The sequence below is a fragment of the Lynx canadensis genome, chromosome F2 (assembly GCF_007474595.2).
Source record: "Lynx canadensis isolate LIC74 chromosome F2, mLynCan4.pri.v2, whole genome shotgun sequence".
NCBI lineage: Eukaryota > Metazoa > Chordata > Mammalia > Carnivora > Felidae > Lynx > Lynx canadensis.
Window position 1 is genome coordinate 53,965,252 of NC_044320.2, and position 288,358 is coordinate 54,253,609.

General features: G+C 40.6%; 1 protein-coding gene across 2 annotated transcripts; it reads left to right on the forward strand.

Annotated features, from left to right (window-relative positions):
- Positions 1–2,758: 2,758 nt before the first annotated feature.
- Positions 2,759–242,456, forward strand: ZNF704 (zinc finger protein 704). Of its 2 annotated transcripts, XR_003966228.1 has the most exons (10): positions 2,759–3,259; positions 57,643–57,884; positions 195,255–195,358; positions 199,780–200,027; positions 214,112–214,212; positions 218,721–218,988; positions 221,833–221,937; positions 230,961–231,058; positions 232,019–232,924; positions 240,935–242,456. XR_003966228.1 is itself a non-coding variant. In XM_030303957.2 (9 exons), exons 1-9 carry the CDS (start codon positions 2,759–2,761, stop codon positions 232,128–232,130), a joined length of 1,779 nt encoding a protein of 592 aa, XP_030159817.1. In that variant the 3' UTR covers positions 232,131–237,142. The 2 variants fall into 2 exon arrangements, 1 of the variants encoding a protein (XP_030159817.1); XM_030303957.2 differs by lacking the exon at positions 240,935–242,456 and having other exon boundaries at positions 232,019–237,142.
- The last annotated feature ends 45,902 nt before the right edge of the window (positions 242,457–288,358 follow it).

Here is a 288,358-nt window from a genome sequence, read left to right on the forward strand (position 1 = left end):
CGTATTATTGCTAGTTATTGACAGTTATTAACAGTTCTTAGTTTGCTAAAAAGAGATCTACCTTGTTATCCTTTGAGAGTAACCCAAGCTATTGTGTTTATATACTGCCATCAATACATTGAATATTACAAGTCCTTATATAGACCTTCCTTGTACCCGGCACTCTTCTAAGATAATTGCACATATTAACCCATTATCACACAAAAGAACTTTATTATTAGGTAGGTGCTACTATTATCCCCATCTTACAGATGAGGAAACTGAGGCACAGAGAGGCAGTGACTAAAGGCATGTAGCTGGTAAGTTCTACAGCCAAGATTCAAACCCAAGCACTCTGGCTCCTGAGAGCATGTACCTAATCATTAGCCTACTTGTCTCACAGCTTTGCTCCCTTTATTTTTGGGAGGGGGGAGGGGCAGAGAGAGAGGGGCACAGAGGATCTGAAGTGGGCTCCATGCTGACAGGGGAGAGCGTGGGGCTTGAACTCATGAACAGTGAGACCCGAGACCATGACCTGAGCCCAAGTCTGATTCTTAACCAACTGAGCCATCCAGGAGCTCCAGCCTTGTTCCCTGTTATCGCCGTCCCCATACCTGTCAGCCAGCCCCTTGCCCTTGATCTTTATTCTTCCTGATCAAAGAAGGACCCTGCTTCCTCTCTCTAAAATCATCTCCCAAATCGACCACGGTAGACTTTTTGCATTTGGGATGAAACCACTTCAGTGACTCTTTTCATTCTTTGGAAATACTGATGCTGATTAGTTCTGTTCTTGGCTGGCCCCTTCTGTTCTATGCTTTGATCAAACACACCCATCTCTTAAAATGCTCAAACTATTTTCTCTCTCCGAATTCTTGAATGGAATAACTACAAATGGAAAGTTCAACCAAGAAATGCTATAATCCAAATGGAGTTTGCGAAGATGAATCTGGTGGTGGGGTCTGGAGGGGGCTTAGGGGAGGGTGTGCTGCCGAGAAACTGGGTATAGAGAGCTCTGTTAGAAACTTTGATGTTTGAAGTCATGAAATGCCATAGGAACTGTGGAAAAGGAAATGAAGGGGTGGATGCAAGAGGCATTTCAGAGAGAACAATGGATTGGACTTGTGGGCAAAACGGCCTCTAGGGATAAGGTAGAGAAGGGAGTTAAAATGATACCGCTATTTTGGGCCTGACTGATTATAATGAGAGTGTCATTACCTGAAATAGGTATATCAGGAAGCTAATCTGATTCAGGGAGAACAAAAAGTTCATTTTAGAATCTTTGTCATCATCCCAGTGGAAATGTTCACCAGTTGCAAGACACCATAAGTGAGCATTTAATGAGCTCCCTTCAAGTGTCTAACAGGGCACATGATGTTAAATCTCCTACAGTAATTACAACAAAAGGAAGCTGACGGTGAGGACATCTTTTACATTGGCCTGGTGACGGCATCTGCCTGAGTATTTGATGAGTTAGATCCTCCTCAGCCATCAGCTACAAAGATGGAATTTGGCATAGGATTTGTATGTAGAGAGTATGGCTTACTATATAGCCTAAGCCCAAACAGTAGCACCTGACTTATCTTTGCCACACCTGGAAATCCTCAGTGTCGTTAGTTATATGGTAACCTCGTTATGTGCTTGGTTTCCAGACTCTTACTTCATATTAACTTTTAAAAATAACAAACTCAGGCCATCTTGAACCATTGCCCCAGTTTGTTTCTCCAAAGGCCTCAGTAGTGCCAGAGGTCTACAGACTGAATGGTGAAGCCGAAAGCTTCCTGGAAGGGGGCCGTTATAATCAGGTACTTAAGGTAAGTATGCAGGCTTGAAAGCTGAAAGACTTACAGACTTAGCACAGTGCCAAGAGAGCTCAATGGACAGGGCCTAGATTGGTTCTGTCGAAGACTAAGATTGGCAGGCAATGTCATGAAACGGTATCTTGAAAACCCAAGTGAGCCGGATGATTCATATTGGGAAGTGGCCCCAAATCTCAGATTGATACACCTCCCCGGATTTCACAGAAGGACAAGAGTAGTCGCCATGCACCGCAGAGACCATTGAAACGACTTGCGGCAAATCTCTTCCTTCAAACTCTTGAGTTTGACCAACAGCCTTACTTCCAGCGAAGTCTTCCGCCCACCCTGCAGAAGGAATAATCAGCGGCGGGTTAGCGTTTGCCCCAGCGTCTGGGCCAAATGCTTAGAAGCACCAGATTTGCGGAGGCTGTGGGTAGGGAAAATAAATCCAGTCCGGGTTTTGTCTGAACGGGGGGACCGGAGAGCTGCGAGGAATGGCTCGAGAAGAGGGGGGCGGTGGTGGAAAACACTCAACACAAACAGCTCGCGCCGAGGGACGGCAGCTGTAGGCCCGGACCGCGCGGGCGCAGCGGGCCGGGAGAGGCGCGCGCGGGCCCGGCCGCCGGCCGCATGGAGCGCAGCGCGGCCCGCGGCTCCCGGGCGGCAGCGGCGGCGGCGGCGGCGGAGGCGGCAGCGCGCCGCTCGCTCACACCCACCCCCGCCCGCGGCCGCCGCGCCGCCCCGCCGTAGCTGCCGGCCGCCGGCGTCCCCGCGGGCCGGTCCAGCGAAGGCGGCGCCCGCGCCTCTGCAGCCAGTGGCAGCTGCAAGCCCGGGGAGGCGGCTCCCGCAGCGCCCCGCAGCCCCGCGCCCCGGGCGCCTGCGACCACAGCGGCCGCCCGGGGAGGAAGAGGAGGGGAAGGAGGAGGAGGAGGAGGTGACAAACTCTCCGGCTCCGAGCCGCGGCTGGCAGCCCGCGGTCAGGCATGCAGGCGCGGCGTCTAGCCAAGCGCTCCAGCCTGGGCAGCCGCCGGGGGGGCGCCACGCTGCAGGCGCCCGGACCCGCGCCCGCCAAGGAAGGCACCTTGCCCGGGCTCCCGCCCCTCGGCCCGGGCCCGGCCCCGGCCCCGGCCCCAGAGAGCTGGAGGCCGCCGCTGCCGCCGCCGCCGCGCAGCGCCGGGACCGGCCCCCCTCGGGCCGCCGGGGCCGCCGGGGCCGCCGCCGCCTCGTCGCCCGTGCTGCTGCTTCTGGGGGAGGAAGACGAGGACGAGGAAGGCGGGAGCAGGCGGCGGAGGGGGCTCGGGCGGGTGGAGGAGAAGCCCCGAGGGGGCGCGGAGGAGGAGGATGACGACGAGGAAGACGAGGACGAGGAGGTGGTCGTCGAGGTGGTGGACGGCGACGAAGACGAGGAGGACAGCGAGGAGCGCTTCCTGCCCCTCGGCCCCGGCCGCGCGGTCCTCAAGGGCCCGGCCCGGGGCGCGTTGAAGGTGCGTGCTGGGCACAGCGGCGCGCGCGGGACCCGCCGGCCCGGGGAGGGAGACGGGCCCCGGCCCCGGGGCTAGGAGCGGGCTGAGGCCGGGGACTGGCGACCGGTGGAGGCCGGGCCGGGAGGGGTGTGTCAGGCGGCGCCGGTGCAGAGCGAGGGAACTGGTTAGCTCACACCTCGGGCCCCCAGCACCTTTTCGAGGCGGTCCCCCCCGCCCCCCAGTTCCTCAAAGGCCGGGCCGGGTTTGTTGTCTCGTGTGGGTGCAGGAAAAGGACACTTCTCCCCAGTGAGGTAGGGAACTTGGAGATGGGACGAGGTAGGCGCGGGTTTACGCCGGGTGGGGACGCGCGAGGTAAGAGAGGGAGTGAGATTTTATTCTTCCCCGAGGAAGCAGGAGTATTCTCCGTATTCTGAGGGCTAGCCAAGCTTATTGAAACTAGCAAGCAGCTTCTCTTGTCAATCTCTCAATCCCTTCTTCATCCAAGAACAATTGTTGATGAGTTTCCATCACAGATGTTTGTAAGGGAACCGGTAAGCCCAAAGCAAAAACCAAGCCCTTGGTTTCTACCTGCATTTAGCTGACAGCTTTTGGCATTCCCGACCCTCCCGACCCCCCCCACCCCCGAGCCCCCCATTTAAACTCGACATTGCTTAGCCTTTGGTTTTTTTTTTCCCCTCCTCGGAATTGCAAATGGGGAAAAAAGAGGAAACTGGGAAAAGTGGGGGGGGGGGGTGATAATTTGGCATTTAAAATGGATGTGAATTTCTGCTGAGAATTCTAGTGAAGTGTCTTGTGCACTGAAGCACAGAGAGATTTTTCCGTTTGTGTATCTTCAGGAGATAAGGGGTTTATTATTACACAACTGACTGGCTGGGCTTTCAGGCATGCGATTGGACAAAGCAAACCACGTTGAGGTTCATGCACAGTGTATGTTGCTAAGAAGTTTTGAGGGCAGCAAGTGGTAAGCGATGAAGTTAGTGTTTTTCCTCAAGAGTGGTTCTTAAAATCAACTGAGTAACTATTTACTGGAGTTTTCAGAGGATAGTGGTATATCAGGAAGAAAAGAAATACATAAACAAGTGAGCTTAATAGAGACTATTTATCTTCTGGGGCTTGGGGGGAAAAAAAACTCCTCAAAGCATGAAATTGCAATTCCAAAGAAATGCTAAACATCAGCATTTAGAATATCCCAGAATAGACATAGGCACAAATTTGTTTCCTAGACCACCCTGGAAGTACGGGCTCTGGGAGTGAGAAATTTTCAGCAAGTAGTCATTCGGGATGATAGTTTTTGACAGTTGCTTGTTGGAATCCAGACCATGAGCTACTCATTACCATGGTCTGCTAAAAAGCCTGCATTGTATGGCTACAGGATATAGCTGGGATTGGAATTAAGTCACATGCATCAGTGACACTGAGTAACGCGAGTAGTGATTCCTTAGTGTTTTTGCCCAGAAATACTGACAGAAAAATTAATTGTAATTTATGCTCTGTGATCAGAGTAAACCCAATGTAGGAAAAAAATCAAACCTATGGACACAGAATAGGGTGTGATGATTCACATTATCAAAAAAGATTGTTTACATCTCCAGACAAATTTCTGTTAAATTCTTTTAAAATGGGCTTCATTTTATAGCATTGTTTGCCCACAGCTTTGCTGTAATGTATACATTGAATAGTTTGAGGTATAATTATTTTTATTTTTTACTGCTTTCGTGACATCTTGAGACTGCATCTGAAGAGATTTTCTAATAGGTCATTTTTTCCTAATATTTTATTCGAATGCATATACAGTGTCAACAACTTATGCATATACTGATGCATTCATTTATTCAAATATTTATTGAGCACCCCCAGTGTGTGAGGTACTCTTCTAGAACGTAGCTGTGAGCGCCTTCCAGATGCACACATCTAGTGAAAAGAGTCATAGCAACAACAAACAAGTATGGCACTTGAGATTGTGATTGCGTGCTATGAGGGAAATAATGATGTCACAGAGTCTAGGCGAAAGAAGAGAAAGCTGCTGTGGTACGGGCTGGACTTCCATGAGGAAGGGACATTTGATCTGAGGCCTGACACGTGCAGTTTGGGAAGATCTTTCCAGCAGAGGGAATAACAGTTGCTAAAGTCGAAAAAGGTGAATGTGGCTGGAACTTGGTAGGTACGAGATATGTCAGGGAGGCAGGTAGGAGCCAGCAACGTAGGGCTTGGTGGGCCTTTCTAAAGTAGAGTATGAAGTTTTTGGCAAGTCGTAGGCAGTAAAGGCATACGAGGTGGTTTGCATTTTTAAAAAAATTCCTGCTGTATAGAGTATAGAAGACAGCAGGGAGAAGCAAGGAGGCCAGTTGGGTGGCTACTGCTGCAGTCTGGTGAGAGGTGAGGGCAGTTTGGACTAACTAGGTTGACAGGAGTGGAGTTAGAGAGGAGTGGACAGATTCAGGATCTTTTGTGAAGATCAGCCTGTAAGGACTTGCTGATGGCTCAGGGGAGGAGGGTGAAGGAATGAGAGGCCCCAGTGTAGCGGTTTGTTAAATGTGCCATTTGCTGAGATTGGGAAAACTGGGGGAACAACCAGTTTTGTGAAAGAAAAATCAAGTGTTCTTTTTGGTCATGTTAAGTCTGAGATGACAATTAGACATGCAAATGGAGATGCAATTAGGCAGCTGGCTGTAGGATGTGGAGCTGAGGGGAGAGGTCAGGGCTAGAGAGAAAAATTTGGGAGTCGGTAGCATGTTGATGTCATTTAAAGCTGGGGACTAGAAAGGGAGTGTAGGTCAAAGGAGGACAGCCTTGGGCCAGACTTGGACACGTCACTATTTAAGTTTGGGTGTAGGAGGAGAAACCAGCAAAGATGAATGAGAAGCAGCAGCCAAACAAATTGATGGAAACCAGAGAATGTAAAGTCCCATAAGCCAAGAAGAAATAGTTCAAAAGGTGGAGCGTGCTGAACTGTTGAATACTACTGGGATGTTGAGTAATATAGGCATAGAGATATATCCACTTAGATTAGATAATGTGGAGCTTATTGGTATTCTTGACTAAAGAATGCAAAGGCAGAATGCAAAGGCAGTGATGTCCTCACCTCTCACTGAATGGGAGGTGAGGACATAGTGACACATCTGAAAAACCCTCTTAACAAGTTTTATTGGAAAAGAGAGCAGAGAGAGCGACTATCTGGAGGGCATATGGTCTATATTTTTTTTAACATAGGGTACAGTAGACTCTAGTGTAAGGACTACAGCATTATGGGAATTTCTTTTGGGGGAGGGGGATGCCTTCATTTTCCATTGCTGTGTGACAAATCACCACAAACTTTTTGGCTTACAGCAGTTCTCACAGTATCTATGGGTTAAGAATCAGGTTCCACCTAACTGGGTCTGTTGCAGTGTCTCACAAGGCTGCAGTCAAGGTGTTAAGTGCGCTGTGTTTTCACCAGAAGGCTTAACTGGAGAAGAATGCATTTCTAAGTTCATTCAGGTTGTGAGCAGAATTCATTCCCATGCATTTGCAGGTTTGACGGTCCCAGCTTCTTGCTGGCTATTGCTTGGATCCCCTTTGCTCCACCCACACTTTTTCTCCCCATAGTGCTTTGTCACTTGAACTTCCTCAATACGGCCTCTTACTTCATCAAGCCAGCAAGGGGAATCTTAGCACCTCTCTTAGGAAGGTAGAATCTCTCATAATTCACTATAATCACAGGAACAGTACGCCATTATTTTTGCCATATTCTGTTGGTTAGTACTGGGTCATAAGTTCCACCCACACTAATGGAAGGAGATATACAAGGGCATGAATACCCTTGGAAGAGGGTGAGGATCCTTGGGAGTCGTGTTAGGGAAGAACCAAAGATGCAGAGAGAAGAGAGAAATTGCAGAAGGAAAGTCCTTGGGAAAGCCACAGTGGAGGGGACGTGTAACCCAATCACAGGGGTTGCCTTTAACAGAAGCAAAGAAACTTCTTCCATTGAATTAAAGAAAAGGTAGGGAAAATGGGTAGTCGTATATTGTATGATAGTCAAATGAAGTAGTATTTGTCTTATGGCTTCTATTTTCCCCATGCAGCAGGAGGGAAGGTCATCAACTGAGAGTGGAGGAGAGTTGAAGGCTTGGCACAGTGCTGTGGGAGAGTAGGAGAGCAAACATACTGAGAAAGCAAATAGAGCTGCCAGAGAGTATCAAGGGCCCATCTGATATCTGTGGTTTTCCACTTATGGTGCAAGCAAGTCTGACTTGGTATGTGATTGTCCCAAATTCATTCCATGACTCATGCATGGAATAATAGTAATAAATAATGCTTATTGATTATCTAGTATGGTCAGTTGGTACAAGTCTAAATGTATAGTCTCATTTCAACTTTATTTCATATCCATGAGGCAGGCATTATTATTATCATCCTCATTTTACAGAGGTGCTAAGCAACATAAAGATATACAGGTATTAGGTGGCAGAGCAGGTGTTTGAGCCTTGGGAAGTTGAACTCCAGAGCTATCACCCTTATTCCTTATACCATATTGTCTCCTTGTAGACAAAGCAGAGAGCAGGATTCCTCAGGGATAGCGGTTAGCCAGCTGGATGAGCAATGGAAAGAAAGAGAAGATCATACTGTTGAGGAAGTTGGTATGCCTGTGACTTAAGAAAAGTAAGCTGTGATTTAAGAAAAGGACAGGAGGGGGGGGTGAGGGATGGTGAAGAGGTCATAGGTTAGTGGGTTGGAGAAAACAAAGAGTTAACCAATAAAATCAATAAAACAATGGGAATGGAATAAATGCAGGACAGTTTGGGTTCTAAAATATCATCAGCATGAATGAATATTTGCCAAATATTTTTAAACCAAGAAGTATACTAAATGCTGTATATGAAAGAAGGTTTCATTAGAAATTATAATTTGGGAATCAATATGGCCCTTTCTCCACAACTGAGGATAGAGATGAAATACCACACCTGAGGTAGGGGGGCCACCTACTGGGAGCATGGTTCACATCCGTGGCCTGAGCTTCTAGTCACCTAAATGGAATCTCCCATAATTTATTTGGGGTTTATATACCCCAGGAGGACTTGGGATGGCCAAGGAGATTGAGGAATAGGTGCTATGAAGTATCTGAGATGTATTGCTTGATTTTTGTAACGGACACTAATCTAGGCTTTAAATGAGATAACAAAGAAACTTTGTACTGCACCTTTCTGTTTCTGATCAAAGGAAGCTTACGTATTTATGTGCAGTAGTGAGATTCTGCCCTCCACCCCCCAAAAATGTGAACCTCCTAGGCTCCTATATAAGGAACACTAAGCACAGTAAATAATATCTTTATCCAGAGTTTAATAAAAAAAAAAAATACAAGGACAATGTCAAATGGAGGAAGGATTCAATAGTAAGTTGCTACTCAATTAAGCAAAACAGCAGGGGCAGAGATAACGAGGCCCAGGGTTGTGCTCTGTGATGCTGTGCCTTAGTGTAGGGACAAGAACTGAAGCATCTGAAGAGATTGATCATTTGTTGGCATAATGGTTTAGGAAAAAACTGGATATGAAAGACTGGTAGTACTTCTGTCAAGAGTTCATCTACTGGGGCACCTGGCTGGCTCAGTCAGTTAAGCATCCGACTTTGGCTCAGGTCATGATCCTATGGTTCATGAGTTCAAGCCCTGCATCAGGCTCTGTGTTGACAGCTGGGAGCCTGGAGCCTGCTTCACATTCTGTGTCTCCCTCTCTCTCTGCCCCTGCCCTGCTCACACTCTCTCTCTCAAAAAGTGAATAAATTTAAAAAAAAAATATATATATATATATAAAAGAGTTCATCTATTGAAAAACCATGAAGAAAGATGTTTAAATGAGATAATACATGTCAAAGTTCCTACTCTCGGTACTGAATAAATATTAATTGAATGGAATCTGCTTCCTAGGTGCCAGCTCTTCAAGGATGGTTAACACATCTATTAGACTATATCTGGAATATCAGATGACTTTTAAGAATCCTTTGGCAGAGTCTGTGCAGCAAACACTGAATTCCAATTTGCTAACAAGCATGTGTCTTACAAATGCTCTGTGTTGGCTCAAGTGAAAGACATGTGCTTAAGATACCAGACAGAGTTGTCATTCACTGAATCATAGACTGCTGGAGTTGGAAGGGAAACAGAGATTATCTAGTAATCCAGTACCCTCATTTGACCACTGAGGACACGGAGACCATGAAAGGTGGAATGCCTTGTCCAGCTAGGGCTGCTTAGCGAGTTTGGTGGGGCTAGGATTAGCACCCTGATCTGCCAACCTCAAGTTATGACCCTCAAGTTAGTTTCTTGTGCTAAGAATGTTCTGCCGTTCACTCCCTTAGAACTGTGGCTAGAGAGATCACAACTTTCTGAAGCGATCTGCCACTGCTTATCAACTTCTATTTGTGGAAAGTTCTTCCTTCCTACATAAAGTACCTCAGGCAGAGGTGACCTCACCGCGGCTGTGGTCGCATGTGAGCATGTGATAGGCTGGGCGGGACCCCCTGAGAATCCTGCCTGGGCCAATCCCTCATCCCTGTGCAGTTTCCAAAGGACATGTGTACTCAGCCCTTAACTGGGACCTCTCCTCCTTCGCCGAAATATTCCTACTAGTTGATTATAGAAGCATTAGAAAAAAGAGGGGGAAAAGCAAGAAGCCAAGACCTACCTTGAATCTTCTTACCCCTGACTCTTACTGAGAAGGAGGCAGAGGCAGTTACAGCCCTGTGTGTGCTTGACTTCTTAAAACACAGAGACACTATTCATTTGTAAATCTGTCCCAGTCAGATTACTGTGTCTTCCACCTCAAGAAGGGTTCAGAGAGGAGAGAGGCACGGGAGCATTTCCCCTCCCCCTTCAGTGTGCAGGATCAGAACTTCTGACCTAAGCTACTGGTCTTGTGACAGTGACTTGATACAAAGTCTGCTAAAGTCAAGGAAATTTGCCCTGTCCAATCTCACCTTAAGGTGAATGCCTGGTTTCCATTAGACTTTCTGAAGTATTCGAGAATATTCGGAGGCTCTCATAACCAGCCAGAATTCTGGCCTAGCCAAATCTCTATCGTTGAAATAAGGGTGATTTTCTTTGGGTTTGTTGTTCATGTTCCTGTCCATTCCCTTTGTAGAAATTTATTGTGGGCTCTTGCTTATCATGTCCCTAATACACATGTGGGAAATAACAGTGAATAAGACCTACTTTCAGGGAGCCCACAGTCTAAGAAATTCCTGCCAAATTGTCTGTAAAGAAGTTTGAAGCCCTTTTTCTTCTTTATCCCTAAGATCAAAATTAGATCTGCTGAGAGACTTTGTCTACCACAATCTGGGATGTAATTTTGATACGTACCCTAAAACAATTGTAGCCAAACAATCTATACTAAGAAGATTGTGTGGTTTGGTCAGAAGGTAATTTCTGAGTAGCTAGTCCAAGCATGAGTTTAAATCACTGAATCTGGCATATAACCTTGGTTGCTCTCACTGGATGAAATGGAACAGAGTATCACTGTGAGATAGGTGTAGTAGAATTAAAGTGATTAAATTTTTACACTTCGTCAAAGATACTGTTTTGGAAAGTCCAGTGTTACGATTTTTATGTAGGGGAAACAGGCTCAACTCTAGAGTTTTGAAGGCAGGTCTGGGAGTTTAGGGTAAAGAGGTTAGCAGTAACATATGGGGGGGAGGGGGTACATTCAACTTGCAGAACAACATGGGGCCTTGAGGTGCAAAGAAACAAAGGGATCCTGCCTTTATGTTGCTCTATGAGGACTGACTTACAGCGTGTTGTATTGATGCTCTGCCCTACAGTTACCAGTAACACACTTGCCTTCCTTATGTTTTTGTCATAATGGAAGATTAAGTGAAAGTAAAATCTTCCTGATTCAGACTAATTGGGGATGGCTCGTCAAAATAAGTGAATGTCAAAAGTGCTCCAACATTTTAAATGAAATCCATATTTTAAAGAGGTGGTGTGCCTTGAAATACCGTTTGATCAAACCTGCAGACAGAATAATTTGAGTCCATTAGTGTGACCTTCATTGTGGGCTCTTCAGTGAGATGGGAGAAAGCAGGCTTGAGTCAAAGCAGGTGTTCCTGCTAGCTACCCCTGACTCCACTTTACCTCTCTGTAGATAGATCAAGAAGTGATATAACACGTGTCTGGATTCAAATTCTGGCTTCTCTATTTGCTAGTTGTATGGCCATATCAAGTTGCTTGACATCTGTATGCTTTGTTTGCATCTGTAAAATCAGGACAATGTTGTCTTGTCATTGCCTGTTGTTATTGAATATGGCCCAAAGACCTCCTGAAATTTGAAGTGGATGGCAGTTTATCTCTTTTGTGGTTTCAGAGAATCTTTTATAAAATTTTGCTCAAGGATACAAAACTCCACAGTTATTTTGACTATTACAACCTCCTCCTTATTATGTTACCAAGGTATTTAAGAGAACTCCTTCCTGAAGTGACTTCGTTCATCTGAATTCTCTGGTTCCATTGTATATGTGGTGAGCTTGAATCTTGCTTTTTATCTCAGGAAGCTGTGAGCCATTTATATACTTGTGCAAAGAGGACAGATATTCTGTCTCTTAGGTTCATAGTCTGCTCAGATCCATAGCTCTTATACTAGAATAAACACTACTATCCAAAGAGGTGAGAAGAGTTTTATCATATGCATTGAACGTGCGTTGTTTAAAAGCTGTGGTAAGGGGGCGCATGGGTGGCTCAGTTGGTTAAGCATCCGACTTCAGCTCAGGTCATGATCTCACAGTTTGTAGGTTCGAGCCCCATGTCAGGCTCTATGCTGACAGCTCAGAGCCTGGAGCCTGCTTTGGATTCTGTGCCTCTCTCTCTGCTTCTTCCCCCCCACCCCCACTCTTTCTCTCTCTCTTTCTCTCAAGAATAAACATTAAAAAATATTTTTTTTTAAAACAGCTGTGGTGAAAATAACAGTAATGTCATCTTCCACCACCTCTCACTTCATATGGCGAAGAATCTCCGAGGTGTGGGTTTGTCCTTCCTGTTCTCCTCTGCATTTGAGTCTAGGACCTGTTGTACTTTTGTTTGGTCAAGAAGTCATTCTTTGTTCTTTCAGTAGATTGGGATGTGTAGCCCAAAGTGTACCTTTCAACTCTGGTACCTACTTGCTTCTACTATTAGGGAGAGATCCAGAAGGAGGAGAAAAGGACACTATGGTTAAACAACTTGGGGAAATTCTGGTTAAGAACAGAGACACAGTTTTTTTTTAAGTTACAAAACATTTTAAACATAGAGGAAGTTGAAGAATAGTACAACACCCATATACCTATAAATATATAAAGAAGTTATTGATCATAGATGCCAATGGCCATTTTGAGTTTCTAAGAAGGTGAATACATTTAGATACATTTAGAAAATACTGGTTTATAATTATTTTTATAAATGAGAAATCCGTGGATAAGTATCTTATATTTGGGATAAATAACTGATACTGCATTTAAAAAAAATTATTTTGAGAGAGAATGAAACCAAGTGTGAGCAGGGGAGGGGCAGAGAGACAGAGTGAGGGAGAAAGAGAGAGAATCCCAAGCAGGCTATACACTGTCAGCACAGAGCCCAACATGGGGCTGGACCCTAAAATCGAGTGACATCATGACCTGAGTCAAAACCAAGAGTCAGATGCTAAACTGACTTGAGCCACCCAGGTGCCCCTAAAGCTGCATTATTAAAGAAATAAACTGTCACACATGCAGAGAAAGATTAAAGTGTTGTTTGTGGGTCATGCAACCTTTGAAATATTTTCCCTAATAAAGCTGATAATTTTTTCAGTGTCAAGTTTCTAAAACAAACAAACAAACAAACAAACAAACAAAAAAGAGTATTTCATGTGGTAAATTTTCACCTGCGTATCTGTGAATACCATCCTTGTGTGTGAAGTTTAAAAACTGGTAGAGAACACTACCTTTCTTGGTATATCAGTCTCCATTAAGGGTCAAGTGGAGGAGATGGCAGTTGTGAGAGGTGCCATCATAACAGAATTAAAAAGTGCCAAGGGAACAGAAAATCACAAGGTGTTTATACCCAGGAAAGAGTATCCGATAATATGTTTTCCACATTCTAAAAGGAAAATGACTTAAAATAGCAGAATAGTCTAAATGAAAAGAGCATATACAGTGGGTAGGATATTCGGATTGACACATTTTCTGTCAGCAACAGTGTGACTGTTGCATAAAGGAGTTAAGCATTTGTGAACACTGAATACATTGTATAAGGACTCCTATTGTTCAATATTTATTTCAGTATTACCCAACATTTAATGTATTATAATTCATGGAGGAACCTCAGAGTTAACGTCAGTTGACCCTCTTTGTAATCTTGGAAGGTGAATATTATTATCCCCATTTATATTTGTGGAAAGTAAACCCCAGAGAAGAATAGGTCAGTTTCTTCTGTCTGTCTGTCTATCTATCATAATTTTGTACCAAATAACATAGATATTTGTCAAACACTGGAGAAAACAGTGAGGACCAACAGATTTAAGAACTTAAATCTGGTACTTAAGCAACAGTGGTAATTTAAAGAGATAGGAGTATTTTGGGGTAAATTATAAAAACAATATGAAATGCAGTTTTTATAGGTTGTCATAAACATTTCATGTAGCTTGTGCATGCTTTACAAGTCAACTACAAGAGCTTAGTAAAGGCCAATCAATACTCACTAATTTCCGTTAATTTAGGTTAGGACCCAAAGTTTATTTAAATAACATTTTTTTTTAAAAAGTAAACTTCTGAGGCATTAAGGGAAAGACAACTTGTTGCATACAAGGGAGCCCCTATGACTATCAAATTCCTCAGCAAAAACATTACAGGCCAGATGGGAGTAGCATGATATAATCAAAATGCTAAAAGGGAGAAAATTTCAACCAAGAATACTATGCCAAGGAAGGTTATCATTCAGAATTGAAGAAGAGAGCTTTTTAGAAAAACAGAAGCTAGAGGAATTCATCACTGCTAAACCAAGCCTTACAAGAAATGTTAAAGGAGCTTCTTTAAGCTGAAAAGAAAGGGCACTAATTAGTAACAAGAAAACATATGAAAGTAAAACTGTTACCAGTAAAGGTAAATATATAGTAAATGTAGTGAATTAATCACTTATGAAGCTTATGTAAAATTAAAAGACAAAAGTAGTAAAAAAAAACTATACCTACAATAATTAATTAAGGGATACACAAAAGAATGTAAAATGTGACATTAAAAACATAAAACTTGGGGGAAAGGAGTAAAATGGGAGAGTTTTAGAATGGGTCCAAACTTAACTTGCTATTAACTTGTTATAAAATAGACTGTTATATACATACACTGTTATATGTACCTCATGGTAACTACAAAGCAAAAACCTATAGTAGATACACAAAAAATAAAATGAGAAAGGAACCTAAGAAAATTACACTACAGAAAATCATTAGAAGACAAGAAAACAAGAGAACAATGGAACAGAGAGAAACTACAAAACAGCCAGAAAACAATTAACAAAATGGCAATAATACATACCTATCGGTAATTACTTTAAATGTAAATGGACTAAATTCTCCAATTAGGAGACACAGAGTAGCTGAATGGATTTAAAAAACAAGACCCATCTATATACTGTCTATAAGAGACTCACTTCAGATGTAAGGACACACATATACTGAAAGTAAAGGGATGGAAAAAGATGTTTCATGCAAATGGAAACCAGAAGAAATCTGAGGTAGCTATACTTATCAGATAAAATAGGCTTTAAAACAAAAATTATAATAAAAGACAAATATGGGCATTACATAATGATAAAGGGTTAGTCCAGCAAGAAGATATAACATTTGTAAATATTTATCCACCCAACATAGAAGCATCTAAATTTACAAAACAATTATTAACAGATTTAAAGGAGAAATTGACAGCAATATAATAATGCAAGGGGACTTTAATATCCCACTTATATCAATGGGTAGATCATCCGGGCAGAGAATCAATAAGGAAGTAACAGCATTAAACGACATATTAGGTCCGATGGACTTAATAGATACATACCGAACATTTCATCCAAGAGCTGCAGTATACACATCCTTCTTTTTTTTAAAGGTTATTTATTTATTTTGAGAGACAGAGACAACGTGAGTGGGGGAGGGGCAGAGGGGGGGGAGAGAGAGAGAGAGAGAGAGAGAGAGAGAGAGAGAGAGAGAGAATCCCAACCAGGCTCTGTGCTGCCAGCACAGAGCCTTGATGTGAGGCTCAAACTCATGAAATTGTGAAATCGTGACCTGAGCCAAGACCAAGAGTTGGATGCCACCCAGGTGCCCCTACACATTCTTCTTGAATGCATGTGGAATTTAAGTGTGCATATTCTCTGGGGCAGACCATATGTTAAGCCACAGAACAAGTCTTAATAAATTCAAGAAGATTGAAACCATGTTAAGCATCTTTTCCAACCACGATGGTATGAAACTAGAAATCAATTACAAGTATAAAACTGGAAAAATTGCAAATATGTGGAAAATAAAAGACCTACTGAACGACCACTTGGTCAATGTAGAAATCAAAGGAGAAATAAAAAAAAATACCTTGAGACAAATGATAATGGACATTTAACATACCAAAGTCTGTGAAATGCAGCAAAAGCAGTTCTAAGAGGGAAGTTTATAGCAACACATGCCTACCTCAAGAAATAAGAAAAATCTCAAATAATCTAACTTTACACCTAAAGGAAATAGAAGAGCAAATGAAGTCTAGAGTTGGTAGAAGGAAGGAAATAATAGAGGAGAAATAAATTTAAAAAAGACTAAAAATACAATGGAAAAGATCAATGAAATTAAAACCCGTTTTTTTTTTTAAAGATAAAATTGGCAAAGTCTAGTGACTAGACTCACTAGGGATAAAGGAGAGAGGGCTCAAATAAATAAAGTCAGAAATGAAAGAAGTTACAACTGCTATACCAAGGAAATACAAAGGACCAGCAGAGACTACTATGCCAACAAATTGGACAATCTAGAAGAAATGGATAAACTTCTAGAAACATAGTATCTTCTAAGACCATGATGAAATAGAAAAATCTTAACAGACTGATTACTAGTAAAGTGATTCAATCAGTAATCAAAAAACTGAACAAAAAAAATTCAAGACCAAGAGGTGATTTATACTGGTGATTTATACTAAACATTTAAAGATTTAATATTATCTTTTTCAAATTTTTTTTAAAAAATTGAAGGGGAGGGAATGCTTCCAAACTCATGTTACAAGACCAGTATTACTCTGATACCAAAATCAAACAAGGGCACCACAAAAAAGAAAATTACAGGGTAATATCCCTGTTGAACATAGATGCAAAATCTTCAACAAAATATTAGCAAACTGAATTCAACACATTAAAAGGCTCATACACCATGAGCAAGTAGGATTTGTTCCAGGGATGCAAGGATGTTTCAGCATCTATAAATCAATTGCTGGGATACACCACATTAACAAAATGAACAGTAAAAATTACATGATCTTCTCAATAGACCCACGAAACATTTGACAAAATTTAACATCCATTTATGATAAAAATCTCAACAAAGTGAGTATAGATTGAACATACCTCAGCATAATAAAGGCCATATAGGACAAGCTCAAAGCTGAGATTATACTCAGTGGCAAAAATCTGAAAACTTTTCATTTAAGATCAGAAGACAAGGATGTCCACTGTCACAATTTTATTCAACATAGTATTATGCTAGAAATCCTAGCCATAGCTTTTAAGGAGGAAGAAGAAATAAATGCATCCAAATTGGAAAGGAAGATGTAAAACTGTCACTATTTGTAGATGATGTGATTTTATATATAGAAAACCCTGAAGAACTAAGTTGGAACTAAGTTGGAACTAAGAAACGAATTCAGAGAGAGAGGGAGACAGAAAATCCCAACCAAGCAGGCTCTGTGCTGTCAGTGGGGAGCCCCATGCAGGGTTTGATCCCATGAACTCCTGAGATTATGACCTGAGCCGAAATCAAGAGTCAGCTGCTTAGCCTACTGAGCCACCCAGGTTCTCCCTATTATAACTTTTTATGTAAAAATAGGTTTTCCTAATAACCTTTATGCTAGATTGCAAGAAGAATCAGGTGACCAAAATCACTATAGGAAGTTGAAAGAACGACCTTTTTGAACAGAAATTTCTTTTAGAATAAGAATAAAGAGCTACAAAAAAAAAAAAATACTATCACTCAACATATGGCTAAAAGCACATTTTCAGAACCTCTTGAACACCCACCAAGCACTCATGTAACAAGAAATGCAAATAGCAGTCCCTGCTCTTTCTGTAAACCCTATCTTGGGTCATTTCAAACTGTCAAGCTGCTCCTCTCTCACTGCCAACCATCTCATTCCCGTTCTAAGATGCTACTAGTTCATTGCTTACATGGAGTCAGATGTCCATTTTCCTCCTTCTCTGCCCCTCCCCTGCTTGTGTGCACTATCTCTCTCTATCTCAAAATAAATAAACTTTAAAAAAATGTAATAGAAATGATGTAGTTTCATTGTACGCCTGTGTTTTTATGTTAAAATTAAGATACCTCAGGGGCGCCTGGGTGGCTCAGTCGTTTGAGCGTCTGACTTCGGCTCAGGTCATGATCTCACAGTCCGTGAGTTCAAGCCCCACATCGGGCTCTGTGCTGACAGCTCAGAGCCTGGAGCCTGTTTCAGATTCTGTGTCTCCCTCTCTCTCTGAACCTCCCCCATTCATGCTCTCTCTCTCTGTCTCAAAAATCAATAAAGTTTAAAAAAATTAAGATACCTCAAAGATCTTGTTTACCTTCAGTGATGAGTTGATGGTTTTATTGTTTAAAAAAATTATTTGGCTGTTTCATTTAATCCCATAGTTACTTCATTCAACAAATATTCACTGAGCTCCTACTCTTTGCCAGCTGCAAGAACATAGGTAAGAACAAGACTTGGAAAGAGTTCCTGTTCACACACTATTTGAGACAGATAATAAACTGTGTTTACTGGTGGTGCATTACAGAGATAAGAATGGAAGAAGATAGATAGATAGATAGATCTCTAGCTATACTGATTTTGAAAAGAGAGAGTATAAATTACTAATGTCAAGAATGAAAGGATGTCACTACAGATCTTACAGATTTTAAAAGGATAATCAGGACATACTATGTTAGTAGAGGATTTTATGCCAGTACATTATGCCAGTACTTTTGATGGCTTGGAGAAATGGGAAAATTCCTTGAAAAACATAAATTAAATCTGACCACAAGAAGTAACAGAATATTTAACCCACCATCTGTTAAATAAATGGAATTTATGGTTAAGGACCTTTGCACATGGAAAACTCCAGGCTTGGATGGCTTCACCAGTGAAATCTATCAAATACTTAAGGAATAAATAATACCAGTCTTACAAAAACTTTTACCAAAAAAGAATATGGAATTTTCCCAGTATATTTTAAGAGATCAACATAACCCTGATACTGAAAATATCCAATGACCTTACAAATAAAGAACATTATAGACTTTCATGTAAATAGACACAAAAATACTAAACAAAATATTAACAAATCAAATCTAGCCACATAAAAATGGATAATACATTATGATCAAAGTTTTCCCTCTCTGGGAATGTACTTTTGGTGAAATACTTGACAATTAACTGGTATAATTAATTACAGTAGTATACTGAAAGGAAAAAGCCACATGATCATCTCAAGAAGTATGAAGAAAACAAAGTTCAACACCCATTTGTAATAAAAAAAAAATTCTCAACAAATTAGAAATAGGACAGAAATTCCTCAAACTGATAAAGATTGTATATAAGAAACCTATAATTGACATCATGCTTAATAGAAAAATCAGTTCACCAACATCAGGAACAAGCAAGTATGTGTGCTCTAACCCCTATATTCATTGTGTTGGAGGTTTAGCCAGTGTGATAAGGCAAGAAAAATACATGAAAGACATAAAGATTAGAAAAAAAAGAAAGTAAAACTGTCTTTCTTTGCAGATGATATGATCACATACAGAGAAACCCTTAAGGATTTTGGCAAAACTACTAGAACTGATTAGTGAATTTAGCAAAGTAATAGTATACAAGGTTATTTTATAAAATTCAATTGCATTTGTAAAATAAAATTTTTTAAAAATTACAATGACATCAAAAACTAAACATTTGGGAATAAAATTAAATAAAAATGTACAAAAAATGTGTAAGATTAAAACACTGATAAGAGTAATTCAAAAGGACCTAAGTAAATGTATTGATATACCATGTTCAATGAAAAGATTCAATATGGTTAAGATGTCAGTTCTCCACATTGGGGCACCTGGGTGGCTCAGTCAGTTAAACATCCAACTTCGGCTCAGGTCATGATCTCATGGTTCATGAGTTTCAAGACCTGCCTCAGGCTCTGTGCTGACAGCTCAGAGCCTGGAGCCTCCTTCGGATTCTGTGTTTCCTTGTCTCTCTGCTCCTCCCCTGCTCTCACTCTGTCTCTGTCTTTCAAAAATAAACATAAAAAAAAAGATGTTAGTTCTCCACAAATGGATTTATAGATTCAGCATGGTCCCAGTCAGAATCTCAGCAAGAATTTTGCAGTAATTGACAAGCTAATATAAAATGGGTGGAAATGCAGAATAACTATAATAGTCAAAACAATTTTGAAAAATAAGAATAAAATTGGAGGACTTATTCTACTTGATTTTGGGACTTGCTATAAAGTGAGAGTAGTCTGGGGCACCCAGATGGCTCAGTCGGTTAAGTGACCAATTCTTGATTTCAGCTAAGATCATGATCTCACTATTGTGAGATCAAGGCCTGCATCAGGGTCTGGGCTGAGCATGGAGCTTTCTTGGGATTCTCTGTCTTCCTCTCTCTCTGCCCCTCCCCACTCTCTCTCTCATGCTCACTCTCTCTCAAAATAAATAAATAAACATTAAAAAATAATAATAATAAAGTGAGAGTAATCCAGACAATGTGCTCCTGGTGCTATACAATAGGCAGATTTAGGCAACAGAATAGAGAGCCCCAAAAGTAGACCCACACAAAAATGGTTCAACAAAGGCACCAAAGAAATTGAGTGAAGTCTTTTCAACCACTACCCATATGGAAAGAAAATCCCCAAAAAACCTGTACCCTTACCTTGTACCATACACAAAAATTAATTCAAAATGAATCAGATACAAATAGAGAAGTTAAAACTTATCAAGCTTCTCAAAGAAAACAGAAGAGATTATCTGCTATCTTAGGGTAGGCAAAGGTTTTTCAGATAAAAACTAGAAAGTACTAATGTAAAAGAAAAATAGGTAAATTAGACAGTCAACATTGAAGACATTTGTTCATCAAAAGACACAAGAAAATAGATCAATAATTAAGTGAATTTCCTTTGCTGTCACTTTCATCTTGGGATAGCCAAACATTAGATTCATTTAGTGCCTACTTTGTACCAGCCACTTTGCTGAATGCAGAGAATATACTATTGAACAAGAAGGACGCAGTCCTCCTGGAACATTCAATTTGGTGGGAGAATAGTCAAACTAATAAGTATTATGAAATGATAACTGCAAGGATAATGAAGGCATAGGACTGATATTGCAGTTTTCACTTTACAAATGTAGAAACCTGGCAGTGGTTAATAATTTGCTAAGTTGCAAAGCCAGTCTAAGCTCATATTTGCTGACTCCTATTCTCCTGTCCCCCCTTTTTTTTCCTGTTGTTTTAAGCAAAAAGAGTGGAATTTAAAACTTAAGCTTAGTAACTAGGATCAAGTAGTAAATGGTATTCATGTTTTTAGTTTACTACAAAGAGAAATAGAAGTGTAGCTATTTAAAGAAATTCCATTTTAATGTTGCTGTCTTAACAGCCTTGTTTTAAAATTAGTTTTTCAGACTCTGATACCAACACCAAAGTTAGGCAAGTTTCCCTAATTATATTCTCTTGTAATGTAATGCCCAGTGAGTTGGAAAGGAGAACTCTGCTCAGGCAGCCCCTCTAATCTTTGCTAAGTATTTTTGGTGTATCCTTTTTAAAAAGTTGGCAAAGTGGACAGGAAGGCACTGGCGAGTAGAAGCAGAGAAAAATATAGGACTTGGAGCTTATCACGTGGGAAAGAAGACTTTACTTTCTAAATATGTAATGGAAAATTAATGTTTTGTTCTTCTTTCTACCCTTTGATGGGTGACAGCAAAACATTGATTATGTCTTGTGTTCTTAAAGTGTTTTACACTCTTTACGGTCATTCCATATATGGGACCTCTTATAATATCCTTTCAGTTTTATCAGAAGGCAACCATGGCAAGAGGTTAAATGGTTCTTTCAAGATCATGTAATGAATGACTTTGAGTCCTTTCTCTCTGATCTTCCTCCTTGTTTGTTTTTATCTCATTTGTCATGGGTTTGTAGATTTTCATGTTGATATCTTCCATTGAGACTCATTCTTGCTTTAGTCGGTTTACTCATGTGAAACTAGCGATACCCATCTTGTTTCTCAGTAACTTCCAGGCCATCATCATTGTGTCCCCTTCACCCCAAAATATCTGTTAATTCACAGTTGCCCCATCTTATTGGTACAAACCACACACACCCCAAAGTGCTTGTGTAGGAATAGAAACTCAGTAAACATTCAAATGAACAGAAAATGAAAGAACAAGCAAGTTATTGTATGGATTCTCTCTGATCATTTTCCCCTATCACCTTTCTTTTCAGTATCTCATCTACTACCACATCCTATTTGTGTTTCTGCCATGTTGTTTTCTTCCCCAATAATTATTATCTTCATTCCTATGGTATCCCCACTGCTACTTTGTTTCCTTGCACTTCCTCCTCATTGAAGTCCATTTTTCACAGAATTGGAAATCTGACATTTGGAAATTGGAAAATTGATATTTCTATCTAAAATAATCTAAGTTTGGCGTGCCTGGGTGGCTCAGTCGGTTAAGTGTCTGACTTTGGCTCAGGTCATGATCTTGCAGTTCGTGAGTTTGAATCCCACATCAGGCTCTGTGCTGAACTCAGAGCCTGGAGCTCTGAACTCAGCTCTGAACTCAGAGCCTGGAGCCTGCTTTGGATTCTGTGTTTCCCTCTCTCTCTGCCCCTCCCCTGCTCACACACACACACACACACACACACACTCTCAAAAATAAATAAACATTAAAATAAATAAATAAATAAAATAATCCTAGGTTTGACATAACTTTTTCTTATTATAGAGGCAATATTTGTAGAATATTTTTAAGTGCTGATAAGAAAAAAGGAACTAATAATCATCTAAAATTCCACTTATCTTTCACAGGTAACCACCATTCATTCATCTTGCTGTGTATATCCTCCCAGATCAATAGGAGTTCTATCACTTATAGGGAGATCACATATCTGGCAAACTATTCTTGGTGACCCACCCTAAAACAAAAAAACCAGCTAACAATGCTAGAGTAGCTGAAAGAGACATAAAAATACAGCTCATACTTGCTTAAGTAAAATTAGAAAATATTTACTTAGTGCTGTGGTATGCAAAACACCATGCTAGGCATGTCGGGAACTCAAAAAATAGCAATAATTATTTTGTACTTCCTAGGAGTTTTCAGTCCAGTGAGAAACACGCACCCCTTACCTTATTCACTCTTACTCAGTACAGTCCCCACAAATGTGGTTATGTGCTTTCTTGGGCTGCAGCAAATTAAAAGTCGGGAATTAGTAGGAAGAAAGTACATCTCCCTACCAACAGTCAGTGTCTGAAGAGCAACAAGCATGAGCTGATGTTGATGGAGGATCTGGAATCTATATTTCAAGTACTGTGCTAGTGAGCATATGAAATAGGAAATTTTACACTCTGGATCCATGTAATGTGGTAGCAAGGAGCTCCTGATGGCACATCACTCAGTATTGCAGTTTAATATTGCCATGACCTTGTACCATCAGGAAAAGTTTGTTATGCTCAGTAGAGAGACAAGAAGGCAACTAATACATTTGAGAGAAATTTGCAACAAAAATTATTAAAGTTTATCAGTCAAAGGGGTAGAAACTTCTTTTATTAAAAACCAATTTATGTGGCATATGTCCACTAACATCGATGGGATCGTTGCTTTTACCATGAGTACAACAACATGGGAGTACATTGCCAATGATTTCACTCATTCCCAACAGTTGTCTAAGGGTTTATGGCCTTGTCAGTAAGGCCCCAAATTGCTCTCCTGACATTCCTTTCCAGGTGCAGATCTCAAAGATCCAAGAGATGATATTCTAACCTTAGTGTGCAAAATATGTTGGACATATAACACATAGTGTGTTTTTCAAGGGGTCGCTATTGACAGAGGGCACTGGATTCCTTTCTTAGCTGTTGCTCTAAAAGTCAGAGTGACCTATAGAAAAATAAGTCCCAGCCCTCATGCGCCTCTTAACATACAGGGTCCTGAATAGGCAGGGGTTTTCTCTTTCAGCCTTTGCTGTCTAAATGGGGATCCTGAGAGATCCCTGCCAAAGTCAGCTGGAAAAAATAATTATGTCCCTGCCTTGACTTTGGCTCATGCATTTGCCCTAGATCATGAGAATCAACTTGCCACTGTTTTCCAAAAATGAAACAATAGCCTGACCTAGGAGGCTGATGGCTAGGGACAATCAGGAAGCAAACCTGCTTTACTTGTCACCTGCTTTATGTCAGGCACTTTCCCATGGTCCCCACGTGAGGTGTTCCTGTCACATAGAGGAAACAAACATATTTGCAGATATTTATAGTACAGTCTTCTGAGTTCTGTAGTAGTGAGCTCAAACGTGTTCTGGGAACACAGAAAAGGGAAAGTTAACTACTTAGGGGAGTCCATGAAGGCTTTGGAGTAAATGATGTTAGAACTAATTCTAAAGGCTGACAAAGAGATTGTAAAGTGGAGAATGAGGTGAATGGTACTCCAAGCAGAAAGCAAGGCAAAACAACAAGGGAAGCACAGAGTGAGTGCAGAGACCAGGGGACAGAAAGGAGCCTGGTGGAAGGACTGGGAGATGAGGGTGTTAGAAGCAACCATTAGCGTTAGGATATCGGCCTTGCTGACTTTGCTGGGGACACATCCTGCCAGTGTCATGCATCATATAAGAAGCGTTTCAGTTTCGGGGCACCTGGGTGGCTCAGTCGGGTAAGCATCTGACTTTGGCTCAGGTCATGATCTCAGGGCTGTGAGTTTGAGCCCCGCGTCCGGCTCTGTGCTGACAGCTCAGAGCCTGGAGCCTGCTTCGGATTCTGTGTCTCTCTCTCTCTGCCCCTCCCCTGCTCGCACTCTGTCTCTCTCTCCTTCAAAAATAAATAAACATTAAAAAAATTTTTTTAAACAAGCATTTCAATTTCATAAGGAGGGTTTTTTGGGGGGAGGGAGGCGATTACATACTTTTTATCCCATGCTTGTATTGGGCATGAATTTTAAGTCGTGTGCTTATAAATACAGAAAGAACAGACTGTGGAAAGATCACGATAGCCTACCCGTTCTGAAACATGTGCAAACAGCTAAGTTTCTATGTCAGAGAATACTAACAGCAAACGAAAAAGACAAATTTCTGGTGAATTTAATCTCATACCATGCATGTAATATGAAGCTAATAATGGGGCTGTGATGAAAAAGCAAGCCACAATATTAACCACAATTAGGAATGAAGTTCCAGATAGTACATGATTAAAATGCAAATATGAATAAAGGTACAAAATCAGCAAAATCTCAATACATTTGAATAAAATGCCAGCAAGTTACCATTGCTTATTAATGCAAAATGATACTTCAGGAAAAACTGATAACAAAACATAACAGACTTAACTGAATCCCAGTGTTATGCTCATAGTTTTAAAAAAAGCAGATACTTGGGGCGCCTGGGTGGCGCAGTCGGTTAAGCGTCCGACTTCAGCCAGGTCACGATCTTGCGGCGGTCCGTGAGTTCGAGCCCCGCGTCAGGCTCTGGGCTGATGGCTCAGAGCCTGGAGCCTGTTAACGATTCTGTGTCTCCCTCTCTCTGCCCCTCCCCCGTTCATGCTCTGTCTCTCTCTGTCCCAAAAATAAATAAACGAAAAAAATATAAATAAATAAATAAATAAATAAAAGAAAAAAAGCAGATACTTTACCGGGAGCAAGACCAACTAAATTCTAAAAGGAAACATATTTCAATGAACATTAAAGCTATAGGACAGGTCCCCCGAATGTACAAAACTATCATAAAAGTTTTAATCTTCACCCTCAGACCGTAAAAATACATCATCTTCAGGGCCAGGTAAACAGAACCTGAAAATCCACCACCATTGCCAGAATCCCAAGGATCCCCTTCACTACTGGAACTCACTGCAGTGCAGATCGAGTCGGCCCCGATGTGCAGAACACCACCTCCCAGTCCCTTTGCAGAGTTTGGTTGCAAAGTTGATAACTATTAAGGTAGAACTCAGTATTAAGTAACACTTTTGTCACTTTTGACCCACAGACTACAACAGTAATAAATTTAAAACTAGAGTCTGAGGTAAATAATAAATTCCACCTCAGCTGGACTAGATTTATTTGTTGTGCGTGGCCTACTTCTGTGAAGAAGAGGACCCATGTGTTTCCTAGGATGTGTTGTGTCGCTGTTCTTACCACTGAGGAGGGTGGGGGCAGGGTAGCAGAGCGGGGCCTGGTAACCGTTAGCCACACTTCGCCTCTGGTGGTCCTCCTTCCATCTGTAACATGGTATCTGAAGCATAAAATGCATTTGAGGGTAAGGCTGTGCATCTAGATAAGTACTTAAGATTTTTCTGCATAGGGGCGCCTGGGTGGCGCAGTCGGTTAAGCGTCCGACTTCAGCCAGATCACGATCTCGCGGTTCGTGGGTTCGAGCCCCGAGTCGGGCTCTGGGCTGATGGCTCAGAGCCTGGAGCCTGCTTCCGATTCTGTGTCTCCCTCTCTCTCTGCCCCTCCCCCGTTCATGCTCTGTCTCTCTCTGTCCCAAAAATAAATAAACGTTGAAAAAAAAATTAAAAAAAAAAAAATAAAATAAAATAAAAGATTTTTCTGCATAAATGAGGTCGTCTGCCTTAGATTTGTTCAGATTTGCAGTAGCATTGTACGACAGATACGTTTGTGCCTTTTTTTCTCTGCATTCTCATGATGTTTCTGTTAGAACTATGTAATACTTAAATGTAGTGCCCACTTATTCTATGTATCTTTAACTAGATTTCATCTTTGTTATTTTTTTTTCTTTTTTGTAATTGGGCTATTTGTCTAATTGTTGAATTTTTTTTTAGTTTAAATACTTCAGAATTTATTTTCTTTATGTTTGTTTTGTTTTTATTTTTTTAATTTAATTTTTTATTTTTTTAAATTTACATCCAAATTAGCATATAGTGCAACAATGATTTCAGGAGTAGATTCCTTAATGCCCCTTACCCATTTAGCCCGCCCCCCTTCCCACAACTCCTCCAGCAACTCTCAGTTTGTTCTCCATATTTATGAGTCTCTTATGCTTTGTCCCCCTACCTGTTTTTATTATTTTTGTTTCCCTTCCCTTATGTTCATCTGTTTTGTCTCTTAAAGTCCTCATATGAGTGAAGTCATATGATTTTTGTCTCTCTCTGACTAATTTCACTTAGCATAATACCCTCCAGTTCCATCCACGTAGTTGCAAATGGCAAGATGTCATTCTTTTTGATTGCTGAGTAATACTCCATTGTGTGTGTATGTATATATATATATATATATATATATATATATACACCACAACTTCTTTATTCATTCATCCATCAATGGACATTTGGGCTCTTTCCATACTTTGGCTACTGTTGATAGTGCTGCTATAAACATGGGGGTGCATGTGTCCCTTCAAAACAGCACACCTGTATCCCTTGGATAAATGCCTAGTAGTGAAATTGCTGGGTTGTAGGGTAGTTCTATTTTTAGTTTTTTGAGGAAACTCCATACTGTTTTCCAGAGTGGCTGCACCAGCTTGCATTGCCACCAGCAATGCAAAAGAGATCCTTTTTCTCCACATCCTCACCAACTGTTGTTGCCTGAGTTGTTAATGCTAGCCATTCTGACAGGTGTAAGCTGGTATCTCTCATTGTGGTTTTGATTTGTATTTCCCTGACGATGAGTGATGTTGAGCATTTTTTCATGTGTCGGGTGGCCATCTGGATGTCTTCCTTGGAGAAGTGTCTATTCATGTCTTTTGCCCATTTCTTCACTGGATTATTTGTTTTTTGGGTGTTGAGGTGGTAAGTTCTTTATAGATTTTGGATACTAACCCTTTATCTGATATGTCATTTGCAAATATCTTCTCCCACTCTGTCGGTTGCCTTTTAGTTTTGCTGATTGTGGCCAAGATCAAAGAGGTTTTTGCCTGCTTTTTCCTCGAGGATTTTGATGGCTTCGTGTCTTACATTGAGGTCTTTCATCCATTTTGAGTTTATTTTTGTGTCTGGTGTAAGAAAGTGGTCCAGGTTCATTCTTCTTCATGTCGCTGTCCAGTTTTCCCAGCACCACTTGCTGAAGAGACTGTCTTTATTCCATTGGATATTCTTTCCTGCTTTGTCAAAGATTAGTTGGCCATATGTTTGTGGGCCCATTTCTGGGTTCTCTATTCTGTTCCATTGATCTGAGTGTCTCTTCTTCTGCCAGTACCATACTGTCTTGATGATTACAGCTTTGCAGTATAGCTTGACGTCTGGGATTGTGATGCCTCCTGCTTTGGTTTTCTTTTCCAAGATTGCTTTGGCTATTCGGGCGGGGTCTTTTCTGGTTCCATACACATTTTAGGATTATTTGTTCTAGCTCTGTGAAGAATGCTGGTGTTACTTTGATAGGGATTACATTGAATATGTAGATTGCTTTGGGTAGTATCGACATTTTAACAATATTTGTTTTTCCTATCCAGGAGCATGGAATCTTTTTCCATTTTTTTGTGTCTTCTTCAATTCTTTCATAAGCTTTCTGTAGTTTTCAGTGTATAGATTTTTCACCTCTTTGGTTAGATTTATTCCTAGGTATTTTATGGTTTTTTGTGCAACTGTAAATGGGATTGATTCCTTGATTTCTCTTTCTGTCGCTTCATTGTTTGTGTATAGGAATGCAACCAATTTCTGTGCATTGATTTTATATCCTGCAACTTTGCTGAATTCATGAATCAATTCCAGCAGTTTTTTGGTGGAATCTTTTGGGTTTTCCATATAGAGTATCACATAATCTGCAAAGAGTGAAAGTTTGACCTCCTCCTGGCTGATTTGGATGCCTTTTATTTCTTTGTGTTGTCTGATTGCAGAGGCTAAGACTTCCAATACTATGTTGAATAACAGTGGCGAGAGTGGACATCTCTGTCTTGTTCCTGACCTCAGGGGGGAGAGCTCTCAGTTTTTCTCCATTGAGGATGATATTAGCATTGGGTCGTTCATATATGGCTTTTATGATCTCGAGGTATGCTCCTTCTATCCCTACTTTCTTGAGGGTTTTTATCAAGAAAGGATGCTGTATTTTGTCAAATGCTTTCTCTGCATCTATTGAGAGGATCATGTGGTTCTTGTCCTTTCTTTTATTGATGTGATGAATCACATTAATTGTTTTGCGGATATTGAACCAGCCCTGCATCCCAGGTATAAATCCCACTTGGTCGTGGTGAATATTTTTTTTAATGTATTGTTGGATCTGGTTAGCTAATATCTTGTTGAGGATTTTTGCATTCATGTTCATCAGGGAAATCAGTCTATAGTTCTCCTTTTTAGTGGGGTCTCTGTCTGGTTTTGGAATCAAGGTAATGCTGGCTTCATAGAAAGAGTTTGGAAGTTTTCCTTCCATTTCTATTTTTTTGGAACACCTTCAAGAGAATAGGTGTTAACTCTTCCTTAAATGTTTGGTAGAATTTCCCTGAAAGCCATCTGGCCCTGGACTCTTGTTTTTTGGCAGATTTTTTATTGCTAATTCGATTTCCTTACTGGTTATGGGTCTGTTCAAATTTTCTATTTCTTCCTGTTTCAGTTTTGGTAGTGTATTTATGTTTCTAGGAATTTGTCCATTTCTTCCAGATTACACATTTTATTGGCAATAATTGCTCATAATATTCTCTTATTATTGTTTTTATTTCTGTTGTGTTGGTTGTGATCTCTCCTCTTTCATTCTTGATTTTATTTATTTGGGTCCTTTCCTTTTTCTTTTTGATCAAACTGGTTAGTGGTTTATCAATTTTGTTAATTCTTTCAAAGAACCAGCTTCTGGTTACATTGATCTGTTCTACTGGGGTTTTCTTTTGTTTGTTTTGATAGCATTAATTTCTGCTCTAATCTTTATTATTTCCTGTCTTCTGCTGGTTTTGGGTTTTACTTGCTGTTCTTTTTCCAGCTCCTTAAGGCGTAAGTTTAGGTTGTGTATCTGAGATCGTTCTTCCTTCTTTAGGAAGGCCTGGACTGCTACGTACTTTCCTCTTATGACCACCTTTGCTGCGTCCCAGAGGTTTTGGGTTGTGGTGTTATCATTTTCATTGACTTTCATACACTTTTTAATTTCCTCCTTAACTGCTTGGTTAGCCCATTCATTCTTTAGTAGGATGTTCTTCAGTCTCCAAGTATTTGTTACCTTTCCAAATTTTTTCTTGTGGTTGATTTCAAGTTTCATAGTGTTGTGGTCTGAAAATATGTACAGTATGATCTCGATCTTTTTGTACTTATTTAGAGCTGATTTGTGTCCCAGTATATGGTCTATTCTGGAGAACGTTCCATGTGCACTGGAGAAGAATGTATACTCTGCTGCTTTAGGATGAAATGTTCTGAATATATCTGTTAAGTCCATCTGGTCCAGTGTGTCATTCAAAGCCATTGTTTCCTTGTTGATTTTTTGATTAGATGATCTGTCCATTGCTGTGAGTGGGGTGTTGAAGCCCCCTGCTAGTATGGTATTATTATCGATGAGTTTCTTTATGTTTCTGATTAATTGATTTATTTATTTGGATTTTCCCACATTTGGCGCATGAATGTTTATAATTGTTAGGTCTTCTTGGTGGATAGACCCCTTGATTATGATACAATGCCCTTCTGCATCTCTTGAAACAGTCTTGATTTTTAAATCTAGATTGTCTGATATAAGTATGGCTACTCTGGCTTTCTTTTGTTTACCATTAGCATGGTAGATGGTTCTCCATCCCGTTATTTTCAATCTGAAGGTGTCTTTAGGTCTAAAGTGGGTCTCTCATAAACAGCATATAAATGGATCTTGTTTTCTTATCGATTCTTTTGTGTCTTTTGGTTGGAGCATTGAGTCCATTGACATTTAGAGTGAGTACTGAAAGATATGAATTTATTGCCATTATGATGCTTGTAGAGTTGGAGTTTCTGGTGATGTTCTCTGGTCCTTTCTAATCTTTTGAGAATCAGATATAGATAGATATATCTATCTATATCTATATCTATATCTATATCTATATCTATATCTATATCTATATCTATATCTACATTTTTGTCTTTTCTCCCCTCAGAAAGTCCTGCTTAAATTTTTTGCAGGGCTGGTTTAGTGTTCACAATCTCCTTTAATTTTTGTTTGTCTGGGAAATTTTTAATCTCTCCTTCTATTTTGAATGACAGCCTTGCTGGATAAAGAATTCTTGGCTGCATATTTTTCTGATTCAGCACACTGAATATATCCCACCACTCCCTTCTGGCCTGCCAAGTTTCTGTGGATAGGTCTGCTGCAAACCTGATCTGTCTTCCCTTGTATGTTAGGGACTTTTTTCCCTTGCTGCTTTCATGATTCTCCCCTTGCCTGAGTATTTTGTGAATTTGACTGTGATATGCCTTGTTGAAGGTCAGTTTTTGTTGAATCTAATGTCCTCTGTGCTTCCTGGATTTTGATGTCTGTGTCTTTCCCCAGGTTAGGAATGTTTTGTGCTGTGATTTGCTCACATAACCCTTTTACCCCTATTTCTCTCTCTTCCTCTTCTGGGACCCCTGTGATTCTGATGTGGTTCCTTTTTAATGAGTCACTGATTTCTCTAAGTCTTAAATCATGCTCTTTTGCCTTAATCTCCCTCTTTTTTTTCTGCTTCATTGTTCTCTAGAAGTTTGTCCTCTATATCGCTGATTCTCTGTTCTGCCTCATCCATCCTTGCTGCCACTGCATCCATCCGTGATTGCAGCTCAGTTATAGCATTTTTTATTTCATCCTGGCTATTTTTTACTTCTTTTATCTCTGCAAAAATGGATTCTAATCTATTTTCAACTCCAGCTAGTATTCTTATTATTGTGATTCTAAATTCTGGTTCAGACATCTTGCTTGTATCTGTGTTGGTTAAATCCCTGGCTGTCGTTTCTTCGTGCTCTTTCTTTTGGGATGAATTCCTTCATTTTGTCATTTTGAAGAGAGAAAAGGAATTAATGAGGTAGAAAAATTGAAATTAAAAAAAATTAAAATTAAAAAAATATTAAAATTAAAAATTAAAAACACACATACACACAAATTGAATAGATGATGCTAGATCCTAGGTGTGTTTTGGTCTGGGTGTTGAAAGTGGTTTGAGAGATTAAAGAAAAAAAGGGGTGGGGGAGAAAAAAAAAGGTATTCATTTGAGAATTTGAAAAAATTAATGCACTGAAGTAGACTAAAATGAGATGATGGGGTAAAATAGAATTTGAAAAAATAAACACAAAGGTAAAGAATATAGCAGAAAAAATTAAAAATATTTTTAATAAAAATTAAAAATAAATATGAATTTTTTCGTTTTCTGTATTTAAGAAAAACAAAAAAGAGAAAAAAGATAAAAAAGAAATGAAAAAAGAGAAGAATCGTTTGAAAATTTGAAAAAGTGAATACACTGTAGTAGACTAAAATAAAATGATGGACGTAAAATAGAATTTGAAAAAATTTACATAACAGCAAAAAATATAGTAATAAAAATTAAATAAGAATATTTTTAATAGAAGTTGAAAGTAAAAATGAAGTTTTTCTCTTTCTGCATTCAAGAAAAAGAAAAATAAAAAAGGGAAAAAAGAAAAAGAAAGAAAAAAAGGAAATTGTTTGAAAATTTGAAAAGGTGAGTACACTGAAGTACACTAAAATAAAATGATGGAAGTAAAGTAGAATTTGAAAAAATTTACACAAAAGTAAAAAATATAGTAATAAAAATTAAAGAATGATATTTTTAATAAAAATTAAAAATAAAAATGAATTTTTTCTCTTTCTGTATTCAAGAAAAAGAAAAGAATTGTAAAAGAGAAAAAGGAAAAAGAGAAAAAGAAAGAAAATTGAATAGATGAACGTGCTAACAGATTGACATAGGATTGAAATTACTTTGTTTTTCCCTAGAAGTCAGTCTATGTAGCTCTTTATAGTCCATAAATTAAGCGGGCAGTAAGACTTGTGTTCTTGAAAAGCGAAGTTGGCCCGGTTGGGCGGGGCTCAGTGTAACAGCTCCGCTCTCCACTAGATGGCGCTGCTAGCCTACTGGGGTGGATTGTTGTGGGGCTCGTAGGTGCGTATGTGCATGCGCGGGATTGGTGAAAATGGCGCTAGCCAGCTACCCAGTCTGTTCTCCCGTCCTCCGTCTTCAGCTCTCATCCGCTTCCCGCTTCTTCACTCTCCCTGACCAGTCCCCAGGCAGTATCTCTCTCCCGAGTTTTGTCTCAGATGCGGCTGTTTTCCCCGGCCTCTTACTTCCGAAGGACTCGGGCTTTGACCCATTCTGCGCCTCTGTGGGAGGGTCTCACTGAGCAATGGCTCACCGAGAATGGTCTCACCGAGAATATCAGCTGCACCCAGGTACGCCTTCTGGACTCTGTTGTTGCCGGTGCCCCAAGACTGTGGCCAGGTGCCAGCTGGCCCCAGAAAATGTTCACGAGACAGTGTAGCAGCAGCATCTCAGAGATTATGGAAAATCACAACACATATCTGGCACCACCCTTAACGACCTTGCCCCAGCACCAGCGAATGTGGCCACCTTCTGGGGTCTGCTGGGACCAGGTGGCTTCAACAGTTTCTACCAAATGTCCTTCCAGCAGTGGAACTGCTTTTCCTTCTGTGGCCCAAGAACCTCCCAGCCAGACCCCACTCCGCTCTTGGGGATTCGCCCTTCCCACCAGTGCACCACCAGGTATCAAGCTGTGGAGTTGCAGCCTTTGCGCTCCCCTTGTTTACAGTCTTAATGGAATTTAAACTCTCTCCTTTCTCCTTTCTCCCTTTTTAGTTTAGTCCCTGTGGCTGTTTCCAATTTTCCACTTTCTCTCCAGCTGCTTTTGGGGAGGGGTGCTTTTCCCCTATCCACCCCCCTCCAAGCTGAGCTCTCTCAGCTTGGAAAAGCACATCCCTTCCTGCGCCTTCTAGCTCCCCAAGTTCACTTCCCCACGTGGCATACCTGCTGAATTCTGTAGTTCAGGTTGTGCAGATTGTTGTGTTAATCCTCCAGTCAGTTTCCTAGGTGTGTAGGGTGGTGTAGTGTTGGTCCGGCTGTATTTCATGGATATGAGACACACAAAAAGCTTCCATTCTGTTCCGCCATCTTGGCTCCTCCTCTGAGTTTTTTTTAAAGTAAGCTCTATACCCAGTGTGAGGCTTGAACTCACAACCGTGAGATCAAGAGTCATATGCTCTACTGACTGAGCCAGGCAGGCACCCTGATCTTTATTATTTTAATCCCCCAGTAAGATATGGAACAGTAGTGATTGCTTTTTTTTAATTATCTGTGTTAAGTATTATGGCACAGTAGAATATTCAGAGGCCTGAGTCTTATTTTTTATGTAGCTCTTAACCGTGCAATCTTGAGTAAATTGTGCTTGTTCGTTTATTCACCTGTAAAACAGAGGTGGACTATATATCTTTTTCATCTTTTTTTTAGCTTTAAAAAAACTTCAAAAGATAATTAAAAATTCACTCACAGTTGTAAGAAATAACACAGAGAGACCCTGTATAACCTTCACCCAGTTTCCTCCAAGAGTAACATCCTGCTTAACTACAGTACAGTATCACACCCAGGAAACTGATACTGATATAATCCACTGATCTTATTCAGATTTCAGCAGTTTTACATGCACCTGTGTTTGTATGTGCATGCAATATTATCACATGTGTAGATTTTTGTCACTAACACCACAGTGAAGATAGATATCGTTCCCATCACAAGGATCCCTCCTGTTGCCCTTTTATGGAGACTACTACCTCTTTCCCACCCTACATCCCTAACCCCTAGGAACCACCAATCTGTTTTCCATGTCTATAATTTTGTCCTTCAAGAATGTTATATAAATGGAATCATATGGTGTATAACCTTTTGAGATCTACTCTTTTCACACAACATAGTTCCCTTGAGATCCATCCAAGTGCTAGAGAAGGTAATCGAGAGGACATGGCCTCCAGCTGACCTGAGAGCTGGGCCTGGGCAATCAGAGACTCCTCACCTCCTCCCTTGTTCTTGGAATGTAAATACACATTCTGCTCACCATTCCCACACTAGGAGCTGTTTTAAGGATGTAGGTTTGAGAGAGGAAGGTGTTATTGAGACCATCTGGATGGTATATGTGATTGAACCCAGTTAAGGCCTCGTTTAAGCTTTTAAGATCCTGGTGGGCAGATGTGGAGATCTACTTGTCTCGTGGCTGCCCAAGATAAGCCTGGATTGTAAGTTCCCTTGCTTGTTAACCTGCTCCCTCCCTATCTGGAATTGTCTGCCTCTTTCTTCAGTCTTTCCTGCCCTCTATATATCAAGGCCAGTTTCACATTTCCCTTGGGAAGCTCCTGAGGTTTTTTGAACCAACACCAAGTTGTTGCATTTCTTTCCACATCAACATATTAACATTTTTGGTTCTAAACTTTGATATGACCTCAAGGAGCCCGGGTGGCTCAGTTGGTGGAGCATGCAACTCTTGATCTTGGGGTTGTGAGTTTGAGCCCCACGTTGGGTGTAGAGTTTACTTAAAAAAATAAATTAAAAAAATTTAAAACATTTTTTACATCCATGGATGTACCACAGTTTAAGTGAAGGACATTTCTGTTTTTTCTGTTTGGGGCTATTATGAATAAAGAAAGTTTTTCTTTCTCCTGGATAAACTCCCAAGAGTACAATTGCTGGATCAGTTATGGTTAAGTGCATGTTTAGTTTTTTAAGAAACTGCCATAATTTTTCCATAGTGACTGTGTCATTTTATATTCACACCAGCTATGTATTTTAAGTTACTATTTATAGAACATGTGAGGTGTAAGTTGAGGTTCATGTTTTTGCCTATGGATGACCAATGCTTCAGCACCATTTGTTTTAAAAAGCTGCCTTTCCTTCATTGCATTGCTTTCCCACCTTTGGCAGAAACCAGTTGGATGTATTTATGTGGGTCCATATTTGGGCTCTTAGCTCTGCTCCATTGGTCTGTGTGTCTCTCGCTCTGTCAATATCACACTGTCTTGAGTACAGTAGCTATAAAACAAGCCTTTACCTTTGTGTATGGTAGAGTGACTCCTCTCACTTTATACCTTTTTTTTTTTATTAAAAATGTTTTAGGTGTTCTAGGTATCCTGTGCCTTTCCATATACATTTTATTTGATTTCATTTCATTTCATTTTTTAAATGTTTATTATTTATGAGAGAAAGAGAGCACAAGTGAGGGAGGGGCAAAGAGAGAGGGGGAAAGAGAATCTAGGCCAGCTTTGTACTGACAGGAACAAGCCTGATGCAGGGCTCAAACTCACCAACCGTGAGATCATGACCCGAGCCGAAGTTGGATGCTCAACCAACTGAGCCACCCAGGTGCTCCTGCATACACATTTTAGAATGAGCATGTCTATGTCTATAAAAATCTTGCTAGTGTTTTGATAAACCTATATATCAGTTTGGGGAGAATTGACACTTTTACTGTATTGAGTCTTCCAACCCATTGCCACGATAACGTCTCTCCATTTATTTAAGTCTTCCTTCATTTCTTCAGTAGACTTTCATATTTTCAGAAAACAAATCCTGTGCATGTTTTCACTAGATTTATACCTAAGTATTTTATTTTATTTGGAGAGATTGTAGTTGTGTTTTATTTTTTGTAATTGTGTTTTAAATTTCAGTTTCCATGGGTTTGTTATAAGTATACAGAAGCACATTTTTTTGTCTTATTATTCTTGTATTCAGTGATCTTACAGAGCTAGATATCTTTAGAAGTCCTTTTAGCTCTGAAATTCTGAAAGAATATTGACCAATTATTCCTTATTTCCAATGAAGATTGAAAGAGTGGAAGCCAGGTTAAGTTTTTTAGGAGTGGAAACCAGGTTAAGCCCAACCAAAAGAAGAACTTATTACCCAGAAACATGACTGCTTCAATAGACTACTTAGAAAATACTTCCTTCTTTGAGAGCTCTGACGATGGTATAATTAGTTTTTTTTGTGGAAGACATACTGCTTGACTTTAGATAATCTATTTAGTACCCAGTAAACCCCAAATATCTCTTGATTCATTTAAAAAATATACCAATAACAGCGTTCTCAGAGTAGATTTAAGGTGTGTGTGTGTGTGTGTGTGTGTGTGTGTGTATGTGTTAAGTCTCTGTATTTTAAAAGCTGGGTTACTCAATAAATTGAAATGCCTTTTAGTACATTTCCTCCAAGATAAAATATCAATTTATTTTAATGTGTCTGCTTAGGAAATGAATAGTTGCTGCTAGAAACTACATGTGGGTTTCACTCAAGAGCAACTACTAAAAAACACCACTGAAGAGCATGCAAGTCATTAGTCAGTGAATTGAACATATCAGTGATATCAGTATGGCCCTAGATTACCTAGGTAGGGATGTAAATCTCTGCAAAACCAAAATGCTGATTTAGTCATGCATGATTCATGAGCAGCACTTCCGGAAAAGACTCAGGGAATAAGGTAGCTTCATGGCCCAGCTTCAGAATCTTGCATATTCAACACAACACCCAGCAGTATAGAAAACAAAGAGACATTCTCCTTTTATTTATTTACTATTGCTGGACGTGAATAGTGCCACATAGTTTTTAGTATAGCAGAGGTTAGGAGCTTAACCATTTTACTTTAGGAATTTTTATTAAAAACTTCTAAAATTAAGGTACACACCTCCCTCCCCCAATCAAGATGAACCCGATGATTTAGGAGCATCGCATACTGGGGTTTTAACACGGAGACTCTGTGTCATTCAGCGACATTAACCACTGAGTAAAATAGCCTCAGGTTGCTATAATTTTTCAGAGTTTTTTGTATTCTTCCTCTGTGTTGGGATTTTCGAGTGTGTCTCTTCTGCTTTGAAATCTTACCCCATAAGCAAATCTAAATTCATGGTTCTGAGGATAGTTCCTTACCATTTTACTGATAGTGAATGCAAAATCTTTAAGACGGTTCCTTCATCAGTGCTGAAAGACCGTCTAAATTCTCGGCCATGTTTGCAGAAGTTTAGATGTGTGGAATATCCCATCCTTAAAAGAGGAATGCAGAGTATTAGAGCATGGTAGCTCTTTTTTTGTTCTGATACAAGCCAGGCAATTAGTGTGAGAAAGGTAAATAGCACAAGTCCCACAGCACTGCTTTTAATCAAATGCTTGAACTTCATAAATGTAGCCAAGACTCTTCTTATCAGCAGGGTCAGACTCCGGTGTGAGGAAATTGAAGTGCAAGTGCAGGAAATGTTCTGCATTAGATTTGGCATTGAGCAGGGCCCTCCTGATGACTGTGTTTGCGTGGAGCTCTGTGGGATCAGAATCACTGTAAAAAGGAAGGGTGTGGCATCAGTGCTGTAGGGCTATATGTTACTAAATAATATGTGTCATTTTATGAATATTAGTTTTTGGTGGTCTTCGGAGGCTAAAACTTTATGAAGGGGAGCCTAAATATATAATAAGCACATAGAATAGGTCCTCTATAACTTCCATTCTTTTATCTTCATGGTTGAGTACCTCACGGGCTCCATGTGTTCTTGAAATCAAAGTCGAGAAATAGTCCACATTCAGAAGCATTTTTTAAAACTAAGAGTTTGATCATCTTCACATAAAATTTTAATAGCATAGTTAGTTTGGAGGTAGATTTTTAAAATTTGAAAACTCCAAGAGGAAGTAAAATGAGAAAAACATCTTTTGTTTTCCCGTCTTTGAATCTTTAAATGCGTCGTCAGATCCTCACTGCCAGAGTGAGATGCTAAATTGACTACTCTGCCAGTACCTGGTTGTCATTGTGGTAAGGAAGTGAAGACCACAAGTTCTTCTCGCTGGCTCCCTCTCCTTCGCCTCCCTCCGGATCAAACCTGGCATCCATTCCTGTTGATTTTACTTTCTCAGAATTCCTCAAGTACGTCTCCTCACCATTGCAGCCACCACCATCCAGGCATCTCTCTACCAGGCTAGTTAATGCTTGCCGCCTCATAGCTGGTCTCTTCATGTATTAGGTTCCTGTTGCCACTGTAGCAAATTACCACAAACTTAGTGGCTTAAAACAACACAGATTTATTCTCTTACTGTTTTGGAGGCCAGAGGCCTAAATGGTTGTCACTGGGCTAAAGTCAAAGTATGGGTGGTGTTGGTTCCTTCAGGAGGCTCTAGGGGTGAATCCATTCCCTTGCCTTTTTCAGCTCCCGGTGGCCATATGTATTCTTTGTTTTGTACGCCCTTCCTCCATCTTCAGAGCACATTGCTATATTCTCTGCCTCCGTCATTACATGCCCTTCTCCACTCTGAAATCTCCCTTGTGATTGTATTTAGAGCCCACCTGGATAATTCTGGATACTCTCCCTGTTGCAAGATCTTTAACTTAATCACATCTGTAGAGTTATTAAGGTGACCTTTACAGGTTCCAGGGATTAGGATGAGGATGCCTTTGGGAGCCAGTATTCAGCTTACCACACCCTGCCACACTCAGTCTCTCGGCAGTTCCCCTTGACACAGTAGCCAGAGAAAATAGTGATCTGATCTATAACCCCTTCTTCCCCCAGTTTAAACCCCATCCATGGATTCCATAGTCTTAGGATCAGGACTACATTTTTTACCATTTCTTCTATGGCCTTAGTTTTCTAAGGCTGCTGTAACAAAATAACATAGACTCGTTGCTTTGGCAACAAAAATTTATATTCTTACAGTTCTGGAGGCTCAAAGTCCACAATCAAGGTGCTGGCAACCTTAGTTTCTTCTAAGGTCTCTCTCCTTGGCTTGCAGATGGCCACCTTCTTGCTGTGTCTGCACATGATCATCCCTTGGTCTGTGTGTTATCTGTGTCCTATCTCCTTATAGGGACACCAGTCAGATTAGGGTCTACCCATATGACCTTATTGTACCTTAAGTACCACTTTAAAGACCCTATGTCCAAATATAGTCATATTCTGAGGTATTGGGGGGTTAGGATCTCAACATGTGAGTTTTGGGAGGACACAGTTCAGCTCATAATGTGTGGTCTGGGCCTCTCCATCTCTTTGGTTTCATCTCATGCCTACACCATCCCTTATTCCGGTCTCCAGCTTTGGTGACTTTTTTCCCCCAAGTTTTTAAACTTGCCATGCCTTTCTGTCACAACAGCCTTTCGTCTAAATAGCTCCACCTCTCATCACTTCCTGCTATTGACTGATGGTATATGGAGATGGGCCTATGAGAGGTAATTCGATTTAGATAAGGTCATGGAGGTGGACACCCATGATAGAATTGATGTCCTTATAAAGAGATGAAGATCCCAAGAGCTCTCCCTCTTTGCCATGTAAGGACACAGCTCTCTCTGAACCAGGAAACTAATCCTCACCAGACACCAAATCCCCCACTCCTTGATCTTGGACTTCTCAGCTCAAGAATTGTGAGGAACAAATATTTGTTGGTTGAGCCAACTAGTCTATGACATTTTTGTTATAGCAGCCCAAACCAACACAGATACTTTCTCACAGTTATCTTCCCATACTCTCTAATTTCTCTCCTTCTATGTGTTCATAGCTTTTCCACATACGTCTGTATCAGAGCATTTGCTGCAGTTGTAATATTGTTTATGCTTGTGTAATTCATTTATTAAGGCCCCTCAGTCCCACTAATCTGCAAGCTCCATAAGTGTACCGACCTTTTTACCTTTTTATTTTTTTAAGTTTATTTATTTATTTTGAGAGAGTGTGTGTACGTGAGAGCAGGGGAGGGGCAGGAGAGAGAGGATCCCAAGGGGACTCTGTACTGTCAGCACAGAACTCATTGAGGGGCTCAAACTCACACTCACAAACTGTGAGGTCATGACCTGAGCTGAAACCAAGAGTCGGATGCTTAACTGACAGAGCCACCTAGGCACCCCTGTACCTTTTTAGTGTATACACACACACACACACACACACACACACACATTATTATGCTCTTTGTCTACAATACCAAGTGAAAACATTTATTGAATGAATATTTTTCAAGCAAACACCCTTTTCAAAGATTTACTAAAGTATCTTCATTTCTTATTATCACTGGGAGAAAGGAGACTGGTGTATGTGTGGGTCGGAATAAATATTCAAGCTTTAGAATTTTTATCTTTGAAGCTTTTATACAACCTCTTTATAAAGAGTTCCATGAGAATGATCTTTAAATAAGAAAACTAGGAGGTATTTTAGTTGGGAATTAATGTATTAACATATACTTAAAAATTGTGTTATACAGAGATACAGAAGGTGTTTATATAGTGTCTATCACTTGTCTGCTGTTTTCCTGGAAGAATGTACATGTTTCTGGCTGTAAACAACTTATTTGCCTTTCGAAGCTAGAGAATAAATTGTGGCTTATTCATATTTTACCTTCTTTTTATAGAATATCTTCAAGTAGCTAACATATGAGCAAAAAGTTTTGGCTTTTAAAAAAACAGAATATGTGACCTTTGACATTCATAAACACGTATCTTTACACTGTGTAAGGTCCTGTGAAAAGCACTACTTGGCTGCCAGCCAAGTTTCATTTCTTATACCAGGAGTGTTAGGGCCACATGGTGTGTTTTCAAGGAGAATGTTAGCTTACAAAGCTTGTAAACCACTGACAAAATCCCGTCTCCTACAAATTCTGTCTTTGAAAGCACTAAATTAAATAGCACCCTTCTAGAATATGCGAACGAATACAAAGTTCCTACTTTACTAAATCAGTGAAGTTTATAATAATATAAGGTTCCTGTTTTTAAAAAAAACTGTAAGTGGAGTTAGTCCATAGGCCAAATATATAAGGAATATTGGTGGAAAATAGTTTCTTCTACATGATTAGTAGTGGTAAACAGCCACGGGTACGTTTTAGCAACAGCCAAAGTAGGGTCCTCTTTTGGCTCATTTCCTAAGTTGAAGAGGAAAGCACACATCAGCAGGTGAGAAGGTAGACCTCTGTTTGGCATGTTGCCTAGCTTGCAGGCCTGTCCTCTGTCTCTGCTAAGGAGACTCATGTAGGATTCCATTGATCTGAGGAAGATTGCTGCTGTTGTTGAATGAGCTCTGGGACAAAGAGTCAAGCAAGGAATGAAGTACCATTGCTGAGCACTTACTCTCCCTGCTCATCTTTCACTGTGGTTCCTATTTCCTGGGCTCTTCTGAGTCAGGATAGAGCTCAGCAAGTGGGGTGATATGGACAGTGGTCAGAGACATTGATGGCACCCCAATGGGCTCACTCCAAGCACCAGATTTTAAGCAAGTGAGATGGATTTAGTGACCTGTTCCTGATTATTTATTGCTCTTTCTGTTTTTCTTATGACCCATTTCCCACTGTAGGCTCCCAGAAGCCTTATCTATGGCTGTCCCTGGTGGCCCATACTGTTCTTTCTGAGCAGAGCTCCATGGTCCTCCATGGGGCCTCCTTTTCTATGTGTTTGTAATCCCTTTTACACACTAAGCCTATATCAGGTTGCTACAACCCTTTGTCTTTCATTAGCCATCACACTGGATATTGATCACTCTCACAAACTAATTCTCAATAAGGTGTTGCCAGAGAGAAAGGGCTATAGTTCATTGCCTATTTACCATACTTTATTAGATATTTCCATTTAATCCTTTCTACCAACCTGTTATCCCTATTTTATAGAAGAGGACCAAACCTTAAAGTGCAGAAAGAGTGAGGACTTGATTCCAGTTTTATATGATTTCACACACACACACACACACACACACACACACACACAATGCATAGACTCCTTTTCCTGGGAAATTTATAATTTAAAGGTTGACGTACATATTACTTAATCCCATTGTTAGAATTTCTGGCATTATCCTTAGCCATTGAGGTATAGATCTCGACCAGGGATCTTTCTAGTACCTCCAAGTTGTAACACATAGGTAGCTGCCTACTTAAATGATGTTTTTAAAGGTTTAAAAGTGTAACTAAGGGGCGCCTGGGTGGCTCAGTCGGTTAAGCATCCGACTTCGGCTCAGGTCATGATCTCATGGTTTGTGAGTTCAAGCCCCACATCAGGCTCTGACAGCTCAGAGTCTCGAGCCTGCTTCAGATTCTGCGTCCCCCTCTTTCTTGGTCCCTCCCCTGCTCACACTCTGTCTTACTCTCTCTCTCTCAAAAATAATTAACAGAAAAAAAAAAAGGTAACATAAATAAATAAATAAATAAATAAATAAATAAATAAATAAATAAAAGTGGTAACTAAGAACAATCATTTATTAGAAATCATTTTTATATGGTATATAAAATTACCATAAAATTTGGTATTATGGTATATAAAATTATGGTATATAAAATTATAACTAAAGTTATAAAATCTTTCTTACTTGATTCTCTGAATAATGTGGATTCTTGGGGGTTAAGAGTAGAAGTGGGTAGTTTAGACTGGAAGGTATTGTAGTAGTCCAGGTGAAAAATGATGTCGTCAATAGAAAAAGAGAGAAGTACATAAATGAAAAATATGTGCTGGGGGTAGCAGACAGAAGAGGCTACAAAAGACCAAAAATATGGAAATCCAGAAATAGATGGAGGTGTGGTAAATACTGTAGATTGGTTCATCAACACCTCTGCCATCCCCTTCTCTATTATTTTCCTATGCTGGTGTGGCCAGAATTCCCAGAATACCTTGCAGCTAGGACTTTGTGTGACTTAGGTTGTGCCAACACAGCGCTTCCACATGCAGCCTGTGACAAGAGGCACAAGCAAAACAGTGAGGGGTTGCCATGTGCAGAAGAGATCTTCTGACAGACAGTGTCAAAGTTTTCTGGTGCTGCTGGACCATCTGTCATGGAAGTTCTGGTTTTCAGTATCTGTTGTCATGGGATCTGAGTGGCGGGGGGGCAGTGTTGTGGTACTTTTTCCAGTTCAGTTTTGTGATGGCCTTTTCTCCTGGCCATGTGCTTCCTGCTCATCTGTCACAGTGGTTTCTCTGTGGAGTTGTCCTGTTGAACACCCCCCCGTCTGACTGTCTAGGCTTCTTGGAGATTTATGAACTGTCAATAACTCTCTTTCTGTTTAAACTAGCTAGAGATTTCTGTTGTTTTATTCTGCAAATAAGAATTGGGACTTGTCCTGCTATCACAAAGCCAAGAAAAGATGATGCTTCGAGGAGGCTAATTGTGTTTAGTACTGTTGAGAATGGGAATTTCAAGGTGATAATTTATTAAATTCAATGAATATAGTTCACTGTGACTCTAGCAAAAGCATCTTTTCTTTCAGTGGAAGTAGAAATCAATTACAGTAAGTCAGAGGTAGGGAATAGCAGGTAGGGAAGTGAAGACAGCTAGTGTGGACATCTTTATGGGGACCTTGACTGTGACGGGGAATATGGCAGAGGTGAAGCAGTTGAGCAGGATCAGAGGTCAAGCTAAGAAATACAGAAGCATGTTTGATTACTGGAAGTAACCAGTAGAGGGGTAGACAGGAGAGAGCAGGTGAAACATCTGTGAGAACTTGAGTCAGTTATGTAACTTCTCTGTGTCTTAGTTTCCTTACCTGTAAAGTTTGGGTTACAGGATCATTCTCTTAGGATGTTTTGGGATTGGAGTGAAATAATGTGCATGAAGAAATTTCAATGCAATGTCTTGTGTTTAGTAATGGCTTGGTAAATTTAGACATTATTACTACTACTACTCTCGTTTGCTATTGTCTTCTGTATATTTCAGAATATTGTGAATATGGAATACTAGTTACTCGGTCTCCTGATTTTACAGATCTCCCTTTCAGCCCTTGCAGACCAGCCCCATTGCCATATTATCCTTCATGATGAAGTAAACATTCATCAAGCACCCAGCGTGTACCAAGTATGCCTATCACAGGTGTCAAATATATCTGATGTATGTATCAGATACAGAACTAAACAAAACTTGTTCTCTGCCTCCCAGTTGCTTCTGGACCACTCGAGGAGAGAGATGGGTAAAACATGAATACTTTATGCCAAGTTTTATATTGTAGCAGTCCGGTTCTAGCAGGAGCAGAACTGCTAGGAAATATGTATGTGTGTGTTGTATTTATTTGTTCATATATACACACATGCACACACATATTTGTGCATTTATTATAGCTGGCTAAGTAAACATGAAAGGCAGAAAGGAAGGATCATGAACAGGCTGAAATGGCACAAGCACACCTTTTTGTCTTAAGGCCCACCTGCTCTCATTTGTCATGGGTTTGCCCAGCTCTTCTGTTGACCCACCTACCTTCTTGTGAAAGACTGTGGGAGGTATTTTTCCCTCATATCCTATCTACTCCCTTCTAGGCCAGTTGATTTTTAAAGAATTAAATTTATAATCAGCAGATATACAAATTTATTCTAATATGTACTGGTTAATTTCTTGAATACACTCGAGCTGCATTTATTAACAGATTTTATTTAGTCATCTGCGCAGCTAGTTAAAGTAATTGGCTGGCTGTGAATTAAGAGCACCACCCAAGCTAAAATGTAAATTCATTAGTTTTCAACTTCAGTTTTTAATTTCACCTGCTGTTTACTGCTCAAAGGAATAAATTGTATTTTAAATGAAATGTATATTTAAGGGAGAAACTTCAGTAGCCAATATTCTATTTTATTTTAAAATCTGCCTCTTTGTCTCTCTGAAAATTAAACAAGTTGTGTCAGATTGTGGCAACCACTGATGAGTGCGAAAAGCTGTCTTAAGAGTTCTGCTGCCAAAGGAATTTGAGGTATTGGGTTAGTTAGTCTAACGCTTTTGCTTTTTGTTGCAAGAAGTTGAAAGCAGCGTAGGTTTTACAGAAAAGAAAGGTGGGGTAAGGTGGGTGGGGATTATGTTTCAAGGCCCTTAGCAGGAGAGATGCAAGGTTAGCACGCACATGTGGGTGGGTGTAGCACCAGAGTGTGGGGGGATAAGGCAGCACTCAGCCCCCATTTGTCTGAGGATCCTTCTGCCCTCTGTTCCTATTTCTCTCCAGAGTCCACTCCACCCTCCTCCTTACTCTTCCCTGGCTTCCTCTAGTTTCTCATGTGCACGTGGCCTGGCCTGGTCACCAGCCCCGTCGTTTCCAACCACTGCCATTAATGGACATCAGTCTCGATCTCTCTTTGATCAGATTCCTGAACGAAAAGATGCTCTTGGCCCTGTTTGGGCCCCAGAGAAATTATACAATATTCTCCTCAAGAACTGACTTTGCCTTTTCATTTATACATGTCACAACTACATTCAACAACTTTCCATAAAGTTCTTTTCCAGCCACTTTTGGGAAATGTGTGGTTTGATCAGAGAAACCATGTTTTAAAGTCTTATTGGATACTCAGGTCAGTGGCAAATAATTATTTAACCCATGAAGAAAATGAGCTTTACCCTACTGCTTCATTTCCCACGAGTCTCCTCTTTCTTGCCGTGTGTTTGTGCCTAGGATTCGGGCCAGGTGGGGACGAAGGAGCTCAGAAATGCTCTGCAATGGGAGCAGAGGGGCCCTCAGGGAGATGGGGGACGGTGTCCAATAGGGGTAGAGGAAAGGCCCTGTGAAGTTTGTGGCCTCTAGAGGAGCCCCTTGGTTCAGCATGGTGGGGCAAGGTAAGGTTCCAAGTCCCTTGGGGAGAGGCTCCAAGGCGGAAAGGTCAGAGACAACAAGGGTCTGTTCTGTGCACAGAGACCCCAGCTCCTCCTGGCAGTGGCAGTGACAGTTAGTGAGGCTCTGACCCAGCAATTAGTATGGAAAAGTCTTCTGTAGGTCAGCTATCCCTCAGTAGAACAGCTACCTGTACCCCTTCAGAAAGAAGCTTCTAAGAAAAAACTTCAAGTGGGGCCCAAATTCCAGTGGCAAACATATTTACTGTAAACCAAATGTGGAAGAAACTAAAAATGGCATTGATTATCATTGTTATTTTTGACCACAAATGTTAGGATGTGCTGGGAGAGCAAGTGGGCTGGATCTGTGGGGAGCCACAGGCAGGTGTGAGGAAGTGTCCCTGGGCATCCCTGGGGATCAGGCTGTGAGGTGATCTGCCCCTAATACTTTACCCTCCAGGAATCTTCACCCCCCGTCCCAGGAGTTTCAAAATCATATAACTTTAACTGTGACTTGCTTCTGAAATTATGCCATATTATCTCTCTACAGGTTTGTCCTGTATTAACCTAGGTGATATTTGTAGAAGGAAGGTTCAGAGTCCCTTAACTTAAAAAATAAAATAAATTCTATTTCCGCTATAGATTTTATTACAAAATAAGGATTGCAATTCCTGGAGATAAAGTCCTCCATGAAATAAAGTTGAGTGCTTTGATAAAGAAGGGAATAAGATGATGACCATTCTGTGCTTTACCTAATTTTTTCCCTGGATGTAGCACAATTCACCATTTCTTTCTGGTAGTTTAGGAACTACCTTTTAGACTGAGGAACCCCACACTTTGCAGCCTCAGGAATTTGGCATCCATCGTTCTTAGACATTTATTAGTAAGTGCTACCAGAGAGCACATATAATCACCTGAAAATTCATTCATTGATTTATTCCACAAATATTTATTGAGGGCCCACTGTGTTTCAGACACTCTTCTAGGTGCTGGGAAACATCAATATACAAACCAAAAAAATGTCTACCCTCATAGAGCTATTCTGGGGGAGTAGCCCGGACCATAAACATAATAAATAGTAAACTATACAGTTTTTTGTTAAACAGTAAGTGCTATAGAATAACAATATAGAATAGAATGTGATAGATGTGGAGTGGAAGAAAAGCACTGTAACTTTAAATAGGGTGGTCAGGGATAGCTTTACTGAGGGGGGAGAATTTGCACAGACTGAAAGGGTGAGGAAGCAAGCAATGTGGATATAAAAAGGAAGAACATTCCTGGAAGATGGGGTGGCTGGTGGAAAGGTCTTGAGGCAGGGATATGTCTGGCATGTTCAAGGCCAGCAAGGGTTGGGGGAGAGATGAGAGTGGGAGGAGGAAGCTGGAGAGGGACAAGGAAGGATAGAGGGGGGCCAGCTCAAATGGAACCCTGGAAACTACTACAAGGACTTTGACTTTAATTCTGAGCAAAATGGGAAGCATTGGAGGGTTCTGAGCTGAGGAAAGGCATGATCTGACTCTTGTTTTTAAGGGATAAGATGGCCTACTGTTACTGAGAAGGAACTGGGGTGTATGGGAGATGAGGCAAGGATGCAAACAGGGATCCAGGGAGGAAACTGTTGTACAAATCCTGGCAAGAGGTGATGATGGCTTGACTGTGGAAGGTGGTGGGAAGTGATTGGATTCTGGATATATTTGGAAGGTAAAGGCCACAGGATTTTCACATCAACTGGATATGATTGGTTGAATTAAACTTTGACTTATATAAAACAAATGGAGTACCTAATAAACATAAATCAAAAATTCTGTATACTGAAGTTAAGTACAATAAGTTGGACCCATATTGATATTGATGTCCCCTCTCCTTACATTTGGTTGGAAAAAATGTGCAGGTAACATCGGCTGAGCCAGAGTCCACATCGGACTTTATACAAATAGGTATTTTTATTCAGGGTTTTTCAGAAAGGCTTAAAAAAAAATACTTCAGTTGTGTGTTCTCACTTGCATAATTTTAAGAGAAGGTTTGAAGCTTCAGCCAAGAAGTCTTCCACCAAAGATTTTTGCAATAACTTTGCTAAATGTGCAGCTGACTAATCTGCCATTAGGCAAGCCAAGTCATGCTTTGTTGAATATTAAATTGTCAAGATATTAAAGTTAAAACTTGCTTTAGTAAACCCAGCATTAACAACACTGATTGCTGAGATATTGTAGCTGTATGGTTAGAATGCATGATGCCAAAACCTAATACAGGGTTTCAACTCTGTTGTACTGCGTTTTGTTTCTTGTACACCAAACCAGTCTGACTTCCATCTGCCATTTACTCTGTCTTGGTATAGAGAAATAATATACTTGAGGATAAAGCAGTCAAACACTTCATTGGTTTCAGAGGGCTAAGGGAATAATATAAACAAAGGGCTAGCAATTGGAAGCAATTGTCTTTAAAGTGTTTCTATTACAGCCGTTCATTAGGACTGGATAGATTCGCCATCCAACTTATTTTTCTGTGTACCTAGCATGAAATTTGAAGAATTTAATCTAAAATGAGTAGAGTTCTGTTGACTAGTTTGGGACATACATTTTATCAATTGACTCAAGAGTCCAATCTTTCTTTGAGCATGACCTTTAGTGGTAGTATTTTAAATTAAGATACAATCAGTTGTCCCTGTTATTAATATAACCTTTGCTTTTTTGGTGACATGTTTTAAAATCTTTGGGTCTGATTACATATTCCACACTGTGGTTAATGTGCCATTGTCATCAGTTACAAAATATGTAATGTATATTTATGTGTTTTGAAAGCAAGTTTAAAAAATGAATCCTACTGTCAGGAAACACAGTCTGAAATAGGAAGGATTCTCTTGCAAAGTTTGTCAGGTGTGGTTTCCTGGTGAATGGAAGAGTCAACGAGTTGCTAGGCCAAGTAGACCGTTCACTTGCCTTTTAAGGCTTGCTCTCCAAAAGTGGTTTTGTTGTGGCATGAATTTTCTTCTCTTTTCCAGAATTTCTTTTCTACTTTTTTACTATGCAGAAAGCCCCAAAAGGCAAATGGGTTGGCTTTCTGCAAATTATTCCTGGAAATCCAGTTAATCTACAGAGCCAACTCCTCACATTTTATTGGGTTGAGATGAGTAAGCAAGGACAGCTTCCAAGAGGGAGTGCTGACACATGCTTTTTGGCATCTTATTGCTGTAAATCCATAGGGAGGGTGTTAGGATTAAGGTGGCCTGGGATGCACTTCAGTGTAGACAGAAGAAAGAATTGATCAAGTAAGTGGGCTGATGTTAGAAGCCATCTTCTTTTCTGATGAGCTGTTAGAATCCTCCTATGAAAACCAGATGTTTTTGTATTGAGAAAACTGATGAGCTTCTGTCCCTATCTTAGAAAGTGGCATCCAATCTACAAAGGACACCATTTAGAGAAATTCAAGATTTAAATAGATACTGTTAACTTCTTGTTTAAAATAGTGCAATTTTCCCAAGTATATCATATTTATAGTTACGCTGTTTATCTTTTTCTAGGAAAACAAAAGCTGTTCATTGCAATAAAAATTTTGAGTTTTATTTGTTAGTTAACTCAGTAATTGGTAGCATTCTCATATAATTGAACACTGAAGCTTTGTTCCCTTGCAAGAAATTACACTGGATGATGCATGTGTCTCTGATATGCTGTATGAAGGGCTTCTGTGTTGGGTAGGGAGAAGGAATTCATTGGTAGTTATTGTAGTACAATATGATTGAGTGGTGCTGATAATCAATGGAACTAATAGTGCATGTGAATGCATTATTTTAAGTAATTCATTTTCCCTTTAATATATGCATATATGTTAATAATTGAAAGCTAGTAGAAGGAAAAGTATTCGTTATATAAATGCCAGATACTTGAGAAACAATTAGATAAAAATGATATGTATCTTTCCATCATAGAATAACTTCTTAGGTTTTTTTTTTTTTTTTAATTTTTTTTTCAACGTTTATTTATTTTTGGGACAGAGAGAGACAGAGCATGAACGGGGGAGGGGCAGAGAGAGAGGGAGACACAGAATTGGAAGCAGGCTCCAGGCTCTGAGCCATCAGCCCAGAGCCCGACGCGGGGCTCGAACTCACAGACCGCGAGATTGTGACCTGGCTGAAGTCGGACGCTTAACCGACTGCGCCACCCAGGCGCCCCTTCTTAGGTTTTTAAATACCAAACTATGGGCAAATAAGATAGAAAGCAAAATTGACCTATAAATCTGCTCCCAAGAGAAACCATTCTTAACATTTTGGAATGTCCTTTCAGAATTTTCTCTCTTTATATATATACACATCTCTCTTCCCTGAGATCATATTACATACACTCATTTGGATTTTCTTTGTTTTCAGTTAATGTAGTAAATGTCTTTCCATTTTAATAAATATAGAGATATGTCTTAGTTTTAGCCATATATTTTACTTATGCATGTTTAACCCCAAATTTCTTGATGGATGTTTAGGGAATTTCCATTTTTTTAAATGTTATAACAAGTTCTGTGCCAAATAGCTTTGTGTGCTTTTCTTTTTTCTTCCCTTAGACATAGAATTTCTAACACAAAGGGATGCACAACTAAATGTGCTACCTTCACCAGGTCGGCCTCCTACAACATGTATCTTCTCTCCAACAATAATTAAGAATCCCAGTTTCCTTATATGTCGACTAACAGGGCATTATTCCTCATAATTTTGCTAAATCTTAGCTTTTAAGTTGACTTTAATTTGAAAACCTTAGAAACATGAAAGTGTCCCATAATAACACCACCTAAAAATTGTATGTGTGTGCGTGCGTGCGCACAAGTATGCATGCAGATGTCCATCCATAGGTATGTCTAATTATATAAGAAAAAAACCCTCTTGGCCCATTCAGTCTTCTGTTCCTTAAGGTGTAAGCTTATTTAGCAAACTACTCTGTTTTTTAAATGCAGTGCAATCATGCCTAACATATTAGTTTGCAACTTGACTGTTAACTCATTATAGATCGTGGACAAATGTTTTCCCCTTAATAGATCATGGATATATCCTGATGACCTTCTTTTGGTGATGTCATGGTATGCCCATTGTATGGGTGTTCTGTAGTTTGTTCCCCCATGACTAAAATTTTGGTTGTTTGATTCAGAAATTCTAACCTCCGGGAATTTTTTCTGCAAAAAAAATGCTTGCACAAGTGCATAAAGCTGTATGCGTACATATACAAGGATGTTCATTGTAGAATTATTTTTAATAATGAAAAATTGAAAAGAGCCTCAATGTCTGTCAAGAAGAGATCAGTTAAAAAAAATCTGATCTCATGACTGTTATAGTTTTCAATATTTTAAAAAGTCAGCAGCTCTACTACTAACATGTAAGGTTGCCCATGATTTATTGTGAAGTGAGCAAATAAGTTGCAGAATAATACATATAGTATAATCACCATCATGAGTTACTCTAAACAGATATTTATGCATTTTTAAGTAATTTGAAGTTTTGCAGTAAATTGTTAAAAGCTTTTCTTTCTGGGGGTTGGACCTGACTGGGCAGGGCTGGGAAAAGAGTGGGGAGGAATAGAATAGAAAGCTTTCCTCATTTTATTTTATATACATCTTATTGAAAATTTAATAACAAGCATATATATTTTTAAATTTTTTAATCTTTTTAATTAATTTATTTTTATATATAATTTATTGTCAAATTGGTTTCCACACAACACCCAGTGCTCATCCCAGAAGGTGCCCTTCACAATGCCCGTCACCCACTTTCCCCTCTCCCCCCACCCCCATCAACCCTCAGTTTGTTCTCAGTATTTAAGAGTCCACCCCCCATCAACCCTCAGTTTGTTCTCAGTATTTAAGAGTCTCTTATGGTTTGCCTCCCTCCCTCTCTGTAACTTTTTTTTTCCCCTCTTCCCCTCCCCCCTGGTCTTCTGTTAAGTTTCTCAGGATCCACATAAGAGTGAAAACATATGGTATCTGTCTTTCTCTGTATGGCTTATTTCACTTAGCATAACATGCTCCAGTTCCATCCACGTTGCTACAAATGGCCAGATTTCATTCTTTCTCATTGCCAAGTAGTATTCCATTGTATATATAAGCCACATTTTCTTTATCCATTTGTCAGTTGATGGAATACATTTTGTAATAAACATTCTTTAAGTTATTTATTTATTTTGAGAGAGAGAGAGAGAGAGAGAGAGTATGAGTGGGTGGGAGGGGAGAGAGAGAGGGAGAGAGAGAAAATCCCAAGCAGGCTCTGTGCTGTCAGTGTGCAGCCCAGCACGGGGCTCGATCTCATGAACTGTGAGATCATGACCTGAACTGAAATCAAGAGTCAGCTACTTAACCAACTGAGCCACCCAGGAGCCCCTTAAACATTTTTAAACATGAAAAGTACATTTAAACTATAGTGAAACAGTGAAAAATAAAATGTTTAAGTGAGACTAGGTAGGTTCCAAGAATCTACCTACTTAACAGTTTATGACTCCCTGAAAACACAGTTAACTGAAAAATAAATAGGAGGAATTTCTTATAGATACAAGTGGCTTCATTTACAATGTGGCAGAAGAGTAAGAAGAAGAAAAGAGGAAGAGAGAGTAAACCATAAAGTCGGAAAGGAGTTAGCGGGAAGCAGAAGTGGACACCGTTGATCCTGTTTCTAGAGGAACACAGAACTCAAATTCCTCTTCTTCAAGAGAGCTCTCCATTCATGTGAGAGCAGCTGTGTGGGGCATAACCCTCTGTTTTCTAAACAAAATATTCCCAGTTCCTCCCAGTCATATCCTTTGCCATGCTGATCATTCTGCTGTGTTTGTTCCACTTTGTCAGTGTCCATCTTGAAATGTGACAACCAGAAAATGCTACTGCCTTCTAACTTACAGTCTTATCAGTGTGAGATAATCAGATTAATCCCTCCCTGGGCAGGGGACACTTTTTTTTTTTAACCTAGACTAAGATTATTCCTAAACCTTAGCCTTGTATTTTCTCCTAGAAATTACTAGTTAACGGTCTTGCTGTTTTTCTTCATTGTTTATCCCACAGGACTTCTAGATAGTGTTCGTTGGTTTTCTGGCTGTCTTCCATTGTTGAACCCTTTGCCCCCTTCTGAGCTGTAGCATAGAGTGATTCTTCCAATAGCCTCAACTTTTTTATTATCAAAACTATCAGCTCATATGAGTCACATAATTAATTGATATCTGCTTCCAGGAAGGAAGCTAATTTGGCCCAGGCCCCATCGATCATCAGAAGAGTTTCCTTTTGTCACCACGACATTGTGCAAAGTGGGGGAAAAATAAACAAGAGTGCCCTCTTTGGACAGAAAAAGTACAAAAATTCCTCCTCAGGTGGAAAAATTAGAAAAGTGTCCCTCTTCCATGGGTGGAAAAACCAGGACACATGGCTTGATTGGGAGAGGGATTTTAGTCTCATCTTACCAATATGCAGGATATAACCATACAATTACTTGCAGTGGCCTCGATTGCCATAGCATAACTTATTTTTTAACAAACAAACTAATAGACTTTATGGATACCTCTTTTACAAGCACAGTTACCCAATATCTGGTCTAAGTGTTTTTGTGAATACGTTTTCCATACCAGTTACTCCTGGTTTTGTTCCTTCTTTCTTTTTGTCAACAGTTCTATTGAGGTATGATCTATATACCATAATATTCATCTCATTGTAAGAATATGGTTCAATTATTTTTAATAAATTTACAGCATTATACAAATATCACTATAGTCTAGTTCTGGAACACTTCTGCCGCCACAAAAAGTTCTCTGGGGCCCATTTGCTTTCAGTTCTAGCTCCTACTCCCAGCCCTAAGCAGTCACTGGTCTATTTCCTGTCTTTATTGATTTGCCTTTTCTGCAAATCTCATAGAAATGGGACCATATCTTCCTCTAGCTGCTTTGTTCTACTAAAGTAGTAAGGGCCCAAATTTAATCACGGTCCCGATGCTCTTTTTGCTGTGTTCTTCTGCTAATCTGCGAGGGGTGCAACAACTGGATATCAGTCCTGTCCCCTTCTGCTACCGCTGGCCCTTACTCATCCCTTTCCCTCCATTCTGCCTCAGCATTCAAACATGCTCTGTTACCTCTTGTCTTCGAACATTCTCCCTTGTCCAGCATCCTCTCCAGCCACCACCCCATTTCTCTGAGCCACTTCAGAGCCCAGCTTCTCAAGGTTTGACTTCATGTGCTCTTCCCACTCTCTACTCTCCTGTGAACTCTCTTTTTAAAAAATGTTTTTAGGGGTGCCTGACTGGCTCGGTTGGAAGAACATGCGATTCTTGATCTTGGAGTCATGAGTTTGAGCCCTATGTTGGGTGTAGAGATTAATTAAATAAATAAACTCGGGAAAAAAATTTTGTATACTACCTGGTATGAATAAAAGAATGTTAAAGGTAATACAGTAATAGCAATACAGTAATAGTGATACAATGAAGGTCTACACCTGTCATCCACTCCTTCCACCAGCTTTACCCACAGTGGAACCCATGACTCCAAGTATCAGAAATTTCTTACTCATCACTACATTTTTTGTTCTCTTTGGCCCATTTCTAACTCCTTTTTCCCCCCAAATGTTTGTTTATTTATTTTTAGAGAGAGACTGAGTACAAGCAGGGAGGGACAGAGGGAGAGAGAGGGGAAGAGAGAGAATCCCCAGCAGGCTCCACGCTGTCAGCAGAGAGCCCCATGAGGGGCTCGACCTTATAAACTGTGAGATCATGACCTGAACAGAAATTAAGAGTCAGACGCTTAACTGACTGAGCCACCCAGGTGCCCCTCTAACTCCTTTTTAAGTCTACTTTTAAAACAAGGAGTCTAGGCTCAATAGTCTTTGACATCCATTACATCGCTAAAATTCCCTGATTACTATTGACAGAGTAGTTTCTTGTTTAGGATGTATTGTGGAAGATTTATAGCTTACATTGTTGAGTGTTACTATATTTTTATGAAGTCTTGGCTAACTGCATGATATATAATTATAATATAATTTCCATAGGAAATCTATTCTACTTTCTATTAATTTGCTTTAGAATGCTGGGGTTTTTTTTCCCCTAAAATTTTGAAACTAAAAGCTGAGCTTCCTCTAATGTTCTCCACTAACCCTATCTATCTTTGGATTGAATTCATTTAATCAGTACATTTGCCCCAAGGGAGGTATAGATGTCAATTATTGCTACAACTTAATACTAATGACTACTTAAATATTTAATTAATGTAATACTTGACACTTACGGAGAAACTATTTATAATCATCGAAACCAGGCCTTTGTTTTCATCTTCTGTGCCTGGTGTTTAGTGTATCCCTTTTGGAACGCAGGTTTGCAATGAAGTGCTATGGGAGTGAAAAAGCACCTCTCTCTCCTACCTTCAGGCAGAAAAAGTTGCATAGAAAGTGACTCATGGTGGGGCGCCTGGGTGGCTCAGTTAAGCATCTTGATTTCGCTTCAGGTCATGATCTCACAGTTTTGTGAGTTCAAGCCCTGCGTCAGGCTCTGCATTGACACTGCAGAGCCTGCTTGGGATTCTCTCTCTCTCTCTCTCTCTCTCTCTCTCTCTCCCCCCCCTCCCCAACTCACGCTGTCCCTGTCTCTCTCAAAATAAATAAACTTAAAAAGAATTTTAGAAAGTGACTCATGGTGGATATTTACAGTATTAGTAATTACATTTGTTGATTTTCCAAGCTACATTTTTATTGAACATTCGTTGCATTTCTTGAAGTTTGAAATATTTTCTTATTTTTTTTATTGTGTATTGATGTTATTAAAACAGTTCTTAAAAGCATTCATTTTAAGGGGTGCCTGGGTGGCTCAGTTGGTTAAGCATCTGACTTTGGTTCAGGTCATGATCTCACGGTTTGGAGGTTCGAGCCCTGCATTGGGCTCTGCGCTGACAGCTCAGAGCCTGGAGCCTGCTTCAGATTCTGTGTCTCCCTCTCTCTCTGCCCCTCCCCCATTCATGCTCTGTCTCTCTCAAAAATAAATAAAAATGTTAAAAATTTTTTTAAAAAAGCGTTCATTTTAAGAAATATTGGAAGTTTTTAATGAGTAGACCAAAAGTGGCTGACTGTTTTCCTAGAGGTAGGTCTGACAGGAGCACCATGGGAAAAAGATCTTTTTGCCCTGAGAAGTGAAGGCCAAGGAAAGAAGAAAAGAGCTCAGTTGAGAGCTCTATGTTCATATGAAAGATTACATTCCAGCTAACTGGATTCCAAGGCATAAGTCATCCCTGGGTTCTGGAAATTCTCCTGTGTGAGCAGGTCCTGTGACTCTAACATGCATATCTCAGAGTTTCCCTTTAGTCTGAGAATTTCTAGTCTTTAACATCATACGTTGGCAGTCTCTGCTATTATTGAACACATATTCTGATTTTATTCTGAAAATGCCTTGTTTGTGGTGTTAGCCTCTGTTAATAATAAATCTATTTGACCAAATTTGTTGCACTTTTCCTCCTACCTAAAATTAAAAACAAAGGAACAAGCATATCTTCTATTTAAGTGGGGAAATGGAGATTTATTGATTTGACAAACTAAGTCCACAAGAGGCATGAGCTGTCAAATGGGCCTGTGAAATGGCTTAGAGGTGTGCATATTTTGAAACACTCCACCGGTCAGTGAGGCTCTTCCTTGTACACTCATGACTTTAAGAAGTTCACTCCAGGGGCACCTGGGTGGCTCGGTCGGTTAAGCGTCCAACTTCAGCTCAGGTCACGATCTCGCGGTCCGTGAGTCCGAGCCCCGCGTTGGGCTCTGGGCTGATGGCTCAGAGCCTGGAACCTGCTTCCGATTCTGTGTCTCCCTCTCTCTCTGCCCCTCCCCCGTTCATGCTCTGTCTCTCTCTGTCTCAAAAATAAATAAACGTTAAAAAAAATTTTTTTAAAGAAGTTCACTCCAGACCTCATTTATAACACCCACCACCTTTACAGAAACCTTTCTTTAACTTCAGTCTTTGTTCTCAGTCATCACAAATTCTGAAATAGCCAGATTCAGTGCCCTGAGGCATAATTTTTCTATTTGTCTTAAACCTTACTGTTGCATTTAGTCAAAAATGGTAAGAAAAATTAATGACTTTTTTATCATCATACTAACGAGGGATTTCACTAAGATCTTAACTGCTTTAGATAAAAGATAAAAAATAGTTCTTCACGAACTAGAGTATGGTTAAGATCAGTATTCATATTCAGAGATAAGGCTCATTTTGTGTTTCATTGCACCCTTCTATGCCATATAGTCAGTGTGAAATATTTAAGAATTTATTTACTTACTTGAGCTTTCTGTGTTGTAGAAGAGAAAACAGTGATGTTTTAAATTTTTAGATTTATCATAGAAGTATTATGCTTTCAAGTCTTCGACATTTTTATGTGCCTGAAAGGCTCCTCTTACATTTGTGGTGTTTCGTGTTTGCATTATGATGTGTGATGTATCAATTGCATATTACTCTGTAATGTCAGCTATTTTATTTCCATGTTACATTTTTCTCATTCAACCTATAAAATCTTCAAGATGAACAAGGAGGGCTCTGGTCTGTAGTCTCTTCTCAGGGTCATCTGCATGTAGTTGTGCCAGGCTGCTGTTTCGTGTGGGTAAGTTTTGTGTTCCATTTCACAGGTGGGAAGCATCAAGCGGGAAATGACCTTCACATTTCAACCAGAGGACTTAAAACGTGACTCTAATAAAAAAATGTCTCATCAACACTTGTTTCCATTGGCCATGGAGGAAGATGTGAAAACGGCAGACACCAAAAAAGCCAACCGAGTCCTTGACCAAGAAAAAGAAAACACACGCTCCATCTGTCTCCTTGAGCAAAAACGAAAAGTTGTTTCTTCCAATATTGATGTTCCTCCAGCAAGGTAAGGGAACATTAGCCTTTCTATGTGTTTGCCTGTGGAGAGTGTGTACAATCTCTACCATATTTCTCCAGAGTATATAGACTTAGGAGGGGCTTTCTGCCAAGAACATTTTTCCGTTGCTTGTGTGAAATAGAGCAGGTGGCCCTGCTCTTCGGAACTGACTTCATGACTGCACTAGTTGCGAGTATTGTCGCTGTAGAAAAGAATGTTTTATTCGATTCTGGAAAATGAATAATAAAAAACGAGAGAGTAAATGTCAAAAAAGAAACGTGAAATGTAGTACTGAGCGTAACCACTTAAAAGCAGCGATACTCACATCTTTTGGGCAGAGGTTGGGGAGCTATGACTGCAGGCCAGATTCAGCTCCTGGTATGTTTGTGTATAGCCTGTGAGGTACGAGTGGTTTTCCATTTGTAAAGGGTTTTTTAAAAAAATGAAGAATATGTGACATCGATCACAGGTGGCCTGCAAAGCCTAAAATGTTACATGTGACTCATCACAGAAAAAGTTTGATGATCCCTGGTTTATAGCATTGGTAATCCTTTTAAGACAGATCTACCTCAGAACTGGGCCAAGAGGGTTTATTTGAAGTATCAAAAGACTTTTATCACATTGTAATTTTATTTAAAATATATCCAGTAGCATTCAATCAAAGCACAACATTATGGCAGAATGACGTGGAACAGTAGTAAAATGGAGCATAGTAGACCTTTTACTTATTTTCTTGCTTGTCATTTATTTCACCTAGAAAATAAGTTACACGTTGGCCAGGATTTTGGACCATCTTGTTCATGCTGTATCAATAGCACTAAAATAATGCTTAGTAATGTACTAGGGGCTCCATAAATATTTGTTGGATGAAAGAAAGAAAATTCTGTAGCATAAAAACCTGCTTATTTTTAATATGTAAACCATATTTTGTTACCAAAACCCAGCAGTCTCTAAACAACATATCTGTCTCTGAAGCTTTCATCATTTCTTCACTTAGTGATGTCTGGTTGTAAAAAATGACAGCCCCCTCCAAAAGAGATCGTGAATGGAGAATTATAAGCAGATTTTTGAGGAGTCCTCTATTTTGTTTGAATGGTTTCAACTCGGAATATAGTATCCTTGGAAAAGGAATAAATGTTTCTTTTTTGCCTATTTACTTTTTATAAGTAGAATTTCATTGCTTTCTATATTAAATCAAAAGTATCTCCTCTAGGAAATTATGTATTTTTCTATTCTACCAAATTTGTCATACTTTCTAAAATTATACTTCTCTTTGTTTTCCTTAACCTTTGTTGAAAATTTTCATATATTCATGGCTTCTGTTTAACCACTTGGAATTATTTGCTTTTCTAATTTTTTCATACAAAGCACATGTTAAATTCTTTAGGATTAATTCCTTTAACTGGGGGTTTGTTATGAAATGTTTTATCATGCCCTAAAACTGGTAGGTACCTCAGTGCATAGCTGTTATTTGGTTGACTCATAGGACAAGTGACACGTTAAGTTGAAATGTGAAGAGCTATGGTTTTATTTTCTTTCTGAGCTTGTCGTGCAAAAAATTAGACTTCCCAATGTCAGATCGTCAGTGATGACTTGTACTTCCACAGGATTTACTGCAGGTAAAAATTCCATTAGAGCACTTTATATGTTAAAAGACCTGGAATTAATCATTTTAAATTACCATAGATTGTTTTAGATATATCTTTATTCTTTAATTTCACCCCATTGCAATAGTTTCTGGGGAAAATAATGAAAAGGAAAGGAAGTAAAATGTTTTCTGCCTTTCCTGACTCTGGCATGTGGAATATTTTTTCCACTTTCTCCAATTCACTAACTGTACTTAAAAGTTACGAGTCAAGCCAGTGTTATTGTAGGGTTCTTAAGCAGTATAGGAAAGTTAATTAGATTTTGAATCCATTAATGTACAGCAAAAATTCCCCAATGACAAGATATAATTCAGACATATTCATCTATTTTGGGAAATACTAGTTAAAGCTTCATTGTTCGAGATTTCCTCTAATATACTTGTTTTCATTGCTATAGTATTTAATCATCACAAATATGCCAACAGTTGGTGAAATAAATTGCCCTTTTTCTTGATGATGATGAAGGAATCAGAAAATTGTGGGGTTTAACTATCAAACTCTCAATTCTTTCGGTTCTATTTCCATGTACTGTTATGGAATTATTTTGTAAACGTCGACTTTCCACTATCATCTAAGTAAATTGGTGTTTTGTTTTGAAAACTCCTTTTCCTGACACGGTAGGAAGATATGCGACTTTTCTTTTTGTTTATAAAAGCAAAATGTAATCTGTCTATTGGCAGTGTATAGATAATGAATTTTGAGTGAGTCTACGGTACTATGAAGTTTTTTGGTATAAGGAAAGCTATATCTTACATAATATATGTATGTATGTATGTGTGTGTGTGTGTATATATATATATATATGTGTATATATATATATATATATATATATATATGTATATATATAATACGTAGCTCTATCCACCTGATTATTGAAACGTATTCTCCTAAATCCAGATGTTATGTTTTGGCCAGTTCTTATAAAGGCATTTTTGACCAATAGAGTATCACTGTTAAAGAGTTTCTTGGCAGTTTAAAATCAATTCTTTATAATCTTTCTCACTCTGTCCTTTGCTTATTCCCAGTATAGGCAAAAGGATCTTTGTTGACCTTTGCTTTCTATATTTTCTAAAATGGTACTTGATGTTTATTTTCTGTGGTTTATATAATGAAGATAATAGATATATTTTGCTTTTTCATATCCCTGGAAGAATCTGGGAACTACCCTCCCCATCTTTATATCTCATTGTGATGGAGCATTTCCTGCTTCCATTCAGTAGCTTATTTATGGAGTACCTGCTACGAACGCAGCACTCAGTAAAAGAAAATTGGAATGAAATGGGATGCCAACCCTGTACGAGCTTACAGTTGAATCATGGAAACAGACACCTAAGTAGCTAATATCAAGTAACAGTTCCTAATTTGCTCCCTTCTTTTTAGAACTGAACGAATTTGTACATAAAGGAGAATCTCTCAATATTACGGAAGTTATTAATTTGATACAACTATTCAAAAGCCTAGTTTTTTGTTGTTGTTAGTATCTTTTTCAAGATGAGGATGAATGGAATTGAGAAGGAGGAACTCTGAGATCTACTCTACAAAATCCATGTTTGTTTACCCATTTTCTGAGGACCCATTTGAAAGTTGCTAGTTTCAGGAAAATATAAATTTAAATGAGTTACTAATCCCGATGTGTTAGTCTGGGTCATCTGAGAAACAAATGCCAAGGCAGGATTAAATCCAAGCATTTTATTGGGACAGATGCATGTGGGAGAAAAGGGGTGTGGCGAGAGGCATGGAAGGAGGGAGATACTGTGGAAGGAAGTCATACTGTGGTGCAGGGCTGAGCCCCGAGAATGAGACAGCCAGGGAAGGTTGGGTGGAAGTGTGCTAGACGGCCTTGCAAGATCGTCAGGAGTCCTGCATTATATGAATGCAGTGGAGTGCGCTTACCTGTGGGACATTGCTTGATTGATCTTAGGAAGAAGCAGCCTTTTCTTTTGGGGGGGCATGGGGATGGAGGTGAGTGCATCATAGCGTTGAGTATTCCAAGTTCTTCAGTAGAGAAACTAAACAGAGCAAGAGTGTGTCAGAGAGCACGTGAATGTGCAGCGTTTCTTTGGAACTAAAGAGCTATCTATCATTAACAGAAAAGAAAATTCTTTGCAGTTTTTAAGGATTATTGGGGAGCAGGATTTGGGTTGGGGGTTACCAGGAGCATCAGTGATAACAGTGGGGACAACAGTCTCTAAACAATGTGTCTGTCTCTGAAGATTTCATCACTTCTTCACTTAGCGATGTCTGGTTATAAAAGATGACAACCCCCTCTGAAAGAGATTGTGAATGGAGAATGAAGAGTTACTAATTATAGATATGTCATCTTAAGTATTTTTTTAATCTCTGGGGAAAAATGCTAGCTGTCTTGATCTCTATGGAGAGTTGAGGAAAATGAACTTTCAGAGTATTTATAGAGACAGGGGTGTGAGTGAAGAGTCCCTCCAGAAAGGAATTCCAATACTGTGGTTTGGCTCAAGAAATGAATAAGAGACCGAAGGTCAGTAAGTAAAACAAATGCTAGTCAGTGGTTTCCTGTGGGCAGAGCTCAGCAACTCATTAACTAAGACAGTGATTTTAGCCTGTTTTTCAAAAAAAGATGATGAACCTGGGCCAGATAATAACTGATTCATGCCCAGATTAGTGGTAGAAATCTGGGAAGAAAGAAAGAAAGATTTGAAATACAGTGTAGGAAATTTACAGATTAGCCCGGGATATGAGGCATAAAAGTAGTTGGAAGGAATTTTTCAGTTCTTGGAGTGTGTGCCAAGCTGTTGGGAGTAACATGAGACTTCTTATGAGTTGACTCGCTTGAATGTAGTTGCTAACACCACATTCTTTCACAGTCCAGAAAGTGAGTGTTTCAACTGACCCAAAGGGTAACTAGGCATGGTGGGCAAATCTGTGAGTATTAGAAGAGAGAACATGAAGGACTCAGGAGAGTCCCTTTTGGAGGAGAACTTTTCATTCGTGTTAGCTCTGCCTGTTGTAGGGCGTTGCTGGGGATGCCACTGTGTGGACTTCTGCTATGGTTCCTAAAGACTGCTCTAGTAGTTCTCTATATTTTAAAGATTGTGTGTAGTATTCTTTGGTGTATATTAATTGAAATATACTGCTTTTAAGGTAAATAATTTTATAAAATCTGCTGATTTTGTAGTAAATCATGTAGATACTTACCAAAACAGAAACCGGGAGAAGCAAGCGCTGGGCACTCAGTAGCATCATCATGTAAGAACTGAGAGATTATAGAGAAGTTGTAAATTGTGAGGTAGTACAAATGATGATAATAAACATAAAGGGTTTTGGTCTGTGTGTGCCTGATGGGGCACGCATGAATAGAATCGTGTTCCCCAAAAGATGTGTCAAAGTCCTAATCCCCCAGTACCTGAGAATGTGAGCTTATTTGCAAATAAGGTCTTTGCAGATGTAACCAAATTAAGGCAAGGTCATTAGGGTAGGTGGTAACCCGATATGACTGGTATCCATATAAGAAAAAAAGAGAGAGACAAAAGACAAGGAGGAAAGCCAATGGAGGCAGAGATTGGATTGATTGGTCTATGAGCCAAAGAACACCAGAAGCTAAGAAACAGGCATGGAACAGATTCTCCCCCAGAGCCTTCAGAAAGAGTGCTATGTCTGAATATGTCCCCCTCAAAATTCATTTGTTGAAACCTAATCCCCAATGTGATGGTGTGAGGAAGTAAGACCTTTGCATGCTGATTATGCCATGAGGGTGGAGCTGTCATGCATGTGATTAGTGCCCTTATAGAAAAAGGCCCAGAGAGCTCCCTTGCCCCTTCTACCACGTTGAGGATACAAGAAGTATGCCACCTCAGCCGACCATGTGGCACCCTGATCTCAGACTTCCAGCCTCCAAAACGGTGAGAAATAAATCTCTGTTGTTTCTAAGCTCCATGATCTATGGTATTTTGTTATAGCAGCACAAAAGGACTAAGAAAATACGGCTTTCTGACACCTTGATTTCAGCTTCTTGCCTCCAAAATTGTGAGACAATAGAATTCTGTTGTTTTAAGCCATCCAGTTTATGGTGATTTGTTAACAGCCCCTCTAGGAAAATTAATATAGGTTGTTATTGCTGATGACTACATCTATGTCTTGCCTTATAAATTTACTTTGACTAGAATAATTATTCACATTCAGTAATGAAGTTAAGACATGCTTAATAACATGACTAGTTATCATCTATGCCTCTCAGGGAGAGACACTATCATTGCTTTTTCTGTAACTATTCAACTTGTGGTTATTTATTAAGTTTGTCTCTAAATCAAGTTTATTGAGATGTAATTCATGTGTAAGAAAATGTACCCACTTTAAATATACACTTTAATGAGTTGTAACAAATATATGGACCCATGTAATTAATGCCATAATCAAGATATAGAACATACTCATCTCCACAAAAAAGTTTCATTGCGCCTCTTCCCACTCCACCTCTCCTCTGACCTTCAGCACTAGGCAGCCAATATTCTATTTTCTGTCTTGTGGATTAGTTTTGTCTTTTCTAGAATTCATATAAATGGAATCATGCATGATATATTTTCAGGTATCTTCATTAGCTCAGCATGGTTTTTTTTTAAGATCTATATTTTTCTTTTGCATTTGTCAGTAGTGTGTTACTTTTTATTGCCCAATAGTATTCTATTTTGTGATTATATGATAATCTGATTATGCATTCGCCTCTGATAGACATTTGGGCTGTGTACAGTTTGGGGTTATTAGGAATAAAGCTGCCATAAATATCCATGTATGCCCCTGTGTGGAATAAGTTTTCACTTTTAAATACCCAAGAGTTGACTTCATAGGTCATATGGCCATTGTATAATAAACTTTTTAAGAAATTGAAATACTTTTTCAAAGTAGTTGCACCATTTTATATTCCCACCAGTAAGGTATGAGAGTTGTAGTGGCTTTATGTGTTCACCAACCCAGGATATTGTCAGTATATTTAATTTTTTTATGAAAGTAAGAAGGTACTCTTATTTGCTGAGTTTTTGTCATCAATAGATGCTGAATATAGTTTAAAAATGTTTACATCCATCTGCATGAGCATAGTTTTAAAAATTATTATATGTTGGATTACATTGATTGGTCTTGGACCATCGAATCAACTTTGTGTTCCTGAGGTAAAACTCCCTTACATACTGAAGGATCCATTTTTGTTAAAATTCTGTTAAGATTCATTCATTTTCATCCATTGACCTATCATTTTATTTATTTTGATTTCTTTGTCTGATTTTAATATAAATTTATGATAGCCTCATAAAATGCATTAGGAAGTGTCCCTTTCTCCTCCTCTATTTTCTGGGTTTGTTTTAGGACTGGGATTACTCTGCCTTAAAAGGATAGGTACACCAGTGAAGCCATCTTGACCTGGAGTTTTCTTTATGGAAGTGTTTTTAATTACAGATTCAATTTTTAACATTGATACAATGCTGTTTATCTTTTATGTTTCTTATTTAGTGAGTTTTATAATCTGTGATTTCAATAAATTTATTCATTAACTTAAGTGTCAAATTTATTAACATATAGTTGTTCATAATAACGCCTTATTTTTTCTAATATTTGTGGATTCTGTAGTAGTGTTCCCTCTCTCATTTCTGATACTGGTCAGTGTGTCGTCTTCCTTTTTTTAACCAATCTAACTAGCAGCTTATCAATTTTATGGCTCTTCTCCAAGAGCAACCTTTGTATATATTGATTTTCTCTGTTTTTTGTCCATTTTCTATTTCATTGGTCTCTTTTTTCATCTTTGCTATTTCCTTATTTCTGCATATTTTAAGTTCCCTGTTTTGCTAGCTTCTTACAGTAGAATTTCAATCATTAATTGTAAACCTTTCTTCTTTTCTATTATTGGCATTTAACACTTTTCTCTTTTAGCAACAATAACTCTTTCTACACACTTCTTTGTGTATACCTCCCAAATTTTGTTTGGTTGTTTCTTCTTAAAATTAGAACATTAGAATTAGGTTTTATTGTAAAAAGTAAGAGGCACAATACATTTTTCTTACTATTTATAGTTGTGAAAACAATCCAGAAAACAGAAATATATAGCGTATTTTGAAATAGGATATTTGATTCATTACAGTCATTATACTTAAACTTGTATGTTTAAAATGTTTTGCCACCTTTTTTCTTTTTTAAAATATGCTTTACTGCTTTTTCTCTTTCATAATGTTGTTCATGAATTCTGCATAGTTATTGATATTTTTGTCTACTTGTGACTACTGGTTCTGTACGTTACTGATATTTTTTTTGTCTACTTCATTACTGATTTTGTCTACTTCTTTCTCTTCTCAGTTTGTCAGATTTTGCTTTATGAATTTTAGAATTGGTTTGTATCCTTGAGGAATCAACCTCTTTATCATTATGAAATGTCTCTAGTTATCCTTGATATTATGCTTCATTCTGAAATCTACTTTGTCTGTTATTAGTATGGCCACCTTAGCTATCTTAATATTATATCACTTCACATCTGGTGCAGGAATCTTACAATGGTATTCTTCCATTTCCCCTTTTGTTCTTTGCACTATTTTTGTTATAAATTTTATTTTTCTAAATGTTACAATCCCCAAATTACATTTATTGATTTTTCTTTGGTCATCCCTTTTTAAAGTAGTTTTATTGAGATATAATTCATATATGATACAATTCACCTATTTAAAATGTTTCTAGTACATTCATAAAGCGGTGTAACCATCACCATAATTAGAGAGCATTTTCACCACCACCACTACCACCACCACCCCCAAAAAACCCCTGCCCATGAGCAGTCACTCTCCATTCTTCCCCAGCCTCCGAACCCTAGGCAACCACCAACCTATTGTGCTGTTGCTGTCTCTATACATTTAGCTATTATGGACATTTCAAATAAATGGAATCATACAATATGTGACCTTTTGTGTCTGGCTCCTTTCACTTAGCATGTTTTCAAGGTTCAATAACTGTCTTAGCTGTTACACTGCTATTAAAAAGTACCATAGGGACGCCTGAGTGGCTCAGTCAGTTAAGCATCAGACTTCAGCTCAGGACATGATCTCACGGTTTGTGGGTTCAAGCCCCACATTGGGCTCTGTGCTGACAGCTCAGAGCCTGGAGCCCATTTCTGATTCCGTGTTTCCCTCTCTCTCTCTCTGTGCCTCCCCCACTCATGCTCTGTTCTGTTTCTCTCAAAAATAAATAAATATTTAAAAAAATTTTTTTAATAAAATAAAAAGTGCCATAAACTGGGTGGCTTATAAACAACAGAAATTTATTTTTAACAGTTCTAGAGAGTAGAAGCCTGAGATTATAGTTAGGTTCTGGTGAGGGCCCTCTTCTGAGTTGCAGATTGCTGACTTCATGTTGTATTCTCAAGTAGCAGAGACTAGAGCAATGGAAGCAAACTCTTACTACTCTTGTAAGGGCACCGATCCCCTTCACGAAGGCTGTATTCCTATGACCTCAGAGATGATCATAATTACCTCCCAGGGGCCCCACCTCCTAATTCTATCACACTTGGAATAATATTTCAATATATAAGTTGGGGGATGGCACATTTAGTCTGTAACATTCATGTTTTAGAATTATCGGTGCTTCATTCATTTTTATTGCCAAATAATATTTCATTTCATGGATATATCACATTTATTTATCTACCCATGCAATGATAGATATTTGGACTGTTTCCATTTTTTGGCTATTATGAATAATGCTATATGAATTATGTATGTTCAAGTTTTTGAGTGGACATACGTTTTTAGTTTTCTTAGGTATAATATCTAGGAGTAAAATAGCTGGATCATGTGGTAACTCCATATTTAAGTATTTGAGAAACTTCCAAAGTGTTTTTCAAAGGAATTCCACTATTTTGCATTTCCTCTAGAAATATATGAGTGTTCTAATTTCTTCATATTCTCACCAACACTTGTTATTATCTGTCTTTTTTACTATAGTCATTTTAGTGGGTGTGAAGTGATACCTCATTGTAGTTTTGGTTTGCATTAATGGCTAATGATATTGAACTTCTTTTCTTGTTAGCCATTTAGAGATTTTCTTTGGAAAAATGTCTATTCAGATATACTGCCCATATTTTTTACTTCGTCTTTCTATCATTGAGTTGTAAGGTTTCTTTATATATTCTGAAAACAAGAATGTTATCAGATACATGATTTTCAAATATTTTCTCTCATTCTGTGGATTGTCTTTTACTTTCTCGATAGCATCCTTTGATACACAAAGGTTTTTAACTTTGATGAGATTCAGTATCTCTATTTTTTCCTTTAGTTGCTTCTGTTTTTTGGAGATGTATCTAAAAATCCATTGTCTGGTCCGAGGTCATGAAGACTGAAGCCTATTTTTTTCTTCTAAAGTGTTTTGTACTTTTAACTCTTATGTTAGGTTTATAATCCATTTGGACTAGATTTTTGTGTATGGTATTAGAGGTCCAAATTCATTCTTTTGCATATGGATATCTGGTTGTTTAGGACCATTTGTTGAAAAGACTACTCATTCCTCACTGAATTGTCTTGGCACCTTTGCTGAAAATCAGTTGACCATAGTAGTAGATGCTCATTCCTGGACTCTCATTTTCACTGATTTGTATGTCTGTCTTCATGCCAGCACCACAGTGTATGGATCACTGTAACTTTGTGGTAAGTTTTAAAATCAGGAATTGTAAGGGGCGCCTGGGTGGCTCAGTCAGATGAGCGTCTGACTTCGGCTCAGGTCATGATCTCGTGGTTGAGAGTTTTGAGCCCCGCGTCAGGCTCTGTGCTGACAGCTCGGAGCCTGGCGCCTGCTTCGGATTCTGTATCTCCCTCTCTCTCTGCCCCTCCCCCAGTCAATGCTCTGTGTAGCTCTGTGTCAAAAATAAATACAAACATTAAAAAAAAATTAAAATCAGGAATTGTGATCCTCAAAATTTGCTCTCTTTCAGAACTGTTTCTAGGTCCCTTACATTTTCATATGAATTTTAGAATCAGCTTGTCAATTTTCCGTAAAAATCAGCTGGAATTTTGACAGAAATTGCGTTGAATCTATAGATAAATTTGGGAAGTATTCCCATTTTAATAAGATAAAGGCATCTAATTCATGAGCACAGGGTTTCTTTCTACTTACTAAGGTCTTTCATTTTTTCAACAGTGGTTTATAGTCCCAGAGTACAAGTTTTGTACTTCTTTTTTAAAATTTATTCTTACATATTTTATTGTTTTTGTTGCTATTGTGAATGAAATAATTTTCTTAATTTTATTTTCAGATTGCTCATTGCTAGTGAATAGAAATAAAACTGATTTTTGTATATTGATCTTGTATCCTGCAACCTCCCTGAATTAGTTTTGAGTCTCCCTTTTAGTTTGAACAGTTTTTGTGGCTTCCTTAGGATTTTACATGTAGAAGATTATGTCATCTGTAAATATAGATAGCTTTACTTCTTCCTTTTCAGTCTAGATGCCTTTTACTTCTTTTTCTTTCCCAATTGCTCTGACTAGATTCTCCAGTACAGTGTTGAATATAAGTGGACATTTTGTTTTGTTTTTGATCATAGGGAGAAGCATTCAGTCTTTTGCATTAAGTATGATGTTAGCTGTGGATTTTTGGTAGATGCCTTTTATCAGGTTGAGAAAGTTCCCTTCCGGGGCACTTGGGTGGCTCAGTTGGTTAAGTGTCTGACTCTATCTCAGCTCAGGTCATGATCTCACGGTTTGTGAGTTTGATCCCCACATCCAGCTCTGCACTCTGACAGCATGGGGCTTGGTTGGGATTCTCTATCTCTCCTTCTGTCTCTGCCCCTCCCTCCTCCAATATATATAAATAAACAAACTTAAAAAAATAAATAAAAGAGTTCCCTTCTATTCTCAGTTTGTTGAGTGTTTTCTGATGAAAGAGTATTGAATATTGTCACATGCTTTTTCTGTGTCTATTGAAATGATCACATATTTTTTGTTCTTTATTATATTCTAAATGTTACAGTAATTGATATTCAATGTTAAGCCAATCTTTCATTCTTAGGATAAATATCATTATGGAGTATAATCCTTCTTGTATATTGCCTGATTTGGTTTGCTAGTATTTTGTTGAGGATTTTGCATCTATATTTATAGATGATACTTTGATCTGTAGTTTTCTTTCTTGTGATGTCTTTATTTGGTTTTTGTATCAGAATAATAGAGAATGAGTGGCAAAGTGTTGCCTTCTATTTTTTTTGAAGAGTTTATAAGTAATTGGTATTAATTCTTCTTTAAAGTTTGGTAGTATAATCAATTATCCTTTAAAATTTTTTAAACAAAAACTTATATTTATCTACATATTGATATCATTGAGCCTCTCTCTTTGCCTGGCCCCTATTTTCTCTGCATTACCAATGGCTTTCTCCACCTGGTAGAGAGGATGAACAGAAGAGGTACCAGATTTTTTTTTTTTTTTTTTTTTGCCTTCCAGCACTTGCTTATAGGCAAGAGGTTCACTGTGAGCCCAGAAGCAAGAGATTATCTTCCCCTTTATCTTCACCAAATATATGTGTGTATATAAAAAAAAAGTCTTTCTGCTTAACATTATTACAACATTCATGTATATAGAGTTCTCACTATAGACTCACTAAAAGTTTAGCCATGTTTTCTGACTTTAACTCTATTAATTGGCTTATAACCAACAACAAGCTAGTTGTATACATTGCTAATAGTTTGTGGATGATGTCTATTACCAAGAATGTATAAGTACATACACACATGTATACTTCTCTTTAGCATAAATAGTACCATATTACTCAGTTCCGATAAGACCAAGAAGATGTTAAGAATAAGAGTGACCTGACAAAATTTCTGCCAGCACTAAGTCACCAGAATACCCTTTCATTCTTTAATTTATTCAACATATTTATTAACTAAGTGGATTTTACATATCAGATACTGGAATACAGGGTAAAATAAGTTAGACAGATTTCCCGCCCTCATAGATTTGAGGAGATATTCTAAAAAAATAATGTATAAATACATCATCATAAATTCTAGTAATTTTAATAAATGGAATGTACAGGATATCATGAGGGCCATAAAGAGGAACACTTATTGTAGGTTGAGGCATAAGGAAAGGCCTCTTTCAAGAAAGTACACTTCAGCTGACACCTGAAGGATGAGAAGGAGCCAGACTGAGTTGGGAGGAAGTGTTCCAGGTAGAGGAGAGCACGCGTGAAAGCCCCAAGATGAGAAAGACCGCCAGTGTGGCTAGAGCACAGAGCACAGTGGAGAGTGGCAAAAGATGAGGTTGGAGAGGTAGACAGAATCTGAAGAAACTGAATCATGTTGAGCTATGTTGGATTGTGTTAAAGATCTTTAAATTATGTATTGAGGTCAGTGAGAGGAAGTTTATGAAGAAGAATGATACGATCCCTTTTGTATTTAGAAATGATCACTTTATCTATTACATGTAGATTAGGACGGAAGAGAACAAGAATGGATGGAGGGAAACCAGTCGGGAAGCTACTGCATTAGTGCAGAAAAGATATGGAAATTTGGACAAACGCAGTGGCAGTTGAGATGAAGAGAAGTGGACAGATTTGAGGTCTATTTTTGAAATAAAAGTGAGCCTTCTTGGTTGTAAGCAACAGAAAATGAATGGCTGATTTAACAAAGAATGGAATTGTTTTTTTAAAGACTAACAAAGTTTCTGGGAAGGCTGGAGAACCAGGTTAGAAAGTAGACAGGAGGGTGGACAGCCAGGAACATGGTTGTGTTCATTCATTGTGCAGAATCAGGACTTGCAACTGGGCTTTGTGGCTTCTAAAGTGAGAACTGTATGTGCTTGGAAACTCCTCAGATGCACGAAGACACTGGGCATCCAGAAAATTGACTGATGTCTATCATAAATCTCAGTTTACAAATGAGCAGAAAGACTCAGAAATGTTAAATGATCACCCAGGAGCACACATTTAACAAATGGCAGACCTAAGACTAGGCTAGGTTTCTGACCCCAAGTGAATTTTTGTTCCTTATTACCACCATTAGTGTTTATCAGAAAACACTCATTTATTGTCATTTACAAATGTGATGCCTTAAAATACATTGATAATTCTTTTTTAAAACTTTTTTTTAAATGTTTACTTATTATTTTGAGAGAGAGAGAGCACAAGCAGGGGAGGGGCAGAGAGAGGGAGACACAGAATCCGAAGCAGGCTCCAGGCTCTGAGCTGTCAGCACAGAGCCTAACATGGGGCTTGAACCTGCAAACCGTGAGGTCATGACCTGAGCCGAAGTCAGACACTTAAACGACTGAGCCACCCAGGCGCCCCAACACATTGGTAATTCTAATATCACTTGTTATCTAGTCTCTAGAAAAGAAACTCGAGGGGCGCCTGGGTGGCTTGGTCGTCAAGCGTCCGACTTCGACTCAGGTCACGATCTCACAGTCCGTGAGTTCGAGCCCCGCGTCGGGCTCTGTGCTGACAGCTCAGAGCCTGGAGCCTGCTTCAGATTCTGTGTCTCCCTCTCTCTCTGCCCCTCCCCTGTTCATGCTGTGTCTCTCTCTGTCTCAAAAATAAATAAACGTTAAAAAAAAAAAAGAAAAGAAACTCGACAGTCAGGCAAACATTATTAGATAACCTAGATTATTAGAGCATGGCATTTGTTATTCTCTTTTTGCCAGACATTGTTTTTTCAGAAGTGCTGATGCTTAAATTGGTTGGATTTCACCCAAACAGCAATTACAATTTGATTATTCAAAGTAGTAACTGTCTTCTAATTATAACTCTAAAGCTAAAGAAATCTATTAGCAAACTAGTTGTAACAAAGAAAAAAAGAGAAATTTGGCCAAAAATATTCCTAGACCTAACAGCAGTTTATTAGAATACTCCAGATTGTTAGTTTACTGTTGGAAAAAAAAAGTGAACCATAAGGTAGTTTGTTTTGCAGGTTTTAAAATATGATGATGTCATATTTATCACATGCTGAATAAGATAAAAATCATCTTCTCTTTGTAAGATGCCATTCTGAAGACTGTCTAGTCTAGAAGGAACTTCAGAAACTTCTGAACCTTTGAGTTCACATTTGGGAAATGACCCGAGCTACAAGCAATATCCTACATGTACAACGGGAAATTGTAAACTAACTTGGCTAGCATTTTCAACAGTGTTGTCGACAGTTTCTCCTTTGTGTGTTATGTACCATATACTATTAAAAAGTCTCCTGTGTCAAATTTGGAATTAAGTGAGAGATAAGGCAAAATTGCAGACATTATTTCTGAATCTCCAGAAGCATAGCAGTTCCTGGAGCAAATGTTTAAATGTGTTAAAAACTTTACAGGTGACAAACTCTGTAGCCAATATGAAACTACCGAAAAAAAGAGAGAAGGCTAAAAGGTCAGTTTAAGCTTAGCTTACTGAACATTTTAAAAATATATACTATATTGGCAGGAGAGGTGGGTGGAGGGATGGGTTAAATATGTGATGGGGATTAAGGAGTGCACCTGTTGTGATGAGCACTGGGTGTTGTATGGGACTGTTGAGTCACTATATTGTACATTTGAAACTAATATTACACTGTATGTTAACTAACTGGAATTTAAATAAAAACTTAAACTATATTGACAGGGGACTATGAATGTACCTACCTATGATGGAGAAATACTAATACTATATAATTTGTGGACCTTGTTAAGAACTGAAGCAATCTCCATAAAGTAACTATAAAGACCGTCTTTTCTAGGAAACCTTTATCCATTTCCATCCCTTCCCATCATTTTCGTGATTCAGGTCAGCAAGTAACTGTTGTTCCAATTTTCTTGCTATAGTCTGTTTCTTATACAACAGCCAAAATGATCTTTCTAAAACCAAGTATAATCATGTGGGTAGAGGGATAGAGACACAAAAATGCTAGGAACCAATATAATTGATATTATGATGTAATGAAACATATTATGCCATCACTATACAATCAAGTCATACTTTGCCAGGGATTTAGATTCAAAAGTCAACAAATAAGTCAAGACTCAATCAAGACAAAATTATTCCTTACAATGTCTTAAAATGCCTGTGAGACCAGAACCCACCATGAAAGACTTGGGATCTAAAACAAATTAAAAAAGAGAATTCTTCCCCTTTTTACTCTGGGACAAAATTTCATTGAATGGAATGGGAGGAATTTCTGTTGTTTGTTTTTTTTTTTAAATAGTTCTCTCTTCCTGCCAAGTGCCTATCGTTGAAGTAGAATTTCTGTTAATTTAAATGCACATGTGCTGCAACTCCACTCTCCAAATATCCTCTGAAATCTGAAGGAAATTAGTAAGGTATGATAGAGAAGCTTTCCAAACCAGCACTCCTTCCTGTACTAACACGGATAACATTGATTAGTGTTATCTTTATTTTCTTAGTTATAACTTAGGAAAGCTTGTGTTTTGTGACATACATTTGGCCCAGGTTGTGTGTGTGTGTGTGTGTGTGTGTGTGTGTGTGTGTGTGTAAGAAAATTTTATATACATGTATGTGTTGACTTTATGACATTGAAAATCAATTTCCAATAACTGTTTGTTATATCACTTTATTATAAGCGCACATTAGTGCCAAATTAGAATATGCCACCTATTTAGAATTGCATTGTGAATTTTGGGTTTTAGCCATTAATATGAATCTTTAAAAGAATTAATAATTTATGCCACTTTGCTATTAAAAAAGGATATATACTCTCTTGATCCACTGGGTAGTTATGATGTAAAATACCAAAAGTATGACATTCAAGCATTTGCAGGCATCACCTCCAAAGAGACCTTGGATAATTAATAAATGCCTTTCCATCTAAGCCACTTCTGGCAACAAGATGGAGAAGACTTGACAACTGAAATCTCAGGGACGAGGTGCACTACTGTGCTAGGTAGACCATTAGCTTTGTTGCACAGGCTGGGTAAATGGCAATGGTCCAAAATGCTTACCAGTTTTCTGCTTTTGTAGTACCAGTGCCATAGGTTGCCTCTGCGGAATTCGTTTACGTTTAGATTTTACATAACACGGGGTGCCTGAGTAGCTCCGTCGGGTAAGCGGCTGACTCTTGATTTTAGCTCAGGCCATGATCTCACAGTTCATGAGACCAAGCTCCATGTCAGGCTCTGCACTGACAGTGTGGAGCTTGCTTGGAATTCTGTCTCTCTCCTTCTCTCTCTACCCCTCCCCCGCTCACTCTCATGCTTGCTCTCTTTCAAATAAATAAACTTTAAAAAAAAGAGAGAAACTTTAGATTTTACATAACATCTTTTTTCCTCCCTACGTATGTTCAAAATTTAAACATGTAGTAGAAATCATTGGATTCCTACTGCTTCCCTACTCCCCACCTCTTCCTGCCTATATAGGTTCTGTATTCTGCTTTTGTCACAGAAAGACAAACGATAATGAGACAAGATGTTGGTCATTACTATTTAAAAAGAATCACATTTGAAAATATTAGCAAACCAAATTCAGTACATTTTTAAGTTAATTTATTTATTTTGAGAGAGAGAGAGCATGAGCAGGGGAGAGGCAGAGAGAGAGGGAGAGAGAGAATCCTAAGCAGGCTCCATACTGTCAACACAGAGCCTGACACTGTGCTCAATTGCACGAACGATGAGATCATGACCTAAGACGAAATCAAGAGTCAGACCCTTAACTGACTAAGCCACCCAGGCACCCCCCCAACAATACATTTAAAAAAAATCATTCAGCAGCACCTGAGTGGCTCAGTCGGTTGAGCGTCCAACTTCAGCTCAGGTCATGATCTCACGGTTTGTGGGTTTGAGCCCCACATCGGGCTCTGTGCTGACAGCTCAGAACCTGCAGCCTGCTTCCGATTTTGCCTCCCTCTCTCTGCCCCTCCCCCACTCACACTGTGTCTCTTTCTGTCTCTCAAAAATTAATAAATGTTAAAAAAATTTTTTTTTTAAATCATTCACCAGGATCAAGTGGGATTTCTTCCCAGGAGGCAAGGTTGGGTCAACATTTGCAAATCAGTCAACCTGACATATCACATCAAGTAAGAGAAAGGATGAAAACCATATGATCATTTCAGTAGATGGAAGAAAAGCATTTGACAAAGTACAACATCTATTCATGATAAAAGCCCTTGACAAAGTAGGGTTAGAGGGAACATACCTCAACATAATGAAGGCTATATGTGAAAAACCTACAGATAACATCACGCTCAATGGGGAAAAACTGAGAGCTTTCCCCCTAAGGTCAGGAACAAGACAAGGATGTCTATTCTCACCACTTTTATTCAATGTAGTACTGGAAGTCATAGCCACAGCAATTAGACAGAAAATAAAAGGCATACACATGGGTAAGGAAGAAGTAAAACTTTCACTATTTGCAGATGGCATAACACTATATATAGGAAACCCAAAAGACCTCACCAAAAAATTTCTAGAACTGATAAATGAATTCAGTAAAGTCTCAGGATACAAAATCAATGTGCAGAAATCTGTTGCATTTTTATACACTAAAAATGAAGCAGTAGAAAGAGAAATTAAGAAAACAATCCCACTTACAATTGTGCCAAAAATAAGATAACTAGGATAAATCTAACCAAAGAGGTGAAAGACGTATACTCTGAAAACTATAAAACTTTGATGAAAGAAATTGAACATGACACAAAGACATGGAAAGACATTCCATGTTCATGGATTAGAAGAACAGATGTTAAAATGCCTATGCTACCCAACGCAGTCTACACATTTTTGCAATCCCTATCAAAATACCAACAGCATTTTTCACAGAACTAGAACGAGCAACCCTAAAATTTGTATGGCACCACAGAAGACCCCAAGTAGCCAAAGAAATTTTGAAAAAGAAAAGCAAAGCTGGAGGCGTCACAATTCTGGACTTAAGTTATATTACAAAGCTATAGTAATACAAACAGTATGGTACTGTATGATTTCACAAATATGTAGAATGTAAGAAGCAAAACAAATGAGGAAAGGGAAAAGAGAGAGAAGCAAACCAAGAAATAGACTCTTAACTATAGAGAACAAACTAATGGTTTCCAGAAGGGAGGTGCGTGGGAGGATGGGTTAAATGAATGATGGAGAACAAGGGGAGCACTTGTGATGAGCACTGGGTGATGTATGAAAGTGTTGAGTCACTAAATTGTACACCAGAAACTAATATTACACTGTGTGTCAACCAACTAGAATTTAAATAAAAACTGAACAAATGTATTTAAAAAAAACCAGTATGGTATTGGGTACCTGGGTGGCTCAGTCAGTTAAGCATGTGACTCGTGATTTCAGCTCAGGTCATGATCCCAAGGTCATGGGATTGAGCTCCGAGTCAGGCTCCACACTAAGTGTGGAGTCTGCTTAAGACTCTCTCTCTCTTTCTCTCTCTCTCTCTCTCTCTCTCTCCCTCTCCCTCTCCCTCTCTCCCTCTCCCTCCCTCCCTCCCTCTGCCCCCCTCCTCCACTCACATTCATCCTCTCTTGCTCTTGCTCTCCCTGTCCTGTCCCTTTCTCCCTTTCTCTTTCTCTCTCTCCTCTCTCTCAAAAACAAAACAAAAACCAGTATGGTACCACCACAGAAATAGACACAGAGATAAATGGAACAGAATAGAAAACCCAGAAATAAACCCACAATTATATGGTCAGTTAATCCTGACAAAGCAGGAAAGACTATCCAATGAGAAAAGACTGTCTCTTCAACGAATAGTTTTGGGAAAACTGGTCAGCTACATGCAAAAGAACGAAACTGGACCACTTTCTTATACCATACAACAAAAATAAACTTCAAATAGATGAAAGACCTAAATGTGAGACCTGAAACCATACGAATCCTAGAAGAGAGCACAGGCAGAAATGTCTATGACATTGGCTGTAGCAACATTTTTCTAGATAGTTCTCCTGAGGCAAGGGAAATAAAAGCAAAAATAAACTATCGAGAATACATCAAAATAAAAAGCTTCTGCACAGTGAAGGAAACAATCAACAAAACTAAAGGCAACCTACTGAATGGGAGAAGATGTTTGCAAATCACTTTGAAGGGTTAGTGTCCAAAATATATACAGAACTGATAATTCAATGAAAAAACACCCAAAAAACAAATAATCCGATAAAAAAATGTGCAGAAGACATGAATAGACATCTCTCCAAAGAAGACATACCGACGGCCAACAGACACATGAAAAGATGCTCAGCATCACTTATCACTAGGGAAATGCAAATCAAAACTACAGTGAGATACACCTGTCAGAATGGCCAAGATTAACAACACAAACAACAGGTGTTGGCAAGGATGCAGAGAAAAGGGAACCCTCTTAACACTGTTGGTGGGAATGCAAACTGGTGCAGCCACTGTGGAAAACAGTATGGAGATTCCTTAAAGTTAAAAATAGAATTGCCCTACAATCCAGTAACCGCATTACTGAGTATTTACCACAAAAATGCAAAAACACTAATTCAAATGGATACATGCACCCTGATGTTTATTGCGGCATTATTTATAATACAACATAATATAGCCCAAGTGTCCAGCAGTAGATGAATAGATAAAGAGATGTGGTATATATACACAGTGGAATATTGGTCACAAAAAAGAAGAAAATCTTGCCATTTGCAATGACATGGATGGAGCTAGAAAGTATAATGGTAATCACGGTCAGAGAAAGACAAATACTGTATGATTTAACTCATGTGGACTTTAAGAAACAACACAAAGAAGCACAAGGGGAAAAAAGACAAACTAAGAAACAGACTCTTAACTGTAAAGAATAAACTGCTGGTCACCAGAAGGGAGGTGGGTGGGGGATGGGTGAAATAGAGGGTGAGGACAAAGGAGTGCACTTGTTGTGAGGAGCACTGGGTGATGTGTGGAAGTGTATGAACCTAATATAGGACCCTATGTTAACTATGCTGGAATTAAAATTAAGACAATAAAAAAATGAATAAAAATAAAATGAAAAGAATCGTGTTTGAGCATCACTGTCCAGTAGAAATTTCATATGAGCTGTGTATGTTATTTAAAAATATCTTGTAGCTACATAAAAATAAGAAAAGAGGGGCGCCTGGGTGGCGCAGTCGGTTAAGCGTCCGACTTCAGCCAGGTCACGATCTCGCGGTCTGTGAGTTCGAGCCCCGCGTCAGGCTCTGGGCTGATGGCTCGGAGCCTGGAGCCTGTTTCCGATTCTGTGTCTCCTTCTCTCGCTGCCCCTCCCCCGTTCATGCTCTGTCTCTCTCTGTCCCAAAAATAAATAAACGTTGAAAAAAAAATTAAAAATAGGAAAAAGAAAATAATTTTAATACTGCATTATTTAACTCAGTGTATGCCAAAATTATTTCATGTAATCAGTAAAAAAAAGTTATCAATGAGCTATTTTTCATTTTTTTTTTGAGTCTTCCAAGTCCAGTGTATATTTTGTTCTCGCAGCACATCTCAATCTGGACCGGGCACATTTTGAGTGATCAGTAATCACATGTGGCTAGTGACATCTGCACTGGACAGTGCAGCTTTAGAATAAAGCACCTGTTAATTACACAGTTCAGCCCAGCTTATCATTTATCCCTGAGACAGTGCTTTCTCTCTTTGTCCTTCCTGGGGACACACATGAAGATAATTCCTCACTCACACTCATAAAGGGGGACAGTGGTTTCCTACGTCAATATTTCTTAAGGGTCATGAGGGAGGAAGGAGCATCCCAGTAAGGAGAGAGGACAGTTCAGTCTCTGTGGGTCAGGGAACATTTAGTTGCAAAATTCTGCAGCACGATTCCAGAACATCTCCTAAAGGGAGAATGACTCCCAGTTGTCAGTAACTGATGTTTTGTACAATTATTATTATGAAGATGTTTAAATTCCTTCTAAGTCAAGGAAGGTTAAATTCGTACTGTCACCGTTCTGGTTCTTTAAAAAAACATAAGGGCTGCTGCATTCCAGAGTTTCAGAGTGCCTCTTCGGTTGTTAGGAGATGTACCCCTGACATTTCCTATGGTATCAGCGGTTAGAGCAATGCAGACACGCCATGTCAGGGTGCTTGAGGCTTGGACCCAGGTTCCCATCTTCAGTGCATTTGCTTATGCTTTTGGGTAGAGTAACAAAATAGTTAACACATACTACTTGTAAACTAGGAAATGCAAAAAAAATGTATCAAAAACTTTTAGGGGTGGCTAGGTGGCTTAGTCTGTAAGCATCTGACTGCAGCTCAGGTCATAATCTCACAGTTCATGAGTTCGAGTCCCATGTCAGGTGAGCACGAGCCCAGCCTCGGGTGAGCCCCGCTTTCTCTCTCTCTCTCTCTCTCTCTCTCTCTCTCTCTCTCTCTCGGCCCCTTGTGGGATTCTCTCTCTCTGCCCCTTGCTCACTTGCGCTCGAGCTCTCTCTCTCTATCTCGCTCTCAAAGAAAAAAAAAAAACTTTTAAAGATTCCTAAGTACAAAGGGTTTACTTTGTTACTAGCTTAAACTGTTACTGATTCTCCTTTTAAATATTAACTTGTGTTTGTTTGGGTTTTTTCTCCTACAAATAGAGTTCTAGGTGGAGAAGTGTTAAGGGATAAGACTGGAGAGTTAGGCTTAACTGGAAATACATTTGGAATTTGATTTTTATCTGTTAGGTTGTGGAGAGCTATTCTAGTGATACTTTAGATTGACATTTCCAAGCAGTCGTCTGGTCTGGCGTGGGGATGAGGAGGCAGGGAGGAAGTGCATACGTGTTTTGACACTGAAGCCATAAAGAATAATTAGGAGGCACATGTAGAATCTGAGAGAGATCATCATGAAACCTTTAAGCAGGACAGAACCCTCGGGTAAGAGGGCTACATTCAAGATACTGTGAGGTATGGACTGCATAGAACTTGGAAGGAATAAAGCAGATGGGAGCTTAATTAAGATGAAAGGGTGCTCAGAAATGCTGACTTGGGCATCTTCAGGGAGAAAGTGGTTGATGATACTATTAAAAAATAATAATAATTCGGAACTAATGCAAAAGAAAATAGACGTGGGTGGAGGGAAATAAGGCGCTTGGTTTTAGACATGTTGCCTCTAAGTTGCCTCTACAATAAAACTGTAACAAAGACCTGCATACTTTGAACACATCAAATGCACAATACATGTATTCATGAACAATGGTATACAGACCAACTTCAGTAGTCAAATCATAACCATAATGTAAACAACTGTACTGCAAGTGCTTGCTATTTTAAGATATTTTATTTTAAAGTAAATACCACTTCTCTCCGTCTTGATTTTCATCTCATACTGGCTTTTCTTAAGGCAGGCTTCACTTGCACAGCTTAAATCCCTCAATGATGAAAAGATTTTGATTGCTCTTCCTCATTCAGGATTTGTTTTGACTGGATCTGGCAAACATTCACTTCTTCAACGGACTGCATAAACTCAGCTTTCCTAAATCAACCCCAAAGATAGTATGCAGTCATATAATAGATTTGCCTAATTTTGCTGCCCCTTTCTAAGAATAACATCTCATAAGGTCATCTGCTATTTTCTACAGCCAATTTGCTACCATGCACTAAAAAGTGAGTAAAGTGGGACTTTCATCTAGAGTGTGTGATTTCGTCAAATCACTGCAGAAACATGCATTTTTGTTCCTTGGGATTGATTACACCAGGATAGCTCTCATCTATAATGTTGCTTGGATGTGACCAGGCTTTATCAGGTTCTTCAAAGACCACTAAATAAAACACAGCACTGAATCTTAAATATTGGAAACCATGAACTGTTTTTGGAGGAACTGTGCTCTCTAACCACGGTTGGTAAATCCATTAACCATGTGGTTTTCAAAATATCACCTCAATTCTTTGCACATGCAATGTAACCTCACAAATACTAAGCAGGTAGTGTTAATGATCATACAGAACTATCACTGTTGGAAGTGCCAGAGAGCTGCACATTTACAAGGGAGAGGCGGGGGCATGAGGAACTTGGCCTTCGACTTGCATTGCGCCTTTTAACTTTAACAGAAAGCATTACCCCCATTGATTTTTGGGACAGAGAGAGACAGAGCATGAACGGGGGAGGGGCAGAGAGAGAGGGAGACACAGAATCGGAAGCAGGCTCCAGGCTCTGAGCCATCAGCCCAGAGCCCGACGCGGGGCTCGAACTCACGGACCGCGAGATCGTGACCTGGCTGAAGTCGGACGCTTAACCGACTGCGCCACCCAGGCGCCCCCCCCTTTTTTTTTTTTAATTTTTTTTTCAACGTTTATTTATTTTTGAGACAGAGAGAGACAGAGCATGAACGGGGGGCATTACCCCCCATTGAAAGCTATATATTTTTTAAGAATTGTGTTCCTCCACGTGTTTATGTTTGAAGACTAACAAGTGTCACTTCTGATTCAGTCCTAACACATAGACAGGACTGTCATTATTTTCCTCATATTCACAGATAATGATACAACCTGAAAATTAACATTTGCAGCTGCAGGGAAACATTGTTACAAACCTGAAAAGAAACGCATTTTGTGATATGTTAAGTCTGCAGTCCATGTTCTCATTCATTAATAACTGACCCCTTCTCTGTAGGCAATTTATTTATTTATTTATTTATTTTTTTTTTGTAGGCAACTTAAACAAATAGAGTAAAATTCTCAACTTAAAAAAAATTCTTTCTGCTGTCAGTTGCAGATCTCTTTGGGAAGAATGCAATTTCAAACAATAAGAGTTCTTGAAGAGTGTGGGTTTTTTTTTTTGTTTGTTTGAGGGGGGGACACGAGTGAGGAGTGAAGGTCAGAGAGAGAGAAAGAGAGAATCCCACGAGGGTCAGAGAGGGAGAGGGAGAGAGAGAGAGAGAGAGAGAATCCCACGAGGGGCAGAGAGAGAGAGAGAGAGAGAGAGAAGGAGGGAGGGAGGGAGGGAGAGGGAAGCACGGCTCACCTGAAGCAGGGCTCATGTTTTACCCAAATCAGGGGTCATGTGAAGAGTGTATTCCTATACTAGAGTTAAAATAGCTTAGAAAATAGAACTGGCAGTTAGAAGGGAAGAATTGGGGAGTTCTGCTGTGACCTACACGCATGCATCCAGGGCCCCGTGTCACATGAACCTCTTCTCCATAGGAGCTTTGCTTTCTGGCCATATCCCGTTTCTCTCCACCTAGCTGGGGAGTCTACCTTCTCACAACACTTTCCACCATGAATGGAGTAACCTTTACTTCCCTTAGATATAATCAGGCTAGATAGAGAAAACCCAAAAAGATTTAGAACTCTCTCTCTCTCTATATATATATATGTATATACATATATATACACACACACATATATATACACATTTATATTTTTTTGTATTTCAACTACTTTTATAAACAAATGAAAAATATATTAGGCAGAGATGATCTAGTCAAAAGAAGCTAACCTGGCATGGGTATTGTCCACTTTTGCTACTCTAAGAATGTTGGTTCATTGTGTATTAGCTAAATTTGGGGGTAGGGGAGAGGTCAGTTACTGGATAGCCACTTAAAAGGTTATTGGATGTCCACTTAGAAGTCACAATTGTGGTATGTTGTCCCAAGGCCTATCCTATATAGCATCCAGTAAGATTTCTTTTTCATTATTTAAAAAGCATCCTTTTCTTCACTGGATAGGTGTTCTGTAGGAGTCCAGTGAAATCAGTTCTTAGCTCTTCCTGGTGGCTGTGGGGGCTTCCTGCCTCGTTCATCAGATCATGGCAAACTCCACTTAGCAGTGATGAAGCCCCTCGAGCCATCTGAATATGGGACCCAGAGACAAGTTTACCACCTGTCCTCAGGACAAGCAAGTGGCCGGGTCAACACGTCTACTAAGGAACAGGTTTCACAGCTCTTCACTGATACGCGTGATGTTCCCGGGCTCAGAGTCTTCTATATTGAGTCACTCCTTCTGTTGCCACCCTCGTAAATACAGGGAGACATTATTATGTTGGAATTATGCTGCGTGCATTTCCTCTGGAATCATGCCCAGCTGAGCTCACCGAATCCGCCCTTGGCTTCCTTTGATCTCAAAAGTGAAACCACAGCAGTTTGCAAGCGTGCTCCAGCATCCGCACCAAAGCTGCGGAACTTCTGCTTCAGTCCTTCCTTCCATGCGTGGTGAAGCTGTACAAAATGAGAAACAGTCTCTTCGTGTATGCATGGCATCAGCCCGAGGACAACATGGCCCTGAGTGGCAGTTGTCACATCTAGAAGTAACCCAGTGGCAAAGGTATTTGCCATAAAGGATGCTGCTCTCTGTGGTGTCAGTCTTCTTTATTAACCCTGTTCAGAATCGGGCAGAAGTCCCTCTATTTGCAAAGATCAGTTAGCGGCTTTGGGGATGGCTCGCGCTCTTGGTTACGATATTTTGTCTCCATGTTATCAAATCTCAAGATGTCCTACTTAGTTTCAGAAGAACCAGTCTTAACGAGGGAAAAAATCTTCCAAGACTAGAAAATTTAAAACACTGATTTTTTCTGAGTCGGTGGCTGAAACTTCAAGGTCCAGACATGTTTATTGCTTCTTTATTTCCCAGACTCTGAGTAATTTCAGTATGTTGGCTCTAATTACCCACATAAAGAAAACACACAGACCTTTTCTTCGGCCTACATGGGCTAGAAATAAAGCAGAATGTTTTATCCAGATCATCCCTGCAAAGCATACTGGGTGTCTACACTGTATGTGCCGTGGTAGTGCGGAGTGCAATGGTCCCTGTGTTATGCCAAAGTCAGGTTTTATATCTCCCAGAGCGAAAGGAATTATGAGCATCTTAAAAATCATCTGGTCCATCCACATTACTTGACAGTTGGGGAAATCAGGTTTTCTTTAAAGCTAAGAGTTTGAGTTTGAATAATGGACTTGAACACTTTCTAGAAGCTGCTTTTTCAAATCTTGCCACATTTTCATTTGTCAGGCAGCACTTAAAATTCATCCAGCCCGACTTTATTTGCTGATGTGCTAATAGTCTTCCTTCTTGTTTGAGAGGAAGAGATGCTACTTTCTGCTCCATCCTATGAAACACACCACCTGCTTCACCAAGCTGGAATGTGGTATTTTTCCGCTATGGAGTGCACTGGTGTTTGCAGTTAGGATGCAACAATGCTCTTTGAAGACTACGCTGATGATGGCAAAAGATCAGAGGTGGGAGGTGATAGCAGGTGGCAGCTTAGGCGATGATCAGTGCAACCAGTATGATGCATTGCTATGCGCAGAAGCACAGGAGCCCAGTGAGAATCCTAGAGTTAGGATCAAAAAATCAAAGACAGCCAGTTTCATGTGAATCTGGTCATTCTAGGTGGGGGGAGGGGAGGCCATTGTTACTATAGTCAGAATTAAGATCAGGGATACTTAATTCGATGGCTACAATAACTCATCTTTGTTTCTTTTTTTTTTTTTTTATTTTATTTGTTTAAGAGACAAAGAGAAAGAGAGAAAGATCTGCACATGGGGAGGGACAGAGAGAGAGAGAGAGAGAGAGAATCCCAAGCAGGCTCCACACTCAATGCAGAGCCCAATGCGGGGCTTCATCCTATGTCCCTGGGATCAACACCTGAGCTGAAATCAAGAGTCAGGATGCTCGACTGACTGAGCCACCCAGGAGCTACTTATCTTTCTTTTTTTATTTATTTTTATTTTTTTAAATATAATTTAATGGGGCGCCTGGGTGGCGCAGTCAGTTAAGCGTCCGACTTCAGCTCAGGTCACGATCTCGCGGTCCGTGAGTTCGAGCCCCGCGTCGGGCTCTGGGCTGATGGCTCAGAGCCTGGAACCTGCTTCCGATTCTGTGTCTCCCTCTCTCTCTGCCCCTCCCCCGTTCATGCTCTGTCTCTCTCTGTCTCAAAATAAATAATGTTAAAAAAAATTTAAAAAAAATAAATATAATTTATTGTCAAATTGGTTTCCATACAACACCCAGTGCTCATCCTAACAAGTGCCCTCCTCCCTATCCATCACCCACTTTACCCTCTCCCCGACCCCCATCTACCCTTGACTTGTTCTCGGTCCTTAAGAGTTTCTTTTGGTTTGCCTCCCTCCCTCTCTGTAAATTTTTCCCCCCCTTGCTTCCCCCATGATTTTCTGTTCAGTTTCTCAAGATCCACACGTGAGTGAAAACATATGGTATCTATCTTTCTCTGCGTGGCTTATTTCACTTAATATAATACCCTCCAGTTTCATCCATGTTGCTCCAAATGGCCAGATTTCATTCTTTCTCATTGCCAAGTAGTATTCCATTGTATGTATATACCACATCTTCTTTATCCATTCATCAGTTGCTGGTTAAGTTTACTTATTTTAGAGAGAGAACGTGAGAATGAGCAGGGCAGGGGCAGGGAGAGAGGGAGAAAGATAGAATCCTAAGCAGGCCCTCCATTTCCAGCACAGAGCCAGATGTGGGGCTTAAACTCATGAACCACGAGATCATGACCTGAACTCTAATCAAGAGTTGGAAGTTTAGCCAACTGAGCCACCCAGGCACCCTCATCTTTATTTTCTTATTCCTGTACCTTTGGACACTGAAAAAAAATGGATACATTTTAAGCAAATTTAGTGAGAAAGAAGAAAATTAAAAATCTTATAATGAGAGAGATGGTATCTAATTTTAATGTTCTTTCTTTGACCCTCAGGGGCTTCATTTCTCTCAGTTGACTGACATTGTCCCCAAGCGATTTTCTGTGTTATCTGGGAGGACATGTTAGATCAAGGCTGGGTCCCCCATGATTCCACTAAAGACTCTGCAGTTGAGTTGGCGTTGGTTCCAGACTGTGGGCTTGGGAATGCAGTGCTGTGTCTCGTCAGTGAACAAGGAGTTCCTTGCCCCGGTTTGTTCTCCATGCTCTCCAGAGCTGCAGGATCACAAGCCAGAATTCTTGGGCAAAGCATTTAAAGGCAGTGATAATTCTGTTAAGTGACAAGGTGGATCCATAAGCTTGAAACTTCCACAGCAGGCAACTGGTCTACTGATGAAAGGTGAGGTTTTATATACCTACTCTTTGCCTGCTTCAGTGGTAAGATATTTGATTTTTACAGTAGGATCATGTTACTTATAGTTATATCCCCATAGCATTTTCACAGGTAGAATCATAAACCTTAATAGTCACTAGCTGAATGCCTGCAATAGTGATCAGAAATAAGAAGAGGGATGCCTGGGTGGCTAAGTCGATTGAGCGTCCAACTTCGGCCCACATCGTGATCTCATTGTTCATGAGTTCAAGCCCTGCATCTGGCTCTCTGCTGTCAGCACAGAGCCCACTTTAGATCCTCTGTCCCCTCCTCTCTCTGCCCCTCCCCCACTCATACTTGTACTCTCAAAAATAAATAAACATTAAAAAAAAGAAATAAGAGAAGTTAGTAAAAAACAAAACCAAAACAAATATCAAACACAAAAAAATCAAGTGGTATAGTACAGCCTGTATACATTGGTCCATGATGAAAGTTTTCAGCCTAATGGACAGTAATTCCTACTTCTTTGGTGTTAAAATGGCTTTTCTTTTATGGAATCATGGTGATAGATGAAAGGTTGTTTTTAATACTTAAATTGCGGGCAACTTTAAACATTAGCAACTCTATGTTTGTTCCCAATTTTTAAAAAAATATTTTGAGGTCTTAAAATTCCAAAGTCTGGAAACTAGAAGAAAGAACTGTGCCTTAAAAGTCAAGAGACTTGGTTCTTCCATTCTATTGACTATATACCCTTGGTAAGCAGAAACCTCCCTTTTGACATCTGTTTTTATAGATGTTTTAGGCACTTGGACAAATTGAGCTCTTAAAATCTCTTCCAGAATAGACTGTCAAGAAACATTAGGATTCATCATTAAATATTGCCTTGTCTCAGGAGAAATCAGCATTTACCTTAGGGTTCAGGTCTACAATGAAAAGATAAACCCAATCAACTCTAAAACAATCTACGACTTAATTTAATGCTTAAGCATAGCACATTATTATATTTATTTTTCTTGCAACTTTTAATATGTATTATTGGATAACATCCTATAATTTGAAATGTTAACAGTAATCTCCAGGTTTTGTTTTCTTTTAGATAAGAATCAATTTTTCAAAGAATCAAAGGGTTATGCCATTTAAAAAACATAGGTTTTATAGCAGTCAGAATCAATTTTTTTTTAATTTTACAGAGAGAGTGGGGGAGAGGGGCAGAGGGAGAAAGAGAATCTTTTTTTTTAAGTTTATTTATTTATTTTGAGAGAGAGAGTGAGGAGCAGGGGAGAAGCAGAGAGAGAGGGAGACAGAGTCCCAAGCAGGATCCACCCTGTCAGTGCAGAGCCAGATGTGGGGCTCAGTCCCACAAAGTGGGGGATTATGACCTGAGCCAAAATCAAAAGTTGGATGCTTAACCCACTGAGCCACTCAGGTGCTCCCCCCCCTTTTTTTTAATTAAGCAAATGAGCTCTATTTATATTTTAGAGAGAGACCAACAGAACATGAGCAGGGGAGAGGGGCAGAGGGAGAGAGAGAATCGTAAGTAGACTCCACACTCAGCAGGGAGCCCAATGCAGGACTCGATCCCACAACCCTGGGATCATGACCTGAGCCGAACTCAAGAGTCAGAGGCTCAACTGACTGAGCCACCCAGATGCCCCCGATGGATGATTAGTATCATCACCACCACCAAGCCCCATTCTGCCCACAGGAGACATTTGGAAATATCTAGGGGGCAATTTTGGTTGTGCAAAAGTAGTTCTGAATGGTGAATAACTCTCCTGCCCCAAACACTGGTACACCCTTATTGAGAAACATCAGTTGATTTCATCTTTATGATAAAATGGTGGAATAATGTTGAACATAATATGATTATTATAGTAACTACACAAATACTGTTTATCAATATCATTATAAAATACCAAAGATAAAGTATCGTTTAACCTCAGATGAGCCTTATTGTGAATCAGAACACTGTTCCGATGCTGTCTTTCGAGACATTTTATTTCATTTTATAGCTAACATAATGTAAAAGTGTATTTTCCATGTTCCAGTCAGTCCTGGGTATATTTGGCTGATAGTCTGAAGAAATAAAATCTTCCTGCAGCCTTCAGTTATTAAAATAGAACCAACCACCCACTCATTTTATTACATTTGGTGGAATGTCTTTGAATGACAGTCTAAGTATTTTAATTGGCCTCTAGCTGATTTATCACCCCTTGTTTTATGTTTCACATTTTATATCTCAAAATTACAAGTTACAGTCCCATTTTTATAGTGTGCCATTTAAATAGAATGAACAGCATTTTTTAAAAAGGAAAAGGCAAGTTCCATTCAGAAACCCAAGGGTTATTCATTTGATTTGCATTGTCTCCACGTTTTTCGGGGCTGGTACTTCCTGTCTGTCCCTGCTGAGTATCTCTCCTGCTATTCATAGTTTCGTGTGTAGAAATAGGGGCTGGGCCGGGGAAGGGGAGAGACTTCCCCACATCTGGATTCTCTCTGCATCCTGGAAATAAGATATGTCACTCATCTTGGTTCTGAATACTGACTTATTCAATTCCGTGTTCACCCTCTGCACTTCCATCCCCACACACTGCTTCATGCTCCAAATGTTGACCCCATGGCCCTTCACTTTTGTTTTCATAAACTTACATGAAAAAGTTCCTTGGACTTTTTCTTCACAGGACCATAGAGACCAGACAAGGAAAATAATGCCAGAGTTTTTCCTCCAACCCTGAGTCTCAACTTTCACTGCCATTTCATCATCTTACACATCTACCATCACTGGGTCACTTATTCAAAATGGTAATTACACATCCACTTGTTGGTTGTACCCAACCAACCCAGGCCCAGCTTTGTGTGTGTCCAAACAGAAGCCGAATCTGTAATTAACTGTGCATTTGTTTGTAAAAACCTTGGCAGTTTTACTGTTTGATCTCCTTTATCTAGGCGCTTTGGTTTAATGTTGTACAGCTTTCTGCCTGGGAGTAAGTGAGCCATGTTTGGAAACTAAAATAACTTTTTAGTTTCTTTCAGTGTGTTATCTTGCTGCCCCAAAGCATTTTTTTTTTTCTTCTGAAGAGTATTTTTATATTGGGTGGTTGCCTCTTCGTGAGCTGTTTCTAAGAAAGATCTTTGAAATGTTGAGCTATAAGATGAACAGCAGTTTTCTTTGACAGTCAACTTGACCTGATAGTTTTCTTACTTAATTACCATTAGAATCAAACTCTGAATTATTACCGTATGGGTATATTTCTTCATAAGGATCACAGAATTGAAGAACTCAAGCTTCTGCCCTAAAATTACTTGTACTTGAAAGAAACAGGTCATCCAAGCACAGAAGTCCCAACATACCAAAACGATATTAAGAATCCTGTAGCGGAGCACCTGGGTTGTTCGGTCAGTTGAGTGCCTGACTCTTGCTTTGGGTTCAGGTCATGATCTCACAGTTCATGGGTTCAAGCCCTGCATCGGGCTCTGTGCTGACAGTGCAGAGCCTGCTACGGTTTCTCTCGCGCACCATCTCTCTCTGACCCTCCCCTGCTCACACTCTCTATCTCAAAATAAATAAAGTAAAATAAAATAATTCCATGGCAATAATACATTTCTCTTCCTCTGTGGTGTGCATACATCTGGTCTATTTGTATTTTCACTGCCTAGACTCTCTCATTCTTGTGACTGTGTTACTGTTCAGTTTTGTCCAACTGATGTCAATTTTCTTACTATTTTACATCAAGTATAGATTTCACGTGTTGACTGTGTAGTGATTCCCGCCCAGTTGCGACACTTACGATGTCTTTGCCACATTATTTGAAATTCTTCTACTTTCTTGTTTATATTGGATTTTATCCAACGCATTTAGCAAGTAGGAACAAATCACCCTTCTTCCACTGATGAAGAAGCGACACTGCATTGTCTCAGATAACCAGTTGCTTTTTCCCTGCCAAATCAAAACAACTAACTCTTCTCAGTTTTCATACTGGCACATAGAACGCAATCAATAAAAAGAATGAATGAGACGAAAGAGTGAATGAGACGTCCTTAATTTATTGTGGTGGTCTGTATTGTTGATGATCCTTTTTGCTTATTGTTCTTTTATTCTTACTCATGCATTTCATTGTGCTTTTTATTATAAGGCAGTACCCAATCATTTTAAACAATGTGTAAGTATAGATAAGCAGAAGAAACAAAACAAAAAGCACCCATAAACCAGTCATCAGATGATAACTACTATTAACACCTTAGTATGTATTTTTCTGTTCATTCCTTTATATTTACATACATAAAACATACGTACTCCAAGTAACAGTTTCCTATAACATGTAATTTTTTGAACTTAAAAAAAATTTTTTTAACGTTTATTTATTATTGAGAGACAGAGAGAGACAGAGCACGAGCGGAAGAGGGGCAGAGAGAGAGGGAAACACAGAATCTGAAGCAGGCTCCAGGCTCCAAGCTGTCAGCACAGAGCCTGACGCAGGGCTTCAACTCCCAAACTGGGAGATCATGACCTGAGCCAAAGTCGGACGCTTAACCGACTGAGCCACCTGGGTACCCCATGAACTTTTAAAATATATATTGTAACCTAATCAAAGAAGTGACATACCATCACCTTTGCTGTATTATGTTTTTTATTTATTTTTTTATTTTTTTAATTTTTTTTTCAATGTTTATTTATTTTTGGGACAGAGAGAGACAGAGCATGAACGGGGGAGGGGCAGAGAGAGAGGGAGACACAGAATCGGAAACAGGCTCCAGGCTCTGAGCCATCAGCCCAGAGCCTGACGCGGGGCTCGAACTTACGGACCGCGAGATCGTGACCTGGCTGAAGTCGGACACTTAACCGACTGCGCCACCCAGGCGCCCTGCTGTATTATGTTTTTTAGAAGCAAATCACTAGGCCAGCCTACACTCAAAAGGAAGAGATTATACAAGGGTATGAATACCAGGAGGATAGGGATCATGGGGAGTAATTTTAGAGTATGCCACCAATGTTAACTATCTTGTAGCTAAGACTTGTGCACATTCTTACATATTTCTAACTGATAAACCTGAGAAAAAATATTCCCAATTAGAGAATATGCATACTTTAGGAGGGTGTTGACATCTATTGCCAAATTGCTTTGCAGAAGTTGTTCAAGCTTGCGTTCCCACCAGCAATTGCACTCCCAGAAAATCTGAGCAGTTCTGTTTAAAGTCTTTATCAGTCTAATAGGTGAAAATGAACCCACCTTGAATTTCCTTCCTTTGATTTTCATGGTGTTGAACTTTCCAGCATTCCTGCTCACTGACCTTTTCCTTTCTGTCTCTTTCCTCTTCTTTCTACTCCCATATAGGATGGTGCCTCAGGGCTCTGCTCTTCAGCTTTGTTTTTCTCTTTTCCAGTCACTCAGCAAATGTTTGAGGGCTGACAGACAGTGTCCCGTACCTTCAGTGAGCTCACCTACTCCAAGGTCAGGCACCCCCCCCCCCCCCCCCGTGAGCTGATTCCCAAGCAAAAGTCCAACCTGGCCATCCTCCTGGATTCTGTTCCCATAGTTCGAGCCACCTGTCGATGTGTCTGCATGAATGTCCCAGACATACTTCAAACTTAACCTGTCCACCTGAACATATCTTTTCCTTGGCCCTCTACTCCCCACAACACTTGCTTCCCTTCCTAGCTGGTCCTCGCTTCCTTCCTGGCAGTACTGCTACCGTCCTTTCAGCCCAGGTGACCTTGCACGGAGAGAAAACTCATCTGTGGGAGCCTTGGTGGATTCTCCCTGCACAGACTAAGGAAGAGTTTTGGAGGTAGAGATAGTAGTCACCTTTGGAGTAGGGGAGTTCAGTGAACCATGTTTTCCAATGAATCTGTCTGCTAATGAGACTATGGCTCCCATAACTGAGATTCAGTAGTTATTCCCATACTAAGAATGAGCCTCCAAGGTTCTAGTCATTTCCTGCACCTGGGATAGCCTGCTCCTCTGATAATGTATAACTCTGGGCCCTGCATTTATCACCTGCTTTGATTGGTGATGGAAATCTCCTTCCCATTCTTGGGAGGATTCTGCTGTTTATTTCTGCTTAAGGATCTCCAAGCACAAGGACTGCTCTAGCTACAAATACGGTATCATTCCATTTCCCCTCTACACATACTCTTCTCTCACAAGTGTGGAGTGTGAGCAGAAGGTCCTTAACCATCCTATTTTACCCAAAAGTGCAAGGAGGTTTGCACACGGAAAACACTCTTTTATATTCCTCACTCTCATTTTAATTCTGTTTCACCTGAATATATTGGGCAGAGCAATCCCTTTTTCCTCTTAATGAAAGATCTCATACGTGAAAGATCTCACGTATGTACTAAACCAGCTGCACTTCAACTTGTAATGCTTTGCTCTAGTGCCCACTTTTCCTGCCCCACCCCCAACCTCATGCTGCATCTGAAATACTCCATGGGCTCTTTTCTTCATTCACCCCCTCCACCCCGAGGTATGGGCCTTGTGATGTACATTTTCTTTTTCCCTCTTCACAAGGATCTCTCAACCTGGATTTTTAGTTAAGTCTTCCTTAGTTGTCTGCAGCAACTTCTGTGTTTCCTCTTAAGTTAGTCCTTCCCCTTTTCCTTTGGTATCACACAGCATCCTTCAGTCATCTTAGTTACATGCCCTCGGAGATTGCCCACTGTGCCCAGCGTGCCCCCACGCAAGCCTGCGCCTCATCATTTCACCTGGGACCTCGGCACCTGTCTTGAGCTGCTCTTCCTGCTTCTCTGCCTGTGCTGGAACTCATCCCTTGGGCTCCTGCCACGGCAGTCTTTCTTTAGTATCATTGTCACTTGGTCAACTCTTCACCCATAGTTTCCCATTTGCCACCACTTTTTTTAAAGTCGATAAACTGGCCCCATCCTATGTACGTATGTGATTTTTATTTCCTGTAATTTTCTGACACATTGTCTTCAATGTTCATCCCTGTCTTTTGCCATTGATCATCCCTTCCCCCATCCCTTTCCTGTCTTCCTTCTCCCCACTGATCCGATATCCTGCCCATCCCCAAGGGCCATCCCAAGGAACCTCCACCCTAAATACACAATAGAGTCACCTGCGGTATTTATCAAATAATATTTTACCTGGGCCTGATTCTGGAACAGCTGAAACCTGAACTCTTGGGGGTGGGATTCAAGCAGCTTTCTCATTTCCAAATCCCCCCCCCCACTTGATAATAATGCACACTAAATAAACAGTGATAACAGCAACTTCTAGCTGATACAACACATGGGCAATGGTGCAGCACTTAGAACCAGCCCCCTACACTTCCACCCTGTTACCCACTTCATTTACTTTCATTCTGTGACCAGAGGCTGACGTGCATGCTTGTCAGTAAATATCTGTTGACTGACAAGTCACTTGATTTTAACATATAAACAGCGCATTCATAAAGATTTACCCTTCCTCTGTTTCTTCTTGACAACCTTTGTTGAGTCTAATAATCCTTATCCCCATCAGAGACCAAAGCACAACCTTGGGATAATGGCAGAAGCTTTGGAGACACTGACTTCATTGTATTCATCCAGTGTTTAATCGTTGAAGCTGAACCACCTGGCTTTTTGGGGGGGAGATTATTCTTTATGATCTTTGTAGTGTTCTTGGTGTTTGCCATCTTTAACAACCAATTTAATTCAGTCAATTACAATACTTTGTCTAAATTTACGATATATTCTGCCTATCTAAATATGGTCACTATAATTTGACACGATAATTAAGAGCTAGTTCCTCCGTCACCAGCGTCTGACACAGTGATGCAGAGACCCGCTTGGAAGTGCGTGTTGACGTCCACGCCGTGTAGCTCCTCACAATGTTGGGCCAGTTTTCTAATCATCTCTTCACTTTAAAACAGTCATCAAAATGCTGTTTTTCTCTTTCACAGAATCATTCTGGTTTTTTCCTAATGATTGTTTTTAGAGTATGCATATTTACAGTTTCCCCCGGATTACACATTGTGTCATCAGATGGGAGGGCTCAGAATGGAAGTTAGTGAGACATATAATGCTATTTCACTTTGCTTTAACATTTTGTAATGCCTTGATGTACCTCATCCCCCAGACAATGACAATTTTAATTTTAAACTCTTTTTAATGAAAGTTTACTTTCAGGAGCCCATATTTATTCAAACTCAGCCAGCAATGTTTCAGAGTAGAGGACCTTAAGAGATCTGCTTTCAGAACAAAATTGGGCAGTAGTGAGTATATTAGTTGTTTTAAGTGGATAGTTTTAAATCACTTAAGGGTGCTCAACATTATTTTTATCAGCTAAAAGTGGTTTTGCAACATGCAGTAGAAACCTCCGTAGGAGTGTCTTAAACAAATTCGTTTTTTCCCCTTCATGCAATAAGAAGTCTTAAAGAAAGCACTTCCTACTTTATAGAGTAGCTCAGGATGTTATAATAAGCCCATGCTCCTTGGGGCTTTGCCCTCCACCTTCCTTCATAGATGCCTGCCATCCTCCTAGACCTAACATTCTTCTGTTGTTTCTGACATTGTACTTCTTTCCAGGCAGACACTAGAGGAAAGGCAGAGCAGAAGGGGAAGCGTTTTTAAAAGAGCTTTCTCTGAAGGTCCCTTTCCTGAAGCCCACCTTGTGCCTTCCGATTACATCTCATTGAACAGAATTGTCACTCGGCCACTCCTACACCCTGGGAAGAGTACTTTTCTGAGCTGGGAATGTTGCCATCCCAAATATGCCAAACATTCTGAGAGTAAGAAAGAAGGGGAAACTGGTTATAGAATTGGCAGCTGGTAGTGTCTGCCATTCTATTTCAATGATCAATTTTTTTCATCATTTGTTGTTAAAAGTTATGAATTTGATGGTCTTAAAAGTCAGGAAGAGTTACTAACTCAAGACGTGAGTTTTTTGTGAGAGATTTTTGTGTGAGATTTTCACAAATTATGAATGAGTTTGCTTCAACTGAGTAAAGTTTTACTCTATTGGTTTTCCTTTTTTTATGTTCATAGAAGTATTCAACTATTTTAATGGTTCTAACACTTCTTAAAAATCATGTCACTGCATTTGTACCAAATGCTGATTATTGTCATGCATGGAATTTTACTAATAAAAATAATATGTTTTGATTTTGAAATTTGCAAATATACTTGAAATCCTGCTAATATGAGAAAATAGGAACCCTCTGAATCGTTATGGCTACACTTTGGTGAAGAAACTCACCCCCCCCCACCTCCATTAGAGTGGTCATTTTTAGATGAAAGGTTTATTGTAATTAAGATTTTATATAAGAGAATTTTATAAAAGAAATAATTTTTTTATAATTCTTTTCTTCTTTCTTCATAACATACCGGTGGTACCCATTGGTCATGTTCAGTCACAAGCTCCATTGTGAACCACAGACCTCAGAAATTGGAGGGAGGGAGAGTGGAACTGAGCTGTGATTGTTGTCACCAGAAAATATACTGGGAAGGAGTGAGCACAAGGCAGTAAAAATTTGCTTTGCTGTTTAAAAAAAACAAAAAAGAAAAGAAAATTAGATGAATCAGCCATTCCATTGAGTCAGTAGAAATACATTTTATTCATTTAAATTCTTGATGATCTCATTCTGCACAGTTTATAAGAATATAGGTGCATGTGCAAAATACAGTTACCCTCCGCTTGATGCCATGGCTGTGTTTATGGAAAGCTTAGTTTAGGAAGCCCTTCCATCTTCTGATGGTTGTAGGTTGTGTGTTATTCTTTCTCTGAGTAGGAACACCTGAGTTGCTGATGACATGTTGGTGACATGACTAGACCTTTACCACTTATTTAAGGAGAGTGAAAGTGTGTGAGTGTGCATGCACATGTGCAAATGTGCGTGTACACACATGTGCTCCCATATGCATAACTGTCAAGAAGAAAAGGGGAGGTGAAAAGAAAAAGAATCTGGCAGCATTTCTGAAAAAGGTGTTCAGAATTGCCTGATTTCCTTGGATGCTATCCCAGAAGTTTCTCATCAGATGAACTAGCACACAGCATAGAACAGATGTAGAATAGAGCTCAAAATCTTTTCTCTACATGAGGTTATTGCAGTGGTTCAAATATTTGCTGTAATCTTTGCAATTAAAGCGTATACTATCCACCTCTACTTCAGTCACATTTATTCAATAAAAACAAGACTCTTCTGTTCTTTAGTATATTTTACTTCTGTGTTTAACAGCTAAGGGGGGACTTCCTAAAAATGTGTTCTTTTTGTATAATAATAATAATCAGAGCCTTATTTATTCATTTTTTGATAATACATTCTAGTCTTCTGAGCTATAAGCACATGGGTTTATATTATAAGACCATTTTTTTTAAAGTAGCTTTTAAAAAGGTTAACTAAGACTTTTTGCCTTAGGAGACAACGGCTATTGGTTAAGTCTAATCTGTGACCCAGTACAAGAATCTCCATCATAACATCCAGGACAAGCTAATGGTGACCCAGTCTAGGAGCCCACCTATTTCTATGGAGTTTATGGCTTTTCAAGAAGAGCCCATTCATTTTTAAAACAAAGTTCTGATTTTTACATATTTTTCATGTTAACTTCAAATTGTCTTCCATATAACCTACATGGTTGGTTCTGGCTCTGCCCTAAGGAGCAACCCCAAATTGCCTCACGTCTCTGTGACAGTCACTCTAATATTTGAATGCAACTATTATATCCCTTGTAAATATTTTCTTCTCCAGACTGAAAATTCCCATGGATGTTTGAAGCAGGGAAAGAGTAGCGTATGGCAGTGTGGCAGGACATTTTTTCAAGTAAAGGCCAATGGGTTCCTGACAGACATAGAAGCTGTTATGTGTTGGAGTTGAGAGGGTAGCTGAATGCAAGTCAGCACATGAGAAAGGGGTTTAGATTCAGATGCCCCATCTCTAGATATGTGTATAAACAGGGGTCAGTATACAAGTACATACTTCCTTCCTCCGTCAGCTGAGATGACTTAAAAGCAACAATACTCTGGTAGCCACAAGCATACCCTAACACCCAGATGTTGGTTTTCAATCCCATTCTCCAGTAAAAGGAACCAGGGATTGGAAAAATGACTGATTTTAGGACTAAGAAAAGAAATACACGAGATGAGCCTGAAGAATCTTGTCATGCCAGAAAGTAAAGAATTAAAAAGCCACATTACTGGGTGCATGTCAAAGACCACAGGCTCCAACAGAAAAAGCTTCTAATATCCAAAACTGACACAGTTTAAACAATACAATACAATAGTGTTGGATGATAACCCAAAATAAAGAATAAATATCCATGAGTCCATATAGATACAAATAAACAATTTGATAAATAAGTTATAGGGGAGAAAATCTCTTGTGCAGAAGAATTCCAAATATTTTATGTAAATATTCTCACTTCAAGGACATAGAGCATAATTCCTCACTCCCTCACTGTCAGCTGCTCATGGTGACCCCCTTTCAAAGAGAACAGTATAAAGGAGGAAAATGTAGTGACTTTACAGTGGAGAAACCTAACAAATATTATTTCAGCCAGGTTATCAAGGTTATCAGCAGTACAGTCATGTTACTACTATATACCCCTGATGTGATGTGATGTGATGAAAATGACATCTTACTTCTGTGATCTTCTTCCCCTAAACCAGTGTTCCCATTATAATCCTGCAAAAAAAAAAAAAAAAAAAAAAAAAGTTATATGGATCCCAATTGAAGGATGTTCTATAAAACTCTCAACCTGTACTCCTCAAAACTACAAGGTGACCAAAAACAAGGGAAGTCTGAGAAACTATCACAGCCGAGAGGAGCTTAAGGAGATGTTACAATTAAATTTAGTGTAGGTAGCCTGGATTGGATACCAGAGCAGAGAAAGGACGTTAGGAAAACTAAGGAAATCTGAGTAAATTAAGAAATTTAGTAGATAATAATGGATCAATGCTAGTTTTTTTAATGGTGACAAATGTACCATATTAACAGAAGTTATTAATAATTGGGGAAACTGGATGAGGAGGTTTAGGGGAATTCTGTACTATATTTTCAATTTCTCTGTAAAACTGTTCTAAGAAATAAGGTTCATTAAAAAAAAATTTTTTTAAGATGCCTAGGAGAAAACCTGGAAGACCTCGGGTATGATGATGCCTATTTAGATACAACACCAAAGGCACAATCCATGAAAGGACCAATTGATAAGCCGGACCTCTTAAAATTAAAAACATGTGCTCAAGGAAAGACAGTGTCAAGAGAATGAGAAGACAAGAAGCCACAGGCTGGGAGAAAATATTTGCAAGACACATCTGATAAGGGACTTGTATCCAAATTAACAAAGAACTCTTAAAACTCGGTAATAAGAAAACAACAACCCAGTTTAAAAAGGCAAAAAACCTTAACAGCTAGCTCACTAAAGAAGATATACAGATGGCAAATAAACATGTGTAAAAGATGTTCCAGATTAGGTCATGAGGGAATCACAAATTAAAACAATGGGATACTGCTACAGACCTCTTAGAATGGCCAAAATCTGGAACACCAGCAACACCAAATGCTGAATGAAGAGCAACAGGAACTCTCATTCATTGCCAGTGGGAATGCAAAACAGTATTGCTACTCCAGAAGACAGCTTGCCTGTTTCTTACAAAAGTAAACATATTCTTACCATACGATCTAGCAATCGCGCTCTGTGGTATTTACCCAAAGGAGTTAAAAACTCATGTTCACACAAAAGCCCGCACACAGATGTTTATAGCAGCTTTATTCATAATTGCCAAGACTTGGATGTCCTTCAGTAGATGAACGGTTAAACTGTGGTCCATCCAGACCGGGGAATACTCTTCATTAAAATGAAGGGAGCTACCAAGCCATGAAAAGACATGGAGGAAACATAAATGCATATTACTAAGTGAAAGAAGCCAATCTGAAAAGGCTCCGCAGGGCGTAATTCCAATTATATGACATTCTGGAAAAGGCAAAACTACAGGAACAGTAAAAATGTCAGTGGTTGAGAAAGGTTGAAGATGAGGAAGACTGAATAGGGAAAGCACAGACAATTTTGAGGACAGTAGAACTACACCGTATGATACTGCAGTGGTGGGTACAGTTATCAAAACCAATGGAATGTATAACACTGAAAGTGGACACTAATGTCACTGTGGGTGACAATGATGTGTTAGTGTAGATTCAGCCAATGTAACAAGGTACCCCTGTGATGCAGGATGTCCGTGATGGGAAAGGCTGTCCGTAGGGTAGGGGGGTAGCAGGCAGGGAGTGTATGCAAGCTGGCTGTACTTGCCACTCAGTACTGCTGCAAACCTACAACTATTCTAAACAGTAAGGCTTATTCATTTTTAAAAATGCCAATAAGAACCATATTACACCCCCTTCCAGTAGTCAAGCTGAATGGAAGTGAGATTATCTGAAGTTTAAGCAGGTTGCCAGAACGTGGAGTCAGAACAAGAAGAGACTTAAATTGAATGACTTAAATGTTTGATGGCTTCAGACTCTGATAATAGAACGCTCTCATCTTTCTCAGATGGACAGGACTTCTCTCCCTATGCAGTGCAGGATGGGCAAGAGGAATGTTTGTTTTCGTGACTCCCACTCTCGATCCCACTTCCTGGTAGATGTACACACGTGTGGTGAAGCCACACGTTACACTCTCTCAGGTTACCTTCGGGTCTGCTTTCCGGGAATCCAAATATGTAGACTTCATACTCTCATGGCTTTGACCTATGTTGCCTTGATTGCGTACTTTAACTTTCAAAATGTGACGCTTCATTTCCAAATATTTGCAAGCACTCCCTCAACAGCACTGCTTACCACTCCGGCTTCTTCAAATATTCGCAGTAAAATCTATTTTCAGCCTCTCTCTTACCCTGGCCCTCCTCTGATTACAGTCCCATTACTGAATGAATACCTTTCCCACTACTTTGTTTTAACGTTCATTTTAAAACCAAGTGCCCAGAACTGCTGAAGGGCTCTACATGTCATCTGATTATTTCAGACTACAGTGGACTCTTGTATTCATCTGGACATTGTAATTACATTAATGCAGCCTAAAATTATATTAGGTGCCCTAGCAGCCCCATCTCACCAGCTCTGGTTGAGACCGTAGTTAAAACATCCCTGAGGCCTTCGTCCTGTGAACTGGTGCATCACGCGGCTGCTCATAAAGTCTCTCCTCCAACTTGTGCTTTTATAATTGAATCTCTTTAAATGTAAATGCAGACAATTACATTTGTCCTAGTTAAATTTCATCTTGTTATTTTGAGCCCAGAGTTCCAGCTTATTGAAATCTTATTGAATCTTGGTTCTGTCACGGATTTCTGTTATGTGTCCTTGTTTGTGTCTATGATACAAGTAGAGGCGGCTTGCAGATGTATCTACCCCGGCTGGGCTAACTCAAAGCCAGAGGTACAGAGAGGGGACAGCAGTGATGACTGCCCAGGAATGGGGAAGGTGAGTTGCCTTCTCTCACAGTGTACCAATTCTCTGACATTTTTGGTGCCCGGTCACAATCCAACATCACAAAATACATTGAAAGTCATCTGTTACTAATTGCATTTAAGGAAGTGAAGATTCTGAAGGATTTATAATTGAAGCAAGTTTGAGACTATCATCCCTCCCACCCCCCCTACATTCTCAGAGACGATCTTCAACGGGACAAAAGGGGACAGAACTGAACTACTGGCAACCTGGCCTTCTCATGGAGGCTGCAGTCTCTACATCGGGTCTACCCAGCCCTGCTCCTACACAGTGGTCCGCAGTCTGTCCACAGCATGCCTGAAGGATTCTGTTCCCGTGAGTGACACCCTTTCATAAATGGGGTTGTACATTATGAGCTGCTGCTGTAGCAGAGGCTGCCAGCATGCTGGGGGTTATTCTAGTGCATCAGATGTTCCCCTATTCCTCTGTCTCCTGCTGCTTCGTGACATGCCCCTGGCTCGCAAAATCTCAGCTCTAACATTTAAAGCGGCGATTTGCAAGCTGCAGCATGTTAAATCTGGCAAACTATGGCCCATGGACCAAATCCGGCTCGCCACCTGTTTTAATACATTGTTAAATGGATAAGAGGAAAAAGTTTTTTAAAAGATGGTATTTCGTGATACGTGCAAATGATTTGAAATTCAATCTCATATAATAAAATGCAAAAGAAAATTTAATAAAAGCGCACTGGACACACACCACCCTCATTTGTTTCTGTGTTGACACCAGTTGCTTTTGTGCCGCTATAGCAGACGCGGGTACTTGTGACAGAGAGGTTAGGGCCACAAAGCCTGCAATATTTACCCCCTGACCCTTTATAGAAAGAGTTTGCCAGTCTTGTGTTAAAGGATCACTTGCGCCAGACTCACCTAGGATGCTTTTGAAACCAGGCTCCTAAGCTCCACCCCAGACCAAAGGCATCAGAATTTGGAGTGAAGGCCCAAGAATGTGCATTTTAAGCTAGCTTGTGTGGTTCACATCTTGACAAATGCTAAGACAAAACTAATGATAATGAGCTAAGTATATGGCACAGGAAAAGATTCTGCAGTGCTTTCTCTGCCCAACTTACTGTCTTTTTATCCCATGTGATGTACGTTTTCTTCAGACTGTATAAATTATATTGGTCAGTTCCTAAACACTTCTGCAAATCAGCTGTCTTCCAGACTTTTCTATTCTGTAGTAAGAATGCTGTATTAGTGTCCTAGGGCTGCCATAGCAAATTACCCCAAGTTGGATAACTTAACAGAAATGGTTTTTCTCTCACAGTTCCAGAGCCCAGAAGTCTAAAAGCCGGCAGGCCATCGTTCCTTCGGGGGGGTCTGGGAAAGAGTGCATTCTTTGCCTCTTGTTGTGTCTGCGGGTGGTAGCATTCTTTGATTGTGGCCTCATCCCTCCAATCTCTGCCTTCATGGCCACATTGCCTCCTCTTCTCCATGTCTTCTCTTCTGTCTGCTTCAAATATTCCTCTGCCTTTCTCTTAAAAGGACACTTGTCATTGGATTTAGGACCCACACAGATATCCAAGATGATCTCATCTCTAAAGCCTTAACTTAATTGCATCTGCGAAGAACTTTTTTTCCCAACAAAGTCACATTTACAGGCTCTAGGGATCAGAGCAGGCACATACCTTTTGGGAGGCCACCGTTCAACCCAGTACAGAGGCCATTGTTCTCCTCTTGCTCCAGCAACCATTCAGCTTCCAAGTCTTGAGGATTCCATCCCTCCCTCTCGAGTCCTACTGGTACCATTTTTATTCCTTTCTGTCCACAGGAATCTCTTACTTAGAAATTTATAGTGGTGTCCTACTCTTTGAAAAATTTACAGTACATTTCTAACCCTGGAAGTAGGGGCTTTTTATAGTAATACTGCCATCAGTATCTTCCATTTCCTTCTCCCTCTCCTTCCCTATTTGTTTTTTACCTTCACGGTACCATTTGCTGTTATTGTCCCTGCTCCTGTCTTGTTTCTGAACTCACTTACACTGTTCCTTCCTCCTGGAAGACTAGTTTTTCCTCCATCCTTACCATCACTAATCCTGCCCTTGCATCACCTAAGACACAAACATCTTTCAAAGCTCATTTGAGGTCCTTCGTCCCCACAAGAGTTTTACTGCTTCTTCCCACTGGATATGAGTCTCTGAGACTTCTGCACTTGTGATGGCATTTATCTTATCCCACCTCATGTTATAAGGTCTATACTGGCACTGTCCTGGCTCTACATATAAACTTCCTTGGGTCAGGGATTGTGAGACAGTCTACTCAAGTGGTTAAGAACTAGACTTAACTGGAATCAGACTGCTAGGTCCAACTGCAGTCACTTACCAGCCTTGGATCCTTGGGCAGGTTATTTAAAATCTCTTAAGAATAGTTTTCATCATAAATATACAGAATAATAACTCCTTTCTAGAGCTGTGAGGATCACATGAGATCACATGTTCGTAAAGTACCTGGAATATAGTAAACTTGCTACATTTAGCTTTTTGTTGTCTGCCTTTTGTTTTTTTTAATGTTTGTTTGTTTTTTGAGAGAGAGAGAGACAGAGCATGAGCAAGGAGGGGCAGAAAGAGAGGGAGACACAGAATCTGAAGCAGGCTCCAATCTCCAAGCTGTCAGCACAGAGCCCGATGTGGGGCTCAAACCCACAGACCACCAGATCCTGACCCAAGCTGAAGTCGGATGCTTAGCCAACCGAACCACCCAGGCGCCACAGCTTTTTGTTGTCTGTCTTATCTCTGTTTCCTGAAGGCTCAGAAAAGGACTTCTATAAGTAGGTACTAAGTAAATACCTATAAAGTTTATATCATCAAATTCAAACCTGAGACCAGAAGCAGATGACCTGAGTCTTTCTGTTCAAACCCCATGTTTATCGACTCTAGGTATGACGTGTCTTTAGCAAGAACCACCATAAATAAACCAGCTTTCTGTTTTTTGCTGGATGTGAGTACTGTTAGAAATTCTGTTGTAATATTCTGTTTGATACTATTTTTTTCATCAAATGTATAGTTGGTATTTAAATATGATTTTCATTTTTTAGTGGTTTCTATCATATAACTTAGTTTGTGTCCTGAAGTAAATAAACAAAGAGTAGAGACATTCATTGTTATGAAGTCCATTGAAAGGAATGGGCACCTGGGGAAAGGAAAGGAACCTTGGGCCTATGATACCTGTCAGTAACTAGTACATTTATAGATTTCTTTTCAGACTATAGTGATGCTCATAATGAAGAGCACCCCTGTGGCAAATCTCATTAAAAATGGCCCTTGAATCAGGGAAATACAAATCAAAACCACAATGAGATACCAGCTCACACGCGTCAGAATGACTGATATTAACAAGTCAGGCAACAACAGATGTTGGTGAGGATGCATAGAAAGAGGAACACTTTTGCACTGCTGGTGGGAATGCAAACTGGTGCAGCCACTCTGGAAAACAGTATGGAGGTTCTTCAAAAAATGAAAAATAGATCTACCCCACAACCCAGCAATTGTACTAGTAGGTTTTTATCCAAAGGATATAAAAATGCTGATTTGAAGGGGCACATGCACCCCTATGTTTATAGCAGCACTATCAACAATAGCCAAAGTATGGAAAGAGCCCAAATGTCCATTGACTGATGAATGAATAAAGAAGATGTACAATGGAATATTACTCAGTGATCAGAAAGAATGAAACCTTGTGCCATTTGCAACAATGTGGATGGAACTATAGTGTATTATGCTAAGCAAAATAAGTCAGTCGGAGAAAGATAAATATATGAGTTCACTCATGTGGAATTAAAGACACAAAACAGTTGAACATAGGGGAAGGAAAGGAAAAATAAAATAAAAACAAAATGGGAGGCAAACCATAAGAGACTCTTAAATACAGAGAACAAACTGAGGGTTTCTGGTGTGGTGTTGGGGGGGGGGATGGGCTAAATGGGTGATGGGCATTAAGGAGGCCATTTGTTGGGTTGAGCCCTAGGTGTCATATGTAAGTGATGAATCACTAAATTCTATTCCTGAAGCCATTTTACACTATATGTTAACTAACTTGGATTTAAAGAAAATTTTTAAAAAACAAAAATGAAAAATAAAAATAAAATACTGATTAAAATGAGAATAAAAAATGGCCCTTGAAGACTGCATTTGCTTCATGATTCGTGACATAACACACTCTGCTGTGAGAAAAGGGGCTCTAGGCAGAGAGCACTCTTGGTGGCTGTACCCTTAGACTGCACTGGCTTAGAGGTAGGTGGCTTAGTCCAGTTGGGCGGACATAGTTCTAAAGAGGATTTAAAACGTGGTCTTCAAAACATCAGGTCTAGGTATCATGGTAGGAAGTAGTAAAGGAATGTGGGCAGAGCTTTGGCTTAGAACCAGATTTTGAAAAAACTTAAAGAGGAGTTGCTATAATTCTAGAACCTGGCCACACAGTTGGATTGCAATGCCAGATTAATCCTCCCCAATAGGATTTTGTGCAGTTTTATAAAGTAGGGACCTGATTAACCTGATATTGTGTTCTGGTGTTGGACTTTCTGGTCTCTCTTACAGAATTTTGCTCTTTGAGACTTCTATGGTGTTTTACCAAGTAATCCTATGTGCAGGCAGCTCTTAGATATTGTTAAACTTCTTACAGACATACATAAATTCTCCAACAAATGGACTGTACTTATTTAGGAGTCATATATTCTGGAATTAAATGTATATTTTTTCCGTGGAAGCAAAGTTACTAACTTTACTTCAAAGGATAAATTTAAAAAGCAGAGCAAATCTAACCCACGATGTAGCCAACATGTAGTACATTGGCAATAATATACTTAAAAATATGCTTTTTTCCAGTCCGTGCCCTTTCCCAGCTATCCATACCTAGCAGACAGCCTCCCCCTCAAAGAACCAGAGAAAAATAGCGAGTAACTACTTTTTCTCTCCAAGTCTCTCCTTGTATGGAGGTATAGAGTCTGTTGATTGAAAGCTGAAACTGTCTGGATTTTAGGGACACTATCAGATGGAAGTTTCCTTTGGAAGAGGCCAAGTTTATGTCCAGGTATATGGAGCTTTTCACCCAGCCTACATGGGACCTCTGGTGCCTAAAGAATAATAATTATAATGACTTTAGAAATAATAACTATTGCACACTTACTATATACCAATTATGGTTCCAAATGCTTTACATATGTTAATTCATTTAACCTTTACAAAAACCTTATGAGATTTGTTCTCACCATTTTTCACATAAGGGGAACCAAGGCACTAGAGAGGTTAATAAAGATGCTAATATCAAACAGCCAACAAAACCTGACCCAGGATTCCAACCCAGGCAGTCTATCCCTAGTGTCTAAACTCTGGATACTATATGACCACCCGTCATTTCTCCCTGTGCAATCTTAGATGCATTTTTCTAGTGTCTACCACAACTTGCATTTAACACTCTGTTATGACTTCAAGGAAATGATTTGTATACATGCCACATTCCCAAAAATGCCCCACAGCCTGCCATTGATTTATCTAGAACAGCCATTGGCCTTTGAATGGCCCTGGCCCTCACTTAGACTTGACTGGGATTTTGGACTCTTCCTCAGAGCTGCCACTTTTACCCTGGGGGTTCCAAAACCCCAGCCTTTCCCATTTGTCCCTCATCCACATCCATTTTCCTCTCCTCCTGGCCTGCACCATACGGGTAATGGGGTCCCCTAACTTTCCTGAGAGCTAACGCTGAAACCGATTCAATACTCATTAAAGCAAAGCAAAACAAAAAGCCAATAAGGTGAACTTTCTTATGCTTAATGCCGACAAGAAAAGTAAAAAAAGTTGAAACAGAGGAACATAAAGGGTAAGAATGTAGATGTACATTTGTGAGAGTTGACAGGAAACACAGTTTTTTGGTAACGTGAAAGGTTCAAGGAACCAAACCTGTATGAGGCCTCATTTCACTTCGTTTCTTACAGTACAGTCTTATTGGCACCTGTCTTGCCTTTCAATTTGCAGATGTAGTGAAGTGAGGAATGATTTTCCTGAGATATCTAAGAAAGAGTGTCAGAGTGGGGAAGGAGAGCCCGTGTGAAGGCACCTGTGCCCTGAGCAGCAGTTGCTCTGATGACTTTGATGAGTTGTGATGGGTAAAAAGAGAAAACACAGCTTGTGCATGCTCTTTTTATGGGAGGAAAAATGGTGATGTAAGCAAGAGAGATGAGGTGATTTGTGTGGGATGATGGGACTGCAATGTCGACCAGAGAAGCAGGGGTGGGTTGGAGTGGGGATGGAGGAGAGATGGCGGTGTATGGGGTAGCTGCTGGCACATTGTTTTATAAGTGACACTGTCACTCGACTATACCCTGGACATTGTCTTTAAGTGTACTGATCGCATTTCCTCTACGAGCGCGTGGTCTATGAGTATTGATCACATACCTAGAAAAATTAAAATAATGAGAAACTAATAAAAGTAATTCTAGAGTTCAGTAAAGTGACTGCAAATAAGACCACTAAAGAAAGAAAGAAAGAAAGAAAGAAAGAAAGAAAGAAAGAAAGAAAGAAAGAAAGAAAGAAAGAAAGAAAGAAGTTGCCTCTAGTTAGAGAATGATTCCAGTTTATAACCAGTAAGTAGACATAAGTTTAAAAAATTCTTGGACGCCTAGGTGGCTCAGTCCATTAAGCATCCAACTCTTGATTTCAGCTCAGGTCATGATCTCACAGTTTGTGAGATCGAGCCCTGAGTCAGCCTCTGCACTAACAGCACAGAACCTGCGTGGAATTCTCTCTCCGTGCGTGTCCTTCTGCCTCTCCCCCACTAGCGTGCGTGCGCTCTCTCTGTCAAAGTAAATAAACTTAAGAAAAATAAATCTCAACAACAAAATAATGTAAGAGTACTTTTAATGAGAAGTGTATGATCTGTATGAAGATTTATTTTAATTTTGTGATACAAAAGTGGACTTAGAGAAGTATATACTCTTATTTTATATAATATAAAGATGTCCATTCTTCATAAATTGATTTTAAGGTTCATTGCAGTTTTTCTTGAATATTTCAAAAATTTTATTGTATAATTATTGTACTTATCAAAATTCCAATAGGATTTTGGAGGTAGAACTGCAAGTGAGGAAAGGAAAAGATGAGACTGGGGCTTAGAAGGATTCCAAAATGGGGAGCCTGGGTGGCTCAGTAGGTTGGGCAGCCAACTTCTGCTCAGGTCATGGTCTTGCGGTCTGTGAGTTCGAGCCCCACATCGGGTTCCATGCTGACATCCTGGAGCCTGCTTCAAATTCTGTGTCTCCCTCTCTCTCTGCCCCTTCCCCATTCACACTCTGTCTCTCTCTGTCTTTCAAAAATGAATAAATGATTAAAAAAAAAATTTAAAAAAAAGAAGGATTTCAAAATGTATTAAGAATCGTGAGGAAACCATCAGAGAAACCCAAAGTTAAAAGCATGCTATAAAGCGCCTGGCCTGGACTTTTTAAAAAAATTCCATATCATGAAACATAAAAAAGAGACAAAGAGAGATGGAGAGACAAAGCAGAAGGAAGAGGATAAAGAGAGAGGGAGGGTGGGAAGAAAGGAAGGGAAGAGAGAGAAGAAAGATGGGTCAGAGGACCTATATTAAAAGACATTAAAGACGCATGACAACAACTAAATGTAATGGGTGATTCTTGATCAGATCTCTCTTTTTTTTAAGCTATAAATTGTGGGAGCGTTGAGGAAATGTAAATTTTGACTGTATTGGATAATAGTCTGAATATAAGAATGGTGTTGTTTTAAAGGAGAATGCCCTGTTCTTAAGAGATAAATACTGAAATATTTAGAGGTGAGGTGTCATAATGTGTCTGGGTTACTCTCAAATAGTTCAGAAAAAAAGTGTGGGTGCGTGTGTTGTGTATATACAAATATATAGAGAGAAAAATAAAATGTGACAAAATGTTAGTAATTAGTGAATCAAAGTGAAGGGTCTACAGGTGTTCATTTTATCTTTCTTTCAGCTTCTCTGTAGATCTGAAATTGTTCCAAATAAAATGTTGGTGGCGGAGGTCAAGTGGGGAAAGAATAGCAAACATGAGAGAGAATATTGAGGAAACTTCCAAAAAATTAGTAATGAGGGCTGCCAGATGCTATATTTATTAAACAAGCAGTTATTAACTGGGTATTATGTTCTGTGTTGCTACAGTTAGTAAAGCAGTAATGGCACAAAGCTAATGAGGGATCAATGGACTAAAGCAGACAGGAGAAGAACCTGACATAACTAAGCATTTCTCACATGATAAATCAGTGGGAAAGGGCAAGATTATGCATGATTTAAAAAAAAAAATCAACTTTGCCCTTTCTCTCAAAACAGACACTGAGTTATACTGGACAGAAAGTAAAAAATATAAGTAAATACAAAATGAAAAAGAAAAAATTAATAGTGAATAACATTCTAAGCCTAGAATAAACAGAACAAATTATAGGAAACAGTCAGAAATTTTAACTATATAAAAAATTAAAAAAGTGTTAAGAGACTGGTTCGGAGAACAGTTAACAGCTTGATATTTTTTATTATTATAAAGAATGCAGGTGCACTATGTGGCTCAGCCAGTTAAGTGTCCAACTTCGACTCAGGTCATGATCTTGAAGTTCATGAGTTCAAGCCCTGCATCTGGCTCTGTGCTGACAGCTCAGAGCCTGGAGCCTGCTTCAGATTCTGTGTCTCCCTCTCTCTCGGCCCCTCCCCCACTCATGCTCTGTCTCTTTCTCTCAAAAATAAATAAACATAAAAACAATTTTTTTTAAAGAATTAATTCAAGTTTATTAAAATCCCCAAATCCAAGGAGATAAATGGCAAAGGTCATAGACATTTCACAAAAGAAATGAAACTAGTAAACCACAACTAACTAAATCTTTGTAAATTAAACAATATTTCAGCTCTAATGTCTAAATAACAATGATTTGCAGGAGAGCATGGAGATAAGCTCCTACGTTGTTGGTGACATTATAAAGCCAAACAATTCTGTTGGGAAATAATTTATCAGTTCTTACTATGAGGCATAAAAATCATTATACCATTGATTCAGTAATTGTATTTCATGGGCTCTAGCTTAAGGAAACTAAAATAGTGGGTACAGTGAAAACTGTGTACAAAAACTTGTCACTCATATTACTACTTATTAAAATGAACCATTGAAATTGAGTTAAATGTTTAACAATAATGGACTCTTCAGCGAATTATTATATAGTGCCCAAAAGAATATTATGCAGCTATTAAAATTATGATTATGGTGGGTGCCCAGGTGGCTCAGTCAATTGAGGTCCAGCTCTTGATTTCATTCCTGGTCATGATCGTAGGGTTGTGGGATTGATTCTCTCTTTGTCTCTCTGTCTCTGTCTCTCTTCCCCTGCCCCTCTCTCCTTCTCTGTCTCTCTCTAAAATAAAAAAAAAATAATTTAAAAAGTTTCTTTTAAAAAATAAATAAAATAATGATTATGGACTTTGCATTAAGTTATTTTGAGATGTGAAGTTTAGAAATGTTGAAAAATTACATGCATAATACAAATGATATGTGTTGTCTTTTAATTTTTTTATTTTAATACTTTTTATTTATTTTTGAGAGAGAGAGAGAGAGAGACCAACACAGAGACAGAGCACGAGAGGGAGAGGGGCAAAAAATGAGGGAGACACAGAATCTGAAGCAGGCTCCAGGCTCTGAGCTGTCAGCACAGAGCCCAATGGCAGGGCTCAAACTCATGAACTGTGAGATCATGACCTGAGCCAAAGTCAGACTCTTAACTGACTGAGCCACCCAGACACCCCTACAAGTGATATTTTTTAAAGCCAACTTTTTGAGCTACACTTTATCAATTATGGTAAATATTCGTTCATCTTCCTGAATGAAGTTTGTATCCTTTATAGTGTATCTTCTTTTCCCTATCAAGGAAGAAAAATAATTCAGTGAAGTCTCCCATGTAAAGCAGCATTTATCTATATATTAGAGCAAATTTTTGTAACTTGCCATTTTAGTCTAGAATTGTCCAGAAAGATAGGGATTCAAACAATTATATTTCATTGTTGTTCTTGCTATATAATTTTCTCATTTTTCCCACCCTCTCATTTTTACCATACTGAGTAAATCAAGAAAGCAGACAGAGGGAAAATATTCTCAGAGAATGATGTATTTGAGATATGGTACCCCCTCTTTTTGAAAGTACACCACTTTGCTTTTACAAAAGACCTACATTAGTGCCTGCTTTTGCTAACCAAAAGAAATCCAAAGTAGATTTTTGCTTTTACGAAAAAAGGCAAAAAGCAAAAATAGCATTCAACATTTGTTTTGCAGTGAACTGTTATAGAGGCAGCGCAAACCCCAAGCAGTGAGGGTGGCCCCGCCAAGCTCCTTCCCCGGGGACTACACTCAGCATCCAGGCATCCAGCTGCCACAGCTTTGAACTGTGTCTGTGAGCATATGTGCTTTATCTCGATTTATTTTGTTCATCGTTAGCAAGATGGGTCCTAAGGTATCAGAAAAGAGGTTATCTGGGGAGTTTAGGAATGCTCAAAAAGGTTTCCATATAAATTAATGGTAATTGCTTCTTTGTTTCACACCATTTCAGCTTAAGAAAGGTTTAATCGGAATCTCAGCTCTCTGATAGCAGGGGAACTCTGTATTCCACTAAGTAATGGTTACTATTATAAAATTTTTACCTGCCACAGATTGACCCATCTGTATACATGTTATACAGGTCTACCCACACAGTTGAGTATAGTCTGTACCAATCTACTGTATAAACACAGAAAATAACTTGTTGAAAACAACTTTATAACTTATTTTATCTTTAAGTATTTTGCATGGCTTCTCAGGTACCACTGCTATAGATATAGAAAAGGCAGACCAATAGGGCAGCAAAATCAATAGCATCCATGCTTTTATCCAAATATAAGTGGAAAAGTTGATATTCTAATTTAAAAACTAATCCACGTCACGTAAATAGAGAATGAAACAAAGATCACAAAACCCATTACGTTCTCTACATACGCATACACTATCAGTAAATTCCTTTCAGTTGATGTAAGCACATTTGTGTTTTTATAAGCAAGATATTTGATGCTCCATAATTGTGGCAAAAATATCAATTGATATGTTGAGGTCTAGCGGCATTAAAAAACAAAACAAAACAAAACAAAACAGGAGAGCAGGAGACTTCCGCTCTCCAGAAGATTGGGTAAACATACTTTTCCCTATTCTTTCCTCTAAGAACTAAAAACTCTGGACATTTTATACTAAACAAACATAAAGATGAACAGTGGAAAGAAGAAAGTAGCCTAGCTAGAGACCTCAGTACCAGAGGAACTACAGGGTGGTGAGTTCCCTGGGTTTTCTTCTTGCTTCATATACCCCAAACTTGCTGAAGAAGCTGGCAAACCAGAAATGCCAACTACAAAGACAGAAAAAGCTCCAACAACAAAAAAGCCTATTCTCTCCTAGCCAAAAGACAGGAAAGGACAAAACTTTTCGATAATAACCCTTTTACTTTAGCCAAACATCTCAGACAAAAATACAGGCCCAACCACACCCATACCAGCAAAAGCACACTGGAAGCCTAGACTTCCACACTGGTGAAGCTATAAGGAGGGCCCCAACATTCCTGCCAGGGTGGTTTCAGAGAAGGTGAAGTAGGGAGCCTAGATTCTCATCCCCACTGGACAGTAATGACCCCCTTGGTGGAGACCATGTGGGAAATTGGAACTCCAGTCCCTACCCAACAGGAGTCCCCTTTTCCTCAAATGTCAACAAACCCAAGTGGGGAAACTGGAACTCTACCCCCACTTTGCAGTAATAAGGCAGGACTTCCCCATTTCCCTAAACAAAGGCACATCAAAAGAAACCAGTTAAAACAGGTGTAAATGATATCCAGAGTCTCATCACAAAATATGCAATGTCCAGGTTTCAGTTGGAAATCATTCATAATACAGAGAACTAGGAAGATCTCAAACTGAATGAAAATGGCAATCAGTAGAGGCCAACACCAAGATGACAGAGATGTTAGGATCATCTGACAACGATTTTAAAGCAATCACTAAAAGTGCTTCAGTGAAAAACTATGAACATCCCTGAAACAAAAGAAAAAATAGAATATCTCAGCAAAGAAATAGAAGATATAAAAAAGAACCAAATGGAAATTGCAGAATGGAGGGGACAGAGGAAAGAATTAGTGAACTGGAAGATAGAACAATAGAAATTACTAAGTCTGAACAACGGGGAGGAAATAGGCTAAAAAGAACTGAACAGTTCCTCAGGAACCCATGGGACTAAAATAAAAGATCTAGCATTCCTGTCTGGAGATCCCTGGAAGGAGAGAAGAGGCAGTCTGCTGGCAGAATTTCCTCTTCTGAGGGTGAAATCAGTCTTTTTTCTATTAAGCCCTTTAATTGATTGGATGAGGCCCATCAACATTATACTCAAAAACAACTGATTTTAATCTCATCCAAATAATACCCTCACAGAAACATCTAGAATCGTGTTTAACCAAATATCTGGGTAACATTGCCTAGCCAAGTTGACAGATATAATTAATTATCACATCAAGAATTAAACTTCTTAAAGTTTTCTTTGCCTGAGATAAAGAAAAAATCTGGGAAGCAACCAGAGTAAAATGACACCTTATCTATAGGGGGAAAACAACTTAAGTGACAGCAGATTTCTCAGAAGAAACCATTAAAAAAAAAAGATATTCTTTATGTATTAAAAGGAAAAAAAGATAATATTTTTTAATGTATTAAAAGAAGTATCAACTCAGCATCCATATTCAGCAAAAATATCCTTCAGTAATGAATTAGAAATCAAGGCATTCTTAGATAGAGGAAAAGCCTTGAAACATCAGGAAAGAAAAATGAACATGGTCAGCAAAAGTATGTGCAAATATAACAGACTTTTCTTCTCTTCTTGAGGTTAATATTACCCTGATACCAAGAGGAAAGACAGGGAGGGAGGGAGGGAAGGAAGGAAGGAAGGAAGGAAGGAAGGAAGGAAGGAAGGAAGGAAAGAAGGAAGGAAAAAAGGCAGAAAGGAAGGGAGGGAGGGAGGGAGGAAGTAAACTATAGAGTAATATCTTTCATGAGTATAGACTTAAAAATCCTTAACAAGCTATTAGCAAATAGAATTTAGCAGTTATATAAAACAAAGTTTATACTGTGGCTAAGTGGGGTTCATTTTAGGGATGTGAGGATGATTTAATATATGAAAATCAGGCCATGTCATCCACTTACCTTAACAGGCTAAAGAAGAAAAATCATATGATTATATGAGTGCAGAAGAAGGATTTGACAAAATTCAACATTCAGTCATGATAAAGCTCCAAGAAAAATAGGAATAGAGGTGACTTCCTGAATCTGACAAAGAGTAACTAATGTATTTAATGGTGAAAAACTGATTGCTTTCCCTATAAGACTGGAACTAAGGCATGGATGTCTCCTCTCAATGCTCTTGTTCAACATATTGCCCCAAGTTTTTGCCAGTGCAATAAGGCAAGAAAATAAACTAAAAGACATACATATTGTAAAGAGGAAAACAAATTGTGACTATTTGCAGATGACATAATTGCCTGTGTAGTACATGCCAAGGAATCTACAAAAATAAATACAAGATACAAGATAAACCGACAAAAATCAATTGTATTTCTATATACTAGCAATGGACGCTGAAGTTAAAAATACAATATCATTTATAATTCCTCAAGGGAAAAATATATACTTAAGTGTAAATCTATCAAAACATATATAGGACTTATATGCTAAAAAATATAAAACTGATTAAAGAAATCGAAGAAAATTTAAATAAATGAGACATATTATGTTTGTGGATTAGGAGACTCAACAGAACAATGTCAGTTGTCCCAAATTGATACTCAGATTTAACATAATTACTATCAAAATCCCAACAAGGTATTTTATAGGTAAAGATAATATTATTCTAAAATTTATATGGAAAGGCAAAGGAACTCAAATAAATATAGCTAAAATAATTTTGAAAGGGGCATCTAGGTGGCTCAATCAGTTGAGCGTCTGACTTCGCTCAGGTCATGATCTCATGGTTCGTGAATTTGAGCCCCGCATTGGGCTCTGGGCTGACAGCTTGGAACCTGGAGCCTGCTTCGGATTCTGTGTCTCCCTCTCACTCTGCCCCTCCCCCGTTTATGCTCTGTCTCTCTTTTTCTCAAAAATAAATGAACATTAAAAAATTTTTAAATAATTTTGAAAAACAGAAGAATCAAGTGAAAGAATAAATTTCAGTCTATGTAGCTACAGTAATCAGACTATGTGCTATTTGTGGAGACATGGACACATAGATCAATGGAATAGGATAGAGAATCCAGAAACAGACAAGCACAAAAATGCCTGATTTTTTAGAAAGGTGTAAAAGCAATTCAGGGCAGGAAACTTAACATTTCCAGCAAATAGTAGTGGAGCAGTTAGATGTCCATAGGCAAAGGGGAGAAAAAAAAAGAACCTTCACCTAAGTCTCATATCTTACACAAAAATTAATTCAAAATGTCTCATGAATTTAAAATGAAAAAGTATGACTGTAAAATTCTTAGGAAAAAAATAGGAGAAAATCTTTGGGATGTAGGGGTAGGCAAAGAAATCTTAAGATTGGCACCAAAATTATAGTTCATAAAAAAAATTGCAAGTTGGACTTTATTACAATTAAAAAATTTTATTTTGTGGGGCTCCTGAGTGACTTAGTTGGGTGTGTGTCTGACTCTTGGTTTTGGCTCAGGTCACAATCTCACGGTTCATGGGATTGAGCTGGGCATCAGGCTCTGCACTGACAACACAGAGCCTGCTTAGGATTCTCTGTCTCCCTCTCCCTCTCTGCTTCTACCTCCCTCACACATTCTCTCTCCCTCCCTCTCTCTCACAAAAATAAATAAACTTAAACACAAATAAAAACTTTTATTTTGCAAAGGACCCTGTTAAAATAATATAAAGGCAAGATACAGAATGGGAGACAATATTTGCAAGCCACATATCTGACAAAAGACTAGTACCTAGAATATATAAACTTTCCCAATACTCAACAGTGGGAAAAAAAAAAACCAATGATCCAAGTAGAACTTGAGCAAAGGACAAACAGACATTTCATTGAGGAGGACATACAGATAGCAAATGAGTACATGGAAAGGTGTTCAACATTATTAGCCATCAGGGAAATGCAAATTAAAACTACAAGGAGATATTACTACATTCTGTCAAAATAGCCAAAATTAAAAAGTCTGACAATACTGAATGCTAGCAAGGATACAGAGAAACTGGATCATTCATATATTGCCAGTGGAAATGTAAAATGTTGCAGCCACTATGGAAAATAATTTCTTACAAGTATGCATGTAACTGCCATATGACACAACAAATTGCACTCCAGGGCATTTATCCCAGAGACATGAAGACTTCTGTTCACACAAAAACCTGTATGTGAATGTTTTGTAAAGTGACTTTATTCATAATTCCAAACTGGAAGCAAGCCTAATGACTTCAGTGAATAAATGATTGAACAAAATGGTGGTACATCCATACCGTGGAACACTACTCAGAGGTCAAAAGGAATTGCCCCTGAATTATGCTTAATGAAAAAAAGCCAATCCTCCAATATCATATACTGTACAATTCCTTTTATTTAACATTTTTGAGAGGGAAAAAACTACAAAAATAGGAAACAGATAAGTGGTTACTGGAAGTTAAGGAGAGGGTCGGGGTGGGAAGTGAGTGGGTGTGGCTATAATAGGATAGCATGAGGGAATTTTGAGGTGATGGAAATGTTCTCTGTCTTGACTGTACTAATGGCAGTACCCTGATGGTGATACTGTGCTGTAATTTTGCACAATATTATGAAATGGTAAAGGGAAGTGGGTAAAGGATACATGAGATTTCTGTATCATTCATTACAACTTCATGTGCATCCACAACTATCTAAAAATAAAAAAAAAATTAAGTATAGCTGAGCAAGTGGGCCCCTGCAGAATCACCAAATCAAATATTTCATCATCAATAAGTCTTTATTAGGGGCACCTGGGTGGCTCAGTCAGTTAAGTGTCTGACTTCAGCTCAGGTCATGATCTCACGGTCCGTGAGTTTGAGCCCCACATTGGGCTCTGTGCTGACAGCTCAGAGCTTGGAGCCTGCTTCAGATTCTGTCTCCCTCTCTCTCTGACCCTCCCCCATTCATGCTCTGTCTGTCTGTCTCAAAAATAAACATTAAAAAAAATTTTTTTAATAAGTATTTATTTTATATATATATATATATATATATATATATATATATATATATATATATATATAAAGGAGGGGGGAGTGCAGTTTTCTTAGGTTCTACTTCATTGTCTAATGGTATTTTTTTGTATCTCTCAAAATGCTAGCACCATCGTGTACCATCTGAATCAGCCGGGAAGAATAATCATATACTACAACTTTGGTTCATACATTTCATTACACTAAACTGTAAGTTTACGGCAGACTATAGGTGGTCTTTGTACCCTCAATGTTTACAAGTTCTACCTAGCACACACTAGATTTCAATAACTATTTTGTTAGATGGTTGGATGAATGGCTGAAACCAGTGTTTCGCCATAAATGTTTAACAATTAGCTCTCCAGAAGAAAAAGGAAGCTCTGATTTGTATCATTTGTTGATTTCTCTGGTATAAATGCTCCTACTTAAGCAATTTCAACCAGTGACACTCTAAACACTCAGGAAAAGATATTAACAATCGCCCTTCGGGAGCCACTGTGAGCTGATTCCAGCACACCACCGGCTGGGACTGAGTTGGGTAGTGTTAGTGCGTGATGCTAAGTGCCCTTATTTTCTGATACCAACCTTATGTATTCCAGTTAAAATTATAAAGAAAACCGGGCCCGGAGTTATTGCCTATCTCTTCTACATGTACTGTTAAAGATGTTATATTGGTTTAAGAGATCCATTGAGAATCAGTAAGCAGTCAGTTCAAAGCAAACTCATGATCTCCCCCTAGACAAGAAAAATAAAAAAGGACACGGCTTATTGTTCATGAATACAGACTTTTTTGCGATGAACAGGACCTTCATCTAGGGAGCTAAGGAAGGTGTGAATTATCGTGATTCAGTGTCCAATTTGATGGAAGCAGGCTAGTTTTTCCTGATTAGCCTTTTTATTTCCTCTTGGGGGTGATTGCTTATAAGAGATATACTTAAAAGGGCATACAATATAAAATCTTTGTGTTTTTAAGGGATCTCTCCACTTGACTTTGTGAATTGGACTTGTTTCTCAGTATTAGAACTTCATTTCTAACATCTGAGTGATCACACATACCCTCTGCTTGTTTTCAGTCTTGTTGAATGTTTCTGAAAACTGTCTCAAAGACAATATTTTCTCCTCACTCTATCCTGCAGCTGCCATATAATCTACACTCAAAGTTTGTGTTGCAACACACATGCCCTTGGGCCATAATCTCTGCTTGCTTTGGCATGCTTTATTTGTTCCAAAGATACCAGTGCGTTTGGGTTGCCATAGAGACTTCAAGTGAGCTAAACTGTCCGAGAAAACCTCAGAGAAGCTGGCTTAGTATCTTCTGCAACTCACAGTGATTAGTAGACCCAGATATTCTTAAAATTTGTGCTGTAAGCAAAGGAACCCCTAAGGAAAGTGGTTTGATGCCTCTGGCTTGTAGGAGTAATTTTGAAAGCAGCAAAGAGGCTGAATAGAGAGAAGTGGTAAACATGGTTATAAGAGAACCTGGGGTATTGATTAACATATTAAGGTCTATATCTTTGAGACATTGGATGTTAGCTGTTCAGTATTAATAAGTTTCTACAAACTAATGTACGAATTATGTGATTCAAAGCCACTGCTTATTACCAATTTCAGACGTAAGGCATGAGTGTTTTCTTTCTGCTTTTCTAAATTTCCATGTTTTCTTTAATACGCATGACTTATGATTAAAACCACACATTATTAGAAAAATGAAACAGTATTATTGATAATTATTGTGTTTCTGTAGCAAATATTACACAGTCTAGAAGTGAAATAGTTAAACTAAGCCAGAGTTGGATTAGTAAACACAGAGTTCCTTTTATTAAAATAAGTTGTATACACTGGTGACCATGTGTTTCTCCATGTGGTTAGAATCAGGAATGAACACTTTTATGGGTGAAATCAAATAAACTGTTTTTAATTTTTGGAAGTTATTAATTAATCAAGGTAATTTTAAGTCTTTGAAAGATGCCAGATTTGTGAGGGATCTTTATAACAAAGGTAAAATTCTTTAAATTGAGCATCTGTAAATTCTTGGAGTAATGCCAGAGGCTGAACAGCACTCACTGGAATGGGTGTAGAAGGTCAAGTTTCAGGAAATTCTGGCACAAACTAACTTTTATATTGGAAAGTAGCTTCACCTCCATATGGTGGTTTCCTAATTTGTAAATGAGGGTCAGATTGGATAGCCCCTAATGTCTCTCTCTCACTTTGACATTTTATGATACAGCAATCAGCTGGGTGTGGTGTAATTTAATAATAGAATGATTGCTTATAAACAAATATGAGGGAGCCAGATGTTTCAAAACATCAGTAACATGGATCAAGAAAGGGTAGTTCAGAATAGTGAAAAATCTTGATCCATGTATTAGCTGAATCTCTTTTTTTTTTTTTATGTTTATTTATTTTTTAGAAAGAGATGGAGTGTGAGTAGGAAAGGGGCAGAGAGAGGGAGACACAGAATCCAAAGTAGGCTCCAGGCTCCGAGCCATCAGCACGGAGCCCAATGTGGGGCTTGAACTCACGAACCATGAGATCATGACCTGAGCTGAAGTTGGACGCTCAACCGACTGAGCCACCCAGGTGCCCCTAGCTGAATCTCTTTTGATGGAGATGAGTGAATATCAGTTTACATTTGCTGGGATCTCAATGTGAGTTTCTGGTAAGGGCTCTGTGACCCCCAGAAAGGACAGGGGTGCAGCTGGGCTTCGGGAACTACAGCAGCAAGTGCTGGAAGGAACCAGGCTGTCCCTGTCTGTTTCTGCTGCTTTCTGAGTATCCATGCCATTCTCTCCTGCAGAATGTCTTCCGGCATTCAGCAGGCAGCATGGCCATGGAGGGTTCATGCCTGATTCTCACAGATTTACAACTCAGGGACTCTGCATTACTCTCTCCTGCCCTACATTAAAACAAAATCCTGGGGGGAAAGTGCCTGTTGGCCCAATTTGGATGAGATGCCCCACCTTGGATCAGCCACTATGAGCAGGAAATAAGTCATATAAGATAAAGACCCACTAGCTAGACTGAGTTTAAGGGAGTAGCATTTTCTAAGAATGGAAGGTTACATTTACCGAAAGAAGGGAAGGAGTAGAAATTGGACAATAAGGGGCGCCTGGGTGGCTCAGTCGGTTAAGCGGCCGACTTCGGCTCAGGTCACGATCTCGCAGTCCGTGAGTTCGAGCCCCGCGTCGGGCTCTGTGCTGACGGCTCGGAGCCTGGACCCTGTTTCAGATTCTGTGTCTCCCTCTCTCTGACCCTCCCCCGTTCATGCTCTGTCTCTCTCTGTCTCAAAAATAAATAAACGTTAAAAAAAGAAATTGGACAATAAAAGATGGTAAAGTCTACTAGCCTTTTTTAAAAATTGTTAAATGAAATAAATACTTAATACTTCTTGTATATGCAGTAACTACACTAATGAACTATTGCTTAGTAAATGTGGCCATAGTTTCACTAATCTATGCTAGAATTTACCACTCGCCTCAGTGGTACCTGTTACCACTCAATAGGCTCAATAGGTACCTGTTATCTTTATGATCTAACCAAGAAATTAAAATTACAATTAGAATTTTTGGTATCAATTATTTCAGAGTACCATAAAGATAGATCCAAAGATGACACAAAGAAAGTTACCTTTTAACCAAATGTATCAGTTATGCACCACTGCATAACAAATTACTAGTATCAAACAACACACATTTATTATCTCATAGTTTCTATGGGTCAGGAATCTGGGCACAGCTTAGCTAGGTTGACTGCCCAGGGTCTCTCTCATAAAGTTCCATTTAAGGTGTCAGCAGGGATGCGGTCTCACCTGGAAGCTTAAATGGGAGGGATCCTCTCTCCAGGTCACTTTTGAAGTTGTTGCCAGGATTCACTTCCTTTTGGGTTGTTACACTGAGGGCCTCAGTTCCTAACTGGCTGTTGGCCAGAACCAGCCCTCATTTCTTGCCATGGGGGCCTTCCCAACATGGCAACTTGCTTCATCAAAGGCTGGGAGATGGGGAGTCTGCTAGCAAGATGGAAGTCATAATCTTATATAACCTAATCATGAAAGTGACATCCCATCAACTCTGCCATATTTTATTGGTTACAAGCAAGTCACAGGTACCACTGACTCACGGGAAGGGCATTACACAAGAGTGTGAATAGTATCTTAGGGTCTGTCTGTCACACCAAAATATTGATTTAAATAGTACTCACCCAGTGTAAGGCTGGTGTGTAGGAGTGAGATATTTAGCTAGTGAAAAAACAGCTTTTAGTTTAAAAAAAAATGGTTCTGTAAAGAAAGCCCAGGCTTAGATCTGGTGTTATTCTAAAGTCCCATCAAAAGTGTATAAAGTTAAGAACATTCTAGTTAACTGCTCAGATACCCACAGTCTCTAATTTGTCATATGAAAAGCTCTCTTACTCACCTTTATACCACCAGAATTTCTAGTTTGGTGGCCAATTCATAATAGATGCTAAATGCTAAAAGATGAACTTTTTTTTAAACTTATTGTTTCCATGTGGTGGGAAGCTATATAGTGTACCAGTTCAGAGCATGGACTTTGGAGCCAAAAAAAACCAAACAAACCCTGGAATTGTATCCTTGTCTCTGCTATTTACTTGCCATGTGACCTTGGACAAGTTACTCAAATTCTCCAAGCCTCAATCTCCTTCATCTGTGAGATGGGGATACTAATGCCATGTTTTAAAACATCTAGGACAGCATGAAATTTAGCATACAACATTATTTTTGTGTAATACATAAAGAAAAATGGCTGCCAATTAAACTATGATATCATTTGATTGATTATAAGATGTACCCTGATTTCAAACATATTAGAATGGGGGGGGGGGAGTGTGTACTTTAAAATCATTGTATCATGCTAATGCATACCTTTTTTTATAAGGTTTAAATAAGATAGCATGCAAAAAACACTTGGCAAACAGTACTTTTCATATAACAAGAGCTTACTTAGTATTAGCTATTTAATTATCATTAGCAATTTGGTTATCTTGCAAATCCTAAAACAAATCACTATATTTTGCTTTCTTTTTTTTTTTAGTGCCTGAAATTGGGTTGTAGAACAGAACTGCACAACCAGTGTTGACTTTTGCACCTAAGGAGTGAGATATTAGCAAAATGGCTGTCTCAGTCCTGTGGTTCTGTCCAAAAGTTTAATAATTGTGACACTGACAAAAGCCGTTCAGTGGAAAGTGTGTTTCCTACATTCCATCTCTTAAACGAAGGTAGAATAAGGCCCGAATTATGCTTAGTAATTCAGCAGACCGAGAGCCAGGTTTTGAAGCAGTTCTGCTCTGCTTGCCTGTTTTCTGATAGACGACAATTTGGTGACTAGCTGAGCAATTGCTCCATAGTGAACTGAAGGAAGGCCTTTATGCATGAAGCGGGCTGTACTTCAAATGACAATGAAGGTCTGTTTGAAGCAACGTGATATTGATACCAGTTGCTCTAAAGGAACAGCTGTAAGATAGCACCAGAGAAGGACAAAGTCTAGACAGAGAGAGTATCTGTTAAATTGGCTGCAGGTCTAAGGAGGAAAGGCCAGTGCATTTCAAGTATACAGAAGAATTGTTGGCCACCCTTTGTCTCCTTGGACACCTTGAAAGGCTTCTTAATACTGGTCCCATCGTAACCTTTAGCACACTACTTTTGCTATTTAATTGCCTGTGTGGTTGAGCTGTAAGCTCCGAGGGGGTAATAAGTGTGTCCATCCTCCTTCACATTATATCTTCAGTAACTGGTACTCAGAAGGTTCTAAAATCTTCACTGGACAATTTAGTGGATACTGTTTAACCTTAGGCAGAGCAGTGAATTATGTATAATGATGCCAAACTTTATCGAAATTTAAATAAAATAAATCTATTTGAATTTGAATACAAATGATTATTCAATATATGTTTTTCAAAATTATGCTTTATGGTCTCCCATCAATAAGGCTTGTTCTTTAGATTAAACCAAGTTCCTAGGAAATAGGTATTGTGACACCTAGAATAGCAATAGAGAAATGGTTATAAACCACCTGTCTCTCTTTACTCCATATTCTAGGGCAGCATGGGAACCTCTTTACCCTCTTTATTCTTCAGTGATGTTCAAAGCCATGTGACAGTGGGCAGATCACTTAAACTTGTAGACTCAATTGCCTAGTCTATAAAATGGAAATAAAAATACCTTCTCATGGGGTTGACGTGAGGATAAGAGGAAACCATATCTTCAAAGTACCTAATACTGGGGCACCTGGGTGGCTCAGTCAGTTAAGCGACCAACTGTTGATTTCAGCTCAGGTCATGATCTCACAGTCATGAGATTGAGCCCCATGCTGGGCTCCACACTGAGCATGGAGCCTGCTTGGGGGTTTCTCTCTCCCTCTCTCTCTTTGCCCCTCCCTCACTCATGCTCTCTCTCTCTCAAAATAAAATAATAATAATAGTAAAACTTTAAAAATAATAATGAAATACCTAATACTGTTCCTGGTGCATAGTAAGCAGTAAATGAATGGTAAACAACATATGGTCATCATAGTGGAAACCCTTGTTTTCGTGTATCTGGGTGCGGAGAGACTTTGGATGTTCTTAAGGGGAATGAGATTGTACAGTGCCCTTGAATATTTCTCTGCTGGTATCCAAAACACTTGGGTTTCTGATGCAGCAAAACATGTTCTTGGAGGGGCCCCAATGATACAATAGCTCTTCAGCTACATTTTCTGGGCTAATAGACTCCATATGTCTGCAGTGTTTCTTAGGCCCAGTTGACTTACTGCCCTGATCCTGAATCCACACTGACCTCATGTTCATTGTCCTGTAGGACAGCTAACAGACTCCCTGACTATCGGGCCGTCCTATACTACAGTGTTGGTAGTAGAGCTATTGCTTCTGGTTACTCCGGGGATAGAATACTAACAGTGTGAGATGACTAACAAACTGGGAACTGAGAACATGTTCTGCTGGACCAGGGGAAAATCAGCAACCCCAGTACCTGAAGGCGTTCATTTCATGTAACATGAACATGCTATTTGGGGGGTACTGGTGTTTGTGAACTTCTCTTTTTTCCTACTATTTAATGCCCCAGGACTGAGTTTTAGAAAACAGAAGACCCCAGTAATGTGAAGCCATGGTCCTTTAGCCTCAGTGCTGACTAAAGTCATGGCAGGGAGGAGGACTGGGAAGCAGTTCAGATGCCTGGATCCCCCTGGAACCATGTAAATCTGAATCTTTGTGGCTGGGCCCAGATGACCACTCATTATTGAGAACCACAGATTTAGAGGCTCTGGAAATCACTTTGTTTCTCAGCAGTCATGTCTATTTTCCTTAGCTGGACCCATTATGTTTTTTTTTTTTTCTTAAGTGTTTTATTTGCTTTTGTTTTCAATAGAGCTACTAGAGGGTATCACAGGAGTTGACTAGATGAATCTTAAGCTGTGGTGGGATGGGGGTCACTATGTAAGGATCAACTTGAGTGCCTTGTGGATACCAGGACCTGTGAGGCACTTTCACACAACTGTCTTCTGATAATTATTATTAATTGTTTACTCATTTTCTTATTGGTCACATTAGACTCAGTTTGCTTTGGTGACAAGCAATCCCCAAATCTCATTAGATTTAAATTTTTTTTTTTTTTCTTGAGAAAGGGAGAGAGACAGGGCATGAGCAGGGGAGGGGCAGAGAGCGAGGGAGACAAAGAATCCAAAGTAGGCTCCAGGCTCTCAGTTGTCAGCACAGAGCCCAATGTGGGGCTCAGACTCACACACCGCGAGATCATGACCTGAGCCAAAGTCAGAGGCTTAACTGAGTGAGCCACCCAGGCGCCCCTAGATTTAAAGATTTAAACAACAAAGGTTTATTTCTGGCTTATGCTTCATCTAGGTCCCTGTGGTGAGGAAGAGAATATAGAGGACCAGGCACCAACATTAGGCAGGTGACATATGTCACTTCTACTCACGTTCCACCAACCCAAGCAAACTGTGTGGCCATGCATGTCTTCAAGAGAGCAAGGCTTGCAATTGCACCATAGCCCTGGAAGGAGGGGGCCTGGGAACAGTCCCAAAGACCCAAACACTTAGAATGCTTTTTTGTTGGGCAGCAAGTCAGTTTCCTTGCATTTATCCATTTATGAAATCTCAAGCTAGAATAGATAGTATTATATAGAACTATACTACCACTTTCAGAAACATTCACATTTCCTGTCCAGTGAAAGTATCTTGCAGCCATATCATTTAGTAGTAAGAAATGTTGTGGAGGTTCTTTACATTTAATACTCGTTTTAACTTTTGTTATAGTAATTACAGCATGGGGGAAGAGCTGCCTAGCTGCAGATATTTTTACTGTTTCCTCTTATGTATTTGTTATACATGAGCCAACGGGGAGGAAATACTCATCCAAATCACTAAATGGCTGTCCTGCTTAGTGGTGCCTAGACGGAAGGTATTGGCTGTCCTGTTAGTATACCACTACATTTCTAAGCAGTCAGGGCCATAACAGACTATTGAGCCGAAAGAAATGTTGAAATTAACTCAGAAAATAGGATTGTAAGAAAAAAGACACTGGAAGAAAAGAGGAGGGAAGGGCTCTTTAGGCGTGGGGGTAGACGGGAGAGACATCCGTGTTGCTCATTTCTGATACGGCGTGACATTCCGTGGTTTGGAACCAGCGTTAGACTTGCAGCTACTCGCTCTGGAAGTCTGCGTCAAGGTCTCTGCCCGTGCCACTTCTCTTCCTGGTAAAGAGCCCTGGTGTTCCCAAATGCCTGATGTTCTTGGGCCGAAGCAGCAAAATGCTAGGAAGCGTTTCCCAGTGGATTGGGGAGGCCTGGCGATCTCACATTGCATGTTCTTCCTCCACCAACTCTGCAGCTACTTTGGGGTTCACCTTTTCTCAGGGACTACCACATGTTGGGGGAAGTCGACAGCCCCCAGCACCTGTGATTTTACTTTAAAAATTTCAAAACATTCTGCCCTCTTCATAGAAATGTCCTTCACTGCTTCCTGCTTTACAAAATATCCCCTGAGTAGGACACATTTTACTCATTAGAATTAGGAGGGGAAAAAAAGCATTCCTCGGAGCCACAGCCAGTGCTCGCTGCTTTTGGAGGAGTGATGTTTGACACAGAAATGCATCAATGGGAAAGGCCACATTTAACGTTTGTTGTTTGGGTTCGGCACTGGAACCGAACCAGTTTTTCTCGTCCCCCCCCCCCTTTTTTTTTTTTTTGTCTGAGTGGCAGAAAGCCCAGAAATATAAGTTTGCATGCCAAGAGATGACTCTAAATATAGTGCTGGGTGGGCAGGAAGATTGTTTCCTCATGAATGCAACTGGTGTGTGCTACTTCTCGCCATCCTCCACGGGAAGGGGCGAGTTTGGCTCTGCTAAACCTCAAGCCGCAGGCTCTCCGTCTGACGGGAAGACTATAGAAACATGAGCCTGGACAGGTTTGCTTTGCAGTCATATCTCCAGCCAAGATGTGTAGATCAAACAGTCACTACCTAGCCGGCTGTTTTGCTCTTTAGGATTTAGGAGTGTAATTAAACACATCACAATGGCCAGCTTTAAGAGACTGGGAAAAAGGCATTGTGTATGCCTTGTTTAAACACAGATTGTTTGTAAGAGGTAGAAAAAAGCTTGCTTTGCCTCTGTTGGCTTGGAAATAACAGGAGGATGTTGCTGGCTACTGTCTAACAGCCAGCTTTGAAACTTGACTGCTTTTTGCTTATTCACCAGGGTGGCTTTTTGCTCTGTCATACCTGTTTACTCTCAATGCAACTAAGAGGAAGTAGCATTAGTAGGTTTAGTAGACCAGCTTGAAAACACTAAAGATTGCTTTTCAGTTCTTCCCCAAAGCAGAGTAGGCCAGGACCCTAAAAAGAGCTTAGCCCCAAAATGCCGACTATTCTCTTGCCCTCAGCAATTAAATAACATATACTTTGAAACTGCAGCTTATGAATCAGATTGCTGCAAGAGGTTGGGGAGAGCTGGTTTGGTAATTATTTGAGTCCAGGTCCTTGAGAAAGGTTTACTTTATCTCATTTTGGTTTTTTTTTTTTTCTTTTCTTCTTGGCAGTGGACGTAAAATGACAGCTTTGCAGATTAACATTGATTTAGTTTTTATGGTAAAAGCTTATTATGCCTAAGGAAATACTGGAAAGTAGCCAGTGCATGTCACATAATGAAATCATCTATGTTGAATGTATTAACATTGAGCAATTAAACTGAGCATGAGGTTGGTTCTAAAACCCAATGTTTCTTAACCAGAGACCACTAACTCAATAACAAAGGAGTAGGAGGATCTCATCTCAGGAGAATCTTGACTGACAGAGGGCCGTACCACTCACAAGAGACAGATTTCATCGACTGGGAAAATGTCAAGGAGAGACAGCTACTAGTAATTGATTGATGCTTCCATATTAATTTTTATTTTATTTGTCATACTATCTTCCATGTGTATTTGAAAAATAGTACAAATACATGGTAGACAACTTAAAGCCCCTGAAACAATGTTTTTGTCTCATAATCAGTAGTCAGTAAATAGTTTCAACTAAAAATTAAACATTATTCAGTGGATGGACAATTGTTCGTGTCCATGCAGGCCAACAAAAAATTCAGGACCTGCAGTTCAGAAACCAAAGTGCAGTCTGTTTCAGTGCCTCTTTATCGGACTCTTGTCTTGCCCCTGGAAGCCAAGAACAGGAAGGAAGCAGCAGACTGACCAAGGAGTCATTCTTTGGTCAGGGCTGAATGCCCCTGTGGTGAAAAGCATCTTGCTGCCCACTTCACTTTGCAGTATGACCATTAATGTAATCATTGCCAGCTGGAAGTTTAAAAACTTCCTCAGCTTTGCCACTTCTCAGTGTACCCAGGTACTAAGATTTCAGCGGCTAAAAGGAAGTAAAATTTGTTTCATTAACGTTCTTTTGTTAAAAAAAGTTAGTAGTCTGTGTTGCAAGAATAAACATTTTCCCCACACAGCATTTATTAGAACTATTCATAAACATTTTTTATCTTTCCCTAATTGATCTTTATGCAAAACGATTTGTTTTGGAACAACCACTCCAAGATGTCCTCAGAGATTTCACCGAACTCTTTAGTGCTGTGCTGTCTGGCATAGTCTCCATGAGCCTCCTGTGGCTACTGAGCATCTGAGACGTGGCTGGTCAAAAGTGAGATATGTTCGAGGTTTAAAATACACAGTTGGTTTTGAAGACTTCGTATGGGAAAAAGGATGTAAAATACCTCATTCATAATTTTTTTAATTGATTACATTTTAAATGCTAATATTTTGCGTATGTTATACTAAATACATTATTAAAATTAATTTTACTTCTTTTTAATGTGGCTACTAGAAAATTCAAATTGACACATGGGACTTGCGTTGTATTTCTGTTAAGCAGCACTTCCTTAGAAGATGAGGAGATCCCATCCCTCTGAGTCAGTGAGTGAGAAAGAATACCCAGCCCCAAATTCCACACCAGTTGGCACTCACTGCCCCTTCTAGGAGTAGATTGGATTGACCTGAGTGGCCCTGAGGAATTATTTCCTGTGCCAACCCCATCAATGCTGGGGCTGCCTGAGGGTATGTATTGAGAAGAAATACCATACCTTGGCTGAGTGGGGAAGTGTGCCCCGAACTCCTGGCCTGAACTTCTTTGCTCACCCAGGAGGAATTCTCTATCCATTTAAAGGCCAGTTGAGCAGAAGCTTCTAAGGCAGTAGACTAAGTTTAAGCCAAAATTCAGGTGTTTCTGTTAGAACAAACACGTTAAAGAGTTGACACGGTGCAGGTGATAGAAAGTCTGCACACCTGGGATTAACCAGGCTGGTTAAAGTCAGCTCAAAAAAATCACCTTTGGTGCAGAGGGAAGGAAGCATGGAGTGGGGAAGGGAGTGCCCCATCCCTGGACCAGTCACTGACACCACACAGGTAGGGTCCGAGGTGCCCATGTGTTGCTGCTCTTCATGGGGACAGTTTTCCCCGAAAGATAATTACTAAATGCTAACTGTAGTTGGCCCTTAACACTGGTGTGAACTTCATGGGCCCACTTATACATGGATATTTTCCAATAAATACAGTATGGTACTATAAACACGTTTTCATTTCCTTATGATTTCCTTAATAATATTTTCTTTTCTCTAGCTCTATTGTAAAAATACAGTGTGTACAATATATAACATATAAAATATGTGTCAATCAACTGTTTATGTTATCAGTAAGGCTTCCTGTCAAAAGTAGGCTCTTAGTAGATAAGTTTTGAGGGAGTTAGAGTTCGATGCTAGATTTTCAACTGTGTGGGTGAGTCAGTGCCCCTAACCCCCATGTTGCTCAAGAGTCAACTGTACACATTTATTAAATGCTAACTATGGGCCAGATACTAGGTTTCTTACTGGGCATTAAATACTGAAATAAACAAGTAAGATACAGTCTTTGACCTCAAGGGGATTGTAATCTACTAAGCAGGTAAAGGCCGTTTGTTATTTGAAGATTGAATGGTATAGTCCTTAGAAGTAGCTGGGGACATTCTTCTGTGACAAAGTAGCTGAATGCACACCTCAGTCACTGGGCAATGATACTAGATATCTGGCCGCTTTACACCTTCCCAGAGAATCTAAGTTCCATGAGAGCAAGAATTTTTGTTTCTGTTTGTTGACTGCTGAACCCCCAGCACCAAAAACAATGATTGGAACTGTTAAGTCCTGAATACATATTTGCTAAATGAACCAGGGTTTGGATGAAATTCCTACATACTCCATTCCTCTCCAAAAAATAAGCACAATATGGTTCTTGAGGGCCTAGAAGCTTGGGGAAGACATCAAACTAGTCACCTTCCTTCTCCCCACGCCCCCCCCCCCATGCTTTTTTTCTTTTCTTTTTCCTTTCTTAATTTTCTTCTAAGATTTATTGTCTTTTCTGACTTTACGCCAAGTCACTCTGCCTTTCTCTTTCTCTTTCTAGAACTTTTTCCTACTCTTCTCTTCTTCCCACCCAAAAACAAGTTGCTTCTTTTCTTGCCATTTCCCATGATCATTGCCAAATCTAAAATGTGGACTTTATACTGTGATTTGAGCCCAAAGGTTATGAGAGGATCCTGTGAGATCTTTCCAGAGTAGAGATAGGCCTCTAAACTCCGAAGTCTGGTTGCTTACAAATATAAGGCATTGATGCCAAGGCTAGAAGGCTGAAGGATGGCCTTGACCCAGATACCTTAGGCACTTTTTATTGTTGACAAGCTTGTCCTTTCATAAGAATAAAGACATCTCTAATTCTTATTTCATCATACATACTTTCCTTGTTCACACGAAAGGGTTCTTGGGTACACCCAGGACGGGGAGAGGGTTCCACTAGACTCTGCATGGGGCCCACTTTTGTTGGATAGACCAGTGATTTTGTTTCTGCCTATTTATCTGCCATTATTTTGGAGTGGAAATCTCTATATAACAACCCCAGTTTTCTGACAATCCAGAAAACATCTTTCACCTCTGATGGTAGTTTATATGTTTCTGAAGATGGAGTATAACATTTGCATAGATCCTTGCCATTAATAGGAATATTACTCCATTTAACAGCTATTGCAACCGGCCAGAGGAAAATGAAGTACTTTAAACATTTTTTTTTCAAAATCTACTTAAATAGGCTAAAGTTCATGGAGTTGGAGTGGTTTCATCTTAATTGCTGATGCAATCATGAAAGCCTTCACTTGGCCTAAGTTCACACCATGGAATGAGGATGTGCTGAAGGTAGCCTGTATTTCTTTAATGACATGCTTTATCCAAGTTCATTTTCATGCCACAGTATTTGGAAAGAGTAATTTCCTAAGCCCTTGTCCCCAGTCCTACATCTCTTTTTATTCAGAGGTTTGTGTAGCACATAAAACAAAGCAGCAAATGAAGATCAGAAGTTCTGCAGCAGAGTTAGTGTTTTCCATACCACTTTATAGTGCTGCTTATTTATGGTATAAACTGTATTCAAGTCCCATAAACAGAGCCTTTCAATTAAATTGAAAAAAATTATTAAGTGCTCAATGGGTTCCAGAAGAGCAAGAATCTTAGCTGTTTCAAAAACCTATTTCATGCTTAGAGGCCAGTGTGGCCTACCACAGAGCCATACCACAGACTGCGAATTTAGCAAACCCAGAAACTTAACTGGAAGTCAGAATTGGCCCCGTATGATTAAAAACAATTTATTCAATTACTCAACTCCTTCAGGCAGAAAGTTAGAAGTGCTAGGATCTAGAAAACAGATGTGGAAAACCCAGATTAAGCACATGTGTTAGGACAACAACATATTGTCAAAGAAACAATAAACTGGATTCAGGACTACTCAAGGATTTTCTATTTTAACACTGTTGCCCTTAAAATGGAAATAGTTCTGCTTTACATTACAAAGGACTTTAGGGACTGATTAGTGCCTTCACAACTATATTCTCATTTCATCTTCCTAATAATATGGTGAAATTGTGAGTACGTCTTATCTGGTTTACCCTGTATGTTGCATTTAAATGTTCTTCTTCCAGGAAGACTTCTATGACCTATTTCTGTAACCAGTATCCATACCACCAAGGACTGGGTTCACTGTCCTCCACAGCACTGAGTCCTTATCCCTCTCAACACCTACTATTCTCCATTGCATTTACCTCCACCATCTGCTGCCCCACATTGAACCTGTTAACTACCAGAAAACACAGTCCTATCTGTCTAGTTCTATCTGCTTGATTCTTGTGCTCCCTAATTTAGCACAGCATGCAACATGTTGAAGGTGCTGAATTGAATTGAATTGAATTGAATTGAATTGAATTGAATTACAGAGGTGGAAACTAAAGCTCAGAAAACTTAAACATCCTGCCCAAGGCACCAGAATGTGAACCCCATAAGAGTAAAGACTTGGACAACCACATTCAATATAATATCCCTAACATGTAGAAGAGCGCCTAGAAGGTACTCAAAAATGTTGAATGAATTCAGAGAACAGGTGCAGAACAGAGCCAGGACATAAACACACATCTGCACTGTTGAAATCCTGTGCTCTTCCTAACATGTCCAAAAACATGAAAAGAAATTTAAAAAGCGTTATGTAATAGGCTCCTACCACATGCACAGCTCTGCACAAGCCACTTTCACATATATAATCTCATTTCGTGTTCACAGCAGTCCTGGAGTTACATTTACATGAAGTTACATTTCTCTTGGATAAATACCCAGAAGAATAGAGGAGATACTTGTTTAATTTTATAAGAAACTGTCAAACAGCCCTCCAAAGTGATTGCATCATGTTTGCAGTCCTCACTACAGTCCTGAGAAAGTGTGAGTTGTACTAGGAAGTAAAATCTACTTTCCCTTGACAGAAATACATTTAATCAGCTAAGAGTACTTGAGACGATTTTGATGTTTTCCTGATCTTTCCAAAGGGCTGCTTGTTTCTGTTTTGTACCCTCCAACTGCCTTTAGAATCTGCTGGTTCTCAGCTCATGTTCTACTTCATTTTGAGGTGCACCGTTTTTTCAGCTGTAATCTGGTGTGTGGAATTTGGCCTTTGCTTATGACATTTACTGGTGTTCTACGATGTGAACGCACTTCCAAAATTATAGAAAGAAGAATTGCAAAGTAAGTTTTTTTAATGAACACACTCATGTATAGGAATCCCTCCTGTTGTGATATATATGTTTAATGGCAACTTTGCAAATTTTATAGAGTATTCTATTTATTATAACCATAAGGTACCTCCCTCGTTCTTAAAACTTGGGTTGAGTTGGGTGGCCAGTCTATTAAAACACTGGACATTATAAACACAGGGTGTTATCTCTCCTGGAAAGTCTCATTCCTACCTGCTGTAAAATTTCCCTTTAAGAGCATTTTTCTAGTCCTAGAACTTAGTTGCTTAATTTCCACAGCCCTACCAAGCAAAGCTAAAGAATTTCCCTCTGTGTTAAGGGGAATTCCTTGAATTGAAATTTCTCTTTTTCTCGTGACTATCTTTCAAACTTAACAGTGGATAATAACATTGCAGGGGCTGCCATCAAAAATATAATACAACACTGCTTCAGAATTCCAAGGGAACTGGAAAAGAACTAAAATTATTTAGCTTCTTAATTATGAGCTTGGGAATTTCAAAATTTTTGTATCAAGCATATTGAGATGATGATACCTGTACTTAAGTTGTAGTATAGAAAAATTTAGGAAAAAAATGTATTTTAAAAAAAAAGATATTTTTCATTCTTAACTTACCTATACATTTAAAAAGTTGATTGTTCTAATTGTAAATGTTTTTTTCTAAATAACTGACCATAGATTTTTTTAGAGTCCGTCAATACAAATATTGTTTGTTTGCTTTGTATTGTTTAATTTTTTTATAGCAATTTACTACCACAAGGGAGTAAGTTAAAAGTTTAGGAGCTGCTGAGCTTTGGGGAACAATAAAGAGTATCCATTTATCCTCAAGTTTAAATAAACCATGTGACTATCTAACTGAACATTTAATATTGGTTAGTTTGTGCCTGTCTTTCATTACCTCTGGGCTTGCCAGCAGTAAAAGGGGTAGTCCATTAGTTAAGCGCATTATTGTAAAAAGAGACCACCCTTTCCCTGGCTCTGTGCATAACTAAATATACTTGTGCCAGTTGAGTGCATTTGTGGGTTGTGATAAAACTGTCATGCACTAAATCGCAGCCAGATTAGATCATGACAAATGTAGCAGGGATGACAAGAAGATTTCTTGAATGGATATTTGAAATTTTCCATGATTTGAAAGTCCCTGAGCTCTCTACACTCATAAGTGATTACATTCTGCAACAGGGGAGACAATATTTAATGATGTGATTAGCAGTTTGTGACATATTTGGCTTCATGTTCCTTTGTGATTGAGTTACTTTCAAGCAGTGCCTCAGAGAGATGTGTTAACTCTTTCATCGCCCTAGGATGTAATCCTGTGAAGTACTTCTCTCAATACTACTTCAGTGTTCTAGAATAGCAAGGTCCAGAAAAATACCTTGCAAGACATGTGTAATTTTAAGTTTTCTAGTAGCCACATTTTAAAAAGAGAAAAGAAGCACTTGAAATTAACTTTAATAATAGATTTTATCTCACCCAGCATTTCCAAAATAGCACTTCAATGTGTAATCAATACTTTTTGATTATTGATGAAATATTTTAGATTCTTTTTTCAAACTAAATCTTCAGAATCTGGTGTTTATTTTACACTTACGACACAGCTTAATTCAGACTAGCCACATTTCAAGTCTAGGAAGAGCTTCTTATCTTACAGCCTGTAAACCACTCACTTGGTTTATCATGAAAATTCCTAACATTTTTCTCCTTAATTTATAGCCACACTTCACTATCCTGAAGTCTTGAGATCATTAGAAAAGGAATTTTTTTTTAATTTTCATTGTCCCTAAACATCTATTGGAACACAGCCCCACTCATTTGTCTACATAAGGTCAGTGGTTGAGTAGAAAGGGAAGTTTTGATCATTACAAAAGCCAGCACTTACTGAACTGACCACAGTACTAATAGGCAAGTCACACTAATTCATTTTCTCATTTAATTCTCACATGACCTTAGGCACTTAGGCATTGATATCTCTGTGTTATACTTGAGGAAACTGAGATACAAAGAGATTGATTCACCTGTTTAAGGTCACGTGGGTAGTAGGTGACAGAGTCAAGATCTGAATCCCAGTTTGTGCACCCGCCCCCAGCTAACTGTGCTGACCACAGTGGGCTGGAGGCTCACGGCTGACTGATATGCCGGGAGCCCTCACAGATGGGCCAGAATGGAGATTGTGCAGAACAACAGCCAGCAGCTGAGAAAGCGGCTAAGTCAGCTCTGAAAACTACCTGCTCTTCTGAACATCCTCGGGCAGGTACTTCTCTCTTCCCAGACCACGCTTTAGTTCATGTTTATTTAGTGGGTCATGTGAGGATATTTACCCACTGACATCATAGAGACACATCTTTAAGGGTATCTATAAATTCTGCTGAGTCCTTACACCCCATATTATTTGATGGGGAGGAAGCTTTTTCTTTTCCCTGGAATCTCTAAGGATCTGAACCTGGGAGTCTCTTAACTATGAATATAGGTGAGGAAGTGATTTATCCCTCCTTCTCTGCTGCTCCAGGAAACAGTACTTTGAAGGAAGGAGAGGAAAATCAGATATGGCTTCTGAACATACTTTCTTGCTAGAAGGCTGAGGAGAAGGAAAACGTTTTGTAGTGTAAGTGATCTGATGAGCTGCCATCTTCCTGTGGAGGACTTTGATAAGCCCTAAGTTTGCTAGCGTGTTGACCATATCCAGAACTAGCCCTTTCCTTTGGATTGCATCCACTTGTGCATCTACACAGCAAATAGGACAAGATCAGGAAGGTTGGGGAGAGAGGATTGGAGGTTTGCTGCCTTTCTCTCCGTAGATTTGCCTTTGTATCTTAGAAAGAACATTCCAGTTAAACTAACCTGTGGGACATCTATCTCAGCCATCTGGATATCCACCATAGAAGAAAAGATTGACTCAAACGCTGTTCTCCTGGAATCTAGAATTCCAAATACTCAAGATTTGGAGAAAATTACTTATTAGGTAGGACCCAGAAATATGATTTTTAATCTTTGATGGGATGAAAACAACCCTGTACTTTAGAAATGCAACAATTGCACCGTTGCCTGAGAGGAATCTGGGCTGAGTATTTGCTAAATAACCTGAATTGGTATCTGTCTTTAGTCATAATTGCTCATCAAAGTGGGAGCAGGGAAAGACTAAACTAACATTTCCTTCTTATCCTATGGTTCTGCCCTGATGCCCAGGTTCTATTCAGTCATTCTGGTGTAAGCCCTGTTGTGTCTCAGCTCTTAACCCTGGATCTCAGCATTAAGAGATCAACCGTTTTAGGTTTTGGCATCCCATAGTAGACATTCAGGACAGTGTGGGAAACTATGAAGGAGAAGAGTCATTTTATTCTCAGCTAGTAAGTATCTGCTAAGTACTAGGTGCTCAGAGGAAACAAAAGTATATAAAACTCCATCACTGCTTTCAAAGTTGGATTGGGGAAGTAGATGTACATCTGAGAAACAATATGCAACAAGAGTTAATCAAGCAAGCCCTGTATTGCCCTTTTAAACATTTTCTTGGGAGTTTTGTAGAATATTAAAAATATACTTGAATGGTACTAAAAACAGGTTCTTATTATTGCCAAGGTTAGGGGGTTCAGTGAAAAGAATACAGACTCTGGAATCAAACAAACCTTGTGTCAAATGCCAGGCCTTAACTAGCACTGTCACCTGTAGGAATAACAATACTCTTTGTAGGACTGTCATAAAAACTGAAAGAGAGAATATATGTGTGCAACTTTAAAATAGGTCCAAATAAATCTCTCCTACAAAAGAATCCCAGATAATTTAAGTATCTACTCCTCTAGGAGGTAAAGGTTAACTCTCCTCACCTTGAGTATGGGCTAGATTTGGGACTCACTTCCAAAGAAGAGAGTATACAAAGGAAAAAATACTAAATGTGTGGAGAAACCTGGTAGAGACTGCTTTAACCAAATGATCAAGGTTAACACTATAAGAGAGAAGTCATGTTGGTATGATATATTCCCTGAAGTGTTCTGATGAGAAGAGCACTTTACCTCTGTGACAATCTTTCTAAAAACTCATGACCCTAGTCTAATCATGAGAAGGTATATCAGGCAAACCCAGATTGAGTGACATTTTAAAAAATAAGTGACCAGTACTCCTTAAAACTGTCAAGGTCAAGACAAACATGGAAAAATTGAGAAATTGTCAGAGACCAGAGTAAACACGGTAACCAAATGCGATATAGTATCCTTGGTGGACCTTGGAAAAGAAAACAGGATATTAATGAAAGAAAATGGTGATATCTGAATTAAGTCTGGAATTCAGTTAATAGCATATTAATGTTGGTTCCTTAGCTTTGACAAATGTACCAAAGTGATGTGAGATAAAGACACTAGGGGAAAGTGAAACCCATTGTGGGGCATATGGAAAATTATGTATTATTTTTGCAGCTGTTCTGTGAACCCATTCAGCAAAATTATTCCCCCAGAAAAGTTTATGTTAAAAATGCATCAAATTCTTTGATACTCCTACCTTCAAAAGATGGAGCTTGATTGCCCTTTCCTTGAGTGGACTGTATTCAGTGATTCACTTCTCTTGAGAAAATGTGGCATCATTAATGACATGTAATTTTAAGACCAGGTGATAAAAGACAAGTGACTTCTTCCTTGCTCTCTGTGGTATCACTTGTTCTGGGAGAAGCTTGCTATCATACTGTGAAGTCACTCAAGTAGCTCTAAGAGGAGGCCCACGAGGTAAGGAACTGGGGACTTCTTCCAACAGCCAGAAAGAAACTAAGTTTTTCTGCCAACAGCCATACCTCTGAGCTTTTTTATAAAAGGACCATCCAGCCCCAGTCAAGCCTTCAAATGACTGCAGCCTGATATCTTGCCTAGAGCCAGGACACTGAAGGAGGTGGCTTCCAATTTCCTGGCCACAGAAACTATGTTGTTTTAAGCCACTAAGCTTTATGGTAATTTGTTTTGCAGCAATAGATAACAAATACAGTATGAAACATGGTTAGCATACTGTCTAGCATACATAAGTACTTAATAAAGCGTAGTTTTCTATTGTTGTTGTTCGGAAATGATTATTTTTTCCTCTGTTGTTCTAGACCTCCCATTTTCTTTCCACTTGGAACAGTGATTCTTAACCATGACTACACATTATAATCACCTTGTGAGCTTTTAAAAAATATAGTAGGGCCCAAAATCTTAGACCAGATTAATTAAATAAAAATTCTAGGATGTACCCCAAGCATCTGTATTGTTTTAAAATTCCCTTAGCAATTTTCATAGACAGCCAGGGTTAAAGGATCATTGATATAGGAACAGCAACATTTAAATAGGGGCTACAAAATTTCTAAGGCTTCTGAAAGTAGGAGCATAAAGTTGTATTTCTTGCTATCTCATCAAAATAGGCTTTATGATCTGGGGAGAATGTGTTGCAAAAAAAACCAAAAAATTCGAAAACTGTCCACTGAAATAGCATGTGATTATATGGCCTCCTCTGAAAGGAACGAAGCAATCTTTAACTAAAGGAGTTTATCAACTAGGCAGAGAAACCACAGGATAATTCTATTGACCTTACAGCTGCAAAACAGACTATTTGTGGACTATACTCCAAAGGACAGTTAATGTTTTCCTTGGTTAATGTACTAAACTGGAATTCCTTCTTTCCTGTTTATATTTTCTTTCTTTCTGTCAAGCATAACTACCAAAACAACATTTACTGCATAAGAATCTAAGAGAATTATCTGCTTAAGGCATCTAGGAAAAAATACATTACCAATTTGTTGAAATGCTCTTTATTTGCCCCCCCAAAGTTTCATATTTGTTTATTTTTTATTAAGTTTTTAATTTTAACTCCAATATAGTTAACATATAGTGTTATATTAGTTTTAGGCATACATTATAACAATTTAGCAGTTCTATACATTACTCAGTGCTTACCACGGTAAGTGTACTCTTAATTCTTAATCCCCTTCTTCTATTTCACCATTCCCCCGACCCAACTCCCCCTTATAGACATCAGTTTGTTCTCTCTCGTTAGGAGTCTGTTTCTCGGTTTGTCTCTCTCTTTTTTTTTCTTTGCTCTTTTGGTTTTTTACTCCTTAAATTCTACATGTGAGTGAAATCATATGGTATTTCTCTTCCTCTAACTAAAACATTTTCATATTTTATACTGAAAGCATGGAGCCATAAAAAAGAGAACATATAATTAATGTAGAAGAGTTTGTCATTTCATCTTGCATAACCCAAGGAAGAAAACAACCCACCAGGAACTAGATCTCTATCAAAATGAGTTTCGGAAAAAAAAAAAAAAAGTTTTGACTTTTCCATTTTGTCATCTGGTTAGTTCATTGGCAAAGGAATGAAGAAAGTGGTCATTTCTGGACTAAGCAGTCCCATTGCGGTCTGTTACTTAGATCTGAATACTAGGTTGAATATATTTTAAAGGCATTTGTTCAGCATACATGTTCCGAATGGCGCTTTAGAAGATTATGAAGATTCCACCCCCGACTCAGTAGGTGTGCAACACCATTGACAAAATGAAAGCAAGTATAGAATGCACTCCAAATTTTTGCATTTTAAACTATGAACAAAATATAAGTTTTTTAAAAAAGGCTGACAAGTTTGGATCAGTTTTGACAGAGAAGATACGTAGGAAAAGGTAGTGTTTGGTCGTGATAAATAAGAGTGCTAGGTAGATTCCTGATACTTGGATATAGTTTGGATAAACAAGAGAGAAGAGTATCTAAACTGGAAGAGAATCACAAAAGCAAAAATAAGCACCATGTGGGGAATAGTGAAATGATTGACTTATATAAAGTGTAGGTTTATTTGAAAAGTAATGGGAAGTGATTTTGAATAAGTAGACCAAAACCAGATGATACTGAAACATTGAAGTCCAGGCTGAGTACCCAGAAACCATTGAAAGTCCTTGAGCTCACTCAAACTGAAGGATTATGTTCAGAGGAGAGGGTAGAAGTAAGCAATTCAGGATTATTTGGGAAAAAGTAGAAAATTAGAGGGATAGACAAATCTGAGACATGGTAGGGATGAATTGAAAAACTTGAACTTGTTGATTAATTAGATTCATGGTCTCCTTTTAGCAGATATGTGTTGGGCTGAGGGCTAACATTAGGTGGTGGATGGCCATCAAAAGATAGTGGTGGTAGTAACATACAATCAACAAATAACCTACTTTTAACATTTGAATCCAAATCTATAAATCAGGAATGTGGTTCTATAATCCCTGTAAAATTCTATAATTCAATTTGGATACATGGTAAAACTTGCAAAGGTACTTTTATAAAATATTCTATTTTAGGTAAACTCAAACTGCATTTCTATAGGAATAAAGTTTTGTCTGTAATATATACTTAACATATTTCTTTAAAAATGACATTGTTACATCTAGGAATTTGTTTTCTCCATTTCTAATCAGAAGTACCTAACATTTTAAGTTCTAGTTTATCTTGTTCAAGCATATGCTAGACATCCAATTCCTGTTACCAAATAATCATATCACTTCAAAAATAAGATTTCCTTTTAAAAATTTTTTGTTAATGTTTATTTACTTTTGAGAGAGAGAGAGAGAGCATGAACTGGGAGGGGAAGACTGAAAGAGGGACAGAGGATCTGAAGCGGGCTCTGTGTTGACAGCAGAGAGCCCGATGCAGGGCTCAAACTCACAAACCATGAAATCATGACCAGAGCCGAAGTCAGACACTTAACCAGCTGGGGTCAGTCACCCCAGTTGCCCCTAAAAATAAGATTTCCTTATGTGTTTGAGACATTTCTTACTACCTTTCATTCAGTAACTAACTTTTAGGTAAGCTTTCTGAAATAATGATTGTATCAAACAATCCAGAAAACAGCAGAGAATATTCTCAGCGGCCTGTAGTCCTCTCCACAGTGCTGATTGAGTGTCCTCTCAACATGGCTACTGGTTCTCCACAGAGCTCCAGCCTGTGCCCTTTTCTGAAGGCTAAATGTGAAGAGCAGTGGCCTGTCTGTCTAGTGATTTGGCCTTGGAAGAATTTGCTTGACATTCTCTAGAAACTATTTCTATCAATAGGGTTTCTTCACATTCAGCTGTGGCTAGCTGACTTGTCACAAATGGGTGGATTGGCAGTTGTTCACAACTTAATTTAAAGAATACTGATTCCTATATGGGGCGCTTGGATGTTTCAGTCCGTTAAGCATCCAACTTCGGCTCAGGTCACGATCTTGCAGTTCATGGGTTTGAGCCCTGTGTCCCGCTCTGTGCTGACAGCTCAGAGCCTGCAGCCTGCTTCGGATTCTATGTCTCCCTCTCTCTCTGTCCCTTGCCCACTCATGCTCTGTCTCTCCCTGTCTCTCAAAAATAAGTAAACATTAAAAAAAATAATAAGGAATACTGATTCCTGTAGTGTGAGAGTAGTTTAAAGAAGTGATACTATTAGACCCTTAACCAAAATCATAAAATAAAATAATATATATTTAATTATATATATTATATAATTTTTGTTTTCTGAGGTATTTATAAATCTCAGTTAGCTAATAAAATCATGCAAGGACCTCCACTTCTATAAGGGTCAAAATTTAGACCAACTCTCCTACTGAGAATAACAAAATCTGGACAAAACATACTACAAGGAATTACTTGGAGGCACCAGAGATCTAACAAGGCAAAATCATGGGAAAGATAGGAAAATGACTAGAGAGTTGAGGCTGCCATAAGGGGCCAGTTTTCTACTCAGAAGTCTGCTGGTCCTGGAAGATATAACAGAGAGGCTGAGAAACTGAATGGGACTTATGACAGCCCTGTAGAAGAATAAAACTGGGAATCTAGAATGCACCAAAGTTGGGAATGAGGCTTGTAAATACCCCAGGCTCTCAATTAAGACACTCAATGTCTCCCACTAGGAATAAGCAGGAACTGTAAGTAGACTGTCCTCTCAAGCTTGAAGCTCAATTTCAAGGCATTACTAATCCTTGAAACTGAATCAAGATGATCTCAGATTGCTGGTTTCTAAAACTAACAGTAACAAAGTAAAGCATCTTTCAAGGAAGAGAATTCATCAAAGTCTCAAATTATTTCTACAGATTTTCATATACTGTGTCCACTACTCAACTAATAATAATCAGGTTCACAAGGAGATAAGACAGTATGGATGAAGAAACAAGAAAAATAACAGATAATGGACACATGGGACTCTATATAATAAATTTAGCAAACACACAGAGATGTTTACAAAATATTAAGTTTTTATTTTTTTAATTTTTTAAAAATGTTTATTTTTGAAAGAGAAAAAGACAGAGTGTGAGTGGGGGAGGGGCAGAGAGAGAGGGAGACAAGGAATCTGAAGCAGGCTTCAGGCTCCAGACTGTCAGCACAGAGCCAGAGACAGGGCTCGAAATCATGAACCATGAGATCATGACCTGAGCCGAAGTCAGACGCTCAACCGACTGAACCACCCAGGCACCCCTTAAGTTTTTATTTAAATTCCAGTTAGTTAACATACAGTTCAATATTAGTTTCAGGTGTACAATATAGTGACTCAACAATTCCATATATCATCCAGTGTGCATCACAAGTGTACTCCTTAATACCCTTGACCTATTTTACACAACCCTCACCACCTCCCTTCTGGTAACCATCACTTTATTCTCTATAGTTTAGAGTCTGTTTCTCTCTCTCTCTCTCTCTCTCTCTCTCTCTCTCTCTCTCTCCCTTTGCTTATTTGTTTTGTTTCTTAAATTCCTATGTGAGGGAAATCACATGGTATTTGTCTTTTTCCAGCTAACTTATTTCACTTAGCATAATATTCTCCAGCTCCATCAATGTCATTACAAATGACAAGATTTCATTCTTTTTCATGGCTGAATAATATTCCATTGTATCTATATACCACATCTTCTTTATTCATTTATCTATTGATGGACACTTGGGCTGTTTCCATAATTTTGCTATTGTAAGTAATGCTGCATTAAACAGGGTGCATGTATCCCTTTGAATTAGTATTTTTGTATTCCTTGGGTAAACACCCAGTAGTGCAATTGCTGGATCATAGGGTACTTCTATTTTTAACTTTTTGAGGAGCCTCCATACTATTTTCCACAGTGGCCATACCAATTTGCATCCCCACCAACAGTGCAAGAGGGTTCCCCTTTCTCCACATCCTCACCAACACCTGTTGTTGCCTGTGTTGTTAATTTTAGCCATTCTGACAGGTGTGCGATAGTATCTCATTGTGGCTTTGATTTGTATTTCCAGGATGATGACTGATGTTGAGCATCTTTTCATGTGTCTATTAGCCATCTTGATATCTTCTTTAGACAGTGTCTATTCATGTCTGAGTCATATAGATCAGCCCTGATCTAATGTGAGAGGAAGCAACCTAAGAATGTGAACACTAGATGGTGAAGATCATTGGTGGAGGGGGGGGGGGGGGGGGGGGTACTTGATAGCTGGATACCATGAGTAGGCACAGCATTAGAATTAATAAATAAGAAAAAGGAATTGGTAGACAGAATAGAACACAAAGAGATGAAAAGATTGAAAATACAGAAGAGGGGGTATGGATACAATATAAAAGATGTTGAGCATCTTTTCATGTGTCTATTAGCCATCTGTATGTCTTCTATAAGACAATGTTTATTCATGTCTTCTGCCCATGTCTTAACTGGATTATTTGGTTTTGGGGTGTTGAATTTGATAAGTTCTTTATAGATTTTAGATAGTAACCCTTTATCTGATATGTCATTTGCAAATATCTTCTCCCATTCCAGAGGCTGCCTTTTAGTTTTGTTGATTGTTTCCTTCACTTCGCAGCTTTTTGTCTTGATGAAGCCCCAATCGTTCATTTTGGCTTTTATTTCCCTTGCCTCTGGTGACGTGTCTAGTAAGAAATTGCTGAGGCTGATGTCAAAGAGGTTGCTGCTTGTTTTCCTCTAGTATTTTGATGGTTTCCTGTCTCACATTTAGGTCTTTACTCCATTTTGAGTTTATTTTGTGTGTGGTGAAAGAGAATGGTCCAATTTCATTCTTTTGAATGTTGCTGTCCAGTTTTCCCAACACCATTTGTTGAAGAAACAGTCTTTTTCCCATTGGATATTCTTTCCTGCTTTCTCAAAGATCAATTCACCATATAATTGTGGGTTCATTTGGGTTTCCTATTCTGTTCCATTGATCTATGTGTCTATTTCTGTGCCAGTACCATACTGTTTTGATTACTACAACTTTGTAATATACTTTGATGTCCAGAGTTGTGATGCCTCCAGCTTTGCTTTTCTTTTTCAAGATTGATTTGGCTGTTTGGGGTGTTTTATAGTTCTATACAAATTTTAGGATTGTTTGTTCTAGTTTTGTGAAGGGATTGCATTAGATTGCCTTGGGTAATACAGACATTTTAACAATATTTGTTCTTCCAATCCATGAGCATTGAATGTCTTTCCATTTTTTTGTGTCATATTCAGTTTCTTTCATTAGTGTTTTATAGTTTTGAGAGTACATACAGGTCTTTCACCTCTTTGGTTAGGTTTATTCCTAGGTATTTTTTTGGTTTTGGTGCATGTATAAATGGGATTAGTTCCTTAATTTCTTTCTGCTATTTTATTTTTAGAGTATAGAAATGCAGCATATTTCTGTACATTGACTTTGTATACTGTGACTTAACTGTTTATCAATTCTAGCAGTTTTTTGTTGTTGTTGAGTCTTTTGGGTTTTCTATATATAGTATTTTTAATATGTTCCATGAGATTTTAAAAAAAGACTGGAAATTTTAGAAGAGAAGTGGAAACTATAAAAATGAGCCAATTGAAAAATCCAAGAACTGAAATTAAAAACTTTACAAATGGGCAGTTTAGCTATTTATTTCTGTGTAACAAATCATCCCAAGACTTAGTAATTTGAAGAAGTAATAATTATCTAATCTTTTTCCTAGTTACTGTGAGTCAGGAATTCAGGAGTAACTAATTTGGCTGGTTCCTGCTTGAGGTCTCTGATGAGTTTGTCATCAGATGCTGGCCAGGGGCAGTCATCTAAAGACTTAACTTGGACTGGTGCCATCTGAAAGGGGCTTACTCATATGGATGGGAATTTGATTCCTTTCAATATGGGCTTCTCCAGGGAGCTGCTTGGGTGTGCTCCTGATGTCATTTTTGCCATTCCCTATTGGTCATATAGATCAGCCCTGATCTAATGTGAGAGGAAACAACCTAAGAATGTGAACACTAGAGGGTGAAGATCATTGGTGGAGGAGGTGGGGGGGGGGGGGGGGGGGGACTTGATTGCTGGATACCATGAGTAGGCACAGCAGAAGAATTAATAAATAGGAAAAGGGAATTGGTAAACAGAATAGAACACAAAGAGACAAAAAGATCGAAAATGCAGAAGAGGGAGTATGGATACAATATATAATGGAATTTTCAGAGAACAGGAGAGATTAAGGCAGAAGCAGTATTTGAAGAGATATCAACTGTGAGTCTTCAAAAACCAATGAAAGATATAGAGGCACAAATTCAAGAAGCTCTGTGAATTCCAAGCAGGATAAAGTGCAAAATGTAGACTCTCCCACATATATGCACATACAATTAGTCCTAACTTAATATTTTTAGCCTGTGTTTGAAGACATTGCTGGTTTGAATGTGGCTGTTCATTTTTGTAATTTTCGAAAGTACTTCCTTAATGTGATAGGAGATTTTGGTACTGTTTGTATTTCATTCCTTTTTTTTTTTCCTTAGGGGTGGGGCAGAGAGAAAGAGAGAGGGGGAGGGAGGGAAGTAGGGAGGGAGAGAGAACGTGAGTAGGGGATGAGCAGAGAGAGAAGGAGAAAGAGAGAATCCCAAATAGGCTCCACACTATCAGCATGGAGCCCAGTGCGGGGCTCAAACTCAACAACCATGACATCATGACCTGAGCTGAAATCAAGAGTCAGATGCTTCACCAACTGAGCCACCCAGGTCCCCATTTGTGTTTCATTCTTAGTTGTTCGTAGTCCTTGGTTGCTAGCCTTTGGATCAGCCTGAAGCACTATATGTCGGGAAAGTGTACGTTGTAACAGAGAACAAAATTCCCATTAACTTGATGTTATTCACTTGTCTAGCATTCATCTATTTCTAACTTTTTCATACATACTTCATTCATACTTTTATACATTTAAAAAGCAATGATAGTTGAAATGGATAGAAATGATTTTGGAGTATTGAAATCCCATCAGAATCTTTCTTTTAATGTTAAGTATTTACTATTTTTTAGGGTTAAATACATCATTATATAATCCAGTTCTTTAAAAATTGTGTATATATAACATTGTTAATTGAGTATCCAAATAACCACACACACCATTCCTTGGCCATATTATATTAGCAGGAGTTCATTTGATATAGACCTGACTCTTTTGTTTAGAAAAACTGCCATTTTTACTTCTACTAGTTGTTTTTAAATGGCAAGCATTTTACATAATGGCAAGCATTTAACAATAGAAATTTTGATTAGCATTAAGCTCCCAAAGTGTTGATATGGGTTGTGAAACAGTGAATGCTGTCCATCTAGAGATGGAATCTGGTCCTTGTTCACAACAGGTGGGGACAGATGGCCACTCCAGTCAAATAGAGATTTGGTAGCTGTCATAAGAAAACAACTACCTGAAAGCAGATTGGGTTTAACCCATTATCTCTTGGACTGGTTTCTTTCATTTAAAAAAATACTCAAATGAAGTTGTTTTTCTCCAAATATAAGCACTCAGAATAAGGGTCTTAAGAAGTCAGGTCCAGGGGTACCTGGGTGGCTCAGTTGGTTAAGTGTCCAACTCTTGATTTCAGGTCAGGTCATGATCTCATGGTTTGTGAGTTTGAGTACCATGTTGGTCCATACTGGCAGTGTGGAGCCTGCTTGGGATTCCCTTTCTCTCTCTCTCTCTCTCTCTCTCTCTCTCTCTCTCTCTCTCTCTCTCTCAAAAATAAATAAGTTCAAAAAAAGAAGTCAGATCCAGTTATTAAATTACATGATTCTATTTATTTCTTCAAAGTTTAAATACAAACATGAGGGAGTCCAAGATAGCAGCATAGGAAGATCCTGAACTCACCTCCTCACATGAACATACAAAATCTACATCTACATGTAGAACAATTGGAAAAAAAGACCTGAAAACTAGCCAAATAGCTCCATCACAACAAATGACAAAATGTGACAGAGCCACATCGAGATAGGTAGGAGAGGCCGAGATGTATTCTCACCAAGAACTCTACCTCTGGCACTACAACCCATGGTCAGGATCAGTCTCACAAATCTAGGACTTTTCCTTCAGGAGCAAGAGTTTTTTGCCTCACATCAGGCACCCCAGCACTTGGGACTTGCACCAGAGAGACAAGACCCCAAAATGTCTGTCTTTGAAAACCAAAGGGCTGTCAAGAACTATGATGCTTCTCTGAAAGGACTCACATATAACCTCACTTGCCTAAGGACCCAAAAGCAACAGTGCCTAGACTATATGCAGCGATTTAATTGCTAATAAGCATCTGCTAGTGGAGCAGGGGCCTTTTGAGATTCTCTCCAGAGACAGGGACACTGGCAAGCACACTGGAAGTCATGCACAGTCCCTGAACTGTCGCTGCCCTGCTAAAGCCAGTGAACATGCCCCGGCTCTGTGCTCTCCCACTGTCTTGCTAAAGCTGGTGGCACACCCTGGCCTTCATCTCCTTGGCCCTGCTGAAGCCAGCAGGCATGCACTATCCACATAGGAGACACCCCTTTATCACTTGGCTCTGGTGGCCCAGGGACCCATGGGACCCTTGCATTCCTGGGCCCATGGGACCCAAGATAGTCCCATGGGACTGTAACAATTGGAGAGGCATTTCTTGGCAGGCCACCACCCCCAGGGCACTGCACAGACAGCAAACTGAAATGCACCCCCAATTTTGCTATAAAAAATGCAAATTTACTTCTCCTAGAACTTCAGCCTAAAGGGTAGGCTTCAAGTTTCTTACACATCTAGAGGCTACAGAAGTGCTGTCAGAGAAAATAGGAGGGAACACCATCTTTGCACTCTTCCTCAGCCTCACTGTGGCTCTCTGGTACCTTTCAGAAAGGAGCTATCCACTCGTCTGGAGCCCCAACTATTGCAACTGTCAGTCAGAAGACAGCTCCAGATCACCTGGTCTGGAGGCCAGCAGGATTTATGATTACATACTTCAAAAGCTGCTGCCTGAGGGTCTGGCTTCCAATCAGCATGAAACCAGGTGCTGACTGACATTCCTTCTTTTGGAACACTGGCAAGTCTTGGCAAACCCTCAACAACTGAGACCTATCAAGAATAAATCTGGCTGCTTAGATAATCACAAAGTGAGAAACAACCAAGAGCAAGGGCAAGGTTGAATGATGTTTAATCTCGTACACAAAGCCACTCCTTCAATACTAGAAGTAACTGTTTCACTTAATACATAGAAATAAATACAAAGAGTCAAGCAAAATGAGGAAACAGTGGAATATACTCCAAGTGAAAGAATGAGATAAAATCTCAGGGAAAAAAAGAAGTTTAACGAGATGGATATAACTAATTTACATAATAATGAGTTCAAAACAATGGTCATAAAGGTGTCACTGAACTTGAGCATGGATGAACACAGTGATAACTTCAATAGTAGAAAATATAAGCAAGTATCAAAGAGAAGTCACAGAGCTGAAGAATACAATAACTGAACTAAAAATACACTAGATGTGTTCAACAGCAGACTAGATGAAACAGAAGAAAGGGTCAGTGATCTAGAAGACAGGGTGGTGGAACTCACCCAAATGAAACAACAAAAAGGAAAAAGAATTTTTAACAAGTGAAGATAGTTTAAGGGACCTATGGGACAACATCAAGAGGAATAACATTCACGTTATAGGGGTCACAGAAGTAGAAGAGAGAGAGAGAAAAGGGCAGAAAACTTATTTCAAAAAATAATGGCTGAAAACTTGCCTGCCCTTGGAAACAGACATCCTTGTCAAGGAACCCAGTGAATTCTAAATAAGATGAACCCAAAGATATCTACCCAAGACACATTATAATTAAGATGTCAAAAGTGGTATGATATATTCAAAGTGCTGAAGGGAAAAAACTTCCTGCCAAGAATACTTACCTGGCTAGGTTATCATTCAGAATTGAAAGAGAGACAAGTTTTCCAGACAAGAAAAACCTAAAGGACTTCATCACCACAAAATCAGCCTTATAAGAAATGTTAAAGGGACTTCTTCTTTTATTTTCTTCTCTTTTCTTTTTTATCCAGGTTAGTTAACATATGTATAATAATGATTTCAGGAGTAGAATTTAGTTATTCATCACTTACATATAGCACCCAGTACTCATTCCAGCAACTATCCTCCTTTAAACCTAAAAGAAAAGGCACTAATTACAAGAAAGCATATAAATAAGTATAAATCTCGCTGGTACTGGTAGTGGATTAGTCACTTATGAAGCTAGTATGAAGGTTAAAAGACAAAAGTAGCGAAAATAACTATAACCACAATAATTAATTAAGGGATACACAAAATAAAAAGATGTAAAATGTGATATCAAAAACATAACACATGGAAGGGAAGGTAGTAAAAATGTAAAGTTTTAGAATGCATTCAAATTTAACTTGCTATCAATATAAAATAGACTATAATATATATATAGGCTGTTATATGTGAGCCTCATGGTAACCCCAAAGCAAAAACCTGTAGTAGATACACAAAAGATAATGAGAAAGGAACCTAGGTGTAATACTATAGAAAGTCATCACTTTTATTCAAAATAGTATTGGAAGTTCCAGCCAGAGCAATCAGGCAAGAAAAATAAATAAAAGGCATCCAAATTGGAAAGGAAGAAGTAAAATTGTCACTATTTGCAGACAACATGATTTTGTGTATGGAAAACACTAAAGACTCTACCAACAAGTTATTAGAACTAGTAAATGAATTCAGTAAAGTTGCAAGATGAAAAGTCAATATACAAAAATCTATTGCATTGTCATATAATAATAATGAACTATCAGCAAAAGAAATTAATAATCCATTTACAATCTTATTAAAAAGAATAAAACACCTAGGAATAAATTTAATCAAGGAGGTGAAAGGCCTGTACACTGAAAAGTTATAAGATGTTGATGAAAGAAATTGATGAAGACACAAATAAATTGAAAAATATTCTGTGCTCATGGATTAGAAGAATTAACACCGCTAAAATTTCCATTCTACCCAGAGCAGTTACAGATTCAATATCATCCCTATCAAAATTCCAATGTCATTTTTCACAGAAATACAACAATCCTAAATTTTGTATAGAACCACAAAGACCCCGAATAGCCAAACCAATCTTGAGAAAGAGGAACAAAGCTGGAGCCAACACACTTTCTGATTTCAAATTATATTACAAAGTTACAGTAATCAGAACAGTATGATATTGGCATAAAAACAAATATATAGATCAATGGAACAGAATAGAGAGCCTAGAAATAAACCCATGCATATATGATCAAGTGATTTATGACAAAGGAGGTAAGAATAAAGGACTGTCTCTTCAGTAAATGGTGCTGGGAAAACTGGATAGCCACAGGCAAAAGAATTAGGCTACTGTGGGGGCGCCTGGGTGGCGCAGTCGGTTGAGCGTCCGACTTCAGCCAGGTCACGATCTCGCGGTCCGTGAGTTCGAGCCCCGCGTCGGGCTCTGGGCTGATGGCTCAGAGCCTGGAGCCTGTTTCCGATTCTGTGTCTCCCTCTCTCTCTGCCCCTCCCCCGTTCATGCTCTGTCTCTCTCTGTCCCACAAATAAATAAACGTTGAAAAAAAAAAAAAAAAAAAAAAAAAAAAAAAAAAAAAAAAAAAAAAAGAATTAGGCTACTGTGTCAACACCATATACAGAAAATTAACTCAAAATGGATTAAAGATGTGAATGTAAGACCTCAAACCATAAAACTCCTAGAAGAGAACACAGGCAGTAAGCTCCTTGACATAGGTCTTGGCAATGGTTTCTTGGATCTGACTCCAAAAGCCAAGGCAATGAAAGCAAAAAATTAAACAAATGGGACTACTTCAAACTGAAAAGCTTCTGCACAGAGAAGGAAACCATCAAGAAAATGGCAATCTTTTTAATGAGAGAAAATGTTTGCAAATCATATATCCAATAAAGGGTTAATATCCATACTATATAAGGAACTCCTACAACTCAAGAGCAAACAAAACAAAACAAAAAATACCTCGTCTGATTTAAAAATTGACAGAGGATCTGCAAAGACATTTTCCCAAGGAAGACATACAGATGGCCAACAGGTACATCAAAAGATGCTCAACATCACTAATCATCAGGGAAATGCAAATCATAACCACAATGAGATATCACCTCATACCTGTTAGAATGACTATTGCCAAAAGAGAAGAAATAACAAGTACTGGCGAGGATGTGGAGAAAAAGGAACCCTCATGCACTGTTGTGGGAATGTAAATTGGTGCAGCCACTATAGAAAACAGTATGGAAGTTCTTCAAAAAATTAAAAATAGAACAATTATATTATCCAGTAATTCCACTTCTAGGTATTTATCTGAAGAAAACAAAAACACTGTTCAAAAAGATATATGCACCCCTATGTTTATCACAGCATTATTTACATTAGCCAAGATATGGAAGCAACTTAAAGGTCTATCAATGGATGAATGGATGGAGGAAATACACACACACACACACACGCACACGCACACACATACACACACACACACACACACAAACACCCCATGGAATATTACTTCACCATAAAAAAAGAATGAAATCTTGCCATTTGCAACAACGTGGATAGATCTAGGGTATTATGCTAAGTGAATTAAGTAAAACAGAGAAAGACAAATGCCATATGATTTAACTTATGTGTGGAATCTAAAAAACAAAACAAATGAACAAAACAAACCCCATGGATACGGAGAACAGAATGGTGGTTGCCAGAGGGGAGAGAGGTTGTGGAGTGGCTAAAATAGGTGAGGGGGATCAAGAGGTATAAACTTCCAGTTATAAAGTAAATAAGTCATGGGGATGTAATGCACAGCATGGTGACTATAGTCAATAATATTGTAGTGCATAGTTGGAAATTGACAAGAGAGGGGGCGCCTGGATGGTTCAATTGGTTAAGCTTCTCTTAACTTAGGCTCAGGTCATGATCTCATGGTTTGTGAGTTTTGAGGCCCGCATCGGGCAGTGCAGAGCCTGCTTGGAATTGTGTGTGTCTCTCTCTCTGCCCCTCCCCCACTTGCTCTCTCTCAAAATAAATAAAATTAAGTATATATATATATATATATATATATACACACACATATATATATATATATATATTAGAAAGTTGACAAGAGAATAAATCTTAAAAGTTCTCATCACAAGAGAAAAAATTTTTGTAACTTTGTACCAAAATTGATGGTAACTAGACTTATTCTGGTGACCATTTCCCAACATATACAAATATCGAATCATTACGTTGTACACCTGAAACTAATATATGTCAATTATACCTCAAAAAAAATCAGAACTTGGGCCTGTGAGGCATTCATATTACAGTTTCATTTCCCAATTTATAATAAATTCAACTTGTATTGTTCAAGTGGTTTTCTGTTTCATTACAGAGATGAACTTCTTCCTGGTATAAGCCACCAGCTTCACTGTACCTGGGCAAAGTTCAGAAGTAATGTTGTTTACAAACATCTGGTTTGAGATGATGGAGAACTAGATGCTCCCACAGAGAAAAAAAAAAATAACCTCTTTCTTAGAAATTAAAAATGTTTTTGCTGTTGGTAATTATTGTACGTGGTCCCCTGGGACCACAATTAGTTAAATCTACAACTGTTGTAAAGGATCGCTAAACTAATACAGCATGATTTCAGACATAGTCATGAAATGTACAAATAATATTTTCTGGATGTGTATGTATTGCTCCTTTTAAATGTAAGAGAAGAAATACTTTCATAGGAGTTACATTATTTAAGTCTACTTCCTTGCCAAGTTCCTTTCTTAGTGCCAGTATAGCATCTCCCCGGGAGTGTCCTGTTTCTGGCATCCTATGGCATAGATTTTGGTGCTGGTAATATCAAACTACATAATTTGTTTAATAGGTGTTAGAATCAGGCATGTAATTTTATGGATATCTTAGGCACAGATAAGAAGCCACCATCCAGGTGATTCTCTGCAATCAGACTGATCAGAAATTTGATCCTGGTCGGGTGGGGGGAGGGGGGCAGCTCTAGCAGTAATCAAAATCTATTCTCCATGAATGAGATTTCATTATACTTAATCATGCCAGACTTAATGAAATCACACATGTGGAGAATAGATTCTCTCTCCAATTGGAATCCCCCAGAGCCATGATTGCATTTCCCATCAGCGATCAGTGCTACAGCTGAGCTGAAGCACTCAGTTACCTGCCAACCAGATGGCACTTCCCCAGTCTGCAACCAATGTTGGAATGAAAATGCTTGAGAGGGGGTGGACTGAGAATGAAAGGGTTTTGGTGGAAAGTCTCCCCCTTCCCAATTCACAGAAAAGTGATAGGCTCCTATTTAATGCTGTGAGACAGGGTGACCCAAGAGGATGCCAGGTTTCAGGTGTTATTGGCAGGTGGATTCTATATCCCTATCCTTAGTCATCATGTTCTACCCTTAAGTGAGCTCATATTGTACACCAGGCACTGGGTTCAGAGCTGTACATTATCTTATTTTATCCTTACAATGACTCTATTCTAAGTATATTGTCACCCCATTTTATAGATGAGGAAACTGGAGCTCAAAGCCTTTGAGTATTATACAAGGTCACCTAGCCTTTGTAGTAGAGACTGTACCCAAATCTAAATCCTTAAGACCTTAGAATCCCATTCCCCAACCATTATGCTACATTTCCTTTTCTTTTAGTAGTTTTCACATCACCTTCTCCTCTTCTCCATTGGCATCTGAAACCCCACAAGACTGCCCCCCAACTAAAATACCAATCATAAGTCTAGGTTGTTAGCTATACTTCTGACCAATCAGCTTGTAGCTGGGAACTGGAGGTTCCCACAACCCTCTCCTCAGGTTCCATTAACTTGTTAAAGCAGTTCAGAGAACTCGGGAAAACAGTTTCCTTACTATTTAGCAGGTTATTATACAGCGATCCCTAAAGGGTACATACGGAAGAAATAGGTAGGACAAGGTATGTGGGAAGGGGCAAGAAGATTCCATGATCTTTCAGGATGCACCCTTCTCCCAGCATCTCCATGTGTTCATGATCCTGGAACTCTCTGAACACCATACTTTGGGGATTTTTATGGAAATTTCATCACATAGGAATTAACTCCATTTCTAGCCCCTCTTCCCTCTCTGAAAACTAGGGGATAGGACTAAAACTTCCAAGCTTCTTATCATTGCTTAGTGTTTCTGGTGATCAGCACCCCCTCTAGGAACCCCTCAAGAGTCACCTCATTAGAACAAAAACATTCCTATCAACCTGGAAATTCCAAGGGATTTAGGAGATCTGTGTCAGGAACCAGGGTCAAGGATCACTTAGAACAAAAGATGATCTTGTGCTCTTATAACTTATGAAATTACAATTTTAGGAGCTCTGTGCTAGGAACCAGGGGCAGAGATCAATACATAATTTTTCTATTTCATAGTATGTTCTTAATAAATACTACTCTCCCTGCCTTTAACCTTTACAAGTTGGGTGTCTAATGATGTGAGTCCTAATGTGTCTACTGAAGTGAGAAATGCCAGGCATAGAAGATAGCCCAGCTTTAGTCACTTGTGATTTCTTGGTAGAAACAATACTTCCTTCTATATTTTACTAAGTTGTTATTAGGAGTGCCTGGGTGGCTCAGTTGGTTGGGCGTCTGACTTCGGCTCAGGTCATAGTCTCCCAGTCCATGAGTTCGAGCCCCGCGTCGGGCTCTGGGCTATCAGCCTGGAGCCTGCTTTGGATTCTGTGTCTCCCTCTCTCTCTGCCCCTCCCCCACTCACACTCTATGTCTCTCTCAAAAAAAAAAAAAAAAAAAAAAAGTTGTTATTAAACACTGTGGCCTACAGAGCAATGTAGCACAGCGATTAACATTTCAGGCTTTGGACCAGAGTCCAGCTGGCTTTGCCAGTTGCTGCTGTCTGACCTTGGCAAATTACCTACCTCTCCACGCCTCAGTTTCCTCATCTGTAAATGTGTCTGTGTCTGAATCTGCGTGCATGTGGTGGGGATGGAGGGCTTCGTCTACTTTGTAAGGTTGTGATTAGGAATTAAATTAGATAATGTATGTAGAACATTTAGCATAGTTCCTCACATACAGCAAGAGCTATGTAAGTGATAATGATTATTACTATTATTTAATATTATTTCCGTAATTATCTTTTTATACTCTTGGGCTAAAAAACTTTGAAGAAACACAGAGACTATCTCTTGCCATTATAATTGGACCCTGTTTTCGAGGAGTGCTGATTACCTTCAATAGTCTGATAAGTGCAGTGATTAATGACTTATTTACCGATAAGCTCTGTTTTCCTTTGATGCAGGAGCTGATACTAATGCAGGTGATGTGTTATGTTCTCCACAATACCTTTGAATAAAATGCCATTTCCTCAGGAACAGCTAGAAATACCGATGCTAATTTTTCCTGTGCTCAGGAAAAGCAAGAGCGCTCCCGCTGCAGTGGGCTGGAAGGAGCTCTCCAGAAACATTATGTCATCCTAATTTGCACTGCCAGGGGATGAGCTCATGGGGCGGGGTCTCGCAGGGCTGCAGCTGTGCTGGTTCCTCACTTGCGTCCTAGCTCGCCTCTCTCTGCTACCCCCTCCACCCACCCCCTGCCGCCTGCACCAAACAGGAGGCGCTGCGTGATGAATGATTGAAAATCGAGGCGAAGTCCTGCAAAATAGATTCAGGCGTCAGAAGGCACAAGAAAGGCAAATTGTGCATTTTAGTTATTTTGTGTTACTTAAAAAAACAAAAACAAAAACAAAAAAACAGCAGTTGCAGAACTGCTGTTCCCAATGAGAAGAGACTTCTGTTGGTTCTCTTTGCTTCTCCTCCTTTGTCTGAGAGCAGCGTCTTTTCCCCCTTTTCTACCTCAAACAACAGCTTGATCTATGACCAAACCCCTACAGGAGCCGAGCTGATCACATCTGGCCCTAAGCCATGTGGCTGCAGCTGGGGAAGAAACGTGAATGATTCCCCACACTCTTTTCAGATAATATGTATTGTGACTATGTTTATACTCCTCCTAGTCTACCTGGGAGTAGACTAGGTAATGGTTAAACATACAGACTCTAGAGCTGGCAGCCTGAGTCTAGATCCCAACACAGACACAGGGGAGAATTGGGTCACTTCTTCAAGCCTCAGTTTCTGCATCCCCATCTGTAAAATGGAGATAATAATCAAGCCTAGATCAAAAGACTGTTGCAAACATTAAATGAATATTGCATGGTAATCACTAAAGACAGTGCCTGGTCCATGGAATGTACTCAATAAATGTGAGTGATCATTAGTAAGATACACATACTCAACTGCTTTATTAACCAGTTACAGCAAGAGAATAGATATATTATATAAATATATATTTTAAATATGAATTGGAAGGATATAAATATATACTTTCAAGGAAATTATTCACTCATAAAGAAAAATTATTCACTGTTTTGGTTTTTACCTTTTATTATGGAAATTTTCAAACATAACACTGAAATAGAATCATATACTGAGCCCCCCATATACCCATCACCCCACCTCAACAATCATCAACATTTTGGTAGCTTTGTTTCATCTACTCCCCATGCTTTTTTTTAAGGTGGAGTATTTTAAGGGCAAATCCCTGACATCGTATCATTGCACCCATAATACTTGAGTATGTGCCTCTAACAAAAAAGGATTTTATTTTTAATTCAACCACAGTTATTATACACCCTACAACAATAATATAATTCCTTATCATCCAATAATGTCCAGTCCATATTCAAATGTTCCTAATTGCTAACCTTTTTAAAAAAATCATGGAAAATATTTCTCAATACTTAGATTTTTAAAAAGGATTTCTAAATATGGCATATGAATTGTTTTTCAGAACTAAATTGCAAACATTAAAAATGCAAATATTGATACTTACACAGTAGAAAAAAACAAATTGCTAATCTGTTTTTGTCAGTTGTTAATCTGAATGATTTGTTTGAAAGTAAGAGGCTCTGTACTGGTTAGGGTAACAAATAATAAATATGTGTTAATTTTTTAATCATTAATCATTACTTTTATGTTATTCAGAGGGCCAATATTCTGATGTGCTCATTTTCTAAACACATGCTTTTACTTAAACCAACGCTTAGTGTATAAACAAGATCATAATTTATTGATTCTTTCCCTGCTGCAGATATTCATGAGCTTGTTTCGTCTTAATTTAAAGTTTATAAATCAGTATCTACATTAGAAATTTGTTTAGGAGCACCTGAGTGGCTCAGTTGGTTAAGCATCCAACTTCAGCTCAGGTCATGATCTCATGGCTTGTGATTTTTGAGCCCAGGTTGGGCTCTGTGCTGACAGTGCAGAGCCTGAAGCCTGTTTTGGATTCTGTGTCTCCCTCTCTCTCTGCCCTTCCCCCACTCATGCTTGGTCTTGCTCTCAAAAATAAACATTAAAAAAAAAAAAGAAATTTGTTTAGAAAAAAATTAGTAAGCACAGAACTGTGCTTTTTTAAGTTTTTACTTGTTTATTTTGAGAAAGAGAGAGAGAGAATCCCAGGCAGGCTTCACACTGTCAGCATAGAGTCCAACATAGGGCTCGATCCCATGAACTGTGAGATCATGACCTGAGCTGAAACCAAGAGTCAGACGCTTAACCAGCTGTGCCACCCAGTCACCCCTATTTTGAAACTTTTTAATGTTCAGTATTGCCAATAGCTGTTCTTGGTTACATGTAAACATTTAATTTAACTCTCCAAAAATATATCTCTTTCCATTTAAAGGCAAGCTCTGTATGGCTCCCGATGTGTTTAGAATTCATATAATCAGTGTTAACAGTAAGTCCCCAAGGAGGCATGAGTTATGTTCCTAAAAATTTATGTGTACACTCTCTTTTTCACAAAAGATATAGTCTGTTTCATTGCTGAACATAATTTCCCAGGATGACATCATATTTTTCTTTGGCAAATCAAGGTCATTCTGAAGGCTGTGTGATCTGGCCCCATTACTTTCCTGGCAGTGTCTCTCATAACTTCCTCTTTTCTCTGACCCTCGTACACCTGAGGCTGCAGCCGTGTTAGACAACTAGCCATTCTCTTTGTGCTTCTCTGTCCCTGTGCTTCTATTTATACAGTAGAAAAAAAACACATTGCTAATCTGTTCTTGTCAATTGTTAATCTGAATGATTTGTTTTAAAGTAAGAGGCTCTGTACTAGCTCTCCAGCTATCCCACATAGCTGAGGGAGAGTTGCCCAATTTAGTAAATAAAAATACAAGAGGCCCAGTCAAACTTGAATTTTAGATGAACAATAAATACATTTTTAGTATAAGTATATCCCAAATACCACATGGGACATACATAAAAAATTTTTTTATTTGTTTTTCTCTCTGAAATTCAAATGTAACTGGCAGTCCTGTGTTTTATCTGGCAATGCTAACCTAAGGAAACTCTTCAAGGGCTGGCTTTTCTTCCAGGAAGCCTTCTCCGATAGCCTCCCACCCTGCTACTATAGAATTTTGCTGGAACCTCTCGTTAAATACGTGAGCACACCAACATTTTAAAGTCAATCATAGGTGTATGTGTCTCCCTACCATTTTGTAACACAGACAGCTCGTCTTATTCCTAGAGTTCTGGGTTTAACATTTCCACTCCAGGGATTAGATGGCACTAACCCATCACAACATTTTTCCCAGTGAATTGTTTTTTCGGTTTTCTTCATGTAAATCTTGAAGCAGCCATCACTGGTTGCTAACAGTGTACCAGGCACTGTGATGAGCAGTGGAGGTAAAGAGGTAAACTGGATAAGTTTCTGACCATTAGGAACTCACAGCTTGTGGTCTCAGAACAGAAACACATAGGTAGGATTTATTTGATAAATATTCATTAAAAGCTCACTATATGCCAGGCACTGTTTAAGGCACTGGGCATGCAGCTGTGCACAAGGAAAGTCCATGCTCTCCTGTAGTTCATTTCCTGAAGAAGGAATATCCAATTGGTAGATGTGAGTGAGAGGTCTGGGTAACCTTTCAGGATATCTAATGAACAGGCTGAGTCCTAAGGAAGAGGAGGATTTGCGAGACAGATGAGGGATGGGAAATTGGCACTCCAGAGAGACAACTGGACAGTGCAAAGGAACAGATTATGCAGAAGCCCAAAATGTAACCTCTGTTAGGGCAAGGACTTGGCCATCTGCTCCCGGAAGCCCCATACATTGACTAGTGTCTAGCACAAAGGAAGCACTTGATAAATCATTGAATGGGGGAATGAGAGCAAGCATGGTGTACTCGGAGAAAGGCAGGAAGATTGGAATGGCCTGGGCAAAGTGTGGGAGGCGTTGCTCTAAAAGTAAACAGAAGGCAGAATCATGAAGGGCTTTATAAACCACACTTAGAAATGTGAATTTAAATTATAAACAGTGGAGAGCCACTGAAAAGTTTTCAAGCCTGGAATGACATGATTTCATTTAACTTCTGTGAAGGCACTGCTTGGATGGTGTTGTGGAGAATGGATTAAATAAAGTGGAGACTAGGGCAGGGAGACTAGTTAAGTGACTATTGTTTTGAAAGGATGGAATCAGCAGAGAGGAACTAATGGTCTGTATTTGGCGGTGGTAGTAAAAAATGAGAATGGGAGAAGGATTTTAGGTTATTTCTGAAGCAAGACCAATACAACTTTGGTTCACTTGGGCAAAAGGGTCAAGAAGAGGAATGAGTCCTGGACAACTACCGGGTTTCTGGCTTTTACAACCATTTGGACAGAGGTTCCTGTGTGGCACACAGGGAGACAGCTGTAGAAGGGCTGGACAGGAGGGATATTGGGAGGAATCGTTAGTGAGTAGTGAGAGATAAAGCCATGATGATGGATGGAGTCAGCCAGGGAAAGCATATAATATTAAATTTGAGGGAGGCCTGGGAAATGTCACTTTGTAGATATATACTTGTATTTGTCATTTTGCAGATATGTGTTTGTCATGTACATATACATATGTATATGTGTTTGCACATGGTTGAATGAACCCAAACCCAGCATCAGCTTGGAAAAGAAATAGTGAGTCATTAATATGGCCTTGCTGTTCTACACAAAGAATGTTTTTATAAATGAGAAAATTTATTGATTTTATTCGATCTATTATTGACACCATCCATGACTCCCTAAAGAAATGTCACTTAGCCCTTTTCTGACTACCTCTTACATATTTCATCAGGCTTTGTTAAAGGCCAAATGAATACAGTAGATAAAATATTTTGAATTGCGTGGAATAGGAGAAAATGAAAATTCCTGTGATGAAATATCATACAAGATAATTATTGATGATGATAAAATATTATAAAAAAAGTAATCTCTTCTAAGAATCTCCATAGCAGCCCCATCTTTTAGGTACACGCATAAATATAGTATCATTCCACCTAAGGGCTTACAGTGGTTTTGAAAGTGGAAAAGCTGATAATAATCAGTGTGTGAGTCACCACCAAGTAGCATTCCCCTCATTAATAACTAAGTGATGATGATAAAGCTCTTTTGAAATGTTAGAACAATAGAACACCTATTAACTGACTCCCTGGATTAAACAGTGTTTTTCATTCTGATACTTAAAACTCAAAGCTGACAGGCTACTCTCCAGATGAGGGTCTCCAATATTTTTTGTTCATGAATTCTCTACAAGAATTTTGAAAACTGTGCACCCTCTCACACATGTTAAAGTTGGCATCTTCAGTTTTACAATATAGATTTAAATAGTAATGTTGTATTTAGATAGTAATTTAAGTAATAATATTGAGTTTTTTTCCTAAAATTTTTTTTAACCTTTATTTTTGAGACAGAGAGAGACAGAGCATGAATGGGGGAGGGTCAGAGAGAGGGAGACACAGAATCTGAAACAGGCTCCGGGCTCTGAGCTGTCAGCACAGAGCCCGACGCGGGGCTCGAACTCATGGACCATGAGATCATGACCTGAGCCGAAGTCAGAAGCTTAACCGACTGAGCCACTCAGGCGCCCCAATATTGATATTTTAATAAAAACCATATCATCACTTTTAAAGTATCCACTGGAATCTAAATACCATAGAGATTTGAAATCCGCCATCATCCATTTTTTAAATACAAAAATAAGCTTTTTTTAACTGCAGAAATTGTATATGTTCCTTTTCTTTTTAACCCTGTTTCCACTCCACTTTCTTTGCAGAACTTTATCCTAATTTAATATATGTATGCTTTAAAGGTTTTTATCAATCACCCTACCATATTTCTCTATAACAAAAATATAGTTATAAATTTTAATTAAAATATTTTGTGTTTCTTGTGACCATATGATTCTCAGTGCTTAGTAACATGTTTTTTTCTGGTATAAATTATTCTTATAATTACCAGTAGTCCACATTTGGCCAACACAACATGTTTCCATTAAAAATTTTATGTGCAGTTGAATATAAAAATAAAGTTGTATTAAAACCACATCTCTTCATTGCTGTATAGAAATGCAACAGGGGTGGCTGGGTGGCTCAGTAGGTTAAATGTCCTGCTTCAGCTCAGGTCATGATCTCATAGTTCTTGAGTTCAAGGTTCTGCATTGGGTTCTCTGCTGACAGCTCAGAGCCTGGAGTCTGCTTTATATTCTGTGTCTCCCTCTCTCTCTGCCTCTCCCCACTCATGCTCTGTCTCTTTGTCTCTCAAAAATAAATAAACATTTTTTTAAAAAAAAGAAATGCGGGGCGCCTGGGTGGCGCAGTCGGTTAAGCGTCCGACTTCAGCCAGGTCACGATCTCGCGGTCCGCAAGTTCGAGCCCCGCTCAGAGCCTGGAGCCTGTTTCCGATTCTGTGTCTCCCTCTCTCTCTGCCCCTCCCCCATTCATGCTCTGTCTCTCTCTGTCCCAAAAATAAATAAACGTTGAAAAAAAAATTTAAAAAAATAAAATAAAAAAAAAATAAAAAAAAGAAATGCAACAGATTTTGGTAGTTGATTTTGTATCGTGCAATTTTCCTGAATTTGTGTTATCAGTTCTAGCAATTTTGGGGGGAGTCTTTTGGGTTTTCTACAGAGTATCATTTTGTCCGCAAATAGTGAAAGTTTGACCTCTTCCTTGCCATTTTGGATGCTTTGTATTTCTTTTTGTTGTCTGATTGCTGAAGCTAGGACTTCCAGTACTATGTTAAATAACAATGATGAGAATGGACATCCCTGTCTTGTTCCTGACCATAGAGGAAAAGCTCTCAGTTTTTCCCCATTGAGGACTATATCAGCTGTGGGTCTTTCATATATGGCCTTTATGATGTTGAGGTATGTTCCCTATTTTGTTAAGGGTTTGTATCAAGAATGGATGTTGTACTTTGTCAAATGCTTTTTCTTCATCTCTTGAGAGGATCATGTGGTTCTTAACCTTTTTATCGATACTATTAGAAAACACAAAAGACTCCACAAAAAAACTGCCAGAACTTATACACTAATTCAGTAAAGTCTCAGGATACAAAATAAAATTACAGAAATCTGTTCCACTTCTATATACCAATAATGAAGCAGCAGAAAGAGAAATCAAGGAATTGATCCCATTTGCAATTGCACCAAAAGCCGTTATACCTAGGAATAAACCTAATCAAAGAGGTAAAAGATCTGTACTCTGACAACTATAGAACACTTATGAAAGAAATTGATGAGGACACAAAGAAATAGCAAAACATTCCATGCTCATGGACTGGAAAAACAAGCATTGTTAAAATGTCTATACCACCCAAAAACAATCTACACATTTAATGCAATCCCTATCAAAATACCACCAGCATTTTTTATAGAGCTAGAACAATGATCCTAAAATTTGTATGGAACCACAAAAGACCCCAAATTAGCCAAAGCAATCTTGAAAAAGAAAAGCAAAACTGGAAACATCACAATTCTGGACTTTAAGCTGTATTACAAAGCTGCAGCCATCAAGACAGTATGGTACTGGCACAAAAACAGACACATAGATCAGTGGAACAGAATAGAAAACCCAGAAATGGACCCACAACTATATGGTCAACTCATCTTCAACAAAGCAAGAAAGAACATCCAATGGAAAAGAGACTGTCTCTTCAACAAACAGTGTTGGGAAAACTGTACGGCAACATGCAGAAGAATGAACCTGGACCACTTTCTTACACCAGACACAAAAACAAATTCAAGATGGATTAAAGACCTAAATGTCTGGTGGGAAACCCTCAAAATCCTAGAGGAGAACACAGGCAACAACCTCTTTCACATAAGCCAGAGCAGCTTCTTATTAGACACACAGTGAGAGGTAAGGGAAACAAAAGCCAAAATGAACCATTGGGACCTCATCAAGATAAAAAGACTTCTGCACAGTGAAGGAAACAATCAACAAAACTAAAAGGCAATCTATGGAATGAGAGAAGATGCTTGCCAATGACATATCTGATAAAGGGTTAGTATCCAAAATCTATAAAGAACTTACCAAACCTGACACCTAAAAATCAAATGATCCAGTTAAGGAATGGGTAGAAGACATGAATAGACATTTTTTAAAATAAGACATCCAGATGACTAACAGATATATGAAAAGATGCTCAACATCACTTATTATCAGGGATATACAAATCAAAACCACAAGGAGATACCACCTCACACCTGTCAGAATAGCTACAATTAACAACTCAGGAAACAACAGATGCTGGTGAGGATGCAGAGAAAGGGGATCTCTTTTTTGCGCTGCTGGTAGGAATGCAAACAGGTGCAGCCACTCTGAAAATCAGTATGGAGGTTCCTCAAAAAGTTAAAAAAGAACTACCCTATGATCCAGCAATTGTACTAGTATATATTTACCCAAAGGATACAAAAATACTGATTTGAAGGGGCACATGCACCCTGATTTTTATAGCAGCATTATCAACAATAGCCAAATTATGGAAAGAGCTCAAATGTCCATCAACTGATGAATGGATAAAGATGTGGTATATGTACACACACACCCACACACACACACACACACACACACACAGAGGAATATTAGTCAACCATCAAAAAGAATGAAATCTTGCCATTTGCACAACGTGGATGGAGCTAGAGCGTATTAAGCTAAGTGAAATAAATCAAAGGGGCACCTGGGTGGCTCAGTTTGGTTAAGTGTCCGACTCTTGATTTCGAGTCAGGTTATGATCTCACAGTTCGTGAGACTGAGCCCCATGTCATGCTCTGTTCGGCCATGTCATGCTCTGTTCGGACAGTGTGGAGCCTGTTTAGGAGTCCCTTTCTTCCTGTCTCTCTGCCCCTCCCCTCTCATGCACACTTGTGCTCTCTCAAAATAAATAAACATTTAAAAATAAATGAAAGAAATCAGACAAAGACAAATACCATATGATTTCATTCATGTGGAATTGAAGAAACAAAAAAGATGAACATAGGGGAAAGAAAAAAAAAGAGAGGGAGGCAAACCATAAAAGAGACTCTTTTGGGGCGCCTGGGTGGCACAGTCGGTTAAGCGTCCGACTAAAGCCAGGTCACGATCTCGCGGTCCGTGAGTTCGAGCCCCGCGTCAGGCTCTGGGCTGATGGCTCAGAGCCTGGAGCCTGTTTCCGGTTCTGTGTCTCCCTCTCTCTCTGCCCCTCCCCCGTTCATGCTCTGTCTCTCTCTGTCCCAAAAATAAATAAACGTTGAAGAGACTCTTTTTTTTTAATATATGATATTTATTGTCAAATTGGTTTCCATACAACACCCAGTGCTCATCCCAAAAGATGCCCTCTTCAATACCCATCACCTACCCCCCCCTCCCTCCTACCCCCCCATCAACCCTCAGTTTGTTCTCAGTTTTTAAGAGTCTCTTATGCTTTGGCTCTCTCCCACTCTAACCTCTTTTTTTTTTTTTCCTTCCCCTCCCCCATGGGTTTCTGTTAAGTTTCTCAGGATCCACATAAGAGTGAAAACATATGGTGTCTGTCTTTCTCTGTATGGCTTATTTCACTTAGCATCACACTCTCCAGTTCCATCCACATTGCTACAAAGGGCCATATTTCATTCTTTCTCATTGCCACGTAGTACTCCATTGTGTATATAAACCACAATTTCTTTATCCATTCATCAGTTGATGGACATTTAGGCTCTTTCCATAATTTGGCTATTGTTGAGAGTGCTGCTATAAACATTGGGGTACAAGTGCCCCTATGCCTCAGTACTCCTGTATCCCTCGGGTAAATTCCTAGCAGTGCTATTGCTGGGTCATAGGGTAGGTCTATTTTTAATTTTTTGAGGAACCTCCACACTGTTTTCCAGAGTGGCTGCACCAATTTGCATTCCCACCAACAGTGCAAGAGGGTTCCCGTTTCTCCACATCCTCTCCAGCATCTATAGTCTCCTGATTTATTCATTTTGGCCACTCTGACTGGCGTGAGGTGATATCTGAGTGTGGTTTTGATTTGTATTTCCCTGATGAGGAGCGATGTTGAAAAGAGACTCTTAAGTCTAGAGAACAAACTGAAGGTTGCTGGAGGGGAGGTGGGTGGGGAATGGGCTAAATGGGTGATAGGTATTAAGGAGGGCACTTGTGTTGAGCACTGGATGTTATATGTAAGTGATGAATCATGTTAACTAACTAGAATCTAAATAAAAACATGAAACATTAAACAAATAAAATTAAATTTAAAATCACATCTCTTGGGGCGCCTGGGTGGCACAGTCGGTTAAGCGTCCGACTTCAGCCAGGTCACGATCTCGCGGTCCGTGAGTTCGAGCCCCGCGTCAGGCTCTGGGCTGATGGCTCAGAGCCTGGAGCCTGTTTCCGATTCTGTGTCTCTCTCTCTCTCTGCCCCTCCCCCATTCATGCTCTGTCTCTCTCTGTCCCAAAAATAAATAAACGTTGAAAAAAAAAATTAAAAAAAAAAAAAATCACATCTCTTAATGGTATTGAAGATTTTTTTTAATTTGTTCATCTGTGAGTAAATTTTACATATTACTAGAATGAGACATATTCAGTTTAATGTTACTCCTACTTATCATTTTTAATGTGAGCACTGAAAAAAACTTGTACACGTGGATGGTTAGACAGGAATGGAAGGAGTCGTATTATATCAGTTTCACTCAATTATCTGAACTGTTTTCAAGAGCTGAAATGCCAAAAATCACATAGTACCATAGCAGCAAAAACTATTTTTAATGACCTAATTTGACTAGGTTTTCCTTCATTTTCTTCAAACCAAAGAGTTAGAGATCACTTGAATTTCAAAAGAATTTTTTTTTCATCTAGTACCCAGGGTCATTCATTTTTTTTTTTTTTTTTTTTTTTTTTTTTAGTGACACCAACACTCATTTTGCTAATTGACTCCTCATTGCCAGCCTGGAGCTCTTGTCACATGGGTAATTTATAGAAAGAAGGGTGAAAGGTTGTCTTTTTTTACATAAAGTAAGAGAGGGCAGTTTGGAGATGTGGACAAAGAAAATCCACTCTTCCCAGCAGCAAATATATTCTCAGATCAGTTGTAGAAAGTGTACATGCACATTGAAAAGAGTGCAATAGGGGCGCCTGGGTGGCACAGTCGGTTGGGCGTCCGACTTCAGCCAGGTCACGATCTCGCGGTCCAGGAGTTCGAGCCCCGCGTCGGGCTCTGGGCTGATGGCTCAGAGCCTGGAGCCTGTTTCCGATTCTGTGTCTCCCTCTCTCTCTGCCCCTCCCCCGTTCATGCTCTGTCTCTCTCTGTCCCAAAAATAAATAAACGTTGAAAAAAAAATTTTTAAAAATAAAAAAAAAAGAAAAGAGTGCAATAATGAATTATAAAATATAAAAACTTGGTTAATTGCTTTGAAAAAGGCAATTTGCTTTAACAATTGAGGACACCGTAGGTGCTATAAAACGTTATAAAAATGGAAAAATCTTTAAATTTTGCACTCCTCTTGCTTGGTAAATGTCTTTAAATTCTTGTTTCACTTTTTTTTTTTTTAATTTTAGAGAGAGAGTGCATGCATGCAAGTGGGCTGGGGGAGAGGCAGAGGGTGGGAGGGAGAGAGAGAGAGAGAGAGAGAGAGAGAGAGAGAATCTTAAGCAGGCTCAGGTCAGAGCCCAACACAGGGCTTGATCCCACAACCCTGGGATCATGACCTGAGCCAAAATCAAGAGTTGGACTCTCCACCAGCTGAGCCACCCAGGCACCCCTCTTGCTTCACTTTAAATCATAACTAAATATTTTATATAATTCATGGTTTATGCAACAATAATGAACACTTATTAAGAGGTCAATGTGTACCAGGACCTGTCCTTTTTTGTTTTTAATTTGTTTTCACTTGCTAGCTAATCCTCACAACAGCCCCAAGAGGTACATAACTTTTCATTCCCATTTTACAGATGAGGAAATTGAGATGGAGAGGAAATAACGTACTTGAGATCACATGGCTAATAAGTGACACACCAGGCAGTTTTACACCAGAGTCTATGTTCTTAATAAGTAAGCTTTTACTCAAAGATCTTGATTAAATAAATATGGACCTGTAAGATCCATATTTAGCCTTTTTATGATTTTTCTCTTTAATAAGCCCTTTTGATTAACTGACCAAACAAGCATGTTAAGAGCTCTTCCCCTGGAATGTAAATGCTAAATGATAATAATAGTCTTAGAAACTCTAAGTCGGGAATGATGCAGGGCATCTTTTAGTGTCCAAAATCTGCTTCATCAGTTTGGTTACAAAAACATAATAAGTCATCGTATACATGGCAAAAAGTGGATATTAAAAAGTTTTAAGCAGTTCTGAACAAGTTCTTCTCATTTCTAACCAATTATCTATTTCTGTCATCTTAGTATGCCTTTGGAGAAGAATTTTCAGAATACTTTCAGGTACATCATGGAGTATGGCTAACAGTGTAAATATCCATATATTGTAATGAAACAGACAAACCCCTGTGCAGCTTCTAATACAAAGCATCTGTGTCCACTTCCATCCTTTTCTGCCAATCTTCCATGCCCTCCCCAATTCCTTGCTTTTGCTTAGCATGTCTAAGCTATTCAGGCTGTGACATCTGCATTTTCCTTCCTTTTCATTTAAGGAATCTCAAGCTTCTTCCTCTTTCCATTTCCTTAAAGTTAACATGGCATTCCAAAGTAAAATTAGTTTTCTCAAGATTTAACACTTAATTTGCAAATCTCTGTTCAAGCATTACCTCAGGCCAGACTCTGCGTTAGGCTCTATATAAAGCAAGGAGCAAAAAAGAAAGTGCTTCCTCCCTCACAGAGACTTCGTCTAGAAGAGGTGGAAGCAGCTGAGCCACAATCACTGTAACAGGGGGATAAGCAACACAAGAGGGATGCTGGACACACTGCGTGAATGGTGCCCAGGCAAGACCTAGTAGAGGAGCCATTGCAAATCAGCCTTTGTGTTGTAAATGCTTGACCTCCGCCTGGCCCAGGGGAGGCTGACTGATGACTGACTCCCTTGTTGACTGGCCGCATGACTGAGATTGACGAGAGGAACCGAAGGAACCAAAGGGCAGTTGCTGGTTAACCTTCTCAACGCGTAACACCAGGGCTTTGGTTCCAGCTTTTAAGTTTTCCCTTCTAGCTGAGAAAGCGGGGCCCTTAAAACAGCCCTTCCTGCTATTTCTACTTTACCACTGAGGAGAATCTGAGGAGCTTGCTCTTGGTGCCCTCACCTCGCCTGGCTTTGGCAGCTCTTACTGTCCCTGCTACTGCTAAAGGGGAAAGAACACACGGAGCAGGAGAAGGACTCCCTTCCTTACCCAGGTACTTAGCCTCCTCCATACTGGCACCTGAAATGGAACATTCTGGACTAGTACAGGAAGAAGCCACAGGAAATTCCTATGGCTACAACACAGAGATTTGCTCTGTAAACTAGTCTTGAAAATTCACCTCCTACATTAGCATTCCCTATGCTAAACGTTTGTAGAAAGAAAGTATGGAAGTTCTCTCAAAACCTGCATGGCCTAGGCTGTGAAACTTGGAGAATAGGTGGGAGGAAAAAGGAAGAAAAGCAGAAGTGGCTTGGCAGCTTGGGCTGAAAACCTGACTTAAAATGGAGGTGGGACACAGAAATATAAATCTCCTCATACAGGGGGCTTGTCAACCTTAAACTCAACCTGGGATATGTTAGATATTCAAGGAGTCACAGCTGGGTGATGGGGAAAGGCAGCTGGAATCACCAAGGGGAGGCACTGGGGTCCTGGGAAAAGCATGGATTTCAGATGAATTCAAACCCTGGCTTTGCCATTTAATATAGCTATGTGACCTTGGACAAATCAACACCTTTAAATCTTCTCACTTTTCCCATGGTATTACTGTGAGGATTAAAGGGAACAATGTGTGTAGACTGATTGACTACATCCTATCAACATTAGTTCCTTCCATGTCAAGTAAGCTAAGTGATTTCCTAAGGTCACACAGTTGGTTACGTGGAAGCCAGACTGGGCTGGAAGGCGGACCCACTTCTCAATATGGAGTCTGCTCATTTCTCATGTACTCAGTAACCTACTTCTACCAGCTGCAACAGTGACCTGCTTTCAGCTTCTAACCCGCCCTCAGCTTCTAACACATTCCCTAAAAACAGAGTGATAAACAAACCTCTTTTAAGTTAAACAGCCATGAACTGGCCCAAATCCTTGGTGAAAAGAAAGAAAATACCTCCCAAGAAGATTTGTAGAAGCAAGAAACCTTTTGAGTATATGTCAGAGACCCCCCAAATCTGCTGTTTAGAAGACAAGTAGGAGTTCCTTTGTCCTAGCTCCTTCAAGCTTTGTGATAATTGACCTGTGTCACATTTTGAAAAGGATAACCCTGCCGTTATTGGCCTAGCAACTAATAGTTATTTGTATACTGATCAGTAGTTATTGTCAGTTTGATCTTTCCTGGAAGCATGCCATGGAAGCTTGTCAAACTGTTTTGGTCCTGCCATGGGGAGCACCCTGGGTAGTCTTTGATGATAATCAAGACGTCACTAACCAATGGCTCCCTCTGTTGATTTGAAACCTTTGTAAATTGTTTGTTGTCTGATTGAAACCAACAAAAATGTAGAGAGTGCCCACTCTGTGCAAGAAATAGACTCAATCACTAAAGAGCACAAAGATCGAGACAGTGTGGCCACTGTCCTCTAGAAGGAACAGGCCTGTGTACATGGAAAACAAAGATACAAACGTGCACAAACACTATTTCGTTAACTGTCATCACGGCAAGGCTGAGGGGCAAACCATTCCCATGTCAATGGCTTAAGCAACAGTTATCTGTTTTCACTCCTTCATACGCAAGCTGGCTGGGGGTCAGCTGGTCTAGACTAGCTTTGGCAGGGCTGCTCTTCAAACTGCAGGGTTGAGTTCAGGTTTGCTCTGCATGACTCTCACCCTCCTTCACTTTGTGAAGGGCATGGATATAGGGAGGGAAGAAGCTGAGTTACAGAGTAAGTAGCAGAACAAAAACTATAACCCAGTTGTGTAGGCTATAAAGTCTCTGTTCCACTCCATCCTCCTGCTAAAGTTTATGTCTCATGAGTTCTGCTCTCCGGTTTTTTCCATTGTGTCCTCTAGTGCCTGGCACAGAGTCGCACATAGTAGGATCCAATACATATTTACCCAAGAAATAATTAAATGAATAAGTGGTGCTGTGTCCGTGAATGGTATTGACAGAGCAATGAAATATTTGAATGCCTTCTCACGATAAGTAACAATAGCACTGCTGTTAATACAAGAATTATGGAATGATAGGAGGACCATAGTCGGACATTTCACACATATGTTTTCTACTTAAACCTTTCCTTGTCGATAAAGCTTTTATATTAGCTAAAAGTCTTCAGAGAAGCTTTAACTCGTGGAGTTATTTAAAGAGTATGGAATGCCTTTGCAACTTAAAACTGGAAGTGTGATAAAGTTTAAGCAGTGTTTTAATTGGCCTTTCTTAGTTTTCCCTGAGGCAGATAAACCAAAACCAACAGAAGAAGCTGACAGTGAATAACAGCAAGTAATAAATCTTGATGATCTGGGACTTAGGTATTGTTCCTGACAGCACATGCCTTCCATGTAGAATCTAATAGAAAGCTCCTTTAGTAGATAAAACTGATGAATATAATCCCAGTTTGAATAGACTCTTGAGTTCTTGTGTTCAGATTTTAGCAACAGACATGCAAACTTAAGGATTCAGAACAGAGATGAATGCCAAAAATATAACTGTTTTGCTTGAAATTTCTTTATTATAAACAAAAACAGTTTAAATGACTCAAAATGAATTAGAAGCAGCTTTCTGGACATGCAATTAAACATCTGTCCAAAAACTTCTTCTGTGGATTAGGTCCTGACATAGTAAGTTTCCTGTGAGCAATCAGTATCAGTTACAGCGCTTCAGAATGGTAAATGCCGTCCTGAATACTTTGGCTCCAGATGCTAGAAGACTAAGGGAAGATGTCTTTGGGTGATTCAAAGATAGAGGGGGGTCTCGGATGAACTAAGTCCTTCTGTGAATTGTTGATTTCTTTTTAAGCGACCTGATTTCCTTTAACACTTGAAGGAAAAGAAATATTTTAGAAAGCAGGCTTGGCAGGGCACCTAGGTGGCTCAGTCTTTTAAGTGTCCAACTTGGGCTCAGGTCATGATCTCACAATTAGTGAGTTTGAGCCCCTCGTTGGGCTCTGTGCTGACAGCTCAGAGCCTGGAGCCTGTTTTGGATTCTGTGTCTCCCTCTCTGTGCTCTGCTCCCACACTTGCGTGCGTGCACACACGCGTGCTCTCTCTCTCTCTCTCTCTCTCTCAGAAGTAGATAAATGTTAAAAAAAAAAATTAAAAAAAAGAAAAGAAAGCAGACTGGGCAGTAGGATATGGATCTTTTAAGTGTTGGAAAGAATCCTAAAGTTACTTAACCTATAAGCACCAACACCTTTGAAATTAAACTCCCATAATTCCAATATGTCATGTGACTTGGTTTAATGCCCATATTCCTAGTGTTTATAATGTAAGATAAAAGAAATCAGATGATATCAAAAGAGGCCCTCTGAAAGGAGGCAGTAGAAGTCCCAGTTTCTTGTCATGAGGAGTTCTTCATCTATCAAGCTCCAAAACAGACTCAGTAGTTCTTAACCCAGGCCATTCACTAGAGTTTCCTTGGAAGTTTTAAAAATATCCATGCCCCAGGCCCACCCCAGAGATTATGATTTAATTAATAAGGAGTGGAGCTGGGCATCTATATTACTGTTAAAATTTTTCCAACAGAGTCCAATGTGCAGGAAGGTTTGAGGAATGCAGGAAGTCCCTGGAAGATGGGAGTGGAGTCACCTGTGGCCTCACTCCCTCACTTGGGCCTCCTGCTCTTCCATAACCTCATATACCCAAAACAGAAATTGTAGGCCACAGAACAGAGGATCTAGGAGTAGGCCACTCTAATCCAAATACCAAAATCACTCCCATAAATGAGTTGCGGCCAGTGGATGTCATCCAAAGTGCTTGCTCTCTGGAAAAGGTTCTGAAGCTTGTGGGGCCCTCCTATTGGGTCTCAGTGCCCCTCTCACAAGAGAAAGAATAAAATGCTCACGTTGGGAACATAAAAACTTGCATCTTAGATAGTCTTATTGAAAACAAAGGACAAGGGCAATTTAATTCACATCTTGTATGGGCTTAGTAAATTAATAGTGATCCTAGAAATACATCCTATATTTCTGCCCATGAGAACAGGGTAGTAAATTATTCTTTTGCAATAATATCTCATTCCTTTTCCATCTGATAGACATCAGTACCTGAATTCAGAGGATATGTATTTGGTCTGTACTTTAATGAGTCATTTAATTTGATGAGTCAGAATTTTGGTTTTTGCAGCCAAGAAATATGATCAGTATGCATCTATAATTCTTTTTCATCTTAGAAATCACTATTGTTTCCATGGAATCGGTTGAGATGATGAATATTAAATCTGGCTTTTCCTTGTGTGCATAGAAGTAAAATGGCAGACAAGAAAGATCAGTGGCAATAGAGAGATTTTGTATTTAACAAGATATTTATACTGAAATATCACAGTCCAGCCCTATCAGCTTTCTGCTACCATCCCCTTTAGAAGACCGATAAGGGGAACTGTATGCTACTCAAAATTGCAGTTCTGAGATGACTTATCAATCAAATGTAAACCAATAGTTGGAGAGCTCTCTTTTCTCAAAGAAAACTGCTGAGGTAAATATGTCAAGCCAGGAAGAAAAGGATCAAAGGCATGCAGAGGAAACTTTTCAGAGGAGATCATTAGGAGTGTCCAATAGTCTTACAGAGTGAGAGTGTCTACAGGTACCAGAAGCTTCCAGGTAGTCACTAATACCTCCTTCCAGCTTTGGGAGCAGTCAATGGTTCATTGACCAAGAAGGATTTAAAAAAAAAATTTGAACAACAACAACAATAACCCAGAAAGTTTGATCCTCGGATGAACATTTAAAAAGTCTCATGGACAGGAGTGCCTGGGTGGCTTAGTCAGTGAAGCTTCCAACTTTGGCTCAGGTCATGATCTCATGGTTGTTGAGTTCAAGCCCCATGTCAGGCTCTGTGCTGACAAGTCAGAGCCTGGAGCCTGTTTCGGATTCTATGTCTCTCTCTCTCTCTCTCTCTGCCCCTCCTCCACTCATACTCTCTCTCAAAAATAAATAAACGTTAAAAAAAATTTTTTTAAGTCTCATGGACAAAATAACCTGCAGAAGAGGTCAAAGTTTTGAACCATGCAGAATTTTTCCTTGATTTACTCATTCATTCAACAAATATGTTTAGGACATGTCAGGCACTGTTTTTAGCACTGGAGATAAGGCTGCTTTTCTTCAGTTTTGATAGAATTTCATCTCATAAAAGGTGATAGAGGTTCAGGAAAAGATTTTCCCTCTGGTACATTTCATTTTCATAAGCTTCAGTAGAACTTCCTCCCAAGTCAAATACTGTTCTCCTTTGACTCTACAAACTTCCTGCAAGACGGCAGTCTTCACAGAGAGGAAGAACATGCGTATCCTGATGCAGCTGCTAGTGGAAGAATTTGAGATGAGAACCTCATACAGCTGGTATTATTTATCTAGGAAAAAAGTGGCAGCAGTGTTAGCAGACCCTCTCAAGTATAACAAGTTGAAGGAGTCCTTTTTGGATTGCAGTGTGTTCTTCCAGAGCCCAAAGCAAGACTGTGTTGGGTGAGCTTGAGGTGCAACCATCCCTGTGGTGTGGCCTTTTGAGTAGTACCAAAGAAGGTGTTCTCGTTGACATCAGCATCAGATACTAGCAGGGCACTTCTCAAAGTATAGCACTCACTGAAATAAATCTTCAGCAATGACACTGAGACATGACTGGATTCTAAGATGACAGTGAAGACATAATTGCAACTAAAAGAAATTACAGATTAAAGGGATTCTCCTAAATGACTCATTACTGAAGAACCTCACTACTTGAAATTATCTTATTAGCTTACTTCTGTATTATCTGTCTTCTCTATGCCTCCTCCAAAAAGGCAGGTGCCTTGTCTTATTCACCAATACCTAGACCAGTTGCCTGATATGAAGTTTATTAAATATTCTATGACTGAGCTAAAAAATTGATGATGTAGATGATATGAACCTAGGAGAGACATCAGACTCTACATCCTAAAGCTCTCAATGTAGTGGAATGGCCAACTGAACTGAAAAAGGTGACATTTAAGAGCAACAAAGATGAAGTCTATTACCTGGTTGACAGTTACTATCTGCACAGGGTCAGGACGTAGGAGAATTGGCTTAACAGCAACACCTATGAAACAGAGGATTTAGTTGACAGTAAAGTCAGTATGAGTCAACAGAGTGAAGAGCAAATGTCTATTATCATTACTAGAAGTGAGTCTCCCCTTTACAGTCCATTGAACAAAGGGGGCCAAGATAATTCAAGAATTGTCTTTTTAAGAAATGGTGCTCAAACAATTGGATATTCAAATGCACAAAAATGAAGCCAGACTGCCATCTGAACCATACAAAATATTGACTAAAAATGGATCAAAGACCTAAATGTAAGAGGTAAAACTATTAAAAAAAAAAAAACTCTTAGAAGAAAACATAAGCATAAAGTTCATAACCTTGCATTAGGCAATGATTTCTTAGATGACACTGAGCTTCATCAAAGTTAAAATCTTTCATGCTGCAAAGGACACTATCAAGAAAGTGAAAACAGCCCATCAAATGGAGAAATATTTGCAAATCCTATATCAGATAAGGGCCCATTATCCAGAATATATTAAAACGCTTACACACAATAATAAACAATACAAAAAAACTAAAAAGGAGAAAGGAGTTGAATAGACATTTTTACAAAGAAGATATGCAAATGGAAAATAAGCATATAACGATGCTTAACATCAGTAGTCTTTGGAGCAATACAAATCAAAGTGATTTCACACACACCATCATGACTATGACCAAAAAGATGGCCGTTACCAAAATAAGTGTTGTAGAGGATGTGGAAGAATTGGAACCTTTATACATAACTGGTAGACTCATAAAATGTTGCAGAATCTGTGGGAAACAATTTTCAGTTCCTCAAAAGGTTAAGCATGGAGTTTCCATATGACCCAGCAAGTCCTCCTCCTAAGCGTATACCCAAGAGAAATGAAAACACATGGCCACACAAAACTTGTATATGAATATTCATAAAAACATTATTCATAATACCCAAGAAAAGTGGAAACAACCCAAATGGCCGTCAGCTGATAAAGAAAATGTGATATATCCATGCCATGGAGTATCTCGTTTCTCTTTATTGATGAATGATATTATTCATCAATAAAGAGAACTGAAGTTCTGGTGCATGCTACAACATTAATAAAACTTGAAAACATTATGCTAAGTAAAAGAAACTAGTCACAAAAGATTACATATTGTGTCGGCCCATTGATGAAATGTCCAAAATAGGCAAATCCGTAGAGACAGAAAGTAGATTAGTGGTTGCCAGAGGATGAGGAATAGGTAGTGACTGCTAATGGGTACAGAATTTCTTTTAGGGATGATGCAAATGTTCTAGAAGTGGTGGTGGTATAACTCTGCAGATATACTAAAAACCACTGAATCATACACTGTAAAAGCATAAGTTTTATGATTTATATATTATACCTAAATAAAGCTGTTAAAAAAAAAAAAGTCCCCCAGAACCAGCTCTCCTTTCATAGAGCCCTGATCACATCATGCCTAAAATACTAAGTTGGAAGTCCTGGGCATAAGACAGAAGCAAATAAGAAGTTAGCTCACCAATAGAAAAACAGCTGGGATAATTAGGACACGTAGACTGTTATGGATAAAACATAGAAAATATATGGAATGTTTAACCCAATTAAAAAAGGAGATTTACAGGGAGCATTCTCTTCCTTCAAATTTGAGTGACATTTGTGTGGAAGAGGGATCAGAATTGCCCTCTGTCATCCTGGAACCCTGAAGTACCTAAGGAAAACGCTGGTGGTGCCTCAATACAAAGGAGAGCTTTCAAGCACTGAATTATCTGAAAAAGAAAGAGGTCCCTTTAGGGATGATGTGTTCCTCACTAGGAGAGCAAAGGCTCAGTGTTCATGGGCTAAGGATGCAGTGAAAAGCAGCCAGTGGCTTCAGATGACACGTTGGACTGGCTGACCCTGAGATAGTTTTCCTATTAGTGGATTCTATCATTTAATCCCAGGAAACTCTTCTGATTGTAACTGATCTCTCGGATCTCTTATGCCTGGAAGTTTGTGATACTTTTTTTCCTTAAAGCGTTTCTTACCTGGCACTTGCTCACATTAAAATGCACCAATGTTTTTGTCTATTTAATACATTCCTTTTTTTTAAATTTAAATCCAAGATAGTTAACATAGAGTGTAATAATAATTTCAGGAATAGAATTTAGTGATTCATCACTTACCTATAACACCCAGTGTTCATCCCAACAAGTGTCCTCCTTAATGCCCTTCACCCCTTCATCCCTTCGCCCCACCCAACACCCCACCAGCAACCTTCAGTTTGTTCTCTGTATTTAAGAGTCTCTTATGGTTTGCCTCCCTCTCTGTTTTTATCTTATTTTTGCTTCCTTTCCCTTATGCTCATCTGTTTTGTAACTTAATTCCATATATAAGTGAAATCATATGGTATTTGTCTTTCTCTGACTTATTTTGCTTAGCATAACACACTCTAGTTCCATCCACATTGTTGCAGATGGCAAGATTTCATTCTTTCTGATCGCTAAGTAATATTCCATTGTATATATATATACACCACATCTTCCTTATCCATTCATCTGCCAATGGACATTTGGGCTCCTTCCATAATTTGGCTATTGTCGATAGTGCTGCTAGAAACATTGAGGTGCATGTGCCCCCTCAAAAGAGCACTTTCTATTTTGTATAAATATTTAGTAGCACAATTGCTGGGTCATAGGGTAATTCTATTTTTAACTTTTTGAGGAACTCCCATACTGTTTTCCACAGTGGCTGTACCAGTTTGCATCCCCACCAGCAGTGCAAAAGTGTTCCTCTTTCTCCACATCCTCGCCAACATCTGTTGTTGCCTGAGTTGTTAATTTTAGCCATTCTGATGGGTGTGAGGCGGTATCTCATTGTGGTTTTGATTTGTATTTCCCTGATGATGAGTGATGTTGAGCGTTTTTTCATATGTCTGTTCATCATCTGGATGTCTTCTTTGGAAAAGTGGCTTCTCGTGTCTTTTGCCCATTTCTTCACTTGATTATTTTTTGGATATTGATTGATAAGTTCTTTATAGATTTTGGATACTGACCTTTTATCTGATATGTCATTTGCAAATATCTGCTCCCATTCCATTGGTTGCCTACTGCTGATTGTTTCCTTCACTGTGCAGAAGCTTTTTATGTTGATGAGGTCCCAATAGCTCATTTTTGCTTTTGTTTCTGTTGCCTCTGGAGACGTGTCAAGTAAGAAATTTGTGTGGCCAAAGTCAAAGAAGTTGTTGCCTGTTTTCTCCTCTAAGATTTTGATGACTTCCTGTATTATGTTTAGGTCTTTCATCCATTTTGAGTTTATTTTTGTGTATGGTGTAAGAAAGTGGTCCAGGTTTATTCTCCTGCATGTTGCTGTCCAGTTTTCCCAACACCATTTGCTGAAGAAACTGACTTTTTCCCTTTGGATATTCTTTGTTGCTTTGTCAAAGATTAGTTGGCTATACATTTGTGGGTCCATTTCCGAGTCTCTATTCTGTTCTGTTGATCTATGTGTCTGTTTTTGTGCCAGTACCATACTGTCTTGATGATTACAGCTTTGTAATCAGTTTGAAGTCTGGAATTATGATGCCTCCAGCTTTGGTTTTCTTTTTCAGGATTGCTTTGGCTATTCGGGGTCCTTTCTGGTTCCATACAAATTTTAGGATTGTTTGTTCTAGCTCTGTGAAGAATGCTGGTGTAATTTTGATAGCAATTGCTATTTAATACATTCTTAAAATATCTTCTGAAATCCATCCTTATCAATTAGAAATCATGATCATCAGCAAACCCAGAAATTTTTCTGTAGCCTTGTCCGGATCATTTATAAAGTGGTCCTAAGTGGCAGTTTCACAGGAACTCAGTTGTTGACATGTGTCCTTCCAAAGAAGTAACCATTCATTTCTACCTTTTTTTTTTTTTTTTCTATCTGAACTGGTTCTTTATTCATGACAAGTCTCCCTCGATTCCATGATAACTCCATTTTAAACAAATAATACATAAGATGGAACCTTATTAAAGGCATTTTTGAAGACTATAGGGATTGTCTTCAGTGTATTTCCTGCCACAATTTGAATTGGTTTGAAAGGCATGCATGGTCTAACCTGCTAGGTGCTACAGCAGCATAGATGAGAGCAGTGAGCCACTCCATGCACTGCTTCCCCTTCACCCACATGCATATTTATCTCTTCAAAGAATTATAATAGATGAATCAGGCATAATTTGATTTTGCAGAAGTCAAGTCATGTACTTAGTGTTCTGTGGCCCCACCCTTTTGATTTCATCAGCATAAAAGGAAAAAAGAATCCGTGCCTCAACAGTTGGTGATTTTGGGGGCATCTGGGTGGCTCAGTGGGTTAAGCGTCCAACTCTTGATTTTGGCTCAGGTCACGATCTCACAGTTTGTGAGATTGAGTCCCACGTGGGGCTCTGCTGACAACATAAAGACTCCTTGAGATTCTCCCTTCCTCTCTCTGTGCCCCTCCCCCACTCTCAATCTCTCCCTCCCTCCCTCCCTCCCTCCCTCCCTCTTTCTCTCAGAATAAGTAAACGGTGGTTTCTGATATCCCCTGGGAATCCTCCTTAAAAGACAATTACACAAGACCATTTAAAGACAGGCTATATATTTTAAGCTCCACAGGTCCTCCCTTAAGTTCCCTTAATATAGTGAGTTTTTAACCTACTGGAGGTTATGGATCAATTTCAAGGAACCCATCAACCTGCTGAAACAATATACAAAATCTTGTGTGCATGTATATATACATTTTTTCTTTCCAGATACAGATTTTACACCTGACCTGCCATTCACAATGGATTTCTCCATCTTTATGGTAGGTGACCAAAACATCATTAGTCCCAGTGTCCTCGAGACTGTTGCTGTTCACCACTGTTCACTCCCATTGCTTCTGCTGCTAGTATCAGACCCGCCACTGTCATCAGGATCACTGTCAGCTCCCATCTCCCCAGATGCAGCTTCGTTATAGTCTCTGGTGCCCCCTCCACCCTATCCATCATAGGCTTCTTCCCCAGCAAGTTGCTTAAAGAACTCATCCTGTCTTGGTGACTGCCCCTCAGCAGACTCAGACTGATAGAACAGCTGTTATTTTGCTCCCTCTCTGAACTTCTAGAAGGTTACCTGCCTGCAAATGACAGCAGGTGCTGTTTTCTGTCTATGCTGGATGAAACTTCATTGAAATACCAAGTCAGAAAAGAAACGTCCATGGAGTTAGTGTCATGTCATACCAAAAAGGCTTTTTTTCCTCCATATTTTTATAATCATTTTAATTGGATCATTTTGTCATCAAATTTCATATAAATCCAGATTTTGTAGTCTCTATGTTTGTTAATTCTTTATCATAGGCTCATGGGTTCAAGCACGCAGAAAGGCAAATTTATAAGCCTTCTTGATGATTCCAAAAAAAAAAAAAAAAGGAAAGAAGACAGGTAACCATTGAACTAGGGGCCTGCTTGCATTTGAAATACTTACAACTTTGTAATGGCACACAATTGAAGATATATTGAATTGGCAATTCACCATGGTTTAATCAACATGCTGTTACAGTAAGTGCACCTATAAACGGCTGCTACACTAATATGACACCCTAAATGAGTGAAAAATTACCAGCAGCGATGGAAATTATTATTTATACCTGATAGCTATACAAGCATTTTCAGTGATGCTTCTTACATTATTCATTCTAGCATCCTAAGCTTATAAGCCATTTATATTGTTTTCAGAAGAAATGTGAAATAGTAGCTGCAATGCTTTGCCTGGACTGTAGACCCCACTTGGCTTTAGCCTAAGCCCTGCTTGGCATTGCAAACCTGTATTCATCCACCTCTTGTTACAGGAAACTGGATATGCCTTGGCCAGGAGCCAACCAGCCATGTTACTGATCTGCTGTTATGCCCAGCAGTAACCTTTTCATTGTGTTCCTCACTAGATCAGTTTCTCCTGGTTATTCCCTTGGGGAAGTCATGTTCCCTGTGCACAGAGTATACATAACTAAATGTGCGATTGTTCGGCCTTTGGGTGTTCAACAAATAGGTTTGATTTCATAGCGGTTAGGTGGTACTGTTAGGAACAAATTTAAGAATGATGGAATTACTGTTTTCTAGATACAAGACCATCTGAATTGATCTGTCATCAAATAATAGCTATATGGATTGACTGAAACATATATTGGTAACATGGTTAAAATATAAATGAAAACACAGGAAGCAGAGCCAGTAATGTTGTGTGTGTGTATGAGAATTCTCCAGAGGGCAGGATAGATGCCTCCACTTATTTCCCAGAACGTGGGCATTCCAAGAGCCTTATGTAGAACATTGACAAGTATGAGGCAGGGAAATCTGCCTAGAGCAATACTTTGCACACACCAGACATTATCGAATTGAAGCTTGCTTGAACTATACTAATAGCAGATTATCTTCAATGAAAGTCAGCTCTAGAAATAAAATTACCTACAGTACACACCTTAGGAAAGAGAACTATTGTCTGGCTCATTGATCTGAAACAATCAATTTAAAATGAGGATAAATTGGCTCACTTCTAGCCTGGGAAACTAAAGATAAATGTTTAAAATAAGAGTAAATATCAGATTGAACCATATGAAACTGCCACTTGTGTAGATAAAAAATAGTGCCTATCAGCAATTTCAGATGGTTCAACCTAACAGTATTTAAGAGGCATTGGTGGAGAGGTCAGGATTTGGGTATGTGAGTTGAGTTGAAATTTAATCATTCAAAACATTTTAAGCATATTATGAGAACCCCATTAAAGAAAATCCACAGAGAATCCGTTTGAAAGCAAAACACCGTTTATTAATATGAGTAATAAAACTATAACAATCTATTTTGCCAACTTGATCTTTTATATGCTATGTTCTCATTAATTTGTAATCACTCACATATATAAAAGAAATCTGTTTCATTAGAAGATAACTTTTAACGTAATACAGAAAAGCATAATCTGCAATGAATTGCGTTTAGTTTACAAATATGTTTCAGTTACTGAAGATGACATTGATGTTTCAAATTCAAAACAAGATTATGGAGGGGCACCTGGGTGGCTCAGTCAGTTAAACGTCTGACTTCTGCTCAGGTCATGATCTCAAGGTTCCTGAGTTTGAGCCCCGCATCAGGCTCTGTGCTGACAGTTCAGCATTGGATCCTGTCTCCCTCTCTCTCTCTCTTCCCCTCTCCCGCTTGCTCTCCCTCTCTCTCTCTCTCTCTCTCCCTCCCTCTCTCTCTCTCTCTCTCTCTCTGTCTCTCTCTCTCAAAAATAAGTAAACATTTTTAAAAAATAAAAATAAAACAAGATTATGGAGATGATCATGCAAATAGCATTAGTATGTGACATGAAGATCCCATTGAGCCACAAATAAGGCAGGCCTGGCTGACTGGCCCCTGCCCTTAGGAAGTCACCACAGTCTCTGTATTTGTAAAATGGGGAAATAATATCAACCCATGATGGCAGTCTAAAATAGTATATACAAAAAGCCTGGCATTGGGAATGCTCATTAAATATTAGCTATTATTAGAAAGAAGATGTGGTTTTTGAAAAAAGATTACAATTTTTTTCTCCTTTTTAAGCCAAATCTGTAACTTAAGCAGCTTAAAGGGGATTAATTCAGCCTACATCACTTACCAGTTTGTTCCCCTCTTCGCAGCATAAGACAGTGGAGGCATCAGCCCTGCCACAGGTGTAGCCAGAGGTGGCCAAAATCTGTGCCCAGATAGGTTAAATGTGAAATAACCAAAATTTTAAAATATAAGTAAAAGTCTACATTTACCTTCACCATAGAGTATGAGAGCGAATTAACCCATTTCACCATGTCTGTCAGTTATCCTGTGCCGAGATTATGTTCCTGGAGGGCGGCACCTTCCCCTCAGAGCTCGTACCCCAGTGCCTTTGCAATATGTGGACAGTGATGACTCCAAACCTGCTCTATCAGAAGGGGGGCTTTCCCTGTCACTCCCAGGGAGCCTGTTGGGTGGCATGGTAGAGAATAATGAGTCCTTTTTCTTTGAAAAAACAATAAAGTGGCTACGGCTGTCACTTCTAGCCCACATTTAGATCTATTGCCAACATAATGTTACTATTTCAGGTAAGAGAAGCAGCAGAAATAAAAAAGACAGCATTTTTTAATCTTATTATTTTTTTAATCTAGGGGGATAAAAATCATCATATTTTTCTTTAATTGGCAAACCAGAAAACACTAGATTTGTTTTCTCCCAACTGTCCTCATGAAATAACTATTATCACTATAAAGTGTAACTGAGAGTTCTTTACGTTATTGAAGCCTAAAAGGATTTGAGACCTCTAAGCAATAATGTAATTAACTGTACTGATAAGTCTGGAATGACCCAACTTGGATGCAAATATAAGAGTGAGAGATGCAGTTTTAATTATGGTTTTCTTCTTGAGGACAACTGTGACATTTATCAGGTGGACTATTAACCTGCAGATTGCCCAAACGACTCTGTGCACTTTCACCCCATTAGCCTGGGCCCCACCACCTCTGCACACATGGAGGCTTTGCATACACGGAGGTTCTGCACACACAGAGGCCCTGCACATGTGGAATCCCTGCACACATGGAGGCTCTGCATACACGGAGGTTCTGCACACGTGGAGGCCCTGAACACATGGAGGCTCTGCACACACGGAGGCCCTATATACATGGAGGCCCTTCCTGATGAGGTGCTCCCCAGGACTCCAGACTGACCAGACAGCCAAATGCTTTCTGAAACATCCACAAGCTCTTTCCAGAGAGTCTGACAACTTGGCTTTGGCCATTGCTGAGTAGCAGCAGATGTTTAGTGCAACAGAAAGAAGTCAGCAAGGATTTTTGCCATCCCAAAGTGCTGGGAGAAAAGAGGCTGGCCGCCCAAGGACGGGACACAGGGCCTGAGGGCACAGGCACCCACTTCCTTTCATCCCCCCCCCCCCACAGAGAGATCACACCTGTGCACAGAGCACAGGTCCACATGGAGATGCTCATACACAGACCCAGACACTCAGATGAGCACACACGGATACACACAGTACACAGACACAGATAAGCACCTAGATCCACACAGAGACAGTCTCACACACACACACATACACACACACACACACACATGCACACAACACATAGTACATATACTCACTGAGGTATGCACACAGATACAGACACTTAGACACATACAGACCCACACAGGACATCAACCCACATAACACACATATGGACACACACACACACCACACAATCACACGTTATTACAGGAGGGAACTCACTTCTGATCTCATTACCTGGTGCCTAAATGGCAGTCCCAGAAGGACACCCCATGTGCACACAGGGCTTTGTGTTCAGAGAGAACCTCATGGATTTAAGACTGGCCTCGTGACTCCTGAGAGAGCGTGTTAGCTACAATCAAAAACGCCAAACGTACAAAGCACAAAGGCCATCTAGGGATGTTCACGATGCTTCCCTGAACTACACTTTGCAGCCTGCTCACATCAAGAAGTCCAGCTAATCACACAGAATTGTTTTCAGGGGATTTGGAACTTATTATTTAATAATGTTATTGCTGCCATTCTAGAGTTCACTGATAGGTCTGTGAGCCTTTGTGAATATAGAAGAATTATCACAGACACTGGAACGAAATCAATTTTGCATAGATAGGCCAACATCTTTTAGGCCTGGTAAAAAATTTTATGTAAATGATTTATTTAACAGCTGCATTGTTGAGGAATCGTTTTCCACCAGAAGAACTGAATAAATTACCAGATCAAATAAGATGAGAGAGAGAGAGAGAAAGAACAGAGAACAACTGCAGAAGTTTTTATGTTCCTCCCTGCCATCCCTCAGCAACTGTGAACCACCATGACTAAATGCCGATTTGTGCAAAAAAATCCTTTACTAAGAATGTACCTTAGGCAGGGTTTTGTACTAGATGTTGGAAATAGAAGCCAGACTGAGTCCTGATCTACAGGATGGGAGGAGGTGAGAGCACAGCCATCCAGGTGACACAGGGCAGGAGCGGAGGAGGCGCCTGGCACCACCTGGAGAGGCACCGAGCTGCTTGTGGAAGGGTGAGTGAAACAGGCCAGGTGGAAAGGGGAGGAAGCCTGTTCCCAGCAGAGGACATAGCTTGTGCGAAGGTATGGAGAGGAGGAGAATTGTGGAGAACTGCCACGAGTGTGGAGCTGTCCTGCAGAACACCTGTTGGGGTGGGGCGGGGGGAGGTGGAGAGACCCAGCTAGAGAGGGCCAAGTGCTTCCCGCACCAGCATTGAATCTTATCCTGAAGGCAGTGGGGAATCTCCCCAGAATTTCTGCATGCCCCCATGACTGGGGCATCATCCACCTCTATCCCTGATTGGCTGTCCTGCCATCTTGATCATTCACTCTTTCTTTCTTAATTTTTTTAAGTGTTTATTTTGAGAGGGAGCGTGCTTGCGAGCAAGGCGGGGGGGGGGGCAGAGAGAGAGAGAGGGAGGGAGAGAATCCCAAGCAGGCTTCTGGCTGACAGAGCAGAGCCCAACACGGGGCTCAAACCCACGAACCGTGAGATCTGAGCTGAAATCAGGAGTTGGACACTTAACCAGCTGAGCCACCCAGGTGCCCCTTGGTCATTATTAACTCTTTACTGATGTCTTGAGCTACCTGGTCACAGCTTTCCTCTCCTCCTGAGTCCTGCTATCATCCTGGATGACCTCAGTGCCCATCTCATATGCAGCCTCACTATTCACGATCCAGTGACCTTCACCCCTACTCTGCCTCCACCCCCACTCCTATGGCCACACTCCGGGCCCTGCCATCTCCCAGAATTCCTCTCTGTATCACACCCCCGTCTCCAGCACCCCTCTTCTACTCATAACCTCCTGTTCTTACCTCTCTTTGTCTCTTCTGCTTCCACCACACCTGTTTTTTTCAGCTCATTAGGATCTCTAGTTTCTCACCATTTGATCCCCCATATTTCAGTCCCCTCCAGCCTCTACTCGCTTCCTAATCTGGCCGCGATCCCATGGCCATCTCCCCCTACACAGGTTTACCACCACTCTCCACTTTGCCTGTGCTCTTATTCATTGAGCCCTCCCAGGAAAACCCAGTGGGGTCTCCAGGCAGCAGCCTGCCCTCACAGCCCCAGGCTCCAGGCTCCAGGCTCAGCCATCAGAACCCCGATGGGTCACATGACACAGCCAAGGCTTCCCACCTCCACTGGCCTGCTCTGCTGCCTATCAGACTTCCCGCATCCCAGTCAGTTTTGTTTGAAACCTTCTGCATGCCAGAGTCCCCCCTCCCACTTCCCAGGTGGAAACGTGTTTGCTTCTGAGGAGGGAACCACAGCAGAGACCTCCAAGAAGAAACGCCATCCACCTCCCGAGCCCCACACCTACAAATGTGCCTGCACCCAGGCCGTGTTCGTTCTCCTCGCTCCACTTATAACTCTAAAGCTAATTCCACCCAAGCCCAGGACCCCACTCTGCAGCGTCGGTAAAGACCTTGTCCGTTCATAATCCCTTCTCACCTGCATCTGCAGCCTCTCCAAGGCTACTGGCACTTTCCTGTCAGCCTTTCAATGTGCTAGAGTTCCATTCTTCTGAAGGGAAAACTTTCCTGACTCCCCCAGGGAACCACACTCTTCCTCGCTTCATGGCGAAGATTCTTTGAAGAGTCATTTATAGTCACAACCTCACTACCCATTCACTCCTCAACCCATAGCCATGCCGCTTCCGTTCCTGCTGAAGTTTCTGCCTACTTCCAGGCTGCTAGTTCCAGGGGACCCTGTCCTGATCTGTGTTGGCCAGTCTCCCACATCCTCAAAGAGGATGCCCTCCTTGAGATCCTCTCCTCTCTTAGACCCTCTAACCCTCTAACTGCTCTCCTCAGTTCTTTTCTACCATGCTGTGCACCCCTGCTCCGTGTCCCTGCGTGCAGGTGGGAAAACAGCTTGGGCACGGCAGCAGACACAGAGAAAAGCTGGTGTGAACTCGAGGGAAGAGCGAGGTCTTGGAGGCAGGTGCGGATAGCACAGGTGGAGGCATGGCTTCAAACAGGAAAAGCAACATTTCCGCCTACCTACCTGAGAGACTGAAGAAAGGAGGTGAAAAGGTGGAATGTAATAAAGGCCGTGCCTGGTGGCCTCAATTTTCTCTATAATGTAGGAGGTAAGAGCATCTGCTTTTTGGGTTTGTGGGAGTTGAACCTTGGAGAGCGAGGTGAAGACCTGCGATAATTCTGAGTGTGAATGGGAAGGTGAGCTGGCCAAGGACAGGGGAAGGATCTGAGGGAGTGAAGCGAGGGTAGAGTCTATGCAGAGGGTGGGTCCACTCAGCAGTCTTCGGTGTTTTCCATCAACACTTGGCTGCCCCGGGTTGGAGGAGGAGAGAACAGCCGGAGAGGGTCCAGTCAGGGTTTGGTTGTTCTGGGCCAGTGAAGCAAAAGGCTCAAGAGGCTGGGGATTCAAGGTTGCTGGTGAGAGAGAGGTCCAGGTGTTCAACCGGGGAACCCAAACTGTAGGGAAGAAGTAGGCGGCATTGAGCTGGTGACCTGGGAGAAAATGCAAGAAGCTAGAGACTGGCTGTCTCTGGGGGATGTAAGTGCAGGTGCAGTGAGACGGTGGGAGCTAGAAGGAAAGGAGCAGAGTGAGGCTGGGGAAGAGGAATGACAGGCTATGGCCAAAATGAGATCTGTGTTCTCATTTTTATTCATATTATGGAAGTTTCATGTAAGCACGAAGTGTGAGGATCAATGAATCCCTCAGCACCCATCGCCTTGCTTCTACAGTTGTCAGCCTTTTACCCATCGTATTTCATCTAATCATCCCCCAACTCATATTTTTGGGGGTGGGGGAGTGGGAGGCTGAAGTACATTAAAGCGAGTCCTAGTTTTCATGTTATTTCACCTATAAATACGTCAGTAGATAAAATTTGGGGTTTTAATCTGAGAGCAGTTCACCAAAATAAGAGTTTGGGTAAAGAGTGATAAAAACAGTTACGTGTTTAGTATATGCCAGATATTTTATATGTACTATTTAATTCTTCCAAAACCCTGTGAGGTTGTTGTTATTATCGCTCCCATTTTATAAACAAGGAATATGAAGTTATACAAAGCCACATGATTTGCATAAAATCACTCCGCTCGTAAATACAGTTGCTGGGGATTAAACCCCAGTCCATCTGACTGTGGCGGCCTTCCTGTCAAGTTCAGCACTCTGCTGAATGTTGTTGGGGCAAAGGGAACAGAAACTACAAAGTTAGGAAGTGGGATGCTCTGCCTACATCTCCTAGGATCATAATTCCAGATGAGGTAAAAAATAATGGCTGGGGCAACTGGGTGGCTCAGTCGGTTGAGCGTCCGACTTTGGCTCAGGTCATGATCTCGCGGTTTGTGAGTTGGAGCCCCGCATCAGGCTCTGTGCTGACAGCTCAGAGCCTGGAGCCTACTTCGGATTCTGTGTCTCCCTCTCTCTCTCTCTCTCTGCCCCTCCCCTGCTCATGCTCTGTCTCTCTCTATCTCTCAAAAATAAATAAATGTTGAAAAAATAATAATAATGGCTGTAACTTCGGTGCCAAAATATTTGGTGACTTTTAGGGGAAAGAGGTGCTAATGGAAGGGCTGGTAGACACTCAAACAGGAAGAGAGACAGAGAACAAGATAGCTGCACACTTGATCTGCAAGGGCTAGGGTTTCCACATGCAAGTAAAGAAGGATGGTCTAGGGGAGCAGGTTGAAGGCCAACAGTGGGGGCAGGGGGGATGACATGGGGGACAGGGTGAGTAACTCTAATGGAAAGGAGGAGTGACCCTAGGGGAAAGCCCAGGCACAGTAAAAGGGGAGAGGGTACGAGAGGGGCTATTCATAGTGGAATACGGAGTGCAGTGAGCAGAGCGACCAAGGTCAGGAGAAAAGTCACGGTGAGGATCCAGGAGGAGAGAGCAGCAGGTGGGAGAAAGAGCAAAACAGGACTGAATGTCATCTTTTTCGGCAAAATGAATTGGACATCACAGCAATTGCCTGGTTCCACGCTACTCAGCATGGGCCAGTGACAGTCTTCAAACTCTGTCCCCAGTCTACCATGAGCTAGGTGCAGAAATTGAGGAGAAGCAATAGTTTAGAGGCTTGTGTAGCAATATGACAGAGCCACAATTGCCATGGGCCGGTTTGTCTTGTATTTTACAGAAGTATCGATCCATGACAGATTAGAGATTCCTTTAAACTGATCCTTCACTGAAAGGGGAACCTTTTGGGGCGCCTGGGTGGCGCAGTCGGTTAAGCGTCCGACTTCAGCCAGGTCACCATCTCGCGGTCCGTGAGTTCGAGCCCCGCGTCAGGCTCTGGGCTGATGGCTCAGAGCCTGGAGCCTGTTTCCGATTCTGTGTCTCCCTCTCTCTCTGCCCCTCCCCCGTTCATGCTCTCTCTCTGTCCCAAAAATAAATAAACGTTGAAAAAAAAAATTTTTTAAAAAAAAGAAAGGGGAACCTTTTGCACTGCTGGTGGGAATGCAAACTGGTGCAGCCACTTGGGAAAACAGTATGGAGGTTCCTCAAAAAATTAAAAATAGAACTACCCTATGACCCAGCAATGGCACTACTAGGTATTTATCCAAAGGATACAAAAATGCTGATTCTAAGGGGCACATGCACCCCAATGTTTATAGCAGCACTATCAACAACAGCCAAATTATGGAAGGAGCCTAAATGTCCATCGACTGATGAATGGATAAAAAAGATGTGATATATATACACACACACACACACACACACACACATATACATACATGCATACAATGGAATAGAAAAATATATGATTTCACTCACATGTGGAATTTAAGAAACAAAACATGAACATAAGCAAAAATAAGATAAAAAGAGAGAGGGAGGCAAACTATAAGAGACTCTTAAATATAGAGAACAAACTGAGGGTTGCTGGCAGGGAGTTGGGTGGGGGGATGGCCTAAATGGTCCATGGGCATTAAGGAGGGCACTTGTTGGGATGAGCAGTGGGTGTTATATGTAAGTGATGAATCAGTAAATTCTCCTGAAATCATTTTACACTATATGTTAACTAACTTGGATCTAAATAAAAATAAATAAAATGATCCTTCACCACAGGTAGCTTCAGAAGTACTAGTCTGTATTGCCTATGTATTGTGATGTGTTTGCTCTAATTTTCCCATCTCGTTTGATCAAGCCCACCAGACACTTTATGCAATAGGTAGCTTCCTTAATCTTCCCTAGAGCCTTTAAAAGAAACAAAACTAAAATGAAATCGGAAGGGTTAACATTAACGACATTCCTGCTCTTGCTACAAGATGCCTTTAGAAAGGAAACAAAGTTTGGTGCTTAATCGCATTTAAAAGTTAGTTAACTGAATCCAGTTTTCCAAACCCTTAGTAAAAGCTTCCCAGAATTCCAAGATTAGAGCTGGTTACCGTGGGCTTTTCTGTACAAGAGATTTCATTTTCTGACTTCATTCCTTGTTTTAGGATTATCACAAGTTTTAAAAGTAATCAAACTTGGTCTAGACAGCAGATTTCTGTAGTTGCTAAGGAACTGGATTAGTGCTAATCTAAGGAATGTATTATTCATTTTTATTTCCGTTTGTTACTACAGTGCTTTAATTGCAGATAAATGTCTTTTATGGCTCTCCGGGGTGTAAAATGTTTCTCTGTTAGCTGGTGGGTTAGCCAGGGGAGACCGTGTTTGCATGCACCCTCGAAGCAGATGGCATTCAGGCATGAAGTGACTCAAAAGAACTAAAAAGGCTTCTTGCAGTATAAACAATAGGTGGCCTTGTCAGCACAGGCCACGGCCGAGCGCCCAGGGCCGGACCAGCATAAGACCCAGGGCCCGGGGCCGAGTCGGCTGAGGCTGCCCACACTCCTGATTGCCTCTTCATGTCGCAGATGATGTCATTCTGCAACCTGCTGCCACAGTCACCAGGCAGTCGGTTCCTCAGATAAAAGATTGGTTGTCAAACAAAGGAACTCATTTTCCACACGACAGCCAGAGTGAGCTTGTTGAAAAGCAAGTCTGATAGCATCGCCCCAACCTCCGTGACCTCTCCAACCCCACCCTGCTCAAAACACTTCAGTGATTCCTGGGGCCTTTAAGATGAGGGTTAAAACCTTTACAGAACTTCGAAAGCCCCACCCAGCTGTCTCCTCTCCAAGTGCACAGGACACTTACTGTGCTCAGCCTTTTTCTGTTCCTTTTGTGAAGGAGCCTTGCCCTTGCTTTTGCACTACCCAGCCCAGAGCTCTCTTAGGCGGCATCAGTGCTCGCTTCCCGTCCCCCTTAGCCGGAAGCTCTCTCCTCAGCCCAGGGGTCTCCCCTTCCCCAGCGGTGCCTAGATAGAGCCTCCTCAAATCCATACCGCTCCTTCCTGCACTTGTCACATCTGTAGGTTAATGTTTATTTGCTGTGTGTTTGATTAAGGACTGGTTTTTCAAGACTAGAGCTCAGGAAGGCACAGACTCTGCCTGATTTTCCTTCAGACCGTGTTTCCAGTTGCTAGAAGAGCCCCTAGCACATGGCTAGTACCCAAGACTGAGGACTGAAGGCAGAAACTCTTACACATAAAATCCAAACCGCCTTCCAGACTTTGGCTATTTGAGAACAGCCCTCAAGAGCCATGATGTCATGGGCTGTGTGGTTGCCAAGGTCCTGTGAAGCTCCAGTGCGGGACCAGCAGCTGGCCCTCCATGAGCCAGTTGCCACGTCTTACAGAGTAATTCCTAAGAACTTACAACAGTTCTGTTCACCATGAAAGATAATAACACCCCCCCCCCCCAAAAGCAACAACTGCTAGTGCTGGTGCCTCATAAGAAGAGCAAGTGAAGTAATCTAACACTGTCCTCTTTCAGGGGGGAGGTATGCGACGGGCATATTCGTGAATTTGACGCTCGATAATAGCCAACATCTGTGGAACTCCCACAGTGGCTGAGATTGTGTCCTGGTGCTCGTGTGTGTTTTCTCACTGAATCTTCTCAACAGATCTCTTTTTATCCTCCATTTACAGATGAAGAAACAGAGATTCAGAGATGTCAAGTGATTTACCCAAGGTCACATAGCTAGTAATGGCACAGAGTAGACTTGAAGCCACGTGATCTAATTCCAGAGCCTGCACTCTTGACCATTACCATTATCACCTCTCCCAGAGAGGTCCAGGATACATCCTTACCAGATATCAAGGGATTCCTGTCCTCATAGACTAAATACCTCTTTTCATAGAGTAGTTGTCCCTTAGTCTGACACTTTGAGTTTGAGTCAAGATTTAACTATAAATAGCTAAATAGCCTTCCTTTAGCTCCTTCCCTTTCCAAACATTTTCAATTGTGATTCATTTCTAAAATACAGATTGATCATCTCTCTCCCAGGTTGATGAATGTTCGGTGGCTTCTCTCTGCTTAAAAGAATACGACAAACCACTTAGCCTGGCACAAGGCCCCATGAGCTGGCCCAGGGGTGTCCTCTCTCATCACCCACTACATCCTTCAAATAGGACTGTAAGCAGACGGCAGGCCAAAGACTTGCCTGCTTTCCTGCCTGAAATGGGATCCTGTCATCTTGAAATCCTATTCATCCACCCAAGCCAAGTCAACGTGAGGAACAAATCCTGTATATGATGACAACAAGTATTACTATCATCTTAAAATAATTCTAAATTTTACTACGTTCCATAATGTTCAACAAAGTCTGAGAGGAAGGATTAATTGAAAAAGACCTCAGCCTTTTGCAAACATGGGGTGGATAAGGTTTTCAACAGTAGGTTCAAATTCAGTTTCAAATCAGGAAAGAATATTTCACATCACCTCTGGTGGGTTTCTTTTTCCCTCGACAACTGTAAACCTACCAGAAGGGCTTTCTGGCAATTTTCTCAAAGTGTAACAAACTCTACTTTGTATATCATCTCTTCCTGTTTAATTATAAGGATTTGAATTTGCAGCCCAAATTAATCAGTAATTAGATAGTACTGAACCAAAAGAAATTAAACAAAGATAAAAACAAAAACACAACTCAGCACAAGACCACATCATCTGGTAACATTTCATGCAGCGTGAGAAAATACTCCCAGAGAGATACAGGTTAATTGAATCAGTAACAACGTATTCTTTAGATTTTTTTTTTTATTATTGTTGTCAGTGGCCTCCAATGCCAGTGGGAAAGTCAGAGGAAACACAAACAGAAAAACGCTCTGATCGTTCTAATGTTTATTACTCTTTTCACTCTTGGTCAGAAATCCAGTTTATGACACTCAATAATTGTTTTGAAATGTAGTCGTAGACTTCGGCAGTGCAAAACAAGTGCGTATTTTATAACGATACATTCCCTGTTGATCTTCATATTTAAAAAATAGATCGGCTTTTGAGTTAATTATCAGACCTCTAAAACAAAATGTTTGCCTTAGATGTGAAAAAAAAAAATCCAAAAAGATACAAAGCAGATTGAGGAAGGAAAAATAAAGGTCCCTGAAACGAAGATGTAAGTGGGGGGAGAGGCCTGACTGTATAGCAAGCCCCAGAGGGCAAGGGGACTTCTCCCTCTGGTCATGCCATTTCTCTGTGCCAAGCTCATACTGCTTATCCTGGTTCTCAAGCCTTTTGTTACTAAGAGAAAGAGAAGGTGGACGGTTGGAAAGAGAAGTCAGCCTCTCCAGTAATCCGGTCTTGAAAGACACGACAGCAGCCTGCTCCTGTGTGCCCCCCACTGGCATGGAGTGATCCTGACAGTTGGGCTCTGGGGAGGGCAGACCGGCAGGGGCACCCCAAGGTCTGGACAGCAGGTTGTAGAGCAAACCTTTCTCCTTCAAGGCCTCCAATTACTCCCTCCCCCTGTGACTACATAGGGAGATAGAGTCAACAACACACTCACATTTATCTTAAGGCACTTTGAGTTCTTTCTCTGGTGCTGTTTCAGGAAGCTTTGTTTCTGTAAGACATGGGCATCACCTTTCCTCCCAAGTATGAGGCTCGTGTAAATTATGGATGTTGTAAAATCTTTTAATTGTGTGCCAAGTGAATGAGCATTTTTTTTCCCCGTAAGTGTATGAAATTGTCTTGAAAACTCCTGCAAAGTGAATTTCACTGTATACTTTCAAGCTTGCTTTCTAGAAGCATTGAACTGCCATTCTCTGTAAAAAAAAATAATAAAAAAAAAATAACACCTAATTTGTCTTTTGATAGAACAATTTGCCAAGAAAGAGGGGAAGGTGCTTTGAGAAGAACTATAGAAGGAAATTTGAAAGATTCTCCTCTTTTGGCACCTAGGATGGAAAGAGTAAGCTTTGTTTAGTAATTCAGGGTCATCGTGGACATTGGAGAGCCGAATTGTAATGATTTTTATGACCTCGTGGTGAAATAAATTAAGCAGCCCCTAACTTTGGGGATACTTTGATTTTTCTCCAATTTATGAGTCTCTTTTCCCAGTGTATTGTGAAGTGATGCTATAAAGTCTCAATCTCTAAGAGTTCATCGCTGTTACAAATTATACGGCACCCCTTGAATGAAAGCCGTATTTGCCAACGTGACATTCATTTGTCAGTATGGTTTATTAATCCTCTGTTGTACTTCTTCAACTGTTCCCTAATTTGAAAATGGAAAATGTTCATCTCTCAGGAGGTGGCACAATTTATCTGATGCCAATGTATTACATAAGTCTTTGCCTCTTGATATTAACTTCTTTATTGAAATAAGTTTCAACAAGCTGACTCCAGTTCACAATGACCATTATCTCAGGAACCTTCACTCGGGGTTCACCGGCCAGAATTAATGAACCAGAGTAACCTCTCCATCTCAATGAATGATTACCAGTGGCTCTTCACTGTAACAGCATGGTAACTACTCCTATGACCTATCCTTCCTCTAGGAGAGTATAGCAAAGCAGAGCACAGGAGTTTAAATACCTCTAATTGCCTTTCTCCTCCACTCTCTCCTACTCCAATAAATGGCTCTAGTGAATGCTCACGCCAAAAGCCTGGGAGCCAGCCTGGATTGCTCCCTTTTGCTCGTTTCCCACCCTCGGTGCATGAGCCAGTCCTGCCAGATTACCTGCCACTGTCCCCACCCTAGTCCTAGCCGCTATTTTTCCTCTTGTTTTGACTCCTAGCAGTTCTCTCCTACTGGCCTCCCTGCTTCTGGTCTGCCTTCCCTAAAGTCCATTCTCCATATAGTAGCTCAGGCAGTTACTTTTAATCATATTGTGTCACTAGGCCTGCTTAACGCCTTCCACTTAGAATAAAATTGAAGTCGCTCCCATGGCCACAGGACTCCACATGACCAGCTTTGCACCCCTCTCCCCTTCTCACCCTAAGTAGGTGGTTCTTCAAATATCTGGCGCTCATTCCTGCCACTTCGCCTTTACACAGCTGTCCCTTCTGCTAGGAGGGCATGTCCCTACCTCCTTAGGACTGACCCCTCCCCCTTCACACTTCACCTCAGATGTCATCTCCTCAGAGAAACCTTTCCTGACCACCCTGAGTGCAACCGCCCTCAGTCACTGTCACGACAACCTGTTTATACCCTTCATAACACTTGTTACTATCAGAAATTATTCTTCCCTTTTCTCTGTTTACTGATAATTGTGTTTCTCCCCACCAGCCTTGTCTGTTGTTCACTGTGTGTCACCTGTGCCTAGAACAAGGTCTAACCTGTAGTTGTAGGTCTAACCTACACTCTCAATAAAACACTTGTCAGATAAATATCCAATGAATGAATCCTTCTCTTCCTCATCCTATAGGATTTTGACTGGATCGCTTAACCTCCGGACCTCAGCTTCCTGATCTGTACAATAAAGCTAACAATCCTTTGGGTTTTCACGGGGATAAGTTAAAGGAGCAAATGTGTGTAGTAGCATGTGACACATGGTACTTGTGGGGTACGTGGCCCATTGTAGGCAGAGTAAGCACAGATAACAGTGTCCCCCCCCACCCTGTTTGACAGGAAATCTTCAGAGGAACTGGACATGGACAAGGTGACAGCAGCAATGGTACTAACCAGCTTGTCCACCAGCCCTTTGGTTCGAAGCCCTCCTGTGCGGCCAAATGGTAAGCCTGGGGTCTGGGCCACAGGGAAGGGCCCCCTGACACCAAGAACAGAGCCTTTCTTTGAGGGCTCCCGTTCCTATCAAACACAATAAACAAGTAACCGCCACCCATTAGCAGAAAGCAAGGGGAAGTATGTGTAGAAGAAAGGGAGACCTCACAGCATCTCATCCATCCATTCAGCTCACATTTACTGAGCTCCATCACCTGTCCAAAACATATCTTTCAGTGCCTGTGTTCCTTTTTTCCTAGATAAATGGAGATTGGTCCAATGAAGTTATTTTCACCAGCATTATTTCTGTTCAATTGGACAGGCAGTTGGACCAAAGAACTCTGAATATTAAATATTTTGAAAAAGTATTGTCCCAATAGAATAATAACTATTAATTAAATAAAAGTTTGTAGTCCATTCACTTATTCAATATATATTTATTAGGTACCATGCTAGATGGTTTGAATACATCATTGAAAACAGTGTTCATAATCATTCATATTGTACAGTTCCTTTGGGGAAAAAAAAACAACTATCATATTAATGGCTAGCATTTATTAAGCACTTACTGTATGCCAAGTACTAAGCTTGCTTTTTATCATGTAATTCTCACAACTCTATGAGATATTATTATCACTGTTTTACAGATGAGTAAACTGAGGCACACGTGGATTAACTGACGTTTAAACAGCAGAGCTGGCTGAAATTCTATTCCATATCTTTCTAATTCCAGATCTGCTTAGTCGTGATATAATATTGACACATATAATTCAGTGTGATAAATTAGGAGGGAAATAAAGTGGGAAAGCTTGACCCAAGATCTATCAAGAGGAGCTATGTGTTCCTGCCTAGGTGTTTGGACATTAATCTGAGGCTGTAGGATAGCTATGATGTGGGCACTGGAAAGTTATGATTGGGTTTACAGGCAAAACCAAAAAACAGAACTATGTGAGCGTCCTGGGCCTTGGTGGTCACAGTAGGGATGAAGAGGACATAAATGAGAAATGTGAAGAAGGTAAAGTCGACGACTGAGTGATGGACAGAGAGGATGAAGGAGAGGGAACAGCGAGGGTGACTTCCCGGCAGTCGGTGTGCTTCCGGAAGAGGCCCACTCCCCAGGATAGAACAGAGTAGAGAAATAGATCTATGGGCAAATGTTTGAGCACGACGTGGGGTTTCTGAAGATGATGCTAAGTCTGGTTTGAGACATGTTTAGTAGTCAGAACCTGAGGATTTTTCAAGGGTCCATGTCTGGTGGAGATTTGGGTGCAACCTAGGACAGAGGCCTGGGCTTTCCGTGTGGAACTGGGAAGCCATACGAAGAGATGAGATCACCTCGAGGGAGTTGTGTAAAAAGAGTGTAAAGAGAGGATGGCTAAGGGGGATGGTGAGGCCCTTCATCAAGTAAGGGACCAGCAGAGGGAAAAGAGCCTGAGGGGAGCCTGACGGGTTACCACAGAGGTAAGGGAGAACCAGGAGAGTGTGGTTTCATGCAAGCCAAGGGAAAAGCGTGTTTCAGGGAGAGACTCTGATGCTGCAAAAGGTCAACCATGAGAAGGACTAAATTTTGCATCAAGTAGAAGGTCACAGGTGGTTTTGGCAAGATTATTCACAGAGGACAACCCCTGGGCGGAAGCCAGACTGAACTTCAGTTCACTGAAATGTCAGCCACTGAGACCACTGGATGAAACTTTGCAGCAAGAGAAAACCTTCTCTTAAAAGCCAGTCTAGTCAATTACGGGATTGAGCTATGGTTCACACATAACTTGGTTTTAAGCAGGAGGTGTTAAAATATGTATGTTGAACGTCCGGTGAGTCCTGACCACAACTTACTCCAGTCCACCTGGGGTATAAGGTGCTCTTGAAATGAGCCTAACCGTCCCTATTAAATGACCTGATCGGGGCATGTTGGAAAATAGGTATCCTGACTTCCCTTTCTCAGCTTGGCAATGCCACTAAAGAAAGAGTACAGTGAGAGCAAAACTGAAGGCACCCCCAAAAGCAATCATAGGAGAAAGGAATTGCAGAATTTCATGGAGTCCTCAGTGGAGAAAAAGTATATTTTTAATGTATTCATCATTTTTACCAAATACCATTTATTGCATTCTTTTTTAATTGAGAACATCTTTAATGTTCCTTTGTATTAAAAGGTTAGAATCAAAATAAAGTGTTCACTTCTTCAATGAAAACTTTTGTTAGCATAGTTATAAAGAAAGTAATTCAGTGTTCATTATGATTTAAAAAATAACTACCCAACTAATAATCCCAAATTGTCTATTATCTCTCATTTAGTCTACAACAGGAAGCAAATTCTTAAAAAAGGAGAGCAGTTTATGATAATGAAGGAATTACCAAATTTTTTAGAAATAAAAAAACTGTCGTGATCCTTTTCTGTTTCTGGGAAGAATCATTTTGTCAGGATGTGGGTCTGCAAAGAGAGTAAGAGTCCAGCAGTATATGTCTGCATTTTGGGCAAATACTTATTTAAGAAGACAGGATCCTCTTAAAAAACAAACAAAAAAGGAAAACTCTGAATTGGTTCTGATTTTTTTCTGAAAAATCTATTTCTATATTCTATATCACATTGTCCTTCTGTTTAAATAGTGTTTCTAAAGGTCATTCACAAGTAAACAGATTAACTTTTGGCACTGACACGAAGCAAGGTAACCACACTATAATCATAGTTGATTCTCAAAATAAATTCAGTTCCTCACAGCGAGCATGATTACACATCTAGCACCATGAACGTATTTTGTTTTGTAAGTGCCTACTGCAGTGTATTTATAAGCTTCATAAGCCTGCCAAGCAAGTGTCTCACACCAGGTTCTATTACTAAGGCCTTACATTAGGCTCCTCTTGAAGTCGTGTTGTCCTGAACGGAGGTTTCTTATTTTCTACAGGCAACTTGGGTCCCGTCAGTACATCAGTCTCTGTGTAGACTGCAGAGGTGAGATGCTAATTTGGTTTTGTTGAGGCCGGCGAGGTGTGAGCCCGCATAAATGACCACTGGATTCTGTTAGAGCCTTGCTTTAATGATATGGGTAACTTACATCTGGCATTTCAACTTCAAACTTCAGTCTCGGAAGTGAACTTTTTGTTTGACCTGGCTGAGGAAGACGCTAGAAATCTATAATTATGTGCAAGTGGTTAATAAATTTTTCCATGAATGTTAGTCTACTGTTTACCTTCATTACTAATTACACAGACGTTAGCAGCATATTTTAATGAGGCATTTTGAGATTCTTCCCCCCATGTACTTAGACTATAGTTTTAATATATTCAGAATGCATATAAATATGAAGCAGAAATTATCCTTTAAAAAGAAGGTAGAATTTATGCAAGTGCTAATTAAGATTGGGTATCTTCAAAGGTAAAGCAAATCTTCAGTGATTAAAAGAGCCCCTCCCCCCCCGCCCAAAGACATCCTAACTGGGCAAAGATCTCTCTACATTAGCAGACATTTCATAATGTTTCCCCACGAGTGGAAAGGTAAAATTCAACACCAGTCTTACCAGTAATCATTACCAATAAATTCTCCTCTGATCTCCATTTTGCTGGAGACAAAGGAGGCTGCTCACAGCACAGGGCCCACACGCATGAAGGAGAAAGACCCATGGGTAGACCAGGGTTTGGGCCTCATGCCCACAGGGTTACACAGTAGTCATGTGGCAAGTCACTTAACATCCTGGTGCCTCAGGATCCCCATCTGTACAGTAGGCATAACAGTCCTTACTCTGAGAGACAGATGTTGTGAGAATGCATGAGATTGTGTGAATGACTTCTGTGAAATGTAAAACATTCACCAAATGTAAGGCACTATCATTTGTTATAATAAGCAGCTGTTAAAATAAGGTAGATGGCTTTAGGTAACTATCCAGAAATTATTCTCTTAGGTTCTTAAACCTTAGACTAACTTTTTCTATACATGTAATCCAAGGACCACAGACCTATGAGAAATTCCTTTTTTAAAAAGTTAAAATAGGGGATGGGGGTGGGGGGAGACCAGTGCCAATGATTTCTTTCTTAGAAATGTAGTCAATAAATACATACAGGGTTCCCCAAACTTAGTGAACAAGAACATCTTTTTTTTTTTCTCATTTTCATATAATTTCCACTGTCATCCTGAGAAGCTAGTGTTGAACAAAACAACACACGTCAGAAAACTGTTAGAAAAACCTGTTATGCGATTAAAATAGCGAAATGTTTATCAACTATAATACGATGCGATTTTTTTTTTTTTTTTTGAGATTCTGAGTAAATGTTACGTACGCAGCCGTTGCAAAGTATGGAGTGGGCTGCAAGCGCTTTCAAGAGCATAGAATCGAGGTCCCCACCCCGCCCTGTGCTCCCCAACCCCCACCCCCCACGTTCCACCCAGAACACAGCCAGCTCGCGCTGACAGCACTGACACTGTGTTTGTGTGCACGGACAGAGGGCCTCAGCGGATCCTGGAAGGAGGGAGGAGGCGTGCCTTCCAGCAGCAGCAGCAGCGGCTACTGGAGCTGGAGCGCCCCCAGCGACCAGTCCAACCCGTCCACGCCGTCGCCGCCGCTGTCGGCCGACAGCTTCAAGCCCTTCCGCAGCCCCGCGCCGCAGCCGCAACCGCAGCCCGACGATGGCATCGACGAGGCGGAGGCCAGCAACCTGCTCTTCGACGAGCCCATTCCCAGGAAAAGAAAGGTGGGTGTCGGCCACGCCGTTTTCGGGTTTTGGTTGCAGGAACGGCCGCCTTCGAAGGGCCGGTGTGAGCCTGGCGTGGCTGTTCTGCATTCCTGCTGCCCACGTCCCTTGGGAGCCACAGAAACAGCTCGTGCTCCCCCTCTGAAGTTCTCTGACGTTTCAAAATAAATTAAGGATCACGATTAAAAACAAAAATGATCACATCATTGATACGTTTCTTCCAAGTACACGTGTCCCCGGCCCCATCCTGTGGACGTTTCAACGTAAATTAAGGGTCAGGATTAAAAACAAAAATAATCAAATCACTGACATGTTCTTTCTAAGTACACATGCCCCCCCCCACACCCCCCCCCATCCTGTGGTGTAAGAATTAACAACAGGCTTCAGATTGCACTTCAGGCTTGGTTTGGTGATTCACTCTTCGTGGGACTTATTTTTGTGTGTGTGTATATAAAATAAAGGTAATACTCTATTTTCTCTTTTCTGCTTCCGTAAACCCTGAAGGGTTGTTGGGAAGACTATTTTGCGTCTAATTTTTATAAAACCGGGTTGAAACTTACGTGCAAACTGACATATAAACCTATGTACGTACCTACATGCTAAAAATGATATAGTTGCCAAATTAAAAGTGAAAAAGGAGACCTAATTAATTGATTATACTCTCATTTAATCCTCACAGCAGTCCTGCTGGTAAGTATTCTATTCCCATTTTGATACGAGAAGGTTAAGGAGCGAGAGGTTATGCATCAACTCACTGCTGTCATGCAGGTTAGAAAGGGCTAGACCTGCCATTCAAACACAGGTCTGCCTGGACCTAAAGCTCAGATTCTTTTCATTTTCTTCACATACATTGAAATTATTATGTTTACTCACAATTTTTGAAAAGCATTGCTATTTCATAGAATAGAGCAATGCTACTGCTACATCTAGAAAACACTTTAACGTTATTTTTTAAATCGCCGTATAAATGTGAAACTGTTACTTGATATGTTGGTATTTTAATTTGTCATTGGTAGCTTCCTTCTTAATGACTATTCACAAACAAAAATCCAAAGCAAAGCCCCGAGTACTGCAATGCAACCTGTTTTTTTTCCCCCAATTCATTCCAAAGAGCAAAACAAAGAGATGGCATCGGTCCAACTGTCCCTCCCTGCTTCTCTCTCAGCATCATTCAGCATGTGTAACAGTAGAGGTTGTACAGGCTCTCTCTCTACCCAGAGAACAGGGCATTCATGTGGTCTCCTGTCCTTCCCAGGGGCAGTGGCATGGAGAGTTGCTGTTTTACATACAAGTCCCCTAGGTGGAGGGGGAAGGCTGGAGTGGCTCCAGCATCCTGTGGGGCCCCAGGGACTGAGTCTTCACTCGACTAGTCAGGGAGACAGGCTGGCACTTGTATCGGGGGAACCTGCAGGCAAGTTGGACCCAAAGCCTGCAGGTCTGTGCTTCAGGCTGCACAGACTTTCTCTCTGGGGTCACCTGAGTATGTAGTTGTGGCTCCCACCAAGCAGGTCTTGGCATTGTGGCAAGGACTCCCGGCCCCGGGGAACCCCCGCCTCATAAGGTGCGCTGCTGAAAGCCTGCCCCAACCTTTCGTCTCTAATGGAGCCACATCAGCCAAATTCACACTCTTGCATTACGTTAAGTTGCACTGGCCACATTTGTACTTAAGGTCAGTCAGCTTCGACTAAATTAGGGGATAGTCAAGTCACCAAAGGAAAAGAGCAAAAAAGCTTCATTACAAAGTGGCTTCATTTGAAGACCCACTCTGCAGTATACGGGGTAGTTGGAAAAAAACACATGAATAAAAGCCATATTCTTCCTTCTTTCTTTCTGACTTTTCCAGCTAATCAGAGCCTGGATTTGCCCAGAGGAGTACCCCCTGCTGGCTGAAGCTCACCGTCACTAATTTTTAAATCAGGGATCTTACATAGACGTTGCCTTTTTATAACTTAAAGTTACTTTGAATAGTGTAATGAGAATGTGGGATGGTTGCTGCTTATTTTTGTATTTATTAAGTGAACCAGCACAATGTCTTGAGATTGAGACGCAGCCACTTCCTTTAAGATTGGATGCTGGGTGGGTGGACACTGATGTGTAAAGAGGCAATAATGACTTGGGGTGAAAAATGCTGTGCTCATAATGTGGTAGAAACACGGTAACTGTGATGCGGTTGTTTTAGAGCTTTTAAAATCCTTTAAAGATTTCTAAGAGTTAATTTGCGTAATCCATTAGACACTATGTTCTAGTTGGTGAGATGCATCATATCCATTTAAGACCGTGGGCAGTTGTGATGGTCATATGTCCTGTGGGGATTGAGAACCTTCTAGATCAGTATTTTCCACACTGCAGGTTTCAATCCACTAGTGGGTTATGAGTCAATTTAATGAGCTGTGAATAGCACTTCTTTAATGAATAGGACAGAATAGGATGCATTGTACTCAATCAGGGTAAGTGTGGTTTCTTGATGTTTTTGTTTCAATTATGCACTTACCTGGGTAATGTACAAAAATTTACCTCTTACTGTGGCTCATGGTTTAAAAAGTTTGGAGGCTCCTGTTCTATGTTGTAAAGAGATAACATGGTAAGTGGTAAACGAAGGAGCACTGAACAGAAATCAAGATCCACATCCTAAACTCAACTTGGCCACTCTGAGAACTTAAGAAGATCCTGTATCCCTTTTGATTATCAGCTTCTTCACTTACAAACCAGGCAAACAGGTACTATCAAACCTCTCTCAGGATAATCATGAAGATTAAATGTGACCATAAGTAGAAAGGATGTACAAGCCCTAAAACCCCATGTACTGGAATGTAGCATCATTATAACAGACATTTTTAGACCCTATACAAAGGGGGAAGCAACATTCCCTAGATGGGATTATGAAGCAGAGGTCCTGATCTTTCTCCTCCTTATGAAAGCTCTCTCATCTCTTCTCCTATGTCTCCCACACATGGACATCTCACTCTGACCTCTTAAGGTGATCCATGTTCCTCTTACGGAAGGAGGAAGAGAGTATGAGATGTGCTGCCTAGACAAGGCATTATCTTTTACTATCAGCAGTGATGGAGAAACATTTGCTGGTAACAACTGCATTTGCATATTTAGTTATAATTTACAACATGCTTTTAACATGTTTTTAGCAGTTTAACAACTATGCTATACCTTGGCATAGTTGTATCCCCATTCTGCAGAAGAGGCTCACTAAGGTTACATGAATTGCCCAAGGTCCTGTAGCTTATAACGTGGCAGAGATAAGATCAGCCTAGCTGAAATAGCCAAGATGAAATTTCGGAAGCAAATTCAAGGAATCCACATTTCCCTCTGCCCACAGAGGAGAATAACACGGAAAGAAAATAATCAGATGCAGCTACAGCCAACGTTATTTGGCAGGGTGGGATTGGGGTGCAAAGGATCCAGAGAGAAATCCAAGGGCAGAGAACAGAACTCCAGGCTGTCTGCCACAGCCCACTACTTCCTGAATGAAGTACCCATCGCTCTTAAGAGGACCTTTAGCCAAGGTATTGGAAATGGGAGAAACAGAAATGAAAGCCTTCTTTCTCCTGGCTCTGGAGATCAGCCAACCAACTACCTCAAGCCCAGTGCTAGCAGAATTTTTTCTCTGGGATTTCAGACGAACAGACAGGCAGTTCTTCCACGCTCAGAGAAAAGCCAGGACCCAGACTACAGGGGACATGCAGTTCCGGTCATGACCACAAGGTGACGCAGTGACCCTAACTACCGACACTCTGGGAGCCTGGGAGAAAACAGTCTCTATAGTTTACCATCAATCCCAGAAGACCTCTAGAAAATCAAGAAGTGCTGATAACTACTTAGGAATATGCTTTTTTCCATGTCAGGTCCCTAATTCTGTCAGATTCTAAGTTTGTCCATCCCTGAACAGGATAAGAAAGTCCGGGCTCTGGAATTAGCACCCCAGCTCAATACTTATGTATTGAGCAAGTCGCTTGATTTCTCTAAGGCACGGTTTCCTCGTTTCTAAAATATGGATAATGATAGCACCCCACTGATGAGGTTGTTCTGAGGATTATATGAACATTATTGTTCATATTGAACATATCGTTCATGCTGGCTGCTAATACTTTGCTTTCCTTTCTACCCATGTGACAACTGACTGAATAGAAATTTGAGAAGCGTGGGTGTGGAGAGAAGGGGGTGCTCACCTCCATTCTCCATCCTGTCCCCACATTGACTGTATCAGTATTGCTGCAGCTCAAGACACTGGATCCCTCAGCCACTTCGGCCACCTTGGACTTATTTAGGGTTAATGGGAGAGGCCAGCCTACGTTCAGGTGAGGGGTGAGGACAACGACGACAGGGGCAGAAATCAGGGGCCATACAAGGAAACCTGACTCAGGACTCCACATTTCAGAACATCAGCAGCAACTCAAAGACAATAACTACATTCCAGCCTTCATTATTCTCATTGATTTTACAAGTGTCTTGACCACGAACCTTCTTACCCGGGGACTAGGGAGAATCCCAAGTCAGAGAAAAAAATGCTGAGTGATCATAAGGTGCTCCAGCAATAGTTTTGCGAGTAGTAAACAATGAATTAATCACTTGCTCCACTCTGCATTTTCAGTCTTTCAGAACCAAAAAAGCAGTGAGTCACTTTAAATTGTGAATGACTGCTCTGAAAAGAAAACAAATGCGTAAAGCCCTCACGCATAAGCTGTTCCCAGTCTCTGCGCTGACTTAATTCCTAGCCCACTAATTCTGAGCAGAGAGTGCCTTCTGCAAGAAGAACCGCTGTTCCAGAAATAGACCCATCTGTTAGAACTGCTGGGGAGGGCGGTGCTAAGAAAAGCAGCTCGGGGTCACACCGTACAGATTTCATGGTGATGACACAGCATCGCCAGCCAGATCAGGGGAGCCGATTGGCCACGGAGAGAATCAGGACACAGAAGAGTGAGATCTAGGCACTTTAGTGAAAGGACCTCAGAATAATCTACCACGCAGTACAGAAGATCCGGAGTATTGGACCTCGAAGGACTTCAGAAATCACCCACCACAACCTTTCCAAGTTACAGGACTGCTTGAACACATCCAGATATGTACAAATTCTCCTAAGGATGAGATGCGCTTTTACAAGCCACTGATTGAGAAAACAGATCATGGGTACAGATTTTTGTTAATTCGTGAATGCTTTTGTCGTTGTTCTACAAATCATTTGAAATCAACTTTATTTCGGCATAATCGCCACTCAATAAAATGAACCCATTTTAAGTATACAGTGCAGTGAGTTTTGACTAATTTCTCCATCTGGGTGACCCCCGCTGTAATCAGGCCAGTAGTTCAGCACACCTCATGCCCCTCTGAACTCAGATGCCCCTCACAACACCTGCAAAAACAGACAGCCAGTTAGTGACCTGACTTCTGTCACTGTAGGTCCATTTCGCACATTGCAGACTTTCCAGTAGATGGAATCCTACAGTGTGTGCTGTGTAGTGTACAAAAATCCCACGTGTTGGCAACAGGAACTCTCATTCATCTCTGGTGGGAATGTAAAATGGTGCAATCACTTTGTAAAACAGTTTGGCAGTTTCTTATAAATTTAAATAGACGCTTACCATATGACCCGGCAATTCTACTCCTCGATATTTACCTAAGAGATAAGAAAACATATGTCCACAAAAAGACTTGCAGACTTATGGTTCATAGCAATTTCATTCATTATCACCCCATGCTGCAAACAACCCTCATGTCCATAAAGAGGTAAATGGATAAGCAAATTGTGGTATATTCATTCAACAGAATACTACACCACAACAAAAGGAAATAAACTGATACGTGAAACAGTGGACAGATCTCAAAAACATTATGCTGAGGTAAAATAGCCTGACACAAAAGAATGCATTCTCTATTATTCCATTAGAAGAAATCTTTTTCTTATTTTTAAAATTTTATTTGTCATCACAGCATCTATAAGCAGTGCCTGTAGATGGGAGATGTTTGATCCACATTTGGTATACATTTGAATTCACCCATCACTTCGCATTAACCTCACACACACAGATTACTTGTTCAGTCCTCCTGTCGTACAAATAAATAAAGCCCTGAAGCTGAGGTGACGTGTATAAGGCTGCTTTTCCAATAAAGGAAAGAACTGGGACCCCTACCAGTTTCTAGGTAGGTAGTGAATTTTTAAATATGTCTGTTCCCTTGCCAGTCTTTTGGAAGCTGTTGAGTGGACCTCTTAGTCCCCAAAGAGCCATTGGAGCCTCTGCCAAGCAGTGTGCGTTCCTCCCACGTGAGGCAGGCTAGGGAGACATGTATAACACAGCAAACTCAGGGATACAGAATAATTCGATGCTCCCCTTCCATCAAGGACCCTGGTCCTCTCTGGGGAGGCTTAGATGTATCAATGTCCACCCCCAGCACACACACACAGACGTGCACACGCACGTGCACACACATACACACACGTACGCCTACACATAACACCTCAATCGCCATATGAAACATACCCAAGGATCTTCACACTTTTCTCTCAGAAAAAGCAACTTGGTATTAACCCCAGGCTGCTGTGTGGTAAAGCGGACAGTAAAGTGATGTTCATGTATCTTCTGGAACATAACTTTCATTGAACTTATTATCCCTAGACGTGTAATGTAATACTTCAAAACTCAGCCATGTTTCCACTCTTGGACCTGAAGGTGACCTTCAGCAGTCATCTTGTCAGTCCTGTGGACCAGTCTGGGTTTCTTCAGGAAAACAGAAGCCATTCCATGTATTCCAGATACGAAAAAATTCAGAAGCAGGGTTGAGCCTTGCCGTGGGAAGGGCAAGCAGAGAAAAGATGAGGGAAGCCTTGGCCAGAGATCTCAGCCTGTCGCCCCAAAGCAGCTGGCGTCCGAGACAGTCTGGAAACCGCTGCGAAGGTCACACATCTCCGGGAAGCTGTCTCCAGCCTTCATAGCCTACTGCACCAAAGTTGGGTGATTCTGAAGAGCTTGCCTGGAAGCTGCTGAGGAGCTCACATCGGGCGTGTTTGAGATCCCAGGAGTCTGCCTGTAACCGCTGAGAGCTTCACTCCTGTGGGGTTGTTGTGAGTGTGAAACTAGGCACATGTATGGAAGACCCTAGCACAGTGTGGTTCCCAGCCAAGGGTGGCCTCGTCTCCCTCGGACATCCTCCTCTGTGAAAGTCTTTCTGTTAGAGCTGCGAGGGGCAGCCGGGGCAGAAGCACTGAAGGGCACGTTCAGACTCGGCCCCGCGATTGCCCCAGCAACTTTGCTTGCTTTGGCCTCCTTGGGAGAGCTAGGACCCATGTGGCAACTTGGGTGACGTTTACTTAGCTATTTTTTCCTGTCCTCCTCCTCCCATGGCTTGTTTTTTCTTTTCATGTAACAGTGAGTAGTCTGTTTGTAGACAAAGGATTTGTTTCCATTGGATGTCGTTAGGGGACTTTGAAAAGTACTTACCCACTATTTAAGGGGCCCCATGGTTTGACACAAGCACATCCTTCACCTACGTAGAGAGAAGCCACTTGATTTCATTCAAGTTGAGATATCCTTTTAATATACTGTTATTCTCCCAAATTAGTCAAGCAAGTGTGATAGGGTGACTCCATTTTTAAATAAATAACTTTTAAAAATTAAAAGTAGGATAATTTTTACATTTGCAGATTAATGTAAAAATAAGATCCCCCTCCCCAATATTTCCACCATGGCATAGTACATTTTTATTTGCAGGACATATCCTCTCCTCAAAAAAGATAATGTTCAGATACTTTTATGAGCTGCTTTTCCCCTGTATCAGTCAAGGTTCAGGCAGAAAACAGGTGCTGTACTCAAGTGGAACAATTGAGAAGAGTTTAATGAAGAAGCTATTGACAAAGGTGTAGACAGGGTTCGGAGACATCAGGAGAAGTTACCCCAAAAGCTAACAACATTACCACCCCTAAGCCTGAAGAGGCAAATAAACAGAGAGGTTTCCAGAACCCAGGGGGTTACCAAAACTCTGAAAATACCAACAGAAGTGTTAGTTTTTGGAGAAGAAATGGAGCCACTGCCCACCTGTGGCCAGGCAGACAGGAAGTTGAGGGAATCCATACCCTCTTGCCTTTCAGTCTCTTCCCTTGCTTGCCCGCCTTCTGTCAGTCCTTCCATTGGCCAGACTCAACCAGAAACCAGTTGGCCAGGGTACCCGCTGATGAAGGTCAGCCTCCAGGCACTGAGCGGGGTGGAGGATGGTGTGGGCCTGCACTAGGAGCTTGTTTTTTCACATCAAGGAAGTTTTTCTTACAACTTCATTTTTAAGGCTCCTTAATATTCAGTTATATGGAATTAATTTAACCAGTCATCTGATAATCCCCTCAGCAATCTTGACATTATTTCTGATTTCTCGCTGGTCTAAAAATCAGTGCCGTGAGCATCTTTATACACGTCTTTGGAGACATTTCAAATGACTTTCTTAGGATAGAGCCCCTAAACGTTGATATTGGGTCAAAACGATAGATGTTTTCAAAGCTTCATCTGTATTGCTCTTAAATTTAGATAGCAAATATCTGTGCATGGGTAAATTATGAGGGCAGGGTTCTGGCAGGTTGGGATAAAATGGGATAATGAATGAAAGATGTCATTCAAAGGAAATGCCAAAAAGAAGAGGTAGAAGAGAAATCAGGGCTTTCCCTCTGTGAAGGAGTTTGGGGTTGCCCCCTCCCAAAACCCAGTTAAAGGTCTCCCCACTATGTGTAATTATGTTTCTGAGTTTGCGTTTGTAACCACCTTGCAAATCAGCAGGAACTTTCTCTATGCTTCTGGAGTATAATACTGCATAAAGTCCTCCCAATTGCTTATGCTAATGACCCAAATCATTGTAAATTAGACAATCATTTTTCCTGCTGCACATTTTCTGTTTTCTTCTGGTGAACTTAGACCTTCCTTGAGTACCTAGCATTGCAGGGGGTGTAAGTCTGGAAGAAAAAATTACTATATGGAGTGAAGAGAAAACCATCTATAATTCAGTGTGCACCATGCCTGCCATGGGCCTGTGCTAAGAAGTTAATTTACAGCCAGATGAGATCATCAGGTGGTAATCACACTGGGAAATCTTCTGGAATTTCACAGAATAATGATCTTTTGGACAAACATTCTTTGAACACAGAGTATTTACTAGTAGCTTCCAAAATGCTTAAGTAAATTAAGATGTCTCAAATACGGCTCATTGCCATGGGCCCCAAAATGCAACTTTCCCAAGATTCAGCACAGCCAATACTAATTAATAAGTTATGCTAGGCACAGGAGTAGAGTGTTGGGCAAGAAGTCATGGCTCCTACTCTCAGAGAGCTTACGTGATAAAAACTGGCCTATCCCCAGCGTTTCTCTTAGAAACCCAGCAAAAGAACAAAGCAAGGAGGAAGCAAAGTTGATCATTTTTCATATGCATTACCTAATTTTCTTTGGGCAACTGATTCCTGGGGAGCCCATACCAGAGACCCAAAAAGTGAGAATCTAATTGAGGAGATGATACTCAAAACAATTGTGATTGGTGGTTATCCTAATTCTGAGGAATTTAGAAAGGATATTGGTCATCTTCATTGTAATTTTTGGATTTGATCTCTGTATCAGCTGTTTCCTCCTGACTAAAGAAAGGAATTATACCAATGATATTTATTTTCCTACAATTTGTATTAAGCTTTACTGCTTATCAATTTAAAAAAAAAAAACAAGTGTTTGGGGCACCTGGGTGGCTCAGTGGGTTGAACATGCAACTCTTGATTTTGGCTCAGTTCATGATCCCAGGGTCACGGAATTGAGCCCTGTGTTGGGCTCCGCCTTGGGCATGGAGCCTGCTTCCTCTCCTCTCCTTTCCTCTCCTCCCGTCCCCTCCCCTCCCCTCTCTCCCCTCTCCTCCCCTCCCCTCCCCTCTCCTCCCTTCCCCTCTCCTCCCCTCCCCCCTCCCCTTCCTTCCCTCCCCCTCCCCTCCCCTTCCCCCCACCTCTGCCCCTCTCCCCTGTTCATTCTCCCTCTCTCTCTCTCTCTAAAAGGAAAAAAAAGTGTTTGACATATTACTGCAAGGACTGGGAACAGCAATCTTATAAATAATACTTGTTGTGGCACAAAAATACCAGAGTAATAGTCATTTCCTAAAACAATCAGCAATTTGAACCTTTAAAATAATTCCTAATATGCAGAAGGAATTTGGCTCTGTATGTTGCACAATACTATTACATTAATTACGAAAGCCTTTATCTAACTGACCAATTGGTGGAACCATCAAAGGACACTGGGTAAGTTTCCTAACTTTTTGGATTCTTGCTTCCCCCCATGAAAATGAAAATAGTATCACATGCCTTGCCTGGTCCTTTCCCAGTCTCTAAAGCAGCCATTTCAGCCTCGTCTGCTCTCACACAGCCTCCCCACTTTGCCCTTAGATTTGACCTCACTTCCTACCTCACTGAAAAATTAGAAGCATTCAGACAGGAATGCTTTTTTTTTTTTTTTTTTTTTTTTTTAATCAGCAAACTAACTGAATCTACATCCATCACTTGGTCTTTCTTTTCAGGGCAACCCTACCACTGTGCGAGGGGTTGCTAATGCTGAATCCTCTTTCTTTTTCAGGATCTCACCCTGTAGTTATCCCCCGCATCTCGACTACATTGTCTGTCCCTCCTTCCTTTGCAACTGTGCCCATCAACATAAAAACTCAGTTTAGTATGACTCATTTTTACAAGCTGTTTACTGCTCTCATATCAGCCACCTTTCTTGAAAAGGTGGCACTTACTCTCTTTACTTCTTTATTATTTTTAAATTTATTTTTATTTTAGAGAAAGCACGAGCAGGAGAGGGGGGCAGAGAGAGAGAATATTAAGCAGGCTCCACGCTCCTTGTGGAGCCCAGTGCAGGGCTTGATCCCACAACCCTGGCATCATGACCTGAGCTGAAATCAAGAGTCAGATGCTCAATCAACTGAGCCACTCAGGCACCCCTCTCTCCACTTCTTTAAATCCCACCTATTCTCCAGCCATGGCGGTTGGACTTCCTCCCACTACTCTGAGAAACCTGCTCTTGTCTGGGCCACTGACAGCCTCCATGTATCGAATCCACAGGACTCTTCCCAGTCCTTGTTCAACACAGTTGGCCACATCTTCCTTCTTGAACAGTCTTCTGACTGTGCAGTAATACCACACTGTCTTGATTCTCCCTCTCTCTTTCTGCTCCTGCTCTATCTCCAATAAGAAATACCGGATGCTGTAAAGTCCTGGGCCTTCTAATTATCTCTACCTTCATTTTTGCCTAGATGATCTCATCCAGACCTGAGTTTTAAGTGATCCTTTGGCTGCTGACTCCAAATTCAAATTTGTATCTCTCGCCCTGACTTTCCCTAAGTTCCAGGCTCATATGTCCAGTGTCCTACTTGCCACCTTCTCTTGATCTATAGTAGGTATCTCTAAGTTAACATACTCAAAACAGAACAACAATTTGCCTAGCTACAGAAGTCATCTTTCATACCCTCCCTTTTAGCGGCACCTGGGTCGCTTAGTCGGTTAGGTGTCCGCTCTTGATTTGGGATCAGGTCACGATCTCACAGTTCGTGAGTTCCAGCCCCACATCCATGTCCGTGCACATTGGCGTCAGCGCAGAGCCTGCTTGGGATTCTCTCTCTCCCTCTCTCTCTGTCCCTCCCCTGCTCACGCTCTTTCTCTCTCTCAAAATAAATAAACAAACTTGTAAAAAATAACAATAAAGTCTCCTAAGTATGCATTTGCTTCTCAGCTTCCTTCAGGCCCCTCTTCAGCCCCAGCCCCACCTCTCTGTAGCTTCAGCTCCTCCGTAGCTCAGCCCTGCCCATTCCCACTGCGAGCATCCCCGCACTGCGTGTGGAGCCTCAGTGCCAAGACAGGAGTGGCTGGGTTGCTGCGCCATGAATGCCAGCCCCCTGGGAGCAGCCTCTGGGACACAGCGGGCGCCTGGGTCACAACGCCCACAGGGAGAGCGGGCTTCTCGTGCTGCTGCTCTTCTGCTCTAGCGGACTGCAGCCGTGGGCTGCTGTGATTTGTCCTCTACTTGCCATGCTGAAAGTGGCCAGTCCCCAACACACAGAATCGTCCTCAGTTCTGGAAATTTCCAAGTGTCTTCTCAACTGAGAAACAGGAAAAGTCTTCCGTGAGGGTGGCTGTCTGGATCAGGATACTAATCCCATCAGTAATACCTGAATAAGTCATCTTCTAAACCGTGTAAGTGATTGCTCACAGAACAGGGCGAACACTGGTGGGCCCCACAAGGACTTGACGGCAGAAATCCTGCTGGACTCCTAAACAAGTCTACATCAATTTCATCAGTTCAGGAAAGGTACCACCACTACTGTGTTTATTGGTAAGGGTAGGCTTCCTGTTGGAACAGCCTATTTCCAAACCTCAGTGGCTTAACACCATAAAGGTTTATTTGTTTTGTGTGTCACAGTCCAATCAGCTCAGTGGGAGTGGTGAAGGGAGTGTCTCTGTTCCCCACAGTCCTCTAGGGACCCACGCTCCTTCCTCCTAATGCAGGGGTTCTTAACTTGGAGTCTATAAGTGCCCAGAAGGGTGGGCAGAATTCAGGGGGTCTGGGAACTTGGAGTGGGGGGAAAAGTGTATCTTTATCATCATTGACCTCTTAACTATAATTCAGCATTTCCTGCAGTTATGACTGATGGCATCCAACCACAGTATTAATGCCGCCTGTGACTTTACTACCAATAGAAATCATAGATGTTTTCATATCACATGATAATTTTAGGCGACATCATGAAATATCATTTAAGCTTAACACCAATTTGAAATTATGGTAGCTATTAGACTCTCTTCAAGATCTTGTTATTTAATATGGTACATAAAGAGCACATACAGTTCCATATCACAAAATACTTTTCATATTTTGGTAACTGTATTTCACTCTGCTGGCTCTTCTTTGTAATTCTACGTTTTAAGTGTTAAAAAATGCTGCTTTGAGAAGGGGCCCATAGGTTTAAAGAGGTTGCCAAAAGGGTTCATAGCAAAGAGAAATTTAAGGACCCCTGATCGAGTGGTTCTGCTGTCCCCCAGGCCTCAAGTGTCCTCTGCATCTGGTCAGCAGCCTGTGCTCGGATGGCACTGGAGGAATATGCAGCACTTCTGCCCGTATCCCATTGGTCCTGATTCAGTCACATGACTCCACCTGACTGCAAGGGAGGCTGGGAAATGAGGTCTAGCTGTGTGCCCAGGAGGAAGAGGAAACGGGGCTTGATGAGCACACAGAAGTGACTGTCACCATGGCCATGGGAATAATCAGCAAAGCGGCAGCATCCCAATGACCAGGGCCCTCTCAGGAGAAAACTAATTTCCTGTCAAATTCATTTCAGGAAGCATAATCATAACACCATAACAACTGTCATTGGTTGAATGATTATTCCTGTTGATGTTGTGCTAAACGATTCACTTTCATGACCTCATTTAATCCCATAATAACCCTATGAGACAGGTACTATTATTGTTCCTACTTGATAAAATAAGGAAACTAAGGGCTTGAGAAAGTAAATCCGAAATCAGTGCTCTCAATCACTGTGCTGGACTATTTTGGGAAAATGCTGAGACCCTTGTACAAGAAGGTGGCATTGTGCCCTAGTGGAAAGGACAGTTCCTGGAGCTGAACTCGCTGGATTCCCAGCTTTGCTAGGAGCTGATTTATTGACTGGACACAATTTACTGAAGCTCTCTGTGAATCTATAAAATGCTGGTTATAAGGTTATCCATCTCTTAGTATTAAATGAGATACTCTTTTTAACAGCACTTGGCACATGGTAAGTGCTCAATTAATGTTAGATACAGTCATTAACACCACTGTGACCACCTTAATGAAACCGAACTAAATATTCAGGGGAGCTTGGTATCTGTCAAGGATGCAGGAAAATGTCTGAAGTCACCAAGATCCTCACCAGCTTTGGGGGCATGGTGGTTCCTAGAATGGTGCGCCGAGTTAGAATAAAGGTGATGGGAAGTTGTTACTTTTCTAATGAAGGGGGGTGGGGAATGTGTTGAGATGAAAGAAAGAAAATATTGATGGGTTAGTTATCATTTTAATGTAACTCTGTCCTGTTTATAGAATTCTATGAAGGTGATGTTCAAATGCCTCTGGAAAAACTGTGGGAAAGTGCTGAGCACCGCAGCAGGTATCCAGAAACACATAAGGACCATTCATCTTGGGTAAGACAACCCTCCCTTCAGAGCCTGATGTAGTCTCCAGGAGTTCAGTCTAAGGCCCCCTGCACTCAGAAATTATATACCACACTCTTCCTTAAAAGTTCTGAACACAGGAATAGAGACTGGGCTTGGTTGGTCTTCCTAATCACTGTGGAGAGGGCCACTTAGATAATATAGGCCTGTGTGGCACAGTGGAAAGAAAATGCTTTAAACTTGCAAAGCCTCCCTAATTTACTTACTAAGTGATTTTAGGCAAGTCACTTCTCAGAGCCTCAGTTCCCTCTGAAAATGAGGCTAATAGTAATATCAGCCCAGCAAGGTCATGGGTAAGGGTCAAAAAATAAAATGTACCTGAGAGTGACTTATAAAATATAAAACACTAGGGTAGGGTAGGTTCATTGGACCCGCTGAAACTGTCAAATTATATGTGCGTTTTTCCCCAATGGAGAGTATTGGTGACTTTGAGCCTGAGAAGTACGTGTGTGTGTGTGTGTGTGTGTGTGTGTATAACACACACACACACACACACACACACACACACACACTAAAAGAGGTTAAGAACCACTGTGTCAATCAGTGCTGTGGTTTCTGTTCTCATGATGCCTGATGACTTGGCTCCATCATTTTCTGTTGCTCAAATAAGCCCTTTATTTGTACAATCTATGCTTTTCCTTGTGTTACGTAAAAACCTTTCTAAGGAAGGAGAACACAAAGTTTCCAGCAGCAGAGATTAGGGGTCACACCAGAGGGACGGTGGACCTTCAGCAGTCTTGTCATTTATTCTCTGGGTCTCCTGCCCAAGGACCTCAGACCTGGAAGGGACCTCGGGAGGCCGTAAGTCATAGTCAGTGTGCACAACACAAATCGAAACACATGACCAACTCCCCAAGTGCTTGGACAAAGAAGTCCTTTCAACAAGATGAATGTTGAGAAATAAACACTATAGTCACTTTGCCCAACAAGGGATAAATTTAGAAAATGCAGCATCCATAAAAAAAAAAGTGGTATAAAAAGAAAACAAAGTGGGTTCTTAGGTGATTGCGCTGATCTGTGCAGGCGAGTTCCTTCAGTGACTGTGGAGAGGAGCAGGGACCCACCACACTCACAGGTAGCGAGCGCTGATGTTCGGGGACACCGCCAAGCCCTTCCAGGGCACAGCGCACAGATCACCAAGTGCCGTGTGTGTGGCGCAGCGAGGCCGGGCTTCTGCTCCCCTCACCAGAGGGTCCAGCTTCACCCTCCAAGAAATACCACACTGAAACGCTGCAGGGCAGAACGCCCTCATTCCTGTTGCTGAAGTCTCCAGGGAAGGAAATTCTGCAGTGTCTCCCCTCAAACCTCACTGTCAGGACAACTCATAATGTAAATAGCTCAGAGTTATTTAAAGGTTTAGAAAAAAACTTCCCGAAGCTATAATCAGGAGCTAGGGTATTTGTTTTAAAGTCCATCTGCCCAGAAAATTGAATCCAATTCAATTCATGTACCTCACAGAAGCACATGCCATATAGACGTATTTATAGACTGTGAGTGGCATCTCACGATTTTTCTTTGGGTCCCCAGGCTGCTCTCATGGTGGGTAAAATTAAAAATGCAGCCACTGTATTTGCTTCCCTAGGATTCCCTTTTTACTCCGTGCTCTTAAAATTGCCTTGATGAATTAGAATTCACCACCCCGCCAGCCGCTGCACAGGAATGGGCCTGGGTTGGCAGGACGCTAGGGCCAGTCTGTGTCTGTGAAGCCTGGGTCTAAGCTCTCTCCTGGCCTGGGAGAGGGACATCACCTTTGCCGTAATCCAGGAGCTCAATTATGTGATGCCGGATGATGGAATCGTTTTAATGCAGGTTGGATGGCAGGGAGGGAGGGGAGCATCCCACAGCACCCCCAAAACATATATGCCGTCCCATATTTCTGGGGTGCACACCAAGAGTAGAAGAAGTACAGTGTTTTTCTCTGAAACCTCACTCCACTCTTGCACACCAGGGGCTGATCCTGATTTATCCCCGCGTGGGACACACAATTTCCCCCAGGCCCGTGTGTCTATTAGTAGCACTCGGCAGCCAGTAGCAACTTGGCCTGCCCTTTACTGGAAAGGAAGTGGGGACAGGAATAGAACAGGCACACATTCTTGGGCCCACTCTCTGGGGTCTTTAATGGTATGCTTGTCAGAAAGCCAAGGCCTGCCAGACCTGGTGCAGCCCAGAGGCACCTCCCCAGACGCCTCAGCCCGCGAGCTCAGGGGAGATGGGGCAAGGCCGGGAGAAGCCGCTGATCTGACCGAGCGGAGAGGCCAAGGTGAAGGGCAGGTTTTTATTCTAGGTTCTGTAGAGGGCTTGCAAGTGGGGGGAAAAGTTGATTCCAAGTCAGTGATCTACTACTGGTGGATATGTTCAGGAAATTTGGGGATACCTCGTGGAAGGGAGGTAGACAGAGGCCGTCCTATAAAACTAGGTTGCTGGGTGTATACCACTTCCCTAGAAGTTGACAAATCGGATAAATCTTTTCCAAGGTTATGGACAGTTATTTTATTTTACTCAAAACTTTCTGTGGACGAGTACAATTTCTGGTGTCTCAGGGAGAACTTTGAAAGCACCAAGAAGATACTTTTCTGGTCGACAGTAAAAATTGAAGCCTTCTAACGTCAGCTTTATTTTAATTTAATAAGCACTTAGTACTTACAGTTCTGCGCCCTGTATATTTATTTGCCTAATCCTCACAATAAGCAGGCACTATGACTATCCCCATTTTATCAGTAAAGAGCCTGAAGCACTGGGCCATGGAGTCTGCCAGAATCCCACACACAGCTAGAGGGTTTCAGGATTTGAACCCAGGAGATCTGACTCCGGGATTCATGCTCATAATCACTGTGCTACAGTATCAGCTTCATCCATTCACATTTAATAGGCACCTACTCTATGCCAGATACATCAATATGCATGGGGAATGAAATCACAGTGTTAGGGAAGTGATCGAGGGTTTAAAAAAATTACAGAAATGTGCCAAATCATTCAATAAAGTGAATTAAACAGAATGGATACACTTCAACAGGAGCATAGAGGATCTAGCAGTTAGGAGTTAAGTCCTGATTCCTAACCTTCAAAATACAAACCAAATTTGACTCCTGGTCACTTCCACGACCACCTGGTCGCCAGATATTGCAAAGCTCATCTGGATTATTAGTGACAACAGCCTCCTCTCTGGCCTCCTGCTCTTGCCCTCTGTCCACTATTCTCTATACATTAACCTGAGTGATCCTTTTTTTTTAAATGTTTATTATTTTTGAGGTGGGGGGAGCGAGCGAGAGAGGGGCAGAGAGAAAAGGGGAGGGGCAGAGAGAGAGGGAGAGAATCCAAAAGAGGCTTTCTAGTGAAGAGCCTTATGTGGACCTCAATCAGTGGCCTCAAACTCACCAATGGCCTCATACTCAAACTCACCAACCGTGAGATCATGACCTAAGTGACATTGGATGCTTAAGGGACTGAGCCACCCAGGCGCCCCAGCTAGAGTGATCTTTTTAAAAAGTGACTTAGGGGGCACCTGGGTGGCTCAGTCGGTTGAGCGGCCGACTTAGGCTCAGGTCACGATCTCGCGGTCCGTGAGTTCGAGCCCCGCGTCGGGCTCTGTGCTGACAGCTCAGAGCCTGGAGCCTGTTTCAGATTCTGTGTCTCCCTCTCTCTGACCCTCCCCCATTCATGTTCTGTCTCTCTCTGTCTCAAAAATAAATAAACGTTAAAAAAAAAAAAAAGTGACTTAGGTTCCTCACAACCTCCCCTCTGCCCCCCACCCTGGCTTCTATCACACTGAGAATAAAATGCAAAGCCATTCCATGGGCTGCAAAACCCTGTGCGATCTTGCCCCTGCCTTTGTTCACTGTCCCCGGTGCCCGGAGCACCAGGCGCTGGCCTCTCTGCCCTCTGTGGAGAACACTGAACCTGCCCACCCCAGGGCCGTGTGGCTGGTCTTCACTGTGTGATCTTCCCATGCATTCTGGCGAGGGTTTCTCCCTGATGTCACTCAGGCCCCTGCTCAAATGTCACTCTTCCAGGAGACTTCCTTCAAACACTCTCTTTAAAAGAATGCCTTCCCCTCATCAGTTACTCTACTAAAGGACACTAAATCTGCTTAATTTTTCTTTCTGGGATCTGTCACTACCTGACATATTCAAAGTGCATTTCCCTCCGGGTTTCTTGTCTGCCTCTCCCACTAGAATGTAAGTTCCATCAAATCATAGCCTATGCTTTGTTCATCTTGCTTTCAGAAGACCCTAGAAAAGTGCCTGGACATAACAGATTCTCAATAAATTGCTGAATACTTGATTGATTGAAGGAATTGTTTTAAGAGGTCAAGAAGGCCTCCCTGCAAGTGGACAGTTGAGTGTTACAGGGTAAGTCAGAGTTTGCCAGGCAGACAAGACAGAGGAAAAGCATTCCAGACAGGGGGAACAGCATGTGCAAGATTTCGAGGCAAGAAAGCCAGAGGGGTTTGTGTAATCTTGTCACTTTCTTCACTCTAGACGTGTTGGGGACTCCGACTACAGTGATGGAGAAGAGGACTTCTACTACACTGAGATCAAGCTCAACACAGACTCCGTGGCAGATGGACTGAGCAGCCTGGCCCCGGTCTCACCTTCTCAGTCCCTGGCTTCACCGCCTACTTTCCCCATCCCAGATTCAAGCCGAACAGAAGCTCCTTGTGCCAAAACTGAGACGAAATTGATGACGCCCTTGAGCCGCTCAGCTCCCACCACCCTCTACCTCGTGCACACCGACCATGCTTACCAGGTAACTTGCAAAGGACCGTGAAGGTAATCACCTTGACCCCTGACCAAAAGGAGTAGTGTTCTGACCTGTGAGGAAAGGGTAACCCAGGGGAAAAACAGCACCACACACGGAGCCCCGTAGCTGAGTTTGTTATTTCTTCTCCTTTTAAAGCCTGGATCTCACACAAATGGGACCCTAGGGGCTCTTTGGTTCCCCAGTGCTGACTGAAGATCCATCCCCTTAGAGATGTTCATAGGATTAAAATCCTTAATATTGTAAAGCTCTCAGAAGGGTGCCTGGCACACGATCTGTTAAACAAAAATAAATAAATAAATGAAAAGGTGAGCATGGAAAAGCTCAGAATGGCCCTGCGCCCCAGATCTGGGACTTCATGCCCTGCCTTCTGAATTGGTAACTAACTCTCATGCATCAGAACGGTGATTATCAGTGTTCCCCACATCAGCAGTGTCAGCATCACCGGGGAACTTGTTAAAAATCTAAATTCTTGGGACGGTCCCAGACCTACTGGACAGAAGCTAGGGGTGGGGCCCCCCATCTGTATTGGAACAGACCCTCCGGGATCTGCTTCACTCTAAAGTCGGATAAGATCGTAGAGACAAACCCTGCAAACACAGGACATGGCTCCTTTTCCCCACACAGTTACTAACTCTTTTAAACATTGGTTTGTTTTGAGGAGCCTGGGTGGCTCCTAAGCGTCGGACTTTAGCTCAGGTCACCATCTCACGGTTCGTGGGTTCAAGCCCTGGTGTCAGGCTCTGTGCTGACAGCTCAGAGCCTGGGGCCTGCTTCACATTCTGTGTCTCCCCCTATCTTTCTGCCCCTCCCCTGCTCATGCTCTCTCTCAGTCTCTCAAAAATAAACAAATGTTAAATAAAATTAAAAAATAAACATTGATTTGTCAATGATATTTCATAATATTCAGATTTTAAGAGAGCATTTTTTTCCATAATTCTCAAACTGCCTTATGCAGTATCTTTAAAAAATCTCCTGTCTGTACTTTAATTGTGTTCTCCTACCTTTGTTTTATAAACACTTTCCATATAGCTGAATAGTATTCGACTAAATCGAGGCACCAAATTTGTTTTAATCGTTCTCTTATTGTTAGGTATACTTTTTAGCCTCTCCAGTTTTTCCACGATCATTACTAACTGTACTGTGAAAACTCTGTGCCAGTACCTTTTTCTTCCCTTCTGAATTCCCAGAAGACTAATTACTGAGTCAGAGGATACAACACGAACAGCTTATGGATCTTGCTATGTATTGCCAAAATATTTTCCAGTGGTGCCAGTTACAAAACCACTGTCACTAGCACCTATATTTATAATTATTAAAACTAAACCTGTGGGGGAGGCTTTCAGATATGTATTTAGTAGACTTACACTCAAGAGCAATGGAATACAGCTAATTATTAAAGTAGTAGATGCAATGAATCTCATTGCTGACTCTTGTTATGTTGGTCAAAAAGAATAATTTTTCTTGTTTGTCAGTGTTACATTTAGAAACACTGGCTCAAAATCATGGGCTTGAACCAACTGAAACTATTTTGCTCATCTGTATGACAGTTGGAACATGTAGTAGGTGATCTGAAAGGTCCTTCCCAAACCATTTATTCATAATGTTGGGATTTTTCTGTTCATAGACATTATAAATGTCCAGCATAGAAAATATTATCTTTTTTAATGTTTATTTTTGACAGAGACAGAGCATGAGTGGGGGAGGGGCAGAGAGAGAGGGAGACACAGAATCTGAAACAGGCTCCAGGCTCTGAGCTGTCAGCATAGAGCCCAATGCGGGGCTCAAACCCACGAACAGCAAGATCATGACCTGAGCCAAAGTCAGACGTTCAACCGACTGAGCCACCCAGGCGCCCCTAGCATAGAAAATATTAAAAGCACAAGCAAATAAAGAAAATTCATCCCCTAATCCCAACAACAAGAAAGCCCTTTGGGTAATACTTTTTGTATGTCCTTCAATGTGTTGTGTGTGTGTGTGTGTGTGTATATACACTCATTTTTTTTTAAAAAAAAAGGAATTTATTGGGGTGCCTGGTGGCTCAGTTGGTTAAGCGTCTGACTTTGGCTCAGGTCACGATCTCGCAGTTTGTGGGTTCAAGCCCTGCGGTGGGCTCCGTGCTGACAGCTCAGAGCCTGGAGCCTCCTTTGGATTTTGTGTCTTCCTCTCTCTCTGCCCCTCCCCCACTCACACTCTCTCTCTCCTTCAAAAATAAATAAACATTAAAAAAAAATTTTTTAATGTGAAAAAAAAGGAATTTATTGTAGTACTGTTTCTCTTGTGCTTTGTTTTTGCCATTTAATATAGAATGAACATTTTCCCATGCCAATGGGTATTCTTCAACAACATCAGGCTCTGTGGGTATATTACCCACTTCCCTATTATTGGACATTTACGTTTCCAGTTTTTTGCATAATACATAGTTCGGCAGTGACCATCCTCATAAAAATTAAAAAATTACCCTCCTGAAATGTTGTACCAATTTACAAACCCAGCATCACTGTATAAAACTATTTCCCAATTTGATAGCGAGGCACTGTGTTTTTCACACAAATAGTTATATGTTCTAAAATAAGTATATGTATGTATAATAAAATCTGTTTTCAGAAATAATCAAAAACCTTCTCCTTTTATTCCTTAGACTGCCAAGACACTTAAAAAGTTGATTTCTAGCTATTCTCTTTGACTATGTTTAATCTCCTCCTGTTGGATATTTAATCTAAGTTATTAATACAGCTGAAATCATGTTTGAGGGCCTACCTAGGCAATGATGGCTTAAGACTCTGAGGAAAAATGTTCTTTCATAACAGTGTTCTGTTTTCTGTGTAACAGGCCACACCCCCTGTGACCATTCCAGGGTCGGCCAAGTTCACCCCCAACGGCAGCAGCTTCAGCATTTCTTGGCAGTCTCCTCCAGTTACCTTCACAGGCATTCCAGTAAGTAGAAAAATAAAAAGCCAGAAATCTGGTCAAAGCTGAACATAAATTTGGAGAACAAATTGTCAAAACACGCAAGGAAAAGGCAAAACTCACAATGCCAGAAGTACTCTATTTCTTTTTTTTTTTTTTAATTTTTTTATTTTCCATAATTTACTTATTTTTTATAATTTACATCCAAGTTAGTTGGCACATGGTGTAGCAATGATTTCAGGAGTAGATTCCTTAAGCCCCTTACCCATTTAGCCCATCGCCCCTCCCACAACCCCTCCAGCAGCCCTGTTTGTTTTGTATATTTAAGATCTCTTATGTTTTATCCCCCTCCCTGTTTTTATATTATTATTTTTTCCCTTCCCTTATGGTCATCTGTTCTGTGTCTTAAAGTCCTCATATGAGTGAAGTGATATGATATTTGTCTTTCTCTGACTGAATAATTTCGCTTAGCATAATACCCTCCAGTTCCATCCACATAGTTGCAAATGGCAAGATTTCTTTCTTTTGGATTGCCGAGTAATACTCCATTGTATATATATATACATGTATATATATATACATACCACATCTTCTTTATCCAGTCATCCATCAATGGACATTTGGGCCCTCTCCATACTTTGGCTATTGTCGATAGTGCTGCTATAAACACGGGGGTGCATGTGTCCCTTTGAAACAGCACACCTGTATCCCGTGGATAAATGCCTAGTAGTTCAATTGCTGGACCATAGGGTAGTTCTATGTTTAGTTTTTTGAGGAATCTCCATACAGTTTTCCAGAGTAGCTGCACCAATTTGCATTCCCAAGAAGTACTCAATTTCTTAACTGGTATCTGTAAACTCTTCAGCAATGTGTTTCATAGCCCAGACCAGCCCAGCTTCTCTGTGAAAAAGGTGTGATGACTGGCATTTTGGAAAACTAGGAGAGACCTGCAGCTATTGATAAACAACTTGTTAGAAATATATCAAGATTTTTTGTGTTGCTGGCATAGTTGTATGTTTCCAAAAGGCTCTGTAGAATCAATAGCTGAACTCAGATGCTGAACATGATAAAAGAAAAAGACCCTGTAATGAATAATATTTACCATTATAAGTAACTTTATAAAACTTATGACTTTGAAATTATTATTTGTGGGTATGCCAATTTGGAAGTCCAAAAATAACATAAATTTAAATAATGTTTTTTCCTCCAAAGCTTGAATAATCCATGCTGATGGATACTCTGAAAATAAATGAGTGCTGAACTATGCAATCAGGTTTTAGTAGTATATAAGAATTGATTTGACATATTAAGTGACTGCTGTCTGATAAATCACCATGAATTAACTTGATTCCTAACCATTCCTTTAAAAATATATTGGGTCTTTTATAGCTTATCACAGAATATCCACAGGCCTACCCACTGTTGATGCCCACAGTGGTTTAGAACTCCTGATAAGGTTCACAAAGTGGCTTATGATAACAGATATTAACCTTATTCTCGCCTCTCCGCCCTCTCCCCAAGGACCTCACAAAAGCTTCTTATTGTCAACCACTGGCAGCTCCCAGAGGTTTCCAGAAAATACTAAGGCCTCCTACAGGGCTGATAAAAATGAAAGCGGCTCAGTCAGTTATGCTGTGCTCTGTCGATGAATATTTATTAAATTCCCAAGGAGAATAGCCAACAATAAAAAGCATCCTGCTGGCAGCAATTTGGGAATTTGTGGATTCCAGAAAATACTCCTGGAATTTGATTTTTAAATAATCGAGGGTCTGGAGTAATTATGAAAGTCGCCTGCCTCATCCAATAGTAGTATCAGTTTTACTCCTGGCAAGAACAGTGATCTACTGAAGAGGGTGTCAGAGGTCAGCAATCAGTCCTTTGGGGGACTTTTTTTTTTCTTAGTAGACATAAAAAGACCCAGAGTGGTTCTCGATATCACATTTGAGACAACCCTTCTAACCTAGAAAGGCAGTTATAATTATAGAATTATAGAAACTCACTGTTCTGAATCCTGTTAATTCCCATCTTTGATTTGAGAAGAATTTTCAAGAGTATACACCTTATTGCTTACCTGGTGTATAAACAAGTGTAACATGTGGGTGGAACAGTCCAGTCCAGGCTTCTTTTCAGGTTACCTCTGTGACCAACCAAAATGCAATTTCTTTGCCTTTGCTCTGTTAATTAAATCATCTCCTTCTGAAATACAGAGAAATCACTCTGAGTGGTTTCATACTAGCTACATGTCCTCCAGAGTTCCTAAATGTCTTACACAGAAAGATACCAGCCAGGACACCTTCTATTGTTTATTTTCCAGCAGTGAAATCTTCTCTGCTGTGAACACGGTGTCTATCTCCACCTTCATCTCAATGCCCTAGATTTTTCAAAGTCCCTAATTTCATTGGTTACCAGGGACATTTTAGACAAGAACTTTGACGTAAAGTATATAGAGTGGCTAGGTTAACTAGGTATCCCACTCAAATCCTAATTTAGCTTCTGATTTATTCTTTCACCAGAGAATTCTCAATCTATCTGGTTGTGTAATGTTTCAGCCAACCCTTTAGACTGTCTTAGCAGCCATTCCTATTTAAAAATAAAGATATGGGGAGGGAATGCTATTTTCCAAGGCTTTGTTTTACCCTAGGAAGAAGGCTCACTATTCAAAACGTTCTTTATGTTGCTAAATTACCTATCAATCCTTTAAAAAAAAAAAAAAGTGGGTACGGGGCACCTGGGTGGCTCTGTCGGTTGAGCCTCTGACTCTTGATTTCAACTTGGGTCATGATCTCACAGTTCGTGGATTTGAGCCCCACATCAGGCTCTGCACTTAGTGCAGAGCCTGCTTGGGATTCTGTCTCCCTCTCTGTCTCTCTCTGTCCTTCCACTTCTCTCTCTCTCTCTCTCTCTCTCTCTCTCAAAACTAAATGTTTTTTTAACACAAAAAAAAGTCTTTAAAAAAACGAAAAAGTGGGTGCATACCGTGTGTCTCCTTTGACTGAAGGCTGGATCTTACAACTCCACGCCACACAGACACAAGACTGGCACACGTCCACTGACTAGGTGCCAACAACTGTCCAGGAAAGTTAGTCCATCCCTAGAAGATGGGGAGCCAGGGTGACTTTAAGAGCATATGAATTCCTACCTTCTAAATTAATGTAGTAAGGGTTTCAGACAGAAGCTCTAAACATTTTCAATTATAATGAATTAGTGTTAGTGATGGCCTCAACCATATCCAAACTGAAGAACAAAGCAGTTTCCATTTTATAAAATGCTCTTTAAAGAACACATTTCTCTTTGTACCCCAAAACAAATGCCCTGAGGTTGTCAACTCTATTTAAGGTTTGTTTTTTTTTCCCCCCCGCCGTATCTTGAAGACCTGGTATGGGGGGGGGGGGGGGGGGGATGCTTTTATATGCTTCCTAGAGAATGGAAATAATCTCCTTCTGAGAAATCCCAAGGTTTGCAGGATTTTATTTATTCATTTGCCTACACTAGATTTCCTGAACATTGGGCTTTAATAAGTTCCCTGGGTAAGACCTCTTCCCTGAGGTGTGTTGTGGAGAAGGCTGTTCTGCGTATTTACAAATGTAACTGGAGGTTCACTCTTTTCTAGCCCAAGGCTGCAAATGTACAGGTAGGCAGAAGACCCTCATTAATTACAGCATTCTTTGAGCTGTTTTTCCCAAATGACCCCGTCTTTTCTTCTAATTATCTACATTCTTTTCTCTGTCTTTTCATGACAAAAAGCTGAGAGTTTTTGGCCCCTGTATGAGTCTGCCCATAATGCCATAACACAATATCACAGACTGGATTGCTTTAAACAACCAAAATGTATTTTCTCACAGTTCTGGAGGCTAGGAGTCCTGGATCAAGGTGCTGGCTAATTCAGCGCCTGGTGAGAGCTCTCTTCGTGGCTTGTAGAGGGCCACCTTCTCACTGTGTCCTTACATGGCCTTTTCTGTTGGTGGGGGCAGGGGGTGGGGTAGAAAGAGAGCCCTTTGGTATCTCTTCTAATAAAGACACCAGTCCTACTGGATCAGGGTCCCACCCTTTTGACCTCATTTATCTTTAATTACTTCCTTAAAGGCCCCGTATCCAAATATAAGCACACTAAGGATTAGAGCTTCAAAATATGAATGGGGGGGGGGGGGGGGTCGGGCGGGGCGGGGACAACACAAACATGCAGTCTACAACAAGCCCAGGCAAGCAAGAGCTAACAAACCTGCTATCTAAAGGCCATTCCTGGAGGCTTCAGGCTGAAAGGAGGGTCTCCTAACCTAAAATAGCAATGCTTAATTGTTAGATATTTACCCGTATTTTTTTTTAACACCTTGATGGAGGATTCAGAATAGTATGTTATAAGAGGTTACAACCAAGACAAGGATGTGGTTTTCTTCCATTTGAGAGATAGAAAACCACAAAGAAACGAAACTTCCCCAACGTGTTTACAGATGGACACAACATTCTTTTTTTTTTTTTTTTATTAATTTTTTTTTCAACGTTTTTTTATTTATTTTTGGGACAGAGAGAGACAGAGCATGAACGGGGGAGGGACAGAGAGAGAGGGAGACACAGAATCGGAAACAGGCTCCAGGCTCTGAGCCATCAGCCCAGAGCCTGACGCGGGGCTCGAACTCACGGACCGCGAGATCGTGACCTGGCTGAAGTCGGACGCTTAACCGACTGCGCCACCCAGGCGCCCCATGGACACAACATTCTTATTATTGCTCTGGTTTGAGGCTCAGATGCAAATCCTGACTCTGGCATTTACAAACTGTGACCTCTAGCTGCTCACATGACCTCTCTTAATCAATGTCCTCAACTGTAATCTACCTCATAGAGTTGTATCGTTGAGCACAGCGCCTGGCACTGGCTGACACTGTGGAGCACTTACGATCATTGCCACCTGGGACGTGTCTCATTGCTGTAAAACAGAGGTCAGAGGTGGATTCTCTCTATTTGGGATTGACTGATATAACACACATATACTGAACCTGTGAGAGAGATTAGCCATGATTTTTGCAGACTGAAGTTCTTTCAACTGAAATCATATCGAATCAGCAGAAAGATTAAGGCATATACAGTCCTCCATGCTTCCCAGGCTATGTGGGAAACTGCATTACTGTGTGAGATGTGCCATTCACAGCAAGGTAGTCTTGCCGGGAGTCTTCAGCCCGTGTGAAGCACGGAAGGACCAAACACCCCCACCCCGATGAGCCCCACGAAGCGCTGCCCCACGACCTCCACCGAAGCCCACGTAAGGAGCTGAGTCCTTAAGGACCGAAGAAAAACTGTTCTCTAGAAAAATAAAATAAAATGTACTCTATACAACATGCCCCCACATAGAACTTAGAAATGATTAAGATATAAAACCGATAAGAATTGACAAGTGGAAACCACTGGGAGAGAGGGCCACAGTAATGCTGCGTAGGGCTTTATCTCAGCACACACCACGCTTCCATCAGCGGCGTGGCAGGATGGAAGAACGGAAAGAGCAGGGCCTGTTCTAGTTCCTTCAGAACAGCTCCAGCATCAGCCGGTAGGAGACAGCCTGTGTTCAGGTGCCGCCCTGGCACTTACCGTGTGGTGGCTTACTTCACTTCACTTCACTTCTCCGCTTCCGTATTGAGAAGGTGGAAATGATAGCAGTGCTGCTTACCCTGGGGTCGCTGTGGAGATGAAAGCAGATAGCACTCACAGGCACTTGGTTTAAGGGCGCTCGGCAAGTTACCACTACTGCTACTTCCTCTGGGATGCTGTGCAGGCCACCTCCCTGCTCGAAGTCTAAATTATCTTATCTACAAAATGCAGATAACAGCGCTCCCTTGCAGGGGTTTTGTGAGGATTAAAAGAAATCATAAATCACCTAGTAGCCCGCCTTTCACATTGGCCAGAGCTAAATACACGTTAGTTCCCTGCACCGGCCACCACCTCTCTGCCCCACCTGCAGCCCCCACTAAAACGAAAAGCTGAACCGTGACTGTCTTGCTATTAGAATTGTCGAGAAAAACCCACAAGTGAGGTCATATTGATCCTCACGCAGAACGGATCTACATGCCAGCGTGTGATGTGGGTCCTGGTTTCTCCTGTGTCGTGCCCCGGAAAACCCAGGTCTGTCGCTGCTGGACAGGACAATAACACGCATGCCCAGAACTCCCGAGTTAAGAAAGCCATCGGCAGGAATGAAGACTGTAGAGAGGGGTTATTCCTGCAGTCGGTCCGTATTCCTCAAACGGTGTTCCTGGAATTTTCAAACACCTGGACCTCACTCCCTTCTCAAACCAACCACACCACCAGTTTTCTCATGTCTGTAAGTGGCCCACCGTCCCTGCAGCTGCCCAGGCCAGCACCTAGGACTCCCCCTTGATCCCTCTCGATGCATCCCTGATTCTTCTAAAGATTTGTCCTCGTTTTTTCCCATCCTTCACCGAGTCCTAGATCCTGCCTGATCCTGCCATAAATCCAGCCACTTCTCACCACCACTGCCATCCCCTTGTCTAAATCGCCAGTACATTCTTTCCCCCCAAATAGTGCAAAAGCCTCTAAACTAGACTGCAGGGCTTCTCTCCATACTGTCTCCAGTTCACTCTCAAAGGAGCCAAAGCATTAATCAGACGTCTCTCTTTCTTAAAATTCTCCAATGGCTTCTCTGGCCCTTAGAATGATGTTCAACTCAGGGATGCCTGGCTCAGTCGGAGAGAGACTCTCTCTCTCCCTCCCTCTCTCTGTCCCTCCCCCACTCATGCATGCGTTCCCTCTCTCTTTCTCTCTCTCTCAAAAATAAACATAAAAAAGAAAAAGAATGACATTCACCTAAAATTCATCCATCCCAGCCAGGAGGCTTGCCCTGAATCTACCGCCTCCTGCCCTCCCACCCCCAACTTCCACACCGTGTGTCTTCTGGCCCCCTTGGCACTCTGCATCTGCAGGCCTGTGCCATTGTGCTCCCTTTCTCCAGAGTGCCCAGGAGATAAAAGGCAACCCCTCAGGGGCCTTCTCTCACCACCTTCAATAAATAAACGTCCTCTCCCTTGATGATGCTTTGTCTCTTGGCCTATTTTATTTTCTTTAGGCACTCATCACTAAAGTGATCTTATGTGTTTGTATTTCTTGTCTGTCTCCCCACTAGAATGTATGCTTTATAGGGGCAGAGACTTGGTATTGTTCACAGCTAGGTACCCACAATCTAGAACGGTGCCTGGTGCATAGTAAGTACTTCATAAATACCTGTTGAATGAAGAGCACCCTATCATCTCATATCACCCAACACAAAAGGGGTGTGGCAGTTCTGCACAATTTAGAACCTTCCACATTATCCCCAGCTGATGTTATGTCAACTAAACCTCTCCTAGTTCTCTTGCTAATAAGGCAGTATTCTTCAGATTCTATGAATTCTACAATTTTTAAATTTTTTTAATTGTCTTGACCATTTAACAATGCATATGAGCACATTCTAGATCACTATGGTGGCTGTGAACTCTGAAGCCTTCACTCCCTCTGGTCTGCTGCTATGCACACTGGTCAGGGATGGGATGTGGAGTAGGTGGGGGGAGGGTAGATTCAGCTCCTGGAAAGGCCTACATAGCTGTCTAAATCAAATGCATATACTGAACTCCAAAGCTTTTGTTTAAAAAAAAAAAAAAAAAAGTGTGTTAACTCACTTCTTCTGGCCCTCACTCCTACCCAGCCTTAGCAAAACAGTAAAGATCAATGGTACAGAATAATTCAGAATCAGAGCAACAGTGGTTTAAACTGCTAGGTTTTTACTTAGCTTTTTAATTTTTTAAATTAATGTCTAGGAAAATAATACTGATGTATATTCCTTTGAATTGGAACAAAGCACGTATATTCCTTTGAATTGGAAGAAAACAAAAAGTGCTAGTATCTATACTAGAAAAATTCAGAAATTCAGAATTCTAGTATCTATACTAGAGAAATTCAGAAATTCAGCATAAAAGTATGCTTTAGGAATGTTCCCATGACTGTCAGTCGGTCATGGTACTTTGGTACTTCTGTGGCCATGTTGGCTTCTAGATAATTAAGTTTCTAAATTCATTAAAGGTCTGCACTTCTGTTTATGGCAATGTCATATATTTACTTGGAATACCATTTATCTTTTCTTATAAAAATTCTTTTTTTGTAGCTGTTGAGAATCCCTGGTGCTGGGAAGATCTTTAGCATTATGAGAGCAGGTGATGCAAAGGGACGGGTAAGAAATGCCAGAGGAATCCAGAACAAGAGGCCCTCCTGCTATTGTGACTGAGAGGCAGAGGTGTAACAGGGTGAAACACATGCTCTGGCATCAGGTAGAGCTCAACACAGAGCTGGCCCTGCCATTACAAGTTCCATGACCTTGGCCAAGTTATTTAACCTCCCCATGCCTTGGTTTCCTCATCTATAAAGTGGGAACAAGCATCGTACTTACCACGTGGGGTAGTTGTGAAAATGAAAACTATTGTCAGCGAACCTGGCACATAGCAAATGCTCAGTAAGTATTTCAAAAGTCAATGGATGACTTTTGTTCTTGACTTTCTTGGGCTCTTTGCTTCTAGACTTTATTCCTGTTTGGATCCTACAGTCTGCTGTGTGGATGTCTCATGCAAGAAGCCCTTTATTTAGGGGGTGTGAATGATCTCTTAAAGCAAACGGGAGGCCAAGGTCCACGTTGTGGTATTCCCATTGACTAGCCTTCTAATTTGAGATAACTGTCTTCACCTCTCTAGCTATTTGCCTTTTTTCAAAGGTAGATCATAAGCCTTACAATAGGTGAGACTATATTTTAAGGTTTGGAATATTATTCAAGTGAAAATATGTTACTATGGGCAACCTGGAATGCACGCATGAAGTCATGAAGATTTTTGAAGTATTAATTGTTGTCGAGTCTTTCCTGTATGGGGAGGCATTTAAATTCACCTTTAACCTGTGTCTCTGAGAACAAAGCACATCATTTCTGTGGCTGATGGTCAGGTGCCATGGCCCATGTGGCAAGGGCTAAATAAATGCACAGTGAGGAGAACCCGCACCATCAACTTTCTTTTCCATGTACTTACCAGGTGTCACCAACGCATAATCGTCCAGTGGGCACGGGAGAGCAGAGACAGCACACACACACCGTCTTGTCCTCGCCACCCAGAGGGACGGTCAGCCTGAGGTATGACTGCTTGAAGCTCCACACTCCTCATCTCGAGGGAATCTGCTGAGAAACAGAAGAACAGCAAGGAAGAGAGAAACCAGACATACGATCTTCCATAAAATTTCTCTGGAATGGACAAAACACCCTTTATTTTGTTCCCTTGGTTTTCCCCACCCAGAAATTATTAATGAAGATTTATTGTTTTGGGGGGGAGGGGTGGTAACAGTTTGCAGTGAGTTTTCTCGCAGAATAGGTACTGGTGATTACTGGGTCTATTTAAAGCCATATTTGCACTAACCCCTGTATTAAGAGAACTATAAGGCATAGTTTTTAATGTACAGATCAAGGAGAAAATCCTCAGGATTCCCTTAACCAGAATGCTAGAAATTTGAAAAGCAAGAGAGCACTTGAAAGTACCTATTTAAAATGTAAAAGAAGAAACCTCTCTACTGGTATTTTTTTGTATTTACTTGCTTAATTCAATTTTATGAAGATGGCCAAATGGACGTGCCCACAAATGAACAAGTAGAAGCTTAAGAGTTATAGTAGCAAATTGTGGGTGCCTGGCTGGCTCAGTTAAGCGTCTGACTCTTGATTTGAGGTCAGGTCATGATCCCAGGGTCGTGGGATCGAGCCCCAAATTGGGCTCCAAGCTGAGCGTGGAGCCTGCTTGAGATTCATTCTCTCTCTCTCTCCGTCTCTCCCTCCGTCCCTCTGCCCCTCTATCCTGCTTGCGCACACTCTCTCACTCTCTAAAATTAAAAAAAAAAAAAAATTAAAGAGCTGTGGTAGCAAATTGTAATAGCTAAGTGTAGTGGCCGTGAAAACATCCAGCACGTTAAAGTCCAAACCTGGTAAAAACCCCTACTTTGTTTCTTAACATTGTTTCTTACTCTTTCAAGGGATCTCAAGCCCTCCGTAGAATGAATGCCCATTGAATCAGTCCCACAGAATAAACGTTCCGTGTCTGTCTTACAGAAAGCCCAGGGGAGAAGGCAAGAAGTGCCGGAAGGTATACGGCATGGAGAACCGAGACATGTGGTGCACGGCCTGCCGCTGGAAGAAAGCCTGCCAGAGGTTCACGGACTGAGGAGAGAGGCTCACCAAGCGGGCGGCCCAGGGCCCTGCTGCCCTCGCCTTCCACTGCGGGTTTGGGAAAGCACTTTTGCTTCTGAACAAAATACACTTGAAGCCCAGGAAAAGCACTTCCAGGAAACTTGGTGGAATTACAGCAAAAAAATAAGGTCACCACCCTCCACTGCTCCTGCTGAGAATCCAGCCTGGAGCGGCTGTAACTGTTTTTTTTTCCTTGAAAAGAAAAGTCAGCTTTTTTTTGCTGTATGCCTAGGTCTGCAAACTGTGGACTTCCATAGCAATGGAACCAACAAAGCCCCTTTCACCTAGAAAGGAGGCATATTTTGATAAGCTTTCTGAATAATGCCATTTCTGAGATTTTTTGACATCGTAAAAAAAAAAAAAGCGACGCGTTATTCAGTAGCATTTGTACAGAGAACAACACTTGCTTTCATCGTGAATACTATTTTCCCTGTTTTCCATTTGACTTCCTGGAGCAGTGCACATCATGATGTGTTGCCGGAAAGTGCAGCACTCTGGGTATCTCTTCTATGTCTTGTTTGTTTGTTGTGTTTGCAAGAATGGCCCCAGACGGAACCGTGGCTTGGAGGGTCCCAGATGGCATAAACCCGAAAGGAGATCACCAGCAGACCTCAGACCCTGAAGCTGAGTTCAGGACATCCCGCTGTAACGTTGGGAACATCTAGGAGTCTTCCTCAGATTTCTAAGAAGCCCTTCCTCCGAGAGGTGGCTCGGCTCATTCTCTACCTGTCACAGCTCGATCAACGACTGGCACAGGTAGCCACCTGGGTAAGCCTCGATGCTTCTTTCAGGGATGCAACGCGAGCCGCAGCACAGATCCGTTTGTCACTGCTTGTGTGACAGTGCTGTTGCCAGGTTAGTGGGTTGTCGGGCCGTCCCTCAAAACCCCACCAGTGGCTGGTTTCAGAACAGGTAGAGAATTCCGACTATCCCAGCAGGTTTGCTGTAGACAGCGGAGTACAGCCTAACACATCCCCCTCTGTTCAGAAAGACATGTGAAGTCAGCAAACCGACATCCATTCTGAGTGCACTTTCACAGGTTTTATGCTTTAGCATGTCTGGGAGATGGGTTGATGGACAATACAGATGTGATCTGAGTACATGGAAGGTCCAAAACTTTGTTTTTCTTATTCAAATACTGGCACTGTTCGCTTAGAATTTGCTCAGAGGGGAACGTACAGAACACCAAAAGGAAAATGCATGTGGGTATAGGAATCTCTCAATTTAGTAGGACCAGGGCTTGCACTGTGTTGCATTTAGCAGGTTTCCTAGCCTAGTATGTTTGTTTGTTTGTTTTGGTGGTAGTGGTGCGGGGGAGGGAGTAGTTGTCACGTTCTATATGTACGCTCATTGTCTGTCTGTCCCACTCTCGATTGCCCTGCTAAAGAGTTACTTCTCCTATACCTATGCAAAGGATTAAGAGCACCTTATAGGATGCACTGTGTCAGGATGGGGAGCCGACGATCAGCCATAGGAATGTTCAGTGAAATTGCACAGAGGAGAGGTTAATATATGTTTAGAAATTGTACATACACGTTTGTTTTAGAGTTGAAAGAAGTCAGTTAGGAATAGCAGAAATCCTTTTCCTTTTAGAAGCAAGGGAAATAGAAGGAGGTTTCACAGTGTAATAGCCACAACCTATACATTCATAGATTTTGGCAATTTTATTTTGTAAGCTTTCATGTGACTTTTTAAATATTATTCCTCAAAAGAGATCCGGTTTTCCTCCTTCATTTATTTTTCTCTTAAAAACATGTATTTCAAGAGAGCAGGAAAAGAGCTTCCTTTACCTTCATGGGTAATTGAAAATCATGTTTAATTTCATGATTTCCAATCAATAGTAGCCACAGCACCAGCTATAATGTGTGTTTTAGTATTTATGAGGTCAGCCAGGAAAGGGCATATTTTTTTAAGGGCAGAAGTGTATTCGTATCCTCAACCCCAGCATGTCTTTTCTCCTCCCTGGAGTCCTCTTGCTTCCCTGCAGGCACCCTCTGCTGTGCCATGATGCTCCCTCTGGCCTGGTCCGGGAGGCTTGAGCTGTGGGTGGATTGCCCCGTGGCCACAATGAGTCCAGAGCCGGTGAACCACTCGAGCATGTTCTCCGTGTACTGAAATGATGGCTGGGATGCAATCCTAGAGCAGAGGTTTTTCTCTTCGGCAAATCTCCCTGGCTCTTGATCCTTGGATTAATTAAGTCCTTCATCAAAAACAATTACAGTGATGAGGGGCTAAATCCATCCTCCCCACCTCCCAGAACTTTGGGACACAGGGAAGGAGAGGTCTTTGTCCTGGAGGGAGGTTTTGTGGCTGCGCCCTAGAGATGCAGCACATGATTCGTTCTGAGCTCTGGCCTGGAGGAGCCATGCTCAGTCCTTACCTGGGTTTTTGCCAATGCACAGGTATAAGCAGAAGCGTACAGCTGAATGCATCTTCCCTGGGATTTCTTGTCCTTTCTAAAGGCTTCTCTACACATACTCTTCTGCATCCCCAGTCACGCGGGGACTCCTTTCTGCCTACTGGCCCCGGTCTCTGGGTACTTTCTTCTCTGGCACAGGTGTGCACAGACCGTCAGTCCCTTCCTGCACACACAGACATCCATTTTTGGTACCAAGGCATGTAATAACTGGAGAACCATCAAAATTACCTGGCTGGCCTTGGAAAAAAAGTGACTAACTTCTTTGCAAGCCACCCAGAAAGCTACGAATTGCAATATACAGCACTGATTGTAAAAGCCAAAATTACAGGAAAAAAAAAAGACATACAGCCATTTTGTTATATTTTGGGACTAAATTAAGTGCCAAATTAAGCCCGACATTCGTTTTATGCCATCCCTGTGGTACCACGTTCTTTTATGTCTTCATTTGGCAGGGGGAGGCAGGGGGTGGGTGCAAAGGGCAGTCCCATAGCATGCTGGCTGGTTAACCAGAGCTCCGTCCATCCCACGGATCTCAGAGACTTGTCTGTTCAAAAGGAATGGCCATACTATGGATTCTGGACCCAAAGTATTTCTAAATAAGGCGTGCTCTAGCCTTCTGACCTTTTCTCTCCCTTGATACTTCTTCCTTCAGAAAATAGTTCTCATCTCTAAGAAGGCATTTCATAATAATGGACAGGCATTCTTCAGGTAGCTGCAAAGCAAAGAGAGTTCATCATCCAGGAGTAGTTTTAAGCCTTAGTCCTTCCCAGAGGACGTGCACCCAATTTATGGGCAGCAGTGTGACAAGCTGGAGAAGACACCCAGGTAGCAAGTGGGTGGATTGGAGGCCAGAGAGGAGAGACAAGAGGTCCATGGACATCTGGCTCCCACTCACCTTGTTAATGCTGATCGGCCAGTGGTGACTGTCCCTGGACACCTCGGAGGGAGCTGTCATGTCGTCCCTCCAGGAGCAGCTGCCACTCCCGTGCACGTCTCTAGTGGGCACGGACCTCCCTCCACCTTACTTGCCGGAAAGTTTCCTCTCCTGGTTGGTAAAAGCCAGGGTCAGGAAGAAGGCAGTGGGTTTCTGAACGGGTGCGGGCTCCGCGGTGAAGTGCCTGTCAGCAGCTCCGTGCACCGGGGTGCCCTTTATTAGGTGATTCCCTGTCCAGTCACAACTGTGTTGCAGATGAACACTTTCAGTAGAGAACGATGGGTGTTGCAGTTCCTGGGCTTTCCAAAATCTTCTTAAAGAAATAGTCACACGAATGGTGCAAAAGATTTCTGAGACCGAAATGCCTCGATCCCATGTCAAGATTGTCTGCGTTTAAGTCGGCTGCCTGCGGTGTCACACCAAGCCACGCTTTTGAAAGCCGCCCTGGGTTCCATAGTAGCCAGCACGGCTGACCTGAGTCCTCCTTCATCCGGCTTCACCGGAAAACAAAAGAGCAGCATTCACTTGCGAATGTTTAGAGGCAGGTGGCAAGAACTGTACGTATAGGAGAGGATACCTTGAGAATAGTAGCAAAATACTGTAAATAATATTCATTTCCTCAGGGAAAATTAAAGGGTATGTGAAAGATAGATCTGGAAGATCCTAAGACTAGAAAGACTTTTATTATCTCTAGAGTCTTTCCCAGTCAGAACAGTTTGGGTGGTATTTTTGTTTTTAACGAACATGATAATTATTTCAAGACAAATTTACATGAAGTGGACGATGTCAACTTTTTGAGGAGCAGTGCTCTATGGAAACGAGCGGTTTCTTTGTAGCTGACCTGCAGTCTAAGGCTGACATTTGAACCACAGGCACAGTCCCTGGTGGGTATTCACAGACTGGTGTAAGGCTTTTTCTGAATGTAATTGTGAGTCCGAAGCCTCGGTGTTCCTTTTCATAATCACCCGGTTGATGACTGTACACAGAATTCTGTAGGCGAAGGTGTTAAAGACGTGCACTTTGCATTAATAGCATGTTAAGGAGCAAACTTCCATGGACTTTTGCGGACAAGGTGCTGCTTTCTCTCATGACCCTGTAGAATTTCTATTGACCACATCAACTGTAGCATTGACCTGTATGAAGACAGGGAAGGATTTGTGCATACAAATGAATGGAAACAGAGCCAAATTCATGAATATGGATGAGGCTGTGGATCATTTTGGAGAAGACGCTGGGTACATGGGTCAACTGGAAATTTCATTTCTCTAAGAAAATAACCCTACCAGCGGCACATACACTCTCCCTGTTCCTCATACCTGTGGGGATTCCTCTCTACTGGAACTGTTCCGTTGTGTCTTTTTGCATTGTAACTTGTCAAAGCAGAAGTTGGTAAATAAAATGAGATTAGCACTTTTAGGTACCAATTGTATCACTATGTAATGCACACCAATAGAGCAAGGAAGTATAAACTGCATTTAAGACAGACTGGTTTGCTTATTGTGAGTGACTCTGAAAAAGCCCATACCCAATGATATACATGCTTTAAAAGGTGTACCTATCATAGGACCAGAAATCAAAGTGGCAATCTTACTTCTGGTCCTGTTTTGTAAATAGTTTTTTTTTTTTTTTTTTTGAAGACAATCTCATGTTTTATAACTTCTCATGTGGGTCTGAGAATCACAATGGTAATGTGTTATATCAAAATGTAATCTTAAATACAATAGCAATTATAACTTAATTTTCCAAATAAGACAAGAAATATACTGCTTTAGGCTTCTACAATTCGGAGAGACATGACACTTTTATAATAAGCATTGGTACTTCTCAAGTAAACAGAACTGGAAATATTTTACAAGATGCAGTGTTTTGTAATCACAAAGAACATGAACATTTTGTGGGAAATGACCTTGGTTTTATACATTGTAGCTTATTTTTTAAAATACAGTACTTACCAGACAGGAAGTCTTAATATTATAAGCAATTCCTGCTCTCCAAACAAAGGGCTATGCCTCTTTTAAGCAAGTGTTTTTGATGCATATCTTTTCAATTAACCCTCTGCAGCAAGGGTAGAAATGCAGATCAGATGGAAAGATTATTACAAGAGAATCAAGATAGCAACAGCTACTCCTTTTATCATTGCCAGTGTGTTTTCAAAGGATTATGGGAAAAGACACTTTAAGAATCAACCGTATGTATCTTAAATGGGAAAATATTAATAGATATGCTTGTAAGCAATGGGAGAAACATTCTTTAAATTCTTTAGTGTAAAATGAGATTCTGTCACAAAGACCAGCTTACCACAAACCTGCATTTAACTAGCAACTATCATTTGCTGATAATTCCTGAAATCATGGTATTGTAAGCCCAAAGATAGAATTTTTAGGTGATCAGTGGTGTTTGAGATAATTTTTTCCTCAGCACTAACTAAATAACTTTAATTTTCTTATCAAAGCAAGTGCTTGATTTTTCACAAGAGGAGCAGACATGCCAGGTTGCGATCAGAAAGTCACTGTATTCCCAAGGGAGAGAGCCATGGAGAGTCTATTAACTGCACAAATAGTTTTGAGCTTTGCCAAAACCATTTCATAATGCTGTACAGTTTCTTCTAGCCCACTCACTGTTAAAAAATAAGTAAATAAAGCATCTTCTCTTTCTAAGATGTCAGTAACTCAAAAGCTAATTAGCAGTATGCAGATAACATCAAAAGACAAGCTGGCATAGAATGACCGTATATCCATTGGGCAACTCCTGTGGAGTGGTCAGAGGGTCACTCAGACCTTGCTTTCAAATAGCTTTTAGAATGTGCACCCATGAGGACTAGAAATGCACGAAGATATGGAAAACCACGCACAGCCTCGGCTCCTGGTCTCTGAGATGAGGCAGTCTGCAAATCTCTATCTTTATCGTCCCTTGAATATCTCCATTGTTAGCATTAAATCCCCAAGAAGTGTTCACTGCTGTATGGTTTTGAAGCAAATGAGTCCTGCTTCATTTTTCAATAGAGGCTTCCTAATGGTTTATAGGAGAAGCCTTAGAAAAGCCAGGCAGTATCTGTAAATGAACAATTCAGATCAGGCAAAACAGGGACACCACAGAATGGTAGAGATCATTGTGAGCCAGACCGCCCATGCACCCACTGCATGGGGCACCCAGCTCCAGACAATCAGAACCATGCAGAAATCAGGCCCAGGGCTGCTAGATCTTCTGACTCGGAAATACGGTGTTACGTGACATTTAAGTGTTGACAGCTAACTCAAATTCTTGGCCAACACTGTACAGACCAAAGAGAACCCACACGGGGCAGACGGCAGCCTTCGGCCACCGGTTTCATCTCGCGTTCCGTGGGAGATGTTGGGGAAGGCACATCTCACATTCCACAGCCATCGGGTCAACTTCCTCCCTCAGCCCCACAAACTCACTCGTGGGCACAATCTGGGCAACTAAAATCAAAGAAATCATTCTCATGGAAGACTTGAATATAAAAATACAGTATCCTTAAACTAGCCTTGCCTCTGATCAAAATACGCTGAAGTACTATCCAGCTCCCCCCCAGGCCAGGCCCCAAAGCATTGGTTGAATAACTGTCATCCCAACTTCAGTTTTCACTACCGTGACCACTGTGATGAGGGGCTGGCAAAGAGCAGCCTTATGCCTTCAAGAAGGCAGCCAGGAGCCCCTGCAGCTGAAGACAGCCCACTTTGCCTCCTCGTGCCAAAGCCCTGTGCCAGCACCCCCACACTCCTTCCCACTCCATCCTGCCTCGTGAGTCTTCATTCCAGGGTGAAATTTCCATTGTTTCATCTCCCATATAGCAACATCCTGGCTTCAGACCTGGTAGGTACTTTAGAATGTCCACTAACCCCAAAATGGAGTTTTTCCACATAGAGAACCCTAGCATCTTTGTCCGAGGGCAAAGACGAAATGGGAATAAATGTGTCATGGAAAAAATTAGAAGCTGCTGCTTTTGCTTGGGAGGACTAAATGACTTCCGGCTGTGTCTTACACCAGAGTCCTGATGGTGTTGGCATCGTCGCTAACCCTTTCACACATATAATAAAGTAGGGGTCTTTCAGAGACACTATTTCATTTGACCTTCCTAAGCATCCAAGGCACAACAGGGATACTTAGGATCACCTCCAAGGCCAACCCACAATAGTCTTAAATCTGTGAGTCAGCCTTATCACTGCCCAAAAGGAGGAGGGGAAGCGCTTGGAAAGCACTGGCTCAGACCTTAGTCTTCCAGACACTAACCCTGAAAAGACCCAGGGACCCACCACGTTCCCATCCTTTCAGCCCATCTTTCCGCATGGAAACAAAGAGCAGACTCATTCACACAGTCACATGCAAACTCAATCCTCCCAACTATATCCCTTTAGGGTGCTGCCGTGCCCCCACTCCCTAAGTTCCCACCATCTAAGTGGTTAATTACAGGAGTTTCTTAGCTAATGTGATGTTCTGAGTAAACGTTTTGACTCCTTGGGAAAAAAAAATTATTTTGCTAACATGCAACGCTTATTATCCATCTAAAGGCAAATTGATGCCAGAAAATTTTAAAGCAGCTCAAAATTACAACTTTTCATGATCCAATCAACAGGTACTGTCAACTCAAAGTTGGAAACACCTGGTAATATGGTTAAGTCACGTTTAAATACGAATGCAACTTAAACAACACCGTCAACGCCTGAGATTTCTGTCACCGTGAGGGACTAAACGGCTGTCCAGCGATGAACAGGCTGCTTCAGGCCTTCGCCCTGTCGTTGGCCAGGCTTCACATCATGAGGTTAGGGTACTCACGGGAAGTTTAGTCATGGAGCTAGAAGGGGCCTAAACCATTATGGCCTGCCACCTACTTCAGTAACAGGCTTTTTGATAAATGAGACCTGTATTATTTGTCTGGAAATACAGTGCTGGGGGAGGACTCTCCTCCTCTGCAGGAAAAGAAGTCCGTTTTGCAATGGTTAGCGCCAATGCCAGGTCAGTGGCGGGGCTGAGTGAACAAGGAGAAAGCTGAGGCTCCCAAAGAAAATAACTACAGATTTTGAAAGAAGGTAGAGACTGTGAATTCGATGCTCAAATTAAGGTCCTCGTTTAAAAAAAAAAAAAAAAAGTTATTTCATAGTGGGCGCCATTCACATAATTTTTAACTGCCAGCTTCCAAAGAAAGAATCCCCTTTATTTATGTTATGAAAATGTTAAGAATTCAATGCTTGAGTCCGATTAACTATTACATTTACTTACTAGGGGCGGTTCCCTAAATTTTTAATTCAGAAGATTCACCACCGTAGAAAGTAGCAACTCCTGAAAAAAGCAAAAGAGCAGTCATTAAAGAACAAAATTTTCTTTAAAAAAAAACATATATATAATAATAATAATAAAAGTTGCTCATCTATTTTCTTCTGAATTCTCTCTACATCTCTGACTAAAGAGGAAAACCAGGACTCTCGAGAAGAAATTGAACTTAAAGAGAACAGTTCCTGTTCTGGTGATCAGTTTTGTTTCCCCATTCTTGGCAACCTCCTTGTGTCCACTGGTGTGACCTTATTGAGGCCACACTGTTATTATGTATGTTCGCCTCCAGAAGTTCCAGATTAAGCACGTTTGCTTCTGTGCTGATTTCTCACTCTTCAGTTAAGGTCCAGGGGGACAAACATCACTACGACTCGTATGGGAGGCTCCGTGAGGCGACCCTCTTCTTTCGGAGAAAAATTTCCATCTGTCTAAACAGTTTTGGGTGATCATTCAGAGGGCAGGTCAGTCAGCACCCAACCTGCAATGCTCATCACAAAAGACTCGAACAGACTTGCCAAGAAAGAATGACAAGGCAGATACCTAATCATTTCACCTGGACTCAAAGCCTCCACGCAAGTCACCTGCCCACTGGGCCCGTCCACGGGGTGTGCCGGCTGCATGATCAGAACCAACATGGAAGGACAGAGGAAGAGAGCTTCACATTTAGTTTCTCTGGGCCCTGGCCTCCGCCCACAATTATACAGCATGAGAATGGACTTGTCCTCTGTTATGTGAAAGTGGCCCCTTCAAGGTATAATTGTTTTAACTTGGTGTTTACGCAAGGAGAAAACTACTCCAGTTCTCATTGTTAAGCACTTGCCCCTCACCCTGGCGGAGCCCTCTTCCCATGCTTTGGGCACACGTGGCCAAGACAAAGGGGGAAATGGTAGAGCTTTTGGGGCCAGCAGTGCCAGAGCTGGGATTACCCCTCAGGGATCTACAAGTGTAGTGGAATTATAAACTGCCCCCCTCCAAAAACAGCATGCATCTCTTTGCAGATTACAAACCCTTGCTTTGCTTTTTTCGCCTTTTTATCCTATACTCTGCTAATTGGAAATCAATGACTGTGACTTGACCAAGCCCTGTGATGATAGCAAAGCCCCTTCTTCCAAAGTATCCCGACTGTTTGGGGAACCTCTGTGATCACTGGTAGAAAGCTTTAGAATAGATTTAGATTTTTAGGAAAGAGCTCAATACCCCCAAATGTTCCACGACTTCAATAACTGAAAATGCTCTGGGTGTAAAATAACCCAGGAATGTGGATTATTTATGTTTTAAAAAAATGTCATTAATCAATATTTTCCTACAACGCGACCTAGAACTCCTATTTTTGTAATTAACGGTTGGACGATGGTCAACCATTTAAGCATATGCTCTCTGGAATAACCAGATACTAGTGTAGTTTCCAAAGTGTTTCGTGTCTCAAAATCTATATACTTAGAGGAAGAACTCAGGATAAGAAAAAAATCGCTAGGTCCCAAAGGGTTCATGACTATCATCAAATGCAACTGCCAAGTGGCCTGCGGTCATCTTTTTCAAATGAGGGGCCTGGGGAGTAAGAGAACAACAGTTATCACAAACCCTCCGTTGCCCTTAGTCCACGATAAGGTTTTTAAAAAACTCTGCTTTTAAAAATTAAGCCATCTTTCAAATTGTTTTCTATACCAAATCTAAAATATTAAAATGAAATTATAAAATATTTCAAATGGGGTATTTACTGGAAATGCTGTCAGTAGAAAGCATTGCTTTTTAGTGCCTGCTAAACAGGTAAAGATGGACGGAAGAGAAAGAAGCAGTCCCTTCTGTGTGATGCCAGGGGTAAAATGACAGGCGTTAACTAGTAACTGGGCACTAATTCAAAGCAATGTGGCGATGCTATCCAATTTTTACAGATCTTTTGAAATACAATCTTACCACCATTTGGGGGTAAGTACTTGCTTACAAAAATCTTTAATATTAGTGAATGAATGTATGAAGCTACAAACTATGCATCTTCCAAGAGTAACGTGTATTTTATATCAAATCCAAGTAAATTGTTTTCATAGACTTATCACAACCACAAATTATGAAAATAAACTTGAATGCATAACATTGTGGGAATGTGGGACTCCCATCTATATTCTTCCAGCTGATATTTTTAAAGACAGTGCATTGAAACTTCAGGCTCTAAACAAATACAGCCAGTAAGGTAAATAAATGGGAAATGGTTTATATGTTACTGCGTAAGCAGAAATGAGAAATGCTGGCTGTTACAAATGTGCCCGGTTTTTTAAAGGTGGATATTCTAGTAACACTGGATTAGCAGGCAAACAAAACTGCATAAGGTTAATGAGCATCGCATTGGATAAACATAGCATAGGTTGTGTCTGTTGTGTTTACTTCTCAATCTAATAACAAAAACTATTCTCCAAAGGGTTTGGGTTATACAGTTTCAAAGAACAAAATATAAAAATGCTGTCCAGCAAAGCAAATCATTGAGCTTTTTTCAAAATCACATGGAGATAATTACTTTACATGTCTGGAACGTCCGTATAGAATATACACACGTTTCTTCAGCACTCTTGTTGATTTTGTATTTCTGTGAAACCTTTTCCCCTAATAATTTATCCTTGCTCCTCAATCAGTAACTTCCTACGTTACTCAGCATGAAAACATATTCTTTCCTTCTTCTGACGAGGTTGAAATAAAGAACTCCAGTTCTCTTGCCATTCTGGCTCTCTTCTACGTCCGTTGAGAAAGTTTCTCAACTGTTCGTAGAAATACGGAAAATATGGAAAAACGCACTTCTAAGCCTGGTACTTATGGTTATACTGGATATGTTTGCTACCTATTTAGAAGTTATTGGGGATGGGGACGTGTCTTTTTATATGATTTTTAGCCAAATTCAGATGTTCTGATACTCCACTTCTGAATACCTATCTGACTGTAAATACAGCCTGTGGAGGTTCAGGTTAATAAACCTTTCATGTGACTGTTCCTCAGCCATGCTCCTTGCCAGCTGTTGGCACACTGTACATAGATTTGTTGAATGTTTCAATGATGTTGTTTTTCTAAATGCTGTTCTCTAAAACAACTTTTTGAATGTTTTTTGCTTTCCATTGTTCGGGACTTTGTGTGTTGATTTAAAAAAAAAAAAAAGTTTCCTAAATATTTAACACCAGGAAAAAGATTTAAAATAAACTGGTGCTAATTGAAATAGAAGAAACATTTCAGATTTGAAGACTTACAATATAAGATGTTCACACCAGTTAAACTATCTAAACTGCACTTTCCCGCGGGGACAGCTGTCATCTACCTGCAATGGGCATCAGGAGGACCACTGAATGTTTACAGTCTCTGTGGCCCATTTAAGTGTAAAATACAAAAATGGCACTGTCCCCCCAGAGTTGAGGATTTGCCGCATTGGTCCTATGGAAGCATTGAAGTAGAAGTAAAGGCTTATAGTAAGAATCAATTTAGTAATAGTCTTCTGGTCTTTGGACTTTCATGTTCTGTGATGCTTAGCTGTAACAATGAATATGGTGTTGCCAATGTAGTCTGACATCATCGTTGACCTGTACTTACTGCGTGTATGGTTCTACCTTGGGTTGCACTGGCACATGCCACGCCAGAACACTGGACTTTCAGTAAGACCATTCTGACTTCTACAATGTCCACACACATGAATTTAAATGCACTTGTAACTGGTTAATTACCATGGAGTCTAACTTCCACTTAATAAAAGTTTTTGTGTACCTGCTTCTATTTGGGGGCTATTTATTTAAGCAAAAAATAACTAAATACCCAAGAAAGGCTCACCGAGGGTTCGAGGTTTTACCACAGTTGTAAAAATAATTTAAAACCAAAGGGATGTCTTCCCTGTATCAACGTTCACCATCAAGGCTATCTTTAGGAACGTGGAAGGCACACCTTCCTTCTACAGTTCATCCCCTATAACTACAATTCAAACCCATCCCCTTGGCCATGACTGCCCAGATAAGTTAGCTGCTCACCCTGTGTTGCTAGTCGAAAGGCAATGTCTCTCTAGCCCAAGCCAGCCTACCCCTACCCCAGAACAACGCTGGGTCCACTAAAACCTGATATATTCACCTACAAGAGCCAAGCATATATATGTGCGCAGCAAGTAGGAGGCTTTGGAGTTCAACAGACTTGAGCACAAATCCAAGTTTGGCCTCTTGCAAGGTAAATGACTGGACAAGTGATTTAACCCTTCTAAGTGCCATCCTTACCATGGGACACGATAATGAAAAAGAGGAGAACTAATTAGCCTGGCTTGGACAGTATCTTTATCTACTCCTAGTCCAATCATCCCTAGCTGAGGTGGGCAGGATTATGACCCCTGTCCTACCACCTGGCCCAGAGAATTTTCCACAAATGGGGCTATTGTGAGAATGACCTAAAATAACACGTCACAATGCATAGAGAAGTAGTCCACAAAAGGAAGCCAAAATACTCAAACACTGGAACCCTCAGAGATCCAGAGTGAGTGCTTCCAAATACCAGAATTTTCTTTTCAGCTTCTTAAAAACATTATTTCTGAAATAAGAATGTCCTGCCTTATTAAATGCTTACACAGCACATCTAAATGTGTTCTTGGTTACTCCTGATCACCATTATTTCATCAATCGAATGTGCAGTGGAGACAGTTTTATAGTTCGGCCTATCCCAGAACTGAAGGGCTGTGCCATTGGAAGCCCACTGCTTTCTTTCATGCCGCCCCCAGCCCCAGCTCAGTTCCCGGCCACTGAACCTCTGTGATTTCCTTGTATTTGGCACAGGGGACACTGAGCCCCTCGCCTTTCCTGAGATGCAGTAGAACAGCAAGTAAGACTAGCCTTCCCGAATTCCTACTGTGTGCTGGGCAACGTGCTAGATGCTTTCACGTGGTCATCTCACTGAGTTCCCACAACAGCTCTACGTGTGGGAACTGTCACCCTCATTTTCTCCAAAAGGAAGTATCTTCCAAAAAAGTTAAGCAACTGACCCAAGACTACTCAGCCCAGATGGACACTGGCATCCCCTACCTCTGACCCTGCCCACTGGATGTTCTGTGTTTTTAGGGGCTACCAGCATATGAATGTATTGTGACTTATCTAAAGCAGGTAAGTCCTAAGTTCCCTATTGCCTTTCCTCTGCTCTTGAACAGGTGTGGGCTCCTCTTCACCTCATCACTGCTTCCCATCTCCTCCCTGTTGTCCACGTGTTTGCTGCTGTTCATTCTCATCTCTTCTGGCTCCAGTTCCTCCCCAGAATCCAAAGCCACTGCAGGACAGCTGGGCCCTGTAATCACATCCAACAGTCAGAGTTCTCCCATGCTTCCCCGCAACACATCGGCCAGGCGCACGTCCACATGGACGCCAGCCCTCCTTCCACAGCCTTAGCATCCTCAGGCCTCCCAAAGATGGCTTCCACACAGTTAACCTTCAGTGCCTACGTTTATGCGGTGAAAGAGGATGGACACAGCAACCTCTGTGAGTGGTGCTCAAACCATACATTCTTTTTTTTTTAATTTTTTTTAATGTTTATTCTTGAGAGAGCGTGAGCAGGGGAGGGGCAGAGTGAGAGGGAGACACAGAATCTGAAGCAGGCTCCAGGCTCCGAGCTGTCAGCACAGAGCCCGACGTGGGGCTCGAACTCACCAACCATGAGATCATGACCTGAGCTGAAGTCAGACACTTAACTGACTGAGCCACCCAGGCACCCCTCAAACCGTACATTCTTGATTCTCTCAGGCTCTCCCTCCAAGGTTCCAGGAAGCTCTCCTCTGAGAGCCACTTGCAGAGGCTGTAGCCTCAGGGGCAGGAAGCAAGAGAAAATACTGAGAATCTGGACTATAGGTTTGTCTTGCAAGGTTATATGTAGATCCTCTATTTGCAAGCAAGTTTTTACCAAGCGCTTCTTATCTAAAGGGATGCTAAACAGCAAAAGCTTATGAAGTAATGAATTATCTTAATGAAAAAATGAAAGCTACCTTTCCCTCAAAAAATATCCTCCACGACCTTCCATTTCTTGAGCTTGCAGACTATGTCCTACTTGTGTACAATACGCTACCAGGCATATACTACGTGAGCAATAAATTTGTTAATGAATGAATGAACAAACTGATCAGAGCATTTCTTCAGGCTTTGGATATGCTCTCTGCTTTCAATCTACCATTGTCCAAACAAAGCAAAGGAGGACAAATTAAGTGAACATTTTGAAGACTGCCATAAACATTTATTTGGCCTAAGCAGCATTTTTTTTTAAGTTTCTTTAGAATATGTACATTCTCAGGGTGCCTGGTGGTTCAGTCAGTTAAGCGTCTGACTCAGGATCTCACCGTTCATGGGTTCAAGCCCCGCGTCGGACTCTGTGCTGACAGCTCAGAGCCTGGAGCCTGCTTCAGATTCTGCATCTCCCTCTCTCTCCGCCCCTCGCCCACTCATGCTCTGTCTCTCTCTCTCTCAAAAATAAACATTTAAAAAAAATTATAGAATATGTACATTCTCAAAATTGCCAATGCCCAATGACTATACTGATTACCTAATAATTACCCAATACAAGACAAAGTGGATACTAACATCCACCGTTTTTATTGTACAAATTCCTTGCACACAGCCAAGAATCCAATAAGCATCTAAATAAAAACAAAACCAAAAGAATGCCTCTAAATGAAATAAATTGCAAAACATGTCTGTGCTATTAAAAGCATGCAGAGTAAATGGAATGAGACCACTAGGATTTGAGTCAGTAACAGGAGAGAGGATGTAGACTGGCACTAAGACATAACAGACACTATTTTATGATGGGGAGCTGGGTATTATAATGACTGTTTATTTGTTTGTATCTAAGCAATATATGTACATAGTAAAAAAAGTTATGGCAATAAAAAGTTTACATGGAAAGCAGACCCCTGTTGCTCTGCCCCTTTCTACCCCTTCGGCATATACTGAGAAGTCGCTATTTCTAACTCACTTTATTGTTTCTTCTGATAATATTCAACTCCATTTTTTCTAAATGATATGCAAGTATTGCCTGACAAACAGGAAGACCAGCACAGGCAGAGGTGTCCACTGTATTAAGACCAAGAGGACATGCCCAGCATGAGGCTGCAGATAGATGCACAGGGGTGGACAAAGTGCCCAGCACAGGCAAGTCTCTCAATTCCAAGGGGGCCCTTGCACACAGTCTAGATCTAACGATCTGAGCAAGACATGCATGTGGCTGGCCCCCCAGCGCCTGCATGGCTCAGTCGGTTAAGTGTCTGACTTCGGCTCAGGTCATGATCTCGTACTTTGTGGGTTCAAGCCCCGCGTCGGGCTCTGTGCCGGCAGCTCAGAGCCTGGAGCCTGCTTCGGATTCTGTGTCTCCCTCTCTCTCTGCCCCTCCCCCCCCCTCAAAAATAAATAAACATTAAAAAAAATTGTTTTTAAGCACTGGTCCACCAGCTGCTCCAGGAGTCTCACATGAGTTGGCTACCAGTCAGTTTCCCCCCAAAGCATGGTAAGCCCTGGGCAACCTGAAAACAGTCAAGCATCCTCTCCTCTAAGTTAAATCTATAAACTAGCCTCCACTCCAGACCAGACCCTTCAGCTGGCCAGTGGGTCTTCCACCATCTCTTTTAATAGTATTTTCCCCAGCATGCCTGGTTTTCGGTACAACCCTTGTTTAGCTGACTTCATCATAGTAGTGCCTGAGTCATCGCAGGAAAACATCTCAAGTCAGATTTTGAAAAATGCCTCAATGCAAAAGTTCCTCCTTATTCACCTTGAGGCTACACCACACATGCTGGGAACCAGTACAAGGTTGGTAGCAAGTAATAACCCCACTCAAACTAGATTAAGCAAACACAAGTGGGGAATTTATAGAAAGGACACAGGGTGTCCTGTAGGATCTAAGGATAATGTGCAAGGTCTTGTGGAGGCCTAAAAGCAAGGGTGAGAAAGCCACTGGGAAACACAAAAACCATACTTCCTTTCCAGTCCCATCCCCTCACTGCAGTGGTGAACAATCCAGAGGCTTACACTGAACTCATGGTACACGTGGTCAAGAGTGGTCTAGAATCCTGGAGCACCAATTCCAAACTCAGAAATCACTGGCCCAGCTTGGTTGAGATATTTTCCCCTGTTCCAATCAACAGGGCATGGAGGGAAGGGTGGGCTTAGGGATCAATGTCAGAGGCTCCCAATAAAAAGGTGTGTAGTTGGGAAGGAAATGATGGGTGCAGGAAATAAGTAGCATTCCTACTACAGTATACAAAAGCCAGTTTTTCTAGCTATTAAATACAATTGTAGAATTCACAGCCAAGGGAGTATTAAAGATCATCCTACTTAACTCTTGTACTTCATAAATGAGATTCATGACCCAAGAATGTCATTTTGCATTTATTATTGTTGTTTGATGCTAGTTTGTTTTCATAAGATTTTCTTGTTTGCTTGTCTTCTGAAAAACAAAATTGTCTTTTCTCTTAAATATAGCCATGCAGCACATACAGGGTAGGGCCACTGGAGCATTCATATTCTAGCTGAATTCAAATCCTAGCTCCATCATATACTGGCTATGTGACCTTGGGGGGGTTAATTAATCTCTCTGTGCCCCAATTTCCAGCTTCATAAAATGTGAATAATAGTATGACCTACCTCCTGTGAGTACTGTGCATTCTAACTGAGTTAATATGTGTAAAGTGTGCAGTACGGTGCCTGACACATACTGAGAGCCATAAAAGTATTAGGTGAGTCATCATGTAAATACTTGTATCATGTGAATACATGTAAATAGCTTGAGACAAATGCATTAGCCAACAAAATCATATCAAAGCATCAGAGTAGGAGCCATTAAGTTGCAAGAAAGCTAAAAGTAGGTATTTATTTCTAACAAAAACTATTTTCTAATTTTTCCAACTTAGAACTCTTCTGCACTATAGAAGAAAAAAAGTAAAAAGAAAATAAGAATAACTGATAATTACAACACTCAAAAAAAAAAAAAAGCATGGGTAGATTGATGCATTTTTTCAAACTATTTCCGTGCATATTTATGTGCATAGTTGTGATCACACTGTATATATAATTCAGCATGTTGCTTTTAGCCACTTCACATTATAACATATGCATTTTTCCTATATCATTAAATATTTTCAAATGCCTCCACTTTAATGGCTCTGTAATAGTACAACATGTAGATATAAACTGATTTCCTGAAATATTCCCCTACTTGGAAAACACAGGTTGTTTCCAATGTTTTTTTAAGATTTATTTTTAAGTAGGGGCGCCTGGGTGGCTCAGTCGGTTAAGCGGCTGACTTCAGCTCAGGTCATGATCTCACAGTTTGTGGGTTCAAGCCCCGCATCGGACTCTGTGCTGATAGCTCAGAGCCTGGAGCCTGCTTCAGATTCTGTGTCTCCCCCTCTCTCTGCCCCTCCCCTGCTCATGCTCTTTCTCTCTCTCTCTCAAAAATAAATAAACATTAAAAAAATTTTTTTAAAGATTTATTTTTAAGTTATCTCTACATCCAACATGGGGCTCGAACTCACAATTCCAAGGTCAAGAGTTACATGCTCTACCAACTGAGCCAGCCAGGTGCCTCTTGTTGCTTCTAATTTTAAACTCTCATACTTTTTATACAGATTACCAAATTACTAAATTATTTGCTTCAATTTAGTCTCCCAACAGCAAAATGAATGAGTGTCTTCCTGCATACTTACCTGAAATGAGTATTATCATTTTTTAAATCTTTCCTAAATGGGTAGGTACTAAAAGACATGTCATTCTTGTTTTAACGTGTATTTATTCCGTACTAATGATATTAAATATTTTTCCATGTCAGCCATTTAAAATTCCTATTCACAATATGCCAATTCATGTCCTTTGCCTATTTATATCTGTTGAGATCTTAACCTTTCCATACGTATTAGTAGGAATTCTCTATATTGTTAGGATGTAAACTTCTGTTTTGTTATAATAGTTTTCCCAATTTATGTGCATTTTCAATTCAGTCAGAGACATTTTTGCAGACAAATTTTTAAATCATATCATGAAATCTGTCGATGTTTTTCCTTAAAATTTCACATCTTTCTTGTAGCTTAGGTCCCTTTATTCAGCTATTAGAAAATCCTCTTTTACATTTTTTTCCTTTTATTTTAATACTATTGTAGGGAAGAGGGTGGGTTTTTTTTCTATCTAAAATATTTTGTGGGACACCTGGGTGGCTCAGTCAGTTAAGCATCCAAATCTTGATTTCAGCTCAGGTCAGGATCTCACAGTTCATGAGTTGGAGCCCCACATCGGGCTCTGCACTGGCGGTGTGGAGCCTGCTTGGGATTCTCTCTCTCCCGTCTCTCTCTCTGCCCCCATCCCACTTGCTCTGTCTTTCAAAATAAATAAATAAACTTAACATTTTTTTTTAATAAAAACAATATTCTGTTATAGGTAAAGATCAGAAATGTATTTTTTTCTTTCCCAACAGCTGACCAATTGTCCCAGTCTCATTTATGATGAACCCAGCCATTCTCCAGATTTGTATTACCATTAGTTACTGAATTGTTATATTAGGATCTGCTAAGGCTCTTTTGTTCCTGATTAAACTCAGTCAACCCAAGTTATCTCCTGCCTCCTTTTGCTTTGAGCATTTGCACAAGATCAGGCATGGACGTAGTGAGGCAGACAGAATCTGGTCCAGGAAAGTCATCCGGTGTCAACTGCTGAGAACTTCATTCCATCTGGTTGTTGAACTTCTGTCTCTACCATCCCATCATTCACCCTTGATGTCCATGATCCCGCGTGGCCTCTAGCTGGTATAGACCATCCACATCTACTGATAATGCCCCATGTTACTCCCTCCAGGACCCTTCCAGGCTCCTGGCCTTGTCTCAACACTTCTGCCTCTCTCCTGGGATCCTGGGAGACTTGAAAGTCTGTCTCAAGTCATCCCAGACCTTGACATACCACCTTACCTCCCTTATGTGGCCTCTCCAGTGCCACGATGGCCTCTCACTGCAGTAAGCTCTGGAAAGCAGGGCACAGACCCACTCGACTTTGAAGTCTCCCTAAATGTATTTGGCATTGCTCACACCTGCCACTCCCACAGTAACTTTGGGGAGACTACACCAGAGGTTTGCCCTGTGGCTCTCCTTTCTGCCTCTCTAAACTCTTCTTCCTCCTCCCCTCCACCAGTTAGTCTCTACCTTACAGAATCCTGTGCCCCTCCCAGCCCAATGTCGTCTTTGACCCTACCTTCTCCTTCACTCCTTGTGACAAGTCCATTACCAAGCCTATTGGATTTCACCTACTAAACATCTCATAAATATACTCAGTTCTGTGTTTCCCCTCCCACCCAGGTGGAAGAACCCATCTTTCACTGCCTGTACTTCTTCGATGGCACCTAGCAGGTCTCCCTCAGGTACTTTTGCATGCTTTCAATGCATTTTCCTCACAGAAGCCACTGAGCTCTTTAAAACGCAAATCTGATCACACAACTCTTACTTTGTGCACTTTGGCAAGGCCAGCAAATGTGAGTCCCTGCCCATGTTGGCCATGTCCAATGGAACCTTCTCTCTACCTGCTAGCCTCAGTCCTTACAGACTCATCCTCCCCCCATTCCAGCGCCTTCACCCATGTTCCTTCCTCTGCCTGGGAAGCTCCCCTGAAGTTTTACTGTCTTTTTCCCTGCCCTCACCTCCACCCCCACCCTTCATCTGGCTTACTCATCACGTCCTTGGAGAGGAAGTCTTCCTCCTCATCAGAGCTTAAGTCTCTCATAGTCACTGCCCAAGAGCTCTGTGAAGACAGGGACTATACTGATCTTACTTGCTACTTCTCTGGTATGTAGTATACAATGGGGAATTAATGGATGAAGAAATGAATGAATGAATGAATGAATGAATATAAAGCAAGGATGCAGAAGATCCAAATAGAAACATTTGTCTCTGTTTTTTTAATTTAAAAAAATTTTTTTAATGTTTATTTTATTTTTGAGAGAGAGAGAGAGACAGAGTGTGAGTAGGGAAGGGGCAGAGAGAGGGAGACACAGAATCCGAAGCAGGCTCCAGGCTCTGAGCTGTCAGCACAGAGTCCGACACAGGGCGTGAACTCACAAACTGCAACATTATGACCTGAGCCAAAGTCAGATGCTTAACAGACTGAGCCACCCAGGTGCCCCTCTATTTTTTTTAATGTCTATTTATTTATTTTCAGAGCACGAGAGAGCACAAGATGGGCAGAGAGAGAGGGAGAGAGAATCACAAGCAGGCTCCACACTGTCAGCGCAGAAACTGACACACTCAATTCCATGAACTGTGAAATCGTGACCTGAACCAAAATCAAGAGTTGGATGCTTAACTGACTGAGCCACCAGGCACCCCATCTGTCTCTATTCAGTATCAGTCATCATTTCTTAAATATTATTTTCCCAAGTCATGCACCCTAGTTTATGACACTTAGCTTGTGGTTGATCAGAATTTCCAGTAGTGAATTGGGCATATTTCTTTCCTTATACATAATTCCAACAGCTTCTATTTACCTATTCTACCAGAGGCAGAAATGGAAGAGTAAATTCTAAACAAACGTAGGAGGGAAAGAGGGCAATTAGGCCTAGAATGATACACACATCAAAATGCACTTGAGGGGCACCTGGGTGGCTCAGTCTATTAAGCATCCAACTCAATTTTGGCTCAGGTCATGATCTCAGTTTGTGGAATAAAGCCCTGCCTGGCGCTCTGTGCTGACAGCGCAGATCCCACTTGGGATTCTCTGTCTCCCTCTCTCTGCCCTCCCTGCTCGCACTCTCTCTCTCAAAAATAAACATTAAAAAAAAATGTACTTGAAAGTTTATCAAATGAACAAACAGAATAAAAACCTCAAAACTGGGTGCCTGGCTGGCTCAGTCGGAAGAGGCTGCAACTCTTGATCTTGAGGTCGTGAGTTTGAGCCCCAAGTTGGGTCTAGAGATTACTTAAATAAATAAACTTACAAAAAAAAACAAAAAACTGCAAGGCTACTTCAGTTACATGGAAACTGGTCTTCCCCCTGCTCTCAGCCAAAAAAATGTGGGGGAGGGGGACATCCAAAAATAGAAAACACAAAGAGCAGCATCTGCTACGTTTTTTGAGGTGGTAGCAATGGAAGGAAGACGGTTTTCTGAAAAAACTCAAGCAATAAATGTCTCTGAACGCTCAAGCCCTAGACCTTTTATAATCTGATGACAATCTGGAAAAACTGCATTATGAGCATACACCCTTGGCCTTGTCTACACAGAATGAACAATCTCTTTTCTCTGGCAAATGTCAGCCCTCTTCTGCAACACCACTATTTTCACGCAAGTCTCACAATCCAAAACTGTTATGTAAGCCACAACACCTTAACATGAACTTATTTACTCTTAATAATAGGAAAGTGCTTTTTTTTTACTGCAATGAAACCATAAATCTGGCCCGTTTTGCTTCAGTTCATTTGTTTGGAAGGCCATCTGGCAAGATTATTCAACACAATGCAGACAGACTCTTCCTCAGCACGAGTCAAATATTTTCTGTTTCAAGGTTGATGTTGTGCCTAAGGCTGGGATGTAATTCTTTTTTTCATTTTCTTCTCTTGGCTTTTTATAGCCACATAAACCAAGGATTTGACTTAGAACCTCTTGTACATGTTTATTCAACATATGATGATAATGTAATAAAAGTGCTTCCAAATGGCACATTTGAAAATCAGTGTCATAACTTTAGAGAGACCAGAACTGGCTGTAGATACTTCTGCCTTGTAGGACAGAGGGACCATTCATCCCTAGGTAGACAGGTCTTTGGTTTTGAGGAAAACACTTCAGAGAGCTTTGACAGTTCTTTTTAGTAGAAAGAACGGAGGCTGTTTGGGCAAGCCTGAATGGCCAATTTTTCTGCATAATACACAAATGGAATTTGGACAGTTGGGCAGCACGTGTGTGTGTGTGTGTGTGTGTGTGTGTGTGTGTGCGCGCGTGTGTGTAGAGGATAGAGGACCTGGGACTGGGAAAGGAGGCAGGGAGATCTGAGGAGAGTTCGGTGCTGTCCAATAGAACTTTCTAAGATGATGGAAATGTTGATGTTTTGCTCAGTGTGGTAGCCATTGGCCTGTTGAGCATTTGAAATGTGGCAACATGACTGGAAATCTAAATTTTTTTAATTATTTAATTTTAATCTAAATTGCCACATTTGGCTAATGATAATCCTACTGGATATTGCAGAAAAGAGGATTCACATCAACCCCTCACCCTCCCCAGACCTGAGGCACAAACAGCAAGGAGAGGCCTGAAAGCTCCAGAAAGAATCTCCTAGGGTAGGGACACTCAAGGACTTTCAAGAAGGCAATGAGTGAGTGATAGTCAATTTTAAGTTGCTGCTTGCTCTGTTTCCTTTCTGTTATCCACAAACCTTTCATAAACATCTCCTATGCTGAAGTGACCATTCATGTCAGCTTGCCTGGGACTGCCACTTTGTGTCTGATGTCCTGATGTAATTACTAACAGTCCTGCTTTACTCTCAAGTGTCCCACTTGGACAATGTATCATATCTACTCCCTTCTTATGCACATAGCCTTGTATTGGTGGTGGTGTAGAGATCTGGGAAAGGAATGTAAAGACAAGCTTCAACTTCCCCATCACCTCTCCCTAGCAGCCCTGTGCAAGAGCTGGGGGGAGGGGGAGGCAGAATCAGCAGCAGAATAGCCAAGCAACATGGCGGACCAGGCCACAGGGCGGCCAGGCCAGAAGTGAAACCAAACCCCCCTTCCCCCAAATAAACTAGGGGAGGGTGAAAGTGGGGAGAGAGAGGAGGGGGAGAGAGCCAGTTACCAAAAAGGAAAGAGAAATATAGTTTCTCTGGCATTCTCAAGTATTCCCAAGAAAAAGTTGGACAGATTAAATGTCTTTCCGCTTCTGTTTTGGTAAAATCCAATATTAGAATGCAGAACACTCTACTACAGTTAAACCTATAATAACACTTACAAATTTTCCAGGCATAATTAAAGTTTAAAGTAAAATTATCTGAGACTTTCACAAAAATACAATAAAACCAAACTTCCACATAGAAGGTAAACTCAAAAGTTCTGTAGCCTGAGCTTTAACTAAAATATATGATTCGGCATTGATTTCTAAATTTAGATTCAACATTTTGTTTGTGTGTGTGTGTTTTTACCGTGTGTGTGTGTGTGTGTGTGTGTGTGTGTGGTCAGGATGCTTAAGATCTACTCTCTTAGCAAATTTCAAGCATATAATATAATATTGCCTCCCCATTTCCCCTACCTACCAGTCCCTGGTAACCACCATTCTGCTCTGTTACTAGGAGTTTGGATTTTTTTTTTAAACTACTTATGTTATTTCCATATCTTGGCCATTGTGAATAATGTTGAACATGAAAGTGTAAATATCTCTTCAAGATAGTTATTTTATTTCCTTTGGATAAATACTCAGAAGTAGAATTACTGACTCCTATGGCCGTTCTATTTTTAGTTTTTTAAGGAACTCCGTTTTGTTTCCAATAGTGGCTATACCAGTTTACACTCGCACCAACAGTGCACACAGGCTCCCCTTTCTACACGTCCTAAATGACACTTGTTATCTCTTGTCTTTTTGATACTAGCCACCCTGACAGGTATGACGTGATTTCTCATTGTGCTTTTATTTACATTTCCCTGATGATTAGTGATGTTAAGCATCTTTTCAAATGCCTGTTGGCCATTTGTGTATCTTCTTTGGCAAAATGTCTATTCGGGTCCTTGCCAATTTTTAAATTACTTTTTTTGTTCTACTTCATGTGTGTTTTTAAAGCCTTACACAGAACATTAAGTGACTCCTCACTTAGTAGATTTGTAAATAAGAACTAGACATTTTTAGTAAGTACATCAGTCTTAGATCCACTGTACATGAGACATTTGAAGAATAATTCACTGTCATTGACTTCCAGACATACACAAGATGTATCTTTGTCCTTTTTGTGACCCAAGTAGATAAATGCTTAGTGTATATTTCACCTAAATATCACTGAGTTGATAGTGGCAAGAAACAGAAGGGCAGAGTGATTAAGCAAGGGGGCTCTGGAGTCAGACTTCACGTTTGAATCCTGGTCCCACCAACTTAGTTTTCTCATCTGTAAAATGGGGATACTTTTAGTAATTACCTAATGAGGCTGTTATTAGGATTCAATTAAATAATCCGCATAAATCACTTAGCACCATTCCTGGCAAACATAATATGTGCTTAATAAGTGCTAACTGTGATAATGATGATAATGAAGAGAACGATGATAATGAGTGATTAGTAAAGAGAGAGATAAGAAAATTTGAGGCTTTAAATATAACCTTGAAAACAAGTTACAAAGATATACTTTAAAAAATGAGTCCTAATTGAGGGTTCCCTGTTGCTGCTCTAAGGTAACAACTTTGTAAGTCGTTTATCCCCCATTCCCCTTTCCACACACTGTGGCAAAATTCTTTCTGTTTTCTAACAAAATATGAAGTCCTTGAGGGAACAGATACATTGGCACATATTTATATCCTGACAACTAGCAAGAATATTTGAAATATGGAAGGTGATTAATAAATATTTATTGATATCAGTTATGCAACAGTTATTGACTAAGCATCTGCCACATGACCAACGCTGACCGCACTAGATGCTAAGGACACACACCTGGCTCACTGTTGGGGTTTAGCAAAAGGAGAAGTTGATCACACAAAGCCATTCTATTGTCTTTTATGGGCAGGAAGAGAAGAAACTGGCTTTTTGCCAATAAATTCGGTATTTACTTCCCACAGTGTCCACTTTTTGTAATCCCCTCAATAAGGGGAATTTAAAGAACCCAGGAGCCTCTCCTAGGGCTGGCTTCCCTGGGAGGCAGAGGGAACAGTGCAGCTGTACGGGCATCCCCAGTCAACCACGGGCTGCTTTTAAGGGTGTACATCACAGGTCAGAGATGCGAGACTAGGAACACACAGATGAGTGCAGAGGCCTGCCTAGCTTAGAAGCTCCATCCTTCAAGAACTATTTCTACTGGAATAGTCCCAGAACCACAGCTTGCCTATCAGCTCGTGCCCACCATGCTCAAGGAAGCCCCAAGCTGTGCCTTCTCACCAGGCAGGTATATTCATTCATGGACCTCCCAGTCCGTACTCCGCTTACGAATCACAAACCTCCCTAATAACACAGCTAGCATTCACCTCTGTTGCATTTCCACGCAAACAGAGCTAGAAAGTTAACCCAAGGTCATTTTATTTTTCATAAAGAAGGGGAAAGTGTTTTGTTAACCTTTCACGCACAAATCCCCATTCTTTTTTATTTTTTTTGAAAAGAGAGCAGGTTTTTACTTCCGGCAAAAAAGAACAATAACTCATATCTTAGACATGTGGTGCAAACATTTAAAAATTTTTAAGATTAAATAATGTTTAAAAATCTAAACAGATAAAAGAACAGGTTATCTATAGCTTACAGAAATTGAGGTGATCTTAACATTCCCCATGACACTAAATACCAGAATGAAATGATAAGATTTTATGGAGCTTATACTTGAATAAGAATTCAGCAAAGTTGCAGGATACAAAATCAATGTACAGAAATAAGTTGCATTCTTATACACTAATAATGAAGCAACAGAAAGACAAATAAAGAAACTGATCCCATTCACAACTGCACCAAGAAGCATAAAATACCTAGGAATAAACCTAACCAAAGATGTAAAAGATCCGTATGCTGAAAACTATAGAAAGCTTATGAAGGAAATTGAAGAAGATATAAAGAAATGGAAAAACATTCCATGCTCATGGATTGGAAGAATAAATATTGTTAAAATGTCAATACTACCCAAAGCTATCTACACATTCAATGCAATCCCAATCAAAATTGCACCAGCATTCTTCTCAAAGCTAGAACAAGCAATCCTAAAATTCATATGGAACCACAAAAGACCCCGAATAGCCAAAGTAATATTGAAGAAGACCAAAGTGGGAGGCATCACAATCCCAGACTTTAGCCTCTACTACAAAGCTGTAATCATCAAGACAGCATGGTATTGGCACAAAAACAGACACACAGACCAATGGAATAGAATAGAGACTCCAGAATTGGATCCACAAAAGTATGGCCAACTAATCTTTGACAAAGCAGGAAAGAATATCCAATGGAAAAAAGACAGTCTCTTTAACAAACGGTACTGGGAGAACTGGACAGCAACATGCAGAAGGATGAAACTAGACCACTTTCTTACACCATTCACAAAAATAAGTTCAAAATGAATAAAGGACCTGAATGTGAGACACAAATCCCCATTCTTGACCCCTTATTGGAAATCGCCATGAGAGAGAGGTCTCTGATGTACCCTAAACTCAGTATATACAAGACCCACATAATTCTCCCCTCTCTCCTTCCTTGGACACTTTATGTTCCCTGTTTTAACCAACACAATCATCATCCATCCAATCATCCTCTGCATGGAATTCTTCCCATGGCTTCCAATTCCAAAGTCCAGAGCATGACAATCAGGGCTCTTCAGAACCTAGACTTGGTCTGCCTCCAGACTCTTCCATAGCCCCCTATCCGTTAGGCAAAGACTATTTGTCATCCTCCCATACGCCATCCTTAGAAAAAGCCTAGAACCTTTGTTCAGACCTGGAATAGCCTTCTACTGGCAAACAACCGGTCAACCAAGAGCTTCAAACTCTTGAAAAACCAATTCAAGCATCACCTCTAAGAAGACACAAATTCATTCCCAGGACAAACCTATCATTCCCTCCGTGTTCTCCCACAGCACACTGGAGGCCTCCCTTGCAACATTGTCCATGGGGTTGTGGTCCCCATCACCTGCAGAGCTGCTGCAAGGAAAAGGCCAAGCCCTATCCATGTTGCCTTTCCAGAGCCATGGATACATCTCTGCACATGGAGTACCTCAAGGTCTACTGGCTTCACTGCAAATGGTAGCGTTGAAGCTGTGCCTTAAGAAACTGGTAGAGCTTCTAAGACAAACAAGGAGTAAAAGGCCCAGAAGCAAGAAAGTGGAGGCTCAACAGTCCAGTTTGCTGACACCTGGGTCCTTGGAAGGAAACAGACATTTCAGATTCATTGTGATCCTATCCTAGCCTAAGAGACTTAGCCTTTATCAGTGGGAAATGGCTGTAACTCACAGTGAAAACTCTGCAAAGACTTGAAAAAAAACTAAGAGGTTATGCCACAATCAAGTCTCTAGGTGTGATTATTTCTAAATGGTAAAATACATAGGTCTTTTGGGAACAAAAAAAAAAAAAGAGTTTCTTAAATCAAGGCTCAAAAAGCTACACAAAGGATATATTGTAAGAAGTACTAAGATTTTTTTTGTGATTTTGTCTATCCTAATACACAATATTTGACATGAGGGATGAGAGGCCCAGGTCCTTGTGATAGTAGGCCCAACAGAGGAAAAAAATGAGGACCATTACCAGTGCTACATAGCATGGAACCACTAGACCATATGAATGCCACCTTTGGCTTCTAAGGACACTGTCACCATCCAGCCACAGTAATGAAATTATGAACACCTGACAAGTGGACAAATAAAATAACAAATGAAAGGGGCAGGGACAGCCCACAGACCAAAATAATGCAAGGCTTTTGCAGTCAATTTCAAGTGTTAGGGGCTAAGAAAAATACTAGACAAGGTCACCCAATGTATCTTTTCTAGTTCTTAGGGGGAGGAGTTTGATTTTTATTTTTGGAAATGAACAAAGCATTTGCTTTGTTTCTCCATGTGACTATACCCCTTCTTTCTTGTCTTATCTCATCAGGGAAAGACTGACCTTTCAGCCAATCAATCCCAGAATGGTTATTTAAACACCTAATATATTGATAGTACTCTCTGACACTATGAGACAAAGAGGACAGGCCATGAAGTTCCTGCCATTGAGAAATAAAATGGAAAAAATTAAGCAATAAGATAAAGAGATATCTAAGATGCATTGTGGAATTTTAAAGAGATATAGGGGCACCGGAGTGGCTTGGTCAGTTAAGCATCTGACTCTGGATTTCAGCTCAGGTCATGATCTCATGGTTAGTGAGTTCAGACCCTAAGTCAAGCTCTGTGCTGACAGTGCAGAACCTTCTTGGAATTCTCCCTCTCTCTCTCTTTCAAAAATAAATAAGTAAACTGAAAAAAAAATTTTTTAAAAAGTGAGAGATAGACTGACATCAATGTAATATGCTCCTATTTGTATAACATATATATATTACAAACATATGTCTATATACACATGTTTTTGCATAGAAATTTTCTGAATGATACAAAAATAATAATACAAAAATTCATTGCTGGAGGTTACCTCTGGAGAGGTCTGGCATGTGGAATCAGAAAGACGTTTTTAATCATATATTATCTTATGCTATTTGTTTACCATGTGCATGTGTTCCTTTAGGTTTTTTTTAATTGTAAATACAACAAACAAAAGTGAAGCAATTTCACAAGTAGGAAACAACTGCAGTGAGCAGAGGAGAAACTAACATTTATTGACTAACCTCTATGCACCAGGCATACCTCTCGGCCACCTCCCAACTGTTACCGCCCCGCGGGCGTGGCTGTGATGTTTCTAGCCCCTGGAAAACAGCCTGAAACCTCTCCTCATGCTGTTCTGCCACCTCAGTCAAACCCACAGTTGGCTCTGACTCTGAGCTTTTTCTAGCATATGGACTGCAGCCAAATTTGGATGGTTTCCCAGGGAGGGTAAATAGTGTGTTGGAGATTGAGTTAAAACAACCAAACTCCTTTTTAGCAAGCCAATGGGATCAATCCAGGGCTTGTAAAGTACTAACTAAATTGTTTTTAGTTCCTTTGATTGCTTTCTTCATCCTGAAAACTGCAAAACACACACACCCTTTCCAACTTAGGATCTGCTGCTTTAAGAACTATTTGCCTCATGTAGAAACCAAGCATGCATAGCTTCGTTACTTCATTTGTGCTGATGGATGCAAAAGAAGCACTTTCTACTACTATCATTGTTAATAAAATAAATTAAACTTTTGTGATATCTATAAAATAATGTATATTTCTATCAAACCCTTATCAAATGCTGCCCTCTAGTGGACTGTTCAGTGAAAAACCTTCTAAAAATAGATTTTAATTAAGGCTAAAGATGTTTCAAAAGAACACTAATAATAGATTCACATCTTTTGAAATTAAATTTTCACCATCGAACTGCAATTTCAGTTAACTTTGCCCTTCATAAAATGTTGACATTGTCATCATTTCCTTAAATATTTTAAATATTTACTTTGCTAGAAAACATTTACCTTAACACACAAATGTGGTCTGTTTTCCAAGGCAGACCTGAGTTGACTTCACAAGCACCCCAATAAACTGTTTAAATGTATAGTTTCATAAAAGCTATCTCTATAACTGTCTAGACAGTCATAATAATTTTAAAATCATATATCAGCGATCCTGTCCTGAGTCTTAATATTGTTAAAGCAGAGCTTAAAAGAGGAGCAACTTTTACTATGTAAGGTCATTTTAGCAAGAAAGCAGGAGGGCACCTGAGCTTGATGCCCTTGCTTTGGTATCGGCAGACACTTGGAAACTTTTGTCTTGCCTTTCTGCTTCATTGCCTGGAAGTCATTCGTCACTTAGTTTAATATAACTTGGGACCCAAACATACACAGGCTGCCAAGTTCTCCAAGCTTTAAAAATTATTCTTCTCCGACCAGATCATGCTTCGTGTTTACAGTACACTCTCCCCTCCCCCACCCCCAGAAGTTCAGAAAGCTTTGCCTAGACCTCCTCCCGAGCGGCTCTTAATCCCATTACCTGCAGGCACCAGAGCCCTGAGCATCCTGTCAGCCCCTGGGGCGCAGTCCCTGTCTGATTCCGACCCCCATTCCCCGGCCTCTTGCCCTCAAAGGCTTTGGCAGCTCCCTGGGAAAGACGGGAAGAAAAATGCACGTGAAATCCCAAAGAGCCAGCCTTCTTCACGGCAGGCCCCCCCAACCTACCCTTCGCAGCTGCGGAGCGGCGCCCTGCTGCCGGAGGCCTGGGCCAGAGCATCCCAGGTGATACGACGGCCCCGGAGGCCATACAGGCGCCGGGACCAGGAGGTCACCCACGTCACCCTCCCCGCCCGACAGCCGCGTGCGTGCCGCGCTCTGCATCCCCGTTAGGAGGCGCGGTCCGGGGAGGATGCGGCTGAGCTCAGCCCCTTCTCGAAGGTCACGTCCACAGCCATGCACCAGCTCGGCACCGGCTTGAAGGCTTCACAGGCCCAACTCCGCGTCCTTTACCCTTGCCCAACTAACCATCCCGGGCCTCCTTGCGGTCCATATTTAAAACGACAAAAGCATAAGGAAATACCACAAACACCTTGATGTCAACATCCAAGAAGGAAAGTAAAATAGCTTTCAGAAAATATAAATTACCATAGGAGAAATGAGTCAGGGGACCCCCTTCAGGCCACCACCAGCCTTCCCAGTTTTAACTAAGCTCCCTCTGTTCCGCTAAGTGCCTGTTATTATCACCTCAGTTATAAAACTCTCTCTCAACTTACAATTATCACCCCTTTCATCTTCCCTGAGCTTTTCCCTTTTGATGCCCAGTTCCGTGTGGCTTCTTTCTCTCTGCAGATTCCTTAGCTGGTATTTTTGCCACACTTTCTTAAACTTTTCTAAATACCTTATCTGTTGCTTCTCCTGCTCACTTTTCCTTGCCGGGAGAAACGCATCCAGGGTGAAAATGTTCCATTTGAGCCAAGTTGATTTTTTAATACACTAACAGTTGTGCTAAGACGGTGTGGCCTTTTAAAAAATTAACGGATAAAGAAATATCTTGCATAGGTTTTGCTGAGCCAAAAACAGGAGAGGGAAGACAGTGGGAGTGAGAGACAGGGAGAGGGTGGAGAGGGGGAGAGAAGGGAGAAGGAAGAGGAGGGAAAGGGGGAGAGGTGGGGGAAGAAAAGCATGGGGGAGAGGAGGAAAGAGGGAAGGCAGACAGGGAGGGAAAGAGGGAGAGAAGGAAGGGACAGGAGGAGAGGAGGAAGGAGGGACAAGGAAGAAGGCGGGGAGGAGAGAGTAGGAATAGAAGAGGAGAGAGGGAGAAGGGAAAGGTGCAGAGAAGGAGGGGGAGAGAGGGTGGGAAAACAGGGAGGGAAAGAGGGAGAGAGTGGGGAGGGAGAGAAGAAAGGGAGGAGAGAGGAGGCAGGGAGAAAGAAGAAGAGAGGAGGGGGAGAGAGGGAGGGAAGAGAAGAATGGGGGAGAGAATTTGGGGAGAGAGGAGTAGAGAGGGAGGAGGAGAAAAGGAGGGGGAAAGAAAGAGGGAGGGAGAAGAGAGGAGGGGGAGAGAGGGAGGGAGGAGATGGGGAAAGAAGGTGAGAGAGAGAAGGGGAGAGAGGAAGCTGGAGAGGGAGGGCGGAGGGGGAGAGAAGGAGCAGGAGAGAGGAAAGGGGGAGAAGAAGAGAGAGAGGGGAGAGAGGAAAGTGGGGAGAGGGAAGGGGGAGAAGAGGAGAAACGGAGAGGGATGAAGGAGAACCTGTCTTCATCTCTTAATAAGGCCATATAGAAATAAAAACAAACCCCAACTCCCTTCCTACAGAACTTGCAGACTGGCTATGTAGCTTGGAGGATGTAATACAAAAGAAAAATGAGAAGCCCCTTCTTCAAAAGTTATTAAGACCTCCCAGTGAAGACAGCAGAGCCTTATACCCAGCACGGGGCTCTTCAGCATGCAGGACTGCCTGTGACTTCACTACACCAGTCCCACACCTATGAAGCCAGCCCTGTTTCCTCCCACCAGTCAAAACCGCAGTATTGCTATGCTGTCAATGATTTGGGGTTTTTTCCCCCACAATGGCCAGCCCCTGCTAGAGGGATGCTAGAGGGACTTGTCTTGCTTCGTCCTAGACTATCAGAGGCTTAGCACTGAAAATCCCACGTCTCTGGCACCTCCTTAGTCCCAGGCATATGGGGACAGCTGGTCACCACCCTGTTCTGTGTGGACATGGTCTAGTGACAGAGTTGTCCTCTGCTTTTCTACTGCTTTGAATGTCTTCCTCTCAGAACCAGCAGCGATCTCAGGCCAACCCCTCCCTCCGTGGTGGGGCATGAAGCCATTCCAAATGCCCCCCAGATTTATCCCCCTACTTTTCATATGCCCAAAAAGAAGGCTGCTAAACCATGATTCTGGCTGTTCACATGTGTCAGAGGTAAGATGAAATGTGCAAACATTAGTGGCACCTGTTGGAATTTCTTGTAACTACTTGAGAAAGAATGAAGTTTAGACACTGCATTTCAGGATTTGGTAGTTGTCCACTTGGGAGTCTTTTTTATTAAGGTGTCATATTCCAACAATGTATAAAACATTATCTCTCTGGAGATAATCACACAGTAACAAAAATTATACCCATGTAAAAATGAACAAACGGCCGTTTTGTTGCAGGGGTTCAATCTAAACTACAAATTGAACCTCACATGTTCCTTTACTGTTAAACACGAACTGAACATTCACCAAGCACTTTTCTGGGCCTGGAGACATCTTGATGGATACAGCGCCCTATCCTCCCTGGAAGTGCAGAAAGTTTAATATTTAGATGTTCACAGTAACATAAAAATATAAACATTAGTCAATTAACTCCTTAAAGAGATACTTAACCCATGAGTGGCTCAGTCAGTTGAGCATCCGACTTCGGCCCAGGTCATGATCTAATGGGTGAGTTTGAGCCCTGCATCAGAGCTCTCAGCTGTCAGTACAGCCCACTTCAAATCCTCTGTCTCTCTCTCTCTGCCCCTCCCCAAGCCATGCATGCATGCTTGCTATCTCTGTCTCTCAAAAATAAACATTAAAAAAAAAAAAAAAAAGAGGTACTCAACCCTGCTTGAATCTATCATTCCTTAGTATGTATTACACCTGCTATGTATTACACCTAGTGTGTATTTCACTACCCTGGTACGTTGCATGTGCCAAAACTATTTCGTAATTTCTCCTCACACAGCTAATGTCACTCACATCCATTAATGCTCTTGCATATCTTCCCTGAGGAAATAGAAGCCATTGGACAAGAGTCCCCACAGCCTCCTCAAAGCAAATGGACCAGTCTACCTTCATCTGCACCCAGCCTTGCTGGCCTTCTTCCTATAAGCCACAACTCAGTGTCCTAGTCCTATCAGAGTCCAATCTTCCTTGATACTCTACAATCTATCCGCGCTTGTCTCCTCAAAAGACTTGTCTTCCATAGCCAAACCACTTTTAAATATTATTTTGTAGTTCACCTTCCCAACTAAAAATCATAGTCTAGAGTAATGTTTCTCAAAGTGTGGTCCCTGAATCATCAGTATCAGCATCATCTGGGAGTTATTAGAAACCCAATGACTTGGACCTTACCCCAGATACACTGAATCAGAAGCTCTGAGGCTGAGGTCTAGATCTGTGTTTTAACAAGCCTTCTGGGTGGTTCTGATGCTCACTAAAGCTTAAGAGGCACAGATCCTTGGCTGACACTCCTCGACTTCCCCCTGCACCATCTTACACCTGTGTCACATGCAAGATGGATAGATCACCCAAGAGAGAGCTCTGTGGAGTAGGCTGGAGACTGCTGTCCTTAGCCCTCTCCTGATCCTATTTTTATTAATGACTCAGATGAAGGCACAGATGGCACACTGATCTCATTAACAGATGACAGAGAACTGGATGGGGTGGAGAGGTTGAATGATGGCATCAGTACCCAAAGACACAAAGTGATGGTCCAAGTCTATCAAGATGAAACTTAATAGGGCATATTAGCTAGGATTAGATTCAGCTTTGAGCGACAGAAAACCCAAAATAGTACTGGCTTAATAAGAGACAAGGGTATTTCTCTTTCACGTAAATGAACTCTGGAAGTGTCAGGCCAGAGTCAATGTGGTGGCTCTGCTCCCTGGTATTCCCAGGACCCAAGCTCTGCATTTGTCCCATTCCTAAGGTATGGCCTCGTTCTCAAGCCAAGGATGGTGACATCCACGTTTCAGAGAGCAAAATGGAGGAAGGATATTCTGACTGTCTTTAAGGACTCTGCCTGCATTATCCTTCTGCTTGCATCCTGTTGGCCAAAATTTAGTCTTGTGGCCAGAGCTGCAATGGAGACTAAGAATTGTCTTTATTTTTCCAGGCAGCTCAGCTAGAAGTGCTATTACATGGAAGAAAGGGAGAACAAACATTGGGGTACAGTGAGTAGCCTCTACCAACCAAAGCAAAACCAAAGTCTTTTAGATAAGGCATAAAATATGAACAGCTCTTGAAGGCTTTGGTGAAGAAACGAGAGATAGGGAGTAAAAGCCATGCAAGCAGACCTCTATTGTCTTCCCTTACAAAGGCATAAAACCCAAGCAATACTAGCTTAGGTAAAAGAGAAGGTACGGGATACAAAACTGAAATTTCTAAACACAGTGCTAGCTTCAGGAATGTCTCAAATAATGTCATCAAGATTTGGCTCTTTTCCATATCTCAGTTCCACAGTCTCCCATGTTGGGTTTATTCCTAAGCTTCCAAGGCAAGATGTCTGCCTACCGATCCAGGACCCTATCCCCTGAACCTGCTGGTAGACCAGGAGAGGTTCAAATTCAATCTTCCCCACCCTCATCTTCACTCGTTTCTCAGGTCAGTTTCCTCTAGCAGAGCAGTTCGCAACCCTGACTAATCATTAGAATCCTCTCAGGAGCTTTTTAAAATGATACCAACTCTCTTCCCAAATCTGATTTTATTGGTCAGGGTGGGACTTTGGCATTTAAAAAAATTTCCCCAGGTGATTCTCCTGTGCATCCAGAGTGAAGAACCCCTGACCCAGCATACTATGAAAAGCAGAAGCTTTGCCTCTCAAGTTTCTCTGGAGTTGTCTCCTCAGACACTGTGTGCAGATGCCATATGTCTCCTCCATTGGGTCCTATTTAACCGTGAGTCCCTCTCACTATACTGCTGGTCACCACCTGGACCTACAACATCTGCATTTCCTTCATAGGTTCTAGTTCCCTTTGTGGGACCTGTGGGAGGGAAAGTTGAGGAGGCGCTCCTTGAGTACCCTGCCTTTCTGTCTCCCCAAGATCTCTACACATGGCGGTCAAGGTCAACTTTCTCGTATTAAAGGACTCGAGTGATTTTAAAAGGGAAACACAGTATAAAGAAAAAAATTAAAGACTTGGGAAGCCATCTGCTCATAGACTATAATTGAAATCTAAGATTAAGACTTGAAAAATGTGAATAATCAGAAGCTCCAATGCAAGGATTAGCTGATCAAAGAAGCAGTGAAGGACTATCCAGAGAGGTCACAGGAAATGCTCAAGAACTTGGACTCCTGGAAGCCAAGAGAACAGAGACTGGAAGCCTCAGGACTAGCTCACCCACTTCACTCTTTCGTCTAGTGACCTCACCTGTTGTCATCTACTCTGGTGACAATGACCACAATGCTCCAAATTTCACCTGAAGCTCAAGTTACTACCTTTTGATATGTTGTCAGTAGATACTCAGATTTCTCTACAACAAAACAGAAGTTCACAAAAGGTTATGGTTTTTTCAAAAGATAGGGCTCCTCAAATCCTCACAAATATTAAATCAAAGAAATAGAGTTCCCAAACTATGTGTGCTGAGGTGCCATAAGTCACTGCAGTGAATCAGATGGGCCCTGCAGTTGGTTTTAAATTTTTGAGGGAAACGTGGCAACATCTGGCAGGTACAAATTACTGTTAGTAATTCATTTGGGCCCATGTACTTAGTAATCTGAAATGTTATTATATATTTTTGGGCCTAGGGCATATGAATAAACTACTGAGTTGACTATAACCATGAGCTGAGAAAGTTAGGGAACATCTGCAATAGGTAAACGATGGACTTCAGCAAGCCCATAGCACTCTCTTCCTCATACTTGCCGTCTCTGCAGCTGTCAGCCTGAAAATATGACACCCCCAGAGTCCAAGAATTTGTTTCTTACTACAGCTCGAAAGGAATTGCTCCTGTTCAGAAATTATAAACAACCTATGGGTTAGGTGAAATGAGAATTTACAGCAGACACAACTATATAGGATACTAAACTAAAATATTTTATTTTAAGCCCCTAACACATCTAAAGAAATTTTATTTATATTCAGAGCATTTTAAGGCTTCATATCCTTTGCTTTCGGCCAAGCACTTCAGGATGGGTGTCATAAAAACAAACAAATAAAACCATGAGGTCAAAGTCATAGACGACATCCTAGTTTATGGCAATTAAATGTGTTCAATTCCATGGCCAAAGAGCACATTTCTAATTGCATATTATATCTTTATTATATATGGTGTTTTATACACACACACACACACACACACACACACACACACACACACACACAAATCAGGATAGTCTTGGCAATGTTGCAGTAAGCTATAAAAAGGCAAATTATAAAATATCAGTGGCCTAACCCAAAAAAACCTTTGCTTCTCACTTACCTAAAATCTGATGTGAAAGGAGGAGTTCAGGAAGCACACTGGTTCATAATTGCCTCATCCCCAGAGTAACACCAGTGATTTCCACCGTAATCCACCCACCAGAGCTTGTCACATCGCTACTACCACCCCTCTGCAAGGGATGCTGGGAAATGTAGGGGAGGCTGTGGACATTTGGTAAACACTATTTCTGACACAATCAATTTAGTTATGGTCACATCAAGTGAGGATATGGATTTACTTATTCACTTATTCACTCAGTCAGCAAAAAACACCTACTACTATGTGTCAGGTGCCATACCTACATCCTAGTGGAGAATGCTAGACAATAAATAAGATACTAAATAAATAGACGAGAAGATCATCTGAGATTGTAGTGTGAATTCTTCACTAATTAATTCAATAAACTTAGATTGAGTGCTGGTTTTGTGCCAGATATAGTTCTAGTGCTAGGATATAACAGTAAATGAAACAAATTCTCAGCTTTCACAGATGCAGGGGCCTCTCTGCCATAGTGAGTTCCACGTGGATGCTGACGATTCCAACAGTATGACTATTTGCTATTCGGCATATCTTCCCTCCCTTCCAGATTGGACTTCAATGTTGGAATTACATCAGACTTTTATTTATTAACAGGCAAAGATTTTCAAAATATATTAAATCAAAATTTTAAAATTCAGGGGCGCCTGAGTGGCTCAGTCAGTGGAGCATCCAACTTTGGCTCAGGTCATGATCTCATGGTTTGTGGGTTCAAGCCCCACATTGGTCCTCGTGCTGACAGCCCAGAGTCTAGAGCCTGCTTCAGATTCTGTACCTCCCTCTCTTCCTGCCCCTCGCCCGCCCATGCTTTGTCTCTCGAAAATAAGTAAATGTTTTAAAAAAAAATTTTTTTTTAATTCAGGTCAAAAATGGTGTGCACACTGGGCACCTGGGTGGCTCAGTCGGTTAAGCATCCTATCTTGATTTCGGCTCAGGTCATGATCTCAGGGTCCTGAGATCAAGCCCCCAGCATGGGACTTTGCACTGGGTGTGGAGCCTGATTAAGATTCCCTCTCTCCCTCTCCCTCTCTCCCTTCCCAGCTCATGAGCTCACTTTTTCTTCTCAAAAAAATTAAAAAATAAAGGCTGCTTTTTAAAAAAAAAAAAAATGGTATGCACATAACAATCCCATCCCAAGAACTGGACTACATGAGAAAATACGGAAGTCACCACATTTATATGCCAACAGAGCAAATCCTAGATATCAAAATTATACATAATTTCTTTTTTAATTTATGCAAATTCATATTTGTTCTCTAGTTGTCTGCAATAAGCATTAATTATTAACACAATAAAATGTATGAAGATTCTGAAGGCTAAATAATTCACGGGTCATATAAATTTTCCTGGGAGGGGCGCCCTGGTGTCTCAGTCAGGCATCCGATTGGCTCAAGTCACAATCTCATGGTTTGTGGGTTTGAGCCCCACATCGGGCTCTGTGCTGACAGCTCAGAGCCTGGAGGCTGCTTCCAATTCTGTGTCTCCCTCTGTCTCTGCCCCTCCTCCACTTGTGCTCTCTCTCTCTCAAATAAATAAACATTAAAAAAAAATTCCTGGGAGAATAAAGGTATAATTTTTAAACTTTGCTTTGGGGAGTCAAGAAGGCAGCCAAATTTGGAACATGTGGAGGTGTTCTCAGAGTTAAGGTTTGTTTTTCTTTTGTGGAATGGGAAATGTGGGCTTTCTTGGAAGAGAGAAAAAAAGGGTAGTGATAGTGTTAATCTATGAAAAAGGAACATGACCCCTTTCTGGGATGAATCTGATGCGCTTTTCTCCTTCTAAGTGCATGCTATACAAAATTGTCAGTTCCAGGGAGGCAGTGTGTCACCGACCTGGATCAAGGACACAATCTATGGTAAGACCTAGAGGTGCCAGGAATCAGTCTGCTTCATGAGGCTGCAAGAGAATGAAGGAGCCTTGTTTGCTTTGGCCCAAGCAACAAGCATGAGATGAGCCTTGGGTCACCAGTGAGGGAAATGAACACGGGACAATGACGTCATCATAACGATAATGATGCACACTTATGGAGTCTTAGTAGAATGCCAGGAAATAAGTTACATATGTTATTTACATGATCTCATTCAATATATTGTATACAAATTCATTCATGCCCGTGTTATATAATATATTCTATTATTTTAATACTATGACAGATTCAGTGCCAGAATACTGACAAGGAAGGTCATTTAAGGAAGAACACTTCAAAGCTGCTCAGGCAGGTAACAATTCCCAGGTACAATAGGAAGAGTCCTAGAAAGTGTGGGCAGGGAGCCCATGTGGCATGAGATGCGGAGGTCATATTAGTAATACATATATAAAATGATTTACTATTTCTGGATAGGAAAAAGTTCTGGATGGGAAAGAATTCCTTTTCTCACTTGGGAGTTCTCTAGTGAACTCTGAAAACTAAAGAAGTAGATTCATGAAAGAAGGCAAGTGGGGAAAGATCAGGAATGTGGCAAATTATTCCTTGAGTTTCATTGCTCCTTTCCAAGAGGTATTTGTTCATTCCCATCTTATCTTGGGGCACGAGTTCTGGGATAATGGAAACATCTGCTTTAAGCCAAAAGTCAGGATCAGGAAAAGAAAGTGTTAAGAAATATCTCAAATGGCTGTTCCTTAATTCACAGGCAACAGATTGTATCTGAAAAGACAGCCAAGAAGCAGCCCATAATCAAACACATTAATATTTCTGCAGCAGAAAAAATAATCACATGAGGTGAGAAAATAAGAACTAAAACAGCTTCATGTCAGTTCAGGCCAGGTTTTGCAAGTACTTTGTAGAGAGCCCATCTACATCTAAAATTCTCAAAGTCTCCATAGTTCTGACTCATCTGCAGTATTTGGCCACACAATTCGCCTAGCATGCTGGTCAGCTGTTCAAAACAACCTAGTTGCTTCACCCACACTTTAGGATTTTCCTTTTTAAGGGAACTGCTTTAAAAAAAAAAAATTCTTAAAAACTAAAACAAAAACAAACCCAAAAAAATTTTTTTAAACAAACAAAAAAAGAAAAAAATTTTCTTGCAGCACGTGGGCAGCTCAGTTGGTTAAGCGTCTGACTCTTGGTTTCAGTTCAGGTCGTGATCTCAGGGTTCGGGTTCCACGCTGACAGTGCAGAGCCTGCTTGGGATTCTCTCTCTCCCTCTCTCTCTATCCCTCCCCCACCTCAAAATAAATAAATAAACTTAAAAAAATCCTTAAAAAATGTTTTTTCTTAACTTCAGTTTTCAGAGTCTGAGGATTTGGAAACTGGAACTAAGGGATTGTGATCTGTAATTAAAATTTTTACCATGTGCTTTTTCAGCAAAAATATTAATAATTTTTAAAACAAAGTCTGTAAAGCTAAAGAATAGATTAGGGGCGCCTGGGTGGCTCAATCACTTAAGCCGCTGACTTTGGCTCAGGTAACGATCTCCTGATCTGTGAGTTGGAGCCCCATGTTGGGCTCTGTGCTGACAGCTCAGAGCCTGGAGCCTGCCTCAGATTTTGTGTCTCCCTCTCTCTCTGCCCCTTTCCCCCTCATGCAGTGGCTCTCTGTCTCTATCTCAAAAATAAACGTTTAAAAAAAAAAAGGAATAGGTTAAACTCTGGTTTCTGGCTGTCTGATAGTCATACCTCTTTAAAAACCAAAACATGGGGCGCCTGGGTGGTGCAGTCGGTTAAGCGTCCGACTTCAGCCAGGTCACGATCTCACGGTCCGTGAGTTCGAGCCCCGCGTCAGGCTCTGGGCTGATGGCTCGGAGCCTGGAGCCTGTTTCCGATTCTGTGTCTCCCTCTCTCTCTGCCCCTCCCCCGTTCATGCTCTGTCTCTCTCTGTCCCAAAAATAAATAAATTAAAAAAAAAAAAAAAAAAAACTTACAACCCTGAGGTCAAAAGTCAGATGCTGTACTGGCTGAGCCAGCCATAGGCCCCTGATTGTTGTACCTTCTAATTGTCTTTTACGTAGGCTTTAAACTATCACGCTACTATCATTTAATTTAAATTTCTTTGTTCTGTTTGTTTTCTACACAGCATAGCATGCAGCTGTGTTTTCTGCCTGTCTCCCCTGAAATGACTGAATGTCACTGGCGTGTGCAGAACTCCAGGCCTCCCTTTCGCCTGATTCTCTTATCCTCACTTCTATTAGGGTCTGCACTTACTTCCTACTCTGTTTCTGAATGGCAACAAAGTGTTTTATGGATTTTTTTTTTTTGACAACTTTATATATCCAAAAAATGAACTTTCTCTTTAGACACTGAATTCTGTCTTGGGCTTATGTCACATCTACTTTTCTTTCCAAAAGTTGAAGAGCCTCAACTTTTGCTCTATAACATTTCACCTGATGTCCTAGTCCTTGTTTGACTGTAAATTCCACTAATAGCCACATGCTGAATCAAAGACTGCCCTTAACATGTTTCTGCTTCATTCCTGCTCCCTAGACATATATGATATTTTTACCTCCAAATATTGTTTAATTATTCTTTTATTGGGACACCTGGGTGGCTCAGTCGGTTAAACGTCCAACTTCAGCTCAGGTATGATCTCACAGTTCGTGAGTTCAAGCCCCGCCTTGGGCTCTTCGCTGACTGCTCAGAGCCCGGAGCCTGCCTCGAATTCTGTGTCTCCTTCTGCCCCTCCCCCACTCGTGCGCACACACGCACTCCCTCTCTCAAAAATAAATAAACGATTAAAAAAATTAGTCTTTTCCTTCTCTCATGGTTTCCCAAATTCAATAAAAACTCAGTCATGGAGTACCACCCTCAGTCTGAACTTGTAATGACTGATGTATTACTCAGGGTTTTCCAGAGAGAGAACCAATATGAGATGATATAATGTTTATTATGATATTGTTTTTATTATTTTTATTGTTAGAAGATATTAACTCAGGTGACCCGAAGGCTGAGAAGACCTATGACCTGCTGTCTGCAGCTGGAGACCCAGGAAAGCTGACCGTGTAGCGTGAAGTCCTGAGAGCCTGAGAGCCAATGGTGCAGCCCCAGTCCAAGTCTGAAGACCTGAGAACCAGCAGCACAGAAGGCAAGACAATGTCAGTGTCCCAGCTCAGTCAGACAGAGAGAGGATTCAACCTTGCTCTGCCTCTTCATCCTATTCAGGCTCTCAACAGATTAGAGGATGCCCATCCACACCGGGGAAGGCCATCAGCTTCACTCGGTCCACCAATTCAAACGTTTCTTCTAGAAACAACCTCATAGACACACCCAGAATAAGAGTGAAGCAGTTTTCTGGGCACCCCATGGCCCAGTTGACACATGAAATGAACCATCACAACCAGATATGTTGAAGTAAGAGTGTCAGCCTTGGAGGTCAGAAACCAGGCTGCTGGCCCTGCCTGTGCCTCCCACTGCCTCTGTGAGCTTGGGAAAGTCACAGAAGCCATCTGGGATCTGCTGTGGGGAGATGTGTCCAAGGCTTCCTCTCAATGCCTTTCCATGCTCAGCTAAATCACCATCTCTGAATTTGTCTCCTCAAGGCACAGAGGCATTGACAGAGGGGGTTCTCATTAACAACCTTCCATTAGGGTTCAAGGGCAAGGAAGGCTCCACTTGCCAATGGAAACAAGTTTAGGAATATAAGACAGGCAGAGCAGAATAACAATGCTTTTCTGGAAGAGAGAGGTCTGTGTTTGTATGGACAAAATCAAAGGAAAAATGATACATGAGCAACCCACTCAAGGACAAAATAGTCACCAGAAGCCCATTTGCATTGAAAGCTAAGTAATGCTTAATAGTTCTGGCTCTTTTGTGGCTGCATGGTAAGCTAGCTGCATGGTGGTCTAGCGTGCCACTTTCACAGTTCCAATGACTGCTCTGCTTTATCTGTGTTCTATGATGATTTTCACTTACAACAGAAAGGCCCAGGAAGCAATTCTTTCTGAAACCACTTCTCATATTTTCTCCCTTAAAAGAAACCTTCCATCCATGCAGAGGGATTTCTCAGCAAGTGGTGTCACAGTCTGAGAAAGGTGAAAAGTGCCCCCATGCATGAGGGTGGAAAGGGCAGCTTTCAGACAGGTGTTGGAGCCCAAGCAGGGTGGAGAAGGTACCCACCAGGGTCATGGAGGCAGCATGGAGGGCTGGAAGACTGGCTGGATCAGGAGGTATTCATGCGGAGGGGGAGGCAGCAGAGGTGATGGGGGGTTGGTTACACACAGGGTGATTGATCAAATAAGCAAGTATATTAAGGATAATGGGAGCCAGCACAAACCCTATGGTGTTGTCAATATCTATGTGACCTTACGGTTTTTGATAGATACAGTTAGATACAGAAACGTGTGTGTGTATGTTCCCTAGTTCTACTGAAAGGACCAGGGAGCAATGAACCCCAATAAGCACAGCCCAATAGTGATAACCATCTCAGCACCCAGATCCTGTTTTAAATACCATTCTCCTTCAAAATAAACCACGGTTTCTTGCAGAAATAGCTGATTGAAGGGCTGATGCAGACAAAGTACAAGAGGAGCCTAGAATATCTTGTTGGACCAGAAATCAGGGAAATGCTTCAAGAATGAATGACAGAGCCATGTCAAAAGGACACAGGAGCCAGCTTGAAGGGGCCATTTCTGGGACAACTGAGTATCAGCATACTGGTAGTGGTCGAGATTCTGATGCAGAGTCTCATGTAAAAGCATCACCCACCTAAACAAACGGTGGCCCAAATGCATCTCCAGAATCAATGTCATTTCCTCGGTATTTTGCATGACCTCCTGCAGCCAGTGATTGCTGCCTCAATGGTGGTGGTATAAGGTGACTCACACACATAGCAACTAAGACTGGCTGAAGCAAAAACCCAGGGAACTATCAAGGACCACACTTAGACATCATCTGACAAATTAATCCTCTCTTCCCTCTTTGGGTCATGCAAAACCACAGTATCTTCGGAGTCTTGCCTATGGAAAATGATCTCCCTACTATCCTCAGAAGTCATTTATCTTGTTTTAAAATAATACCCTAAAGGGAAACACCTCAAAATTAAAAGATGTCAATCCTCAAGACAGTGTTCCATCGCCTTTGCCTGGTCTGAAATTGTCTTCCCATATAGCAGGGGCCACAACTACATGGCCCTTTCGGACACAGAAGTGGAGCCGATGAAGTAGTGAGGAAGTTAGGCTGGCAATTTGAAGAGAGAGCAGAAAGGACTTTTGACTGACCCAGGCCTTGAAACACGGGTTCAGGCTGAGTTTACTTCAACCCCAAAGGGCAACATGGAAGATAAAGGGAGACCAACATAAATGACAAGTGTTTTCAGTTACAACTGTCAGGAACTATTTCTTTAATTCAGATTTAAATCAGTAGACTTTGAGTAGATTACCCTCTATACATGGGTGGGTCTCATCTAATCTCTATATATGGGTGGGTCTCATCTAATCAGTTTAAGGCCTTAAGAGAAAAATGACTGACATCCTTTAGAAAGGAAGAAATTGTGCCTCCAGACTGCCTTGGAGTCAAGACCACAACATCAGCTCTTGCTGGAATTTTTAGGCTGCCAGGCTGCCCTAAAGAATTTTTTTTTTAATGTTTTATTTATTTTTGAGAGAGACAGAGCATGAATGGGGGAGGGGCAGAGAGAGAGGGAGACACAGAATCTGAAGCAGGCTCCAGGCTCTAAGCTGTCAGCACAGAGCCTGATGCAGGGCTTGAACTCACAAACCGTGAGATCATGACCTGAGCCGAAGTCAGATGCTTAACCGACTGAGCCACCCAAGCGCCCCTGACCTACAGATTTTTGACTTGCCAGTCTCATGACAGCGTGTGAACCAATTCCTTAAAGTGCCTCTCTCAATCCAATCTCTTTCTCTCTCTCTTCCTAATACATTTACGTGTATATAAAATAATATAGTAAAATAACTTGATAGACTCTATATTGAATTAGGAAAAACTGCGGAAAGAAAAACTAATACAGGACAGAAGATCTTCATATTTAATCTTCATATTTAATCTTACTTGAATCCATTACTTAAGCCTAATTAAGAACACAGGGCTGGGATTTATTTATTATATTCACATAGTTCCACGTGTTCTGTTTCAGTTACTCTCTCATTAAGTAGAGACATATTACTGATTTTGGATTCTGTTTCCCATTAAAAGGCATTCACATTTTTCAATTTCCACAGCCAAGTGATATTTATTTTGGTAATAAGCAGGACTTTCTCAAACCTTAATGTGCACGTATGAATCACCTGGAGGTGTTTTTAAACTGTAAATCCTGACTCATTAGGTCTGGGGTGGGCCTCAGATTCTGTATTTTTAACAAGCTCCCAGGCAAGGTCAATGCCATTTGTCTGGCTTCCACATTTTGAGAAGCCAGGAACTAGAGCAGTGGTTCTGAAGCTTGAGAGGACATCAGCCTCACCTGCAGAACTTGTTAAATAACAAAGCACTGAGCCTTACTCCCAGAGTAAGTCTACAGTGAGGCCCCAGAATTTGTATTTCTTTTTTAAAAAAAAATTTTTTTAATGTTTATTTATTTACTTATTTTGAGACAGAGAGATAAATTGGGGGGAGGGGCAGAAGGAGAGAGAGGGAGAGGGAGAAAATCCCAAGCAGGCTCCACACAGTCAGCACAGAGCCCGACTTGGGGCTCGAACTCATGAACTACGAGATCATGACCTGAGCCCAAGTCAAGAGTCGGATGCTTAACTGACTGAGCCACCCAGGTGCCCCAGAATTTGTATTTCTAGTAAGTTCCCTGGTTGTACTGACACTGCTGGTCTGAGGGCCACCCTTTGAGAAACACCCATCTAGAAAAGATTCCCTAATCTTTCCTAATGGTTTCCTGATCATGAGAATCACCTGGAGAACTACTCCAGACTACAAATTCCCATGCCCCCTCTGTCAGAGAGTCTGGTTCAGTGAATATAGAGCGGATCCAGGAATCTGTGTCCTTAACGTGCATCCCAGATCGTTCTGTGAAAGGCAAACCTCAAAGCCAAGAGTTTGAGAACTCTGGAGTTTCAGCCCCAGACTGACTTCTGGACACATTTAAAACTATAAAGCCCCCTTTCCCCCAAACCCTGGGCCGGAGTGAGCAAAGCAGCTTGCCCTATGCCTCCTTCCCCCTTGCACATGGGACACACCTAGTCTCCTAAGGGTGAGGACTGTACCCTAGCAAGAGGCACCCCCTGGACTCTGTCTGACCAAAGCGTCCTCAGAGAGAGTGAAGAAGAAAGAGGTCGGGGGGAGGGCAGGGAGAGAGAGTGAAGAAAGTGGCCTCCTCCATTTTCAACTCATTCATCCACCCATTCATTTATTCAAAATATTTATAATGTTCTAAACTAGAACTAAACTAGAATTGGGGAATATGATTAAGCAAGTTCTGCCCCTGCTTTTAAAGACCTTATGATCTAGTAAAGGATTCACGCAAATAAATGCTACTTTCACTCATATCAACGCTCCTATTCCTTGGGATGTAGGTGACAGAGGGACACTCTAAACTCTCCCTCAGAATGAGATGAAATACAAGATTTGCGACCTACACGGTCTTCTTCCAGACGCAGGCCCCCACCTACCACCTCAGGAAGCGGCCTTGTCATTTAGTAGCTCCACAAACCAGATGTGCCCTTTGAGAGAGCACTCAAAACAGCACACCTATAGGCTTATTTTGGTTTGACACGCACCATTCTGTTTTCTGCCACTTTCCAGAAACTGAAATTCCCACAGGAGGAGTTGTTGCTGTGTCCCAAAGCACAGGCTACCCTGGCAGTCAGTCTAGAAAAGATGACAGTTCACCAGGGGTCCTGACCTTCCCTGAGTGGGTGCTTCTCCTTGCGACTACTCTCTCAGTCACACTGTCATCACTTCAGGAAGGGATAATAACAGCATCCCGTTGGTGCACATCTGAACTCATGAGCAATCACCCCTCATAACGAAAGCATTGTCATCCCCTTGTGGATTCCTGATAGAAGTCATCAGTCGTCTGTTTTCATCATTTTTGGTTAAAAGTAAATAAAACACTTCCCAGTGCTTCTTGTCATCCCTCCTATTAGAATGTTACAAAGGGGAGGAGCCAAGATGGCAGAACAGCCTGGAAGCTTTCTGTGTGTCTCGCGTCCATGAAATACAGCCAGACCAACACTAAACCATCCTACACACCTAGAAAACTGATTGGAGGATTAACACAACAATCTGCACTACCTGAACCACAGAATTCAGCAGGTACGTGGCGTGGAGAAGTGAACTTGAGGAGCTAGAAGGTGCAGGAAGGGAGGTCCTTTTGCGAGCTGAGAGAGGTCGGACACTGGCGGGGCGGGAGGTATGGGAAAACACCCCTCCCCAAAAGCAGCTAGAGAGAAAGTGGAAAATTGGAAACAGCCGCAGGGACTAAACTAAAAAGGGAGAAATGAGAAAGGAGAAAGGAGAGGGTTTAAATTCCATTAAGACTGTAAACAAGGGGAGGGCAAAGCCTGCAACTCCACAGCTCGATACCTGGCGGTGCTCTGGTGGGAACGACGAATCCCCAGGAGCAGAATGGGGTCCGGGAGGTTCTTGGGCCACACAGGGAAAAGCGGTTCCACTGCTGGAAGGACATTTGGCAGAGACTGTTGAAGCCACCTGGTCCCAGCCCAGAAGACGGCCACATTCGCTGGTGCTGGAACAAGGTCCTTAAGGGTGAAGCCTGGTGCCGGATGTGTGTTGTGATTTTCCATAATCCCTGAAACGCTGCTCCTACACTGTCTTACAAACTTTTTCTGGGGCAGGCTGGCACCTGGCCACAGTCTTGGGGCACCAGCAGCAGCAGGGTCCCGCAAGCGTTCCTGTGTGCAGCCGGCATTCAGCCATTGGTCGGTGAGACCCTCCCGCAGAGGCACAGAACGGGTCAAAGCCTCAGTCCTTCGGAAGTAAGGGGCCGGAGAAACAGCCGCATCTGAGACAAAAACCCAGGAGAGCGATACTGCCTGGGGCCTGGTCACGGAGAGTGAAAAAGCGGGGAGTGGACGAGAGCTGAACACGAAGACGAGTGCGTGATTGCTAATCCAGGAGAACAGACTGGATAGCTGGCTGGCGCCATTTTCACCAATCCCGCGCATGCGCATACGCACCTACAAGCCCCGCAACAATCCACCCCAGTAGGCTAGCAGCGCCATCTAGTGGACAGTGGAGCTGTTACACTGAGCCCCGCCCAACTGGGCCAACTTCGCTCTTCAAGAACACAAGTCTCACTGCCCGCTTAATTTATGGACTATAAAGAGCTACATAGACTGACTTCTAGGGGAAAACGAAGTAATTTCAGTCCTACGTCAATCTGTTAGCAGGTTCATCTATTCAATTTTTTCTTTTTTTTTTTCTTTTTCTCTTTTACAATTCTTTTTCTTGAATACAGAAAGAGAAAAAATTCATTTTTATTTTCAATTTTTATTAAAAAATTTTTTCTTTAATTTTTATTACCATATTTTTTACTTTTGTGTAAATTTTTTCAAATTGTACTTTTCTTCCATCATTTTATTTTAGTCTATTTCAGTGTATTCACCTTTTCAAATTTTCAAACAATTTCCTTTTTTTCTTTCTCTTTTTTTCTCTTTTTAGTTTCTTTTCTTTTTCTTGAATGCAGAAAGAGAAAAACTTCATTTTTACTTTCCATTTCTATTAAAAATATTTTATTTAATTTTTATTACTATATTTTTTGCTTTTATGTAAATTTTTTCAAATTCTATTTTACTTCCATTATTTTATTTTAGTCTACTACAGTGTATTCATTTTTTCAAATTTTCAAACGATTTTTTTCTTTTCTCTTTTTTCTTTTTTATCTGTTTTCTTTTTTGTTTCTTTTCTTTTTTCTTAAATACAGAAAAAAATATTTATTTTTAATTTTTATTAAAAATATTTTTCTCTAATTTTTTTCTACTATATTCTTTACTTTTGTATATATTTTTTCAAATTCTATTTTACCCCCATCATCTCATTTTAGTCTACTAAAGTGTATTCATTTTTTCAAATTCTTAAATGATTTCCTTTTTTTTTCTCTTCCCCCCCCCCTTTTTTTCTCTAATCTGTCAAACCACTTTAAAAACATAGACCAAAACACACCTAGGATCTAGCATCATCTATTCAATTTGTGTGTGTGTGTGTGTGTGTGTGTGTGTGTGTTTAATTTTTAATTTTAATTTTTTTTAATCTTAATTTTTCTTAATTTCAATTTTTCTACCTCATTAATTCCTTTTCTCTCTTCAAAATGACAAAACGAAGGAATTCACCCCAAAAGAAAGAGCATGAAGAAACGACAGCCAGGGATGTAACCAACACAGATACAAGCAAGATGTCTGAACCAGAATTTAGAATCATGATAATAAGAATACTAGCTGGTGTCGAAAAAAGATTAGAATCCCTTTCTGCAGAGATAGAAGAAGTAAAAAATAGCCAGAATGAAATTAAAAATGCTATAACTGAGCTGCAATCACAGATGGATGCAGCAGCAACAAGGATGGATGAGGCAGAACAGAGAATCAGCAATACAGAGGACAAACTTATAGAGAATAATGAAGCAGAAAAAAAGAGTGAGATGAAGGCAAAAGAGCTCAATTTAAGAATTAGAGAAATCAGTGACTCATTAAAAAGGAACAACATCAGAATCACAGGGGTCCCAGAAGAGGAAGAGAGAGAAATAGGGGTAAAAGGGTTATGTGAGCAAATCACAGCAGAAAACGTTCCTAACCTGGGGAAAGACACAGACATCAAAATCCAGGAAGCACAGAGGACCCCAATTAGATTCAACAAAAACCGACCATCAACAAGGCATATCATAGTCAAATTCGCAAAATACTCAGGCAAGGAGAGAGTCATGAAAGCAGCAAGGGAAAAAAATGTCCCTAACCTACAAGGGAAGACAGATCAGATTTGCAGCAGACCTATCCACAGAAACTTGGCAGGCCAGAAAGGAGTGGTGGGATATAGTCAATATGCTTAATCAGAAAAATATGCAGCCAAGAATTCTTTACCCAGCAAGGCTGTCATTCAAAATAGAAGGAGAGATTAAAAATTTCCCAAACAAAAATTAAAGGAGTTTGTGACCACTAAACCAGCCCTGCAAGAAATTTTAAGGGGGACTCTCTGAGGGGAGAAAAGATGGGGAAAAAAAAAAAAAAAAAAAAAAAAAATATATATATATATATATATATATATATAGCAAAAGCAACAAAGATTAGAAAGGACCAGAGAACACCACCAGAAACTCCAACTCTACAAGCATCATAATGGCAATAAATTCATATCTTTCAGTACTTACTCTAAACATCAATGGACTCAATGTTCCAATCAAAAGACATAGAGTAACAGAATGGATAAGAAAACAAGATCCATCTATATGCTGTTTACAAGACACCCACTTTAGACCTAAAGACACCTTCTGATTGAAAATAAGGGGATGGAGAACCATCTATCATGCTAGTGGTGAACAAATGAAAGCCAGAGTAGCCATACTTATATCAGACAATCTGGACTTTAAAATAAAGACTGTATCAAGAGATGCAGAAGGGCATTATATCATAATCAAGGGATCTATCCACCAAGAAGACCTAACAATTGTAAACATTTATGCACCAAATATGGGAAAACCCAAATATATAAATTAATTAATCAGAAACATAAGGAAACTCATCGATAATAATACCATAATAGTCTGGGACTTCAACACCCCACTCACAGCAATGGACAGATCATCTAATCAAAAAATCAACAAGGAAACAATGGCTTTGAATGACACACTGGACCAGATGGACTTAACAGATATATTCAGAACATTTCATCCTAAAGCAGTAGAATATACATTCTTCCCCAGTGCACATGGAATGTTCTCCAGAATAGACCATATACTGGGACACAAATCAGCCCTAAGTAAGTACAAAAAGATCGAGATCATACCGTGCATATTTTCAGACCACAACACTATGAAACTCAAAATCAACTACAAGAAAGAATTTGGAAAGGTAACAAATACTTGGAGACTGAAGAACATCCTACTAAAGAATGAATGGGCTAACCAAGCAGTTAAAGAGGAAATTAAAAAGTATATGGAAGTCAATGAAAATGATAACACCACAACCCAAAACCTCTGGGACACAGCAAAGGTGGTCATAAGAGCAAAGTACATGGCAATCCAGGCCTTCCTAAAGAAGGAAGAAAGATCTCAGATACACAACCTAAACTTATGCCTCAAGGAGCTGGAAAAAGAAGAGCAAATAAAACCCCAAAACAGCAGAACACAGGAAGTAATAAAGATTAGAGCAGAAATTAATGCTATCAAAACAAACAAACAAACAAAAAAAACCCCAGTAGAACAGATCAATGAAACCAGAAGCTGGTTCTTTGAAAGAATTAACAAAATTGATAAACCACTAACCAGTTTGATCAAAAAGAAAAAGGAAAGGACCCAAATAAATAAAATCAAGAATGAAAGAGGAGAGATCACAACCAACACACAGAAATAAAAACAATAATAACAGAATATTATGAGCAATTATATGCCAATATAATGGATAATCTGGAAAAAATGGACAAATCCCTAGAAACATATACACTACCAAAGCTGAAACAGGAAGAAATCGAAAATCTTAACAGACCCATAACCAGTAAGGAAATCGAATTAGTAATCAAAACTCTGCCAAAAAACAAGAGTCCAGGGCCAGATGGCTTTCCAGGGGAATTCTACCAAACATTTAAGGAAGAGTTAACACCTATTCTCTTGAAGCTGTTCCAAAAAATAGAAATGGAAGAAAAACTTCCAAACTCTTTCTATGAAGCCAACATTATCTTGATTCCAAAACCAGACAGAGACCCCACTAAAAAGGAGAACTATAGACCAATTTCCCTGATGAACATGGATGCAAAAATCCTCAACAAGATATTAGCCCACCGGATCCAACAATACATTAAAAAAATTATTCACCACAACCAAGTGGGATTTATACCTGGGATGCAGGGCTGGTTCAATATCCGCAAAACAATTAACATGATTCATCACATCAATAAAAGACAGAACAAGAACCATATGATCCTCTCAATAGATGCAGAGAAAGAATTTGACAAAATATACCATCCTCTCTTGATAAAAACCCTCAAAAAGTAGGGATAGAAGGAGCATACCTCAAGATCATAAAAGCCATATATGAACGACCCAACGCTAATATCATCCTCAGTGGAGAAAAACTGAGAGCTTTCTCCCTAAGGTCAGGAACAAGACAGGGATGTCCACTCTCACCACTGTTATTCGACATAGTATTGGATGTCTTAGCCTCTGCAATCAGACAACACAAAGAAATAAAAGGCATCCAAATCAGCCAGGAGGAGGTCAAACTTTCACTCTTCGCAGATGACATGATACTCTATATGGAAAACCCAAAAGCCTCCACCAAAAAACTGCTAGAATTAATTATTAGAATTTAGAATTTATTAGAATTATTAGGATTTGGCAAACTTGCAGGATATAAAATCAATGCACAGAAATCAGTTGCATTCCTATACACCAGCAATGAAGCAACAGAAAGAGAAATCAAGGAATTGATCCCATTTACAGTTGCACAAAAACCATAAAATACCTAGGAATAAATCTAACCAAAGAGGTGAAAAATCTATACATTGAAAACTACAGAAAGCTTATGAAAGAAATTGAAGAAGACACACAAAAAAAGGAAAAAGATTCCATGCTCCTGGATAGAAAGAACAAATATTGTTAAAATGTCGATACTACCCAAAGCAATCTACATATCCAATGCAATCCCTATCAAAGTAACCAGCATTCTTCACAGAGCTAGAACAAATAATCCTAAAATTTGTATGGAACCAGAAAAGACCCCGAATAGCCAAAGCAATCTTGGAAAAGAAAACCAAAGCAGGAGGCATCACAATCCCAGACTTCAAGCTATACTACAAAGCTGTAATCATCAAGACAGTATGATACTGGCATAAGAACAGACGCTCAGGTCAATGGAACAGAATAGAGAACCCAGAAATGAACCCACAAACGTATGGCCAACTAATCTTTGACAAAGCGGGAAAGAATATCCAATGGAATAAAGACAGTCTCTTCAGCAAGTGGTGCTGAGAAAACTGGACAGTGACATGCAGAAGAATGAACCTGGACCACTTTCTTACACCAGACACAAAAAAAAACTCAAAATGGATGAAAGACCTCAATGTAAGACAGGAAGCCATCAAAATCCTCGAGGAGAAAGCAGGCAAAAATCTCTTTGATCTTGCCCGCAGCAACTTCTTACTCAACACATCTCCGGAGGCAAGGGAAACAAAAGCAAAAATGAACTACTGGGACCTCATCAAGATAAAAAGTTTCTGCACAGTGAAGGAAACAATCAGCAAAACTAAAGGGCAACCAACAGAATGGGAGAAGGTATTTGCAAATGACATATCAGATAAAGGGTTAGTATCCAAAATCTATAAAGAACTTATCACCTCAACACCCAAAAAACAAATAATCCAATGAAGAAATGGGCAAAGACATGAATAGACACTTCTCCGAAGAAGACATCCAGATGGCCACGTGACACATGAAAAAATGCTCAACATCACTCATCATCAGGAAAATACAAATCAAAACCACAATGAGATACCACCTTACACCTGTCAGAATGGCTAACATTAATTAACAAGCCAGGCAACAACAGATGTTGGCGAGGATACGGAGAAAGAGGATCTCTTTTGCATTGTTGGTGGGAATGCAAGCTGGTGCAGCCACTCTGGAAAACAGTATGGAGGTTCCTCAAAAAACTAAAAATAGAACTACCCTACAACCCAGCGATTGCACTACTCATATTTATCCAAGGGATACAGGTGTGCTGTTTCGAAGGGACACATGCACCCCCATGTTTATAGCAGCACTATCAACAATAGCCAAAGTATGGAAAGAGCCCAAATGTCCATCAATGGATGACTGGATAAAGAAGATGTGGTATATATATACAATGGAGTATTACTCAGCAATCAAAAAGAATGAAATCTTGCCATTTGCAACTACGTGGATGGAACTGGAGGGTATTATGCTAAGTGAAACGAGTCAGTCAGAGAAAGACAAAAATCATATGACTTCACTCATATGAGGACTTTAAGAGACAAAACAGATGAACATAAGGGAAGGGAAACAAAAATAATAAAAACAGGTAGGGAGACAAGGCATAAGAGACTCATAAATATGGAGAACAAACGGAGGGCTGCTGGAGGGGTTATGGGAGGGGGGGATGGGCTAAATGGGTAAGGGGCACTAAGGAATCTACTCCTGAAATCATTTTTGCACTATATACTAACTCATTTGGATGTTAATTTTTTTTAATTTAAAAAAAATTTAAAAAAAAATAAAGAATGTTACGAAGCATCTCCACTGATCACCTACAGCCATGCTGTCCAACAGGCTGCAGTGGGTTGTTAACATCTGGAGGGGAGGAGATTGGTGAGGAGAGTTTTAATTTAGTGAAGAGTTTTCTTTAATGAATCTCATTTTGGCAGGAGGAAGTCATGACAGGCATCATAATGTCATCTAATCTGCCAAAACCTTTCTAAAGTTGATGTTTTTCCCCTTCCGTAATCAATCCTGTTATTCCTTCCCTTTCAACATCCTCGAAGGGTCAAGACCCTGTAGCTAGAAAATATATTAAGCGGCTAGCTTTTCTTTAAATGAAAAATGTTTCACATTGCTTTGTCTTAATTTACTGCTTTTTTTTTCCCCCTCTAAAGTGTGCAATTTGTGCCTGGCTAAAGGCAGACTGGGTCTAGCTTATTTGTAATGTTTAATATACACCATCCCAAGACTTTGCTGCAAAGCAAATTAATTTTCTAGGGAAATTGACAAGATTAACATGTCTCCATTGAAGCCAGCTTCCAAAAAGCAAAGCTTAAATCTGTTACTTCAACTCCTTTCTGAGTTGGTTTAACTATTTTTTTTTCATTTGTGGAAATTCTTTTTTTTCCCAGATATGAGACTTCTTCAGGTACAAGGGTAAAATAAACGGTGTGATTGTGAGTACTACTAAGATGCTTGCCTGCTGTAAAACTTAGACAAATTACATAAGCTCTGTAAGCCTCAGTTCCTCATCAGTAAAACGGGTCTAACCTAGTACTGACATCACAGGTCATTGTAAGCATTAAATGTCAGCAGCTAGACATCAGGCTGCACACTGTGCTTGGCCCCAGAATAGTCACTCAGTAATGGTTTTGCTAGTAATCTATTATGATTACTCTCTTCAGAGATAAGAAGGAAGGGTTTGGATGAAGTGATATCCAGGAAACTATTTACTTTTCTCTGTATATTTTTTATTCTAAGGAAAATGCAACATTCATGGCATTAGCAACATGCCATCATACTTTACATCAACACAGAAACATTTTTTCTGTAATCCTTTCTATAGAAGCAAAATAACAGTGTTGAAGCTTAAAAGTATTGTAGAAAATGTCACCCTTTAATTACTTTACAATGCTCCCCAAGAGAAGGGGGCTGGGCATAGTCAAGGAGCATGAAGTCCTGAGTTTGAGTTCCATCTCTGCTGCTAATTGGTGACCTTGAGCAAGATTCAGGACTTCTCCACTTTGGGGTGAGAAATTGTGTTAATTTATTGGAAGGTCTTATGTTAATATTAATGTTAAAGAGATGTGACATTATTAACAAATATAACAATTTTCCATTAACTATACAGAGAATAAGCACTATTTTCCATGTTGACATTGTCACAGGTTTTTACACGACATTTCAACAGGAACGTGGCTCTGCCCTTCACAGAACCATAGTGCCCAGAGTTGCCTAAGGTATTGATCCAAGCAGATGGAGAAGAATTAATGGATTCTCAAGCCAGGGTCATAACTGCAGGTGTCACCAGGAAAGCCCACGCTGCTGCCTAAAGACAGAAAGAAAGATAATAAAATAGAGAAGAGAGATGAGGAATCAATCCTCTCAGGTCACCTGCTGGGGTCAGAATACCTAAGATGAATGTAAGATGTTGGTAACGTCCCCACAGTAGTGTGAATGAATTGGTGGGTGTGTGAAGGGTGTTAAAGTGGAACTCTCCCAACCCAATTTAAGTTTAATTACAACAAAATAGTCTCCCTCTCTACTTTTTTTGCATCATGTAGACTCACAAAGATACCTGTGCTTCTATACCACTTTGTCTGTATGGGAGTATGTGATGGCATTTTAAAGTCATTTCAGAGACA

Coding starts and splice junctions, on each gene's coding strand:
- ZNF704 (XM_030303957.2), top strand. CDS start 2,759: ATGCAGGCGCGGCGTCTAGCCAAGCGCTCCAGCCTGGGCAGCCGCCGG. Junction 3,260..57,642: donor CGGCCCGGGGCGCGTTGAAG/GTGCGTGCTGGG, acceptor TCCATTTCACAG/GTGGGAAGCATCAAGCGGGA. Junction 57,885..195,254: donor ATTGATGTTCCTCCAGCAAG/GTAAGGGAACAT, acceptor CCTGTTTGACAG/GAAATCTTCAGAGGAACTGG.